This window comes from Dipteris shenzhenensis, chromosome 20 (genome assembly GCF_047967505.1).
Source record: "Dipteris shenzhenensis isolate YYH24624 ecotype China chromosome 20, Dip_SZ_1.0, whole genome shotgun sequence".
Taxonomy (NCBI): Eukaryota; Viridiplantae; Streptophyta; class Polypodiopsida; order Gleicheniales; family Dipteridaceae; genus Dipteris; species Dipteris shenzhenensis.
The window spans coordinates 30547985-30836342 of record NC_141615.1 but is presented as its reverse complement, the minus strand read 5'-3'; the positions used below and the strand labels follow the sequence as shown (position 1 = coordinate 30836342).

The following is a 288358-nucleotide window of genomic DNA, read 5'->3' as shown; positions in this document are numbered from 1 at the left end:
ATTGTAGTTAGCCAAATCTCTTTAGCATCTTGGTGTAACAAAATAGTTTCTGTCACGATCTGTGACGTATTCCTTTCTCTTTCTAGACTTATGGATGGTTTAATGAATGGACACTTGTGGAAGGGTATGCCCATTCGACGGGACACTTCCTAAAGAGGCACAACCCTTCACAAGAGACATTCTAATGAAGAGACATTCCTATTATAATGTACCCTCTCATCAAGGGTCACACCCTTCACAAGGGGTACACACCTCTTCATGCACATACCCTTTGGAGTACACACCTTTTCATGTGTGACTCTTCACTCTCTATATAAGAGAGGCCAAATTGTATGGATGACACAATCACATCCACCCTACAGACATTCAAGCAATATAGTTATTCCTTGTTCTCTGCTATCTCAGTCTCTTTTCTGTTCCTTAGCACAGTTCTAAATATAGTAAATCTAGGATTTCTTACAGTGGTATCAGAGCAAAATTCGCTCCTGCCTGTAGGAAATGCCCCCCACCTTCTAGCACTGATCTGATATATTTTTGCCGCTAGAAAGACATCCGTGCACATTGTGCATGGAAGAGATGGAGAGGATGAGTGTAAAATTTTTAAACGCCTAAAGTCATCCTGGCCTCTCCATCTCCCTCACATCACAAGTTGATGTGAATGGACACGACCAAAATCGTGTCCTTTCAGGTGCTTGGGCTGTCCCGAAACCAAGGGACACACCTTTTTCCACCATGGGACACACCTTTTGGTGACGAGTCTCGACTCCTTACTCATGGGACATACCCCATCGTGGGCAAAGGGACATACCTATTCATGCAGGGTCACACCCCTTTTTAACAAAAAGGACACATCCCCTCATGAACAGGTGCACCTATTCCAAGGGTCACACCCCTTCGAATAGGCACACCTCCTAGGCCCCAAGTACCTACAAAAGGGCACCTAGAGGGGTAAAAAGGGACAAAAATTAAACCCATCCCCTACCCCTAGGTTTACCCTAACTACCATAGGGTTAAACTAAACCCCCATTTAAATTTTTGGGGCAACTAACCCTTTAGGCAGCCTTAGCGAAAAGTCGTAACTTCTCCTTCAATAAAAGACAAAAACAGTACGGACGTCCGTACCTGCGCCATCACGTCCGTACCCTCTTGCGCCACTTCGCAGCCAGCCGTACATTCCTGCGCAAGGATTCCGTACATTTTGTACGACTTTTCGACCAGCCTGCCGTACAGGCCGTGTACCGTACAAGCTGTACGGACAGCACAGATCTTTATCAGCCTACGTTGCCAGGCTTTGCTTCGTCATTTGCATTGCTAGCCAACCCTTGCCTCGCCATTTTTGCTGACAGTTCACTCCCTATTTGCAGCCCTGGATACCACCTTTCCTGACAGTCTACTGCCCTCCCCTTGTTTCGCCATTTTTACCCTGCCAATTCAGCACCAGTTGCCACATTCTTGCGATGAAGACAGCCCGTTGACAGCCCGGACTAGACAAGCCTCGAGCACTCCTCGCAAAACACTGCAACATGGACCTCCGGACAACGATTTGCAGCCTTCTTCTACGCAATCACTTGGCAGATTAAAGTATTGCCAGGTGGAGTCTTTCCAATCTGCTTTTTACGGATTCTCTTTAACAAATTACAGCAAATGAAAGAATCCACATTAAAGCATGGAAACCCCTGGTAATTCACCTGGCCATTCAAGGACACCTCAGGCACCTGCTACTACACAATATCGTGTTCAAATTGCACAGCCAGCCCATTTTGGAGCCTTTGCATCTTGGGTCTTCTGTGTCACGTGCCCTCCGAGTGACTTGGATCACATCCTCTACCTTCTGCGTGAGGCACCTCAGTTACATTATTTCCTCAGCACAGTACAGGTTGTGTTCCACGAGACATGAAGATATCCGAAACACGATATTCCTCAGGAGTTTGCTGTTCATTTTTGGAGAGAGTTTTACCCTTCACCTTCGGCATCCCCAGGATACTCTCCACCTCCTTCAGCTCCCCGATATCCTCCTCTACAGGGTGTACCTTCTCCAAGTCAGTATTTACATCCTGAAGGCACTCCCTCCCTGGATATCCTCCTCTTCCGACAGCAGCTCCTTACCCTTTTTCAGATCCGTGGACTCTGCTACCTACCCCTGTCTTATCACGAGCAGTAACACCTTTTTCAGAATCTCTAGTGTTACCTCCGACAGGACCTCCCTTACCAGATTTCCACGGGTGGTTCCATCCTGCCTCGCCTGCCCCCTCCAATATGAGCAACCTCAGGGAGCAGCCCGAATCCTCTTCAAGGAATGGTCCAAACTAGAGCGCAAGTTCGCGCTTTTCTCACAGGGATTTCCGACATGTCGCACCATTCGCGTGAAGCCTCTCCGGAGATTAAAGAATCAAGTCCCAAAAAGACCCCTGAAGGCAACGTCCAAAGTGAATCTCTATTGCAACTTCAAATATCTCAGCTTCAGGACAGCATCTCCGACCTGGTTCAAAAAGTTCAACAACTCCAAGATTCTCGAAGTCCAGCACATACAGAGGACGACGTGACGCAACCCGACGACGATGCGGACTCTTTTCCACCAGAGGTAGAAAACACGAAACTACGTACTCTCTACTGATTACTTCAAGCTTCCAAAACTAAATGACTTGACGTCAAACTTCCGGAAGCCTACATTGGTCAACGTAATCACTGAACTGTTGACCAATGGCTCGCTAAAATGCGCATGTATTTTGACACTGTTGACCTCACGGAAGGCAAAAAGATCGCCTTGGCAGCCTCCCTCCTGAAGGATACAGCATTTCTATGGTGGCAAAGATGCTTAAAGGACAGAAAAAGTGTGTTAACTTGGGAACGTTTTGAACACGTGCTCCGTAAGCAGTTTGTACCTACCAATGCGGACTTCCAAGCACGATCAAAACTTCGACAGTTGGAGCAAACGGGTTCCCTGTCTTCTTATATCTCTCAGTTCACCACATTGGTGCTAGAGATTGATGGTTTAACTGAGGATGATCGCCTTCATGCTTTCATCTCAGGCCTACAACCCTCGTTACGCATTGATGTTCTTAAAGCCAATATCACCACCACAGATGGCGCTATTGGTTACGCAGAGCGCATTACAGATTTCCTAAACACAGGGAAGCAGAGTGCTAATCGCACACAGAACTCTCCTATGGCCAAAGGTGCTCGCCCTCAAGATAACACCAGGTTTCGAAAAAACTTCGGTAATCAAGGTGAGCGACAGTCTCAAGATCCCCAGAAGCCTCAGAAATCATTTGCTGGATTCCAACAGAAGCACTCCCCTAAGGATCGTGTTTCTTCTTCTTCACAAAGTCATTACCGACAGCCCCAACATAAAGGTGCGGCCACTGACAAGAAGAACAACTCCAGCTCAAAAGGACTTTGTACCATCTGTACAGGCGACCATAGATGGTTCGATTGTCCCAAGTGACCAAAGCAAAATTCTAATATGGAACCTAGCACTTCCCCAAAAGAAGATGCTACCTCAGCACAAGACAAGAAAGGCAAAGCTGTTCGAATGGCGAATACCATCCACCTGAGCCTTGCCAGCAACCCCGAACCTTCCCTGGCCACTCAAGTACTTTGTGTTCAAGGATCGATTCGTGGAACAACGGTCACCATCCTCATCGACAGTGGCTGTTCTCATAATTTCCTAGCCAGTTCTGTGGTCGATAAACTTCGGTTGACCACCAGTCCTAGCCTCATGGACTATCAGATTGAACTCGCAAATGGACGACTTTCTTGTGCAACACCAGGATCAAAAACTTGTCTTTTCGCATCCAACACTATACGGACAAGTTGAACTTCGACATCATGCCTCTTTCTTGGTACGATGTCATACTCGGACAACAATGGCTCTACGACTATGATCCATCAATCAGTTTTCGCAGCCATACTATCCAGTTTGTCCACCAGGGAAAACTTATTGAGCTAACTGGTTCTAGGGACTCTCCTTCAACCCCAGTTGCCTCTGCCCTACAAGTCAAGAAGTGGGTTCGTAAACGCCAAGCAAAGACTTCACTTCTGTTGGTTACGGTAGTAGAGGAGACACCAACAAAGGATCCTCCTGAGTACCTCAACCAACCTTTTTTCCAGCCTTACCTGGATATTTTTCCACAGGAATTGCCAAAGCAGTTACCACCTCGACGACCAGTGGATCACCCAATTGAACTTATTCCCGGCAGTAATCCACCGTCGAAACCTCCTTATCGGGTTTCTTACACTCAAAATGAAGAAATCCAAAGACAGGTCACCGAACTACTCGACAAAGGTCATATTCGGCCCAGTCGCAGCCCTTTCGGATCTCCTGTACTACTTGTGGAAAAAAAGAACAAGTCTATGCGCCTCTGCATCGACTATCGAGCCCTCAACAAGCTCACTATCAAAAACAAGTATCCATTGCCTCGCATTGATGACCTCTTCGATCAACTTCTACATGCAACATAATTCTCCAAGATTGATCTTCGTTCAGGTTATCATCAAATACGCATACGAGAAGGTGATGAGTACAAGACAGCTTTTCGAACAAAGTATGGACACTATGAATGTTTGGTCATGCCTTTTGGGTTAAACAATGCCCCGGCCACATTCATGACATTAATGAACGACATCTTCAGGCCTTTCCTCGATAAGTTCGTCATCGTTTACCTCGATGACATCATCGTTTTCAGCAGATCCTGAAGTTCTCCGCGCAAATTCTCTCTACATCAACATTGAGAAGAGTGAGTTCTTCAAGACCCAACTTGAATATTTGGGACATGTTATTTCAGCTCAAGGTATCTCTGTGGATCCCAAGAAGGTCAAGGTAATCCGAAACTGGCCTACTCCTAAGAATGTTCATGATGTCCGCTCTTTTCTCGGATTGGCAAACTTTTACCATACAAAGGTCTATCAGTTTTCCGAAATCGCAGCTCCTATGTCCGAATTATTGAAAAGCACAGCAATTTTTCAGTGGCTTCCCGAAACAGAGTATAGTTTCCAACAACTCAAGCAAGCACTCACTACCACACCAGTTATGGCTATTGCTGACCCAAACCTTCCGTTTGAGGTCATGACCGACGCTTCCGACATCGCTACAGGAGCAGTCTTGATGCAAGAAGGCAGAGTTATTGCTTTTGACAGCCATAAACATTCTGATATCCAAACCCGATATCCGGTCTATGATAAGGAGTTTCTTGCTGTTATACATGCTTATCGCTCTTGGAAACATTATCTCATGGGTGCCGACTCTGTGGTCAAAACAGACCATCACTCTTTAAAGTACATCTTTACTCAGCCAGTCATGAACGCTCGACAAGCACGCTGGGTTGAGTTTCTGGCCAACTTTCACATGACCATTGAGTACATTCCAGGACTACGCAATGTAGTTGCAGATGCTCTCAGCAGGTTACCTCTAGCATCAGCCATGGTAATCTCTACATTATCTGTGGATGTTCCGAATTCATTCAAAGGAAAGTATTTCAATGATAAAGACTTCGGCACCATAGTACAGGTTCTTTCCAAAGATCAACCTTCGACTTCCGAACAGAAGATTTTCTCATCCTATTCTTATACGGACGACCTTATGTATTATCAAGATCGCGTCTGTGTACCACATGACAAGGATGTTCGACGTCTTTTGTTAAAAGAGCATCATGTAGTTCCTTATGCTGCCCATCCAGGTATCAATAAGACTTATCGGTTACTCAGTGCAACATACTACTGGCCTCAGATGAAAAGCGATGTCATCAAAATGGTTACATCTTGCTTATCATGTCAACAAATGAAAGCAAGCCTCTTCCAGTTCCAACTGAAAGGTGGGAAAGTATTTCCATGGATTTCATTACAACACTACCACGATCCTCCAGAGGTAACACTCAGATTATGGTAATTGTTGATCGCTTGTCCAAAATGGCACACTTTGTTGCTTGCAAAAGCAGTGCACAGGCCCTGGACATAGCCAAACTCTTTATACAACACATCTTCCGACACCATGGATTACCCAAGAATATCATATCCGACAGAGATCCTAAGTTTACCAGTCACTTCTAGATTTCACTGTTCGAATCTTTGGGTACAACTCTACTGTTCAGTTCAGCTTACCACCCAGAATCAGATGGCCAGACTGAAAGAGTCAACCAAGTTCTGGAAGAAATGCTTCGACATTATGTTCAGTCACGCCTTGCAGCCTGGGAAGAGTATCTACCACTCCTCGAGTTTGCTTATAATAACTCTTTCCATAGTGCCATCAGCATGACTCCATTCCAAGCAGCTTATGGACATACTCCGATTGTACCAACAAATTTTGTACTTCAACATCGAGTGGCCCTAGCTGATCAACTGGTTCAAGAAATGCAAGACATTCTACTACAAGTCAGGGATCATATGCGAAAAGCGCAAGAGCGTTATCAACGGTCTGCCAACAAACATAGACGTCACCTGGAATTTAACACTGGTGACATGGTGCTATTATTTGTAGCCCCACATCGCTATAAGATGGTTAAGTCTATGTTTCCTAAGTTGCGACCAAGATACTATGAACCTTTCCGGATCGTCAAGAAAAATTCACCTTTAAGTTATAAATTGGAATTACCACCATCATGGGGTAAAATCCATCCAACATTTCATATTTCTTGGCTAAAGACATACATTCCACGCGATGAAGCAGTTCCTCCTGCAGGTGATTATGTCCCAGAAATCGAAGACGATTATGTTCTCCTTATTCCTGAGCGTATTCTGGACCATCGACAGCGAGAGACTCGACATCGACTTATCACGGAATTCCTTGTTCTTTGGCGAGATCTGGACGACTCCGACGCTACTTGGCAGTCCGATGAAGACTTACAGCAGTACCCCGATCTTTTACAGCAGTATTTTCAGAATCTACCATGATATTTTCTACATCAGTTCATTATCTCCACCAGGGTCTTCTTTTGAGTGGGAGGGGATGTCATGATCTGTGACGTATTCCTTTCTCTTTCTAGACTTATGGATGGTTTAATGAATGGACACTTGTGGAAGGGTATGCCCATTCGATGGGACACTTCCTAAAGAGGCACAACCCTTCACAAGAGACATTCTAATGAAGAGACATTCCTATTGTAATGTACCCTCTCATCAAGGGTCACACCCTTCACAAGGGGTACACACCTCTTCATGCACATACCCTTTGGAGTACACACCTTTTCATGTGTGACTCTTCACTCTCTATATAAGAGAGGCCAAATTGTATGGATGACACAATCACATCCACCCTACAGACATTCAAGCAATATAGTTATTCCTTGTTCTCTGCTATCTCAGTCTCTTTTCTGTTCCTTAGCATAGTTCTAAATATAGTAAATCTAGGATTTCTTACAATTTCACTCTCATAAATCTATGGTCTTTTGAATCTATTTCACATGATCTTGTAGAACATGCCTACATCTTTACTTCGTCTGTTGTCTTTTAGTAAAATTCATTCTATGCATCACGTACTTGCATGTACCATCTAGGAAATAGCATAGCATAATAACCTCTATGCATCACTTACTTTTACCATATAGCATATAGTATAGCATAGAGCATATAGCATAGCATAGAGAGCATACTTGCATCACATACTATCGATTCATCCCATGTAAATACACATACCAACAATCAATCTACCCTCCAATAATCATCCAAACATGCATATCCAAAGATGAGAAGGTGCATACATAGGATAGAAAGGAGGCAAATCATACCTAGTATGTGCATGTAAAGAATCAAACATGTATATTCAAATCTGGATTTGAGAAAGTGCATGGATAGGATAGAAAGCATGCAAATAATACCTACTCTCTGTATGTAAAAGACCAGAGTGATATGGAGTGCTATTGTCTGGAATATAGCCAAAAAAAATCATGACATCATGTTATTTGTTTGAAAGATAATAGAGGAAACATAATGCAATCCTCGTAAGCATTCAGTTGTCCAAATTTTGGAAAACCCCACTAGGCTATGTTGCTTTGTTGTTAGGTTAGTGGTCCAAATTTTGCAATGAAACCGATAAATGATACTACTTTGTCATGTTTAGTGATCAAGTTGCAGTACTGAACAACCAAAGAAAACCACATAAGTTGGGTTATGGATGATAAGTAAGAGGGAGTGCGAGTTTTTAGAACCAAAGTCATGATTTGATGATGCCGGAGGACATGGGGCTTAGCTAAGGATGTCTGGAAGGCAGGCGTTTTATTGAGTGCCACTGAAAATTCTACAGGAAGGTAGAGCATGCGAGACAAAGTTCAGACACTGCAAGCTTATGTCAGAGAGTCATTTCAGTGATAACCAGCTCCATTTCCATAACTTATATTAGAGATCCGAGATCCTTCCACTAAAGAGCGATACTGGCTAGGTACTTTTGACACTACTATGGAGGCATCCCTTGCTTATGATCGTGCTGCTTTTTCCATGCATCGATGCAAGTCTTGATTGACTTACATAGAGGATCTGCCAATTTTTAACTAAGTGATTTTGAATACCAAGACGTCCTCGAAAGTCAATCAAGACGTGCTCCCTTTCCATGCGTGGATGCAAGGCACGAACCAACTTTGTATATCCAGAACCTGGCCACAATACCTGCAATGGTGCAAACGTTAGTGGTTTGGATTCCTTGTCTACTACAGCTTCTGAACTCGTTTCTTTGGATAACTAGGATACATGCTCTACAGAAAATCTCTCCTTGAAAGATTCGAGTTCTTTGCTCCTTTTTCGATAACGTTCCAATCTCTCCAGGATGCAGTCTGTTCTTCCTGAAAGATGTTTTCTACTGCATGCCCACCTTAGACATTATATGCAGCCCCCTCCATTCGACCACACTCGATAACATATTGATGGACATCATCATCCCTAGCCTTTATGAGATCAGCCAGGGTCTTTGGGTAGATTCCAACGACAAAGAGGTTTTTTGTTTGCCACCAATGGACAACTCAACGAATTTTGTTCAAGAAATTCGGAATCCCGATCTTGTTTTTTCGTGCAACATCTCTATTCTGTTTGACATGCTGCGCTGATTAATGTAGTATAAAGCATTGATTTAGCAGAAACTTGACGTAAGGGGCCAATGCAAGCAAAATCACTGCCTTTGAATTGAAATGTAGGTACAAAGGACATATTCACACATCAATACAGTTGTCCACAGAACAACGATGACCAACAAAAGATAAATGATCTTTGCCGACTTCAAGATGAAAGACAATAGACAAGCGTGTTTCAATCAATAGGCTACTGGTTGAGATGGGGCGAGCTCATGGGACTCTGTCATGAAGGTCCGCAAGCAAGTACTACTCCAAGACACCACCTGCATTAAGAAACGTATTCTAAGGGTTGCAAATGTAGGCTTACTTGGCAAAGCAACTACTCAAGAAATTTGGGTCGAATATTGGCTACAGTGCGTGATATTCCTCTCTTTCTTGAACCAGTTGGAAGGTACAAAACACTGTTTTTGGAATGAATGGATGTACGCAAGATTGGGAAGGAGAAGAGAAGATATAAACAATAATGGAAAGGGAGAGGTACATTGTACACTAGAATAGAGCCGTTTTGGGGGGAAAGTTAAAATGGCTCTTCTTGTTATTTTCCCCAAAATCAATTTCCCCCCTCCCAAAAACTGACTCTCCCGCACCACCTCTAAGCACACTTTTTTTGGGGGCAAAATGTACTCTACACAAGCGCATCCCAATTGGAAAAGTTGTGTTTTTTAGAGCTCCTCTCTAAATGGATTGGTATTTGTGACATGTGCTATTTATAAACAACTAGTGTATTAACTCATGGCAAGCCACAAGATATTGAAGCTAGCAAATTAGAATATTGATCCAGTGCAATGCACTACGATGGGATGTAGAGTTAGCACCATGTGAGAGATTTCCATGCAAGCAATAACCCAATAGTATGATTACTTTTCTAGTGATCTGCAAGGATTTTGGAGTGCATCGAAGATGTCTACAAATTTCTACATCGTGCACCTCACTTGAGCTTACTAGAGAAATTGAATGCTATGGTACAAATAACCAAGGGCATGGACTACATTCATAGCAAGGAAATCAATGGAGAGCCTGATAAATATTTGGGTTATTCCACAATAGATGATGGAATCAAAGATATGTTAGTCATCAACTCCATTAGATGATTGGATCGGTCCATCAACTCCATTAGATGATTGGATCGATTGGCAAATGGATACTCTATTGATTGGGGAGAAAGGTACTCTACTCGCTAAACCAGCTGGAAGGTACAACCTTGAAGGATTGGACTATTAAGAAGGTACATAGCCATTTTGGAGGGAAATTGCTTTCTTGATTTTTTTCCCCAAATCAAGTGTGCCTCAATTTCCCCCCCTTCATTTCCCACCCCCCTCCACCCACAATGTGAAATCAAATATTATCTTTTCATATGAGAATGTAGCAATTTCCATTTTCATTATGTACCAATATATTGACTTGATCATTTTCCAAGGTTCATTTGTGAGTGAAGTTGAGCATACGTTCTGGGCTTGATAGGTAAGGAATTTTCCCATCAAGGTATTGACATAAATGATGATTTTCTAATGCCAATTTAAGGGAATGATCATACATGCAAATTCCAATAAAAGTGACAAGCGATGGTCCTAATTGCTAACTTGAAGTAAGCTTTTGCCTCTTTCATGTTTCTTAATGATACTTGAGACTTAATATAGAACATATTGCATGGAACAATGGTAGAGTAGATCATTCCTCAACAATGCTCTTTGAGGGGACTTATATGTGTCTCCCACCCAATAGTCTCATTGGTTTTTGTCAACCGAACATGATTAGTTGTCTAAGAAATGAGGTATTAGTATGAAGGGAGGTAATTGCATACATTGAAAGACTATGATAAATTACTTTAAGTAACTTGAGGATCCATGAGAAATTATAGTCTTAGATGGTCTTATGTAATCTAGTAAATCATAGGGATTGCTACTTGATGCTCATTAACAACAATCCAACGTCACTGACTAGAGTTAGCCCATATAGAGGTAGCAATTGCTTCTTTAGTTATGAACACAAACTAATATAGTAGAACATTTAAAACATCTAGAAAATCTACATGAATCCAATAGCAATACCAAGATTATGATTACAAAACAAGGATTGTGCGTCAGGTCCAATATCTATAACATGATTAAGAACTTTGTTATCATGATAAAGGTTTATATAAACTAGTAAGTTATAGACTATTAGCTTAAAACCACAAAAAATGTACTCTAAATAGGCATGTATTTGCATCTGATGTATATTGACATTTTCAACACAATCACATAACCAAAGTGTCTCGCCGCAATATGTATATTTCTCTAGAACATGCATTGAGTAGATTCCCCTCTATGAAGTCTCCACCAGTATGTTGGTTATGTCATTGAAATTTTCTCCACGACTTGTTTTTGTCTTGGAGCCATATATATCATCTACATTTAGATCATAGTCTATGTGTGGAATAGGGTGAGATGTTATTAAGGCTTCCAAGTCTAGTGACATGTTACGACAATGTGGAAATGGAACCACATCAATGAGACATTGTTTAGAGGCTTGAATGAGGCTACATGGTAGACCTCCGAGTATTATCCATATAAGCACTCAAATGATACTCATGGCATGACTACATATACTTGATATACTTTCAATTGAAGCTCCACACAATCATGCACTAGTGATATAGATGACATACTTACTTTGGTAAAAAGGATAAGTTGGAGAAACCTTGACTTATTCTCTCAAATATTCACAAAATCAAAGCCAACATACAAAGATTTGACAGTCTGCAAAGATAATACATTGGTCAGACATTCCCGATGGCTAACTCTTCAAAGCTTGACACATTTGAGAGTCAAGACATCCACATACAGCAAACAAAGATAAATTGTATACTTATGAAGAAAGGAATATGGAGTGTCACCAAAGGGAAGGAGAAAAGGCCTAGCACATGAGGCTTGGGGAAGTGTCTTGGGTAGCAAAATATGAAAAGGTACTAGCAATCATTACATTGGGTTTGAGTGATTCATCTTCAATTACATGAGAATTACATTCACTTGACTTATATGTGAGAATGTGTTGCCAATGCTACCACCAATGAGTGACTCAATTTTTGAAGCAAAATGGTGAAAAGCCATTAATTTTGCATGCACCTCCTAGGTGAGCACGCATAGAAAAAAGAGTGCATCTACTGATCAAATGCACAAATCATCTTATCTATTTGGGACAAAAATTTTCAGGGCCCTTGTACTGGCCTAGACCTATATCCGTGCAAGTTTAAGTGCCCAACAAATGCTAGATGTCCAATATGGATGTCAAAATGCCATTAATTTTTTGTGCACACCTCCTAGATGAGCACTTGTAAAAGGAATAGATATAGTGATCAAATATGCATGTGAAATTATATGTTGGGGATGAAACTTTTTAGGGCCCTTGTACTAGCCTAGACCTAGAGCTATACAAGTTTTGGTGGCCAACAAATGGTGGGGATGTGTTGCGGATGCTGAAAGGCCATTACTTTTGCATGCACCTCCTAGGTGAGCACGTGTTAAAAAGACTAGATATAGTGACCAATTATGCATGTGAATTCATCTATTGGGGACAAAACGGTTAGGACAAATTGGTGTAAAGGGTAATGCCAAGGTCCTATGGCATAGGTGTGCTCCTACGGCATAGGTGTGCTAGTGTGTTGTGCTAGTTTAGGATAGTGTGGTGTGAAGGTGTGTGAGCACCTCTGGTAGGTGTGATTGATGACTTGGCATGTGGGTGTGTCAAGTTGGTATGATTGTTTGTGGTGTGATCAGAGTGATCATAGGGAGGCCAATTGATTAAGTGATTAGTGGATATAACTCCATAGATTATGGATTCGATATACCTACTTTGAGGCAGTTGCCTATATATGTATCCTCTCATGAATAAATTGTTGCTCTCTTTGATTCAAGCACTTGCCTATCAATCTTTGCAATGTACCTTCAGTTGATATTAGAGCCAAACCAACCACCTTGAGCTCACGAGATGCCACATGGCATGTCTTCTTTCTCCTTCATGGCTTCTTCCCCTTTCAAGCATGATCTTGCCATATCCAACCGTGGATCTTTTTTCCTTTGAGCCCAAGACTCTCCAGACGAGGGCACACAATCTGAACGACGGGATCTTCATTTTGTGGTGTCTGCTACCCATCATTGTGCTATTATTGTTCGCAGTTCTTCCCCAAAATTCAACCAAGATATTTACAATCTCAAGATGCCCTTCTAGCCTCAGCTTAGCAATGATGAGGGCTATCTGTCGAATTCTAATGCCGAATTGATGCATATTTGCACTATTGTGAGCCATTCTTTGCCCGGTTTTGGCAAGCTTCTACTCAGCAACCTATGTGATCTTTTCGACCATCCTATAGCCTAGACATAGGCAAACTCAAGTTCCTTCTTTCTATCCAAAAAGGACCTTTGAAGCTGATCACTATATGCTTAATTTTGGGCTATAGTACATGAATCCTCAGATTGGGTGCAACCTTCATAATGTGGTCAAAGTTTGGCTTTCCCATTCAAGAGACTAGACGAAGCTCTTCATTTCTATATCTTTCAGCTCCCTAAGTTGACATTTCAATGATTGGTGTATGCTTTGTCCTTGATTTAGTCATTTCTTGAGACTCTATGCTCTTGGAATTGGTTTTGACCAAGGACTCTATGTTTGACTAGGAAATATGCCATGTTCTTGTGGAAGTACTAGTGAGATTCTAGCCAAGATCTCAAAGGAGGAGAAGAACAAGGAAGAAAAGACTACTTGGAGACCCTAATAAATAGTGATGAAAAAGACTTTACCAAGGAGACTATGGGAGAAGCCCATTGGGTACTACTATGCAAAGCAACTAGGGTTCTTCGATTTTCTAGCTAGCAATCTTCATTTGTGTAGTGAGGGAGATTTCTTTGTTAACAAAAAGGAAGATTGATCTTTTCCAAAGTTGTACCAAGAGCTAGACACTGCCTTGAGTCAAGGTAATATCCTCTCTAATGGATAATGATAAATGGATGTCAAACTTTGAGTTGCACACTAAAGATATTGGCCTGATAAGTTTCAGGGGGATGGTTTCCATACATGGAAAAAAATGAGATTTGGGTAGTAGCAAATGGGAAAGAGAAAAAGCCTAGTATAAGAGACCAAGAATTACCATGGTTAGTGAAGGATGAAAAGTCATTGGCCATTATTGCCCTAGGTCTTAGTGACTCATACATTCATCACATTGATAGGTGTAAAACATCTCTTGAGGCATGGTCACATTTGGAGAATGTGTTTGGGGCACAAGCTATCTTGCTCCAAGTACATCCTACTCATTAAGTTCTTTACATTGCCACTAAAAGGAGAATCACTATCATCACACCACAATTGTATGAAAAGCTTTCTTACTCAATTGACAAGTATCAAGGTGAACATTGATGAAGATATATTGTCATTGCAATTCTTGGAAAGAGTCTTCCAAAAGAAGACCATGGTCATGTCATTACTACTTTGACTAATCTACCTACTACTAGCCTTGTTGAGGTAGAGGGAGCACCCCTAGAGGAGGAAAGGAAAGCCAAAGCATAGAAGGGAGGACATAACATCATCAAAGAAGAGAAGGTACTATTCACTAAAGGTAAATTCAAAGGAAAAGAACATTTCAAGAGGGCTTCATCAAGTATCATTACATGTGGCTTTTGTGGTAAAAATAACCACAAGGAAGAATATTGTTATCTCAAGAAGAAAACCAAGGATTTCTACATGGAGGAGATGCGTGAGGAGATTGCAGATCCTGAAGACGAGAAGTCTTGTATGGCATAAGCCAACTACAATGGTGACAAGAACTTTTTCTTTTGGGCCATTGACTTTTGGCTATATTCTTGTATCTTTTGTCCATTTAATATATCCCACTTGTACGTGTTAAAGATTTGAGCCCTGATGTATCCACATGTGAGTCAGGATGTATCATTCTCTTGGATTAGAGCCTAGATGTATCCATAGAGGGAGTCCTAGTTGTATCAATCCATGGATTATCGATTTGGGGGGAGGTGTTGGGACAAATCTATGTAAAGGGTAATGCCAAGTTCCTTTGGCATAGGTGTGATAGTTTAGGACAGTGTGGTGTGAAGGTGTGTGAGCACCTTTGGTAGGTGTGATTGATGACTTGGCATGTAGGTGTGTCAGTTTGGTATGATTGTGTGTGGTGTCAATAGAGTGATCATAGGGAGGCCAGCTGATTAAGTGATTATGTTAGCACCTCTGGTAGGTGTGATTGATGACTTGGCATGTAGGTGTGTCAGTTTGATATGATCGTGTGTGTGGTTTGATCAGAGTGATCATAGGGAGGCCAACTGATTGAGTCATTCGTGGATCTGACTCCATACATTGTGGATTTGGGTGTACCTGCCTGCATATGTATCCTCTCATGAATAAACTATTGCTCTCTTTGATTCAAGAGCTTGCCTATCAACATTTGCAATGTACCTTCAAAACCATAGTTGAGCACGTGGAACACATAGAAGCAACCTTGTTTGCACAAAAAAAAAGATATTGTGCAACTTGGTAATGTATGTGCAAGGCTCATACTATGGGACATGTCCACAAATAGTGAGATCAACAAAAAGCAAAAGAGGGAAAAAGGGGCAAAGCATTTCATTATAAACATGTGGGTAAGGCACATAAGAAGACAAAGGAGAATCATAAGCAAAGGAATGTAAAAGAGGGTACTGTGTGGAAATCTCTAGGACATGACATGGAACCTTAACTATAAACAACAATCTGAACATCTAGTTAGCAATTTGGATTGCACAATGGTAGCTATTCTAGTTGTTACTCATACTATAATAAGAAAAAGGCATGCAAGAGAGGGTACCATGTAGAAGGCCTCTTAGAAATCACATAACGCCTTAACAAAATGGAATTATAGAAGGTCAACAGATATTCTTTCCTGCCACATGGTAGGACAATAAATCATGTCCAATTATGGCCTTTATAAGAGAGCCAATGGAAAACATGTTTAATGTCTAACCAAGAAATATATAAAGCTCTTCAATGGTGCTTCGGCCCAAAAAAGACAAATTGAAAAGCTAGTTTAGAAAGCTTTAACTTTAGCATTTATATGTAGAGGAATGTAGGAAACCTTTTCATTTTATATGTAAAGCAATGCAAATTTCACAATGTCAAATTTCAAGTGACCCTAATAGGCAAAATGCTGTCTTCTACTTCGAAAAGAGGCAAAAGAGAGGACTAATGCTATAGACAATGATTGGGAGAGATGATTGATCATGCCCTACCTTGAATTTTTGTGGGGATCGATCAAAATGTCATTGCCATGAGGAGCACCCTGTCCCACCATTTCACAGTGTGATTCCATTAGTTCTATAATTCCATCATGCAATTCCATCCAAGTCCTTGTCCTATTCCATCACATGTTTCCATCCAACTACACACCTTAAATCAACCTTCATTAAAATGGGGCTTTTTTTTAATAGCCTCATTGTTGGGGGCCCCTTTGTCCAAATGTATTATGACAAATGTAATATGCTAAGGTATAATATGAATATTACACTACCTAGACTCCAGGTAGTGCATGCCAAATAATGCATAAGGCCAAATGTATTATGCCAAGGTATAATTCGCATAATATACTACCTGGAATCGAGATATGTAATGACATATGGACTATTATGCCAAGGTATCATGCTCAATTAACAATCTATATCAAATATATAACAACCTAGGCTCGAGATGAGGCATGATAAGTAATGTTTTATGGCAAATTAATGTATTTGTGCTCCATGGCTACCTAGACCAGAGAAGCTTCATGCATCATATGCACCATGCATTCACTATCTAGACTCGAGGTGGTGTGTCTTATGCCACATGTGCAGTCATGATGCCATATGAGCACTCATGGATGCTGCATTTGCATCTAGGTGGACCTCATCTTGAGGTGATAGGGCAAACACACGTGGTAATTTTGCCACCTAGACTTGCCTAGAACCGAGGTAGTGTAGCACCATGTGGACTACAAAAAGGCTATCTCCACTCAAGGTACTCGATGGGATTCCACGTGGGCTACTTTGGATGCCACACACACAAGCCACATCTAAGGCCAACTAGCTAGACTCAAGGTAGTTTTTCTGCCATGTTATCCACTTGCATGGCCTTGAGTCAAGGTGATTGGGTTCAACCAAATCTCCACTCATTGAATTCTTAGTGGGCAAGATTAGCATGATTCGAGGTTACAATTCCTTGGTAATTTGAGAGATAGGGTGTTAAAATTTTCCCCAAGTGGAACAAAGGTGGACACCCTTCACTTGCTCTACCACCCCATGTACATGATGTTTAAGAAAACATCAATTAGATCAATGAGGAGGACTTGGAGTTCTTAAAAAAGGTTTATGCTACTTTTTCCAACATCTTGAATCATTGTTAAGCACTTCTTCATTTTACTGATTACAAAATCCAAATGCTATAGCAATAAAATAAACTTATATAGCACTTACATTAGAACTACCATGATAATTGTATTAGTGACCAAATCTTGCCTTGTGACTGAAGTGCCTTTATGCAATCTTTGTCAAGATAAACTCTCTTGAATCATATATACTTTCTATGCAAATCAAAATTCTTGAACCCAACTCACTTAGCCTCTGGCAACGTGTCACATCTCTAATAGTTCCCTTGAATGAGCTGTTGGTTTCTCTTCTCCCTTTCCATTGCAACATACTCCTCATACATAGCCTTGGCTCTTGTATCTCTATTATGTTTCACTTCTTGTAGTTGTATGCCTTCATCCTTTGGCTTTCGGTCAGGTGGAACTAGTAAGATGTCTTTCATTTTTTTATCCATCCAATCAATGGGATGAAGGAGCTTGTCATATCTATCTTGTATCCTCTTCACCATCTCAATATCTTTAACCATTAGTGTCAATCTATGTGTGTGGGTAGCTACTAGCATTCTGTCTTGAAAAAATCGTATGATGTAATCTTCAGCGGGCTCTTGAAGAGTATGCAAAGCTGGTCTCTGTCATCTATATTCAAGCTGCCATTCCTGAACACAAATTTTCCTGACAAGTCTTTGAAAAGGGGCCTTTGGAATAGAAAATCCCATGGACTTTTGTGATTTTATAATCTCCCTTAGTACTATTTTTCTTTGCTTGAACCTCCTTGTTTTGGCTTGCTTGAGCATATGCACTAATTTCCCCTTTCTCTAGTGATGGCCCCTATGATATGCCTCTTTTATAGTAGCTCTTGCAATGCCATGAACTTTTCCAAGTTTTTCTTGTTGTATCTTTAGTCCTTGCCATATCAAATCTCCAATGTTTTTTTACAAAAAAAAAAATCCAATACAATTGTCAAAACATTAATGGAGCTATATGAAGCACTAGTTTCAAAGATAGTCCAAACGCACTCAAAAAAGCGATATCATGTCTTGGAAGGATCTCCAACATAACAAATTGATTTTTTGAGCAAGTTTTGTGAGCAAGCTAAAGAACAACCATGAAAATGCAAGAATCACCAAAAATGAATTAGTAGTTGTCCATGAATCACAAGATCACTAAAATCCACTTATTCTTTGTGTTCAAATAAATAAAATTTAGAAAGTGATAGTGAGTATGCTTGCAATTGCCATACATAGGATCATACCCACCACAGGTTCAAGATCAATACTCAAATTTGAATTTAAAATGAATTTGTCACCTTTCAAGGGTGTCCTTAGTATACTCCATGATAGATATATTAATTGGGATTTAGAATGAGTGGCTCATATTCAACTTTGATGGATAAAAAATGTAGGGGACGAGCATTTTCTGAGCAAAATCTTCCGAGCGTCTGAGCGAAGGAAAAAAAAAGCTTCCAACTATGCAAAAATATGGCAAAAATGGATCAGAAGTAAACATAGTTTCACTTAGAAATATGCAAAGTATCATGCAATACCTATTTTATACACAAATCTTTACATGAATCTTTGGGAATGGTGAGAACAGAATGGGATGGCTTTTGAAGAAACCCACATGTAGAGTAGACTTCTCCATGAAAGTTCCCTTATGATCCTTCTTACGACTTTTACTTAATAGGGGGTGACATTGAAAAATCTCTCTCAACCAATCTTCATGAAAGGGCTTCTCCAAAGAAAACTCATTGAAGCAAGCCATAAAGGTAGTTTCACCAGCGAAACCCCTTTGAAGTAGTCTTCCAAGGTAGTTTCGCTGGCGAAACTACCTTGGACAGCACTTTTAAAAGTGACATAACTTTCACATCCAATGTCCAAAAATAGTCATTCAGCCACTCAAATTGATCGGAAAACCCCATTTGAGCACATCTATGGGATTATATTTTGGAAAATCTTGCATATATAGTATCAAATATTACATGCATTTTATGAAAGTGATATTTAAGCCCAAGTTAATACTTGTTTATAGTAATTTAAACTTCTTTAAAAACATGTCCATAAATATCTTGTTATTAATACTATAAAAACAATAGAAAGATATTGCCATATGATATAAATGTGTTTAATAAGTAATTATTTATGTATAATATTATTACATTGAGAGTGATTATGAGGGATGTTTCTTAAAGGAATTATTTTTCAACACTTTTTTAAGGTAATAACAAGGGTACAAATGAATGTCTATGAATAAGAAGATTTATGTTATGTAAAAATGAATGAGTGACTAGTCTATATAAAATAAAAGTGAAAATACCATGTTTCCTAAAGAAATACTATTTTTTAAATCTCTTGAAAAACACGCTCGGATAAACCTGCTCATAGGTTTTTGCTCGTAAAATTGACGCATCCAAAAATGTACACTCTATTTTTCCTTTGAACATCATTATTTTGAGCCTTGGTGAACTATTTTGTATTTTTGCGCACACCACCATGATTAACTTGCTCATATATAGATTTTTCCTTGTCAATACACCCCATATTTTTAGTTAATGTCTCCTTTGACATTTGTGGATGATTTGATTGATTTTTTTAATTATAGGGAAAATTTCATTAGTAATCCTAGCTTTTGGATATTATAACTTTCTTGGACCATTGTTAGTATTTCATACTTCATTGTGACTTTTATAGCCATTCACACACTTTTTATTAACCTTTTAATTATTTTACTTGACTCTTGGATATTTTGACTTAATTTATTTTTATCTTAGCCTCTTACACATGCAGTATCAACTCTTTGAATGTCCTCTTTGGTGCACTTTATTATTTTGTTGATTCTTATACAAACGGCTCCTTCAAAGTGCTTATGCATATATTGTCATAAATACAAGGATATGAAAATTTTGTAGTATGCTTATATAGTTGCAAATGCATGCCTTTGATTCTTACTCTAGTAAACAAATTTTAACTTAGGAAGTCAATAAATATTATAAGGTTACACAATAATACAAAGTTTTTTTTTCTAAGTAGGGAGTAGTATTATTTCATGTTGTACTTGAAATTATTTTTATAAATTTTGTATGAAATAAATACTAAAATAGAGAGAAATACATAATCATGGCCCAACACCCTAATAATTGCTCTCGCCATATATATGTGTGGAAAAACATATGTTAAATATAAAGTTACTAATGTCTTGGTTTCGGCTATCAAAAGGGTTACATTTAAGCTTTTGTCCTAGATCCCCCCCTTCCCCATTCCAAAAAACAAGTCCCTTCAACCTTGTGCATTGAATATCATGTTAACCCATTTTTGAGTTAGCACATTGGCCATCCATGTCATGTCCCAATTAGGCTTATGTATACATATCGCACCACATTTGTATTACATTTTCTTGTTCACATAGCACATGGTTTTGACAATAGGATAGTGGCGTGATAGACATAGGATAGTGGCGTGATAGTGACCATAAGATAGTGGCATGATAGACATATCTAAATCCTATTAGATGAAATCCATGTGACCTCTCATTGTATAACACATGGCATACAAGTTACCCTCTTTGATCTATATATTGAGAGCTATCTATGACACATGGTGTAGAGGTTACCCTCTTTGATCTATATATTGAGAGGTAGGTGATGGGAGTACTCATTCCCTATAACCCTAGTTGGAATCCACTTTTATGTGTCCTTGTGTTAGCATGAGTTCTTGTCTCCTTATTAAAAGTCTTGTTTGTGTAAGTTCCTTTGAGTATGAGAGACTTGAGGTGGCTTATGAGCATCAAGCCTTGGCTGAGGATCCTCACATGATGCAATAAACTCTTATGTGTGGTTTAAAATAGCAGAGTGCCTTGTGGCTTGAGTGGCATTCCTTTCTTCTTTCTTAGGGTACTTTATCTTCTTGGGTGGTGTGTTAGTGGAGCATATGGATGGCATAGCCTGATTTCCCCCTTCTTGGAGACTCAATCTACCCCATTCTATACATACTTGATGCTAGATCTTGTATGGTTAGGATGGGCACCCCATAAGATGCCCATGACTTGCATGTGGTTGGATGGGAGTATCGGTGTTCAGAGAGGAGAGAGTGAGAAAGAGAGTGGTGAGTTGCAAGTTGTGTATTTTATCCATTTTCCATTTGTTATTTAGGATTAGGATAGGTTAGATTTTAGGCTATTTCCCTTTGTAGGGTAGATTCTTTCTTTTAGACTAGTTTTTGGATTTTCAATGAATAGTTTTAGTTTGTGGCTATTATTACCATGCAAACATACTAGTATACATATCTACAACATAGTTTTTGGTTCTGTTACTAGGATAGTTCACAAGACATTGTCAACATCAAGGAGAGATATGCAACAAAAGAACCAGTCCAAAAGGATCAAGTCAGCAAGGAGGCCATGAAGAAGAGGAGGAGCAGTCCACAAGACTTGGCAACAAAATAAAAGCATGTAGCAACAATGAGATAGTTTACAAGAAGGCATGCAGTAATAATAAGTTCATGTTAAAAAAGGAGGCGGGAGGAGAAGCAGTTTGTATGCAACAAGACCTGCATAAATTAGCCAATGAGAAAAAAAGAGAACTAATTGTTGCATAGTGACAACAACAATATCAGTTCATAAGGAGGCTACGAACATAGGAACAAATTTTTTATGAAGCTGCAAGGAGGAGTACTACTTTGTAGCTACAAGGAGTACTACTACTTTGCAGCTACAAGGAGAAGTACTACGTTGCAGTTGCAAGGATTTAACAAAGTTGGTTTATGATAGCGAAAGTGAGAGAGGGAGAGAGAGAGAGGAGTGCACACGATATAGCTACTTGTACACTAAGTGTATTGACAATGAACATGAAGATATACATGTGAAACCCTTAGGGTTAGGCTTAGGGTTAGGGTTTGCCTTATGCCCTATGTAGATAGTGCAATTTACACTATTTTTAACACCCCCTCTTAAATTGCACTAGATAAGTAGAGGGTGTATGTGCAAGACCTATTTGTGGATTTCGTTTGGTGCATATGATAGCATCCAAAACTGAAAAGAAATTAGAATAATATTACGATCCTGTACATAATTTGGATTTCCCCCTCTTAAGTTGTGGGTCATCCTTCAACTTTGGGAATAAAACCCAGAAGATAGGCCAAAAGGAAGAGGAAGGAAATATGCAGAAAGTCAAGTCCACCTGGATCAAAGACTAGTTGATTGAATGATGACTGTGTGAAGAAAAGTACGTATGGTTGCATGATAACATGTCATAAGTCATCATGGACTATGCATCTGCTCTAAAGAAGAGGCATCCAGATGTAAGGCGAGTCGATGTAGCTATGGCAATGTGATCTGATAGGTTGTGACATACAAGGGTGTCACCAACCCAAAAAAACTGACAACAATGTGAGAGGTATGCTGCAGTAGAATAATCTCTATCGAATGATGCGGGGTCGAAGAAGACCGCATAGTCAATGAGGACAGAGTGATGCATGGGCTAAAAATCTAGGGCCGAAGGTGCAAGTGTGATACATTGCTCTGCTGATGAAGAGGTCCTACAAATGACAAGGAGCATGAGGTTGCACCCCTTACACCTTTGGGTTGAAGCATTGAATACAATTGTTTATTTGATAAACATAGGGACTTGAAATGCTTTGGATGGTGGAATTCTAGAAGAGGCATGGACTGGTAAGAAGGTCAGTTATTCTTTTTTGAAAGTATTTGGTTGTGAAGCATTTGTTCATGTTAATGAAAAGCTAAGAACTAAGCTTGAAGCAAAGGAGTAGAGATGTTGTTTCAATGAAACAATTATGTACAAGGATCACTTGCAAAAAAGCAAGAAAGGGAATGCAGATGAGGAGTACAGAGATCTTGATGAGATCATTGAGGAATTAATTTTGGATGGAGCAGTAAATGAGAATGCATAGTAGCAGTAAGAACCTCAAACACCTCTAAGTCCACTAAGAAAATCTACAAGGGTAAGTCGACCACTTGACAGATTTACTCCTACTTTCAACTATGTTTTGAAGATTGATTCAAATGAGCCAGAAGCATATGAAGAAGCAATGCAGGTAGACTCCAAGGAGTGGGAGCAATGAATGAAAGAGGAAATGGATTCTTTGGCTCAAAACCAAACTTGGGATTTGGTTCAATTGCCTACTGGCAAAAAGGCATTGCAAAATAAGTGGGTCTATAGGGTGAAGGAAGAAAGTAGAGGCAAAAAGAGGTACAAGGCAAGACTTGTGGTGAAGGGGTTTGCATAAAAGAAAGGTGTTGACTTTGATGAAATATTTTCTTCGGTTGTGAAGATGGGCTCAATTAGAACTATTCTAAGTCTTGTGGTTGTAGAAGATTTGCATCTTGAGCAAATGGATGTGAAAACAACTTTTCTCCATGGAGATTTGGAAGAAGAGATTTATATGCAGCAACCATATCGTTTTGAGATGAAAGGAAAGGAAGATTTGTATGCAAGTTGAAGAAGAGTCTATATGGTTTGAAGCAAGCTCCAAGGCAATGGTATTTGAAGTTTGACAAGTTTATGGTAGAGTAAGGCTGCACTAGATGTCATTTGGATCATTGTGTTTATTTCCAAAAATTGGATGATGGTAGATATGTGATTTTTCTATTGTATGTTGACGACATGCTTATTGCAAGGTTGAATATGCAAGATATAAATGTGCTGAAAAGGAAGTTGGCAAGTACTTTTGCAATGAAGGATTTGGGTGCTACAAGGCAAATCCTTGGTATGGGCATAACTAGAGACACGGAAAATTAGAAATTGATTTTGTCTCAAAGTGATTATGTTGAGAAGGTATTGGAAAGACTTGGAATGCAGAATGCAAAGCTGATTTCTATGCCTTTGGCCAATCATTTCAGATTATGCAAGGATATGTGTCCTAAGAAGAAACCAATTACATGTCAAGAGTTCCATATGCATTAGCAATTGGCAGTTTCAAGGCAAAATTATGGTAATTTTGTCTTACATAGGAAAAGGGGTGGATGGCCATATGTGGTGTAGAGAACACTGAGAGAGTGTGGTATCAAGTTGTTGCACTTTGTAGCTCTATCTGGCTTGTATCTGCATGTCTGTTGGATAAGAAAATGAAGTCTGACTATTTCTCCGTCGATGTAGCCCACCTTGGATGAACCATGTAAATTCGTGTCTCCCTCTCTCTTCCATTTCTGTGAACTCCTACATTGTTTATTTCTGCATCATCTTCTTTACATTGTTGCTCCACTAGCACATTGCTCCTAACACCATATTGACTATAGCCATAGTAACCTTGATTCCACAACATATAGCCTCCATCCCCTATTGATTTTAGGATACCATTAAAGCTTCTCTATAGGAGCGCATGGCTAGGAGGCAACACCATCTATTGTATCAGTTTACAATAATCAAAACTTTGATTCTCCATACTGTCATTGTTTCTCTCTTGCATACGAGATCCTATTATCTATTGAGCATACACATTGTATTTTTTTCTTACATGGTATCAGAGCTCAAGCTCTAGTAAGAAGTTTTGATACTTATGAACAGATTGTGAGAGATGGCTCAGCCCACAGACTGCATATCCCACCATTTGGTAACAACAGAAATTTGGACGGTTCAAAATACCCTCTCTAGAATTTCAAAATGGAGGCCATTTTGAGTGCATACAAGCTTTGCTATACTGCTACAGGGGTGGACATGAAGTTGGGATCCGGCCAATGTAGGGTAGAATATAATATCGATCATGGCAGAGATTGAAGGATGGACAAGAATTGATGCAAATGCTTTGTGTTCTATTGTTTATAGCGTAAGTGATTTGGTTGTGACATTGATTCAACATGTCAACACATTGGCAGAGTTATGGGCGATCTTGAAAAATTAGTACGAGACCACGAATCAGATGCGGATCCAAAATTTGGAGAATCAACTCATGAATGAGCGCTTGTTTGAGTTTAAAATAGCATAAACGTTCATCACCAGGGTGAAAAATCTATGAGATTAGATGATTGCCATTGCTATCACCATAACAAGCAAGGATCTAGCATGAGGGTGCATACGGATTCTCCAACAACCTTGTTATAGCACTGAATATGCAAAATAGAAATCTGCCTCTCAACTTTGAGGATTTTAGCATTATGCTTCTAGAGGAGGAGACACGTAAAAAATTGAGAAATGACAAAGATTCAGTCTTTTGGGATGGAGCAAAGAAAGGAAAGTGTAAGAAGTTGAGTAACCCATCTTTTTTAGAGGAAAAGAGGAAGAAGAAAATCAAATGCTTCTATTGTAACAAGGTAAGGCACAAGCAAAATGAGTGTCAAAAGAAGGTTGCAAATGAGAAGAATGGCATGAAGAAAGAGTCCATCAATAGTGCGTAGGAAGCAACGGTGGAACTGTTCGTAGGAGCTTAGGAGATTTACATGAAGGCGGCTCATGTATCTGGAGATGAGTCTTGGATTATTGACAATGGTGCATCACGCCACATGACCAGTCATAAGGATTGGTATACCTCTCTACACCCAAAGCACTCAGCAATGATGCAAAATGTCCAACAAAAGAACAAGATACGATTTTACTCAAGTTAGATGGAGTGGTAAAGTAGTTGTCTGATGTTTTGCATGTGCTAGACATCAAGAGGAACTTGTTGTCCGTTGCTATGATCACTGATCAAGACCTCAAAGTTCAATTGGATAAGAATGGTGTAGAGATCTCCCAATTGTGCTTGGGGGGATTGAAGAAGATAAAGATGAAGAGGAGGATGAGCTTGCAAAGTTACAAATGGCAACGGCCATACTTGAAGTGTGTTTGTTGGGACCCCTATGGAGATTGGCATGAAGCTCTCAATAGAGGATTCATCACCACTACTGGATGAAGCACAGTACAGAAGGCTTGTGGGAATTTTGATTTTTTTGTGCAACACACAATCAGACATTAGTTATTATGAAACTGGCGTATTATGCAAGTTTTCCAATAAGCCCTAGCAAAACCATTCAAGGGCATGTATGTGGGTGCTGAAAGACATTAAAGCACTCTACATTATGGCATCACCTATACGAAGGGCAATACCTTGATCGGATTTTGTGATTCGGATTGGCCAAGAGATGTGGACAACAAGAGAATAGTAACATATTATTTTTCACTTGGATATAGAGTTATTTCATGCATCAGTAAGACGTAGCCAATGATTGCTCTTTCTTCTATACAGGCTGAGTACAAATCACTATGATTTGCTTCTTGTGAGGTAGTATCATTGAGGAGGATTTTAGGTGATATGCATGCAGTTCAAAGCAAGGCTATGTAGTTGTCATTGATGGCTAAATTTTTGTGATCAAATAAGGGTCAATAGGTTGCAAGACAAAGGCCAACAAGGGTTAATTGATAGTATGGATGTGTGTGTGCAAGACTAAGGTCAAGGGGGACAAAAGAGGTTACACTAGCATTTAATGAGGGGTTGCTTGGGCCACAAGGAAGATTTTTGGAGTGTGTTTTCCTACCAAAAAGGGAGGAGGAGCAAAAAAGTCATGAAAAGCCTTCATGAATTTGTCTTTTTTTGGATCAAGGGTATCAACCATCCAAGGAGATAGTGATCTTCAACATGAAGACTGGTGAGGTGATACAAGGTGTATTGAGATATCAAGCTCCACCCTGGGTGACTATCATTTATGTCACCATCTTTTGTTAGGTATACTTGTGGCATATGTTTGGATTGGATTCACATATGAACCGTGTATTCTAGGGTTACACATATAGTGTATACCCATCTCTACATGCTAAAGTGAAGATAGGCTTCAACCTTCAACCTTGTGTCATCTATCTTTTGTGAGTTGTAAAAAAAGCTACGGTTGAGTCTCCTCCCTCTCTCCTATTTGTTTACATGGTATCAGAGTTTGGTTTGTGTTAAGGAGCTCAAGCAACAAGTAGAGGCAAGCGAAGATCGTGAAAACCTGGTAAGAGGATCAACATCTCCTTTCTTTTGAGCTTTTGGGAGCATACTAGTACAGGTACACAATCGTGAGTACAAAGTGCACAACCTCAGATTGAGGTGCCCTTTCTTTCCATTACAGGACCATTTCGGCCTCCGTTTTGGCATCATGAAGACTCAACAAGCACTTGGGAGAAGTGGCTATTTTTGACTGTGATGCCTAGTTTTTGTCGTTGAGAAAAGTTGGAACATAAAGGTCATTGTGTGCCCCATTGCAGAGATTCTGAGAAATGCATGCCAATTTTGGGTTGCTATGTTTATGCACTTTCATCACTTGGTGTGACTCATGGTTGCTTACCACCACCCTTGTGAGCAAAATCTTTGGTGTTGTAGAATTTTTGTTGTTCGCTCTTGTGAGGCAGAATTCTATTTTTTAAGACAACTTCCAAGCGTGGAAGTTCAAGATGAAAAACTTTCCTATGGGAAATAGAGTATGGCCGTTCATTTGTGCTGTACATTTTTGCCAAAGTATCCCATGCCTCCTTTGGCGTACTTGCATCCTAAATATGCACAATCATAGAATCTAAAATACTGATAGACAGCCAGTACATAACTTTTCTGGCTCTCTCATGCCATCCTTTAAATGCCTGCATTTCCTATTGATTGGGAACATTAGGAAGAACTGGTTCTTCTTCATTTCCTGTAATGAACTCCCAATAGCCTTTTCCCATAAGGAAATTCATCATTCTAAACTTCCATGCTTGGAAGTTGTTCTTGTCAACCTTTTTAGTGACAATCTGTGAAAGAGAATCAGATGCCATTATAGAACACTGCAAAATATTCTATCACTACAAAAAACACAGCTTCTGCCTCACAAGGGCAAATCTACAAAATTGACGAAAGTGGTATTTGACCACACAGTCACTTCCTAGTGACGATTTTGCATCAACACGCAATAATGATGATTTTGTAACTTTTAGTATCCATGCGCACAGGCATACGATGCAATTTCTGTGGCAACTTTTCATCGACCTGCAGAGCAGTGGTCACACAGCAAAAACAGGGCCTTTTTTTGAGTGCTTGCGGAGAACTTTCGCCTCCAAAACGGGCCCTGAAACGGCCTCGAATTAGAAAAATAAAGTCACTAGGGGATTCGCCCTCCATATATTGCCCTCTCGCCACACCACGAAGGGCGTCTCAATCTGAGACAATGCACTCTTGCACTTTTTGGTTGTGCTACCTGCAGAGATTTCTCCCAAACTCAAAAAAGGAAAGCAACACTGGTCCTCTTACCAGGACACTGCGAACTTGGTTTGCTTTCTTGAGCTCCTTACCACAAACCAGGCTCTGATACCATGTGAAGATAGTGGGAGAGAAGGAAGGAGTCTCACTTGTGGCTTTCTCACATACACAATGGGGGAATACACACAAAGTTGGAGGCTGAAAATAGTTTTCCTCTTCTTAGTTGTGAAAGCCAAAAGAACTCTAGTACAAAGAAATAGAAGAACCCTATATGTGGGTCTCAAACCAAACTCAGCTAACTAAGGTGGCATACTAACTGAGCCATGAACTAGAGTACATAGGATAGCTGTCATCCAGCTATTATTCATGGGTGGTGTACCAACCGCATCTGCAGCTAACAAGTCGGTGGCATAAATGCACAACGGTCACCCTGGCATATAACGAGTGGAGCTTGATATCTCAACAGGGAGGTAGTGCAGAAAGCATGAGGATTAGAACTTAGGTTTGAAGAGACATGGCGGTAGGAGAATGCCAAGCTAACTAGGAATAGAATGGAAATATGGAAAGCTTAATGGAAAGGCAAAATGGAAAGAAAATGAAAGAACAAGTGCTAGGCAATGATAACCAAAATACTCACATGTAGATGTCTTGATGTTGACTGATGTTATAGACAATAGGCAAGTACAACACTATATAGTGTGACACTAGACTCTAGAAAGCCACAGTGTATATGGGATAACTCCCAATATGAGATGTGGCATGTCTAGGACTCACTAGACTATAAAACACACCTAGAACACTCATTTTAGACTCACTTTGGCTTCATATTCCAACAACCCCCCATGAAGGCAAGGTGAGAGACTACTGGAATGGAACTAAGAATAGAACATGAAAATGACAGTCTAAGGTGAGGGACTATTGGAATGGAATCAAGAATAGAACGTGACAATGATGATCATCAAACAATGCACCCTATGTAACTCAGAGCCTAAAGTCTGAGTGTGTTTAGAGGTTGATCCAAGCACTCTCATGGCTTGAGACTCAACATGCTCAAAGGCTCACGTTATAGCATGGCTACATGACTAGCTCATAGGTCTAGGAATACACCAACATCTTGGAACTCGGCCAAGCCTGATAACAAGACCTATCAAAGCCAATACATATGGCTCCCATAGTACATCCCCCCTTGGCTTCATAACAGGACATGTTAGGAAGCCACACACCAAAATAGAAAAACCAATACATCTTTTAAGGAGGACTATCCAATGCATAGGACCTTTAGACTCAATGAAAACTAAACACTTAATACATATCATTTTAGGGGGACTACCCAGGGCAAAGGACCCCAAAATACATCAAGCTGTAGTAATTAAAAAATAGATCTCTTATGATAAGAGATGTCCTCCAAGTAGCCACTGCACACGTGTGCATATCCCTATGAGACGATGACAATGTCGAAGAAGTGCTAGGCAAGAATACCCCAAAAGATGTGTCGATGAAGTCCATGGGGTAGTTAGATGGAGCACTCACATAGTGACTCTCAAAATGGCTAAGGGACAATCACCAATATCAAAGTAGAGGCTAGAGCTGTCACAAGCACTCAGAGAGTTCAGTCAAAAGTGGAGCTCGGGCACCAAGGACAATCGGGTGGTAATTAGAGAAGTCGGGAAGTATTTGAAGCTCACATCAAGCTCAGAGCAGCTCCAATAGAATGTCGGGCAGAAGGAGCAAATGGAGGGCTGGAGCAAAGGTCAACAATGAAGAGGATGGATAGCTTCACGTTGAGCTGGTTGCATCATGCTTGGGCTATGAAGTCATTGAGCTCCAGAACAAAATTCGTGCATAGAAACAAATTTCGTCACTTCTTGCAAGGGCTGTAACTTTTCACAAAGAACTCGGATTGCAATTATGTAAAAACAAAATTTGTAGTACTCAAAGTCCTCTACAACTTTTTCGAAGACATAAAGCTGTGATTCTGACTCTAGCTCCAGATAGAAGCATCACATCATCCACAGGTCACAGAAAGATGTAGTTGAAGGAAGGAGAAGAGAGGTGGCAGCTCATGGCATGGAGAAGAGAGCTCAAGAAAGGAGAGAAGAGGGCAGCCTTCCAAGGAAAAGGAGTTAGAGTAGCTTCATTGGCCTCCTTCACCTCAACCTCTTAGAAGGGAAAGGGAAAGAGAGAGCAGGGCTAGGAACATGGCTCTAATACGATATGAAGAGACATGGCAATAGGAGAATTCCAAGCTAACTAGGAACGGAATGGAAATATGGAAAGCATAGTGGAAAGGTAAAATGGAAAGAAAATGAAAGAACAAGTGCTAGACAATGATAACCAAAATACTCATATGTAGATAGCTTGATGTTGACTGATGTTATAGACAATAGACAAGTACAACACTATATAGTGTGACACTAGACTCTAGAAAGCCATAGTGCATATGGGATAGCTCCCAATATGACACGTGGCATGTCTAGGACTCACTAGACTATAAAACACACCTAGAACACTCATTTTAGACTCACTTTGGCTTCATATTCCAACATGGATTAGGGTAGGAGGAGTCAACGAGAGCGGCCCGAAGGATTAGAACTTAGAATTTAGTAGGAGCGTGAGGATGAGAGAGAGAGAGAGAGAGAGAGAGAGAGAGATAAGATAAGGGTACGCTAAGTTCTAACATTTCACCCCCCTTTTCAATTTCACCCCATTAGGAAGAGAGGAGCGTGAGGATTAGGGTAGGATCTCCCCCCTTTTGAATTTCATGCCATTTTGCGCCTCCCATAAAACTTTAAGTTGAATTTTGTGCCTCCCCTTTTGAATTTCATCCCATTTTGCACCTCCCATTTTTAAGTTTCTTTAATTTAGGTTTTTGATTTCTCAAGGTAAAAAATCAATGATTGGAAATGGTTTTGTACATTTTCAAATTGAACTAAGGTCGATTCAAAATACAAAAGAGATCTAAGGAAGGTGCACAACCCCACACCCAAACATAAACACACACAAGCACCCACATGCCATTGATTTGAAAATGAATCTTGGGTCAATTTCATAGCTCAACGGATGTGATGATGACAATGATGTCTTGCACACATCATATGCATGAGCACACACACACATGAGAACATGTTGTGAAAACAATAAGAGGATCAATCGACCTTGGGTCGATTTTTAAACTTTGACCATGTGATCTAGGGATTTCCAATGATGTGAAGAGCACTAGATAAGGCACATAGCCCCACACACTGACATAAACACACACATAGATAGGGATTGCAAATCGACCTTGGGTCGATTTCAAATTTGCAAGGATGTGGCAATGCACTACTGCAATACATCTTAGAATGTGTGTGTGTGTGTGTGTGTGAGAGAGAGAGAGAGAACATCAATAAATGTGAGTGCGAGTGATCATCAAATCGACCATAGGTCCATTTGTAAAGCCTAGCCATTTTGTTTGCCACCCTATGTTGTCATTTCTCAAATTGGCCCAAGGTTGATTTCTAGTGTGTGTGTAGGGGTTTCAGAGTGTGTTTGTGTGTATGTTCAATGTCCAAGAACCTATTTGTGTGGGATGTCTGTGTGTGTGAGTGATCACTAATCTTCATGAAGTACAAATCGACCTAAGGTCCATTTCGAAACTAAAAAACTTTTTGAATGTGTTTGTGTGTGTGTGAGTGAACACCAAGGTCAATTTGCAAAGCATGACCATTGTGTCAACATCCTACTTCTCAAGTTCCAAATCGACCTTGGGTCATTTTGTAAAGTCTAGACATTGTATTTAACACCCTATGCAACCATCATTTCTCAAATCAATCCAAGGTTAATTTCCAATGTGTGGGGGGGTGTCTTACCACGTGTTTATGTGTTTGTGTAATGTCCAAGAACCTGGATGTAACATAGACACACACATAGATAGGGATTGCAAATCGACCTTGGGTCGATTTCAAATCTGCAAGGATGTGGCAATGCACTGCTCAAATCAACCCAAGGTTGATTTGCAATACATCTTAGAATGTGTGTGTGTGTGTGTGTGTGTGTGTGTGTGTGTGTGAGAGAGAGAGAGAGAGAGAGAGAGAGAGAGATCAATATATGTGGTGATCATCAAATCGTCCTTAGGTTGATTTGTAAAGCCTAGCCATTTTGTTCACCACACTATGTTGTCGTTTCTCAAATTGGCCCAATTTCAATTTCTAGTGTGTGTGCAGGGGTGTGTGTGCAGGGGTTTTAGAGTGTGTTTGTATGTTTGATCAATGTCGAAGAACCTGTTTGTGTGGCATGTCTATGTGAATGAGTGATCATTAATCTCCATGAAGTACAAATTGACCTAAGGTCCATTTGGAGACTCAAAAACTTTTTGAATGTGTTTGTTTGTGTCTGAGTGAACACCAAGGTCAATTTGCAAAGCATGACCATTATGTCAACATCCTACTTCTCAAGTTCCAAATCGACCTTGGTTGTTTTGTAAAGTCTAGACATTGTGTTTAACACCCTATGCAACCATCATTTCTCAAATCAATCCAAGGTTAATTTCTAGTGTGTGGGGGGGTGTCTTACCATGTGTTTATGTGTTTCTGTAATGTCCAAGAATGTGTGTGTAACATAGACACACACATAGATAGGGATTACAAATCGACCTTGGGTCGATTTCAACTATGCAAGGATGTGGCAATGCACTACTCAAATGACCCAAGGTCGATTTGCAATACACCTTAGAATGTGTGTGTGTGTGTGTGTGTGTGGGGAGAGAGAGAGAGAGAGAGAGAGAGAGAGAGAGAGAGAGAGATGTTTGTGTGTGAGTCATCAAATTGACCTTAGGTTGATTTTTAAAGACTAGCCATTTTGTTCACCACCCTATGTTGTCATTTCTCAAATTGGCCCAAGGTCAATTTCGTGTGTGTGCGTGTGCAGGGGTGTGTGTGTGTGTGATCACAAATCGACCTTAGGTTGATTTGTAAAGACTAGCCATTTTGTTCACCACCCTATGTTGTCATTTCTCAAATTGGCCCAAGGTCAATTTCTAGTGTGTGTGTGCAGAGGGGTGTGTGTGTGTGTGTGTGTGATCACAAATATCCATGAAGTGCAAATCAACCTAAGGTCGATTTGGAAACTCAAAACATATTCTCAATGTGTTTGTGTGTCGTGTGTGTGTATGAGTGATCGTGAAATCCACATGCTCAAATTGACCCAAGGTCAATTTTCATTGAAATCCACTATGAAGAACACTCAAAAAGGCACATAACTAGAGTGCAACCGGCATTTGAAGATTCTCTTGTGCTTTCAAGATTGCATTCTATGGTATTTTGGCCTTACTTCTTTTATTTGGAACTTTTGTTGTGCTCCAACTCCATACTATCGAATCCACATGCTACCAGCCCCCATATATTGCCACTCTTTGTTCCAGCAATTAGCATATCATACTGCATCACTACATTTTCCTCTATGGATAGGACTCCAATACTGCACAAATATCTTCATATAATTAGTTGATGCCTTTTCTATGTCCACATCTGACAATGCAACACCTAGCCAAATGGGGTATATATCGTCACTTGGCCTGACCAAAATGAAATCATTTTGTTTCACATCCACCTCTAGTTTGAATTCTTCTCTTGTCTTATTACATGCAGGGCCACAATAATGGTCCTCTAGGTCTTCCAAGCCCATAGTCTTAGCATCTTCTATGTCCACTCCATCATTAACCAAGCTATCTTTCCATTGGCTCTTTGGCCAAAAGTCATGACTAAATTTCTCATGCTGTACAGTGGGCTTGTCCATGCAAGAAATCAATGTCTCCCAATAATGAATGACAGGTGCTATTCACTTTGAGTATGAATCCCCACCTATGTTGTTACCAAGATGAGATCTCCAATATTCCACATGCTTCTTGATTCCCCAAATTATAACATCTTTATCATTCAAGTATGTTCTTATAGGAACAGTGTTGGGAATTCCTAATGGTAGCATTGCTCTACCTTTTGCATCATGTTTCCATAATTTAATACCTTCTAGTGGCTTCCATTGAGCTGATTTTGGATGCATCATATATTGGAACACTGGATCACCATCACGCATGAAAAACCAAAATTGCAATGGTTTTGAATGACCCACTAATGCCTCTTTTCCTTCGCACAAGTATCCCTTTGCAAAATGTTTTAAAATTAGGAAAGTCTATGATACTCGCTTGGTCTCTTCCCAATTTTATAATACGTTCAAACATCTAGGAGGACAAGTGGAGGGTTGGCACAAGAAATCTTGCCACCTCATCCTACTTTCCCCATTATTTAACTTGCATCTTTGGACTATCTATACCTCCCCCACATGGGCCTATCCTATATGGAGGGAATAACCCAATATAATATCCCTCTCCACCTATTTTATATTACTTCTCCCATGGACTTTGAGCCATATCTCACTAAATGTAGTGTAGGTGGAGGGGTGGCACATGGAGGAGCCATGCCACCTTACATTTTGTAATATTACTACCATGGATCACACCTTATGGGTCCTCTTATGTGGAAGGGTGGCACATGATCATGCCCTACCACCTCAACCCTGGGCCCTATGCACACCATATTTTATTATACTATTGCCACACATACAAACACACACACATATTAATGCCTTTTTCCTTAGACAAATTTATCCATAATAGTTCCCCCCCAGGCAGGGAATGCATAGCATTTCCATGCCTGGGTCCATCACACACAAAGAAGGGCTTGAGATAATGCTTGTTGATCACCTTCCTGCCATATGTCTCATGCAGCTCCTGAACTTGTACAGACCCATTGCTACGTTCCTTGATGACTTTGTATGGACTGGTCCTCACTGGCAGAAACTCCAATCTATTAACAAAGCATAGCACAACATCCCCCTCAGCAAAGTGTCTTTCCCATCCCTTGCGAATCTTAGCATCCAAGCGGGTCTTTTGTCGATGCTTTTGAATTTCTGTTTGATGTAGAGCAAGGCATCGAGTTTCATCTAGCTTCTCAAGTTGCACCAATCGGGCCTCTACATGTTCATCTTCTGTCATCCTCTATTCTTGTGCCAATCTCAAAGCTGGAATCTCTATCTCTAGTGGTAAAATGGCCTCAGTACCATATACCAACTCAAAAGGAGTGTGACCTATAGATGTTTTATGAGTGATGTTGTAAGCCCATACGGCTTCTGTGACCTTCTGATCCCACTGGCTCCTGTTCCTTGTGGCCATTTTTCCCATGGTTTTACAAAGGAGGCCATTGGTCTGCTCCGTTTGACCCATGGATGCTGGATAATAAATGCTAGAAGTGTGATGATCAATACCCATGCGATCCATGAGTAACTCCATTGCTTCATTTAAGAATGGACTCCCATGGTCAGAGACAATTTCCATGGGTGTCCCAAACCTTGTGCAGATACGTTCAAATATGAAATTTGAAACTGCCTTACCATTTGCAGCGGGGAGGGCGATAGCTTCAGCCCACTTAGTGACATACTGAAAAAGATACTTCTTTTTGCGGGCAGTCATGGGCAAGGGCCTGATAAAATCTATTCCCCACTTCTGAAACGGATGGATGGACATCACTAGGTGATGTTGCCTAGGATGCAAATCCTTCCTACCAAAGAATTGGCACGGTTCACAGGTTTTGCAATACAAAGTGACATCCTTGAACAATGTCGGCCAATAGTACCCAGCATGTAAAATCTTCTTAGCTGTATAGTCACTAGCATAGTGACCTCCACAAAATCCATCATGATAATGCTTCAATACCTTAGGCACTTCATCTGCATCAATGGCCCATCTTAGTACCCCATCCATGCCTTGATGGTACAACACCCCATCAAAGAAGGTGTAGCACCTACTATTTCTACAGATATTCTTTCTCTCGTAGCTAGTACTTTCTGGAGGAAAGGAGAAAGCAGTCAGAAACCTGTAGACACCACCATACCATGGATCCCCAACTTCTATGGCCACTACAATGGTTACATCAAGGCACTCCTCTAAATTAATCAAAGCATTCTTCAAGTTGGAACAACCCCCTTTTACAATTTTGAAAGAAAAATCATATTCTTGTAGAACTGCCAACCATTTGGCCAACCGGCCCATGGGATTTGGTGATTGAAGAACTTGCTTTGCAAGGCCATTGCTAGAGATTATAATGAAGGACTTTCCAGCCACATAATGCTTAAATTTATCAATGCAGAAAACCAAAGACAAGGCATGCTTGTCAGCCTCTGAGTAGCATCGTTCAATGTCGAGCAATTGTCGAGAAGCAAATCGAACGAGATACATGTACCGATCCTCCCCTTGCTAGAGAAGAATACCTGCCAGAGTGTGGTCACCAAACCTAGGATTGATATAGAAAGTCTTTGACCAATCTGGATTGCGTAGAATGGGTTCTAAAGCCAGAGCATTTTTTATTTGTGCAATACCTTCTCAAGAATGAGGTCTTGAAAGGGAAGACGATGATGGTCCCTCTTGGTGGTTGCATTGAGTTTCTTATAGTTGATGCAGACCCACCAGTTGTTGTTTTTCTTTGGGGTGACTACCACTGGTGAAACCCATTCAGTATTGTGAACTAGAACAATAAACCTAGCTTCTACAAGTTTTCGCAACTCTGAGCGCAAAGCATCGGTCTGTAGGGGCCCTAATCTTTGATACTTCTGAGCCATAGGCTTCGCATCAGAGGCTTCAGCTCTATCTTGTGCTCTATGACAGTCACATAGCGAAGGTGGTGGTAGCTAGTTGCAAAGAGGTCAGGGAAATCTTTGAACATTTCTAGGAACTTGTCTTTCTCACTTGAAGTGAGGTTTGGGGAAAGCATAGATTCAAGTTGTTGAGGACTAGCTATTACCTTTTTTGCAGGTGGCGGGGTCGAAGACACCCCCATCATGTAAACTTCCTCCTCTGAGAACTCCTCCCCCCCGTCTGATTCTTCCATTGATTCAAACACCGAGGATGAGAGAGTATCACTGTCTTGCTCCTCTTCTTCTTCTGGTTCTGTGGCACCAGGTTGCACCAGGATCTTCTCCTTAGAAGCACCAAAAGACATGTGTCCTATCTTCCAATAGCTGACTGCATCACTCTTTCTCAACCATGGTCTCCCGAGTATGGCTGGGTAACACCTGCCTATATCTTTAATGTCCACTACATAGAGCCTTATCTATGGGCAAACAATGGAAAGAGGTAGCTTGAACTGAAAATCGGGTGAAGATACATCCACAAAGCACACATAGGCAGGGTAGGGTGTGACTGGTGTATTGTGAAATACTACATCGGAAGAATTTTCAGCATAGAATAGCTCATAGACAATCTTGAAAGGACCAACCCTCATGATATCGCAGCCATCTTTACAAGTGAGGGTTAGAGACGCGGCGCTGCATGAGGTTGTTCATCAAGGCAAACAAGAATGCCATGACAAATGTCAACAGTTGGAGAGCTTGCACATCACCTTCAGCTTCTTGCAGTTCTTGTAGTTGCCATGCTATTTCTTCAAGGGGTGTGGAGTGTGCAGTCTGGCATCCTTCTTTTGAGCAATATCCTTGAGGACCTTTCTGATGATCTTTGGAAGTCGGTAAACTCGTATCAAATATGCCCAACACTTAGTTTCATGATGACCACAACCTTTGCATTCCTTACAAATGATCACCCTCCTTCATGGCTTGCGGCTTTGTTGGGATGGTGCTTCCACTTGCATCATGCATGATTGAAGTACTAGCTTCGCATGCCAAGAAATTAGCAACTAGATTTTGAGCTCGAGGGATATGCTGAATTTTTACCTCTTCAAATGGGTTGCAAAGTTCCAATGGTTGTTGATGTCGTGGAACCAAGCCTTTGCTCCACACCTTCCACCTTCCACTAACTTGTTCACACACTACTTGAGAATCTCCTTGCACCTCAAGTTGCTTGATGCGATGCTCTTGTGCCTTTTGTAGCCCAAAAATGAGCGCCGAGTACTCAGCTTGATTGCAAGTACTTGTAGGTGCAGACTTGCTATAATAATACTCCTCACCATCTGGTGAAGTGAGCTTCACACCCACGCCAGCAGCCTTGGTTGAAGGTTTGTAAGCTCCATCAAATTGAAGGATCCAAGATGTCATCACACCAAGACTAAAATTCGGACATCCCAAGTTTCTCGATAGTCCAAGATAGGTAGAACAAGAGGGTGGGGAGAATTCAACACTTGGAGCCAAACGTTCAGCACCAAATAAACTTGCAATCCTTTGTTGATAGTTTATCTTTAGACCAAAAAGATTTACAACTTGAAGCTCGAAATGAGGCACAAAAGGTTGATTGGGTACAAATGGATTCCTTGGTCGAAACATTACCAACCATAGCCGAGGCCTAGAAACCTTTGTAGTGAGATTGAGAATAAACCATTCAAGACGAGCTTATCCACAGGAATTAATAAGCAGATGCGCCAAATCTCCCCCCAAGCTTGGGGAGCATCCCACCCTTCGAAGAAGGACACCCTTTTAATTACCTTTGAAGCAGCAAGTAGCTCGATCACCATACAATGAGTAGAATTAAAATCAAAATTCTCCTAGCATATCAGTATTTCTTCACCTTGAATCATCCACGCTGTATCATCCCACCCGTCGTCTCCTTGAGCAATGCACTGTACAATCAGTTGTTGCAGATCGACATGAAGATCAAGAAAGAGATCTTGCCCATTGGTAGCTATAAGGCGCGGAGGACCAGGCACCAAATCCTTGAACTCGTCGAGAAGTGACATAAATATCCGCCCTCTTCGTGTGGTGTGCATCCGTGAAGTGAACTTGAAAAAGTTCAGAATCTATGATCTAGTAGGAGATATGAGTAGAGCTTGTGAAGTGAAGTACTTTTGCTTTTTACAGCATGTGAAAACTCCCTACGGTTAGAGAGTTACAGTTTTCGAGATTTTAATATATAAGCAAGAATCATTACGTTTTCATCACTTCTTATCTGCTGGCCCAATGGTAAGTCTCCCTTTTGTGAAGGGGGAGGTCTTGGGTTCAAATCCCACTCTTTAATAAAGAGAGGAGAAAGAGAAAGAGAAAGAGAAAGAGAAAGAGAGAGAAGAGAGGGGGGCGCGGGATCTGTTACAGTTTTGTAGAAACCCAAAAAAAAAAGTCTGCGACCAGAAGATGCAGGAGCCCAGCGCGGGAGCACAGATGTTGCAATTCTGCAGCTGCGATCGGTACGAGCAGAAGATTCGCCAGCCAGAATACACGTGGGAATCACAAGCAAAGAGTAGGCCGACTGGAAGCATAGAAGCAGGGCAGTTTTGCAGCCATAGAGACAGGGAAGGCACGTAGTTTGGAGGCGCAAAAGAAGAGAACTGCACACGAAAGAGGCCGCAATGCCGCACCCAGTCGTAGGAGTGACAGATTTTATACCACTAGCCGTGGAGATTTCGATCCTAGCAGCCACACCATTTCTATTAGCCAGAAAAGAAATCAGGACCAGAGGCTAGAGGCTAAGCATGGCGATGCTCGAGGGCCATAGAGGAAAGGAGAATGCGAGGGCAAAATGTTATCATGGGAGGGGAAAAGGAATTAGAAGGGGAGGGAATGAAGAGGGAGACTATGACACAAGGGGAAAGGGAGAGGGGAAAGGGAAGCATGTACATGATGGGAGGAGGAATGTAAAGATGGTGACATCAAGGGAAGAGGACCACGCTTTATTTTGAAAGGAAGGGAAGGAAGAAATCAAAGTACCAGCTAGGTGGCTTTACAAGAATGAGCGTGTCTCACCAAGGAATAGCCCCCTCCTTTTATAGCCAAGAGAGAGGGTCTCTCCCAATAAATGCATCCTCCCACATGCATGGTGTGTGTGGAAGAGTCTCCCATGTGGGCTAGGCGGTTACGCACTCTCAATTGTGTGCGATAACGCTTGGCCACATTTTTCCACATATATCCCATATCCCAAGTCTATGATACTCCCTTGGTCTCTTCCCAATTTTATAATACGTTCAAACATCTAGGAGGACAAGTGGAGGGTTGGCACAGGGAATCTTGCCACCTCATCCTACTTTTCCCATTATTTAACTTGCATCCTTGGACTATCTATACCTCCCCCACATGGGCCTATCCTATATGGAGGGAATAACCCAATATAATATCCCTCTCCACCTATTTTATATTACTTCTCCCATGGACTTTGAGCCATATCTCACTAAATGCAGCCTAGGTGGAGGGGTGGCACATGGAGGAGCCATGCCACCTTACATTTTATAATATTACTACCATGGATCACACCTTATGGGTCCTCTTATGTGGAAGGGTGGCACATGGTCATGCCCTGCCACCTCAACCCTAGGCCCTATGCACACCATATTTTACTATACTATTGCCACACATACAAACACACACACATATTAATGCCTTTTTCCTTAGACAAATTTATCCATAACAGTGCATGCCCACAAACCTAAAGGTTGTGTCACAACATTTGGTATATGTGTGCTAGTGCTTGAGGTTGCCTTTGATAAGGGTTGCATTGCATGAGAGTGCCAACACACAATACTACCAAGTGCCTCTTTGACATACGATGCACCCATGTTAGGGTATGGAAGCTCAACATTAAAAGCTATACAATAGACATTTCTAAAAACAATTTTGCAATTATGGGAGTGGATTACCCCCCTAAGATTGTTTTTGACACAGACTACCCCCCATTTTAGTGCTTCATTTTGATTGTACTGGACTTAGTTACCAAGGTTTAATGTCCAAAAGTTTATTTTTTCACAAGGGTGTGGATGACCCCCCTAATTGAATTTATTTACTCTGTTATAACCCTCCACATTACACACACTCACACATAATTGTTTTGGCTCTTAAGCTTGATTATGAATTAACCCCCTCTTTTTTATTATCTTGTGATGGACCACCCCCCCTGATTTGGTTGATAACTGAATTTTATAGGGAATTTTGGTGAAGAACTCAAAAAAATTCCGTAGGACCGCTAGGATGTCCGCAATTACAGACCCTGCCAAAATGCCCTATATTTCTCAAAGGATGGAGGATGCACAAAGGGAAATAGAAACTATTGGACAAAAAAATAGAACTAGAGCATTTTTGTATCGAAAAGCAAAATGCGAGAAACAATAGATAACTTTTGGCTTCCAAGTTTTCTTCTTGGTATACATTTAGAATCTTTCAGTTGTTTTAAGTATTTTTTGTATAAGCGATAACAAGATGGGGAACACAGGCATTACTTGTCTTCCTACATGATGCCAATTTTATTCTAACAAATAGTTTTTTGTGGATGGTGGTAGGTAAGTGAACCCTAACCAAGGTACCTGGAACTTCTGAAAGATTAGGCACTTTATTCCTATATTAGTTTCTCAAAGGCATTTGGAATTTCTAATAAAAATATTTTTGGATATTTCTATTGTGTCTATAATGCTCCATGTCTCACTATGAAAGTCTTGATTATCATGGTTTTATTTTTTATCCCATGGATGGATTTAATTATATGACTCAGTCAATGATAGGACTTTTTAAATTTAAACATGTACACACTAATTTCCCAACTAGCCTTTGGTCCGGGCTACTGTCATACAATTGTTTTGCGTTCAATGGATAATGTTGTTAATCAAATATATCATGGGGGTCACTCATCATATGTAACCCTATCATGTGAGTTCAACAGAAGGATTTTTTTAATTTCTAAAATTTACAGAAATAAATATACATAAGGGACTATTTAAAATAGTTTTGGAAAAAATTTACAGATTTGTATAGAAAAGGGGTACATTTTATTAATGAAATTTTTTACATATAAGGGACTTTAAATATAGGCCTTGAACGCACGTGATATAGAGGGTTTATACATAGTGACTCCCCGGAGGATTTGCCTTTAATAGTATTGGGATCTAATATGACTAAGGGATTTCTTGTTATTTAATCATGCTTGCACAACCACTAGATACCACCTTTGGTTAAGTTGGGTTATGCAGCAACTTCTTCTGTTATCCCTATCCCACCCTGTGGCACTTAGTGCATCCTCTCACGTTTTAAAGGACCAGACTTCCACAAGAAGCTTCTTGACTTCGAGATACAAGCTTCCTTGAAGAAAACTCCATCAGCTTTCACTATTGCCTCTCTGAATGATTGGATCTCCCTCCTAGTCTAGTCAAAGAAAGATCAACTTGACTTGATTGGATCACACACACACACACACACACACACACACACACACATGGACACACATAATATCTAATCATTAATCTAAACATGTATATAAAAAGCCTGTGCATAAAATATCCATTTTGAAAGGCGTCGATTTTGAATTTCTATTCTAAAAAATGCAAAAAGTAGAAAGAAATATTAGGATTTTCCCTTTTTCTTGAACCATTGAAAAAAGGGAATACTCACATCGAATAGAATATCAAAATATGTCAGTGAATGATTAGTCACTCATCATTCGAAGATCCTTTGGGTGCAACTTCAAGTTTTGTATAAAGAAGGTGTACTAATAGGTTGTAATGTGAAGGACAGATTCTCTTCAACTTGCAAGAGGAATCGACCAAAGTATGCAACCTATCATTATGCTATGAGTCACCTTGAAGTAGGTCATCGATATTAAGTTTGATTGTATAAAATGATAGGCATTGATACAAGCATAGGTAACCTAGATTTTGTTTGCTTGGATTTCCTACCTAAATTGTCGAATGATTTTTTTCTTGTTAATTTCCATAACAAAATTTTAAATGGATGTATCAAATGTAATTCTTTCGCACAATGGTAGTGGCATATGATTGGAAGAAGAATTGTTGCTATTCAATCACTATACCAAGGATATAAAATTTTTATTGTTAATTTCCATAATAAAATTTGAAATGGATGTATCAAAGGTAATTCTTTTCCATAATGGTAGTGGCATATGATTGGAAGGAGAATTGTTGCTATTTAATCACTATACCAAGGATATAAATTTTGCTACCTTGATGTTTATTGTGGACACTATCGATGACATTGTGGCTTATATTACATGCTCTTATATATTTTTGTGATGTCTTTATGGTTATGTGAGTTGAAGCTGGGAACCACGTGTACTTCAAAAGTAAATGATTTAGACAATGATAGTGAGAACGCTCATGATTTCCAATGGCTTAAAGCTCATACGGTCTTCTTTGTGATAAATTCTTAGAAGGAATCTATTAGTGTTGGAGTAGCATATGGAATATTGCCTTTTTAGCTACTTTTGTATAAAATACTATATGGACTAATGGCAACTATGATGAGAGATTTGATACAAAAACACTTTTCAAAGGAAAGCAAAAACGTGGATAGGTAGTGCTCACAAAGGATAGTGAGGTGGCTCATGGAAACCTTGCAAAAATTAAAAGGTCCCTCAAGAAGGGAGCTTGCCAGGGGTTGCAGGGGGGCGAGGGGGGTTTTAGGCTACTAGTTTCCACTAGTAGCTAAAGGTTCACTTGGAGTAACCCCACCATTACAAATAAGGGACACATAAGGGTTTCTTTTCAACCCTTTTAGTTATTATGGCTTCAAAAACAAACTAATTTTGTGGCTTTATGCAAAAAAAAGGTATAAAAAGAAGCACAAACATTCCCAATTACAAATGCAAAAAGATGCATGAATATTATATATATTTAGGGTAGAGGCCTACATTTTTGAGTGTAGGCATGTCGTCACACACACACATGTAGGCATTTGAATGGTTGAAAATTTCTTCAACAAATGCCTTCACGTATTGGTTATCATTTCCAATTCAATAGGCTCATCAATTGTAAATGGATTTGTTCCCATGTCTGTTGCGTACACACCAATAACATTATTACGGTTAGTTTGTATCTTAAATAATCGACAAGCATTTAAAATAAGATATTTGTAGACAAAGAGTCAAAACTAACCATCCATCAGCAAAGTCCTATCATGGTACTCTATAGAGGATTAGATCACCTAATTGTGCATATGCATGAGGCAAAACCATTTTGAGTCATGGTTGCCAAACATGGGAACACACCTATGTCTCCCCAAAATAGGGTGGGAACTTAGGGTAGCAATGGGATAACATTATTGAGCCTACTCAGAAATTATTAGATTCCTATCCTTAAATGGGCCTTTGCTAAGATAAGAATTTGAATATCATGGCTATCACCATTACTAGCCTAATTGCTAACTGTAGCACCTAGCTGTACCACTTAGACAAAAAGTGAGTCACTTTTAGCCATGATTGATGTCCTATATTTCCAATAACTCAAAACTAACAATAACTATATAAAAGTGAGGTGACAGGTCATGGATCGTACTAGGTCCTTCAACCCAAATTTGATCAAGACTCTGAAAACCTTGGGCACCACCAATTTTGATAGAAATCTTGAATCACGTCGTATGCTAGATCATCTCTCAAACTAGAGCACATCTAATTCATTTTTAGGGCGCTTGCCATGCATGAGCAACTACTGGGACGAGATCGCATCTAAGTTGACACAAGCCTAATCAATTGAGCTAAATACATACTATGTGGCCATAATAACTCCTCCAGCTAAATAAGTTGATCCCTTGAGCTAAATACGTACCATGTGTCCATAATAACTCCTTGCATAAAGACCCCCCCCCCCTTCTCTCTCTCTCTCTCTCTCTCTCATAAGCCAATTACTTGTCAATTTGACTCAGGACCCAAAAGGCACTCCAAAAGGACATAAAATATATCCCCACTAGTAGAGAAGAGAGGGTGGAGGGGGCTAGGTGGAATAGGACTACAAGCTATTGCTTCTTTTTTACCCTTTTAGGCATATAAAGATTAAGCCAATTACTAGTCAACTTGACTCGCAAACCCAAAAGGAGCCCCAAAGGACATAAAATATATCCACACTAGTAGAGAATAGAGGGTGGAGAGGGCTGAGTGGCATAGGGCTACAAGGTATTGAGGGTGCTTACACACCATACTATGCTTTCCCATGTGAGAATGGGTATGGGCAATTTGTGGTTACACACAATGGAGAAGCTAAATTAAAAAGAGAGAGTATTTATGTCACAAATGGGCCAAGGTAGCCTATGTGGACTTGTATTGGTTGACCCAGGTTCAAATTTTGCTATCAGCATGAAAATCACAATTTTGTGAGATAGGGTGAGTTATGGACGAGGAGTGAAGGTTGGACATCATATGGGCACCTCTTTTTTTGTGCAACGACTCAGTTATCAACATGTGGAGACCACCGTGTGCATGCCCATACCTGCCTAATAATTTTGTGAGATGGGCGAGCTAGGGACAGGGAGTGGAGGCCGAACATCATATGGGCACCCCTTTTTTTGCGCACCCACTCAGTTCTTGACAAGTGGAGACCACGCGACACATGCCTATACCTGCCCACCATTATTGTGTATAAGCCCAAGTTTCATTTTGCAAGAACATTTGGCATTTTTGCTCGACTTGTGAAATGCGAACGAGACGAGGCACACAACACAAAACCTCCGGGTGAAACCTTCGTAGATCAAGAAAAATGGGCCAAGGTAGCCTACGTGGACTTTGTATTAGTTGGCCCACGTTCCAAATTTGCTATCAGCGTGAAAATTGTAATTTTGTGAGATGGGGCTAGGTATGGACGAGGAGTGAAGGTTGGACATCATACCTTTTTTTGCGCTACGACTGAGTTCTCAACATGTGGAGACCAGGGCGCACATGCCCATAGCTGCCCGGTAATTTTCTGAGATGGGGGAGCTATGGAGAGGGAGTGGAGGCTGGACATCATATGGGCACCTTTTTTTTTTGCGCACCCACTGAGTTCTCGACAAGTGGAGACCTGGCGGCCCCACCGTTGTTGTGTATAAGCCCAAGTTTCATTTTGCAAGAACATTTGGCATTTTTGCTCGACCTGCGAATGCGAACGAGACGAGGCATGCAACACAAAACCTCAGGCCGGAACCTTCGTAGATCAGGAAAAATAGAATTCAAATTTCAGACCACTACATCCAAGATCACAATAACATATACTTAGTTATATGGGAAAGTCAAGCGTTCTGCCTGTCGCATATGCGATTCTCGAATCTCTATGTCAAAGAACAGTTTAGAACTTTCGTCTTAGATTTAATCAACAAGCTGCCGACAAGAGAAATTTACACGCGATCCTCAATACCTGCAGATTGGTCGCACATGGAAACAAAGCGATCCGGCGGCAGCTTATGGCTTTGTACGCTTTTACAAGTACGGTAGCATCGTTCACCGATGCTCGTGAAAGAAACCGACGGGCTGGCACAGAAGAATAAAGAGCCTACGGAAAGGACTCGGGGGAGCCCAAGCAGTCGTATCATATGAGCAAAATAGATCCTTGTGAGGGGGTCACCCTGTGGGGCAAAATCCTGCATGGGTGGGCGCGAATCTACAGAAGCTTCAGAACTGAGATACGGTTGCATTTTGCAAGCATTGTCTCGAGGAAAATTTGCGAATCTAAGTCTTCTCAAGCTTGAAGACTCTTGGGTGGTGCGCTCTGTGCTCTCTCTCTCTCTCATCTCTTTGTCGCTCTTTATCTGAATGCTCGTCGCTCTCTCGAGCTCTCTTTCTCTTTCTCCACCCAGGGATTCCCTGGATCTGTTATATCATATTAGCGTGATACCGAATCCAGGAACTCACATGATGGCATCTGGATTCTGGGTAGAATGCATTGTTGGACCTTATCATGATCGCAATGAAGACCATCCTTCTTTGCTTTCTTCTCATTGAACTTTGAGATTGACCCTCTCCTGTTCGTTGAACTTTCACCATGTGCGAGTATTATCACGTAGAAAACATTAACGTTTTTAAGAATGTTTGGGTTGCATGGGGCAAAAGAAGTGGGCATCCATGGAAATTGAGTGCCCTTTAGTGGAGGTAGCGTGTGGAAGAGGGCATGCACAGCTCCCCTTGGAATAATGTTAAGGTGTGGCATCCATCTCCCTATGTGGGTTGTCATCCAAACATTGCACCCAAACTTGACATGAACTCACACTAGAGTTGCACTTTCTTCAAGATGTTTCATGAGATTTGCACACCTCTTTTCCATGATATGCGAACCTTCAGTCTTTACTATTATGTAAGAGGTGCAATGTGTGTAAGCAACATAAGGGGTCTGCTTTGATGCTGCAAAGTTACCACGATAAAAAAGTAGTAGTTGCTTACAAGGGAAGCAAGGAGGGTGAAATGGGAAAAGAGAGAGATTGAGTCAACTAACAAAGTTTTTTGGAGCAAAAGAAATATGGAGAATCACACTAATTGAGTACTATCAGGTATTGATTTTGTTGAAGAGTCTCAACATGCACCATCATCTTAAGATAAATCCGTGTTGCTACACTGCCTAAAATCTCACCAAAACAAAGTTGTGAATAGCATCTGGACACTTTATAGTCAGCTTCATTGTTCTTGCTCATGGTAGCTGTAGGAGGCCTTAGGTTGATTTTGGTAGATACTGTAACTATTGGAGGTAGTAACATCATTTGAAATGATTTAAACTGAAATCCTAAAAAATGGTTTTTCTATTTTAGAAAGGGAACTTGAATTTGGACTGTGGTAGGCCTCTACTCGTGCATCTCCACACATCTTTATTTTCACAAAAAATAATAATTTTATATAGAAAGTTAGGGGAGCACCTTGGATACCAATTTGTCTCTAGCTAGCTGAATGGCATAGTTTTTGTACTTTCCTACTTTTACAACTAGACCTCTCACCTTTGAATGTGCATAAAAGCTAAAAGCAACATCCATGAAGCGAATTTTTAAATGAGATTATTGAGGTTATGATGATACACACTTTTGAGGTGTTGCGTGCTCGAGAAAACGTAAGATTTCTCCTGCTTTTGGCATAACATGGTTGTAATCAGAAACAAAAAAAACTTTGTGATTAGCAATAGCAAAACCAAATTAAAGGCCTAGAACATTTATCAACCATCAATCCACTCTTTTCCTACTCATACAAGCTTTTTATGACCGAATCTTTTGTTTTTGCTTGATAGTCATCACCACCCAAAAAACTCCCTTTTGTTATGACATAGGATGCATGTTTCAGGTGGGTTGGATTGGCCCACAAGACAACGATTGGCCCAGAAGGATTGTGTGTCACCAAGGATAACCCAATGACTCGTCCAATTACCTTTTAATGGAAATTTGGTAGACAGATGAAATCTACTTACACAACTTTCTACATTGATAACTACACATAAGAAGTATTATAAAATAATTACACACACGGACCCACATAAGAAGCAGCACATTTTCAATGGGGAGAGAAGTTTATGGTGTCAAATCTTGCTTTGGGGTCTGTTAACCCTAATGGATTGTGTTTTGGTTATCATCATTATCTTTATGATCTCTTAGTGTTTGTGGGGTTCCTTGTTTGCAACTGTCTCGAATAGATACTAGGTACAATTCAGCTGGTAGCAAGGTAGAAGGCCTTGATTTGGCGTGTGTCAACACTAATTGATTGTGTTTTGGTAGTCATCATTATCTTTATGATCTCTTAGTGTTTGTGAGGTTCCTTGTTTGCAACTGTCGAATGGATACTAGGTACAATTCAACTTATATCCAGGTAGAAGGCCTTGATTTGGAGTGTGTCAAATCTTGCTTTGGGGTGTGTCAACCCTAATTGATTGCGTTTTGTAGCCATCATTATCTTTATGATCTCTTAATGTTTGTGGGGTTCCTTGTCGAATGGATACTAGGTACAATTCAACTTGTAGCCAGATAGAAGGCCTTGGCTTGAATTTCTAGATGCAAACCCATGAGGCATGCCTAAGGCATGTTGTAGCTTGCCTCATAAGCATCCTTAATAGAATTGTAGTTGTGTGCACATGAATTGTTAGCCTTTAAGGAGAAAGAAAACTTGTGATTTGTTTGGACAAGCCGATGGTTCAATTTTTGTAGTTGGATGATTTATCCTTGAAAAAAACACAAATAAAAAGTAGATGCAATGTATGTTAAGGAAGGTTTATATTTTTTGGGCAAAAGAGGAACTTGGAAAAAAACCTAGTGGATAATAGCGAAGGAAAGTAAAGTAACAAACAAGATAGTGCACAATCTATGCTGTGTGTGTTGAGGGGAACACTCTTCTCCTTAAGCAATTGGGATATTAGCACCCAAGCATTGAAAATAGGTTTGGGCGGGGCTCCCATAAGTGAGCATTTATGTTGGACAAACCCTTTCTAATTCTTGTGAGCACAAAAAAGAGAGATTGAGCACTACTCTTGCCTTTGGCTTGTTTAAACATATACGTATATAGAGCACTACTCTTGTCCTTGCCTTTTTTGGGGATAAATGTCGACTTGTATTAGAGGTTGGTGAGACCAAAAGAAGACACTAATTACAAAAAGAAGAGGTTAATATCCCCAAACGCTATGCTAAGCAGAAGAATCAAGCTTGCAAAGCCTTGTCCTTGCCTTGTTTAGACACATGCATATGCATAGAGAGATTGGCAATCTTAATGGATGTGGCAACAGTTATGGAGTAATGTTCTTGAAGATTGAAGAGAAAATGAAGGTTCCAAGGCGTGGTGGCTACATATACATATTCAAATTTCATACATATGCATATATACAAATATTGGCAACCTTATGGAGTAATGGTTTTGAAAGTGAAGGGGAAAAAAGGGGGGGGGGTTAGGGAGAATATATGCAGAGCATAAAGTGGGAGCGCAACACGATAGAAATACGCTTTGCGTGTGGCTTGCGCCGCCGGGAAAATCAATTCAATTTTTTTCAAAAGACACGTCTTCTAGAAGGCCGCGTAGGGCGGAAAAAGAAAGAAAAAAGAAACTCAAGGTCGCTGTAGAAACTGACACGTGGCAGGGACGAACCGGCAATTTACCGAGTCAGCAATCTAAAAACCGAACTTTAAAAAAGAAATTAAAATTAAAATAGCCGCAGCTGATACTGCTGCTTCATCGTCGACGTCGTCGTCGTTCTTCTTCTTCGACTTTTTCCTCTCTCTCTCTCTCTCACCTTTCAACCCGGAACCTCTCCTTTCAATCAGATCTTTCGAATCTCTTTCGCTTGGCTTCCTTTCTTTCAAGTGCGCACTATCTACTACTCTCCTCCTACGTTTCACCACGTACTCCCCATCCCTTTGGATCATATACCCTTCAACCTTGAGACCATGAACAATGGTTGAAGCTGTTTGATGCTTCAGAGAACTCCCCATCCCTTTCCATCAACCATCAAGCTTACCATACGATGAACAACGGTTGAAGCTTGTTGATGCTACTGAAAGAGCGAGAGAGAGAGACCCCTTCGCGCCCATCATCAACTCTCCCTCTGCTCATCTCCTATCCATCGAGCTGTCATCAGCTCTCTCTCACACCAAACTACTGCAAGTCTATTCTCTGCCTCTCTCTGCTTGCCAAGAAGGAACGTTATCCTTAGCCTTTTCCTTTCCTTCATCCTCATAAACCACCTCCCAGCTTCCCTCTCTTCACCTCGCCCAATCGCTATTTCTCCGGCAGCATGCCCCCCATCGGCTCCATGGCAGCAGAGCTCTCTCTCGGCCGCTACCCATCTAGTTCCCGTTCAGCTTCCTTGATCACCTCACAGGCCTGCATCAAGCCTGATTATCCCTCGCAGATAGCCTCCTTCCTACCCGACCTTCGTGCCCTCCACCTCTACCACAAAGCTCTTCGAGATGAGCGCCAGAAAATCGAGGCTTTCCAGCGAGAGCTCCCTTTCTGCATGCAGCTTCTTGACGATGGTGAGTTCTGTCGCCTTGTTCTTGTACCGTTATCTCGTTCTTTTCGTTAGATAGCTCAACAATGTTTTTGTTTCTGTTTTTGTTTCTAGGGCTTTTAAGCTACTGCTTGGTTTCATGAAATCTTTGCTCCCTTAAAATCGTCTCTCTTTTGTTCTCGTTCAGCCATTGATCAAGCTTCACGGGTGCTGCTCGCTGACCGATCCGGGCCTAAGCTGGATACACCCCTGCAGCTTCTTTGCAACCACAACAATGCTTCTAATTTGCGGAGAACCCTTCCCGCATTAGCGGAGTTCCAAAATGAAAAGTTCGAACTGCATGACGATGAACGGTATTACGGAAAAGAACATGTAACGAAGCGGAGCAGAAAATACCTTGACCCTAATGAGTCTCGCTGGAACGACGAGGTGATTTTTTCAAAGCTAGTCTAGATCTGCGCTGATTCCTGCATTTTCTATTCTAATTACTCTACTATTAAAAAAAACGGTTTTCTGACCTGTGATTCGCAGAAAAACGGTTTCTCGAAAGGATGCTTCAAATTGCAAGAGATCCAGAAACCCGCACTTACGATCAATTCGAATCAGCAGAGCAAGGTAGCTTTTGCGGAGATCGGAACTGAAGATCGCCCACTGCCGAAAGGCTGCATCAGTGGCGTTGTCGAACCTTCTGTTGCACGATCGTCACAGGAACAAAACTCGAACAACGTGATTGATGATCAAAAGCAGGATCTGAATAGGAACAGCTCCGCTCAACTGCAACGCAAGCGCAGAAGATGCTGGTCTCCTGACCTGCATCAACGTTTCTTGGGCGCCCTACAGCAGCTAGGAGGCGGGCAAGGTCAGCAGATTATCTGCACATCTCTCATCATCTGTGTATAACCAGCCCATGAAGACTTCTTTTTTGGATTTCTATTACTTTGGATAAGACTTACATTGCTTTTTGCTACGGAGCAGTGGCGACCCCTAAACAAATTCGGGAATTGATGAATGTGGAAGGGCTCACGAACGATGAGGTCAAGAGCCACCTACAGGTAAGCCCAAGGCACATAGGGTATTTCAAATTCATCGGCATTGGAGTTCTCCGTCTCATTCCGGCTCGAGACTAATGTAGTACCTGCTCCACCTTTTCAGAAATTCCGGTTGCACATGCGCAGACCGAATGCTGTTTCACAAACCGACCAGGAAAGACCCCATTTCTTCGTATTCGGCGGTATATGGTATGGCAGCCAATCTCCTGCCGCTTCCCAGCAAGATGCAGCTGGCCTGCGTCAAGATTTTTTGTCTAGTCGGATCCGTCCATCCCATGCAAAATTCAACGGTTCGTCTTATGAAGAACATACACGATCACAATTGGTCTGCCACAATCTAATGGAAGGGTCAAGGTGTAGGGATGTGGATCCACAGCCCATAGAGACTGAGGGTAGTGATGAAGAAGCGAGGTCGGAAAGCACGAGCATAGATGATACAGAAGAAGATCAGAAGACAGAAAACCACTTAGGCAGATTCAGAAATGCCTCAGAGGCAAAATCGAGAGCGTATATGGAGACGGAGCACGAGGCTGGTGTTTTGGAGGCCGAAAAGGAGGGAGAGGCGCGTGATTCTGCACCGACGAGGACCTCTTCCGGAGACATTTCCTCTCAACGTCACATGATGCAGCCGCCAGCTAATTACCGGAGTATAGAGTTGCAGAGCTGTTTGACACTAGCCCCACTGCATCTTTCTCACGATCAGTATAGTCAGCAAAGGAGTGGCAGAGATGAAGACGTAAACGGAGAGGAAACACAACCAATGTTAAGAGATTCAAAGGGCCTGCAAGCAGACATCCAAAATGAAGCGGGCAGAAAAATTCTTCAACTATAAAAGGTGACGAGGAGGAAACAACATATTCGTAGCAGACATGATTTGAGTCTCCGGTGCATGTTCTTCATGTGCCATTCATTCAACTAGCTGCTATGTAGTAATGTACTATTAACCCTCACTTTCTTCATCAAAGCTCAAACAAGAGTCGTCTTGGAGAGGCTATGGTTTGGAATTTACAAGTAGGTGCTTAGGTTCTCACAGCAGAAAGAGGACCTGCTGATTTGTAACAAAACAATTGACCTAGTCAGCGTATTTCATTTGCTTATGAGTTCCACTTACCTATATAGCACGGATTTGAATGGAGTTACCCTATATAACTACACAACTTTGGAGGAGTATTTCTCTTGTTTTGTCATTGGTTTTGTGGTCCTACAGTACACAAAATAAAAGGCACAAGAGTGGTTGCAAATCAAATGTTAAGAGGTTTTCACATTGAGGTTTTCATTAGTTATTTGTGACTAGGTTTCATACATGAAGGATCACTTCTATTAGGTGACACTAAAACACACCTAAAACATGTGAGAGACTAAGTTGGTATAACTTGCCCCAAAAAAACTTGATAGCTTATATGCAAGGATTGCTAGTCTAAACAAACATAAAAATGGTGCCAAAACTTGCCTTAGCTCATGGATGTGCATGTTACCTTTGCTCTCCTTTCCAAAAGGATCTAGATCATGAATATTTGAAGCCTTGAACCTGTGCATCAAATTCCAAAGCTAGCTCAATTTGTTCAAAAAATATGAAATACAAACAAATTTATGTTAAGTGGACCTCATGAATAAAGCCTATGAAAAGAAGAAGGATGGTCACCCAAACTCTCTGGGCAGTCACTATGTATAACGCCTATATATCACTTACATTCAAGGCCTATTTATAAAATCCCTTAATTGTAAAGTTTTTCTTAATAAAATATGCCCTTTCTCTATACAAATCTATAACTTTTTTCCAAGATTACTTTAAATACTTCCTTATGTAAATTAATTTTTGTAAAGTTTAGGAATTAAAAATAACCTTCTAATGAACTCACGTGATAGGCTTACATAAGATGAGTGCCCCCCCCCCTCCCCCCCCCCCCCCGAGCCCTAACTACAATATAGACTTGTCATGCAAGCACCATGCACAAATGAGAGAGAGAGAGAGAGAGAGAGAGAGAGAGAGTATTGTATGTGTCTATGTGCGTACACACACATGCATGCATGTCTCTCCCTTGTTTACCTACCATTCACATGGGTGTGCCCGCCTAATGAAAGTAATTGTTACTTTTCTTAAAGGTCCTTTTGAGGAAGGAATTATTGGTTTGGTATAGATGCATCATCTATGAAGGCATGGTTATCATGCACAAGGAGACTACGAGGAATTCACATCTTAAGAATGCCGTAATTAGTCTATAGCTATAGAATATTAGTTGCTTCCTCTGAAAGTTATAAGTTTATCATGCACATAGAAGACTACAAGAAATTCACGAATCACATCTTGAGAATGCCCCAATGAATATTGGTTGCTACCTTTGAAAGTTATATTTATGCCCTCAATTTTACAGTGTATTCGCACCTTGAGACGGTATACCTACAGAATGTTGATTCCTACCTTTGAAAGCTATAAGTTTGTTTCCTACTTGGACCGTAATTTGAACACATCTTGGTTTTCCACATCTTTCATGGAGTTTTTGTCTACATTCTTTCCCACATTATAGAACAACACAACCAAACACTAGCTCTCTTTTGTATAAGAATGGTTAGATATATACAAGGTAATATTTATTTTTCTCTAAATCTATCTATCCAAGTATGTAAGGATTGATTGTTGAATTGTGAACAAACATGTTAGTGACATTGATTTACATAAGCAAGAAAATGATACAATTGTAAGAGATGCAAAAGTTTGTGATGTGTGTATTTTGGGACTCCTTATTACTTTTGTTTAAATTCTTTTTTACAAGGATAGATTTTTGTCTCCCAAGTTTATGTTAAATAAAGCTACAATTTACATTTTCCACTTCTTTAAAGATAGCTATTAATCTATCTTATTTTTCATGTTTGTACAAATCTCCTAATAGCATGAAATGATAATTTCCTCGATCTATTTACTCTTGATTGAAAGGCACTTAAACCAAAGTTTGTAACCCATAGAACTCTTTTGTCAACGCATGACCAATTTTAGATGATGATGAAAGTAATTATTACGAGGAAGAAATGGCAAAGATGTAATACCTTAAAGCCATTTGGGAATATTATCTATGCTTTTGGGTTGTTGATTACAAGCACCCCTGTCGATCAAAATCATAATCTTGTTGGATCTTTACCTTATCTACACACCATTCATGGTCGACACATGTTACACTTAAGGATGTATATCCATTCACCAGTCTCCAAACTTCCAATGAATCACATTACAAAAATTTTGGACTAAAAAAGGGGCCCTTTGGAGAATTGCTAAAATATTAGAGGCTTGGATAAGGGAATATGGTATCCATGAAGGAGATAATGTCAAAGCTCTCACTGATTACAACACCCAAGTCAATTCTGACAAAGGTGAGGATCCATATGTTTTCTAAGTTATGTGTGTGTGAGGTCAATAATGGTTCTCTGCCATGGATAGTCCATCCTTAAATGATTATTAGTCTTTTGAGATTCTTTCCTTGTTGGACTCATTGGGCTTTTCATACATAGTCATTGTCTATCTCCCAGTTGTAAACCAAGAATCCTAAGAGTGAGTCACAGGTTGGGGCCATGTGTGTTGCCACATGCTGGTGGGCAAGCCATGGAGCATCCCATGTACTACTGCTGAGGGATGAGGTCATCAATTTGTGGGGGGGGAATGAAGGGGCAAATTGATGTGTGTGTGTGTGTATGCCTATGGGCTTGGAGTCCTATGCAAGGAGTGTGTGAGTGTAGGTGTGCTAGAAGGTTCTAGTGACTCATTAGTTAGGTATGTCAGGTTGGTGTGATGTGTGAGAGATCATAGGAGGTGACTGATTGAGATAATCATGGAGATGATTGTGGATCTGGGATCTACCAACATGGAGGCAGTTGTCTATATATGTAACCACTCATGAATAAAGATTTGTTCATTGTGCCTCATTGCTTTCTCTATGAACCAACAAGTTTTGTTTGTATTAAGTAGATATGTTTTTGTATCACACTTTGTCTATATGTTTATTACAAAAGATAGAGAAGAGGGAGAGATTGAGGTAGATGATATTTAAAACTACAAGACGATTTTTGACATTTTTTTCTTCACTGGTATAGGGGGGACAGAGAGAGAGAGAGAGAGAGAGAGAGAGAGATTATTTTGAGCTGCTATGTTTTTTTCTATTTGAGGGATGAGTGAGGGAGAGAGACATAAAATAGTCATTTGTTTCTTCATTAGTATAGGAGGGATAGATAGAGGAAGGGAAAGAGAGAGAGAGAGAGAGAGAGAGAGAGAGAGAGATTATATTTGAAACCGCTATGTTTTTTTATCTGTTTGAGGGGATGAGTGAGGGAGAGAGACATAAAATAGTCATTTGTTTCTTTGCTAGTAAAGGAGGCATAGATAGAGGAAGGGAAGAGAGAGAGAAAGATTATATTTCGAACTGCTATGTTTCTTCCATTGAAGGGATGATTGAGGGAGAGAGACAGAGATTGTATTTCAAACTGCTAGGTTTTAGAAGTATTTGAGAAAGAAGGAAGAAAAAGAGATCCTAATCAAAAAGTTTTGGGAGGGAGAGCGAGAGTGATATGATATTGATAATGTTTTCTTTGTTTGTGGAGAAATAGAGCAGGAAGAGACCATATCTTAAACTAAGTATTTCAAAATAATTTGATGTTTTTTTGTGTAAGGGGTACCTTGGAAGACAGACTGAGAGAGAGAGAGAGAAGTATTCTATGTTTTTTTAAATAATATTTTGTTTCTTTTTGTGAGAGGTTTAGTTAAAGGAGAGAGAGAGAGAGAGAGAGAGAGAGAGAGAGAGAGAGAGAGAGAGAGAGAGAGAGAGAGACTTGCAAAGAAAGATAAAGAGAGGGATAGAGAAAGAGAGAAGAGAAGACATAAATTTTGAGGGGCTATGGAAGTAGAAAGAGGTAGAAAGAGCTAATTTTAATCATATGGTACAGGGGCAGAAACTATGGAAGTAGATAATGATAGATATAGAAGTAGTTTACATTCTATTATATTGAAGAATGTTAAGGATGAGCATGGGGAATGGATTCCTCAGCTCTACAAGAGATATTCTTGGATCACAATGCAACCCACTAATCATGGATGCTATAAAGTGGGTCAAGAGGATGCAATGGATATCTCCAAACATTGGAAGGGAAGGATGTTTAGATTTTGTTATTTCTCTTGGTAGTAACATAGTGATGCAGGTATATATTCAGCATGTCTTTACCCATGCAAACATATACGTGCATCCGAATGCAGGACTTCCATATCGTAGGCCCAATTGTAATTAAATTCTCAAATTGTACTAGTACTTCATTTGCATTTTAGAGTATTTGCATTTATTTGGGGACTTTGACACGACTGTCTTATGCCTTGTATTTGTTTTATAGATTTATATCCATCTACTTACAAAGAGTGGGAGCCTACATCATGCATAACTAGGGTGTTGCATGTCCTCCATGTTAAGACCGGTAGTCTTCAGTATGAAGCTCACACACCATCAGAATTACAAAAGGATCGGATCTTCTTCTATTACTGAATGTTCATTGTGCCAGATGAAGAAGGACAGTATGGTAGTGCCTTCTTTTGATAGTCCAGAATGGCTGCTTCCAAGCATGGAGATAAGTGAATCATATAGAAATAGAATGTTTAATGATGTGAGAAATTCTATGAAGCCAACTACTGGTGGAAGAAATGCTAGGTTGAGCTGGTTTCTTCCATTTCCATGCTTTGTTGATTTCTTTGCAAGTTGTAGGCAATTAAGGAAAACAAAGATTACTTACACTTGCAAGAGCTTAGAATTGGACTGGCTGTCTGAGCTATTTGACAATGGATGGACAACAAGAACATGTCATGCTGAAGATTTAGTTCAATGTCGATTGAACACTTCAAATGTGACATTTCGGTGAGCACATCTTACAATTCTTGTTTGTATAAAAAATGATCAGGATAGTATGTATTAACAGATCCCAAATTTTGCCGGTATTTCAATCGAAGACAAAATCTCTGCATGACTTTCACATATAGAAGGTTTAGATGGAAGAACCTGCAATGGGAAGCAATGGATGATGATCTGCATGATGGGACTCACAGTCCTCTTGTCGAGGTATCAATTTATCGACAAGAACATCCTAATCTAATGTTGGAATTGGAAGAGGAGTGAACCATGCGATTTATCAGTAGGGAAGAATTGCAGTTGGCAATAGCAAGCCCTCCCCAAGACTATTATTTTAGACTTGATAATTGCAAAGCTAGATATAGGGATGAGACAATTATCCTTTGTAAGAATTTTTGCCCCCCCCATACTCTAGAGATAATAGAGACATGATGGCATGTATTTCATAATATCCAGTTTCTTGGATCCTTAGTACTTCAACTATGCACTTGGCAATGAGGCATTGTTACATGTATGAACAAAAATCATAAATAATACAAATTGTTTTTTAATTTATTGTTAAGATTTTATTTATTAAGTTTGCACCTCTAGATTGATGACTCTCTATGGTCTATGAATGATAAAGCGATAAATATTTGTAATTTTAAATCTGTGTGGATATTTGTATATCTGTATTGTGCAAGAGAGAGAGTGTGTGAGAGAGAGAGATAGCAATTAGAGTGTGCAAGAGAGAGAGAGAGAGAGAGAGAGAGAGAGAGAGAGAGAGAGAGAGAGGTTGAGAGTGCAATAAGCGACACAAATAATGCATTGGGCCATGAGACAAAGTTAGATGTATGAATAGAGAGAGAGAGAGAGAGAGCAATCAGGGACACATATAATGCACCTAGCCATGAGACATTGTTAGATGTATGAATAGAGAGAGAGAGATATATACTATGAGAGAGAGAGAGAGAAAGAGAGAGAGAGAGAGAGAGAGAGAGAGAGAGAGAGAGGAGAGTTAAGATTGCATTTATTCATTTGCACCTCTAAGTTGAGAAAGACAAAAATAAGAAAGTTAATTAAGGTCTTCAAGAGAGTATGAGATTGTAAAAAAACCCAGATACAACTAATCCAAAGGGTGGAGCCACTAACAAAATACAAAAAGTGTATATGTAAATAAATAGCTAAGGGCAACAAGGCAACAAGATGATCAGCGGGTGTCAGAGATAGAGAGAGAGCAGTCAGGGACACAAAGGGAGGGAAAGAGACAGAGGGAGGGGGAGGGAAAGATGGAGATCAAGACAATTTATTCATTTGTACCTCTAAGTTAAGAAAGAGACAAATAAGAAAGTTAATTAAGGTCTTTGAGAGACTATGAGATTGAAAAAAACCCAGATACAATTGATCCAAATGGTGGAGCCACTAAGAAAATACAAAAAGTGCATATGTAAGTAAATAGCTAAGGGCAACAAGGCAACAAGATGATCATCGGGTGAGAGAGAGAGAGAGAGAGAGTGAGAGAGAGAGAGAGAGAGAGAGAGAGAGAGCAAATAGGGACACAAAGGAAGGGAAAGAGATAGATAGAGAGAGAGAGAGAGAGAGCAAGGGAGAGAGGGGGAGAAAGAGAGAGAGAGAGAGAGAGAGAGAGAGAGAGAGAGAGCAATGAGGGATAGAAAGGGAGGGAAAGAAAGAAAGAAATATTAATGTCCTTGGAAGACCTTGTGGGTCTATGAGAGAGAGAGAGAGAGAGAGAGAGAGAGAGAGAGAGAGAGAGAGACAGAGAGAGAGGGAGGGAGGGAGGGAGAGAGAGGGAGAGAGGGAGAGAGAGGAGAGGGGGATAGCTAAGGCCAACAAGAGAGAGAGAGAGAGAGAGAGAGAGAGAGAGAGAGAGAGAGACTTTCCAAAGTAAAAACAATAAATATAAAAACATTGTAATTAAGAGCATTTTTAGCCCATTTTATAAAGTACACTTCTAAGGTCATTTTCACATTTTCAGTTTCCAACTCTTGAGTAACCTTGCATTCCACAGCGTCCTCTTTCATCTTCCCAAGCATCCTCCTACACTCATGGCTTCCCCTAGAGAGGCTTTTGACCAATGGATTTCATCCACTAATTCCCATGCCTCTGCAGATCAGGTTTATCCTATCTTCTGCAAGGCATTCCATCTTAAGTCTCACTTGAGAGCTCTCCTTTCTGCTAATAATCCTTCTCTTCAGTTTTTTGATAGACCTATCCATGGGCAATATGTCGAAATTGCTAACTCCCCTCACCAATGGGTTTCATTGGATACTTTGAGCTCTTTTGACCAGAGTGCTAACTTCAAGAAGACAGTAGGTAGGGCCATGGATAATGTCCCTATCTCTCTTCGTGAGTATGCTATTACCATCGAGGATGATTCATTTTCCCCTATTCATTTGATCGAGAGAGATGCAGCCCTTACCATTCTCCTTGTGACTAGCAAGTTTAATGAGGATGTTGGTGAGAAGCCCAAGGGTCCTGCATCCACAAGTGGTGGAGAAGGTCCAGGAGATGACATAAACCTAGACCTGGAGCCTAAGGAGCATACTATTAACCTAGCTAAGGAGCAAGTTGAAAGCGAGGTCATTATCCAACTCATGCATATCCATCCTCTACCTAGTATAATCGAGATGAGGCGCCACAGCTTGCTTCGGTTGATTGAATCAGGATTGAGGATGAGGAATACCTTACCCTATTGGAAGTGATGCAAGAAACCAGTCTCCGAGAGGATGAGGTGCTATGCCAGCTCTTGAATGAAACCTTTAATGATGTCATTGACTTTGATGCTATAGTCAATACACTAATCGATGAGATTGCACACTTTGATGACTTGAGCCTCACTGATCTAGAGGCAATCCAACTAATATAGAAGGCAATCGAGGATGCCGCACCAGAGTATGACATGTCCAATGAGTAGTTCATGAATTTGCAGAGGGAATTGTTTGGGGAGAGAGATGAAGAAGTTAGCACCTCAAGCCAACATGAAGTTCAAGACCAACCACAAAAGGGAGCCCAGTTGGACATTGTAGCTGACGCAATCCGTGATGAGGTAGAAAAGATATGTAGCTTTGCCAATTTCATCATGTGATTCAAAATCATCACTATAATTCTAGGTTCCATTTTAGCAACAAAAATCAGTGCTTTGTCTTCAACGGATAGGGAATAAAAAATAGGGTTTAGGGTTTAGAGTATAAAACCCAACCAAATTTATGATTTTAGACCCAGGATAGTCCTGAGATTGCTACCACAGCCACTGCCACTTGCCCCTACCACTCCATTTGTGGAAACAATTAGGGTTATGGTTTTGTAATATAAAAAAATAATATTTTAAAAAAATTATATTTGGGAGCATCCATATGCATCATTTGTATGCAAAAAAAACCCCTGCAAACCCTAAATCTAACATCGTGCAACCAGAGCCCAGTTTTTGCCCCCTACAAACCCTAAATCTGACATCGTGTGACCAGAGCCCAGTTCCTGCAGAAACTGGGCTTTGGTCGCACGATGCTGGATTTAGGGTTTGCAGGTTTTTTTTACATACAAATGATGCACATCATTCCTGATGTCTCAGTGGCCTCCCAAATATGATTTAGGAGAAACTGGGCTCTGGTTGCATGATGTCGGATTTAGGATTTGCATGGTTTTTTTTCATACAAATGATGCACATCGTTGCTGATGTCTCAGTGGCCTCCCAAATATGATTTAGGGAATTAAAATTTTGGTTTAGGGTTCAAAACCCAACCAATTTTTATGATTTTAAACCCAGGACATCGTGCCCCTGCCACTTCATTTGTGGAAAAAAATAGGGTTATGGTTTTATAACATAGGGAAAATAATAGGTTTATTGTTTTTATTCAGGTCACATGGAATACAATTAGTTTTAGGGAATAAAAAATAGGGTTTGGGGTTTAGAGTACAAAACCCAACCAAATTTTATGATTTTAAACCTAAGACACCCTGCCAATGCCACTTGCCCCTGCCATTCCATTTGTGGAAACAATTAGGGTTATGGTTTTGTGCAAAAACTAGGCTCTGGTCGCACGATGTCACATAGGGTTTTTTTTTTGCATAAAAATGATGCACATGGTTGCTAATGTCTTAGTGGCCTCCCAAATATGATTTTTTAGAAGATGAGAGATCATGGATGTGGTGACTTTGAAGATATGGTGTTTCTGTTTGTTGCACCTTCTGTTCCTATTACTTCTTATTCTCTTGCTGCTTCTATTGTCCTAGAAAACTTTACTATTGGTTTTGAAGAAGAGTTGGTGACTTTTGTCATCTAGTTTCAGATTTTTTACTAGTTGTATAGCGCAAGAGGGGTCATCTTATTAGTATGAAATTGTGCTGCTCTTGTTTTCTCATTGAGAGAATTCTGTAAGGGGGATTGATACTATAAAATCCTTTGATATAAATAAATGTTACCTAAATTTCAATTCTCTTTTTTTTTTTGCGAAGATATCCCAATAAAATAGACCGACTGAATATGTGTCTAGAGACTTTATTGCATTTTGTAAGAAATGGAAAATACATAGAGAATTTTCCTTACCTAAGACATAGCAACAAAATGGATTATCACAAAGGAATACATTGTTGAGTGTGCAAAGAGCATGATGCAAAAAAAAGGCATTCCTGACAAGTTTTGCATACAAGTTACTTGGATAGTGGCTTACTTTTGGTGTTGTCTAGAGTCTATTGAATGATATGAGAATGTTGGAATCATCCCCCTCAAGGACACACACAGATCCTCTCACGGTCACATTGACAAGTTTTCGCAATCCCTCCCAAATGAAAAGTTTACTTTGTGAAAATATCCTTCCCAAATCAAAATTTTACTTTAAGAAAATATTCTTCCCAAATCAAAAGTTCACTTTGTGGCACTATCATATTCACATAAAAATATTGTTTTTTCAATCTATACTTTTGCACCAACATGCAAGAATTTGAAATAATCCTATATTAGAAATTCTAGCTATATCTAAGTTATTTGTTAATTTAATTATTTTTAATATTTTTCCTTGACGTGATAAATTTATAAATCCATGAAAGGAGACTTAAATATTTCATGAAAATAACATTGTCACTCGCAATATGCACAAAATTTTTAAAACTTTTAATAAATAGAAAAAAGACATGATGCCATAAGACCCAAGTTTTGTATTGAACCAAAGAGGTATAATAGCAATTATAGCTATTATTATATGATTACATTGAGAGGCGTTGCTCTCAGCTAGATTCTTTATATCCAAAATGATATAGATTGAACATATGTTTACAAATTAAATTGTTGCTCTTAAAGAGCCTCAATTCGTGCCATCTGCATAATTTCACTCCCCATTGTCTTATTGCTCAATGTCATGACAGTCCCTTGCTAGGTGCCATCTGCATAATTTGACTCCCACTTGTCTTGCCAAGCCTTGCCCCTTGGGTGCATTGACTCCCCATTGTCTTATTGCTCAATGCGATAGTCCCTTGCCAGGTGCCATCTGCATTAACTCCCTATTGTCTTGCCAAGCCTTGACCCTTGGGTGACATCTAGTGCAAAATACAGGTGCCATATCTGCATTAACTCCCACAAGTTATCTTGCCAAGCCTTGCCCCTTGGGTGCATTGACTCCCCATTGTCTTATTGCTCAATGTGATAGTCCCTTGCCAGGTGCCATCTGCATTAACTCCCTATTGTCTTGGCAAGCCTTGACCCTTGGGTGACATCCAGTGCATATTTTGACTCTCATTTGACATAGGAGGTGATGACTCTGATTATAATTGTCTTGGATTGGCTTCTTGCCTAGTACCCAAATAAAATCCTTCAATGGACTTCAATACAAAGCTTTAATCATGGACATTCTTCATTTGCGTTGTCTCCTTCTACTTCCTCCATGGCAAGCATCCTTAAAAATTCGTGTGTATGCAAAATAGTTTGCTGTGGTATTTTTATTTTTCCTTCTACCTCATATCACATGCGCTTCTTTGATTTCTTTGCCCTTGAATGCTTAGACACTATGATTGTCTCCGTCGAAACTTGAGAGACCGCTTCATCATTTGGGACCCACTCCTTCATTATACAATTAGTATACACTGTGTTGTTATCCATATTCTCCTTCCTGCCCTTTGGCTCATACCATACCGCTGTAAATGTTGTAGCTCTCCCTTGGTCATCTCTTTGCACATCAACTACTTTTGCGACCCAAAACTTCACATTCTCATATTCATCATCCGATGGCCGAACCACAACAAAACAATCGACCTCTATATCTACTTGTGGCATAAACTCTCTCTTCTTCGGTCCACAATATGGACATGGGAGTAATGATACAAATTCATTTTCAAAGACTAGAGCTGGGCGCAAATTGTTATGAACATTTGGCCAAAACATATTGCATTCTTCCTTGACATCCTTTGAGCCTCGCATTCTCTCAAGGTCCTTTATTAAATTTCATGTCTTGTTAATTACAGTGGTAGTGTGTTCTCTCCAAGTAGGCTTCGAATCAGGATATCTCCAGAGCATTTCCTCTTTGTATGTAATAAATGCTTTCAATCCTTCTATTTCACAGTTAGACCTCTCATTGAATTCTTGTATAGGAGCCCATGTTGGATACCTTTCCTTGCTCAGAATTGAAGTTAAGAGACTCTAAGGTTCTTCAGGTTCCCATTTTGTATCATGAGAATACTGTTGCCATTGCATTACAGGTTTTTCATCTTTAGAAAAAAAATGAAAGTCGTGTGGATTGGTATGACCTGTCAATGCATCACCACCCGTTTGTATGAAAGGTAGAATGAAGCTCTTCCAATCATACATTCTTTCGAGCCTCTCACATACTGTACTTTCCTTACAACCACCAACTTGCTTGCCACATCTTCTTACCAAGTCATCTATTGTCTCCACATCCTTGCATTTAAGCTCCCTTGAGACTGTGCTAAAAACCTGATCGATATCCTCATGTGTATGCCCAACATACAAAAATCCACATTCGACCTCATTGAAGATTTGATGAGCAACTAGCATGGAGCAGAATGCAAACATGAGTACATTCTTATTTTCTCGCCAGCAATTATCAGCTTGTATTCTCAAAGTCGGTGGTAGGCGATCTTTTTCTGTATGTACATTGCGAATTGCCTTCATAATAGATGTTACAACTTGATTGCTATCATGTAGATGCAAGAAATCAATCCATATATCTGTAAAGAACTTAATTCCATGCACTAACACTCCACATAAATGTGTCTTTAGAAAGTGCTTTCCTTGTAATTTAGGTGGAGTGGCAACAAAACGAGGCAATGTTGTTGTATTCTGATCCATGCCATCTACAATAAGGCATATGTAGTCATCGGGATGCGAAATAGCTTGCTCCTTCCTAAATGCATATTTTTGTCTGCAATGTCGAATAAGGTCATGATGAGATTTTCGGTTTTTTTTGTATAATTCCCTTTGATTTGGACATGTTGCACCCTCAATCGCTCGCTTTAAATCATCACAGACATTGCACTTTAACATTTTTTGCCTCCTTGGGATTTTAACATATCCAAAGTTCTTCTTCCAAAGAGTACACAAAGTATGAGAAGAAGCTACAGCATCCCCTCTTTGCCTTTGCTTTTCTGCAATAGAGTCAAATACTTCGAGCTTTGTCAAGCCCATTGGAAGGTGCATTTCAGTGATCGCGTCACTGTTAGGGAGTTTGGTAGATATATGGGGTTGAGGTAAAGCATTTTCATGTATGAAGTCTTACAAAATTGCTGCTGCCCTGACAGTTGAGATTCTTGATTTGGACCTTCCTCTATTACCGTGAATGCTAACTTGTTGCCGCCCTTTGCCTTGGTGACTAAATCCCAATATGTACCATGGGATAATCCAGTAATATTGCGATATGCCTTATTGCAAATCCTTTTTCCATTTACGAGAGGTTTTACCTTTTGTCTTGAACTTAGCCTTTTATTGCCATTCTGAAGAAAGCAAGAGAGACTTGTGAGAAGGTATTCATTTCTTTTGCTTTCTCTTCTTTGCCACACGTGTCCTCTACATTCCCTGATGTCTCCAAGATCAATGAAGCACATACATCTTCGCTTGCAACATAGATATCCCAATGCATTTAACATGTTCTCCTCCTTCATTACTCTCTTTCTCTTTGGTTGCTTTTGTGGATATGCCTGGATTCGCTTTCTCTTCATGCATATGTATGACCGTTTTCGTTCCTCGTGCACGTTGTTATCTGTATTTATGCACTTCTTCTCCTCACATTTGTTTGTAACCAAGAATCCATGATTGGTAGTTGCATCCTTGTCCATATCACAATCAAAGTTAAATATTGAATAATCCTCTGTTGATCTCATCCTCATTTTTAACATACTCTTAGGACCATTCAATGAATTCAATATTCTACGAGAGTATTGAGAACCTTGAAACTCTTCCACTCCTGAGAGAACATCACTCATTGGGACATCTTGCATGGCTTTCACAAATCCACAAGCTTGATTGACACCAGGTTTGTTAATATGCATGAACTCATCCACACTTGACAAGACATCCTATTGAAACCTTTGCCCTTCTCACTGTGCAAGAATTCATCCACCCCAGATAAGGCTTCGCTTCTAAAATCATTTTGTTTCTCGGAACCAATGAACTCATCCACTCCAGATAAGATGTCACTTCTATAATTGAGTATATTGAAATCATCCACATTTGAAGTGATAGAGCCTGGCACATGGGCACGCTTTTTAAGTCCTTTGATATTGTAGTATACCTTGTCTTTATCATTGAAAACCACATGCCTCTTTCTCATGTTTAAAAATTGCATGCTCCATCTCATATTCTTGCCTACCTCATAGTAGGGATCACATAAGGATGTTATGTTATCAACCATACCATCATCAGTGACTTTTAGAATCCTCATCTATGCAAATGACATTGCTCCACTTGTTCAAATCCCAATACTTCACCTTCTGCCACAGTCTTATTTGCAAATGATCTCATTTGTAAAATGTCCCCTATAGTAAAATCCAAGGTGGTGCACTTTGTATTCTTGATAATGTCTGTTGCATAAGTCTCATCTTTGTCCCATGCTATAAATGATTTGTTGGATGTATTGTAGGGCATAACATCTCCAAGTGTTTCAATATCTCCACATTTATACTTTAGCTCAACATGTGCGCTAAGAATCTTTGATACAGTAACTGCCACCTTATCTTCGCCAAGTCTTTGAAAGTGGCAAACTAAATTGGGATCACTATCATGGATTGTAGCAAATGCAACTACTTCTCTTTTGCTACATAAAATCACATCCATCCCTGGAACAAAATCTATAGCCATCTCCTTTGTGAGCTCTTTGTGAGAGTCCTTCGCAAGCAAGCTGCAGTAGCAACAATTACATAAATATTAGTCTCTTTTTAATAATCTACTCATTTATTATAATTTTTAATTAGTACTTAATTTATTGGTGGGAGAAGTTATCCGATCAAGTACTCATCAGATGGACATGCCAAGTTATCCTTTGCATGGTCGATCGAGCATTAAATACTATTTTTGCTCTAGCGTCATGCACATCTGTAAAAAAATACGAGCCTGCTAGGTATGTTATCCAATCAAGCACTTATGGGATGCGTGTGCCACTTTGCATGTAAGTCAATTCCACCTAGTTGAAGGTGTGTGCAAAGTATTGTGCCCATGGGATATGCTTTGCATTGTCGATCAAGCATAAAACACCGTTTTTGCCTTAGTTCATGCACAACCATGAAAAAACACGGTCCTAAGTGTGTTAATCAAACAAGTACTTATCGAATGGGGACTCCACTTTGCACGCAAATCCGTTTCAACTACATTGAGGTGCGTGCAAAGTATTTTCACCATCATATATGCTTTGCATGGTCAATCATGCCTTATACACCATTTTTTCTCTAGTGATATGCACATCCGCAAAAAAACATGCCCTTAAGTGTGTTATCTGACCAAGTACTTATCGGATGGGTGTGCCTCTTTGAGAACATTTCAATACCACCTACATTGAGGCGTACGAAAAGTGTTGTGCCCATCGGATATCCTTTGCATGATCGATCGAGCAATAAATACTATTTTTGCTCTAGTGTCATGCACATCCGTAAAAAAACACGCTGCTAGGTATGTTGTCCGATCAAGCACTTATGGGATGGGAGTGCCACTTTGCATGTAAGGTAATTCCACCTAGTTGAAGCTATGTGCAAAGTATTGTGCCCATCGGATATGCTTTACATTGTCGATCAAGCATAAAATACCATTTTTGCCTTAGTGTCATGCACAACCATATAAAAACACGGTCCTAAGTGTGTTAATCAAATAAGTACTTATCAAATGGGGGCTCCAGTTTGCATGCAAGTCTGTTTCATCTCTCTTTAGATGCGTTCAAAGTATTTTCACCATCAGATATGCTCTGCATGGTCGATTACGCATCATACAACATTTTTCCCGTAGTGATATGCACATCTGCAAAAAAACATGCCCTTAGGTATGTTATCTGACCAAGTACTTATCATATGGGTGTGCCTCTTTGAGAACATTTCAATACCACCTAGATTAAGGTGTAGGAAAAGTATTGTGCCCATCGGATATGATTTGCATGGTCGATCGAGCATTAAATACCATTTTTACCTTAGTGTCATGCACATCTGTAAAAAAACACGCTGCTAGGTGTGTTATCCGATCAAGTACTTATGCGATGGGAATGCCACTTTGCATGTAAGCCAATTCCACCTAGTTGAAGGTGTGTGCAAATTATTGTGCCCATCGGATATGCTTTGCATTGTCGATCAAGCATAAAACACCGTTTTTGCCTTTGTGTCATGCACAACCATATAAAAACACGGCCATAGGTGTGTTATTCAAATAAGTACTTATCGGATGGGGGCTCCACTTTGCACGCAAGTCCATTTCAACTACGTTGAGGTGCGTGCAAAGTATTATCACCATCGGATATGCTTTTCATGATCGATCACGCATTATACACCATTTTTTCCCTAGTGATATGGACATCCGCAAAAAAACATGCCATTAGGTGTGCTATCTGACCAAGTACTTATCGGATGGGTGTGCCTCTTTTAGAACATTTCAATACCACCTAGGTTGAGGTGTACGAAAGTGTTGTGCCCATCGGATATCCTTTGCATGGTCGATCGAGCATTAAATACTATTTTTGCTCTAGTGTCATGCACATCCATAAAAAAACACGCTGCTAGGTATGTTATCCGATCAAGCACTTATGGGATGGGCATGCCACTTTGCATGTAAGTCAATTCCACCTAGTTGAAGGTGTATGCAAAGTATTGTGCCCATCGGATATGCTTTGCATTGTCGATCAAGCATAAAACACCATTTTTGCCTTAGTTTCATGCACAACCATGAAAAAACACGGTCCTAAGTGTGTTAATTAAACAAGTACTTATCGGATGGGGGCTCCACTTTGCACGCAAGTCCATTTCAACTACATTGAGGTGCGCGCAAAGTATTGTCACCATCGAATTTGCTTTGCATGGTTGATCACGCATTGTACACCATTTTTTCCCTAGTGATATGGACATCTGCAAAAAAACATGCCCTTAATTGTGTTATCTGACCAAGTACTTATCCGATGGGTGTGCCTCTTTGAGAACATTTCAATACCACCTAGGTTGAGGCGTACGAAAAGTTTTGTCCCATCGGATATCCTTTGCATGGTTGATCGAGCATTAAATACTATTTTTGCTCTAGTGTCATGCACATCCGTAAAAAAACACGTTGCTAGGTATGTTATCCGATCAAGCACTAATGGGATGGGCGTGCCACTTTACATGTAAGTCAATTCAACCTAGTTGAAGGTTTGTGCAAAGTATTGTGCCCATCAGATATGCTTTGCATTGTCGATCAAGCATAAAACACCGTTTTTTCCTTAGTGTCATGCACAACCATGAAAAAACACGGTCCTAGGTGTGTTATTCAAACAAGTACTTACAGATGGGGGCTCCACTTTGCACACAAGTCCGTTTCACTTACCTTGAGATGTGTGCAAAGTATTGTCACCATCAGATATGATTTGCATCGTCAATCACGCATTATATACCGTTTTTTCCCTAGTGGTATGCACATCCGCAAAAAAACACGCCCTTAGGTGTGTTATCTGACCAACTACTTATCGGATGGGTGTGCCTCTTTGAGAACATTTCAATACCACCTAGGTTCAGGTGTAAAAAAGTGTTGTGCCTATCGGATATCCTTTGCATGGTCGATCGAGCATTAAATACTATTTTTGTTCTAGTGTCATGCACATCCGTAAAAAAACACGCTGCTAGGTATGTTATCCGATCAAGCACTTATGGGATGGGTGTGCCACTTTGCATGTAAGTTGATTCCACATATTTGAAGGTGTGTGCAAACTATTGTGTTCATCGGATATGCTTTGCATTGTCGATCAAGCATAAAACACCATTTTTGCCTTAGTGTCATGCACAACCATATAAAAACACGGCCGTAGGTGTGTTATTCAAATAAGTACTTATCGGATGGGGGCTCCACATTGCACACAGGTCCGTTTCAAATACGTTGAGGTGCATGCAAAGTATTGTCACCATCAGATATGCTTTGCATGGTCGATCACGCATTATACACCATTTTTTCCCTAGTGATATGCACATTCGCAAAAAAACATGCCCTTAGGTGTGTTATCTGACCAAGTACTTATCGGATGGGTCTGCCTCTTTGAGAACATTTCAATACCACCTAGGTTGAGGCATAGGAAAAGTTTTGTGCCCATCGGATATCCTTTGCATGGTCGATCGAGCATTAAATACTATTTTTACTCTAGTGTCATGCACATCCGTAAAAAAACACGTTGCTAGGTATGTTATCCGATCAAGCACTTATGGGATGGGCATGCCACTTTGCATGTAAGTCAATTCCACCTAGTTGAAGGTGTGTGCAAAGTATTGTGCCCATCGGATATGCTTTGCATTGTCGATCAAGCATAAAACACCGTTTTTGCCTTAGTGTCATGCACAACCATGAAAAAACACGGTCCTAAGTGTGTTAATCAAACAAGTACTTATCGGATGGGGGCTCAAGTTTGCACGCAAGTGCGTTTCAACTAGGTTAAGATGCGTGCAAAGTATTGTCACCATCGGATATGCTCAGCATGGTCGATTACGCATTATACAATGTTTTTCGCGTAGTGATATGCACATCCGCAAAAAAACATGCCCTTAGGTATGTTATCTGACCAAGCACTTATCAGATGGGTGTGCCTCTTTGAGAAAATTTCAATACCACCTAGGTTAAGTTGTAGGAAAAGTATTGTGCCCATCGGATATGCTTTGCATGGTCGATCGAGCATTAAATACCATTTTTGCCTTAGTGTCATGCACATCCGTAAAAAAACACGCTACTAGGTGTGTTGTTCGATTAAGTACTTATGCGATGGGAATGCCACTTTGCATGTAAGTCAATTCTAACTAGTTGAAGGTGTGTGCAAACTATTGTACCCATCGGATATGCTTTGCATTATCGATCAAGCATAAAACACTGTTTTTGCCTTTGTGTCATGCACAACCATATAAAAACACGGCCGTAGCTATGTTATTCAAATAAGTACTTATCGGATGGGAGCTCCACTTTGCACGCAAGTCTGTTTCAACTACGTTGAGGTGCGTGCAAAGTATTATCACCATCGGATATGCTTTGCATGGTCGATCATGCATTATACACCATTTTTTCCCTAGTGATATGGACATCCGCAAAAAAACACGCCATTAGGTGTGTTATCTGACCAAGTACTTATCGGATGGGTGTGCCTCATAGAGAACATGTCAATACCACCTAGGTTGCACATACGATAAATGTTGTCCCCATCGGATATGATTTGCATGGTCGATCACGCATTATACACCGTTTTTTCCCTAGTGGTATGCACATCTGTAAAAAAACACGCCCTTAGGTATGTTATCTGACCCAGTACTTATCGGATGGGTGTGCCTCCTTGAGAACATTTTAATACCACCTAGGTTGAGGTGTACGAAAAGTATTGTGCCCATTGGATATGCTTTGCATGGTCGATGGAGCATTAAATACTATTTTTGCTCTGATGTCATGCACATCCGTAAGAAAACACACTGCTAGGTGTGTTATCCGATCAAGCACTTATGCGATGGGCATTCCACTTTGCATGTAAGTCAATTCCACCTAGTTGAAGGTGTGTGCAAAATATTGTGCCCATCGGATATGCTTTGCATTGTCGATCATGCATAAAACACCGTTTTTGCCTTAGTGTTATGCACAACCATATAAAAACACGGCCGTAGGTGTGTTATTCAAGTAAGTACTTATCAGATGGGGGATCCACTTTGCACTCAAGTCCTTTTCAACTACGTTGAGGTGCGTGCAAAGTATTGTCACCATCGGATATGTTTTGCATGGTCGATCACGCATTATACACCATTTTTTCCCTAGTGATGTGGACATCCACAAAAAAACACGCCATTAGGTGTGTTATCTGACCAAGTACTTATCGGATGGGTGTCCCTCATTGAGAACATTTCAATACCACCTAGGTTGCTGTGTATGAAAAGTGTTGTGCCCATTGGATAATCTGCATGGTTGATCGAGCATTAAATACTATTTTTGCTCTAGTGTCATGCACATCCGTAAAAAAACACGCTGCTAGGTATGTTATCCGATCAAGCACTTATGGGATGGGTGTGCCACTTATCATGTAAGTTAATTCCACGTAAGTAAAGGTGTGCGCAAAGTATTGTGCCCATCGGATATGCTTTGCATTGTCGATCAAGCATAAAACACCGTTTTTGCCTTAGTGTCATGCACAACTATGAAAAAACACAGTCCTAGGTGTCTTATTCAAACTAGTACTTATCGGATGGGGGATCCACTTTGCACGCAAGTCCATTTCAACTAAATTGAGGTGTGTGCAAAGTATTGTCACCATCGGATATGCTTTGCATGGTCGATCATGCATTATATACCATTTTTTCCCTAGTGATATGCACATCCGCAAAAAAACACGCCCTTAGGTATGTTATCTGACCAAGTACTTATCGGATGGGTGTGCCTCTTTGAGAGCATTTTAATTCCACCTAGGTTGAGGTGTACGAAAAGTGTTGTGCCCATCGGATATCCTTTGCATGGTCGATGAGCATTAAGTACTATTTTTGCTCTAGTGTCATGCACATCTTTAAAAAAACACACTGCTAGGTATGTTATCCGATCAAGCACTTATGGGATGGGCATGTCACTTTGCATGTAAGTTTATTTCATCTAGTTGAAGGTGTGTGCAAAGTATTGTACCCATCGGATATGCTTTGCATTGTCGATCAAGCATAAAACACCATTTTTGCCTTAGTGTCATGCACAACCATGAAAAAACACGGTCCTAGGTGTGTTATTCAAACAAGTACTTATCGGATGGGGGCTCCAGTTTGCACGCAAGTCTGTTTCAACTAGGTTGAGATGCATGCAAAGTATTGTCACCATCAAATATGCTTTGCATGGTCGATCACGCATTATACACCATTTTTTCCCTAGTGATATGCACATCCACAAAAAAACACACCATTAGGTGTGTTATCTAACCAAGTACTTATCGGATGTGTGTGCCTCATTGAGAACATTTAAATACCACCTAGGTTGAGGTGTAGGAAAAGTGTTATGCCCATCGGATATCCTTTGCATGGTCGATTGAGCATTAAATACTCTTTTTGCTCTAGTGTCAAGCACATCCGTAAAAAAACACGCTGCTAGGTATGTTATCTGATCAAGCACTTATGGGATGGGTGTGTCACTTTGCATGTAAGTCAATGCCACCTAGTTTAAGGTGTGTGCAAAGTATTGTGCCCATCAGATATGCTTTGCATTGTCGATCAAGCCTAAAACACCGTTTTTGCTTTAGTGTCATGCACAACCATGAAAAAACACAGTCCTAAGTGTGTTATTCAAACAAGTATTTATTGGATGGGGGCTCCACTTTGCACGCAAGTCTGTTTCAACTATGTTGCAGTGCGTACAAAGTATTGTAACCATCGGATATGATTTGCATGGTCGATCACGCATTATACACCGTTTTTGGCCTTGGTGTCATGTACAACCGTCAAAAAACACAGCCGTAGGTGTGTTATTCAAATAATAAGTACTTATCGGATGGGGGCTCCACTTTGGACGCAAGTCCATTTCAACTACATTGAGGTGCATGCAAAGTATTGTCAGCATCGGATATGCTTTGCATGGTCGATCACGCATTATACACCATTTTTTCCCTAGTGATATGGACATCCACAAAAAAACACGCCATTAGGTGTGTTATCTGACCAAGTACTTATCGGATGCGTGTGCCTCATTGACAACATTTCAATACTACCTAGGTTGAGCTGTATGAAAAGTGTCGTGCCCATCGAATATCCTTTGCATGGTCAATCGAGCACTAAATACTATTTTTGCTCTAGTGTCATGCACATCCGTAAAAAAACACGCTGCTAGGCATGTTATCCGATCAAGCACTTATGGGATGGGCGTGCCACTTTGCATGTAAGTTGATTCCACCTATTTGAAGGTTTGTGCAAAGTATTGTGCCCATCAGATATGCTTTACATTGTCGATCATGCATAAAACACCGTTTTTGCCTTAGTGTCATGCATAACCATGAAAAAACACGGTCCTAGGTGTGTTATTCAAACAAGTTCTTATCGGATGGGGGCTCCACTTTGCACACAAGTCCGTTTCAACTACGTTGAGGTGCGTGCAAAGTATTGTCACCATCGGATATGCTTTGCATGGTCGATCACGCATTATACACCATTTTTTCCAGAGTGATATGCACATCCGCAAAAAAACATGCCCTTAGGTGTGTTATCTGACCAAGTACTTATCGGATGGGTGTGCCTCTTTGAGAAAATTCTAATACCACCTAGGTTGAGGTGTACGAAAAGTGTTGTGCCCATCGGATATCCTTTGCATGATCGATCGAGCAATAAATACTATTTTTGCTCTAGTGTCATGCACATCCGTTAAAAAAACATGCTGCTAGGTATGTTATCTGATCAAGCACTTATGGGATGGGCATGCCACTTTGCATGTAAGTCGATTCCACCTATTTGAAGGTGTGTGCAAAGTATTGTGCCCATCGGATATGCTTTGCATGGTCAATCAAGCATAAAACACCTTTTTTCCTTCGTGTCATGCACAACCATGAAAAAACACGGTCTTAGGTGTGTTATTCAAACAAGTACTTATCAGATGGGGGCTCCACTTTGCATGCAAGTCCTTTTCAACTATGTTGAGGTGTGTGCAAAGTATTTTCACCATCGGATATGCTTTGCATGGTCGATCACGCATTGTACACCATTTTTTCCCTAGTGATATGGACATCCACAAAAAAACACGCCCTTAGGTGTGTTATCTGACCAAGTACTTATCGGATGGGTGTGCCTCTTTGAGAACATTTCAATACCACCTAGGTTGAGGTGTACGAAAAGTGTTGTGCCCATCGGATATCCTTTGCATGGTCGATCGAGCACTAAATACTATTTTTGCTCTAGTGTCATGCACATCCGTAAAAAAACACGCTGCTAGGTATGTTATCCGATCAAGCACTTATGGGATGGGTGTGCCACTTTGCATGTAAGTCAATTCCACCTATTTGAAGGTGTGTGCAAATTATTGTGCCCATCGGATATGCTTTGCATTGTCAAACAAGCATTAAACACTGTTTTGGCCTTAGTGTTATGCACAATCGTCAAAAAACGCGGTCCTAGATGTGTTATTCGACTAAGTACTTATGGGATGGGCACGCCACTTTTCATGTAAGTCAATAATACCTAGTTTGAGATGTGTGCAAAGTAGTGTGATGATCGCATATGCGTTGCATTGTCGATGAAGCATAAATCAGCATTTTTACCGTAGTGTCATGGACAACAACCAATAAAAAACATGGTCCCAGGTGTGATATTCTAAAAAGTACTTATTGAATGGGCATTCCACTTTGTATGGAATACCATACCACCGCTTTTGAGGCACGTGCAAAGTATTGTGCCCATCGGATATGCTTTACATGGTAGATTGAGTATTAAATACCATTTTTGGCCTTGGTGTCATGTACAACGGTCAAAAAACACGATCGTAGGTGTATTTTTAAAACAAGTACTCATCGGATGGGGATGCCACTTTGCACACAAGTCAATACTACCTAGGTTGAGGAACGTGCAAAGTCTTGTGTCCATTGGATATGCTTTGCATAGTCGATCTCACATGATACACCATTTTGTTCCTAGTGTTATGCACAATCGTCATAAAATACGTTTGGAGGTGTATTATCCGAACAAGTACTTATGGGATGGGTGCAGCACTTTGTATGCAAGTCAATAAGACCTAGGTTGAGGCGTGTACAAAGTTTTGTGCCCATCGGAGAAATGTAGATGCGATAATATTAGAAAATTCTCGGCATGTGTATATGTGTGTGTGTGTGGCAAACAATTTTGATACAACAAAGTAAACACCTAGTGCACAAATTATGCACTTCATACCTTGAGTAAATAAGCTTGTTAATGAGGATAAATATGCCCTTTAATAAAAGCACAGTTGTTGTATGACCACAATAGGATCGCTTTGACACCTGTGATTTTGCCCACATGTAAGTTTGCAAATAGTATAAAAAATCATATAATAATATATTAATAGTTCGCAAATGTGTATAGCAAGTGAGTAATGGGAAGTGGAAGTGGGAGTGAGGAGGGAGGAGTGGAATGGGAGAGGGAAGTAATAGGGGTGTATGATAATAAGTATAAAAAATAGTATAATAATATATTAATAGTTTTCAAATGGCAAGTGAGTAATGGGAAGTGGAAGTGAGAGTGGGGAGGGAAGAATGGAATGGGAGAGGGGAAGGCAATAGGGGAGTTCCTTTCAATTGTGACTGACTCTTCTACAAATAGATCTCCACTAACGAGGCATGATTTCCAAGTAGATAAGTCAACCTTCATTGTCTCATCACGTTTTCATAGGTAGATCATGTTTGTTTCCCGGTCATGGACTAGGCGAGCATGGCACATAAAGGGACATCCTAGGATGATATCATAGGAGCCCTGATTTTGTTTGAAGTCCATCAACACAAAGGAATGTCGAAAGGGGAGATAGAAGGTGGTGATCCTCACATCTGGCACTATATCGACTAGCTTGGCAATTGTGCCATCTGCTAATTTTACCACGAGAGTGCTGGTCTCAAATTCAGGCCTTCCCCATGCTTCCCAACATTGTCTAGTAATGATACTAATCCCAACACTACCATCAAGGATGGCGGTGGACCTATGATGTTGGTAGGCAATGGGTATGGTCGCATTTATGTCCTCACTCTCATATTAATAACCCAATTTATTGATGGGGACCTTTGGTAGATTGGCATTGTTCAAGGCACTAATATCAGGGGTGGATTGTCAGAGGGACTCTTTATTTCACATGGTGCATCATTGGACAGGCGTCCGTTCATCCAATCCGATAGATCTCTCCAAAGTGTTGTACAACCTTGCAATAGGTGGCTATGTGCATTTTGATTTCCATGGACAAGAAGGTGGTTAAACCTGCAATGTCCCTGGTGCACTAGGGCTACCCATTTGTGTTTACGAGGGCAAGGTTTGAGGTATCAATTCCTCTCGTACAATATTTGGAGGGAGGGGTCTCTCTTCAAATAGGTCACCCCAAGGGTTAGTAGGCTCTAAGTAAGCTTCCTGTGAGTGACCTCTTGGTATACAGATGGGGGTATAAGAGGTAATTCTATAGGGTCAATCCCTTGCATAGATCCTTCCTCTGTTACGGGTTCTGGTATGTTGAAAGGTCTATTGGGAGGACATGAAGGTACATAACTTGGATGGATTGTGTCCATCCCTTTACTCTCTTTGAGCCGATGCTCAATCTTGGCTTGGCACTCTGACTATCTTCTGGGCTTTGATTAAATGTTGCTTCTTGACAAAAGGGTTGGGATACTCACCTAGGCCTTTAGGCATGGATGGTTTTATGGTTGGACCAACAAGGACCGACATATGGTCGTGTTTTTATATGGTTGTGCATGACACAAAGGCAAAAACGGTGTTTTATGCTTGATCGACAATGCAAAGCATATCCGATGGGCAAATACTTTGCACACACCCTTTAACTAGGTGGAATTGACTTACATGCAAAGTGGCATTCCCATCGCATAAGTACTTGATCGGATAACACACCTAATAGCGTGTTTTTTTACGGATGTGTATGACACTTAGGCAAAAATGGTATTTAATGCTCGATCGACCATGCAAAGCATATCTGATGGGCACAATACTTTTCCTATACCTTAACCTAGGTGGTATTGAAATGTTCTCAAAGAGGCACACCCATCCGATAAGTACTTGGTCTTGAGACTATCTTGAGTTGATATCTCACTGACTGACTAGGAGGATACTATAGCAGTGTCCTCATCGGATCCATCTTGGATCATGACTTTGTTCTTTCCCTTCCCTATAGCTAGGGCTTTCTTGTCCTTTGATTTTTTGGGTGCTTTTGCCTTAGTCTGAGGTTGCAAGGGTCTAGCTTAAGAGGATATTCTCTTCTTTTCTTGCAAGACCTTGGCTTGCAAGTAGGTCAACATGTTCAATGGAACTGTGGAGACTCTATCTCCTTGATTGCCTAACAAATTTAGACTAGTTATTACTAGTGGGGGTGGTTGGGGTCTATTAGGGCAGTTTTGATAAAGGTGCTCCACACCACACTTGTTGCTTATGGTTAGTGGTGGAACAAGGGCAGTTTTGATAAAGGCGGCCTTTAAGTGGGAGGTTGCGGGGTTAAAGGCCACTGTACCTTAACCCTGATTATGTACAATACTCAAACACCACGATACTTCACAATGCTGATATCCTCATGGCCCCAACCCTACACAATACCCACCGTGACAACACCTGACATTACCAGCCCCCTTAGCCCACAACACAGCCCAACAGGTAGGACCACCCATCAATGCCCCTAGAGAAGGATTTAGGTCCAATGACCTACCTCTCCCCCCACCAATCCTACCACCACAGCTACAATCCTATCACCATAGCTATTAGCCCTAGGAACAGTCCCAATAAGTCAAGTGGTAATTGAGGAAATGTATGATGAGGAAGGGTATATTGATCCTTTGCATGATGATTACTCGCAACTAGAAGATGACCCAACTGAGCCATGTTATTACATTCAGCAAGGAAGAGGCCCTGTTCCCATCTTTCAAAGCACGGTTTTTCACTCCAAAACTAGGAACATAAATAGCCTAACGAAGCATCCACCCTACAATGCTTTAAATGTGGAGCCCCTCATAGGCAGTCAGAATGCCTCATGATAAGCATGTGGGGTGCTTGGCCTAGCTAGAGGGGAATAAGGAGGTCCCATTGCTACATGATAATGGGGCCGAACAAGCGCTTTGATACTATTGTGCATCGGCACAAGCCTTGCAGCAAAGGCAATGTAACTCCTTGGATCCACACACCCAAATGGGGATTGACTCTTGGGGACTCTCAGTCCACTAGATTGTCCTTGAACAATTGAGGGATCTAATGTTGCCACATGAGTGATTGCTTGATGGCGCATATTGTTGTGGAACAAAGTTGGGCCTCATGGGTGGTCTAGATGAGGTCATTGAGTTTGGAATGACGCTTGGCATGGGAGCAAGAAAAGGCACCGCATGCAGCATTGAGGGGTGCACTACTCTTTGGGCCATGCTATGAGATGCTAGGCCTTGAGGGATTGCAGATGACTGTGATACATGGGAGGATGGCGCCAACACCTCACATGCATCTATTAGGTTTGGACTCTCATTGAAATTCTTGTGCCCTTGGGGTTGTGGTTGGGATTCTCGACGTGCACTGAAGGGTGGCCTAGGGGGAACCTTGGGCAATGGGGTCCCTTCTTGACTAAGGTTACGAGATTGCATTCTTTACCGGATATTGAGTGCTACCTCATTAGGTAGATGAACTGCTTCCTAATATGGCAACCATGGATTGGATGGTGGTGCTAACAGGTCGACTGAGCTTGGATATATTAGGACATACTTCGTGGGATAGTCCATGGCATACTACTCTAATGGTGGTAGTTCAGTCAACTCAACAAAGGGTGGCTATGACATAGCATGACATAGCATCGGCTATCACCCCTATGGGTTGTGAGGATGTAAGTCTAGGATTATCTAGGTGGTAGTTCGATTTCAACCCTAACTTGGGCCTCTTGGAGGCGATCATGGATCCATCTTTGCTCCATGTCCTCATGGTGACATCTCAAGGGCCTCTTGATAGGCTAGATATTTAGGTGGTGCAACTTGATCACTAGGTTCTAGTCTGATCTCAAAGGAGGCCATCCTTTGAGTCAATGGGGTGGCTAGGACTCTAGTTCTCCTGGGGTTTGATCAAAATAGGTTTGTCATTTGATTAAGTATCCCAGTTGAGGAAGCTGTGGGTGAAAGGGGCACTTTGGGTACTCCTTCAGCCTCTTGGGTCTCTATGTCCAGGTTGATTGTGCTCATGGTTTTGTCTATTTGTGAGCTATTGTTGGACTATGGCCAATTCCACAAAAGGGAACGAAAGCTTGTATGGGCACTAGTATGATGGCTTTTGGCTTCTAAAGATATGTAGCTTGGTGTTTAACCAATCATAGCTATGTTGGATGCACTCTCAGTCAGGGATGATTTTTTCAAGTTAGTTTTGTTAAGAAGCTATACTTTTATATTGGTGTCAAAATTTTTATGCCGTAATAAAAATAAATGTTTGAAACATTCGCCAAGATTTGTTACTTTTATGCAAAAAAATTTAAAGTTTCGCCAGGATTTACAATTTTTCCTTCAAAATTCAAAAGAAAATATAGAAAAAAGTACTGCATTATAGCAATATTGTGAAACTTAAAAAATGACCATTAAAACTTTTGCCAAGATTTTATATTAATATATAAGCATAGATTCGATAAAAACATCCATGCTCTCAGTGGGCAGTTTGGTTGTGCCTAGTATCCTTCCTAACCTTAGGTGCATGTGTTGATCGGTGCGTTTGAGGTCTCGATCTTGTGGACACAATCCCATTCGACATGGGGTCAAGGGGTAGTAGCCCCTTGTGGCTTCCTTGCACCACAACAGGGTAGGTTCTAGGGATAGCATCCTGGTGAGGTGTGGGGGTAGAACCCCAACGAATTTTTTTGCAAAAACATATCCGTTTAAGCGCATTTTCAATGCAAATTTTCCATGTTTTTGGACAAAACTAACTATAAAAAAGATGTGGAAATTTTATGATTTTTTGTGATCAGAATTATGTGTAATCCTAAACACAAGTTTATGCATAATTTCAACAAGTTTTTGCATAATTTCAAATAACTTTACACGTAATTTTGAACACAACTTTACATGTAATTTTGCTTTGTTTCCATGTAATTTCACACAACTTTCTGTGAAATTTTGATCTTCCAGGTAATTTCAAATAACTTTTTGTGTAATTCTACCTCCAACTTTACAAGTAATTTCAATCAAGTTTATGCATAGTAGGTGAGAGCTAACGGTTTTTCTGACATGGGTGGCTAGGGCAATTATGCATTTTCAATGGGAGTTATGACCTCGACATCCGTGCCTGACAAACAAGTTTACACATAATTTCATCAACTTTATGTGTCAACTTAGCAACTTTATGCTTAAAGTTGACAACTTTACATGTAATTCTAACAACTGTACGCGTAAAGTTGTCGTCTTCCCCAAATAGACAGACAGTGTTTGTGAGCTGTGAAACTGTGTTTTGTCATTGTGGGTGAGTCTGTCTAATTTGATTTTTACTATGATGTGCTCACAAGCAAGGGCGAGAGCTACTCTAACTACCTATCAAAGAAAAAATGGAAAAAACACAAGATTTTTTGGGACTTGATAGAAAGCAAAAACAAGCTTCTACCCTTTCTTTCACACCTTCTTCTCCTATCTCAACCTCAAGAGAGCAAGCTCTTTGTGGATGGAACTACCAACTTGTAAAGAAGTGGGGAGAGAGGTAGGAGACTCGATTGCAGCTTTCTTCACAACTCACAAAAGAGAGAGGACACAAGGTTGGAGGCTGGTCTGGTGATAGTCATGTATATCAGACTGCCAACTATGTGTCTATATACAGTGACATCTTCAAGAAACTCCCCTTTTTTTACATTGAGATTCACATTCTGCTCCAATGGAATAGAGAAGGACTTACAACCTATCATCCCATAGCTAGACAACATATCCAAACCATACTGCCTTTGCAACAACCATATCCCACCAGGGGATCTAATAACTTCAATGCCCAGGAAGTAACACAGCTCTCCCAAATCCTTCATTTCAAATTTCTACTTCAAAAGCAGCTTCATATCATCAATGTCTATGTCACTGTCACTTGTAACAATTAAGTCATCCACATACATTACTAGCACAATCCCTCTATCTGTTCTTTTCACATAAAGTGAAAAATCTGCATTAGAAATTTGAAATCCACTTGTAACAAGATACTGGCCTATCTTGTCTAACCATGCCTTGGGTGCTTGTTTTAAGCCATACAAGGCTTTGCGCAACCGTCAAACAAAATGGGAATGTGCATCATCTTGATAACATTCTGGATGCATCATATAGACCTCTTCTTGCAAATCACCATGCAAGAAGGCATTATTTACATCCATTTGATGCAAATACCATGCTTTTGCAACAGCCATAGCAATTACTGCTCTCACAATTGCCATCCTTGCAATTGGACTGAAGGTTTCCTCATAATCAATGCCATATGTCTATGCATATCCTTTGGCAACTAACCTTGCCATATACCTGCTCACAGACCCATCGGCATTGTGTTTCACCTTATATACACACTTGCAGCCAATTGCCTTCTTATCATGAGGCAAAGGCATCAATTCCCAAGTGTGGTTTGCATCCAAGGCTGCCATCTCCTCATCCATGGCTGCCTCCCAATTTTTATTTCCAATTGCTTCCTTGAAGCAAGTTGGCTCTAGTTCTTCTAGGATTTTGACCATATATGCATAATGATGGGCTAAAAAACCATCATATCTCAGCCTATCAACAGGATACTTAACACATGTGAACCTACATGTACCTGCATCAACTTCAGGAGTCTTAACCACATTCTTGCTTTTTCTTACACTTGGAGTAACAACTGAAGGAATCCCAAGTTCCTCATCAAGGCACATTTCTGATCCACTTGACTCTCCATTAACATGAGTGACCACATGAGACATTAAAGACAGGTGGAGGGTCCGCCTTCTCCTTCCCTTTATGTGATACCTATGCACCACTATCTGGAATGCCATCAGAAGAGCCACTAGATTGCAGTCCCCCTATCCATGCATTGGATCCATTGGCTAAGGACTCACCAGGTCCACTCACACTTTGTGATTGTTGCTCTACATTCATAGTAGCATTGCCATTTCCTACATTTGCATCTTTTGTAACTTCTGTTGGATCATACCAACAACTCATTTCATCAAAAACTACATTTATGCTCACTTGCATCCTATGAGTGGAAGGGTTATAACAGTGGTACCATTTTTACTACACAGAATATCCAATGAAGATGCATTTTTTAATCTTTGGATCCAGCTTTGTTCTCCTATCATCAGAAACATTAACATAAGCAATGCAACCAAATATTTTAAAATGTGAAATATCTGGTTTTTTGCCTGTATACTTTTCCTCAGGTGTCATGCCATGGACAGCTGCAGTGGGGGTTTTGTTCATAATATACACAGCAGTTTCTACTGCTTCAGCCCAAGAATAATAATGCATCATCTTTTCATTTAGCATAGCCCTTGCGACTTCTACAATGTGCATGTTCTTCCTTTCTACAACCCCATTCTGCTGAGGGGTAGATCTGCATGTGTATTTTCTCTGAATTCCCTACTCTTTCAAATAATCACTGAATTCTTTTGAAAAATACTCTCCCCCTTCATCAGATCTTAGCACTTTTATTTGCATGCCCTTTTCTTTCTCAACCATAGCCTTAAAGGCTTTGAAGTGGCTGAACACTTCACTTTTATGCTTCATAAAATACACCCATACCTTCCTTGTGTGATCATCAATGAAGCTCACATAATAATGGCATCCACCAAGAGAAGCAGCTTTGGTTGTCCACACATCTAAGTGGATCACGTCCAAAGCCCTGTTGCTTACTTCAGCATTGTGTGGAAATGCATGTCTAGCCTGCTTGCCCATTTGGCATGCTTCATATCCCTTTTGCATTCCATCCACTCTGAATTTTGGCAAACCTACAACAATACTCTGTGTTTGCATAGATTTCATCCTTTGTATGTTCAAATGCCCAATGCACTTGTGCCATATTTCAATATCTGCAATGACACCTCTTCCATGCACAAACATAGCAGGCTGCATTTTTGGGATATCAGCATCCAAGGTAAACATTTTGCCATTTCTTTTGCCTTTTGCAACCAAGCAGCACTAATTTTTCAAATCCTTAACAAAGCACCCATCAGGGTTAAATCTAACATGCAAACCCTACTCTACCATTTGGCCAACTGAGACCAAGTTCTTGGTGATGTTTGGAACATGAAGTACATCTGACAAGTACTTTGTTCTTCCATTCTGCATAGCCAGTGGCACCTTACCAACCTGTGCAATTGGATGAGCAGCATCATATCACCTGTTTCAACATAACCTGGCTTTTCTAGGTTTCTAGCATCACTGAACCACTCACCATGACTGGTCATGTGGTTAGAAGCACTTGAATCAACAAACCATACATTTTTGCAATTTGCAGCATTTTCTGTCATGGAGTTAACCATGTGCTGCATCACAAAAAGGCGCTCATTTTTGTCATCACCATGCCCACTAGATGATGTATAGTTGCTTTGCTGCAACTTTCCATTTCTAATGTCATTCTACTTTTTATAGCAGGTCTTCTCTTTATGTCCAAGCTTCCCACAATAATAGTACTCTCTGTTGCTATCTACCTATTGATTCCTTTGCCATGAACCTCGTCCTCTTTGGCTCCCCCTGCCTCTAGAGTTACCACGTCCTCCTCCATAGGATTGGTTTTCTTGTTGTTGCTGTTGGTTCTGATTTCTTAAATGGCCACCAAAACGGCCTCTTCATCTACCTTTTCCTTTATCTTGATTTGAGTAGAATGCAGAGTCTTGAGAACTTCCTGTGGCTGAACCACCATTCCTTTGCTCTTCACTCATCAACACAAGAGCAACAAGTTCCTAAAAAATAGGAAAGGCCTCACGGACTCCAATGGATGTCTGAAATTGTGCATATTCTCTCCCAAGACCATTCACGGTCACAGACACTAAGTCTTCATCATCAACACGCGCTCCAATTGAGCCAAGAGAATATGCAAGGCCTTTAATGGAATACTCGTTTATGCTTAGCTTATTCCTCTGCACATTATGCAACTCTTGTTTGAGTTGCATCTTCCACATAGTGGTATTGGTGCTGTACATCTTCACCAATGTATCCCATGCCTCCTTCGACATTTTTGCATTTTGTATATGCACAATCATTGAGTCTGAAACACTAACTGACAACCAATACATGACCTTCCTGGCCTTTTCATGCACTCTTTAAAGGTCTTCAAATCTGCAGTAGTAGGAGCAGCACCCAAAACTGGTTCCTGCTTATCACCATTGATAAATGGCCATACTCCCTTTCCCATAAGAAAGTTTGTCATCCTGAACTTCCATGCTTGGAAGTTGTCCTTCTCAAGTTTCTCACTAACAATGGTTGATAGCTTCTCAGACATTTTGCAAAGTCAAAATTGTGACTGCAAGAGAAAAGAACAAAGTTCTACCTCACAAGGGCAAACATCAACAATTCTGTAACACCAAAAATTCTACCTCATAAGGGCGGTGGCAAGCAACCACAAGTCACACCAAGTGACGAAAATGCATAAACATAGTAACCCAAAATTGGCCTTCATTTCTCAAAATCTTTGCAATGGGGCACACAGCAATTGTGCTGTTGCAACTTCGCTCAACAGCAAAAAATGGGCATACACAGTAAAAAATGGCCACTTTTCTTGAGTGCCTACTGAAACTTCGCGATGCCAAAACGATGGCCGAAATGGTCTCAGAATGGAAATTTTCACGACGGAAATGCCATTGGAGTCAAAATTTTCTAGGTAATGCTCTCGTGCTCCACAATGAAGGGCACCTCAATCTAAGGTTTTGCACTTTGCACTCATGGCCACCAGTATGCTCCCAAAAGCTCCAAAGAAAGGAGACCCTGATCCTCTTACCAGGGTTTTGCGATCTCTGCTTGCCTCTGCTTGTTGCCTGAGCTCCTCACCACAAACCAAGCTCTGATACCATGTAAAGAAGTAGGGAGAGAGGTAGGAGACTCGATTGCAGCTTTCTTCACAACTCTCAAAAGAGAGAGGACACAAGGTTGGAAGCTGAAGCCTATCTTCACTTTAGCACACAACAACCATACAATGAAAGATGGGTATATACTATATGTGTAACCCTAGAATGCACGGTTCATATGTGAACCCAATCCAAACATACGTGGCTATCTAACTATGCCACAAGTATACCTAACACAAGATGGTAACATAAATTATAGTCACCCAGGATATACATCAGGGTGGAGCTAGATATCTCAACACAACTCAACTGCTCCACTCAAGCCTTTGCAAGCTATGATGTGGGTAATAACAAAGGAAAGAGAGAGAAGAATCAAGAAGGTTCTTCACCCATCCTTGGCAACGGCACCAAAAGATGTTAGGGTTTCCAATGATCCTCAACAATGTTGTGGGGTGAATGTCAACCGGAGGAACTCACTCACTCACCCAGAGGTATTCTCTTAGCTTCGAGTCTTGATTCTTCTTTAATCCATCCGAATGTGTCATGCATCCAAGCCTCCTGTCCATCACTCATGTCCATGGTGGGGGAAAGGGGATGCAAGGGAAAAGAGAATGCAACAAATACCAAGACAAGAGGCATACAAGGTGGTACAAGAGAGAAAACACAACAACATTAAATGGAGGGACAACTCACTTGTGTATTCCTTGCTTTGCAAATGATAGAATGAAGACTTGGTCAATTGACCAGCCTTTTATACAACATCAATTTTAGGGTTTTTACTAACCCTAATTCTCCTACTAGACCTAATCCTACTCAAATGGCCCAAAATAGGTCCAAATTAAGTTCTAAGAGTTGTTGATCATTACTCTTGGCCTAGGAACATAATCCAAAGTGGGGTCTCCCATTTTTTGATACATCTATGTACATGTCGTTGGGGTTGGAAGCTTTGCCTTTTGTCATCTACCACTCCTGGTGGCGCAAATTAGGAACAGTTGTAGGGCATGTAAATGCAAACACATAAAATAGTAGAATGCAAATAAGAATCAAATCAAAGTCTAGGGGAAAAAGCAATGCACATGGTCGGAGTCAATTCAAGCTCCTGTATTGTTATTTTGAGCAACAAAACAAGCCCATGATGTAGCACTCTTTCACACGCTCATGAGCCTATATTGCTAAAGAGCATGTATTGCTTGAATTGTGTTCATTGCTAAAATATGCACAAGCGGTTGGAAGATTTATGTTACATATTTATTGCATGCTCATGTTGGGGGTAAAGGCCATGTGCCCATCTTACACCATGTACATGTATACTCATCATAAATAAGGATATACTCAAAAGATTAGGGTGGCTGAGCACCCACCAAAGGCTATTGTCTTCTCCCCCCCCCTTCTCTCCTTGGTTTCCTTCCATTGCCCTAGGTTTCAGACATCTTGAGTTGTCTCGAGCTATGTTGTTGATAGAAAGGAAGAGAAGAATCTATTTTGGGAGGGACATGGAGAACTTCCTTTGTATGCAGCAACCCATAAACATTCCATCGTCCAAAACTCGTTTCTCTTTGAGGAATGCCTAGTTGATTAGCCAAATCAATTCTAGAGTATCGAAAGCCTCTGTATGCTACTACCCCACAAACATTCCATTGTCCAAAACTTGTTTCTCTTTGAGGAATGCCCAGTTGATCAGCCATATCAATTGCAAAGTATCAGAAGCTGCTATCCATATGCTTGAAAAAGCAATGTGACCGTAGAAGTGAGAGTTTGGCTAAGAAGCTTGGTTTGGTCGTGGAGAGTCTTCTCTGAAGAGTGTGATGCATATTGAGAAAGCCATGGATGCCATTGTTCAAAGTCAATCTTGAGGCATGTACAAGGTTCTTTAGTGCAAATGATTGTAAAGGAGAGATGTCGCCTATGTAATTGGCAGCTTGTGCATGCATTCTATGGGAAAGCACTCTCTATAGTCATGTATCTGTACTGGAAGAAGAAGATTTGTGGGCGGGCAAGTGATTCACAAGAGCAAGAGCACTGATGAGAGCAATTAGGATTACACAGATCTGCGAGGAATGATCAAGCCTAAGAAAATGTTCTCTCCACCACAAACTCTTTAGAAATTCCTTTTACTTCAGCATACACAAGGAAGGAAAAATTGATGATTTGATGTAGAAATTGTCATGAGAGATGCAGCTAGCCTGCATGCAAGCCTATATGTAGGGCATTGTCATGGTAGATTGGAATTAAGAGGAAGACAATTGATCATTTTTTTGTGGGCTTCTCTACATGCACCTGCTCTCTTAGGATTCTTTAATAAAAATAAAACTTCACATAATTTATTTTTTTCAACATAACCTTTATCTTTTGCTTATCAAACATTGGGGTTCCTTCACATAATAGGACCGTTATTGGCCCAAAGTTTTTACCCTCTATCAAATTCATTTTCTCGGCACATAAAGTGATTCTTGTAAGAGCTCTTGACCATCATTTTCCAAGCCAATTGTTGGGCCTTCTTTCTGGCATTGCAGGCAACTTTTTTGAGAAATTGTTTGCCAGTTTCCAAAGTGTAAAAGGGATACATTTCAATCCTTGGTTAGATGCCATTTGAGTGTAGAATTGATGCATCTTGGATCCTAATTGGATGTCATTTGTAGTGATTGCTCAACAAAAACGTTGAAAAAAGTTGCACACTTGTATTGGATACTTTCAGCACTAGTTTGCTGCATGTTTTGATCTCTAGTGGTCTTCATCGACAATCTTTTTGAGAACCTTGCATTCATAACATACAATCAAACCCGTGGTCATTCCATTCATCATCTTAGAGCTCCGTTCTCTTTCTTTCTAGTTAGCAAGTTCATATCTTTCTTGTAGGTATATCAGTCAGTAGTGACAGTGATACATGCCAGTGGATGCATATGCCTGGGTGAGGTGACTATTAGTCAATGTGAAGTTGGTATCACTACAATTGTTGTTACCCATGCTTGTGACACTTGGATAGTGTATTTTTGTGGATGTGTTGAGACTTTTGCAGGGGAAACTATGTCTATTTGTTGGAGATTTTTTTGTAGTAGAGGTTGTACAATATGTCATCGCAATCATAGTGTGAGGTGTACACCATCAAGAATTTTTATGGCATGAACTTCTCACTCTGGAAAGAGCAGATCCAGTACATACTCATTCAAAAGAAGTAGCTAAAGCCCTTGAAGGGGATAACTGCTAAGCCCGTAGCCATGTCCATGGATGACTGGGATGAGTAGATGCATTAGTGAGATCTACTATCAGGTTGAATTTGGCTGAGACAGTCTATTTTACCATGGTCAATGAGAAGACTATAGAGGCTTTGTGGAAGAAGCTATGTGACACATATTAGAAGGAGACAGCTTCCAATAATTTGTGCCTCATGAAGAAGTTATTTGAGCTATAGATGGAGGAGGGTGGATCCATAGCATCCCAGCTCAGTCATTTCAACATCATCTTCATATATTTCAGATAAATCTTGATACATAAATACATGCTATATTTCTATTGCATTCATTGCCTTCATTAAGGGATACTTTTTGCGTGGCGATCAATAACTCGACATGTAATGGTGTGCTGAATTTTGAGTATTTTGTTGGGGGTTTGTTTGCATAGGAGATCAGGAAGAAGTCCATGCTTCGTGGCAAGCAAGATGCATCTCTTAATGTGGATAGTAGTATAGGAAGCAATTTAGGGGGAAGTATTAAGAAAGAAGCAGGTCACACAACAAGTCAAGAAGTTGCAAGGACATTAAGTGCCATCATTGTGGCAAAAAGGGCCACATGAAGTGTGATTTTTATGCATGAAAAAGAGAATAGGAGCAGAAGAAAAAGGATGCAATAAGAAAGTAAGAGGGACAGAAACATGACAAAGGAAAGGAAAAGATTGAGTAAATCCATGTGGTCATTGTTGATAGTGATCATGACATACTTTTCATGTCTAGTTTACCTAAAGAATTGTTGACCACATCAGATGATGGATATTCCCAAGATTGAATTCTAGATTCTGTCGCTCCATTTCATGTTACTCCCCATAGGAAATGGTTCTCCACTTATGTTAGTGGAAAGAATGGTTGTGTCCATCCTGGCAACAACTATGAAAGTGACATAGTGGGAGCAGGTGACATCAAGTTCTCTTTTTAGAATAGTTCCTCAAATTTTTCTATAAATTTTCAAAAATGTACGGCATGTATGTAAGCTGACCAAGAGCCTTATATTAGCTAGTCCATTGGATGATAGTGGTTATTACACTATTTTTGGTTTTCAAAGTTTGAAAATACAAAAGGGCTCTATGGTTTTAGCGAGAGGTGCCAAGTGTGGGACATTATATCCCTTACATGTCTCAAGTGTGGCTGATAATGTTGTTGAAATAACTGTGTAACTAAGCACTTCTTTGTGGCATTGCCAGTTGGGCCATATGAGCCATAATGGAATGAAAAGCTTGTGTTGTTTGGGCTATGTACCACACTTGAGTTTTTCTTACTTTGACTTTTGTGAACATTGTTTGGATGGAAAGCAATCTAAATCAAACCATAAGAGATATGCTAAGAAAGAGCTTGAGAAGCTAGACTTGGTTCATTCAGATGTATGTGTCCCTATGCTTATAGGTTCATTAGGAGGGGATGGATATTTGTTCACATTCATAGATAATGCAAAAATTTTGGGCTTATTCTATGGCTCTTAAGAGCGACGTGTTCAATGTGTTTCAAAAATGGTGGTCTTTGGTTGACAATCACTCAAGTGGAATGCTTAAATGCTTAAGAATTGATAAGGATGGAGAGTACATCTCCAATGAGTTTCACCATTTCTATGATACATGTGGCATCATGAGGAAGCTCACTACTCCTTGTACTCTAGGCCAAAATGGAGTTGCAGAGAGGATGAAGTGCACCATTCAAGAACGGATGAATAGCATGCTGTCTCATGCCGGTTTGTCTAGTGGATTCTAGGTTGAGGCAATGAAGACTATAGTACATGTGATTAATAGATCAACCAATAAGAATTTGGACAATAGTATTCTTGAAGAGGCATGGAGTGGCAAGAATCCCTCTCATAATCATTTGTGCATATGTGGGTATGAGGCATTTGCATGTTGCAAAAAAGCTTTAGAAGAAGATAGATCCAAAATCTAGGAAATGCATTTTTCTGGGATATCATGGAAGTGGAGAGTTGGGCTATTATCTCTAGTATCTGGAAAGAAGATCACGCAGCCATGAGGTGGTCTTCAATTAGAAGAAGATGCATAAGACACACATCAAAGATGTTGAAATAAGAAAGGTCAATTTCCAAGATGTAAATCCACCTCATATGATGGTAGACAACAAGCTTTCCAAGAAACAAATGTGGATCAAATGGTGCCAACAGGTACTGCCATTGGTACACAACAAAGAGCAGATGATAGATCATCCATTGGTGGACATGATAAGCCAAATGTGGCTGACATGTAGAATGGATAGTATTTGAAATGTCATAAAGAAGATCAACAAGATGTCTAGACTGAATTATAGATTTTTGCTAGGAGTAGATTATGTTATGTTGACTGACTATGGAGAACTAACATGCTATGAGGACGCCATGCTTGGTGATGGCAAGCATAAGTGGGAGCTTGCTATGCTGTCAAAAATGGATTACTCAAGAAGAATGACACTGTAAGAAAATAATACAACGTCTGTACATAACAAGATCTTGTACGCAAGAGAGAAACAATGATAGTATGGAGAATAAAAAATTTGATTACTTTAAATTGATATAATAGATGGCACTGTCTCCTAGCCGTGCATGCTCTTGTAGAGAAGCTTTAATGGAGTGCTAGAAATAGTAGACGATGAAGGATGTGTGTTGTGGAATGGGGTTGTTGTAGCTATAGTGAATATGGGCCTCACGGGCTCACTCATATATAGCCACCAAGATGTGTTAGCTAGACCCAATCGGGGGTCTACAATAATCAACCCAACGCAGTCTCTTGGGGGTCGATCACTAACTTGGACACTGACCAGTCGATAGAATGGTAGTGCAAATTAGAGCATTTCACCCACGGTTCATGTTTGTTCCAAAGCCATCTAGGATCATCTAGGGCCCCAAGCAAACTCCGCAACTTGAGAGTGGGTTGCCCCAATAAATTCTCCACCCAATCTTAGTGCAGTTAGTCATAGGATGCCTTCCCACACTTGCATATAGCCTAGTTGGTGGTATACCAACTCTATCTAAATCCGTGCAGCCATTAGGCCATACATGGCCTCCTCTAATGTCTAAATTAAGACCTTGGGTATTGAGCTAGTCAAGTGCATTCTCCTCATATGGGGGGCTCACAAGTAGAGTTAGTTGGTTCCCACGTAGTAACACAAGAGTGGGGCATTGATATCTAACACCCCCCCTCAATGTCCACCCATACGTAAACTACTTTTTTGGCCCAACGCCGAGTCAATGAAGATGCCTCTCTAGCAAGTCTCTCCCAAGAGCCTTTGTGAAGATGTTCGCCACATTCTCTGTAGTCAGACAATACACCAAGTCAACCTCTCCATCCATGATGAGTTTGTGCACAAAGTGATATTGAATCTCAATGTGCTTCATGCGAGCGTGGAACATTGGGTTCTTGGCAATCGTCATGCAACTCTGATTGTCACACGATGATGGAGAATAATCAACCTCACACACACCAAGCACCAAAAGGATAACCACACCTCAAAAAACACAATGAATAGTGCTACTAAAAGAGAAAATCACCTGCCAAAGACTCGTAAAACATCTTACTGCCTTGAGATTATCACAACAATTTATACAAAAAGGATTTCCACAACATTTAACTCATATTCAAGTATACTTTCTATACAAAACACCAAGAGGGCTGAACCACACTTCTCATTAAAAGATGAAGGAACACAATACAAAGCTCCAAGAGTAATTTCCCAAGAAAGAGAATAAGGAAAAGAGGAAGAGATGAGACCAAATGGATGTCTTTTGCTTGAAGAAACAAACCCACACCAAGATGAAGACGAATTACAATATCTCTTGACGGATCCAATTCACAATACCAAGGAAGAAGATGATAAAAACAAGAAACTATCTCCAACAACAAATGAGCATACTCTTCTTCTACACAACCACCAAGATGAACATCTTCCACAATTTTATACATAACCTTGATTCAATCAATGAAATCTCTCCCTTCTCAATGCAGAAACCTTCTTAAATAGCATGAGGAGAAGATTTGAGGATGAGGTAAGAAAAGAAACACAAGATCCATGATTGGATTCACCTTCCTGCTACCACTGCTCTGTTCTCAATGTAGACACCTTCTTAAATAGCATTATGAGAAGATTCGAGGCTGAGGTAAGGAAAGAAATACAAGATCCACAATTGTATTCACCTTCATGCTACCATTTCTCTCTATTAATGTAGACACCTTCCTAAATAGCATGATGGGAAGATTCGAGGTTGAGGTAAGGAAAGAAATACAAGATCCACAATTGGATTCACCTTCATGCTACCACTGCTTTGTGTAGATTTCCATCATGCACAATGTAAATCGCTTCTTTCCAATCACGCAATCAATCAAATCCATAGATTTCATGAAGAACTCACCACCATATCTTGAAAAGAGAGGAGAAAGAAGACCATGTGCACATGCTCCAAGCCTTCTTGAGGTGAATCTTCTTTCCACATGCTTGAAGAGGTCCACAAGATCAAGAAAAGGAGAAAGAGAAGAAGATAAGTGACCAAGCTCTTCAAGTCCATGCTTCCACATAAGTGTTGGGGCTGATCCACCACTCCTTCCATGAAGAATATGCACATAGAGACAAAGAGGAGAAGAAGATTTCAAAATTCCCTTTTGCTTTCTACCCTTGATCCAAAAAAACAAATTCATGAAGGATTTTTGTGACTTTTTTGCTGCTCCTCCCCTTTTGGCAGGAAAACATGCTCCAAAATTCTTCCTTGTGACCCAAGTAACCCCTCATTAAATGCTAGTGCACCCTCTTTTGTCCCCCTTGACCCTAGTCTTTCACACACACATCCATACCTTCAATTATAACCCTTGGTCTTGGCCTTTGTCTTGCACCCTATTGACCCTTATTTGATCACAAAAATTCAACCATCAATCAAAACTCCACAATTTATATTGGTGTCATCCAAGGTGTTGTAGCAAACTATCCACCAGATTACAACATTAGAAAGTTGACCATATCCCTTCACCCTTAGGCTGGATTATAGAACTATAAAAAAAAAAGAGATAGCCCACATTCCAAGCTTTAGGATTTTTCAACAACTTAGAGCCAAATTTTGAGATTTGAAACCTCAAAATGCTTATGTTCTGTCTACAATTAGTGCATGTAGTACACTGCACTAGTGGAGATTTAAAAGTACATAGCTTACACGTATGAGTTTGGATGACTACCAAAATTGATATAGAGATTCAATACATACAAAAGAACACATACTACATGCTAGAGCTTAACAACTACCCGATGTTCATTATCAAATTTTCAAAATTGCTCAGAGGTAGCTCTTCTTGCCATCTTATTGGAGACTATGCTATATACAACCACCTAAAGAAGTGAAAAAAAAAAGTTTGTGCTCAAATGGAAACTATTACATCATTCTTGATATATACTTTGTCAATCGATACACATTTACCCTTGAAGGATGAATAGTACCATCAAGATTGGCCAACAAACATGTGCTATTGTGATAGTTTTCCTTCACCAGGAAGGGGCCTTCCCATCAAACTCGGAACTTAGTTTGGAAAGTGTTATTGAAACTACTATCATATCTTAGGACCAATGATCATCTCTTTGTCTTCTTGTCTTTGAGCTAGGCATCAAACCATTTTCTTCTTCTAGCTAATATCTCCTCATAACATCAAACCGCTTCCTCTCTTGAGAGATCAAGTAAAGGAGAGCACAAAGTCATAGCCTCTTACTGCAAGAAGTCAGGACCATCCACATGCTTTTGAAAGAACTAAAAAGAAGGCATCATTACCTCAAGAGGTAGACTTGCTCTTATATGTGTTGTTGTCAAGCAATCTCTCCACTGCATTGTATTTCTATAAGCCTAAGGTTGAAAATGAAAATTAAAAAATTAAGCAGTATACCATGGCCTTATAATGGATAGTAGGAAGAAAGCAAACTTGTGCTTTAAGTGGGGGAGAAATGGACCCCTGAGAATCAGATGTGTGTAAGATGTGTTAGATATCAATGCTCCACTCTTGTGTAACTATGCAGGAACCAACTAACTCTACTTGTAAGCCCCCCATATGAGGAGAAGGCATTTGAGTAGCTCGGTTATTCGGTAGGTCCTGGTTTGGACACCAGATGGGGGCCATGTGTGGCCTGATGGCTGGATCGAGCTTCAGATAGAGTTGGCACACTGCCAACTAGGCTACATGCAAGTGCGGGAAGGCATCCCATGACTGATTGCACTGAGGGTAGACTGAGCATTTCTCGGGGTAGCCCACTCTCGGGCTGCGAGGCCTGTTTGGAGCCCCAGATGATCCCAGATGGTTGTGGGCTGAACAGTAACCATAGGTTAGCTGCTTTATTCTATGCCACGGTTCTATCGTGTGGTCGGTGGCTTATTTTAGGACCAACCTCCAGTCGGTCGGTTTGGGTGGACTAGGTCGGTCTCCCAATTAAATCTAACCGACTACGACTGGTGGTGGCTATATAAGCACTCTCTAGTAGAGCTTCAATGGCAATCTAGATAGACTCTGGATGGAGAAGGACTTGAGGTAGGGATATTGGCATTCGATAATGAGGCTTGAGAAGTGGCCTCCTTATATAGCCCTTTGTAGTATACCAATTCCACCACATTGGTGGGTTGGCGGTGGCACGTGCATATTGACTTAGCACAGTGTGTGACTAAGTATGAGGACGGTGGCACATGTTTGCTTTTGGTACAGTCACCGAAGAAAGAATAAGGTCCCAACAAATAGATTATCAAGAAACAATCTCCAAGTGCTTGATGTTCATGGCAAAAGCCACTAAAAAATTAGCATTTCAAGGCTGCTTACTTTTCTTGCTTGGCTCGTGTTGCTGTAGATTGTGATGCCTCTTCCCTTGATCTTACGTAGTTGCTTTACTACCTTAAATTATTTTTTTCCATGGCTTCTAACTTAACAAGGGCTTGGTGGTCAGAGTTTCGTATTGTTACCATAGCTCAATGAAGGGGTTAACCTTTCCCAGCTTATGCAAGCTTCATAGCAACCCTCTGCTTCCTGTGAAGTACTTACTTTTACTTCCTATTTATTTTATTGTGTACATTGAAAGGTACATATTTTTTATATAGTCTATTAAGTAAGTTATTTATATACTTTTAACACCATATTAGGAAAAGTGGGAAAACCCCAAGTCCCACTTTTTTTGGCACTCACAATTTTGATCTAATAAAAGACAAATTTTGAAACAAACTTTTATCAAGATACGTGGCATGAATTTGTGAAAAGCACTACACTCATCAATACATATTGAAGTTAGTATGATCAATAGGTACAACCTACCGCCAACAATCAATGGAAGGTTTGGCTTCAAATCCTTTATTAGTGCACTTAAATTTCAATTTTATTATACTAAAATTCACTTATATTTACTTTTTATTTGTACAAATTGCATTGTAGACATTGCTTAGATGCTTAAAGATTTGCCTTCAAATCCTTTATCATTGCATTCATTTCTTATTTTTTAATACTAAAACTCACTTATATTTGCTTGTTTTTTATGTTTATTTTGCATATTTGTGCGGATGCCTTTAATGTTTTTTATTTGCAAGAAAAGGAAAATGTTCTTTGCTTTCAAAGTTTTTTTTAATGCTCTTTCTTGCCTCTTGATTTTCTTCATTCTTACCAATCCAAATTATTATAATTGTTAAATTTTCATCATGACATTTAATACTTCTATAGAACCACATCAGTAGACATCGATATCATTATATAATACACATGGAATAAATTTACATCATGAATAAATTTCCCCTAATCTTTAAGATATTAAACCTAATTAACAAAAAAAACCTCATGAGTCAATTCATATTGTTTTTATTACAGATTCTCTTCTTTCCTCTATACATATTCATCAGTAGACATCCATATCATTATTGGACTACTTTAGAACATCATCTACATGGTTCACAATGAGTCTATAGACTTTCGTGATGCAACCTGCAAAGGCTATGATGCTCTGGAGTTAGACTGAAACTCTCCTTCCTTATAGGCTATGATGCTTTTGGAGCGGACTCAATCTCTTCTTCCTCTACAAGTTGGGATTCTCTTGATGTGGATGCTTTAGGCTAGATTGTATCTCCAACTCTACTGGAAGGTGTGATGCTTTTGGAGACTCAATTCTCTGCTGTGTTTCTTTAGGTGTAGACTTCATCTCGACTACTTCAATCGCATGTTGTTTCTTGATTATAGAAATTACATCTTGAATTGTCTCAGCCATAAATGCCTATAGATCAATCTCTGTATATTCCTCCATTGAGAGATGTGAGTTCTGTTTAAAATTTTCATTAAGGACTATCATGCAGCCCACTCTCTACCCATAGATGTGCCCATCCTTTTGTTTCACTGCTTTGCATTTTTTGAAATCTTTTGTGTCTACTAAGTTACCTTGGTGCTGCTTGATTTCTCCAATAGCAAACACCAACTTATGTGCTGACCTACCCATCAAACATATAAAAGGACTGAGTTTGTGTATTGGATAACTTTTGACAATACATAACATGGAAGTGACAACATATTAAGAGAATACTTACAATAATACTGAGCCATAAAATCCTTCAATTGAATTAATAAGACAACATTTTTCATCTTCAAGATCCCAAACCACCAAAATCATAATGTAAGCTGCATGATTAATTAAGAATAATTATTATTTGACACAATCATATTAATGAAAGAGTAAAAATAATTTTGTAATGCTACTTACGCCTCATAATATGCCATAAATATGACTCGCATGCCATCCAAATCTAGAGGTTGCAACCAAGCACAAACATCGGCTATGGTCTTTGTCTTATCACTAAGTATAGAGGAAAGAAGAGAATCTAGCATATATACACGATTTTGTACTGATCTTGGAAACTTTGATATAACCGTACTGCACAAATAAATAAACGAATGTTAGCTCATTAGATTCAAACAAAATACTAAAGTATCAAGACAAGAAAAAGTTTGTATCAAACCTGAGGATGGCCATCATTACTTTGTCATTAACATCTTTCAAAGGATTTAAGAGGATTGAGATATCTTCTCTACCAAATGACAAGTATTGAGGTTGTTGTTGAACGATAACCCAAACATCAAACAAGCTTCCAAATTCCTTCAATGCAGCTACATTTCCAAAAGTAATATTTGTAATAGATAATATCATATCTTCATGCTTCTTCAGCTCATCTGTGCTTGCAACAGACCAGATCAAAAAGTGGTCAGCTAGACTGCTTCAGGTAAATCAAATGTCCAAAACTTGGAGAGCTTACACTATTGCCTTAACTATGAAATTTTTTGGGCATCAAGCCCTTTAACAATACGAATGGATGTTAGGAAAGCATTAGAGTCAGTACAATTCTTTGAAGCTTATAAACATTGTGTTATTTTCAATGCCACACTAATTGAAATCAAAGCTTGATGCAAATTCTTATGAGTAATAGGAAAACTTATACAGTAGCACCACTTATAGAGGAATCATATATATAATTGCGTTTGACAAATGGAATCATTTCTTACTTGTTCTCTTACTACCATATTGTCTTTGCCAATCTTCCAAAGGCCGAAGAAAAATTCTTGCACTTTTGCTCCTAATGTATCGACCCGAGAATCCAAGTTATTGAGCCCTTAACATTGCCTCCACATCACTCATTGAATCCACATTGCGCATTGATTGTAATATGTTAAGTTGTTTCATAGACAATCTCCTTAGTGATGCTGGTTTTCTCATTAATTGCTTCGTTTGTTTTTGATCATCTTGCTTCAAAAAATTTGATGGTTTCTTCTCCTTGTATGAGGAAGAGTAACTTTATTTCCAAAATATTTTCAAAGGAGGATTATTGCTCCATAAATTTTGAAAATGCTTGATAACACTCTCAAAGTATCCATACGAGGGATGACTTGGTGTAACTGGACATTGACCAAAGGGATATGCTATGATCATTGATCGGACATTTGAAATATGTCTCAATTCAAGGAGATAAGGAAATACTTTCTCTATGAGTTTAACATTGGATTGAATCCTAAGTGTAAATGACTTTGGAAATAAACAAGTATCGAAAGGATTGACACAACCCTTATATGGGCTGTCATCAATCAAGACAGTATTTGTCTGATCATATTGTCCATTCCATGATTCCCAGATGGTATAAAGTGGCTTGAAAAATGCTTCTACATTCTCCTTGTCTGGTCCAAATAATGGAGGATGTTGCCTCTTGTAACATTCCTCTTGTCCCCAAACCATGAAGAAAGGAAACTTTTTATTTGCTACTTCTTCTAGTAATTGAATTCTCCGCTTTATATTCTGCCCCAAGGCACAAGACCATATGCCCACATTAAAGTTCTCAAGAAGAATATGTAGAAACTCTATACATCCATTCCATAGCAAAATCTTCTCTCTCCCAATATTGTAGCATCTATTATCAAAGAAGTTATTATCAACCCTGCATAGCAATAATCCATTTAAGTCTAAAATGATGGCTCGTTTATGAATTCTATGAGTCTCCTTTGTATGCGATGGACCCTATATGGATTCTTGCATTGAATAATTTATTTCAGAGGACCATTTTATAGTTTCTCTTGAATCCTCTTTAGAAACGTCCATCTCAAGGTCCTCTTATACTTGTAGAGTATTTGCATGATCAACAACATGGTTTAATGACTCATGTGAGCAACCACTAAATATATGCATAGATTCTATGTCTTCTTCTTGATTCAGTTGAATAGATTCACCTAGTATGGGATTTTTCTAATGTGCAATGACCCACACTCCTATGGAAATTGTTTATCTAAGTTCCCATGTACATGAACACTTTTATAATCATCTTGTATATGTATATCTTCATGAACATTTCTATTCATAATAGTTATTAATTGAAAAGAGCTTGTCAAGTACCCATATAAAAAATAATATAAGTTTGAGTCATTTATATATTAAACAAACTATCAAATAAACTGTGTCATTTAAAATAAAGCAATATAGGGGTGGCAGGATTATGTGCCTTCCTCGATGCTCTTCATTGTTGGGATAAGTGTGATCAAGGGCTTGCCCTATGGTGCATTTGTGCATCTAGGGGAGTCACATGTGTGTTTGTGTGTGTTGTAAAGGCACATCAAGTGCTATGATGTGTCTAGTGTGTGACCTAAGTGATGATGTAAGCCAAAGGCCCCCACATGGGAGGTTCCTTTGATTTAGGCCAGTCCCACTGATGTAGGGGTTGATTCCCACTGATGTAGGGGCTGATTGCCACTTATGTAGGGAAGGTGCTACCTTCTCCCCCTTTCTATAAAAGAGAGTCATCTCTCTCACAATCTATAATAGTGAACTACATTTTGGTTTCATCTTGTGCTCTCACTCCTCTTCCAAGATGCATCTATTCTATCCCATGGGATTCTACATTTGGTATCAGAGCTTTAGGTTCTAGATCTAGCCTAGCCTAGCATTAGATGCTCTCTCTAGCATAAACTACTAGTTTTTCAAAGCTTCTTCATCATCTCCATTTTCCTCTTTCTTCCCCAAATATATGAGAGCTTAGTTCTCCCATTATACACGACCATTGTGTTCAAATCCTCTGTGTTGTAGACTCCTAGTGTATGGGCGACCTTCCAGCTGCAAGCAATTAGAGAGATATTACCTGTACGTGCAATGCCAACACGAAGACTATCCACCGATGAATCGCGTAATGTCGCCTCTGTGGTTACCCATTTGCAAATCCCTCTGAGCTCGAGTTGGATGACACTATAGGCAAGCTGCTGATGAAATCTCTGCCTGTTTGGTCAAGAATTGGAGGAGAAAATGCGAAAACACCATTCGATTTTACCAAGCTTGGCTATGGCGACCTGGCACAACATTGCACACTTCCTTGTGGAGGACCTTCTCTATATAAGGCCTTTCTTCCTACATAAAAATCCCCTTGAATAGAGCTATGAGCTATGAGAATTGTACCCTCCAATCTACTCTAGTCTCTATTGACAGAATTCTGCATATTTTGGCCAAAGGGTATTGAGTAATCACCATAAGTTTGGGGCTTTCATTATTTACTTTAGACTTTCATTGCTTTGATTGTACTTGAGTAGTAGAACTTAGTCATGGAGCTCATAAGTGTCCTTATACTTTACATTTAGAATGATGACTATGTGATTCTCTTTTGATGAGTACTTGAATTGTAAAGATGACTAAACCCAAGCGAGTAGAGAAGTTTGATGGAACTAGTTTCCATACTTGGCAAACAAAAGCTAAGTTTATGGAGATATGGTATGTTGTGAATGGAAAGGAAAAGAAGTCTACAAAAGAAGAAGCTAATTGGTTGATCAAAGACAAGAAGGCTCTTGCTATCATTGCTTTTAAGTGGCTCATACATTCACCACATTGATGGCTTTGAAACTTCACATGAAGCTTGGGATCATCATCTCACAGTATTTGGTGCACAAGGAAAATGCTTCAAATATATCTTGCTTATTAAGTTCCTTTGCCTACAATTGGAAAAGGGAATGTGTTATTCCATGAAGAACAACAAAGATAATCAAGCATTTCTTGTGAAGAAGGGCTACTTCAACAACAAAGCAAATCTGGATGAAGGAAGAACTCCATCAGCAAATGAAGAATCAAACTTTGAAGACTATACTTTTTGAGCACTTTGTCTTTTGAATTTTTTATCATCACTTGGTCAAATTTTGAGGTTCTCTGCCTGGAGTAGTACTCCAAAAAGAATATCATATGTTTTGTCTTTTGTAAATCACCTCTGGTCACCATATGATGTAGACCATGTGATATGTGTTTTGTCTATCCCATTTTTGTGAACCTCGCACCCTTGGGAACCCTTGCTAGCATGAGATCCTAGCCATAGATTTATCCTTGACCACCATGAGATGGCATGAGAAACTATGAGACTAGATGTATCCTTGACACTACAAGAGGCAAACCCTTGAGGGAGGGTATGTTGGGATAAGTGTGATCAAGGGCTTGCTCTATGGTGCATGTGTGCATCTAGGGGAGTCACATGTGTGTTTGTGTGTGTTGTAAAGGCACATCAAGTGCTATGATGTGTCTAGTGTGTGACCTAAGTGATGATGTAAGCCAAAGGCCCCCACATGGGAGGTTCCTTTGATTTAGGCTAGTCCCACTGATGTAGGGGCTGATTCCCACTAATGTAGGGGCTGATTGCCACTTATGTAGGGAAGGTGCTACCTTCTCCCCCTTTCTATAAGAGAGAGTCATCTCTCTCACAATCTATAATAGTGAACTACATTTTGGTTTCATCTTGTGCTCTCACTCCTCTTCCAAGATGCATCTATTCTATCCCATGGGATTCTACATTCATATCATTCCAAAATTACATTTACATAGATTGTGAACACATAAGAAAAGTTTTACATTTGATTTAAAAAGACTATGCTAACATATGCAAATCCAACATAAAGCCATAACAACAACTAAGATCAATCGAATTAAGATAAAATAGAAATCATCATATGTACCAAAAATAAATTTCATATATTATCATTGTTTGAGTCCTCTTTGTCTTTTGTATCATTACCTTTGTGTCCTTCATCATCTGAACTGGTTGGAGATGTTGGATGAGGTTTCTTTGCTTTGTTGTATATTTGTTTCAGAAGTCAACACTTGTTATTAGAGCTGCCTCGACGGATGCCCTATCTTTAGGAATGTCTAGTCCCATCCACACCTTTAGAGACTCATCAACCTCAATAATGTGTGCACACATTGTTTCCAAATCTCCCACATCACCTTCTAATTTTGTGAGGGCTAGACATCTTCTTTTTTTTAAGAGAGCTGCTCGAGTGGCAACCCCACCTGTGAATACCTCTACAACATGGTGTTCCTCATGACAGTATGAATCAATTAAACAATCAACATATTTCAAATTCCACCTTTCTTCTACATTCTTTGTTTCTACCTAGGAGAGATTAGGTTCGCTGTTTGATGGCATGAGTTGGCCACGATTATAATCATCTCTTTTGTAAAAGAAGATGCGAAGCACCATGTATTGGTGAGATGTTCGATTGGTGTTTCTATCATATGAACCCCATGCTAAGATGGTCTTCCAATTTTGTTGTTTTGCACATTCAATTAACATCCCGATGACTTCTAAGCCCTTGATAAATGCAACAAGGACAAATTGATTATGCTTATTAATCGAATCCAAGAGTGTGAATAAGTGAGAAAATTCCTCTTGACTCCATCGATGTGATTCTTCTCCAGAGACCGTGTTGAGGATAGCAAGGCCCAAGAAAACATCACATGACAACTTATTTAAAACATCCATGCATTCAAAATGTGCTTCTACTGCAGACACTATCCATGGCATCTTTTTATCAAGTGGTCCTTTAAATCCAATTTGTCGCTTATAGCGTGAGGTGATCAGAGCATACATCAATTTGGTTGGAGATCTGCTTTCCCTAGTAGACCATCTAAGCTACTGTGGCTCTACTTGGGGTGTTGCTGGCAATTCTTGCTCTTCTTCATCAACCTATTCTGTAGATGACTGTGAAGTCGATGCTTCCATCTCCTATGTAGGTGAGGTTTTCCATTTTGATTCCTCATCAAAGATTACATCTCTAGAGATAATGACTTTGTGGTTGATGGGATCATACAACTTGTATGCTTTGCTTTCTTCACTATAGCCAACCATGGTGCATTTGCGTGACTTCGCATCCAATTTCCTGTGATGATCATCATGTATGTGGGCATATGCTATGCAACCAAATATGAGGAGATGCCCAATGTGTGGCTTGTTTCCAGTGAATGCTTCATAAGGAGTCATACCCTATATCGGTTCAGTAGGAAGCCAATTAAGCAAATAGTTTGCAGTGGCTATTGCTTTTGCCCAATACTGATTCGGAAGATGCTTTTTGCTAAGCATTGCTCTGGCACTATTTGCTAAAGTCCCATTCTTCCTTTCAGCTCTTGCATTCTGCTAAGGAGTATTTGCACATGTGAATTGTCTTCATATGCCATGATTTCTGCAAAAGTTCATGAATGCTATGTTGAGAGTTGTGGTGCCATGAGCACATAGATTAAAGGGCTAAGGTATGGTATAGGAAAGAATCAAAGTAGCCACCCTAGGATGTCGACTACATGATGTGAAGATGTGGATCAAGGATACCCACAAGGAGAGATGTGGATAAGAGGATCCCACATGGTTGACTATTCAAAGGGCACTCTCTATATAAGAGGCCTATCATGTATTGTTGAACACACATTGCAAGAGATATAGATTTGCAATCTCCCTCTCATGTCTTATTTAGTGTACTTTGAGCCTCCATAGGTCTTATGCTAATCTAGTCGCATTAGGTTTAGCACGATCTTACATTCTTTGACATGGTATTAGAGCAGCTTTAGCTAAGCCTAGATTAGTTTTAGGGTGATTAAGAGTCCTTTGTGAGCATTCTTCTTGAGAGATTCATAAGAGTTCTCATCATTTCCGTTCTTGTGAGAAAGAGATGTTAGAGTCCATTGTATCCTTAAGGAGAGAGAGAGACAAGTCTATCCTATCCTAGTTTGAGAGAGAAAGGTTACTCTTCAAGTCTTTACACCTCCTTCTAGCTCAAGCCCTACTTGGTAGCAAGCTATGCACTACAACTACAACTGTCTTTTGGATTGTATCACTTTTTGCAACTATGAATCAATCACCATTAATCATAGTTTTTAACTTACGACCACTAGAGGACTAGAAAAAAGCATGGACACAAATGCGTAGAGCTTGCAATTTGGATCATTTCATCTTTTTGCAGAAGAGCAAACCGAGCTATCCATAAAAAGTTATGGCTCGGGAAGAGTTTAGGGTTTAACCCTAAACCTAAACCCATTTCCTATAAAACCCCACTCCACCCCCTCATTCTTCATCTTTCACATCTTGCCTCCATCCTCTTCCTCATTCCGAGCCCTACGCAAGACACTCCTCCCTCTCCATCGACCACCACCCTACTCCCATCCTCACATAGTAAGTGACTTCGAGCCCATCTTGCAACGATAGCCTAGCCATCCACTCACCGTCCATTGGTCCTCAACAATCCCGTTACATTGAGAAAGACTTGGAGAGTGTTTAGGTAACCATCTCTTCCTCCCTTTGAATTTTCGTCAAAGTTTTTCCGTTCCGTCAAGTTTTTTTTTTCTTCTTTTTTCTTTTTTCCACCACCCCCTCCCCCCCCTCCATCTCCACCTTCCCTTTTCCCCACTTCCCCCCCCTCCATCTCCACCACTCCCTCCCCCCTTTCCCCCTCCCCCTCCCCCCTTCCCCCCTTCCCCCCTCCATTTTCACCACCCCCTCCCCCCTTCCCCCTACATCTCCACCTCCCCTTCTCCCCCCTTTCCCCCCTCCATCTCCACCACCCCTCCCCCCTTTCCCCCCTCCATCTCCATCTCCCCCTCCTCCTCCCCCCTTCCCCCCTCCATTTCCACCACCCCCTCCCTCCTTCCCCCTCCATCTCCACCTCCCCTTCTCCCCCCTTTCCCCCCTCCATCTCCACCACCCCCTCTCCCCTTTCCCCCCTCCATCTCCACCTCCCCTTTTCCCCCCTCCCCCCCCTCCATCTCCACAACCCCCTCTCCCCTTCCCCCCTCCATCCCCTCCCCCCTTCCCCCCTCCATCTCCACCACCCCCTCCCCCCCCTCCATCTCCACCACCCTTTCTCTCTCTTTCCCTCTTCCCCTCTCTCTCTCTCTCTCTCTCTCTCTCTCTCTCTCTCTCTCTCTCTCTCTCTCTCTCTCTCTCTTTCTCTCTCTTTCCCTCCCCCCCCCCCTCTCTCTCTCTCTCTCTCTCTCTCTCTCTCTCTCTCTTTCTTGCTCTTTCCCTCCCTCCCTCCCTCCCTCCCTCTCTCTCTCTCTCTCTCTCTCTCTCTCTCTCTCTCTCTCTGGCAGTATATGCTGTGAGATCGGACAAAGCCCTTGGTGACTTTATTTTTCTGATTTGAGGCCATTTCGGGGCCCGTTTTGAAGGTGGAAGTTCTTCGCAGGCACTCAAAAAAAGGCCCGGTTTTTGTTGTGCGACCATTGCTCTACAGGTCGTTGAAAAGTTGCCGTAGAAATTGCATCGTATGCCTGTGCACAGAGATACTGGGAGTTACAAAATCATCCTTATTTCCTGTTGATGCAAAATCGCCACTAGGAAGTGATTGTGTGGTCAAATATCACTTTCGTCAATTTTGCAAATTTGCCCGTGTGAGGCAGAAGCTGTGTTTTTTGCAGTGACAGAATTTTTTGCAGTGTTCTGTAATGGCATCTGATTCTCTTTCACAGATTGTCACTGAAAAGCTTGACAAGAACAACTTCCAAGCATGGAAGTTTAGAATGACAAACTTCCTTATGGGAAAAGGCTATTGGGAGTTCATTATAGGAAATGAAGAAGAACCAGTTCTTCCTCATGTTCCCAATCAACAAGAAATGCAGGCATTTAAAGGATGGCATGAGAGAGCTAGAAAAGTTATGTACTAGAGGAGGACATGGTAAGTCTAGAGGCAGGGGGAGCCAAAGAGGCCATGGTGGATGGCAGAGAGGCCAAAATGCAAACAGCAATGTTGAATGCTACTACTGTGGTAAAATGGGTCATATGGCTAAAGACTGCTACAAAAATGGGTCATATGGCTAAAGACTACCGTGGTAGAAATCAGAATATGCAGAAACTCAAGAAAACCAGTCCTATGGAGGAGGACGTGGTAACTCTAGAGGCAGGGGGAGCCAAAGAGGCCATGGTGGATGGCAAAGAGGCCAAAATGCAAATAGCAATGTTGAATGCTACTACTGTGGTCATATGGCTACAAACTGCTACAAAAAGCAGAATGACATTATGAATGGAAAATTGCAGCAAGGCAATTATGCATCTTCTAGGAGACAAGGTGATGACAGAAATGAGCATCTATTTATGGTGCAGCACATGACCAATTCTGTGACAAGTGTAGAAGAAAGAAATGATGTGTGGTATGTTGACTCAGGTGCGTCAAACCACATGATAGGTCATGCAGAATGGATGCAGGATGCAAGGAAAATGGAAAGAATAGGATTTGTGGAGACTGGTGATGATACTACACATCCTATTGTGTAGATTGGTAAAATTCCTTTGTCTATGCAGGATGGGAAAAAGAAATACCTGTCTGATGTATTTCATGTCCCGAACATCACCAAGAACCTAGTTTTTGTTGGTCAAATGGTTGAGCAGGGCTTGCAGGTCAGATTTAATCCTCATGGATGCTTTGTTGAGGATATGAAAAATAACGGTCGCTTGATAGCAAAAGGAAAGAAGAAGGGTAGGATGTTTACATTGGATGCGGATATGCCTGAATTGAGTGCAGCAATGTTTGCACATGGGACCGGTGTAGTTGTAGATATTGATATCTAGCATAAACGCATTAGTCATGTTAATGTACAATGACTTAAATCAATGCAGGCCCAAAATATTGATACAGGATTGCCTAAATTCAAGGTTGTAGAAATGCATAAGGTATGTGAAGCCTATCAATTTGGAAAACAGGCAAGGAAACCATTTCCTAAGCATGTTCAATAGAGTAAGAAGCCATTGGGATTAATCCACTCTAATGTGTGGACTACTAAAGCTGCATCTATTGGAGGCTATCATTATTTTGTCACTTTTATTGATGACTACAATAGAAAAGTTTGGGTGTATTTTATGAAAAAGAAAAGTGAAGTATTTGGGCACTTCAAAGCTTTTAAAGCTATGGTTGAAAAAGAAATAGGCCTGCAAATAAATGCCTAAGGTCAGATGGAGGGGGAGAGTACCTCTCAAATGAGTTTGCAAGGTTCCTGCAGGAGCATGGCATAAAGAAGCAATATTCATGCAGTCATACCCCACAGCAAAAAGAAAGGAAAAACAGGCATATTGGAGAGGTATCTCGGGCTATGTTAAATGAAAAAGATCTACCAGATTATCATTGGGCTCTGAAGCAGTTGCTACAGCAGTCTATATAATGAACAGGACTCCCACTGCAGCAATACATGGCATGACGCCAGAGGAGATGTATACTGGTAGGAAACCAGATATTTCTGATTTGAAGATTTTTGGTTGCATTGCCTATGTCCATGTGCCAGATGAGTTGAGGTCCAAGTTGGATCCAAAAGCTGAGAAGTGCGTCTTTATTGGTTATTCTCTGCAGCAGAAAGGGTATAGATGCTATAACCCTTCTACACGTAAGTTCACAGTGAGCAGAGATGTTGTTTTTGATGAGATGAGCAGCTGGTATAAACCAGTAAATGTGATGATTGATGTAGATGCACAAAATGGTAATGCTGCACAGAATGCACAGCAGCAATCACAAAATATCAGTGGACCTGGAGTGTCCTCTACCAGTGGTTCACATACTTCGCCATGGACAGGCAGATTGAGATTAGGAGAATCCCCTCAAAGCAATGCAGAGAGTGGTACGCAGGTATCACGAAAAGGAAAAGAGAAGGTAGATCAGCCCATGTTTGATGTGAATGCGGGTCACTCTTATGTGGATGGTGAATCCAGTGGCTCAGAACAGAGCATTGATGATGAATTGGGTATTCCTTCTGTTGTTACACCTGGAGTAAGGAAGACTTGGGATGTTTTGAGAGCACCTGAAAGTGAGCCTATTTTGCGCAGGTCTACCAAAGCTAGATATCCTGTGGATAGGCTGAAATATGATGGATTTACAGCCATTCACTATGCATATATCGTCAAAGTGATACAGGAACCAGAACCCACTTCTTTTGAGCAAGCCATAGGAAAAGAAAATTGGGAGAAAGCCATGGATGAAGAAATGGATGCCTTGGAAGCAAATGCTACATGGAAATTGGTGCCTTTGCCTAAAGACAAGAATGCAATTAGCTGTAAGTGGGTTTATAAGGTCAAGCACAATGCAGATGGTTCTGTGAACAGATACAAGGCAAGATTAGTTGTCAAGGGGTATGCACAGACATATGGCATTGATTATGAAGAAACATTCAATCCAGTTGCAAGGATGGCAACCGTAAGAGCAGTCATTGCTATGGCTGCATCAAAGGGATGGTCTTTACATCAGATGGATGTAAAGAATGCCTTCTTGCATGGTGATTTGCAAGAAGAGGTCTTTATGGAGCAACCATCAGGTTATGTTCATGTTGTTCACCTGAGTTTGTTTGCAGGTTGAAGAAAGCCTTGTATGGCTTGAAGCAAGCACCTAGAGCATGGTCTGACAAGATAGGACAGTATCTTGTCACTATTGGCTTTCAGATTTCCAAGGTAGATTTCTCACTTTATGTGAGAAAAACAGAGAAAGGTATTATGCTGCTTGTCATTTATGTTGATTTGATCATCACAGGTGATAGTGATGAAGATATCCTTCATGTGAAAATGCTATTGAAGCAGAAGTTTGAGATGAAGGATTTGGGAGAGCTGCGTTATTTCTTGGGCATTGAGGTGATTAGATCACCAAGTGGGATACAGCTCTTGCAAAGGCAGTATGGATTGGACATGCTATCTCAATATGGGATGATAGGCTGTAAGCCTATTTCAGTTCCTTTGGAGTAGAATGTGAAGCTGAGCGCAAATGCAGGTGAGCTTCTGGAAGACCCTACTATGTATAGACGCATAGTAGGAAGTTTGATTTATATGACTATTACCAGGCCAGATTTTAGCTATGCTATTGGATTGGTAAGTCAATTTATGCAGGCTCTAAGGAAACCGCATTTGGATGCGGCTAGACGCATACTCAGGTATGTGAAGTCCATGTTGCAGTATGGACTATTTTATGAGGCTGGAGTTCAGATACAGTTGCATGGATACACTGATGCTGATTGGGCTGGTAGTATCTTTGATAGACGATCTACCAATGGATATGTGTTCTCTTTTGGGAGTGCTGCAGTCACTTGGAGCAGTAAGAAACAGCCTACAGTTGCCTTGTCGAGCATAGAGGATGAGTATAGGGGTGCAGTAATGGCTGCATGTGAGGTAGCTGGGTTGCATAAGCTACTCTATGATATGCGTACAGATGGGCCAATTGTCATTTATTATGACAACATGAGCAGAATACACTTGGTAAATAACCCAGTCTATCATGCTAGAACAAAGCACATTGAGTTGCATTATCACTATGTGTGGGAGAAGGTTTTACTAGGTCTTATTGATCTAGTTTATGTCAGCACAGAGGATCAGGTAGCTGACATATTCACGAAGGCATTGGGCACAGAGAAGCTGCGCAAGTTCGGAGACTTGCTTGGTGTGTAGGAATTGGGATTGAGCTCGAGGGGGAGTATTGAGATATCGAGCTCCACTCTTGATATGCCAGGGTGATGTGCATTTATGTCACCGACTTGTTAGCTGCAGATGCGGTTGGTACACTGCCCACGAATAATAGCTAGATGATAGCTATCCTTATGTACTCTAGTTCATGGCTCACTTAGTATGCCACCTTAGTTAGCTGAGTTTGGTTTAAGACCCACATATAGGGTTCTTCTATTTCTGTGTACTAGAGTTCTTTTGGCTTACACAACTAAGAAGAGGAAAACTGTTTTCAGCCTCCACACTTGTGTGTATTCCCCCATTGTCTATGTGAGAAAGCCGCAAGTGAGACTCCTTCCCTCTCTCCCACTATCTTTACAGAGCATGCATGTTTTGTATTTTTTACAATGTCTTATACATGAGTATCAAAAAATATGCATTGGCATGGTCTTATTGCATGTGCCTTTGTTCGATGGGTACATTACTTTGCGCACACCTTAAACTTATTTACTTTAAGTCTCGTGCAAAGTATCATGCCCATCCAATATCGTTTGTATCATTGGGCATGCATCTTTTCTTGTTTCCACCACATCTCATACAAGAGTATCAAAAAATATGCATTGCCCATCGAATATAGTGATTATAGATATGTATGGTATGTGTGTGGAAGTCCCAGGATCTTTGGGATTGTCCCAAGGTTATGTCACTTTGGTTATCATAAAAAAATATTATAATATTAGAGAAACTATCTTGTCATATGGCATCATAAGGCCACCTAGGAAGTGAGATACAGTTAGCCTATAATGTGAATCTCCCTTGATTTGGCTTGTTTCTTATGAGACTATGATACAAAATGAAAATCTAGCATACAGTTGTATCCAAAAATTGTCTTTAACCTAGAATCACCCCCCCAAATTGCATTACAAAATCTAATAAGTTGTGGATTTTTGGACAAGTTGTCTCTAAGTTATGATAGCTTAAGGCTTAATATCCTAGTAATATATTTGAAAGTTTTCTTCACTCCATTTCAATGGTGAACACAATTTTTCCATGAATTGCTTCATAGGCCCAATTGCATAGCATATGTTGGGCTGCATTTTTTTAATCAAGCACATTAGTTTGCTAGCTATTTATTGATATAATGTAGAATTCTCAGAAGGATCACTCTCAAATTTTGCTATCAAGCATGCCAGATTGCCAACTACTTATTAATATAACAAGTATTGAACCCGTGCTTTGCATGGGCAAAGATGCAAGACCATCCTCAACCACTCCCCATCTGAAGGTGGATCTTAGATTCTTAAATTGCTAATCAATTCACCTTGCATACTTGGATTGGCTTTTGAGATTTTGGCTCAGTCTTAACCCATGGCTCTGAGACCTTCCCTCTCCTCCTTTCATTCCATTAACCTTCCATCTCCTCCTTCCTTCCAAAGTTGAACTTCCATCTCCTCCATTCCAAAAACCTTCTGTCTCCACCTTCCCCCTAAAGCTGCATCTTGTCTTTCCACCTCCTCCCTAATCAAAGCTTGCCTCTTGTCTTTCCAACTCCTCCCCTCTCCAAGCCTCCATCCAAGAGCTCCTTCTTTATGACATGTGGTAGCTCTTCTCCTCCAAGCAGCCACGTGTCCTCTCTTTTTTTTTTTTGTGTCCGTGGTTAATAGGTTAAAGATGTAGAATTCTCAAAACGATCAATCTCCATCACTCTTTATTCGTCCTCATACCCACCCATAGTGCTTTCAAGATGTTTGCATCGAACTCACATTCTTTATCTTTCAAAACATGAGTTTAGACTATTGATCTAAAGACGTGATGAGCTAGACACATGATTGTTGGCTCTTTCCTATGGCTTTCATAGAAAGAGCAGGGTATTCTCAGTATGCAGGGTTCCAAGGCTTTTTGTCACCTACAGATATATTGGAGTTGTCGTTTGTAGTATACGTGTGCTTAAGACCTCGAGTCGTGTTTCAGTGAGAGACGTAGGCTTAAGTGTGGTAAGCAAACATAGTGCATGCATGTGTAAAGGGAACATGTATCATCATGGTTGAGGTAATGAAGGCTTTTGCCTTCATTGGGGGTTGTAGGGTTTAGAAGGAGTTTAAGGGTTAGGAGGAGGTTCCAGGGTTTAGAAGAGGTTTCAGGGTTAGAAGGAGGTTCCAAGGTTTAGAAGGAGGTTCCAAAGTTTAGAAGAGGTTTTAGAGTTTAGAAGGAGGTTCCAAATTTTAGAAGAGGTTCCAAGGTTTAGAAGAAGTTCCAGGGTTAGAAGGAGTTCCAAGGTTTAGAAGAAAATTCCAGGGTTAGAAGGAGTTCCAAGGTGTAGAGTAGAGTACAGGATGGAGAACTCGTCTCCCTTTTAGATCATGGAGATTAAGGGTTAAGGAACTAAGGGTTTAGGGAAAGCATAGGAGTGGGAGAGGAAGAAGGTGTAACAGCATGGGGGAAAGAAGAGCGAGGAGGGAGGAGGAGGAGGAGGAGGAGTAGGAGGGAGGAGAAGGGAGGAGGAGAGGGAGAGGAGGAGGAGGAGGGAGGAGGAGGAGGGAGGAGGGAGGAGGAAAAGGGAGGAGGAGGAGGGAGGAGGAGAGGGAGAGGATGGGTTGCAAGGTTGGAGGAGAGGGGAGGAGGAGTTGCAAGGTTAGGACATGCTTTTGGCTGTGGAGTGCAAGGAAGCAAGGACACTTGAGACAATTGCTTGGAATACCAAAGTAGAACTCAACACAATGCGCCAAACAGTGTGGGCTTCATTCCATTATGGGGTATTTATACAAGTTGGAGAGCTTCTCTCTCTGCATGTAGGAATTGTAACACATTCTCTCTCGACATGTAAAACTTGCATATAGAAGTTGCATGTAGAACTCGCATGTAGGAGTTGCATGTAGAACTCGCATGTAGAACTCGCATGTAGAAGTCGTATGTAGAACTTGCATGTAGAATTCATATGTAGAACTTGCATGTAGAAGTCGTATGTAGAACTTGCATGTAGAAGTCGCATGTAGAACTTGCATGTAGAAGTCACATGTAGAAGTTGTATGTAGAACTTGCATGTAGAAGTCGCATGTAGAACTTGCATGTAGAAGTCGCATGCAGAAGTCGTATGTAGAACTTGCATGTAGAACATGCAAGTTGGATTTCTAAGAGGGATTATCTCTAGCCTTATGCAAGTACAAGCGGAGCTTTGCTGCTACTCTACACACACATTCTATTCTACCTAAGTCCATGTTTGCACAGAGACAACGTACTGGATCCATTTCATTACCCGTCCTCGGGTTATGGCTTATTGTGAGCACATATTTGGGTTGCCATGCCTTTAGTCCAGTGGCTGTGGAACTTGTGTCATGCCAGTCAATCCTGCTGTAAAGCCTTGGCACCATACAATTTTTGCTCAATTTCCAGGTAGCCTGTATCCACCATTTGCTCAAATAGAGATATGTGGCGTGCTTCTAAGAAGATCAGTCTTTGATAGAGCGGCTTGTAATCTGAGCATCGACCTATTCATTGGGATTGAAACTGAGTGGAGGCAAATGGGAATCAAGGTAACATGGGACCTCTAGAATTAATTCCAATGTTTTACAGAATATAGCACTTAGGTGAAGTTTGCGATCAATTTTACTATGCATTACTTGCTCATGCTGCTGAAGTGCTCGGACCATTGTGCCTTGGATATTCCATTCTACACCAGAGTATGGTTTGATCATTGGCCAATTAATGGTTCAATCTTCTTCCAAAGTGTGTATGTTGGCTTCCCATTTTTTACGCCGTGGAACTGTATAGAGGTTGGGATGGGTTCTGAGACATGGAGGTGCACGTAGGTACTCCTTCAAGAAGATTACATCAAAAAGCTTGGGGCGGTGCCAATCAGGTTGTGGATCCAACTTGCTAATCCAACCTTCACTAATTTGATGCTAACAAAGGTTGGTAGGAAAGTTGTTCAGGGTCCATCCACCTCGAGTTTTCATATCAAGATATTTGCTCCAAAATTCCTTGATGGGGTTACTGGGAAGTGGTACCTCATCAAAATCATACCCATCATTGGAACTTGGCATGCGAGTACAAATTGGATTATCCGGATCTTGATATTCAAAATCAAATACTGTGTCATTTTCTGCTGATGGAAGCACAAGTAGTGTCGGAGGTGATGATGGGGCAGGGAGAGAATCTGGGGACATGGGGAAGAAATATGGAAGAGTGTTAGTTGTGAAAGGGGGAGCAGAGGGGAGGGGGGGAAGGACTGGGCAAATGGTTTGGGCAGCTTGGTAATCCTCAAGGATAGGATTAGCAAGGGAGGGAAAGAAGCTAGGTGTGAGGGGCTCGTAAGTTTGTGACTGTTGGGTTAGTTGAAAATGGTGAGAGGCATGAGCAAAGAGACGATGGAGGGAATAGATGTTAGGATGGAGCTCAGGGAAGGTTAAGAGGGTGGTAGCAGCAAGGGTAAGTGAGGTTATGATGTTGGCAGAAAGAGTGGTTAGATATGGGAAGTTGGATGTGAGATAGGCCCTGTCATCTTCCGACACTTCTTTTTGTTGGTGCGATGGGATCATCAGCTGCATGGGTGGGATATCAGTTATGTCGTTCCTTGCAAATAATAGTGATGGCCTTTGTAGCAATGGCAACAAACCTGCAATAACCTTGAGGGGAGGACTACCCATGAGGCATACATATGCAATGAAAGCATCCGTCTTGAGTGTTATAAACCCGGCATGTGTAGACAGGCAGAAGATATTTTTCTCATCTCCAGACAAGTCTTGGCAAATTATGCACAGGGCTTTAGTCTCGATGAAATGTTCCCATTTGATTGTTGGATGAGTAGATATGATCCTGATTTGGAGTTGCTTCCATTGGATAAACATGTGTGCATTGAGGTGATCTTCCAATTGTAGAGTAGCCACAAGCTCTTGGTACACCACCGTTGTGCATTGTAGTGGGGCATCATTGATGTTGTCTTCCAATGCCTCATTGTTGTGCACTAGAAATTGGAGTTCAAGCTTGGAGATGATTATCTTTTGCGAGTGCATGTCATTCATTTTTTCTTTGTATTGATGGTAGATGGTTGTATATGCCTCCTTAACCTGTCTCATTTGCAAGGTGACCTTTGCCTATTGAGGAATGTCTTGAATGGTATTGGATCATTGGTCCAAGACTTGTGCTTATGAAGTGCTAGCCTCTTGAGCGGTAGCAAGTTGGTCTTTTAAGATTCTACATTCCCTTGTAAGCTCGTCAATGCTGAAGGTACGTACTACCAAAGATTGTTTCATGTCTTCAAGCTCATCTTTGCAATCCTGGAGCTCTTCTTCTTTGTGAATTAGAGTGAGTCTAGCTTGTGCCACTACCTCCATCTGTTGCACATGTACGGATGTTAAGGAGTTATAGTAGGTCTATAGGATTGATGTTGCTTTTACTGCTGCTGTCAACTATGTTTGACTTTGGTGGAGGTTGGAGGTCACATCCCTTACTACCTTCTCTTGAGCTTGGAGAGCTTGGTTCATGTGCACTTCTTCTACCTCCTTCTCATCTATCTGTGCTCGAAGTGCCTTGACCTCTATGGTGATTTCTTGGAATTGGTCTTCGATTTTTGATGCAGTCTGCCTGTCCCATTCCCTTGCATATTCTTCCTTGGCCAAGCTAGTGAATAGTTTTGACATTTGGATCATTTGGCTAGCTTGATGTTGGAGAATGACAGACGGTGATGAGGTCTGGCGATATTGCTAATACAAGTGGTGCCCATGTAGCAATCCCGATGATTCTATAGTACTTCGGGGAGGTTGTTCCAATGGCATTTCAGTCCCTTGTGTACAATTCATACTGTTGATCTAGAACTAGCTCCCCTTGTGGCTCATCGACTAGCATGGCATCGATGGGCGATTCTAGTGATGATGTAGCCTCAGGCTCTAGTGCCGATTTTTCCTCAGGTTCGGGTGTCGATCTTGTCTCGAGCTCTGGTTGCTGCTGTTGGTGGAGAGATATTGGTTGCAGTTGTGCATCGAGTTGCAGCATCTCTTGGGGCAATTCCGCAATCCCGACCTCAGAATAGGTATTTTTGCTAGGGCATCTGCACTTATCAATGTGATAGTAGGAGAAGGTGGTGATGTCTTCCATACTGGTGAGAAGGGTATGTCCAACTCCTCAATTGGTTTTGGTAACTGGGGTAGAGTCATTTCTCTTTCTTGTAGTTCTTTTTTTATGATTATAGCCAATAAGTGTGGAATTTTACATTTTTGGCCTAAAGAACCATCTAGTTTTATTTGTAAAGAAGATGACAAAGTGCTAGACCCAGTCTTGTTTTAGCTTCCTACTCAGCAAAACAAATGTGTGGAGTGGAAGGGATTGATTCTTGCTGCAAATAACCGCTAGGATTGTTGATAGGAATTGTGCTGCTTCCTTGAGGCAATGGTCAAGGATTGTGCGAAGCAATATACCATCTCTATGGATCAGTGTGCCCTTGGTGAGGAAAGACTGTACTTTAAGAAACTTTGAATCGACAGGCCATTTAGGGTATTTTCCACCTTATGTTGGCAGTGAGAAAGCCCTTTGAATGACTATACTATCGAGGACAATGTTGAGTGGGCTCTGTTGTATAGTGATTGTACCGTACTTGCCAATGGAGTAGTAAGAATGGAGAAAGTCCTTGATGTATGTGGTCATGGTAGGGCTATCCTCCAAGGATTTTAGGCTCTCATACAAACTGCCTAGACCCCATTGCTCTAAGTAAGATGTTGCTTCTTGGGAAAGAGCATAAGTCAATGTGGGTGGCCAGACAAGTTCTAGTGATTGGGCCTGTCAATGGATGTGTAGGTCGGTGGTGACTAAGATGGCATTTGTTCTACTTGGTCATGCATTGAATCCTCTTCGGAGCTATCGCTCTGGACCACGAATGCATGTGGTCACCATGGTTGAGAGGATGTAGATGGCTACAAGCTCTGGAGGGGGTCTTGTGGTTGAGGCAGTGGGCTCTTTCTATGCATCCTCTTTAGTGGTGGCATCTTTTCTGAACCTGCATCCATGTGCATGTAGTGTACCGTTGATCATTAGATTGATTGGCATGCCGGAATGACCTTTCTGTGTGTGTGTGTGAGAGAGAGAGATCTTATTTTTATACATGCTTTGAGAGTGTGGAATGAAAGTGTGTGGTACAATTATTCATGCAATCATCTATGTGTCTAGGCAAAAGCGTGTGAGTGCACGTGACCTAGTAGCTAGGTAGGGACTAACTATATGCTTTTTTTTTTTTTTGCTGATTTCTGGAGTGGAGCTCTGTTAATCTTGGCTCTTCGACTCTAGCGGACATTGTTGCATAAGTCTCTAGATTGTGGTTTCTGTAGAGCTCCTGTGAGCTTCCCCTCCCCCGTCGTACCTCTACCTCCCCCTAGCCCCTCCTTCCCTCGCCCTCTCCCGCCCCTACCCCTCTGCCCTCACCTCCCCCTCACCCCCGCCTCGCTCCGTCCCCCTCGCCACGCTCCACCCCCGCCCGCTACCCCCCTCCGCTCACCCCCGCCCCGCTACCCCCTCCGTTCCACTCCGCTACCCCATCGCTCCACACCTCCCGCCCCGCTACCCCCTCCGCTCACCCCCGCCCCACTACCCCCCTCCGCTCCAACCCGCTACCCCCTCGCTCTGCTCCACTCACCCCCGCCACCCATTCCACCCCCTCACCCCTCGCCTCCCGCCCCGCCCCCCTCCCGCCTCTCCGCCCTCCCGTTCCACCCCCGCCTCCCCCTCCCGCCTTCCCCCCCCCATCCATTCGCCCCACCCTGCCCCCTCTGCCCCTCCATTCCCCCCGCCCCCCGTCTGCCCCCTCGTCCCCGCTCTGCCTCCCCCCGCCCCCGCTTTCGCTCCCACCACCCCACCTCACCCGTCCCCTGCCTCCTTGCCTCCACCTCGTGCCACCTCCGTTCCCGCCACACCTAGGCTCCACCCTCCCGCTTCTACCCCCTTCTACGGGAGGTCCACCTCAGAGATCTCGAGCTAGCTCGAGAAAGCCTTCGTTCATGGTACCAAAGGCCTCTCGCCTTTGCTGAAGGTGTTGAAGGACGGGCAGGATGATCCCACCTCCCCCTCCAAACCTTCCCAGAAGCACCAGTGCCTCTACTTTGAAATGTTAGCTTCTTCTTCGACCTCGACCGCGAGCAGACAGTTGTTCGCTGCCTCCCAGTCCTCACCATGAGCCTACACCTCGTATCCTGGAATGTGAACAGGTTTCACTCTTCTAGCACCCGTGGTCCCAGGAAGCTCATTTTGAGACAGGAACTTCAGCCAGCAGTGATAGGATGTTTGGATGTACTTCTGCTCCAGGAACACAAGCTTTCGGCGGCTCACTCCCGTAGATGCGGGAAGATCCTCCCTGGTCGCTCTCACACTTATTGGGAGCCCTCGATCGGCGCACTGGGGAGGAGTGGTGGTGTCTGTACTTCCGTGGGAGAGCAGCTAGCCCAGGGAGTTTTCGGTCATGGCACGTTGAGGTCGTGCCCTTTGGGTAGGCCTAGAATTGGAGGGCTCCAGAGTTGGAATTCTCAACATTTATGCTCCCACAGATCTCCGTTGTAAAGCCACCTTCTGGAGGACACTTACAGGGATTCTCCCAGACATGGATTCTTGGATTGTTGGAGGTGACTTCGACAATTTGGAGACCTTGGAGGACCAGCAGGGCAGAGGACTGGAGTTTACAGGTATGTCTCAGGCAGAGCAGTCCGCTTGGGACTCTTTTATCTTTGCGACAGGAGGAAGGGACTGTTGGCGAGACCCGTCCTTCCGGCGTTGGCACGGGAGCTTAGACTTCTCGTGGGGTTTCTGCAGGGAAGGAGGCAGACTCCTGGAGAGGCGGATTTTATGCTAGTGATTGGGCCATCAGCAAAGGAGGTCAGGCCGGTATAGTTCCAGGGACGACACTCTCCGACCATGCGCCGGTGTTCTTATCATTAGATTCGGTAGCTCAGGCCCTTCCCCCCCGCTCATGCCGGATTCCCGACTCCATTTTCTCGAGGGAGGACGTGCGCAGCAGTATTTGCAGTCTTTGGGATAGAGACTAGGGTGAGTGCGCGGATTTGGTTGACTCGGTGGCGCAGGCTTTGTAGGAGTCGAGCCAGATCTGCCAGCTCACAGCCCTACAAGTTCAACAGGAGTGGTGGGGTAGAGAGAGAGCCCTTCGGAGGGACCTCGCCTCCATTCAGCGGCTCTAGCAGGCATCCCCGGGCTCGGAGGAGCTTCGGATCCAGGCCCTTCGAGCCAGAGCCCTTCTTGAGGAGACACTCCAATGTCGCTCAGAGTTTTCCTATCACGCCTCTCTCTCCTTTTGGGCTCGGAAGGGTGACCGGATATGCAGGGAGTTCTTCAAGACACATGGCCAAAGAGCTGCAGGTGATCAGCTTCGGAGTCTCAGGACAGCGGAGGGACACATCATCACGGATCTGGGAGAGGTCTTGGGATTGGCCACCGACTTCTACAGGACCCTTTTCCAGCAGGAGCCGTTTGCTCCTTGCACTCATCGTGCCCGTGAGGAGGTGTGGCAACACACTCCTTCCTTGGTCCAGCCTAGCATGCAGGCGACGTTGTTGGCACCGTTTACCACGGATGAAATGCTAGAGGCCTTGATGGCCATCGATGGACAGAAGTGCCCAGGTGAGGATGGGCTATCCCAGGCATTCTTCACCTCCTTCTGGGACCAGATCCATCAGCCCCTCTTAGCAGCTCTTCAGAGGATTTTCAGCAGCGGTTATATGCCAGTGAGCCTCTCCTCGGGACTGATTTGCCTCATCCCGAAGGGAGGAGATAGATAAGAGATCCGTCAGTGGCGCCCGATCACTCTCCTTACCACTGCCTACAAAATCCTAGCCAAGATGATCAGCGCCAGAGTTCGGCATCTACTTCCAGACCTCATTCATGACACTCAGAGAAGCTTTGTCCAGGATCGCAGTATCCTGGATAACGTCTTCACCTTTTCAGAGGCGGCGGAGTGGGCTCAGCACAGCGGATCACACCTTGCCAGCCTACTTCTCGACTTTGAGAAGGCCTACCATCGGGTGGACTAGTCCTTTCTAGAGGGGACTCTGGAGCGGCTAGGTTTCCCAGCAGGTTGGATTCAGGGTATTTCAGCTTTGTACAGGACAGCCTCTAGCAGAGTCATCATTGGAGGCAGGATGGGTGAGCGTTTTAGCTTGGAGAGATCAGTGCGACAGGGCTGCCCCCTTGCCCCTTACCTGTTTCTCTTCTTCGCTGAGGCTATGACTTACTACCTCCGGGCGAGGTCTACAGGGATCAGGGGTGTTCGCCTTCCCCTCCAAGAGGACACCGAGCTCTTGGACTCGAAGTACGCGGATGACACAGCCCTGTATGTCCAGGACGATGAGTTGATGCTGGAGAGGGTGAGGATGGCCCTGGAGGCTTCTGTTCGGCTGCTGGTGCGAAAATTAACTGGAACAAATCAGTTGGTTTCCTCACAGACCCCAAGGCGCGTTCTCAGTGGGGGAGGTTTTTGGGTTTCAGGTGGATCCCGCGGGGACAGACAGCTAGATACCTGGGTTTTCAGATCGGCCTGGACATCACGCCAGCTCAGCAGTTTCTCCCGGTGCTAGATTCCATCCGACGGAAGCTAGCTTTCTGGAGCACTACTAAGCTTTCCCTTGCAGGTCGTGCCTTGGTAGTCAACCAATTCCTCCTTGCCACGGCTTGGTATGTGGCTTCCTGTTGGTGTTTCTCGAGATCCAGTGTGGCACAGCTTAGGAGGCTGGTTCGAAACTTCCTTTGGTCCAGGGAGGATGGCCTCAGAGATACCAGGCTTGGCAGATAGTTATTCTTCCGCAGGCTGAGGGAGGCCTGGGAGTCATCGATCCAGAGCTGCAGAGTCAGGCCTTGTTAGGCAAGTTAGTCATCCGCGGTTTGATCCCAGGGGGGCAGACGTGGAAGATGCTACTTCAGCAGGGGGTCGGTTCTTGTGTCCCGCGCCGAGGTGGAGAGTGGCCCCCATCCCTTAGGTGGATCTTCACTTCTGCCCCGCTTACTCAGCCCCGTTCCCCACTCGTTCGTAGCCTCCTCATGGTTTGGAGGTGGCTCCGCCTCAGTCTCATTCAGTCCCCTCCCCACTGTCAGGAGGAGATCGATCGCCAGCCGCTTATCTGGAATGATCAGGTCAGAGATGCCGAGGGCCTTCAGTTGGGGGAGAGATCACATATCAGGTGGGATGGTTGGATGAGGGGGCCAGCCCGGTCCCTTCGAGTTTGGAGGGACACGTACAAACATTTGGAGACGGCTGATCTCGCAGACGCAGCTGGAGGTGCACGTGGAGCCCAGGCGAGATGCACGGAGATCGATGGCGCGATCCCAGCTGATTGGTTGGTTCCACCTGAGCCTCAGATCCTCATGCCTGGTGACGACCGTTGGCTGGGACAGTTCACCCCCCGTGGCATCCCACTGGTGGTCGTAGGACGTATGGACGACTCCTCTATTTCTTTCTTTGCGGTTATGGGGGATGGACGACTCAGGAGAGAGGATGCACTCATCGATCCCCTACTCCCTTGGCAGAGGGTTCGGATCGTAGGCCTTTTGGGGAAGGTCTGGCGTACCGATCCTAGCATTGAGCAGGATCAGCTGCAGCTTTGGCGACTCTGGCTCTGGGAGGGGCGGGCCTTATCAGAGCTTGATTGGGACCCAGGGGAGTGGAGCTGGCCAGAGGTTGTGACAGGACAGGGGCCGACCTCCTTCTTTGCCTACAGCACGACTTTGGGTAGGCGAGTTCTTGGGAGGATGCAGAGCCGCCCCCCCACCCAGCAGCCCAGTTGGTATGCACAGGGTATTTCCAGATTCTTTTTGCAGGCCTTCTGGAAGGCCTTGTGGGAGAGCTGGCGGCCGCGGAAGATCTCCTACTTCCTGTGGCTTCTTGCCCACAAAGGTCTTCCGGTGGGGAGCTGGTTGAGACAGATAGGCCAGGACGGACACTGTTAGATCTGCCATGAGGTTGAGGAGTCACCAAAACACTGCCTGTGGAGCTGCACTCGCGCCCAGGAAGTGTGGAGGTGGACTTTCGGTATTCTGCTACTCATCACCCCGATGGCTGTTCATTCACACTCGCCTTATCCCGACGTGAGAGAGTGATTTATTGTGTTACCTTTTAGGGCTGTGTCCGATTTGTGAACACAACCCGTCAGCTACAAGCTGACCTTTTGTATCTTGTTCTCGAAGTAATATAATTAGCACTGTTTTTTCGGCAAAAAAAAATATGCTTTTTTTTGCTGGGATTTTCATAAGGCAGCTAGAACTCAGTCATCACTTCTGAACCCTATGTTAAAATTGATTGATGCTACCTATATGTGCAAAGATGTACATATGCAAGTGAGTGCTCGTGATACAATTTAATCCTAAGTAAGGAAGACTTGGTTTCCCAAATTTTCATTTTTGTCAAGGATGGCTTGCGTGTTGATGTAGTAGCGCTTCACTCGGCTCCCGTTTATTGTTGTGTTGAATTGGACTCCATCCAATGTTTCTAGTAGCACAGCTCCAATGGGATTCATTTTTCGTACTCGGTAAGGTCCTTGACCTATATACTTCAGTTTCCCCTTGTGTACTTTGGCATTGTATAACAAGACTAGGTCGCCTTCCTTGATGTCTTTAGCTTTAAGGTTTCTATCAAACCATGCCTTTCTTCTGTGTTTTTCTATTGTCATGGCATGGTAGGTGACTAGTCTTGTCTCTGTATGCTTCTCCAACTGATAGAGCCTTTCTTTCAAGGATTCATGGTCTCCCATCCATTCCTGTACTGCTATGTGTAGGCTTGGTATTACAAATTCTAGTGGGACCACAGCTTCATGGCCGTACACTAATTGAAAAGGTGTGTTCCTTGTACTGACCTTGAATGTGATTCTGTATGCCCATAAGGCAGCATTCAATTTCTCTGCCCAATCAAAACGCTATGGTTCTACTACCTTGGTGAGGATAATACATATTATTTTTTGTTGGTGGATTCGGCCTGTCCATTCCCTTGGGGGTAGTAGGGTGTGCTTTTTCTATGGATTACCAAGAAGCCAGACAAGAGTTCTTAGATTACCTCATTGACAAAATGTGTGCCTCTATCTGACACAATTTCAATGGGGCATCCGAATCGGATGATCACATTTTTGTATAAGAATCTTGCTGTGCTTCTGGCATCTACCTTTCTGATTGCTTTAGCTTCAGCCCATTTTGTAAAGTAATTAATGGCCACAATGATGTAGCGTGCCTATGTTCCTTTTGCTGCTAGATGTATGGGACCCACATAGTCAATCCCCCATTTTTCAAATGGTTTTTGTGCAACAACTGTTGTTAGGGGATTGAAGTCTTTGTGTTGTGGTTTAATAGCCCATTGGCATACATCATAGCCTTTTACATATTCATAGGCATCTGCCCATAGTGTTGGCCACCAGTAGCCTGCAAGGAGAACTTTTCTTGCTGTGGCTTCCCCTTGGAAGTGTCCTCCTGCAATGCCTTCATGGACTTCACTCAGGATTGACATGATCTCATGAGGCATTACACATCTTCTTAATATCTAATCCTTGCCCATCTTGTATAGTTGTCCTATAATGAGTTGATGGGGTGCAGCCTTTAGAATCAATTTTTGGGCATCTACTGCTTTCATTTCAGGGGGTGGTCTTCCCGCCATCAAGTACCCAATGATATCTCCACACCACTCTAGAACAGCATCGATTTGAAATAGTGTGGCATCTGGTAAGTCGTCTTCTACTCCAGTGGCTTCTTCTACCGACTTGACATGAGACATGTGATCTGCAATGTAGTGTTGGGCACCTTTGCGGACCACTATTTTGAAGTTGAATTCTTGAAGCAAGAGGAGCCATCTGGTTATTCTTCCTATTGTACACGGACGGTTCACAAGATAAAGCAATGCTTGATGGTCAGTGTAGAAGACAAAATCATTTGCCAGTAGGTAGTGCCGAAGTTTCTTTACACTATACACCATTGCTAGGGCTTCTCTTTCTGTGGTGGTATAGTTGATATGTGCATCATTGAGTTGTCTACTGGCGAAGTAGAATGGGTAGTCTTTCTTATGTTCACCAGGTTGACAAAGCACACTCCCAATTGCATACTTGGATCCATCAGTATGAACATGAAAATCAATATCCAATTGGGAGATATAAGGATGGGTGCTGTGAATAGGCGCCAGATTAAAAGCTCAAAGGCTTGGTTGCACTCTTCGATCCATAAGAATTCCACTAATAATTTGTAAAGTGGTCTAGCTATCATGGCATACCATAATATAAATCTTCTATAATAGCCGACATGTCCCATAAAGACCTATACACCTTTGGAATTTGTAGGAGGAGGCAATTCCATGATGATTTTGATTTTGTCCATGTCAGTTGCAATCCCATGTTGCAAGACGATGTGTCCCAAAACAACTCTGTGGGTGACCATGAACTGGCATTTTGTTGGATTTAGGGAGATGCCATACTCCCTGCATTTGATTAGTACTACTTCAAGACATTTGAAGTGGTCTTTTTTGTTTAAATGGATGCATAAATCATCCAAGAACACCCCATTCTGTGGCAAATGCTATTTTTGATTGGTCTTTAGTAGCAATTTGCACTTGGTTATAGCCACTGAATCCATCCAAGAAGCTATATATTTATAATCCTGCCACCTTTTCCAACACTGTTTCTGTTAAGGGTAGGGGATAGTGATCCCTAATTGTGGCGGCATTCACAATTTTTAAGTTTACGCATATTTTGAGCTTCTTGTTGCATTAGGCACAATGACAATGGGTGAAATATCATAGATGAATCCATCATCTAGGAGTTTTTCCAGCTCATCATAAACCATGGTGCCATACTTAGGATTTGTGCGATAAGGTCCACATACCTTAGGGTGAGCACCTTTCCTTATAGGTATCATGTGTACTGCCACTTCTGGTAAAATTCCTTTCATCTCTTTGTATGACCATGCTAGGCAGTCACGATATTCCATTAGGAGTGCTTTGAGTTTGGTTTCATCTTTTTGACGAAGCCGTTTCCCAATGAAAACTAGTTTTTCTTCCTCCCCTTCAAGGGCGAGGTTTATTGTGCATGTTTTTGCCAGTACCTCATAGATTGGAGTTTCTCCAATGTTATCGGTTTCTTGAACTTCAGATTCTCTTAGTGGTCTTGGCATTGCTATTGGCTTACTGCCACTTGTGTAATGCTTGAAGTATTCTGGCACTTCTCGAAGATCGGCCTCTGATGGTGTTGAACTAGCCTGACATGCATCATGTGTATTGGGTGGCATAGTTGCATTTACTAATTTGTTAGGCTCTTCTTGAATTTCTTTTTTTGAAGTCTCTAGATCGAGCTTCATCCATACATGTGGCTTATATTTCTGAAACTTCTTACAATGGGAACTATGGGGTAACTTTTCCAAGTGGTACCTTTTTTTCCCTCTGATTCGAGCTCTTGCTCTTGCTCCTGCGAGCTTCCCCTCCTCCCCCGCCGTACCTCTACCTCCCCCTCTGCCCCATTACCCCTTCCGCTCACCCCCGCCCTGCTACCCCCTCCGCTCACCCCCACCCCGCTATCCCGCCCCGCTACCCCCGCCGTTCACCCCCGCTATCCCGCCCCGCTACCCCCGCTATCCCACCCCGCTATCCCGCCCCGCTACCCCTGCCCCGTTACCCCGCCCCGCTACCCCCTCTGCTCATCCCCGCCCCGCTACCCCCTCCGCCCCAGCCCGCTACCCCCCGCCCCGCTACCTCTGCCCCGCTACACCCTACCGCCCTAGCCCGCTACCCCCCGCCCCGCTACCTCCGCCCCGCTACCGCCCTACTGCCCTAGCCCGCTACCGCCCCATCCCACCCCGCTACCCCCGCCCGCTACCGCCCCAGCCCGCCACCCCCTCGCTCCACTCCGCTCACCCCCGCCGCCCAGTCCCCTCACCCCTCGCCTCCCGCCCCGCCCCCTCCCGCCTCTCCGCCCTCCCGTTTCACCTCCGCCTTCCTCTCCTGCCCTCACCCCCGCCCCCCCCCGTTCACTCGCCCCACCCCGCCCCCTCCGCCTCTCCATTCCCCCCCACCCCCCGTCTGCCACCTCGTGCGCCACCTCCGTTCCCGCCACACCCAAGCTCCACCCTCCCGCTTCTACCCCCCCCGCTTTTGGGTGACAGCCTCTTCCTCATCGGAAGCCTCGCAGTTTGTCTTGGCGGTATGGCGGCTCCCTGCCCGGAACCGGAGGCCCAGACGGTCCCTCCCCCTCCATATGCCTACCGCGTCATCCTGACTGAGCAGCAGTCATCTCGGGTTCAGGAGGTGGCCAATGACTTTGCTCTTACATCAGTCTACGGCAGAGTCATTGGACATTCCCCCTCTAGATCAGCCATCAGGGACTGGCTCCAGTCCACTCTCATGTTAGAGGATGTTAGAGGACGGCCATATTGTGGAGGTGGCCCTTATGGGAAGGGGCATCTTCTGGCTCAAACTCTCCAGTGCGAAAGCTGCGAGCAACCTGATTGCTGGCTCCCCCACGTCAGTGGATGGAAAGATTATCATGATAGTCCCGTCGTACCATGGATTCAGCGCAGCAAATTTTGATGCCCGGTTCTGTATTCCTCGCCATCCAGTGACGCTGGTTTTTCCTAGTCTTGCTGCTGAGCTGCAGCCGATTGATAGGGACCTTGGTTCCCACTTCGGCTGGGTTATGCACGATACCTTCGCCGATGCGGTGACTACGGCAGGAGCCCCCCGAGTCCGTGTGGCTGTGGCGGATCCTGCGACTCTCCCGGCAGTGATCGAGATCGTGACAGGTGCCGGCAGCATCACCCAGAGCATGGTAGTCACCGGCGGACAGCCAGGACAGTGTCTGAGGTGTCACGGCTTTGGACACTTGGCGGCTGCCTGCCCACGTTTCGCCAGCTCTTCTCGGCCCTCCCCGCCTCCCCCCGGTCCGCCCCCTCCTCCCCCCTCCGGACAGCCACGCCAGGAGGAGCAAAGGCAGCCGGAGCCCGGACCAGAGCTAGCTGGCGGCTGGACTGAGGTTAGAAGAAAAAAGGGAAAGAACAAGAAGATTTCTGATAAAGGCAAGAGGCAGAGGTTACCCCGCCTCTGCAGCTGCACCCCAGAGACCCGATAGGCAGCCACCCCAGGGACTTGGGAGAGCATCTTCCTCGACGGTAGCCCACCCTCCACAGCCTCAGGTCCCCCTCTCTCCCTCTCCCCAGCCTCCCCCCTTCCAGCCCCAGCCCCGGCACCCCTTGCCTCCCGACCCGCAGCTTCAGCCCCCGCATCCTCCTCACTCTTCTTCCCCTCCTTTTCAGCCCCAGTTCCAGTTACAGCCCCATCCCTCCCCCCCCCCCGCCTCTTTCAGTTCTCCCACAGAGCTAGCTGCTCCGTTGGTTCCCCAGTCGAGGGCATTTCCTACTCCCCCTCCTCCTTCTCCTCTGCTAGCCGCCCCTGAGGAGTCTGAGCTGCCTATTCCCCAGCCTCCTCCCCCTCCCCCTCCCCCTCCGCTGATAGGACACCCGGAGTCTCCACCACCACCGGTGTAGGCTTCTCCATCCGCTAGCCCCTCAGACTCTGACGGGCCTCAGCCTCAGGAGAGAGAGCTCCCCCGAGACTTTTACAGATCTGGCCCCTAGGACTACTTGGATGTGGCCGACCTCGGGACCTTCCCTGCTTGCCTCGACATCAGTATCTTCCTGCTCCGCAAAGGGGCGGATGGGAAGATAGCCACCTTGGCCCCTAGGGATGGCCCTAGCTTTGCTTTCACGTTCCTCAGTGACGGCACTGAGACCTGGACAGACGACTCGGTTTGGGAGGCTCTCAGGGAGTAGACGCATGCTCAGATTTGTTCCTGGATAGGCCCGTCCGGTGGGCAGCTTCTCGAGACTCAGTGGTCCGAGGGTGACATGCGCCTGTGGTGGCGTTGCGCCGCCAAACGATTTAGACTAATTGTGATCCTCAGGCCCCCCCTGTCTTGGCCCCTCCCCCAAGATGTCAGAGCCTGGACACCTCAGAAACTCCGTGCCTTCTACGGGATGTCCACCTCAGAGATCTCGAGCTGGCTCGAGAAAGCCTTCGTTCATGGTACCAAAGGCCTCTCGCCTTTGCTGAAGGTGTTGGACGGGCAGGACGACCCCGCCTCCCCCTCCAAACCTTCCCATAAGCGCCAGCGCCTCTCCTCCGAAATGTCAGCTTCTTCTTTGACCTCGACCGCGAGCAGACAGTTGTTCGCTGCCTCCCAGTCCTCACCATGAGCTTACACCTCGTATCCTAGAATGTGAACGGGTTTCACTCTTCTGGCATCCGTGGTCCCAGGAAGCTCATTTTGACACAGGAACTTCAGCCACAGCAGTGATAGGACGTGTGGATGTACTTCTGCTACAGGAACACAAGCTTTCGGCGGCTCACTCCCGTAGATGTGGGAAGATCCTCACTGGTCGCTCTCACACTTATTGGGAGCCCTCAATCGGCACACTGGGGAGGAGTGGTGGTGTCTGTACTTCCGTGGGAGAGCAGCTAGCCCAGGGAGTTTTCGATCATGGCATGTTGATTCCAGATCGTGCCCTTTGGGTAGGCCTGGAATTAGAGGGCTCCAGAGTTGGAATCCTCAACATTTATGCCCCCATAGATCTCCGTTGTAGAGCCACCTTCTGGAGGACACTTACAGGGATTCTCCCAGACATGGATTCCTGGATTGTTGGAGGTGACTTCAACAATTTGGAGACCTTGGAGAACCAGCAGGGTAGAGGACCGGAGTTTACAGGTATGGCTCAGTAGAGCAGTCCGCTTGGGACTCTTTTATCTTTGCGACAGGAGGAAGGGACTGTTGGCGAGACTCGTCCTTCCGGCATTGGCACGGGAGCTTGGACTTCTCGTGGGGTTTCCGCAGGGAAGGAGGCAGACTCCTGGAGAGGCTGGATAGATTCTATGTTAGTGATTGGGCCATCAGCAGAGGCGGTCAGGCCGGTATAGTTCCAGGGACGATACTCTCCGACCATGCGCCGGTGCTCTTATCATTAGATTCGGCAGCTCAGACCCTTCCCCCCCGCTCATGCCGGATTCCCGATTCCATTTTCTCGAGGGAGGACGTGCGCAGCAGCATTTCTGATCTTTGGGACAGAGACTGGGGCGAGTGCGAGGACTTGGTTGATTCGGTGGCGTAGGCATTGCAGGAGTCCAGCCAGATCTGCCAGCTCGCAGCCCTACAGGTTCGACAGGAGTGGTGGGGTAGAGAGAGAGCCCTTCGGAGAGACCTCGCCTCCATTCAGTGACTCCAGCAGGCATCCCCAGGCTCAGAGGAGCTTCGGATCCAAGCCCTTCGAGACAGAGCCCTTCTTGAGGAGACACTCCAGCGTCGCTCAGAGTTTTCCTATCACGCCTCTCTCTCCTTCTGGGCTCGGAAGGGTGACCGGATGTGCAGGGAGTTCTTCAGGACACATGGCCAGAGAGCTACAGGTGATCAGCTTCGGAGTCTCAGGACAGCGACGGGACACATTGTCACGGATCCGGGAGAGGTCTTGGGATTGGCCACCGACTTCTACAGGACCCTTTTTCAGCAGGAGCCACTTGCTCCTCGCATTCGTCGTGCCCGCGAGGAGGTGTGGAGACACACTCCTTCCTTGGTCCAGCCTAGCATGCAGGCGACGCTGTTGGCACCGTTTACCACGGATGAGATGCTGGAGGCCTTGATGGCCATCGATGGACAGAAATGCCCAGGTGAGGATGGGCTATCCCAGGCATTCTTCACCTCCTTCTGGGACCGGATCCATCAGCCCCTCTTAATAGCTCTTCAAAGGATTTTCAGCAGTGGTTATATGCCAGAGAGCCTCTCCTCGGGATTGATTTGCCTCATCCCGAAGGGAGGAGATAGACAGGAGATCCGTCAGTGGCGCCCGATCACTCTCCTTACCACTGCCTACAAAATCCTAGCCAAGATGATCAGCGCCAGAGTTCGGCCTCTACTTCCAGACATCATTCACGACACTCAGACAGGCTTTGTTCAGGATCGCAGTATCCTGGACAATGTCTTCACCTTTTCAGAGGCGGCGGAGTGGGCTCAACACAGCGAATCACACCTTGCCATCCTACTTCTCCGACTTTGAGAAGGTCTACGATCGGTTGGACTGGTCCTTTCTGGAGGGGACTCTAGAGCGGCTAGGTTTCCCAGCAGGTTGGATTCAGGGCATTTCAGCTTTGTACAGGACAGCCTCTAGCAGAGTCATCATTGGAGCAGGATGGGAGAGCGTTTTAGCTTGGAGAGATCAGTGCGTCAGGGCTGCCCCCTTGCCCCTTACCTGTTTCTCTTCTTCGCCGAGGCTATGACTTACTATCTCCGGGCGAGGTCTACAAGGATCAGGGGTGTTCGCCTTCCCCTCCGGGAGGACACGGAGCTCTTGGACTCGGAGTACGCGGATGACACAGCCCTGTATGTCCAGGACGATGAGTTGATGCTGGAGAGGGTGAGGTTGGCCCTGGAGGTCTTCTGTTCGGCTGCTGGTGCGAAAATCAACTAGAACAAATCAGTTGGTTTCCTCACAGACCCCGGGGCGCGTTCTCAGTGGGGGAGGTTTTTGGGTTTCAGGTGGATCCCGCGGGGACAGACAGCTAGATACTTGGGTTTTCAGGTCAGCCTGGACATCACGCCAGCTCAGAGTTTCTCCCGGTGCTAGATTCCATCCGACGAAAGCTGGCTTTCTAGAGCACTGCTAAGCTTTCCCTTGCAGGTCGTGCCTTGGTAGTCAACCAAGTCCTCCTTGCCACGGCTTGGTATGTGGCTTCCTGTTGGTGTTTCTCGAGATCCAGTGTGGCACAGCTTAGGAGGCTGGTTCGGAACTTCCTTTGGTCCGGGGAGGATGGCCTCAGAGATACCAGAGCCAGGGTTGCTTGGCAGACAGTTATTCTTCCGTAGGCTGAGGGAGGCCTGGGAGTCATCGATCCAGAGCTGCAGAGTCAGGCCTTGCTAGGCAAGTTAGTCATCCGCAGTTTGACCCCGGGGGGGCAGACGTGGAAGATGCTACTTCAGTAGGGGGTCGGTTCTTGTGTCCTGCGATGAGGTGGAGAGTGGCTCCCATCCCTCAGGTGGATCTTCACTTTCGCCCCACTTACTCAGCCCCGTTCCCCACTCGTTCGTAGCCTCCTCATGGTTTGGAGGCAGCTCCGCCTCAGTCTCATTCAGTCCCCTCCCCGCTGTCAGGAGGAGATTGATCGTCAGCCGCTTATCTGGAACGATCAGGTCAGAGATGCCGAGGGCCTTCAGTTGGGGGAGAGATCACACATCAGGTGGGATGGTTGGATGAGGGGGCCAGCCCGGTCCCTTCGAGTTTGGAGGGACACGTACAGATATTTGGAGATGGCTGATCTCACAAACGCCGCTGGAGGTGTTCGTGGAGCCCAGGCGAGACGCACGGAGATCGCCGGCACGATCCCAGCTGATTGGTTGGTTCCACCGGAGCCTCAGATCCTCATGCCTGGTGATGACCGTTGGCTGGGACAGTTCACCCCCCGTGGCATCCCACTGGTGGTCACAGGACGTATGGTCGACTCCTCTATTTCTTTCTTCGCGGTTATGGGGGATGGACGACTCAGGAGAGAGGATGCACTCATCGACCCCCTACTCCCATGGCAGAAGGTTCGGATCGTAGGCCTTTTGGGGAAGGTCTGGCATACCGACCCTAGCATTGAGCAAGATCAGATGCAGCTTTGGCGACTCTAGCTCTGGGAGGGGCGGGCCTTGTCAGGAGCTTGAGTGGGACCCAGGAGAGTGGAGCTGGCGAGAGGTTGTGACAGGATAGGGGCCGACCTCCTTCTTCGCCTACAGCACGACTTTGGGCAGGCGAGTTCTTGGGAGGATGCAGAGTCGCGCCCCCCCCCCCAGCGGCCCAGCTGCTGGTATGCACAGGGTATTTCCAGATTCTTTTTGCAGGCCTTCTAGAAGGCCTTGTGGGAGAGCTGGCAGCCACGGAAGATCTCCTACTTCCTGTGGCTTCTCGCCCACAAAGGTCTTCCGGTGGGGAGCTGGTTGAGACAGATAGGCCAGGACGGACGCTGCCAGATTTGCCATGTGGTTGAGGAGTCACCAAAGCACTGCCTGTGGAGCTGCACTCGCGCCCAGGAAGTGTGGAGGTGGACTTTCGGGATTCTCACTCACGCAGCACCAGAGCTAGGCTTGATCACGTGGGGCGCGTTCTGTTGGTGCAGCACCGCACCTGGTCTACATCACTTATTCGAGGCATGCCAGCAGGACCCCACTTTCCTTATCACGCAGGGTACATGGGGGCTACTCGAGGGTATCCCGCAGCACCTAGCAAAGGCGGATACAGGAGTTCAGGAGAGGCAGCCAGTCTAGGAGATTATCAGTAGCATAGCAGGGTGGCACATTTGGACCTCGCGTTGCGCGCAGATCCTCGGTGGCACCTCCTTATCGACTGCCCAGGTCATGACTAATATTTGGTGCGAGATTATTCATACCCTCAGAGGCCAGTGGGACCAGATTCAGGGAGATTCCCGGCCGGTCAAGAGAAGCGGAGACGCTTCCTTCGGACTTGGAACACTCAGGGCCTCTTCTTCGAGCAGACCTCGCAGGGCCTTCGGTGGTGCTACTCACCACCCCGATGACTGTTCATTAACACTCGCCTTATCCCGACGTGAGAGAGTGATTTATTGTGTTACCTTTTAGGGCTGTGTCCGATTTGTGAACGCAGCCCGTCAGCTACAAGCTGACCTTTTGTATCTTGTTCTCGAAGTAATATAATTAGCACTGTTTTTTCGACAAAAAATGGGGTTCACTGGTAAGGTGTTTCCAAGTAAGGGTTCATTCGCTGTGCATACTCCTTCCAGTCCCTCAGGGGACCATTCAAGAGGCGGTGGTTCTAATTTTGAGAGAGCTGACTTTGCAAGGTACAATTTGACGATCCTTTTTTGGACTCGTTTGAATTCATTGAAGTGCTCCGGCCTTGGCTTTTCTACAATTTCCTCTAGCTTTCTTGCAGGATCTTCTGCTATTATTCAACGTTGGAGGTTCTACTTTAGGGAGCTCGACTGCCATTAGGGCATGCAGAATGGCTAAGTCATCATCAAAGATTTGATCTTCAATTTCAACATTCGCAGCCTCTGTTTCAAGGTCCCAAGAAAAATCAGAGTCATCATTGGTATGGGTATCTTCTTCAGGTTCATTATCCCACTCGAGGTCAGCCATAAAGAATGGCATCTCTAGATCAATTGGTTCTTCATGTGTCGATGGAGGATCTACCTATAGCACCTTAGCATCTATTTGTGAGAAGATGGGGTCTAATGAATGGCAATTGTCGATGGTTGCCAATGTTTGTATCCAGTTATTGACATTGCTTTGTGAGTCACCCGCTATGGCATGCTGTTGCAGGGGAGTTGATTTGCTTGAGATTGTCATGGAAGATGTGTCATCCAATGCTCTAGGCACAATTGGTTTATAGCTCCGGTTCCCACATTCACCCTGACTGTGGTGTCACAATTCTGGATTGTCAGTCTATCAGTCCCCTAGTCATGGAGGACTGATGCTTCTCATAACCAAGGACGTCCCAGTAAGATTTGATAGGATCTTTTGGGGAGATCCAAGATTGTGAATTTAAGGGAAAAGCAAACTCTTGCGATCTTTGTGGACACGCCATTTGCTATTCCCAAGGGTTTAGCCCGTGAATCATCAACAAGGCGTATGTTGAAATTAGCCTTTTGCATTGGTGGGAGACCCCATTCTTCGTAGAGCTCCTTTGATAGGACATTTACACCTGCTCCACCATCCACTATGGCTTGGACTTCATTATATGCTTTGTGGATCAAAGGCACAGTAATGTTGCATATGTCATCTCTCTCACCCATCCGCACAAGGATATCTTCAATGTCGTTCATAGGTGGAGGGGGATTTGGGAGTTCAATCCATCCTTTAAAACTCTCCCAAAGATTGGGACAATTCCGTAGGAGGATTCCGATGGGAATTGACACACGGCAACTCAGGATGCTAGAGAGTGCGGTTCCTTCAAGTTGACATGGTGGTACATTATGTTGTGGAATCTATTGTTGGAATAGAGGCTTGAGTACAGTATCATTACTTTGTGGCACCAAGTCATGGATTGGGTCTTGAGCTTGTTCTCAACCTCAAATTGAGCTTGTTTCTCAGCTTCAAATTGAGCTTATTCCTTTTGTACCCATTGTTGAAGCGCTTGAAAGCGAGCCTTCTCCACCTCTACATTTGGGTATGGAGCTTCTTTTATTTGAGGCCCCAGAGTTGATGTGGATGAGCTCGGCGCTCATTACTTGGTGGAGGTGGAGGCACTTGTGCTTTCTTTTTAAGAAGTCTCTTTGGTTGGATTGGAATGTTAGGGTCCTTGGTGGCCTCTTTCTGTTGGCATGTAATTACATTTACAGGTTGTGATATTACACTTGTCAGACCCAGACTTTGATGGTCCACCCCAATGATGCCAATTGGGACATCAAGCTTATCCTCTGTTTGTTGTGGGACCTTATTTTTCATGGGACAATCCATACACGCATGTCCTATGCCATAATCTCTACAAAGTGGTTGGAAAGTAGCGGGGCTACCACGATGAGGGCACTCTGTGATCTAGTGATTTTCACCATAATCGTAGCACTTGATTGGTGCTTGATATGTGTCTGGATGTACTTGATTTGCATAAACTGGTATAAGACCCTCTGCACCTCATAGTACATTGGGTACTCTGTTTCATACTCAAATGACGAGTCTACTTCCTCAGCTTGTAATTGATGTATTGGAACTGCCTGAGGAGTTGGATTTGGTGCTCTTGGATATGGTCATGGATTCGGATTCCTGAGTAGTTGCGGGACTTGTGTCTGAACGAGAACAGGATTTAGCCTTGGAGCTTGGGATGCTTATGCAGGTGCCGGCGGTTACCTGTACACTGGCATGGGTGCCGCTTGGTATTGTTGAGGTCGAGGCGGGTTATTGCACATGTTGAAGATGCAACTGTTTTCATCATGACCGCCGATGATGCAGATATGGCACCACAACCTTGGCGGTGGATTTGCTTGTGCAATGATCCTGGCTCTTAGGACCAGGCACTCATTTGCTGTATGATTGGCCATGTAGTGTGGACACCAAACATTTTCTCACCGTGGATATGTCTGATTTGGCAGCTGAGACAAGTGAAGTTTTTGTTCCATGGCCTACATCATGTCTTCTTTGAGCTTCATGGACATGGCCTCGAGGCAATCTTCATTTGATGTTTCGGTAGTGTCCTTTGATTTACCCTTTTTCGAGCTCTTATCTCGTGTACTAGATCTACCGTCATCACTGCTAGTGTCTAAGTCGATTATGCCATCCTCGATGTCAATGGCTACCACATGAGCAGCACTGAATGTTTCATAGTTGCTTATCTTTTTCATACCCTTTTGGATTTTCTTTCTTAGTCTTGCAATGAACCATGCCGTGAGGTACTTTGCATCTGGGCGTGGGTCACATTTGGCGATTAATCTTTTCATCTTACCTAGGTACATGCGTACATCTTGCCGGCCTTGTTCGATCTTGCTTAGTTAGAGAGCGGGATCATCTTGTAGCCTCTCCATCTGAAAGTGTCATTTGAATTCTGTTTGAAGTAGGTCCCATGTGGCACACTCTTCCACTAGAAGGTCTAGGTACCATTTAGATGCCTCATCAATTAAGGCCATGGGAAACCAAGCCACCTTGTTTTCATGGGATTGATCTCCACCTGCTTGACATGCAGCATCAAAATGCTAGAGGAATTGGGCTGGATCTCCCCTACCATTATATTTGGGAAGTTTCAGTTTTCCCAAGGGGTGTCTTGTTAGATATCAATGTTCCACTCTCGTCTAACTACACGTGAACCAGCTAACTCTACTTGTAAGACCCCCATATGAGGAGAAGGCATTTGAGTAGCTCGGTTGTCTGGTAGGTCCTGGTTTGGACACCAGATGGGGGCCATGTGTGGCCTGATGGCTAGACGGCTTCAGATAGAGTTGGCACACTACCAACTAGGCTACATGCAAGTGTGGGAAGGCATCCCATGACTGACCACACTGAGGGTAGATATAGCATTTTTTGGGGCAGCCCACTCTCGGGTTGCAAGGCCCATTTGGAGCCCCAAATGTGATCCCGAATGGCTCTGGGCCGAACGGTTCTAACGTGTAGTCGGTGGCCTATTTCGGGACCGACCTCCAGTTGGCCGTTTTGGGTCGATTGGGTCGATCTCCCAATTGGGTCTAACCGACTACAACTAGTGGCTATATAAGAGCAAGCCCGTGAAGCCCATAATCATCACTGGCTACAGCAACCCTGATTCCTTAGCATCTAGCCTCCGTCCTCTACTGTTTCTAGCACGCCATCAAAGCTTCTCACATAGGATCGCATGGCTGGGAGGTAGCGCCATCTATTGTATCAGTTTTACAGTAATCAATTTTTTTATTCTCCATACTATCTGCTTCTCTCTCTTGCATACGAGATCTTGTTATCTGTTGAGCACAAACGTTGTATTGTTTTCTTACATGGTATCAGAGCTTGGGCTCTAGCAAGAAGATTTGGTAGTGTGTTTCTATTTGCGAGCAGATTTGTGAGAGATGGCCCAGCCCGCAAGACTGCGAATCCCACCGTTTGGTGAAAGCGAAAAGTTGGATGACACTAACTATCCACCCTGGAAGTTCAAGATGAAGACCATTCTAAGCGCATACGAGCTTTGGGATACTGCTACTGGGGTGGACGTGAAGCCGGTTGTGAGACCGGATCCAACCAAAGTAGGACAACAGATAGTACCAACTGCGGATCAGATTCTCACGTGGACAAGAAGAAATGCAGATGTGCTGTGTTCTATTGTCTGCAGTGTAAGTGATTCTATCATGGCATTAATTTAACATGTCACCATAGCGGAGGAGGCATGGATGGTCTTGAAAAATCAGTACAAGACCACGAATCAAATGCAAATTCAGAATCTGGAGACTCAAATCATGAACGAGAAACTGTTCGAATCTAAAAGGGTAGAGAAGTTCATCACCAGGGTAAAGAATCTACGCGATCAGATGACTGCGATTGGCATCACCATCACCAGCGAGAATCTAGCACGAAGGTGCATACGGATTCTCCCATCAAAGTACAACGGTCTTGTTATGGCGCTGAATACACAAAACAAAAATCTGCCCCTCAACTTTGAGGATTTCAGTGTGATGCTTCTGGAGGAGGAGATGCGTCAAAAGACGAGGACTGGAGAAGATTCGGCTTTCTCGGCATGATCAAAGAAAGGTAAGGGTAAGGACTCTGGTGACCCATCTTCTTCTGATGATAAAAAGAGAAAGAAGAAGATCAAGTGCTTCTATTGCAACAAGGCAGGGCACACGCAGAATGAGTGCCAGAAGAAGATTGCAGATGAGAAGAACGGAGTAAAGAAAGAGTCCAGCAACAGTGCGCAGGCAGTACCAATAAAGCTGTTCATAGCAATTAAGGAGATTTGCACAGAGGCAGTTCATGTATCTACAGAACCTTGGATTATTGACAATGGTGCATCGTGCCACATGACCAGTCGGAAGGATTGGTATACCTCTCTACATCGGGTAGGGAATGACATCCTGGTAGCAGTCGGCAATGATGCAAAATGTCCAGCAAAAGAAAAAGGTACGATTGCTCTCAAGTCAGATGGAGTTGTAAAACAGTTGTCCAATGTTCTTTATGTGCCAGATATCAAGAGAAACTTGTTGTCCATTTCTGCAATCACGGATCAGGACCTCAAAGTTCACTTCGATAAGAATGGCACACAGATTTTGGATCTTCAAGGGAAGGTAATTGGTAAAGGTACATGGCGCAACAACATCTATGAACTCTCATCTTTCAGTGCTCGAGCCGATGTGAGCAACACTAAGCTGTGGCATGAGAGGTTTGGTCATCTAAACCTTAGTTCTTTAAAGGAGATGCATAAAAGTGGAATGATTGTAGACCTACCAGAAATTACAGATCTACCTGATGTATGTGAAGCTTGCATGATGGGCAAGCAGCATCGGCAGTCCTTTCCTAAAGAGGCCAGCAGGGCAAAGGCTCCTCTAGAGCTCGTTCACATGGACCTCTGTGGAAAGATGGAGACGGAAGCTTTGGGTGGTTCCTAATACTTCATGATGTTGATCGACGACTACAGTAGAAGGATATGGACATACTTCCTGAAGACTAAAGATGAGGCTTTTAGTAAGTTCAAATAATGGCATGTAATGGTTGAGAAAGAAACGGGGAGGAAGGTGAAGAAGTTGAGATCAGACAGAGGTGGTGAGTTCACATCAAGTGAATTCGAAAGTTATTGTAAAAGTCACAGGATCAAGAGGCAGAAACCCCCACCACATACATCATAGCAAAATGGAGTAGCAGAGTGCAAGATGCACGTCATTTGCAAAATGGGTAGGAGTATGATGAAAGGGAAAGATTTGCCAAAGAATTTCTGGGCTCAAGCATGTAACACGGTAGTTTACATTCTGAATCATAGCTACACGAAGGCTGTGAATGGGATGACTCCACTGTAGGCCTTTTCTAGTAAGAAACCTTCAGCTGCACATTTTCAGAGTTTTTGGATGTGACTGTTTTGTGTATGTCCCTGATGCTAACAGGACCAAATGGGAACCAAAGAGCCGGAAGTGTATTTTCTTGGGCTACAGTGAAGAGGCGAAGGGTTACCGCCTCTATAATCCTATTGCCAAGAAGATAATAGTAAGTCACGATGTGGTCTTCTCAAAATAGCCGCATTAATTGGAGGAGGATGTTTCCTTCCCAAACAACCAAGACCAGGATATCCATCCAGTACAACCACCAACAGCAAACCGAACTCCCCCAACGGTGCTTGGGAGGATTCAAGATAAAGAAGAGGAAGAAGAGCCTGCAGAACCACAACGGCAATGGCCATTCTCGAAGTGGGTAAAGCAGCTTTTGGATGGCAGATAAACTCCAGTCATTGAGGAGGAATCATCTGAACACCGCCGGTCCAAGAGATTAGAGGAGCAAAGAAGCGTGCAGGAACACTTGGTCAACTACGCTTTGATGACAGAGGTGATTCGTGCTAAAGATCCCAAGTGTCTTGAAGAGGCACAGGGTGATGATAGGTGGATGGAGGCTATGCAGTCGGAGTATGGCTCCATAATGAAGAACAACACTTGGGACCTTGTGGATCGACCACCAAAATGTAAGGTCATCGGCACCAAGTGGGTGTACAAGACCAAGTACAAGTCCGACAGCACGTTGGATAAGTACAAGGCTCGGCTCATGGCAAAAGGATTTGCACAGGTACATGGTTTTGATTATCAGGATATTTTTGCTCTCACAACTCGACTAACCACAATTCGCAGTGTTTGGCTTTAGCAGCATAGGAAAGTTGGCCCGTGTTTCAAATGGATCTGAATGGAGATCTCAAGGAGGAGGTATACGTGGAACAACTACCAGGTTTTGTGATCCTCAGTTCAGATCCTCGATTTAGAAGGTAAAGTCTGTAAACTGAAGAAGGCACTTTACGGGTTAAAACAGGCCCCACGAGCGTGGTACCAACGGATTGATGCCTACTTTCTACAAAACGGGTTCAGGAGGAGCCCATCTAATGCAAATTTGTATATCTACAAAGAAGGAGGCAGGTGTATGATTGTGGTCCTTTATGTGGAAGACCTTGTTATAACAAGGAACCATGAAGAAAAGATCTCGCAGGCAAAGCAGTTGCTAGGAAGAGAGTTTGAAATGATAGACCTCGGACTGATGCATTTCTATTTGGGGATTGAAGTTTGTTGGCAAGAGCCAAAATAGATCTTCATCTCACAGCTAAAGTATGCTAGAGAGATACTGAAGGCATTTGGCATGGCTATGCAAGACAGTTGGCACCCCTATGGAGGTTGACGTGAAGCTCTCAAATGAGGATTCATCACCACTAGTGGACGAAGCGAAGTACAGAAGGCTTGTGGGCAGTTTGATTTACTTGTGCAACATGCGGCCAGACATCAGTTTTGCGACTGGTGTACTAAGCAGGTTTTCCAATAAGCCTCGGGAGAACCATTGGAGGGCAGGGATGTGGGTCCTGAAATACATCAAAGGCACACTTGATTATGGCATCACTTATACCAAGGGAAACATCTTGATCAAATTCTATGACTCAGATTGAGCAGGAGACGTGGACAGCAGGAGATCAGTTACAGGTTACTGTTTCTCCCTTGGATCTGGAGCTGTGTCATTGGTCAACAAGAAGCAACCTACAGTTGCTCTTTCTTCTACCGAGGCTGAGTACAAATCAACATGTTTTGCTTCTTGTTAGGCAATGTGGTTAAGGAGGATTTTAGGGGACATGGGTGCAGTGCAGAACAAGCCTACGCAGTTATCATGTGACAATCAGAGTTGCATGGCGATTGCCAAGAACCAGGTGTACCACGCTCGCACAAAACACATTGAGATTCAATATCACTTTGTACGCGAGCTCATCATGGATGGAGAGGTCAACTTGGTATACTGTCCGACTACAGAGAATGCTATGGACATCTTCACGAAGGCTCTTGGAAGAGACTTGCTGGAGAGGCATCTTCATCGACTTGGCATTAGGCCAAAAAAGTTCACTTATGGGTGGACATTGAGGGGGGGTGTTAGATATCAATGCTCCACTCTCGTGTACTACACGGGAACTAGCTAACTCTACGTGTAAGCCCCCTATATGAGGAGAAGGCATTTGAGTAGCTCGGTTATCCGGTAGGTCCTGGTTTGGACACCAGATGGGGGCCATGTGTGGCCTGATGTCTCGACGGCTTTAGATAGAGTTGGCACACTGCCAACTAGGCTACATGCAAGTGCGGGAAGGAATCCCATGACTGACCACACTGAGGGTAGACGGAGCATTTCTCAAGGCAGCCCACTCTCGGGTTGCGGGGCCCGTTTGGAGCCCTAGATGATCTCGGATGGCGAACGATTCTAACATGTGGTCGGTGGCCTATTTTGGGACCGACCTCCAGTCGGTCGTTTTGGGCCGACTGGGTCGGTCTCCCAATTGGGTCTAACTGACTACGACTGGTGGCTATATAAGAGCAAGCCCGTGAAGCCCATAATCATCACTGGCTACAGCAACTCTGATTCCTTAGCATCCTTTTTCTATCCTCTACTGTTTCCAGCACGCCATCGAAGCTTCTCACACAGGAGCGCACGGTTGGGAGGCAACACCATCTATTATATCAGTTTTACAGTAATCAAATTTTTGATTCTCCATACTATCTGCTTTTCTCTCTTGCATACGAGATCTTGTTATCTGTTGAGCACAAACGTTGTATTATTTTCTTACACGTCTGCCTTGATTGTTATTATTTCTTCAATTAAAGAAATTGTCAGCCTGTGCATCAAGGTCCATATCCCCATCATTATCGCGACGACGTCCAGCCATGTTGGGGCGTGAAGGAGTTAAAGGGAGTGATTGAATTTCAGGGGGGATTCGGGGTAGAGGATTGTCGGGGGCGGTGGTTACAACGGAGTTGTATGCGGATTTGGCGAGCATTGGAGTTAGAGGCGTTGGCCGAAACGTAGCTGCATGCAGATTTGCCAAGGGTGTCTCTGGCACAAGTGCGGGTGTGGATGAAGTTTTGTTGGGAGGGTTAGAGTGGTGTTAGTTTGTGTAGGGACCATGGTGTTAATAATGTGCCTAAGATTGTCCTACATGTGTAGGGAAATGTGCCGGTGTAGATGGATCGTTAATCGAAGGTCACAGTGTGAAGATATGAGTGAATTTGTGTGAAACGAGGCCCACACGGGGCACGAATGAGAGAGTGCTAGGGATGTCGAAATGGTGTGCAATGGGCTGGAAAAATACCCTGTAGCATGGTGTTTCTGTGTGTGAAATCTGGGGTCGAATGGGGTTTAGTTTGGGTCCCAAACGGATGAGTTACGTGGGGTTAAAGTAGGGGTAAAATGTGCTTTTTTGGGGGGGTCTGTAAGGGACTTAAGTATCAACTGAGGGGTTTGAACCAAGTAACCTAGTTAGATTAACTAACCTATATCCTCCCAGTTACTATAAACTGGAAGGTATATCTAACTACAGTTAGTTACTAATTGAAGGTTAGTTAGACTAACTTTAACTTTTAGTAACTAACCTAGGTTAAACTAACCTAATTAGACTAAACTAACCTAACCTAGTTAGACTAAACTAACTTGTCCTACTAAGTTAACCTAGGTTATAGTCCAAAGGGTAGGTTAGGTTAGGTTTAGGGTTAATTTTTTTTTTTTAAAAAAAAATCTGTATGTGGGGGGGGGGGGGGAAGATGCAGCGGCAGCCGGGGGGTTTTTGCGGGGCAACGGCGGGGGGGGTTTCGGAGCAGGGGCCTTGGGGGTGGGTTTTGCCGAGGCGGGTGGTGAGGGGGAGGGGGGAGAGGGGGGCGGGGAAGGGGGTGCCAAGGGAGACATGAGGGTGGTGGGGGGGAAGAGGGGAGGGGCCGGGGGGGAGTTCATCGTGGCGGGCGGGGACGGTTGGGGAAGGTGCGGGGAGGGTGGGGGGGAAGGGGGGGTGGTAGGGGAGACTGAGGAGGGTGGAGTGGAAGGGGGTAGCGGGGAAGCAAGTGGCGGGGGTGCTTGGAGGAGGTGGCACGAGTGGGTGGGCATCGCACCACCCTGTGGTCGACGCTGCGTGCAGGCGTCACCTAGTCACGGGCGCTGTCCCCCTCAACAGCAAGGGCCTTAAGGCCCTTGTCTTAGTTAGGCTAGTATTTAGTAGGGAGTGGCCAGCGAGGAGGAGAGAGAGATGTTTGGCTAGAAATGGAAAAATTTTACTCTCCTTGCCCTTGAGTGTTATGTTCGTGAAAGTTCGAAGTAGTTTGTTTTTTACACATACTTGTGTATGTTTACTTGTTACTTGAGACGCTAGTCTCCCCGACAGCGGTGCCAAATGTTGGCTCTTTCCTATGGCTTTCGTAGAAAGAGCAAGGTATTCTCAGTATGCATACGAGACTTTTTGTCACCTATAGATATATTGGAGTTGTCGTTTGTAGTATACGTGTAGCTTAGGACCTCGAGTCGTGTTTCAGTGAGAGACATAGGCTTAAGTGTGGTAAGCAAACATAGTGCATGCATGTGTAAAGGGAACGTGTATCATCATGGTTGAGGTAATGAAGGCTTTTGCCTTCATTGGGGGTTGTAGGGTTTAGGAGGAGTTTAAGGGTTAGGAGGAGGTTCCAGGGTTTAGAAGAGGTTCCAGGGTTAGAAGGAGGTTCCAAGGTTTAGAAGGAGGGTTCCAGACTTTAGAAGAGGTTTCAGAGTTTAGAAGGAGGTTCCAGAATTTAGAAGAGGTTCCAAGGTTTAGAAGAGGTTCCAAGGTTTAGAAGAGGTTCTAGGGTTAGAAGGAGTTCCAAGGTTTAGAAGGAGGTTCCAAGTTAGAAGGAGTTCCAAGGTGTAGAGTAGAGTACATGGTGGAGAACTCGTCTCCCTTGTAGATCATGGAGATTAAGGGTTGAAAAACTAAGGGTTTAGGGGAAGCATAGGAGTGGGAGAGGAAGAAGGTGTAAGAGCATGGGGGAAAGAAGAGACAGGAGGGAAGAGGAGGAGAGGAGGGAGAGGGAGGAGGAGAGGGAGAGGAGGAGGAGGGAGGAGGAGGAGGAGGAGGAGGGAGGGAGGAGGAGGGAGGAGGAGAGGGAGAGGATGGATTGCAAGGTTGGAGAAGAGGGGAGGAGGAGTTGCAAGGTTAGGACATGCTTTGGTCGTGGAGTGCAAGGAAGCATGGACAATTGAGACAATTGCTTGGAATGCCAAAGTAGAACTTAAACACAATGCCCCAAAGAGTGTGGGCTTCATTCCATTATGGGGTATTTATACAAGTTGGAGAGCTTCTCTCTCTGCATGTAGGAATTGTAACACATTCTCTCTCTACATGTAGAACTTGCATGTAGAACTCGCATGTAGAGTTGCATGTAGAAGTCGCATGTAGAACTCGCATGTAAAAGTCATATGTAGAACTTGCATGTAGAAGTCGCATGTAGAACTTGCATGTAGAGTCGCATGTAGAAGTCATATGTAGAACTTGCATGTAGAAGTCGCATGTAGATCTTGCATATAGAGTCGCATGTAGAAGTCGTATGTAGAACTTGCATGTAGAACATGCAAGTTGGATCTTCTAAGAGGGATTATTTCTGCCTTATGCAGGTACAGCGGAGCTTTGCCGCTACTCTACACACCCATTCTGTTCTACCTAAGTCCATGTTAGCACATAGACAACAATGACTTTTTTATTGTTCAAGACATTTGGTGTGACATCATGAAAGGGAATTGCTGGATGAACTATTAGTCATGTATATCATTGTGTAAAACATTTCTAACCAAAGAAAACTTGACCCTAAAAACACATTAAGAGCCGATTAGAAAGCCTTAAACAACCATTAAACCAAAACCTAAAGAGGTCAAGTTGACCAAATGAACTCAAAGAAGTGGGATGGGGAAAAACTAATCTATCCATCCCTTAGGACCCTTAGAGAGCCAAAAATTTTCTTGGTGTGTGCTTCATGATCCTTGCACACGCAACTATCATGTAGTCCTAGTATTCAACAACATATATTTAGTCTTTTACACCAAAGCCAAGGATCTTCAGAATTTTACTCCAAGATCTTCAAGAATGACATTCAGCTACTACCCATTGAGATGCATTGAAATTTGACACTCAGCGTCAAAGGCTTGCAAGAAATGCTGATGGCGATGGAGATTGCGATAGCTTAGAGCATCGCCCATGCGATCCTTTCTATCTGTCTCCTCCTCTCCATCAGCTGCATCGTTTGCAACCATCAAATGATAAGCTCTGGCAACACTCAAGACCGCATTCTGACGAAGTCAAACAAAGCAAGACTTGGGTGGCAAGCCTTACAACTAAGTTAACCGCCGCGTTGTCCCAGTGCCCGGATATGGGATTTCACTAACGGAAACGGCAAAGCGCACACTTAGTTTCGAGGAACGACTTACGCCTAAGAGCACATTCCACCTTTGGAAAACGTATTCGCCGTCAACACAAGGGCTTTCATGGGAACCGAGAAAGAGACCTCTAACATAGAAATCTACCTGCGCATGCGCCCGATCACAAGCGGGGCTGCCACTTACGAGGTGGATCATGATGAGGGTCGAGTGCAGTGGTATGTTCCACGGGAAATTGCTGCGGGGATGGCCAACCATCAAAAGGAGCGCTACGACTTTTTTTTCACTGGCATCTTTGACACCAATGTCGAGCAAGACGAAGTCTTCGAGAAAGTTGGCCGAAAGGTTCATTACCATTTGTCCCTAAGACTATGCAGCTCAATTTTTTAGTTCTATGGGCCTTATGGAAAGTTACACCATTGCGCAGGTTGTATTGGGAGCTCTGGATGGTTATAATGGAACCATCTTCGCGTATGGACAGACGGGATCAGGAAAGACTTTCACCATCACCGGCGGTGCAGAGCGATACGTGGACAGGGGCATCATACCCAGAGCACTTTCCCTTATCTATAGCGAGTTAGCGAAGCGAAGCGACTATACATACACGATCCACTTCTCGTATCTTGAAATTTACAATGAGACCGGTATCGACTTGCTAAATCCAGAGCATGAGACAAAGGCTTTAGAGGATCTACCCAAGGTACTTTCACCTGTAAAGTGATTTGATGCTCGGAAATAATAGTATTCACAATTCAATATCGGTGAAGTTGACTCTATGCTAGGTGACATGACAAGCTAGCAGGATCAGGATTCTTTTGAATGCAATGTTTGGCATACATCATAGATCCCGATGCGGATGAGTTCAAATCGAGGGCACCATAAACACAATCCCACAATTTTTATAACGGGTTTTAGTGAAAGGATACACAGTTGCAAAAGCCTTAGCTTTGTCCGATGCTTTCCTATTGCTGGCTTCAAGGGGTGGCTTCATTGTTGAAGATCTAATGGTCGGTCTGCTCTATGCTTACAATGATGGACATTTTCTAACCCGGATATATTTGGCAGAAAACCAGCTGGAATTCAGCCATCATTGTAAAGTTAAAAATTATTCATCTTAGTTTTAAAAAGCAACAAATATACATATTTAGGAGTAGAAGCACACAAAAACTCACAAAAAGTTGAATTTTACATTGATGACAAATGTTTGCAATGATGCAAAACAAAAGAAAAGGCGTCCATGCTTGCAGCCTCGGGCCTTTAGCCTTGAATACAAAATAGGCAAAAATGTCCAAGTACATGCATGCTATATGGAGAGAGAGAGAGAGAGAGAGAGAGAGAGAGAGTTGAGAACGTGATAGAGGCTCCCCCCTCCACCTCTCTTGAGCCTCATTGTGGTGGTCCAGGGCCTCATCATGTTCGTCATGCTCAGGAGCCTCTGTTGCATCATTGTCATAATTCTCGTGAGGTCGAAATCCAATATATGGTTCACGAGTGCAAATGCAAGTTTGCATTAACAAATACAAGGTCATTTGCCTTATGAACACTAAGCTTGTTCCTCTTTTTGTTTTCAAAATTGCTCCAGAAGTGCTCACAGTGAGCGAAGAGCTGCCACCCTAGCACAGCTCCCTAGCTTAGTATGCAAACGGGCAATCTCTACAACAACAGAGTGTCTGCCCCATAATCCTCCCACCAATAAAGGAGGAAAGCTTAAACTTGTCATTTTTCCATCTTCCAAACCAGACGACCCTTTTCTTTGCCTCCAGCACTCTCCTTTTATCATCTGCGTTTAAGATAAGTCATGTCAATGTTATATCCCATTATTGATCCACCTCTATATGTGTATCTTGCCATTTCCCTTGAAATTTTGGATCCAAATCAAATGCTGCAGCTATCAAAGATGAATGATATTCTGTCCACCGAGAGGTTGCAAGTGTCTTCAATTGCTCCTTCAAGGCATCCAAATTTTGAATTGTCTTGATCATCCTATCCAACCATCATCCTATTCATCGAGAGGTTGCGAGTGCCCCGTGCCCTCGACGACTCCTTCCTCCAACCATACAAAGCATCCAAACTTTAAATTGTCTCAATTATCCTATCCAATGCTTCATACATTTTCCAACACAAGGGTCATCCCCCTCAAGAACCCTCAACATAACGAGAATAGCATTGTGAGCTGAAGCAATAGGCCAACATCATCCCAAAAGATGTCAAGTGTCTGAGCACTTGCAGAGTTACAGTCACAAATTCACACCATGCATCCCACTAAGAAGAAACAACAAGCTTTCCCAAATAAGTTTTCACCTTAAAGAGCCACTTCAACATGATAAAATTTGCTTAGCGTGTGTGAGAATACTTCCAAGGGATTCTTTGAGGATAGCTTGTGAAAACTTACCAAAATATAGTGGTGCTAAGTGATGAAAGTAACAACATGGTTTCCTGTATCAATGGAAAGCTCCACCCAATCCAACTTACCAATATCTTTGAAGAGATTATTCAGCCCATGTGCTATGTAGAGAGTGAGTAATGGGAGAGTACTTATCCTCAAGAATTGTCCTTGCTGCCCTATTGGAGTTCTCACCATTGGAAACTAATTGAATAACATCGTTGCACCCACCTACTCAATGGCCTCCATCCATATGCTATTCCAACCTCTAGGTTGACTTTCCCTCCTTTGAATTATCAATAGCCTTAATGAAAAAAGCTAGCCCCTCTAGAGTATGTTTTGGGACTCAAAGCGGTGGATTTTTGTGTCTTGAAAATTGTGGTGATTGTCCGAAGACTACAATCTCCTTCGCCATATCAATGAAGGATTGCGGGCTTCTATCGTGGGTACAGTTACTCTATAAAAGAAACGGCCCATTGCTGCATCTACCCGGTTTCCTCCTCCCAAGATGCCATGAGGCCACAAGGCTAGCTTGTTTGTATGGCTCTCGGGGATGGCGAATTGGTAGTTCCACCTGTATGTGTAGATAAAGCTCTATTCGCAAACGATGAGACAGTAACAGATCCAAAAACAGAAGGAAGTGTGCTACCGCACATGGAAGAACTTGCTGCACTTGGGGTTGGTGATGCTCAACCTCGAGGATCAAGAAGCATAGGTTGTGCTCCAATATTGTACAGCCTCTTTGCAATTGCCTTTGGTGGCACCAAAGGGTAAGCGGAGAGATCCCCCCCTCCCCCCCCCCCCCCCCCCCCCCCCACCCCCAAAAAAAAAAAAAAGGGTTCTATGAAGTATGGACAAAACCTGCGACAGCAAGCTCAAAGTGGAAATATATCATGCAGTGCGTGAGAAAAAAAAACACTCCTCAGAAAGAGGTAGAAAACAACCAAGGTTGAGGCTGAAAGTGCCATCTCAACCTTGTAGAAGTCTCAAAGAAGAAGAGGAGCCCCTCCATTCTCTAAAAAATGTAGCTCTCCTAGTAGAAGTTGGCTGAGAGGACCCCTGCATGCTCCCCCAGATGGTCATCTGTGTATGTATAGTGTCTGTCCATATATTGGCCAAAGTGTGAGAAAAGTGAACCTGGGATCCATACAATACCTCTGTCCATCTGGCTCTCCAAACCACGGTGCAATACTCGTCAATATCTCCCAAGAAGAGTCCACAGAGGCATGCACAGCTTTAAAGGGTGAGCATGGCTCAACTAAGCGAAGAGATGCTTTGCCACCTCACTCCCAATAAACTCCCAATAAATCATCCCATACTTAGTCTGTGCCTCAACTTTTGTTTGCTTTACAAAAGCTGCAGTTTCAATTGCATGCTCCTCCATGCAGCTTGTCATACTTGGCAAGGGAATTAACCTCCAACCACCAAGGAGACTTATGGCCAGTCTCAATGGAGCCATTGAAAGAGAGGATAAAAGAGAGACGGGTAGGGAGCTGCAAAAATGTAGCAAAAGGGAATTTTGGGTCTGAAAAATTTGCTGGCAGGCAAAGCAAGGGGGAGAGGAACTCGGGAGAGATATGTAGAAGAGAAGGGGGAAGGAGGATTTGAGAGGAGGAGTTGAGCCTTGAGGGAGTCTCAGCTGAGAGGAGGGGGTTCAGTTGTGAGAGGACGGAAGAGGGTCTGAGAGGAGCGGGCTGAGAGCAGGGATTTGAGAGGAGAGGACTGAGAGCAGGGCTGATGAGAAAAACCTGCTTGAGAGCCCAGAGGGTAGAGGCTAGAGGATTTCGGAGGGTTTGAGAGGAGGGTATAGCTGAGAGAAGGCTCAAAGGAGAGGAGGCGAAAACCAATAGTACCAAAATAGCATTGTTTTGGCATGGGCCGGAGATGGGCGCCTCGACATTCCACAACTGGCAACTGTTTTCTTGATGCAGCTCTGCCTACACTTCCCATCCTATAGATCAGGGGTACACTATGCTCTATTGAGAAAGATTCCTTGTGGTACTCTTCCAACTCGGAGAAGAATTACTGAGAAAAAGGAAGTTCCCAAGGTTTTGGCTCAGGCTTTTCCAAAGACACTAAAGAAGATGTCCAATCAAGCTGGAGTAGATGTAAGCTTGTAGATTTTGCTTAGCAAGTGGTTACACCTCGTACAAGTTTAAAAATATGTTGCACTGCCAATTTCCTAACTATTTGTGACATAGTCCAAGGCATTTATTGATATCTTCATCTTAGTGATATCTTTAAGACACCTCAGATTTTGGTTTGATTTTGAATACCAAAATGCATTCTAGTGCAATGGTTTAATTTATACAGCATATGATATTAATCAAAGGTTTCTGTCCATGACCAGGTTATTTTACTCGAAGATGATGAAAATGTTATACATCTACGCAATTTGTCTTCACACCTTGCAACGTAGGTGAGTTTTTCTCATTATTCTCTTCTTTATTGTTTGTTTTTAAGTGGGAAGACAATTGCTTGTATGTATTTTATTAACTTCAAATGGAGAGAAACATGTGATAGTTTGGAGAAAAGCTTCATCTGAGATACACATACATCCATATATCTAAACAAACACATAATATTTAGTGCATACCTACATATACAATGGTTTCTTATATGTGCACATCTATTTGATGCACATAAGTTCAATAAGCTCGTTATTCCACTCCCCACATACACTGTGTGAGCTCCTGGCCTATTCTATCAGTCTTCTGCTGTGCGTACCCTCTATTGGTTGATCAGAAAACAAGAAAAAGTCCGACTCAGATTTAGAGGGTGACACAAAAGCCAAAGCTAATGTGGTAATCAAAGAACTGTTCTTGGTGACATCTCCATGTGATACTGAGGTACGATATGCCACCCTAGAAACCACAGTAATGATGTCTGACATTGAGATGTGGGTTGATGGGGAGTCAGAGACCTTTGTGAAGGTGAAGGACGGCATGGAGTGCTTGGAATCTTCCAGGTGCGTGGTTGTTGATACTAACAGGAGGGTGGATTGCATGGAGTGCCCTAGGGTTTCATGTTCAGATAGTTGCAGTAATTCGGAAGGGGACAGTACAGGATTGAACAGGCTATTGGTATGTGCTTCGATGATGTGCATGGTTTGCTTTCAAAGCAAGCACACAGGCAGTACGATGATCTGGTATGTACTTGATGTTCTTAATTCGAGCCTTTATAGCATGTTGTGGAGAGAATCTGCTCTTCATATGTCTCAGGTTATTCGAGATTGGAAGAAATGGGCCTTCTTCGAAGGCAGAAGGGGAAGTGTGGGTGCTTTTTCAAATCTGAGACACAGATTGCTAGAAGGTGATGGACAAGGTGTATTGAAGCCATAAGAGTACCTGCTTGAGAGCTCAGTGAGAGTTCGTGGTCCAGGTTATCTGGAGATATTCTTTTGTTGCGAACCTTGCCAAAGGAAGGATGGGTTGAAAAAAACCCTTAGAGCATGGTGCCTGGAAAACTTTAGGTTGTTCATTCATTATGAGGGGGACAACCGGAAGATCGTGGTGTATGGATTGCTCGTTCGAAGGTGGGAACGTGACTAAAGGTGGTGGTGCCAGGAGGTGCTACGAGAGATGGACTTGTGTACCAAGATGGTGTGTGGAAGCGGAAGCGGACCCGGTGGAGCAGAAGCCATTGGATGAAAAGCCAGGAAAAGATTTCGACATCAAAATGTCCCAAAGGATTACGACTAGGGAGTTACTGGAGCATCGGCAATGACGTGTTGGCATTGGGCCGAGATGTTGCGGTGAGAGGGGGTGTTGGAAAGGTCACCTTCCCGTCTGTAAGCCCCCATAGGAGGAGAGCATTGGGGGGGGGGGTGAAAAGAGAGAAGTGGTTACCACATGGATAGCAGCAAGGTTGTCATGTGGGCAGCACTGTTCAAAGCAAGCCAAAGAAAAGAACCTGGATGTCAGGAGCAGATCCATGCAAGACTCTCTTGCTGGAGCAGGTCACGGATGACGTCAGTAGTAGTACGGAACTGAGGCGCACATGTGTGGGCGCAATAGGGTGCCAGCAAAGGGCGCAATAGGACGGGGTAGATCAGGAGAGTGTAGGAACAAGAATGGAGAAGAGTTGTGAACACAAGAGAACAAGAAGTGAACACAATTGAACTCCAACTGAAATGTTCAAATGAAACAATACAAGTACTTGGTATATATAGTACCCAAATATTGGTCAACCGTATAGTTGACTTATGGCCTACAACACCATATCTTTGTAGATATCTCTACAAATCCCTCCTCGATGATATGGCTGAAGTCCTCTGGAGTCTAGTCTCAGTAGTACCTGAAGTACCTAAAGTACCATGGTTGCACAAATTCATCCACATGTGGATATAGCAACCTATGGGAGTACAAAAGAAAACAATGTCATTTTACAACCTCCCTTGACATTGTTTGTATGTCTCATATCCCCAAGCCATGTCGATGTCGTGTGAAAACAGGCAGTGACAGGCTTTTAGTGAAGATATCAGCCACATTGTCCTCAGTAGAACAATATGTGAGGTCAATGAAGCCATCTGTAATACAATCCCGCACATAATGATATTGATTCTCAATGTGTTTCATGTGAGCATGAAATACAGGATTGTTTCCAATAGCAATGCAACTCTGGCTATCACATAATATTTGAGTTGCATCACCATTCTAAGCATGATGCAAGTCATGCAAAAGCTTCCTCAACCACATACATTCCATAGTGGCTGAATTCGCAGCTTTGTACTCTGCTTCACTATTGGAGAGAGACACTTGGTCTTGCTTCTTACTAAAATGAGATACATGCTGAGCCCAATGAGAAGCAGTAGCTGGAAGTAGATGTACATAATGGAGTACCCTCTTCGCTGCGTTTCAATGCGTGACTTGTGGGACAATGCATGAAATGAGATAGAAGCCCTATGGCATAGGCAATGTCTGGCTGCGTAGAGCATTAGTAAATCAAACTACCAACCAGCTACCTGTACACAGTACCATTGAACATTTCAGCCTCATCTTGCTTACTCAGCTTGGGTCCTTTTTCCAATGGAGTGGCCAGAGGCTTACTATTCTCCATCTTAAACTTATGTAACAACCCCTTGGCATATTTGGTTTGTGACATAGAAATCCCCCCTTGGGTTTGCCAAAATTCAATGCCAAGACAATAGTGTAAGAGGCCCAGATCTGTCATACAAGACCAGATCTGATTTCTGTTGCAGAACATATAAATTTGGCTTTGTGTGAGTGGCCCTGGGACAACAAGAATTGATGTATCTTATGATACTATGCACGAGGTGCTTGGGGGACGAGCATTTTCTGAGCGAAATCTTCCGAGCGTCCGAGCGAAGGAAAAAAAAAGCTTCCAACTATGCATAAATATGGCAAAAATCGATCAGAAGAAAACATAGTTTCACTTAGAAATATGCAAAGTATTATGCCTATTTTATACAAAAATCTTTAGGTGAATCTGTAGGAATGGTGAGAGCATAATGGGATGGCTTTTGAAGAAACCCACATGTAGAGTAGACTTCTCTATGAAAATTCCCTTATGATCCTTCTTACAACTTTTACTTAATAGGGGGTGACATTGAAAACACTCTCTCAACCTATCTTCATGAAAGAGTTTCTTCAAAGAAAACTCATTGAAGCAAGCCATCCAGGTAGTTTCGCCAGCGAAACCCCTTTGAAGCAAGTCTCCCAAGGTAGTTTCGCTGGCGAAACTACCTTGGACAGCACTTTTAAAAGTGACATAACTTTCAACCACTCAAATTGATCGGAACACCCCATTTGAGCACATCTATGGAGTTATATTTTGGAAAATCTTTCATATATAGTATTAAATGTTACATGTATTTTATGAGAGTGATATATAAGCCCAAGTTAATACTTATTTATAGTAATTTAAACTTCTTTAGAAACATGTCCATAAATATGCTATAAAAACACTAAAAAGATATTGCCATATGATATAAATGTGTTAATAAGTAATTATATATGCATAGTATTATTACATTGAGAGTGATTATGAGGAATATTTCTTAAAGGAATCAACACTTTTTTAAGGTAATAACAGGGGTACAAAGGGATGTCTCTAAATAAGAAAATTATGTTGTGTAAAAATGAATGAGTGACTAGTCTGTATATTTTTATGATAAAGGGATCTAGTTCTAGTGAAAATAAAAGTGTAAAAACCATGTTTTTTAAAGAAAAACATTTTTAAAAATCTCTTGAAAAACACGCTCGGATAAACCTGCTCATAGGTTTTTGCTCGTAAAATTGACGCATCCGAGGTGCTTGCTAGGCTTTCGTGAGCTTGCATACCTTGTGCTCTTGTCCCTGTACAACAAAACCCTTGGGCTGATTGAGATCCCCATTGAGGAAGGCGGTCTTGACATCCATCTAGTACACAGACCAACCATAAAATGCAGCAAGAGAGATGACAAAGTGAATGGTAGTCATCTTGGCCACCGGAGCAAAAGTCTTCTCATAATCTATCCCCTCTTCTTGTGCATACCCCTTGGCAACTAAACGGGCTTTGTACTTCTCAACTGTACCATTTGCATGATACTTTATTTTGTAGATCCATTTTGTGCCAACCACATTCTTGCCAATGGGCGCATCAACCAAGTCCCATGTAGCATTCTTTTGAATGGATCTAATCTCAACTTCCATGGCTTTCTGCCACGCCAGATTGCCCTAAGCATCCTCAAAGCGCTGAGGCTTAATTTCAGCTTCCATCACTTGGGTCATGAGAGCAAAATTCACCTAGTAGTTAGCATTTTGAGTGCTGGTCCTGGTTCTCCCCAATATAGGCTGATCTTTAGCATTTGCAAGTGTCAACCTAGCCCATCTAGGAACTGAATTCTCAGCTGTGCCGCTGGGAATAGCATCTAGAAGTGCATCTGGAGTAACATCCTTTGCACAACACTTATAATGCTTCCAAATATTGGGCTGTCGCTCCCCATGAGTTGGCTGCAAGGCAGCGCAGCTCTTCGTGTTTGTTTCTCGGGAGAACTGACCTTGACAGCGACCCTTGGTCTGGCAAGAAGGGCTCACATGGAAGCACCTTCGACCCCCACTGTTGTTAAGATTATGCTCTCTCCGGAAGACAAGCAGCAAGTCAAGTGTGAAGTGAGGCTTTGCAAGACAAGGCCCTGGTGGGTCTCATTGTTGGGCTCACCCCGTCAAGGAAACAGGTCGGGGATTGGCTTCAGGTGAGCTTAGCCCTAGGGGCTGACCACATCCAGGAGGTCACGATCTATGGGAGAGGAGTCTTCCTCATGCAACTGAACTCCCCCGACACCACGGCCTCCCTTGTCGAGCAGAGCCCTATCCTACTAGGTCCTCATGTCGTCTATCTCCTTCCTTGGTACCATGGCTTCATAGTCGAGGACATGGATTCGACTCATCACGTGCCACGATTCCCAGTGACGCTCTGCTTTTCGGGGCTTCTGAAGGAGTACAGATCTATTCTTCCTTCCATAGGGAATTGTTTTGGCACAGTTCTAGCATCTCCGTCGCAGACAACGGCTTCAGTAGAGTGGCAGACGACAGGGTCCCCTGCCTCCAGGTTATCGCAGAGCATCTAGAGTCCCTCCCAGAGGAGATCCTCTTGGAGACCTTAGATGGAGGCGGCGAGTTCAGACAGCATGTGGAGATCTCTGGCTTGCTCGGGCAGTGTCTTTGGTGTAGATAGATGGAACTGTTTGGTGGGCAGGGCCCCTCACCAGAGACAGGAGCATAGGGAGGCTCAACGCCGTCCATCGGCGAGGTCCCAGCAGCAGCCGAGGCAGTAGCAGACTTAGACGCCTTGGGTCGAGCCCTCCCAAGGGACTTGGACCAAGGTGGAGAAAAAGAAGCCTTCCAAATCAGCTCAAAAAAACAAAAGAAGGAGAGCCAGACTAAAAGAGCGCAAGAAGGCGCAGACTTCTTCTTCCCAGGACACAGGGAAGGGCAAGGGGAAGGTGCCAGTGGAGTCCCTGGGCCAGACACAGATGGAGGAGGAGGAGACCTTTTTCAATCTCCCCTCGGACCCGCAGGTGACAGCAAAGCAGAGTACCCAGGTTCCCGTTCAACGGGAGTCTGGAGCCCTAGCAAAATCGGCTCCAGAGGTCCCTCCGCCTCCCCTGCCCCCTCCTCCTGAGGTCGCCCCCCCTGATCCTGCCCCTCCTCCCCCCAGCTATTGTTACTCTCACCTCCTCCCCGCCTCAGCTTCTCGCCCCCCCGCCCCCTTACAGCAGCCTCCTGCCCTTCCTCGTCTCAGCCTACGGGCAAGGGGGTGCCTGAGCACTCTTCGATGCGGCCCAGCCCTGGCTCTACCTCCTCACAGTCAGGGTCATCAGGGCCCTTTTCTCAGCGTCCAGGTCCTAAGCCTCGCCCCGGTCATCCTCTTCCCAGAGAGTTTTTGAGGCGAGGACCGTGGAACTACTTAGAAATTCTGGACAAATACCAGCTTGCTCTGGAGGTGTCAGTCTTGATTTTACAGCCCCGAGACATATTTGGCTTGAATGACATAAAATTCACACGTCTTGCTCATTGTGTGCAATGGTGACCATGTCACCTTCCCAATCATGCAATACCTTGGCTCCCTTCAACATGGTCTTCCCAATGGCACTGGGTAATCTTGCTCCTTTTCCATCCACGATGAACGTGACCGTGTAGTATGCTCCTTATTCGATGAGCATACCCTTTGGCATCACCAACCTTTGATAATTTTTAAAGAAGATGGCTTGAAGTTTTTCAACTTGCTATTGGACGTCCTCGTTTACCTTTGGAGCCTCCATCAATGAGCACTCCCTTCACGGTGTGATTTCAAATTTCGACGTTGATCATGGATGCGCTATTTTCGTCACTTCCACTCTTATGATGAATTGCTCTACTTCTGCACGTCATTTGTTGATTCAGGGATTTTGGAAGGACTTTGCGTAGTTGGGAGTGAGTTCTAGTAGTTGCCGAATGGAAATCGTCACCTAGATTTTGCACCACCGGAATGCCTTCTTCCTTGTCTTCGCTCTTTGCTCGTTCTCGCCTTCGATCCCCTGGTTGCATGCTAGCTCCTCTGTACTTCCTTTTGTTGCCTAAGGGCTTGGTGGTTCCTTCTCTCTACAAAGGGTTCTTTTTGCTTGAGGGCATGATTGATCTCCTTCACCATCGTTTTCTCTTCCTTCCATCAATGAGCACTCCCTTCACTTGAGCCACTTTTGGATGTGCTCAGAGATGATGTTTACTTTTGGAGCCTCGATCAATGAGCAATCCCTTCATTGTGTGATTGTTGGAATGTGGTCCTTTCAGGGGCCTTTGTGTGGTCCTAACCCCTCTCGTGGCACCTTGTAACCTACTACATGAGAAGGATTGAAAATAGGGGGCTTGGAGCCTCGGTCGTGCAGTGACACATGGCAGAGGGACTTGGGGGATTAATCCCATAGGCGATTGTGCATAGTTGTGGACCTTGGATATAAAAGAAGGGCAACCCCTTCTCTTCATCCCGCTAGCTCTTTTGGGATGTAGGGGAGGCACTGTGTGGCTATGGCGCAAGAATTAGGACCCTTGCATGCAATGCATCTCTAGGCAACACGTGGCAGTTGTTGCCACATTTTCCAACATGTATTAGAGCAGGGCACAACCCTGTACAACTGTGGTGATACGTGTACGTCGCATGGCACATATATGGTTGGGAGTTGCCTATTTGAGGCGGTCGCTAACAGCTAAAGAAATTGAAGACTGTGCATGCGCATGGGATGTGACAACCCACATGTATGCTGTGATCAAGCGGTCTATTGTGTATTGATAACTGGGTGCTATGTGACCTAAATAGGTATTTTACGGGAGGTGGCTGCCCGCGTGTGCATGCTCTCTTTGCAGTGCATGTTTGGGGTATTTGTGGCAACTTGAAATAGCATTTGACTATTGGCTACGACCTATCATGTGTGGTACTTGATTGACTGGCATGGCCCTGGTGAAGTATGGTTAGTGTTGATTGGCTGATCTAGTCCTTTGTTGGTTTCAGCATTGGTTGGTGCCTTGGTTGTTCAAGTTATTGTTTGCTTGTGGTGTTAGGACCATGGGGGGGTGTTGGAATGTGAGCCTTTTGAGGGGCCTTTGTGTGGTCCTAACACCCCTTGTGGGACCTTGGAACTACGTGAGAAATATGGAAAATAGGGGGCATGGAGTGTCATTGGCTCACGTAGTGACATGTGGCAGAGGGCCTTGAGGCAATTGTGCATAGTTGTGGACCTTGGATATAAACAAAGGGAGGAACCCCTCCCTTTCATCCCGCAGGCTCTTTCTAGGATGGGGGGTTGTCACTGCGTGGCTATGGGGCGGGAGTTGGGACCCTCGCACCCAATGCATCCCCAAGTGACAATGGTGGTTGTTGCCATCTTTTCCAACAGTGATTTCATGTCAATCATGGGTAAATTGCCAATTGGGTCACTTCCACCCTTATGATTAATGGCTCTACTTTTGCATGTCATTTGTTGATTGAGGGATTTGGGAAGAAATTTGCACAGTGTGGAGCGAGTATAGTTCCTGGAATTTCTCCCCATGGCTGTGTTGATTTGATTTTGCGGTACTGGAATGTGTTCTTTCTCGTCGTTGCTCTCTTAGTCGTTCTCCCTTCGATCATTTAGTTTTGCAACAGGGCTTGGGGTTCCCTTATCTCGACAAGGGGTTCTTTTTGTTTGGGGGAATGACTGATCTCCTTCGCCATCTTCTTCTCTTCCTTCTAGCGAATGGTTAAAATAGAAGATGGGAAGCAAACAGGTGTGTGGGACCAAAGTGACAATGTAAACTCTAGATTTAACACTGCACAAAAGCCAGACTTTGAATTTACTAAGCTGGCCCATGCACAAGCACATCTACAAACTCATAGAAATGGTGTCATATATTATTCAAGGTATAAAGGATCTTCATTGGAGTCCTCTGATCTCGTGTGTGGAAGCTTGTATAATCTTATGGTATGATATTTGTACCTTTGTATCATGTCAATAGAACCATTTTAGAAATGCACCAACCAACACAATGGGTACCCAAGGTAGGGAGATGGCCACATTATCAGGTCAGATTTTTGGTGAATTTTCTGATCAATTTAGGGATGAATTCCTTTAGAGCCTACCTCCATAGTGAAATGTTCAATTTAAGATTGAACTTATTCTTGGGACAGAAGTTATAAACCGACCACCGTATGGGCTGAGTTTTACTAAAGAAGAAGAGGGGTGAAAGCAACTATAAGGATAACTAAAGTTGGGGTAGTTTCAATTAAATTGTTATTTCTTTCTCTATAAAGGAGGTTGCTAGCCAAGAGCCTCGTAAGGAATCTTTATACAGGTAAGATTTTATTGTGATGTTGTGTCTGTTAGGAGGAAGGTAGAAGATGAGCCTGACAACATCCTTTCAAACCTCGCAGCAGTAGGTGTTTGGCCTTTTATGAGAAGGAATAAACGAAAATGAATAGATGGGTGAATTTGATTCAGCATCGACACGTAATGCTATTTATTTCAATTTGGTTAAAATAATGAAGCTTAAAATCAATGCATATAACTGTGTGTATGGTTAAGATGGAAGATGGAGGTCAAACAGATGTAAGGCCCAAAAGTGAAGCTTGTTAATTGTTTTGGAAATCCATATCTGAGCTTGCAGCTTATGAAAATCATCTCAGCTTTCTGCTTAGAGTTTCATGTGTTGATGCAACCTTAAATATGCCCAGTTTCTTACCCCTTGAATCTTTGTGTATATGTGTGTCGATAAAGCATGTTTAGCTATTTCTCTTTTTTTCCCAATGAAAAAGACTTCTATTAAGTATTAAAAACACTACAGGAGCAAAGCTCATGGTAGAAATACATCATACCAGGCATGAGAATCAAAACACCCTAAGTGGGCAAATAACGTCTAGCTATTTCAAATTTTGACAGGTAGGAATTTGATCCTACAAAAGTATTCTATTGCAGGAATGAAGAAGAGGCCTTGAATTTGCTATTTGTGGGTGACACAAACCGCATGATCAGTTCTACACCAATGAATATGGCTAGTAGTAGATCCCATTGTATATTTACCGCAAGCATTGAAGCTCGGAAAGCAGGTGAAGACACTGTTCGTAGGTCTAAATTACATTTGGTAGACCTTGCTGGATCGGAGCGTGTGAGCAAGACTGGTGTGGATGGCCAGGTGATCTAGTCTCAATCTTTTCCTGAAAGTATAAGCTGTTTAATAATTTCCCCTCTACAAGCATTAGCTGCTGCAGGCTTTGGGTCCCAATATGTTGCGCTCAATTGAGTTATGAGTAACTTCCAAATAGTAGTCCCTTAGGAGTGTTTCCAACTTTTCTTCCAAGTGATTTATCCTTATTTAGGGAAAAATAACATTTGGGCATACATTTAGTAATCTCATGTTGATCTAAGTCTGCATTTCACCAAACCAGTCGACAGATTCTTAACCTTGTATTTTTCATGGATGCAGATCCTGAGGGAGGCGAAATACATTAACTTATCGTTGCATTTTCTGGAGCAGGTGATGTATTCCACAATTTCTCATGGGGTAACCTTTAGTCCACTGGAAGTTAGTTCTCCTATTGCCTATTTACTCAATATCTAGAGTCGATTTTCGTTTACTTTTCAGGTTATAATTGCACTTCAGGAGCAAAATCAAGGAAAATTCCGTCAACACATACCTTACCGGAATTCCACTATGACCTCCGTTCTTCGTGATTCCCTGGGTGGGAATTGCCAAACGGTAATATTTTTATTTATCGGTTTAATATCTGTCCAGATCCTGCTATTTATACTCCCTGCTATATTTGCAATAGGTGGCTGTTTCTGTCGGTTAACCATAGATGTTTGCATCAATTATTGGAATTGATCTAATGTGACAAAACTACATTGATGATTTTTAACTAGCTGTCCAACACCTAGACCAACCAGGTAGGGAAAGCCAGAAGCTCTAGTTGCCTAGTTTAGGTTGTGACCAAAGTAGTTTATGAGGCAATGTGTTAGAATGAAGGGGACTGTTGAACAGACCCCTAATGATCTCAAATCCTCATTGATCTCTCTCATGATAGAAGCACTCACGGATATTCCTCACAGGAAGTACAGCACAAAGGAGAAGTAGAACTTAGAATGTGGGAAAACTATTCAAGGTTGAGCTGCAGCTAGTCCTCCAAACACTTATGGATAGGAACGCAATTCCTGCCCCGGGTAATCCTACCTTCTTGTGTGCCCTAACCCCTTGTCCTCATATGGAGGCTCACATGTGTCACTTCTAACACCCCCTCTCAATGATTCAATTGTGAGCCAATGCCCATACGTCTAATGAGATGCTCTAACTGCACTTGGGAAAGAGCCTTTGTAAAAATGTAGGAGATGTTATCTTCTGTTGGATAGTGAATCAGCTCCATGATCTCGTCCAGAATCATCTCTCAGATGAAGTGTTACTGAACCTCGATATGCTTTGTACGAACATATCGCTATTCAACTCATGTTGTTGCACGTGATCACCGCTGCCTCCTCCTGAAGGACTCCCATCTCCTCCAGTATCCATTTGAGCCAGACAGACTTGCATGCTGCTAAACAAGCTGCCCTGTATTCTGCCTTTGTAGCAGGCAGTGCAACTTGAGGTCGCTTCTTGCTTAGTGAAGATATGACACCTGATGCAAGCAGTAACCTGATGTCTTGCGCTATGTGTCCCTATCTCCAGCCTAATCTGAATAACATAATCCTCCAGGCTCGCTCTTGGAAGCAATATTTGATCCCATAGCTGGTTGTGCCTTTAACCTTGAATCCAGCCTTCATGTGATTCTCCCTTGGCTTTGACGGGAACTAAAAGAGCACTCCCACTGCAAAAGCTATATCTGACCTGGTATTAGGCAAGCTACCAACCATTCTTTGATTAACTGCTGCATCAACCAACTGAGACGTCTCCTTGTTGCTCAGCTTTGTTCCGACCTCCATTGGGGTTGCTGCTTCTTTGCATTCCTCCATCTAAAATCTCCAGTACCTCCTGACACTACCTCTCTTGACAAATGAAGATGTAATCATTCTTTTTTCAGACTCCTATACCAATGAAATAGTGAAGAAGTCCTAAATCTGTCATTTCGAACTCTTGCATCGAGAGTCCTTCAACTCTTGGATCATCCACAAATTATCATCTATGACAATTAAGTCATGAATGTAAAGGATGATGATCTGATCGGTTCAGGACTCTTCCATCATCAAACTCACCCTTCATCCTATTCAATGTGATGTGGCTGATAAACATAAGATTCTTGCAAAGATTGGGAACATAAAAAACATTTGTGAGTACCTTTCGTTCACCTGAATATGTGGTGAACCGAATGCTTCCGTTTCCTTCTGCTAAGCACTACCTGTTATCTCCAACGATTACATGTGAATTTGAATGTGCAGATTCAGGTACCTTGAATGAATTTTTCTTGTTGGACATGTGTTTGGAGTCACCACTGTCAACTTACCAGCCATCACTATCCTCACTCACTTTGTGAGTTGAGTAATGGTATATGCTATGTTTGCTGAATCTGACTTTGACTCTTCTTTGGGCTTGTTGCCTTCCTTCTGCCTTTGGTCTGCCTTTTTCTTGCGGCATTCTTTTGCTATAAGGCCTAGCTTGTCATATTGGAGACACCTTCGGTCTTGATTCCTTTTCTTCTTGTCTCGACTGTCTTCTAACTTGATCCTTTAGAGTCGTTGTCATCCTTGGGCTTGCCTTTTCTAGGCCTACCCTTTCCACCTTTATCTTTTGCAAGGAAGGCCTTGTTGCCACCATCTTTATCGTGATGCCATGTAATTTTTAGAAGAACTTTTGGGGTTTTGTTTCAGCTCCTCAAAGCTCTCAATCTATTTGCTCTTGAGAAATATCCTTTAAATGTTCCTTATCACTGCCAACATAATGGATATTACTCACATAAGTCCTCTATAGAGTATCATCCCATTATACACATACACATGATCGAAGCCCAACGATGCATATTAACTGAGTTAAATAGTGATGACATCTATTAAAATTGTGAGGATTCTAGGTCTAAATGGGACAAAACTTGGTAGTATGATTGGTTATGCTATTTACTATATTCTTACTTGTTTCCCCATTTGGATTAATGCAGCCCAACTTGTTTTCCAGGCTCTATTTGCATCCTTACAATGTTGGTCATACCGATTGCATGGCATCCCTGCGCTTCTCCCTTTCCTTTTAGTGAAGAACCTTTGGGCTGTAGACAGTAGCATATCTGTTATATATTTATTCATTTCGTGATAGGATGCATTTGATCTCGTGTCATTGCCATCTCTATTTCCAGCTTATAAATATGAGTCTTTTTGTAGTCCATTCTTAACTTGGGTGGAGTGGTAATTTTCTGCTTTTTCACAGAATTACTTGTCCCCATTATACCTAGTAGACATTGACCTGTGATCGGACTCAAGGGATTCCTCCTCAATCTTGATATATTCAATCATATGCCTTGCATGTGGGTTTGTGAGATCACATAATCAACTAAACGTGATCCTTAAGTGGTCTTGCATGTGCATCCTTCCATGTTTTGAAAATATGATGTACTTTACAAATTTTTAGCCCAAAACATTCGCATAGTGTGAGGAGTTGCCTTCTCATATCTGTGATATCCCCGGCGCCTTTTGATGTCCTTGTCAAGCCTCTTCTTTGGTCTCTGTCCTCTTCCGTTTCCTCCATCCATATGGGGTCTCTCCCCTCCATGGTTATGATGCCTTGCATTGATCCTGTTCATGCATTAAAATCCGCTGCAACAATAATCGCATTTTCTTAAGAGAACCTGGCTATATCTTCCCCCAAATGCATGAGGGGGTCGTCTCGAGATATGTGGCTGTTACTTTTGTAGATGGGTGATTGTGGGGGGGCAAAATAGCAAGCTGTCAATTTGATATTCCTCTTCTTTGCCATTATTTCTAGCCACATATATTGTTTATATGGGTTTTCTTTCACAACCTTTGCTTTTTTTCCCCATATCATTGTGTTATCCCACCAGACCCTCTTCCTCCTGTGTGTGTTTTTGCATTTCACATTGATGTTTGTGGTTGAGCACTTTGAGGCATGATTGGGTGTCCTACAACTTCACAAGTATTTGCCTTCTTGCCTGCCCGCAAGGCTTCCTGCCATTTAGTGGCTTGTCGTGAGTGAGGACTTTCTCCCTGTCCTTGTCGTCACTCTGCTCTATTCCCACAATCCGGATATTTAGTGCTTTTTCCTTCTGTTCTTACTACTCTTTCATTGTAGAAGCTATCTCATCCATTTTGCTCTTGACTAGACCATCAATTAGTGTTGATGATATCAATTAGTGTTGATGATATCAAATTACTGTGACCCTTGCAGAGATTGCCTTTGATCCTCCTCTCTCTCCACAATTTGCCCGGCATATGCTATTGCATTTTCTGTTCCATGCTATTTAGTTTAGCATAGCCTTTCTCTATTTTCTTCTCCATTTTAAGCATTTTCTGGTGCATCTCTTGCAACTATCTTTCATCTGCTTTGCTTCTTGGATTAGTAGTATATTTTCATTCTGCAATTGTACCATTGCCTTTCAAATTTGCTTCTTTCATGATCTGTAGAAACTGGGACATGGTGACATAATACTGACATGAATTCTCTTGGGGGTAAACATTGTTCTCTTAGGGGTGAACTGCAACTCAGATGACAACGTGTCTTGCTTAACACTAGTACAAAGTGTCTGAGCCCATGGAGAGGATGAAAACTATGGTGTGGCATCATTGTGGTGGTCCTCTATCTGCTGTTTGAGGAACTAAGTCCACTCAGCTGCTGAGATGAATTGGCTAAAGTAAATGGCACACATGGTATAGATAATATTGTGCCAAGTGGCAACGAGGGTGGTTGTCAAGGGACCTGGTGGCCTCCCATCACCAAACTACATCAAGCGACCTAGATGTTCCAAGCAATAATGCTCGACATTGTCTCCCAATACTATTCTCTAGGAAAGAAACAGGATGCTTTTGGGAAGGGGGAGTTGCATCCTATACCCTTTGACCTTGGATCTTGTATGCTAGTATAACCATGCCAATGGAGAAGGCATGACCCCCCCCCGTCAGGCTGGCAACTATACCAAAGTCTCGTTGTATCCTCTGCGGTCATGATCCGAGAAGGCCCCCTGCCAAATCTCTGCACTCTTAGGGAGCTCCATAGACAGTGTGGGATTGTTTGGGGACCACATAGCAGTAGCACCTCCAATCAATGCATATTTGCTCCAGGGGCTGATGGGTAGATCCCATGGGCGACCATCTAGAGAGACAAGTAATCTCCCATGGCCCACGGCGACTCCACAAGCACGACCAAAATCTAGAGATGACCTCTTGGGGCAGTTGTTGCTCAATCCAATGCCGCTTTCTCGAAGGAGTCCATGCCGTCGTCTCTAGCTGGAGGTGATGACCAATGTTTGTCCTATACGAGAAGAAAGCAACCTCAACAACACTCTCTGAATGCCCTACTCCAGAAGGCCAAAACCACTCATCAGATCCTATTGCACCTGGCAGAGGGGCCGTCCCTCCCACAAACATAGGTGCCATCTTGACCCAAAGTGATTGGCGTCACCTTGACTTGTCCTGACCCAAATTGATTGGCTTGACGCCCAATCAATGGTTCAGTCCTTGTCCAAATGGCCTGCTACTTTTATCCTCTACCACCCAAGCAAGGCGAGGGCCCCATTCAACTCTAGGTCTCCACGTGCCTTTGGTTGGAGAAGACGTTCTAGCCCGGCTCTATAGTGCTTGGAGCAGAAGCATGCATGGGCTTGATGCAGATACCGAATCTTCAAGGGCAGCCCTATCCAAGAAAATTGTCCATACCAATGCTCTGGAGCTGAGTGGCAATCTTATCACAGGACCATCTTGAAGCATCAATGTCTTCGAGGTGCTACACAAACATAGAATCTTACGTCCATTTGCAATATTTTCTTCTCCAGTTTACATGGCTTTTGGGACTACTATTAGGATGCTCGAAAGTGGCCTTGGATAGGCAAGAGCATTTTCTCAAGACTTGTTGTGCCTTTTTTCAATCACATGGCATGATTTGCTTAGTACTTCCAGTTTGGCTAGATCTTTACACCATAGGTAGGAGTTTCTTCTTTATCATTTATTTGCTTTTGAATTCCATAGGTTGCTTTCTTTCATAATCATGGTTTGAATTTGTGGTTTACTCTTGCTTCCCTTAGTTTGAATTGGGCCACAACCTGACTCTTGTGCAACCAAGGTGTTTATTTTATGTAAGGAAATATTTCTTTATCAAGAAAGGAAGTTTTAATGCCTTGACTCAATTATTTAAATTTTTGTAGGTCATGATCGCAACTGTTTCCATTGCACAAGAGCAATTGGAAGAAACGATCTCTACCTGTCGGTTTGCCCAGCGTGTTGCCACTATTTCTAATAGGGTACTAAATAGTATACATACATAATAAATGAGATTGATGCCATGTAGCAAACTTTTGAGGGATTTGCAGTTACACATTTTTGCAAACGTCAATTTAATGCTAAATTTTTTTGGGTTGTTCTTTGTTGGACATTGAAACAGGCTCTCTTAAATGAAGAAATAGACCCAAACCTTGTTATTAGGAGGCTTAAGCAAGAGGTGAAGGACCTAAAGGTAAGTAGTCTAGATATTTTGATTGTAAAATGTACCATGTGCCAACTTTACCTTACTCCTATGTTTTTAAATAGATTGTTGAAAGTTTGTACTGTTCAGAAAAGCTTATTGAAGAAAAGTAAAATAAGAACAAGATTGAAAGACAAAGAAGTACCTTGAGAAGAGTGTAGACAAGACACAAGCTAGATAGATTGCAATGATGTGACCCATGAATATATGGGCCAAAGTACAAGACATAAAGCAAGAGTGCTTATGGGATAATTGTAGAGGTGCCACATGGCACACATTCAAGACACAAAGACTAGACTAGACTAGACTAATGTAGACTAGGGAAATAGTACACTTAGTGTGCACTTATCTCCAACAATGATTCCTTCCTCCCCTCTTATGGCTGCCCATCTTGAAAGCTGGGGAAGCTTCACGATTAATCTTTGGAGAATCTCTACCTCCTCTTAAGAAGAGATTGATAGGCAGCTTGTCATGTGGAATGTTCATACTTGAGGATCATATTTCAAAAACCTTCCGAATGATCATAAGCTTCAATTGGTAAGTCACCTCAGAGGAAGTGAAAGAAGAATTGAGCAAAGTGATGCAGCTCTACCCTTGGACTGGGTTCTCACAGATGGAAGCCTTACCACTATATGACTTGGGGCATTTCACGAGGTTAGGTGTCCCACTTTAGGTCATAGGGCTTCGACAAGGTTTAGATAAGGATGTCTTGGTTTTCGATATTCACTCTAGGGGCAGGTTATCTACATCTAGGGATGAGAATATCCTAGGGCTTCAACAAGGCTTAGATGAGGATGCCTTGGTTTTCCAAACTGAGGGTAGGTTATCTAGGTCCATGGATAAGCATATCCTTGTGGACGTTGTTTTTGAGCCTGTCAGAGTTTTGGGTCATGTGGAATTGTAATCTCTCAAAGCCTCATGCAATGAGTCGTTGAAGCAATCGACATAGATGAGGAAGGGGTGGATTTGCAGAGAGAGGGGAGCTATGGCATGGCCCTTCAGAGCTATGTCACAGCAAGAGGTGGTATGCCAGAGGTGTGTTGGTTGTAGAAAAGGGGGATCCTTCTCTAGGGAGGGGGGGATGAAACAAACGTGTTGGAACACTGAAAGGAAAGAGTAGAGTGGACACAAAATCAGAATACTTGCTTATGGAATGAAGAAAAGAGAGGTCCTTAAGTAGGCACCTCATACAAGGTCACTGACATCACTGATGACCTCATAGCTCCACAATCATCTCCTCAATCTGCTCCTAGATTCACTCAATCATCCTATGTGGCTTTTCCACCACCTAACTGTGCTTGTGGGCACCTAACTGTGCCTCTAGCACTCACACATAGAAACATAAGGTGTGCCTGAGGCATACACCTTGAGATATCCCAACAAACCCCCCCTCAAGGAAATGCCTCAGGCTATGTCAAGGATACATCTAGTCTCATAGTTTCTCATGCCATCTCATGGTGGTCAAGGATAAATCTATGGCTAGGTTCTCATGCTAGCAAGGGTTCCCTTGGGTGTAAGGTAAACAGAAAGGGATACAAAAAGACCTTCCAATGGTTATCTCCCCTGCATGTACATGCACACAATGTCTGCAGGAGGTACCATGGAACAAAACATACACATGGTCTACATCATAAGGTGACCAGAGGTGTTTACAAAACACAAAACAAAATAGTTTATTTCATTCATTTTGGAGGACTATCCAGGCTGAGTACCTTGACATAAAAAGAGAGATCTGGAGCATACATAGAGATGTGTTTAAAATGCATAATCTTCAAAGGATGCCTCATCTTGTGGAGGCTCATTAACTGTAAGTAGATTTGCATTTTCTGTCTTTGCTTTGGCTCTGCAAAACTTCTCACTATGGTTGTTTTTGCCACAGTGCTTGCATGGATTAACTTTGAAGCAGTCCTTTGAAAGGTGATTTGTCTTTCCACAGTGATTGCAAGGAGTATACTTGCCCTTCTGGAATTTCATAACATAAGCAGTGTCATTGCCTTTCCTTAGCTCCATATGCCTTTCTTCTTCTTGGAGAGCTGAGATAATGCCTTCAAGGTTAGGATTGGGAAGATTCTTCAAAGTGCTAACAATGTGATCAAAACTTTCAGGCATACTCTTAAGTAACACTGCCATAGCATCATCAGGGGTGATAGGAGAGTTGATAGAAGCTAATTGAGTCATAAGACTCCGCATATAGTTGACATGAGCAGCTAAAGTAGTATCACTTGCCATCTTTAATTCAAAGAAAGAGATTTTAAGTGATAGTTTAGAGATGTGAGAGCTTGCACCAAAAATCATGTCTAGCTTCTGCCAAGCTTCCGAAGGAGACTCCAAGTCAGAGATATGATGTATGTAATCATCACCCAAAGCTAAAGCAATTATACCATATGCTTTTTCTTCTCTTGCTGGATCCCTTGCCGGTGTGTCGGAGTTGAAGATTGTCCAGCATTGGAGGCCGTAGAAGAAGCGGTAGGAGTAGGTTTGACAAGTCCCCATAAGTTCTCCCGCATCAATGCAAATTTCACCTTCATTTGCCATGTATGGAAGCCCTTTCCATTGAACTTCTCAAGATTATATATGGTAGCCATGAGAGGGTCTAACCCAGATATTGGGCAGTGTCTATCTCTCTTACAAGGCAAAAATAACTGAAAGACTTCCAAAATATGAGCACTTGATGTAGCAAATAGTAGTGACTAGATTTCAAACAATGATGCTTCTTTTTACATGCTTCATAGAAGTGGATGAAATAAACACTTTCCAATCAAAACCAGGTCTAGCAAGTCAAAACAAAACTGAAGCAACACTTGTAGTGAAGTTATTGAAAACTTCAAAAGACCAGAAATGCTAGAGTAGCATTTTATGTAGCATCATTTTCAAAAGCTTGTCAAAACTAGAGAGCTGAACTTGGAGGGCTCATAGCACACTCTTCAAAGCAAAAGAAAGGGGGCTTTCTGAGGCAAAAGAAAGCTGGTATACCACAGTAGATCCTCTGGGAAGAAGAGGCGAAAAAATGCGTCAGGTCGCCTTCTCCTTCTTCAACAAAGTCGACTGGTTTTTCTCTGTTTTCTCCTTCAATATGCAGCCATTGCTGCTCAGATTTCAGCACAAGGTAGCTCTAGGTATGGAGAAGCTTGCCCTGAAAGGAATTAGACAAAGACGGAGCAGGCGCAGAGAAAACGCAGCAAGAAGATTCGACGAACTTCGTACAATGGCGACCAGCAGAGCTTATATCAAGATGCAATGCTTGCAGGAGATATATACTTTACTGAACAATATCAGCTTTACTACTAAAAGACTATGTCAAATTTGATCGACATTTTACAGGCTCTTTGGAGCAAGTGATCCCAGTGTACCTACACTTCTATTTCTGAGGATAGCGTTGCTATTTTTGTGGCACCCTTCCTTGTTGTACCATTGTAATCTACTTTTAGGTTTTGTGCTTGGAAGGAGCATTTTTTATAATATCTTCTCTTTTTGGGAGGCTTCGGATTGGGCTATGCAAAGTGGACTGAAATTGCCATTCTACTTCTGGATTTCGAGAAAGCTTATGACAGAGTGGATTGGGATTTCCTAGATGGCACCCTTCACTATTTTGGATTTTCTAATGCTTGGATTAGAGGGGTTTCTATTCCTTCACTTTCAACTTGATAGTCCAAAAAGCTCTATCCAGTTCGTCATTCCACATAATAGGACTGTTGGACTTACGTCCACGTCCTTTGAGGAGGTTCATAAGAGGAACGGTTAGTAGGAATTCCCGAAGTTGCACAACTGTGTAAGGAACAGGCCACTCCAATACCTTTTGGATGCGATCAAATGCCCTCTCAAGAAAGTTTGTGACCCAGGTATAACAATTCTTTGTGGCAACTAGGTACTTATCAGAGGATTCAGGGGAGACATTTCATATTTCCAAATCAGTCCGTCAAGGATACCCTCTCGCCCCTTTTCTTTTTCTCTTTGTGGCTGAAGCTATGAGCATTTTTCTCATATCACAAGCTGACATTTTTGGGCTGAAGCTTCCCCTGAGACATAATGAGAAACTGATAGATTGTGAGGTGGCATATGACACTGTGGATGCCACTCCTCAGATGCTCATTTCTTTCAAGGCAGCCTTGGATTTTTTTTGTATTGCAGCTGGTGCACATATTAATTGGAACAAATCCAATTTTGGATCAGTGATGAGGCCACTCCTGATTGGGAGGACAGTGAACTGACTTTGGTTTTACTTGGATTCAGAGTGGGGGTTCCCATCAAATATCTTGGACGCCACGTCGGTATGGGAAACTTGTGTTGGAGATTGGGCATTCCTCTTTAGGTTATTGCTTAGCCACAACCACACAAGGATGCCTTGGTTGTCTAGATCTTCAGATGATCTTCTTTCAAGGATTGCTTTCCAGCCTATCAGGGTCATTGGACTTGTAGAGCATGGCGTGGATTCTCAGTGGTACCTAGACCCTGACCCACTTCTCTTGGTCTTGGGTTCATGGAGATTGTGGCTCCATGATGGGTCCCCAAATCAAGTATCTACAGTGGGACCCAAGAGAGTGGGAACGGATGAAGGGCATCGAGAGAAGAGCCTCCCCTTCTTTTGTTACACGGTAAGTAATGCCAGACGGTTTCAGATCAGTTGCAAAGGCTGGAGACCTTCCAGAGCTCCTCATTGGGAGAATTTTCAGATTTCTTCTGATTTGCACAAAGTTTCCTGAAGGAGACTTTGAAAATCCCACACGAAAACAAAGATCACTTTTTCTTTTGGCTTTCTATTCATGGTGGGATTGCAGTTAATTTGTGGAGGGCGGACTCTACATGTCTTTGTTGCCACTCTACAGTGGCATCAGTTCAGCATTGCTTATGGGATTGTAGTTAGGCGAGGATCATTTGGAAGGGGATTGCTAGGATTATCACCACCTTTTCCAGGCACCCTTTCTTAATGTCATGGGGTTTCGTTGCTTGGCTTTTCCTTTCAGGCCCTCAGGTATTTTATGAGAGGCGTGACTCTTCTTTGGCTTTCTCAGTTTTACAACACTTAGTAGAATCATGCCCTCAGGATGATGTACCAGCCCTACCTTTTAGAGCAGTACATGCTTGGATGGATTCCTCCTGGGAGATTCTGGCTAGCATCTCAGCATGGCATATCTAGAGAACTAGATGCACAGAGGCTTCAGACCATTTCTAGAGCCACCCCTCATACGTTGGCCTATATTTGGACAAATACTATACATGCATTGATGGCCACTTGGATAAGCATACAAGGATCCTCCAGAATGGCCTCTGTTAGGAGAGCTATGTTCCTTAGGAAATGGAGAGGCTCCCCATTCTTCTCGCAGTCTTCTATAGGGTTGTGGTGACATTGTTAGCCTCAGCCTTGGATATTTCCTACCTCATTTTGAGGAGGATCTTTTTGGCATTTTATTTCACGCTATGCATGTTGTATTTTTGCTTTGAGCTTGCTCTCGCGAGGTTTTATTCATACCAGTATTAGTTTGCCACATGAAACGGTAATGCATTCCAAGACCAAATTTTGCAGCAGCTAGAGGAAAAGAAAGGATAGTTCCATCATCATGAATGGCATCCGCAACTGAATGGATTCCTTTCAAACTGAGGAAATATGACCGTCTAGGCTTCGGCAATGCCAATGGAAGGGCAAAAGCCTTTCACCAATGCACGTTCTCAGCTCTGAGAGAATTTCCCTACAATGAATCATGTGACCATTCAATTTCAAATGCGAGAGGACATGCTTCCAATCCAGTAACATATTTGAGGTCAGAGGACAACCTTTGATCTTGCCATCAACACAACCCAAATGAAAATCCCATTGTGTAGGCTGCCAGTATCCAACAACAGGAGTGGTGAGTTGTAAAAGCAAATGGTGTATCATGGCACCCCAAGGCTGAGAACCCTGCAAGAAGTGCAGCATCATTTTTGTGGGCAAGAATATGGACTTGAATGTTCAGAATATTCAGCCCCCCATGCATCTTTGGAAAACATAGATGCTGTGCCGATAGCAATCTCAAGCTCTTCTTGCCATGTTTTGAACGCCAAAAGGACATAAAAAATGTAAGATGTGCCTTCTGAACATAATCAGAGGCAATTAGAACTGAATATAAGCCACCAAAATTTAATGAGATCCCGACCATCATTGACATCCTTGGAGGCGAGGGGTCATTGCTTGCTGACTTGATGATATAGATCATGTTATAAGTAGATGATATAATCCTCATATCCTCCTCACTAGAGCAAGCTTACAGGCATAGTATGCACATATATCTATATGGTTTGCCAATCCCAATACGCAGATGGATCGGATCACGCCTTTTCAGTAAGTTTGGATGCCCTACCCTCCAAGATCCCATGAGATTGAGATCGACACTATCATATGAACCAAGGTCCAATTCTATCATGATCACTTCCTAAGAGTACCCGAGGATGGAGTGATTGTCAGACCCTAGCACTTAGAGGATAGACTGTTGGAGATAAGTGCACACTAGGTGTACTATTTCCCTAGTCTACATTTGTCTAGTCTCAGTTTAGTCTTTGTGTCTTGAGTGTGTGCCATGTGGCACCTCTACAATTATCCCATAAGCACTCTTGCTCTATGTCTTGTACTTTGGCCCATATATTCATGGGTCACATCATTGCAATCTATCTAGCTTGTGTCTTGTCTACACTCATCTCAAGGTAACTCTTTGTCCTTCAATCTTGTTCTTATTTCACTTCTAGTCTTCTAGTTTCTAGCTCTTGCTTTTATATTTCTACATGGTATCAGAGCCAGCTTCCCTTCCTGTCATCTTCCTCTACATCAGGCCGCCTCTCCTTGGAATCTGCCCGCCATTTTCTGCACGTTTTTCTCCAGCTGCTGGTCGCCCTTCTCTGCCCTGACACTTGCTCCAAATCTGGCCGCTCATTTCTGCTCCTGACGCTGCACGTATTCCTGCTCCAGCTACGGCCATCTTCATATATGCTGCTGTAGCAGCCCTGCAACAGGCCGCCGCCTATCCCTGCAAACAGCCGCTGCTGTTTACCTCTGGCTGCCACCCTATTTCTGTCCCTGTTCATCCGTTTACAATTGTCCGCCTGCTGAATCTGCTGCCACTTGCTCTACTCACTTCAGTTCTGCCATCGCCTCCTCTTGAAGAGTCTACAAGGTACTGTGCATTGTCTCTTTCAGTTTGCTGAGCAGTCCTTTTTGTTATCCTCATATCTGCAAACTGCTGGTTCCTCATGCTTCGATGGGCTGTCACATGCTATGGCCTTGACAAGTGGTGAGAGAGCCGGCTTCTTGGATCTCTTCTTTCATTCATTTCTGCAATCTTATAAGGGAATAGACACTGCCCTTGCATCTTAGCAAGAGGTAAGACCTTCCCACATGGCCTCTTCTACTCATTCTCTCATGTCTATCAACAAATTCAATGGGTCCAACTTTCATACTTGGCAAATCAAAATCAAGTGCCATCTTATGAAAGAAGGTCTTTGGGACGTTGTTCACCGTGCTGCTCCCGAAGATTTCGGCATTGAGCAAGTTGTCACTTATGTTTCCACTGCCAAGAACGACAAAGCCTATGCTATCATCTTGCTCGGTCTTGGAGATGATTACATTCATCACATCTCCGACATACAGTCTGCTTCTCAAGCATGGATCACTTTGGATACCCTTTTTGGACCCCGATCTAAAAACTCTAAGATTGCACTTATGATCTCATTCTTTGATCTACATATCCAGGAGGGAGCTACTATAGCCTCTCATGTCAATGATCTTCGCAGTCTTATGGTTCAGCTTGCATCAGTGAAGTCCCCCATCTCCGAAGATATTGCTATTGCTGTGCTTCTCAAAAGCTTACCTGACACCTATGCTACTCTTGTCACTACCTTCAAGTATCACAATAATCCTACTCTTGAAGGTATCATCAATGCTCTCCAAGAAGAAGAAAGAACTCAACAACAAAAGGTAACTGACACTGCATTTTTAGCAAAGAAAGGAAGTTCTAAGGTAAGAAAGCCTTGCACCCATTGTGGCAAAACTAATCATATGGAGAAGGACTGCTTCAAGGCTCATCCATGCACCATTTGTGGCCGTGATAATCACCGGGAGAAGGACTGCTACTCCAAATCCTCTACATCAGCCCCTGCATCTACCTCAGCCCATGTTGCTGCAGCATCTCCATCAGCAGATCTTGATGTTCATTCCTCATATGATGAGAAGTGGGCTTTCTGATTACTTCATCTTTCTTGTCTACCACTTTGACCACCGATGATGTAGGACAAGGGGTTCTAGTGTCTTACTCATTCTGCTTTTGGACCTCTCTCTTGTCCCTACCCAAGAGGAAGATTTTGCCCTTGAGGAGGGAATGTCTTCAAGGTCTATCTGTTTGTCTATAGTCAGTCTTCTGTCTATCTAGTCTTGTCTGTCTGTCTATTTGTCTATCAATCTGACTGTGTTTTGTTTTAGATCCATCTTGTCCCTACCCTTGTGGACCCATATGAGGATATCACTTGAGGAGGGGTGTCTCAGGATCTTTGTCTGTCATGTCTTCTGTCTTGTCTCTCAGTCTATCAGTCTTTATGTCTGTCTTCTAGTCTTGTCTTTCTGTCTTCCTTCTAGTGTCCACTTAAGGAGGGTGTTGGAGATAAGTGCACACTAGGTGTACTATTTCCCTAGTCTACGTTTGTCTAGTCTCAGTTTAGTCTTTGTGTCTTGAGTGTGTGCCATGTGGCACCTCTACAATTATCCCATAAGCACTCTTGCTCTATGTCTTGTACTTTGGCCCATATATTCATGGGTCACATCATTGCAATCTATCTAGCTTGTGTCTTGTCTACACTCATCTCAAGGTAACTCTTTGTCCTTCAATCTTGTTCTTATTTCACTTCTAGTCTTCTAGTTTCTAGCTCTTGCTTTTATATTTCTACATAGACGAGTCTCACATTCATTGAGGATTGCCATTGGGCATATACGGGTCTCTTCCCACTAGCAAAGGATCGAGACAAGGAGAACCACAGGCACACCCCAAATGCAGCGGTTTTGTAGGCTGTATACACTGGAGGAGGTTGACACAGAGGAGCATTTCCTATGTACATGTCTAGCCTACTTGAGATTCAGGGATCATATCACTGCCTATTCCAAGAGGGCACGTGTTGGACCACTTTCCGACTGATCCACTTTCATGATGAGCTTTGCGTCGGTGTGTACCTGATTGTGATACAACAACACAGAGAGACTCTACTGAGACAAATTAGATAGCAAGAGGTGACGGTGACATGAGAGACTGAGCCACACCGTACATTGTGGCATGCCATAGACTTCTACATTTTCGAGTTGGCACCCGAACACATGCTATTGAAAATCTCCTCCCTTACTACCTATCGGTTGTCCTTGTGTGCCCCGTAACCATTGCACTGCTGCGTCACTTTACGGCTTTAGCGACTTCCTGAAACTTTAGCGACTTCCTGAAACCTGACTCGCTAGCCTGTTCCTGGTCGGTGCAACATGACTACTCCATGTGCACCTCCATGTGGGGCTAGTTGACCGCATGACATGATGTCCTTGACATAACTTCTCCATGTGCACTTCCCCTGCGGGCGGCTAGCCAAACCACGTGAAATGATGTCCTTGTCCATGTGCATCACCCCTTAGGTGACATGTGGGGGCTTCGATCAACATGGTTGACGTGTGGTTGCTCTAGTTGACATGGTTGACATGTGGATAATTCGGTCGATATGTGGTCTTGATGCTTTGGTCACATGGTCGATTGGTCACTGTTGACATGTGCCTTGACTTGTGTTGTACTTTGGACCTCGATCACGGACTCCCACCGAGAGTCACACCAGTGTCACACCTAGGTCACATCATGGTTACGTCATGGTCACCTGAGCAGCATGCCAAGATGGTTAGACCTTGGTCACATCTGGTCGCACTGTGTTCACATGTGTTCACATCTTGGTCACTCTGGAGCGACCAGTACATGACTTGGACATGACTGGAGCAGTACATGACTTAGACATGACTGGAGGAGTACCAAACCTCGACCTTGACCAACCTTGGTTAAAGTTGATCAAAGTGAAGTACTGGCGCACTAGACTGTAGTAGTTAAGAGGGTGCACAGGTGGTATACATGTTGGTGCACATGGGAAGCAGTCCAGCAGTTAAGAGGTACAGGTAGTGCACACCAACTAGTGTCAGATACACATGGAATAGACAGGAGTACACATGGAGTACGTGACTCACTGACTCAGAGGAGGTTGGAGAGTTGCAGAAGCCATCAAGGACAAAGCGGCGGACAAATGGCGGAACGGCTAAGGATGCAGGAAGACAACCAATAGGAAGAAAGGAAGGGGATTTCCAGCTAGGAGGAGCAAATGAGGGGAAGGTGAGGAGAGGGAAAAGGGAAGGAAGGAGGCATTCCAGCGGAGGCGAAGGGCGTTAGTGAGGGAGAGAGACTAAAGTCAAGAGCTCGCCTAGTGTGTATCTTCTCTTGGTGTATCAGTCATTTGGTGTAACTCTCATGAGTGTATGATTCATTCCTTCTAATGAACTACGCTTCTTCCCGTCTCTGCTCGCTCCTCTAAGATGTCTTCTCGTTGTGTCCTCCTCCCCTCCTCTCCCTTCCCTTGGTATAACGGACCCTGTGTCATGTGGTTGGAGTTATGTTCCATTCCAGGATGCGTCAATTTTACGAGCAAAAACCTATGAGCAGATTTATCCGAGCGTGTTTTTCAAGAGATTTAAAAAATTATATTTCTTTAGGAAACATGGTTTTTACACTTTTATTTTCACTAGAACTAGATCCCTTTATCATAAAAACATACAGAATTGTCACTCATTCAATTTTACATAACACAAATTTTCTTCTTCATAGACATCCTTTGTACCCTTGCCATTACCTTCAAAAAGTGTTGAAAAATAATTCCGTTAAGAAACATCCCTCATAATCACTCTCAATGTAATAATATTATACATATATAATTACTTAAGGAAAACATTTATATCAATATGACAAGAGCTTTCTAGCATTTTAATAGCATAGATAACTAGATATTTATGGATATGTTTCTAAAGAAGTTTAAATTACTATAAATAAGTATTAACTCGGACTTATATATCACTCTCATATAATATATGTAATATTTAATACTAAAGATGAAAGATTTTTCAAAATATAACCCCATAGATGTCCTCTAATGGGGTTTTTCGATCAATTTGAGTGGATGAATGACTATATTTGGACATTGGATATGAAAGTTATGCCACTTTTAAAAGTGCTGTCCATGGTAGTTTCGCCAGCGAAACTACCTTGGAAGACCTACTTCAAAGGGGTTTCGCTAGCGAAACTACCTTGATGGCTTACCTCAATGAGGTTTCTTTGGATAAACCCTTTCATAGGCTAGGTTGAGAGAGGATTTTAAATGTCACCCCCTATTAAGTAAAAGTTGTAAGAAGGATTATAAGGGAATTTTCATAGAGAAGTCTACTCTACACGTGGGTTTCTTAAAAATCCTCCCATTATGTTACTCACCATTCCCAAAGATTCATGTAAATATTTGTGTATAAAATAGACATTGCTATAATACTTTGCATATTTCTAAGTGAAACTAGGTTTTGTTTTGATCTATTTTTGCCATATTTTTACATAGTTGGAAGCTTTTTTTTTCCTTCACTCAGACGCTCGGAAGATTTCGCTCGAAAAATGCTCGTCCTCTTCCATTCATGTCGAGGGTTGGCTTTTGTGATTTTGCTCCGCTTTAGTCTTCTTCTTGCTCACATCACTCCTGCACTTGTACCGCTCGCACATCGTTGACACCATCGACTAGCACTCGCCCCATGCACCATCCGTGACACCCATGGCACGTCCTACTTGCTTCTCCCACCAGTGGCCCTAGGCCTCCGGTAATACTTCCCGAAGTGTTAGGACCCCCCCCCCTCAGACAACTTGACATGTGATTGCTGTGGTCATATAACAATTGGACGCTACAAAGAGGTGGCTTTATTGGCATTTCTCCAAGGGTTTCCACCTCAGATCAATTTCCAATGGTTTGGATGGTTTTTGAGCCTTGCTTGAGAGCCCGTTCTACCACTATCAGTATTCTAGATGCTTTGTATGTAGAGGAGGGCCTTACAAATGCGTGTCATAGATCTTGGTCTCTCATATGCAATTTCTTGAAAACAATGTGGTTGCCCACTCTTTATGATACATCCAACTTAATTTTCCACAGCAAGTACAGAAAGGAGTCTACTTTATGGTCGTACCTTTGAAAAGCCACTTTCTTGGCCATGTTGGTTCCTTTAGTGCTACTAGAGGTGCTTGCTTCAAGAGCATTCTAGATAAGTAGCTGAGATAAGGTAGCATCTTTCTCCTGACATCCACAGACCTTAGTATTAGCATATGCTCTCGCACATACAATCCACACGCCCACATTAGCAGCATATATCTAGATGAATCCAAGAACATCCCCAAACTCTCTCTGCTATTAGTGATTTTATTACTCAATGGCTAGTAAGGAGGCATTAGATTTTCAGGTGGGAGGTTGGCCCTGACAATAGTTAATAGCCCCACATTGGGAAAAGCAGAAGTGGCTTGCAGATGCTTAAGTTCAGCAGTGCCTTGCTGTAGCAAGAGCTCATCAATAGGTTCTTTTGGATTAGAGAGCAGAGTATGCCTTTCATGCACACGAGTCGTTTTGGACTCAGATGGGAGAAAGACTGAATAAACACTTCTTCTCTATTCTTGACCCTAGAGATGGTAGAGAAAGTGTTTCTCAACTGTTAGATCTTGATGCCATCTTACGGATCGCTTCTAATTTTTATGCCTGCCTGCTTTCTATAGATGACATGCCTGCAAGAGATGATGGCAAACATAGAGTTTGGCAAGCTATTCCAGCATTGGTGAAACCAGACATGAGACTCCTACCTAATGCACCCTTTACCAATCTTAAATTTAGGACTGCATATTTTTCCCTTCGCAAGGGCAAGTGTCCGAACTCAGGTGGGTTGACATCCTCCTCCATTTTTTTGTGGGACATGATTAAAGACCATGTTACTTCAAAGTTCAAACCTGCAGGGGCGTTGGAACTCTAGTTGGCTAATTTCACTTACAGTGGGTCTCATTCATCTTGTTCCAAAGAGGGTTTGCAAGAATTTGGTTGCCCAATGGAGGCCAATCACTCTTTTGGGCACTTTCTATAAGATCTTGGCAAAAGCCGTCAATTTGCGATTGTAGCCGTTTCTCCTAAATCGTATTTTCATGATACACAAACGAGCTTTGTGCATCGCCAAACCAATAGCAATATCTTCGGAGATGGGGGACTTCACTGATGCAAGCTGAACCATAAGACTGCGAAGATAATTGACATGAGAGGCTATAGTAGCTCCCTCCTGCATATGTAGATCAAAGAATGAGATCATAAGTGCAATCTTAGAGTTTTTAGATCGGGGTCCAAAAAGGGTATCCAAAGTGATCCATGCTTGAGAAGCAGACTGTATATCGGAGATGTGATGAATGTAATCATCTCCAAGACCGAGCAAGATGATAGCATAGGCTTTGTCGTTCTTGCAGTGGGAACATAAGTGACAACTTGCTCAATGTCGGAATCTTCGGGAGCAGCACGGTGAACAACGTCCCAAAGACCTTCTTTCATAAGATGGCACTTGATTTTGATTTGCCAAGTATGAAAGTTGGACCCATTGAATTTGTCGATAGACATGAGAGAATGAGAGGAAGAGGCCATGTGGGAAGGTCTTACCTCTTGCTAAGATGCAAGGGCAGTGTCTATTCCCTTACAATATTGCAGAAGTAAATGAAAGAAGGGATCCAGGAAGCCGGTTCTCTCACCACTTTGTCAAGGCCATAGCATGTGACAGCCCATCGAAGCAGGAGGAACCAGCAGTTTGCAGATATGAGGATAAAAAAAAGACTGCTCAGTAAACTGAAGAGACAATGCACAGTACCTTGTAGACTCTTCAAAAGGAAGTGATGGCAGAACTGAATGCAGATTGGGCAGAGATAGAACAGCTTCAGCTCCTTCTTTGTTTCGAACAGAAAAGGTACAGGCAGCAGCTTCAAAAAGTCGTGGGCAGCTCCTTCAGCTCACGAAATCGGGGCAGAAATGGCGGGCAGATCTGCAGCAGTAGAGGCAACCTGAACACAGGAACGGCAGCTCACAGGTACAGCGCTGGTACAGCGGGTGCAGGTACGTACGGCCAACGTACGGCAAACGTACGGCACGAACGGAGCGCCACACGTGCAGATCTGGCAGAGAGAAACTGTGGCACAGAGAGTGGCAGGGCAGACAGGAGCAGCCCGTTCGGAGATGATGGCGACCAGCTGAGCGGGGTAGAGATCTGAGAAGAAACGGCTATGTCTACAGCAGACTGAGGGGAGAGAAGAGGGATCAACCTGGCTCTGATACCATGTAGGAATATAAAAGGAAGAACTAGAAACTAGAAAACTAGGACGTGTCATGGATGAGGTCCGGAAGATAGGGCTGCAATCGTAAGCTGATTTCCTTTGCCAGAATTTCATACAAGGTGCTCAAAAGAGTGTTAGGTCTCCATTGTGACACCAAATTTCTACAACCTCCTTTTGGGATGAGATGAATGAGATCCTCTATACATGATCCAGGATAGTACCAAAGTCCCAAACCACCTACAAGGATGAGGTAATATGATCCCCAAATCTCATCCCAATGACAAATGAAGAATACTGGGGAAAGCCCATCTGAACCCGGGCCCTTATGAAGAGCAAGTAAAGCAGTCTTAAATTCCATATTGGTGAAAGGCGCATCTAGCAAGATCCTCATATCCTCTTTCATCAATAATGGAATTACTTTGCAAGTTTGTGAGATACATGGATTAAAATGTGTGTGTGTGTGTGTTGTGCGCGCGCGCTATAGGTGAAGCCCAAGATAATGTGGGGTGTGCTATATTGATGGCAAGATTAAAAGCATGTCCTTTGGTCTCCGAAATGTTTGAAGCGTATCCTGTCCCATTTGACATGGCATAGCCACGACTCTTTGCAGGGCAATTCCTTAAGGGCTGAAAGTATACATTGGTCAAGGGCCTTTGACCCTTCGTTGGCTTTACAGGAACCCAGATGTTCCTACTTTATTAGTTTCAAAGGAGTCCACTTTGTGGGGCTGATGTGATTCATGATTATGGTACCATGATATCTTTTCCTAGGGCTGCTTTGGGGATGCATTATCAACCTCTGTGGCAAAACATTGCTCACATGCTTCAGCCTTTTCTGCTGATACCCTCACTTGAGCTTCAGGATAGGCTTGAAGATCGCCCCGTCCTTTGAGGTTATCTCACATTACGGTACCTTCCTTCTTGTATAAAGTTTTGTTGCCCCCACCTTGGGTTTTCGATAAGGCAAATCAACTCTTGTGCATGAATCGCTTGGCAAAGTGGTGGAGGAAGAGATTGCAGCAGCTTTGGAGATCCAAAGTTCCTCTTTGACAGCAGGTTTTTTTTGTGGCGGGTGATGCTGGGGGTTTTCTGTTTGGGCAGCTCTTGGCACGCAGACATATTGCCCCAGCTGTTTGTCATAGATGCATGGCTCCATAGGAATCTATGCCTTATCACCTTTGGCATTGTCCACACACTCGTGTTTTCTTGGATGTTCTTCGGCAACATTTGAGAACTAGATTCCCCACTGCTACCTTTGGGAAGTATTTATGGCGTTTTAGGATTCACCAACGCAGAGTTGTTTTTCATTTGGATTCGTTACTGGGCACTTTGGACTTTATAGAAGGATAGAAATCATAGGGTCTTTGGTGATCCTACTTTTTCACTTTTCCCTTTCTTCCGACGCTCTCTGCAGCAATCTTTCTTTGATTGTCTGCAGACTCATTACATAGACTATAATGTATACTTGTCGTATAGTGAGATCTTCTGTTGATGTACTTTTGAGCTTCCCATTGGCTGTGAAATATAATGCATCGCAATCTTCACAAAAATATGTGTGTGTGTGTGTGTGTGTGTGTGTGTGTGTGTGTACGATTTCTCTTCATCCTGAAGGTTGCTGCTGTACATAGCTATTATTCTCCTATAAATATCTATAAATATGACTGCTCATATCAAATGCTTTACACTTAATGTTCAGGGGATGTGTGACTGTAGGAAATGGAAATCTGTGTGGCTGTATATCAATAGATTTCAGCTTGATATAGTGGCATTACAAGAACACAATCAACATGTTTATGCAGGAAAGACAGGTCATTAGTGCGGCTATGATATCTTCTATGCTGGGGAGCACTCTTTCTTAGGTGTAGTCTTTCTGATCAAGCATGAGCTTCAGCCAGTTATTGCTTTAAATGACAATCAAGGCAGATGGATTATTCTTCAATGCATCATTCAAGGCGAGGTGTTTGAATTTGCTTCTATCTATGCACCTCAATCTTCTCGGGATAAAACTGCAATTTGGGATGCCATGCAACGATATCCATGGAGATATCATGCCTTTATATGTGGGGATTTCAATAATGCTCCGCAACAGGGTGACAATACATCATGAAATACTCATATGTTAACCCGTGAAAGGCATGCATGTTTTCAATTACTGATGCACCTTGATTTGGTTGATCTTTGGAAGGAATTGCAGCCTTTGTTACCAGGATACACTTTCCAACATAATGCCCTTTCTTCTTATGAGGCACGTCTGGATCGCTGGTATAGTGTGGCTCCGCAATAAAATGATGATTTTACATGCAAAATGTGGATTGACTATGCCTTTGTGCATTCAGATCATGCACATTTATGGTTGAGATTATCTTTTTATGATATGCTAGATGATAGACTGCCTCAAAGGCGACATCTGATTGTGAACAATAGTTATTTGCAGCATGTTGTTTTCAAGGCCATGATTACTGAAGCATCTCACTCTCTATCTTCTCAGAGCCACTTTAATATTGATAATGCATGGGATTCTTTTGTTTCCAAAATGCAAGTTGCAATTAGAGGTTATGGTAAGTCTTACATGAAGACTCTGAGGGAAACTATTGCTCAGGCCAAATTGACTTGTCAAGACCTCACTGAACTCAGTCATCTTCATCCATTATCCTTGCATGAGCAAACAACACTATGCCAAGCTAAACATTGTCTTCAAATCAATGATCAGAGGAAACTGGCTAAATGGGAGACTAGAGCAAGACAAAGAGCTTTTACAAATAAAGGCTGCTCTTCCAAACAATTTTTTAAAAGCTTGTATAAGAAGAGATTAAAAACGAACACTTGCAGGGTACTTCTGCCTGATGGTTCATGGACTACATCACGGTCAGAGCTTGCTTTTATTTGTGTACATCATTTCTCTCAGCAGTTTGGTTCTGCAGATCCTCCCTCGCAGCAGGTTTTGTCTGCAAGAAATTTACTTGTACAACATGTTTCTCCTATTATTTCCACTACTCAAGCTTTGGAATTGGAGGAACCTTTTACTGAGAGGGAATTGTCAGATATGCAATCAAATACTGTGGTAGATGGAAATCTCTAGGATGGTGGGATGGTCTTACAGTTGAGTTTTTTCTAGAATATTGACCTCTTTTAAAGCATACATTGCTGCATATGGTGAACTCTGCTTGGCAAAATTAAAAAATACCAGACACATGGAAGAGAGGTCTTGTTAACCTCCTTCCAAAAAAGCAAATTTGTGAATCTTTGGCTGATTGGAGACCTATCACGCTTATGCCAGTCATTTACAAATTTACTACCAAAATGATTGTTGATCGGCTAAAAGGCTATTTACATGATGGGTTGCATCCTGCGGAATATGGTTTTGTTCCTGATAGGCATATCACAGATAACATTGCGAATGCTTATGTTGGAATCGAATATGCCAAATATATGCAGCAGGATGTTTTGCTATTGCAAGTTGATATTGCCAAAGCTTTTGATACTGTTAAGTGGGACTTTATTTCATCAACTATGCAGGCCTTGGGATTTGGCACAAAAATGCAGCAAGCTATCAATTGGCTATATCAAGATAGTAAAGCTGCTTGCATACTTTCAGGGGATATTTCTACAACCTGGACTCTTGGTTGTTCTGTTCAGCAAGGATGTCCTCTCAGTGCTTTACCTTTTGCTATAGCCACTCATCCAATGCTTCAATATATGGATCACCTTTTGGACACTGGCATGTTGCATGGATTGGAAATTCCTAGCAGCCGTAGCATGATGGCTCAAGCATATGCTGATGATTCTTTCTTTACCCTGAAAAATACTCGGAGCGATCTCTCCACGATTATGCAGGCTCTTTCTACATATGGTTTGGTTGTCAGTCTTCGTGTCAATTTTCAGAAATCAAAATTATTGCCGTTGCATGCTAAAGACTGGCATAGTCTTTTGTGGCCTTGGGAAATTGTTCCAACTTCTCAATTGCTTCGACATCTTGGCTATCCTCTAGGTTGGGGGCTCACTCGTTCTCAACAAACAGATTGGGTGCTCACAAAGTTGAGGGCAAAACTTAAATATTGGAAGCTTGCAACTTAGCCATTACACGTTCGTTTGCGAATAACACAATCCATTTTGATAGCATACATACAATTCTATCTGCCTCTCATCATGTTCACTAAGGCAGATCTAGTTTCCTTTATGTCTGCTATCATGGAGATTTTCTGGTGTTCAAAAAATGGCAAGAAAAGTCTCAAATTACTCTCTATGCATCGTCTCTGCTCTCCAAAAATGCACGGGGGTCTGAACATACTCAATATTCAAATGCATATACTTGCTCACAGGGGGAAAATGATGTTGCAGTTTATGCAAGGGGATCAGCCTTGGGCTTTCATGATCCGCTCTCTTTTGTTGCATATTGATACTTCTGCTTTTGGGCATTGGCAGCCTACACAGTGGGATTTTCTATTTGGCTCTATTCAAGGCAAGATCAGAGGCTGCCCTTTTGTCTCTCGTTTGCTTCTTGATTGGAAGCATATTTTATCCCACTTGGAATGGAATGGCAGGGATTCTTTGCGGGAAATTCCTTGAGGGCTAAGAATATTTATTGGTCCAAAGTATTCCACCCTCCTTTGGCTATACTTGGAATGGAATGGCATGGATTCTTTGTGGGGAAATTCCTTGAGGGCTGAGAATATTTATTGGTCCAAAGTATTCCACCCTCCTTTGGCTATACAAGAACCCAGGCGTTCTTATTTTCTATCTTTCAAAGGCATTTCTTCTGTGGCGGATGTACTTCAGGATGATGGCACTCTTTTATCTTTTTCTATGGCTGCTAGCAAATATGGTTTGGGAGCTCATTATCGTCCTTTATGGCATCAAATTTCCGAAATGCTTCAACCGTTCTTGCCGGTACCTCGTTTGGAATGAAATGGCAGGGATTCTTTGTGGGGAAATTCCTTGAGGGCTGAGAATATTTATTGGTCCAAAGTATTCCACCCTCCTTTGGCTATACAAGAACCCAGGCGTTCTTATTTTCTATCTCTCAAAGGCATTTGTTTTGTGGCGGACGTACTTCAGGATGATGACACTCTTTTATCTTTTTCCATGGTTGCTAGCAAATATGGTTTGGGAGCTCATTATCGTCATTTATGGCATCAAATTTCAGAAATGCTTCAACCGTTCTTGCCGGTACCTCGTTTGGGAGCTCATTTTCTATGGCTGCTAGCAAATATGGTTTGGGAGCTCATTATCATCCTTTATGGCATCAAATTTCCGAAATGCTTCAACCGTTCTTGCCGGTACCTTGTTTGGAACTTCAAAATAGGCTTGAGGATTGGACTCTACATTCTTCTTTCTCTTCAGCCCGTCCTTTGAAGCTCTCACATATCATAGTGCCTTCTTTGTATAAAGTGTTATTACTTCCGCCTTGGATTTCTGACAGAGCAAATTCTGTTTGGCATATGGATCGCCCACTAAAGTGGTGGAGAAAGCGGCTGCGTCTCCTTTGGCATTATAAAGTCCCTCTTCGGCAACAGCTTTTCCTTTGACGAGTCCTACTTGGCATTTTTCCATCTAGGCAGTTACTCGCGCATAGACATATTGCTTCGGCTATTTGCCACAGATGTCTACATTCTGCTGAATCTGTGCTTCACATTTTCTGGCACTGTCCACACAATTGTGATTTCCTGGCTCTCATCCGACAGGGGCTTCGAGCGAGATTTCCTACTGTTACTTTTGGCAGGTTCTTCTGGTTATTTGGTTTTCATCCAGCTAGACAGGGTTTTGATTTTGTTTGGGTGCGCTACTAGGCACTATGGACTCTATGGATGGACATAAATCATAGAGTCTTTGGTGATCCTACTTTTCCATCTTTTGTTTTTTTCAAACGATCTCTGCGGCAATCGTTCTATGATTGCTTTCAGACTCATTTGATTGATCATGATGTATATATAGCTTATACTGAGATTTTCAGTTGAGTAGTAGTTACTCCACTTTTGAAGTAACTATGAATGTAATTATTTTACAGCAATAAAATATTTCTTCTCATCAAAAAAAAAAAAAAAGTGTGTACGATTTCTCTTACTTCAGGGCATCGTTAAGGCAATCTTTCTTTGATTGCTTGCAAGCCCATTAGATTGATAGTACTACATATCTGTTGTGTAATGACCTTTTCTGATCTTGTAATTGCTTCCCCGTTTTTTTAGGGGGTTGCAAATTGTAATATAACTCTAATTGGACTTCACAAAAAATAAAGAAAGTGTGTGTGTATACGATCGCGATCTCAATTCAATCTGACACACCCCAATTGGGGCGCGTACTCTCCCTTTGACTGCTCATATAGACTCATCAATGAAACCACTCTATGCTTTTCAATAGTTCAGAGAAGGGTTTTAAAGACTGATTTTACAGAATTCTCCCAATGCACATGAATGCAAGTTGGATTGGAGTTTGCATGGATGAGAATGCTTGCATTTCTTGATAACTTTAAAGAGCAATGAGAGAAATTCAATGTGTGTACTCGACTTGAGGGGCCAAGATGCCCCCCCCCTCCTTATCCAGGCTCTTTTATTACTCTAATGGAGATATAAGACCCAAGTCGCAATGCACCTTATAAACTTTGACTTAAGCTCTTGAGAGAGAGAGGACTTAGACACAACTAAAAAACAAGGGATGCTCAAATTGCGCTTAAAATAAGGAACGACTCAATGTTGGAACTAGAGGAAAGTGGACTCCCTGGGCACCACAATCTGCAAGGAAGATGCCTATGTAAGCCAAACGTCATCCAACATTAGTAGCATATTCTAGATTTCTAGGAAAAGAAAACACAATGCGAAAATGAGAGTAGGAATTGTTGTAAACAAACAGAAACTCGTATACAAACTCCTCATTAATCCTTGCTCCTTTGAGGATGGAGCCCTTGGTGCGATTGCAGCCTCCTCCCTTGCTGAAAAAGATCCGGATTCTGAGGCTAGAGAGAGGAAAAACTCAGAGAAGGGTGTTGCAGTCTAGAGAGAGAAGGCCCTGAGTAATGGTCTAGAGAGAGAGTGCTTTGGCAAGGTAGCGGGGAAGGAAAGAGTTGTGGCTGCTGCTTGAGGGACAAGAGAGAGACTTCTGTTGGAAGAGAGGGCTGAAACTGTAGAGAGGGAAATTTCTGCACAGTAGAGAGAGAAATACTGGCAGTCAGATGTCAAAGTTCAAGAATCGGGAGTGACTGCTGCTGCTCCCCACTCCTCCTGCTCCCTGCCTCACTGCTGCTCTCCTCGCTTCCTGCTGCTCTCCCCGCTCACTGCTGCTCTCCCCGCTCCCTGCTGCTCCTCCTGCTCCCCTCCTCGCTGCCCCCTCCCTTCCCTCCTGCTGCTCCTCCTCCCTGCTGCTGCTCCTCTCCCCGCTCCCTGCTGCCTCTCTCCCCGCTCCCTGCTGCTCCTCCTGCTCCCTCCTCGCTGACCCATCCCTTCCCTCCTCGCTGCCCCCTCCTACCTGCCCTCTCCCCCGCACTGCCCCCTTCCCCCGTGCTGCAGCCTCCCCCCCCTGCGCTGCAGCCTCCACCCCCCCCGCGACTGCTGCTGCTCCCCCTGCGCTGCAGCCTGCTGCTCCCCCCCCCCGCACCTGCTGCTGCTCCCCCCCCACTGCAGCCTGCTGCTCCCCCCCCACACCTGCTGCTGCTTCCCCCCCGCTGCAGCCTGCTGCTGCTTCTCCTCCCTTCTCCTTCCCCTCTCCTCTACTCCTCTTCTCCCCCTCTCCTCCACTCCTCCTCTCCCCTATCCTCCCCTCCTCTCCCCTCCTCCCCACTGTCTCTTCTCTCTCCCTTCTTCTTCACCCTCTCCTTCATCTGGATTACCCCTATTCTCTTATAGGGGTCTCCTGGGTTTCAGGAAAGCGGACGGAGTTTTTATTTTTTGTGTTTGAATCGGCCAACACACCTCGATTGATGAATGGGTTCCCATTCAGTCAATCCGTCTCCGCTCACACCGGCCGCAAGAACTGTCACTTTTTCAAAAGACGAGCTACAGCAGTTGCAAAAGGATTTCGAACATGAGTGTTCCACAACTCTCTTCGCATGCATTCATGGCTCACACCCCTCTAGGTCACAAGCTAGAGATTGGATGCTGTCGGCGCTTCCTCAGGACCTCGCCCCCCACCTCAAGGATGTTCGTTTGTTGGGACGGGGTTTCTTTCAGGTGTGCCTAGATTCCCCGGACGTCACGAGAGACCTGCTACAGGCTGGGTTTCTACTTCTAGGCTACAGGAGGATCTTTTTGTTTCCTTTTCAACTGGGATTTGACCTAGTTGAAGAGGACAAGCAGGGAGTTTCTGTTTTCATCAGGTTCCCTAGTCTTCCCTCAGTTTATCACCGGCTTCTTTCAGTTATTGGCGAGAGGTTTGGTGTGGCTGCAGAGATCCCCCCTCTCCCTGGCGAACCCTCTTCGGCTGCTAAGGCGGTCAGGATGGACGGGGTACCCAGGGTTAGGGTCATTGTCCAGGACCCCAATATTCCAGATGACCACATCATGCTACAGCGACCCGATGGGTCTTTCTTCCGCCAGAGATTTGAGGTTGCAGGTCGGCAGGACCAGTGCAGGATTTGCAGATCCTCGGGGCACTTCGCCAAAGATTGCCCAAAGAAGAAAAAGAGGCCCACAAAGCAACCAGCTCGTACTAGCTTACGACAGAGAGCTGGAGCAGGACCTACCGCTCCACAGACATGGCCTCAGACACGGGCTCCCCCCTCTCCTAGGGCTACTCAAGTCCCTTCGGCACCCCGCGCCACCTCTGGCCCACGGTAAGCTCCGGTCGCGGCTAGGCCCTCTACTCTAGTTCACTCCTCCACCTCTTCGGAGGCTACCCCCTTGGAGCCTCAGGAGGAGACTACTATTCAGGAGCCTTGTTCGACTCCACCCTTGGATCAGGTTGTACCTTCCTCAGTAGCGCAGGTTGTTGGCACCTCGTCTGCACCACTTTTTGATCAGGATCCAGTACAGGTGCCTCCCTCTTTGGATAGAGGGAAGGGGGTTTTACATTCTCTTCCTGCTTCGGTAGGAATCCTTCGTACCCCCTCCCCAGGACTGGCTCAACGAAACTCATTTTCTGCTGTGGAGGGCCTCTCTAGCCTCCCAGATGATGATTTTGTACCCTCTACTTTTGGAGAGCCAGTTATCGGCATCCCTATTGAGAGATCCTTCTCTCTCTCACCTGTGGACTTTCCTCCCCTCGGACCTTGTGTGTATGGCAGGAGGTCTGCTCCGGTAGAGGCTTTTGTTTCCACCACCAGGTCGGGTAAGGTATTCCAACCCACTTCCTCCCGCCGATGAGGATAGCCATTTGGAATATACAGGGATTGGGCGGCATCCCTCATTGCCGTCGCAGACAGCTGATCAGGAATCAAACTCCATCCAGGTGTTTCAGGTGGTTCCCTAGACATTCTTTTTCTTCAGGAACACAAACTGGATATCAGAGATTGCTCCAAGTCAGGTAAGTTTCTCTCAGGCCGGACTTTTTGGCTTCCTGCCTTGGGAACCAGAGGAGGTACATGCATTTCAGTTTCATACTCTATTCTCCCTCTGGTCATTGGACATGGTACCATAACCCCCTCCAGGGCCCAGTGGGGTTTACTTCTGATTGACGGATGTAAGGTTGGTTTCCTCAACCTTTATGCTCTGAACAACAGAGGGGACCGTGTTTTGTTTTGGAAAGAGTTGCTCTCGTGGGCTGACATTGTGGATTCGTGGATTATTGGAGGTGACTTCAACATGGTTGAAGCACCTTCTGATAAGAAAGGGGGCAGAGAAGGTGGTATTTACTCCCTTGAGAGAGCAGCTTGGGATGCCTTCTTGTTCAGGTTCAATGGCAGAGATGTTTGGTCAGATGATGCATTTCTTGTTCAGTCTCAGTCACTTTTGTTTTCATGGTCAAACCATAGGGTGCAGATGCCTATCCATGCTCGGATTGACAGATTCTATGTGGGTGACTGGGCTCTTGATAGAGGGGGGACAGTTTGCATTGCACCCGGTGTTTCCACTTCAGACCATTTTCCGATATTTTTTTCCATTTTAGAGCCTCATCTGAGAGGACGGTCTCACAGTATCAGGATCCCAGGCGCGTTATACACGGATGAGACTCTCACAGAGGCAGTGTTGGAGATTTGGGTTTCTCATATGCAGGGGGGGTGGCCGGTCCTTCACATGTGGCCACAGCACTTGCGAGTATCAACGTTTTCTATCACTCCGTTGCTAGTGCTCGGCGAGGTGAGGTACTCAGGCGAGAGATCGGTATCCGCCGGCAGTTGGCAGCCCTTCAGAGGGAGGAGCAGAAATGACCATCAGATGCTTGGATACAGAAGCGCCTTGCTGCGGCAAGGGCTCACTTGCAAACCTTGCTTGATCAGAGAGCAGAGTATGCCTTCCATGCATGGGATTCCTTTTGGATACAGATGGGAGGGAGAGTCAATAAACACTTTTTCTCTACACTTGGCCCCGGACATAGTAGAGAGAGTGTCAGGCAGCTTATTGACTCTAACGGCGTTTTGCAGTCCCATTCGGAAACCGTCATGCATTTAGCGACAGATTTTTATACCTCCCTTCTTACCGCAGATCCGAACTCACAGGCCAGAGAGGTGGCTAGAGATGAAGTTTGGCAGAGTTTACCTGTGTTGGTCACCCCAGAGATGTTATGCTCACTTGATGCACGGTTTACCAACACAGAATTCAAGACTGCTCTCTCTGCCCTTCATAAGGGCAAATGCCTTGGTTCCGATGGTCTTACTCCTTTTTTTATAGCCTTTTGGGATATGATAGGTGATCATATTACTTCAGCCCTGCAGGGCATTTGGGACTCGGGTGAGATGCCTGACTCACTGACCGAGGGACTCATTCACCTTATCCCTAAAGGTGGCAACAGGAATTTTGTATCCCATTGGAGACCCATCACTCTTTTGGGCACTCTTTACAAAATCCTTGCCAAGGCGATCAACATCCGACTTCAGCCCCTTCTTCCAGACCTCATCCATGATACTCAGACAGGCTTTGTGCATGGCAGGAGCATTTTTTATAATATCTTTTCCTTTTGGGAAGCCACAGAGTGGGCTATGCAGAGTGGGCAGAGGCTAGCAGTTTTACTCTTGGACTTCGAGAAAGCCTATGACAGAGTAGATTGGGGTTTTCTTGAGGGCACTCTCCTACGGTTTGGATTTTTAGATGCTTGGATCAGAGGGGTGGCCTCCCTTTACAGATCAGCCCACAGCCAGGTTTTGATTGGAGGGGTAAGGGGTGACGCCAGATCAGTTCGTCAGGGATGCCCTTTAGCCCCCTTCCTCTTTCTTTTTGTGGCAGAAGCTATGAGTATCTTCCTTAGATCTCAGGCTGAGCTTTTTGGGCTGAGACTGCCCTTGAGACAGGAGCAGGAGCTTTTTGACTGTGAGTTGGCTGATGACACTGCTATTTTTATTCAGGCCTTGCAGTCACTTAATTCTTTCCGGACAGCCTTGGATATTTTTTGCTCAGCTGCAGGGGCACACATTAACTGGCATAAATCCTTTGGCTTTTGGATCAGTGATGAGGACACTCCAGGCTGGGGAGTTGACATTGGTTTTTCCTGGACTCAGAGGGGTGTTCCTATTAGGTATTTGGGATGTCAGGTAGGATTGGACATCTCTCCAGCACAGCAGTTTGCCCCAGTACTAGAAAAAGCTCCTATTCTGGAGCTCTGCCAAACTCGACCTTGCATCTAGAGTTGTGGTAGTGAACCAGGTTCTCTTGGCCACCTCCTGGTTTGTGTGTTCTTGCTGGTGCCGGTCTAGGGATTGCATCACTCAGCTCATCAGACCAGTCAGGAATTTTTTATGGAGTGGACTTGATGGCACAGCAGATGTTGCAGCAAGGGTGGCCTGGGAGACTATTATTCTCCCTACATGTGAAGGGGGCCTTAATGTCATTGACCCGGACTTGCAGTGCAGGGCATTGCTTTGTAAGGTGGTGGTGAGGGGACTCATGCCTGGGCAGGAACCTTGGAAGGGTTTCTTTTTTGGATGCATTCAGGCTTGCACACCAACCTTGGGAGATGATTGGGTGGACAGCCCTCGCTGGATTTTCACATCAGCCCCTCTCAGATCTCCTGCCTCTCCTCTCATGACTACCATCCTGAAAGCTTGGGGGAGCTTCAGGAACACTCTTCGAAGGATTCCACCTTCTACCGTCGAAGAGATTGATAGGCAGCCGATCATTTGGAATGATAGTATTCTTGACGAGCATGCCAGACCACTGGGCACTTCCCATTACATGCAATGGTCTAAATGGGAGAGAGGCCCCGCCTACAAAGTAGGCACTTGGAAATCTTTTATCAGGCTACCTGAGGATCAGAGACTGCAGTCCGTGAGTCACCTCAGAGGGGTAGCACACAGGATTCAGCAGATAGATGCAGCCATCCCGGTGGAATGGACAGTTGAGCTGCCTATTACTTCCACCACTTGGATGGGGGCTTTTTCGAGGACATCAGTTCCTTTATAGGTGATGGCTCTCCGAGGTCTCGGGGAAGACGCATTGGTCTTTGATGTTGGGGATGGAGGTTTACTTTCTACATCCAAGGATGGCATTCTTCTTGAGGTTGCCTTTCAGCCTGTCAGGATTGCTGGTTTTGTGGACCATGGAGCGGGCTTGCAATGGTACTTAGACCCCGACCCTCTACTCTTGGCCTTGGGATCCTGGAGGTTGTGGTTATATGGAGGTGCACCTATCAGGTGCTTGCAGTGGGATCCAGGAGAGTGGGAATGGATAGATCATGGGCACCGAGAGAGGGGGATTCCCTTCTTTCGTTTCACGGTTGGTAATGCCAGGAGGTTTCAGTTGAACAGTAGGGGTTGGATTCCCTCCAGAGCCCCCCATTGGGAAAGCTTCTTCATCACTGCAGATTTGCGTAGAAATTTCTGGAGGAGGCTCTGGAAATCCCTCAGAAATAGAAAGATCACTCTTTTCTTTTGGCTTTCTATTCATGGAGGGATTGCAGTGAACCTGTGGAGATCACGATTTGGGGCTGATCCCACTTGTCCTTGATGTCATTCTGCAGAGGAGTCAGTGCGACATTGCCTTTGGGACTGCAGTCAGGCGAGAACTGTTTGGAAAGGGGTTGCTCAGATACTCAGCATCTTTCACACTTCCCCTTTCTTCATGACTTGGAGCTCAGTCGCATGGTTATCTCTTACCGGGCCCCAGGTGTTTTATGAGGGTGAGCCTTCTTCTTGGGCACTCTCTGTCCGCCGGCAGGTGATAGAGCCCTGCTCTCTGCAGGATGTACCACTTACTCCCTTCAGAGCTTCTCATGTTTTAGTGGACACCTCTTGGGAGATTTTGGCTAGCATTTCCTCTTGGCACATTTGGAGAGCCAGATGTACTGAGGCCTTGGATGGCACCCAGATACACTCATTACAGGTGTTCACGGGTATTTGGACTGACACGGTTCACACTTTGATAGCCATATGGGCTAGCATGCAGGGCCCTTCACGGGCAGCCTCTTCTAGAAGGACTATATTTCTTCGAGTTTGGAGGGGTTCTCCCTTTTTCTCGGAGGTTTCTACCGGATTGAGATGGCACTATCAGCCTCAATCCTTTCTTTTTGGCTCTTGAGCTTTTCGTGCATTGCATGATGTATCCCGTATGGAGCGTGCTCTAACGGTTTTTTTTAAAATACTTAATAGAAGTCTCTTTTTGCAACCCCAAAAAAAAAAAAAACTGGCAGAGGAGAGAGAAAGTCTGCTGCACCACCGAGAGGCCTGAGAAGAGGCTAGCTGCACCAAGATGGGGAAGGAAGGAGGGTTGCTGCACCAAGGAGGGAGAAGGGACAGAAAATGGATGTGGGATTTGTGTGGAATGAGGGAGGGAGGGCCTTCTTGTGGGATTTGTGTGGGATGAGGGAGGGAGGGCCTTCTTTTATAGGCCTAGCCCACCTCCTTGCCCAAGATGGCATGTTTTCCCATCCCACCACGTGGTGGGTGAGTCCCCACACATTGCATCTTGTATGCCACCCACCCCCTCATGCATGGCCAAGTGGCTGTGCCAGCTGGCCTTGCTGCCAACTCAGCTTGCCACATGTCAGCCTGCCACGTGTCAGACCAACACATGTCACTTGTAACATGTTAGTCTGACTCGTGTCACCTAAAAACCCTAAATTTTCAACGTGGTCAGAATTGAATTCTGACTTCACCAATGGCTTCCTGGTGAGTAGTCCTACACATTGACCTATTCGAAAGTCATGTTTAAGCTTAATTGACATCAGTTAAGAGGTTCATTTGTTTGTCGTCTTATCTTGTATTTCTGTGCCTCTTGGCATGCTTCCTAACTCACACCCAAAGCCCTTAGACATTCTCTTGGATGGTTGCTAGGTCGGTCTACAATCTGTGCATTTGATTGGTCCCGAAGATGGGTACTCAGGTGGGGTGTGATTTCTTGATGTCCTTTCTCAAGAGAAGACATCACTCTTGTGGGTCACTGATGCCCATAACCCCTGGCAAGGGGGTCCACCCTGAAATGCTAGACCTAGCTCCCATGACCTAATGAAACTGTACGAAAACGTTCATCTACTTTTGCGAAACATGCTATTAAAATTGAAATGTAAAAGAAAAATTAAAAAGTAGGTGGATACAAGTTTGCTGAGGAGTGACATTCCCTCCGTCTTTCCTTCTATTGTCCTCAATTGAAATCCTTCCTCATAAGCATCCAAGATCTCAGGAAATCCTGAAACATAGTTCTGTCCATCCATTTTGCATTTGTGGCAGCATGCATCTCGTCATTTCCATGAGAGTACGATTCTTCCTCTCAAGGAGTGGATTCTACTGTGGTGTGTAAGGGCATGTCAAGTGATGTTTAATCCCATGCTGCTTCAAAAATCCTTGGAACGCCACAAAGACCGAAGGACAGCTTGAGGTGCTGCTCCTCCCCGTGAGCTACTGCCCCCCCCCTCTCCCTCTCTCAGCCAGCCCCCTCTCCCTCTCCCTCTCCCTCGCTGCCCCCCCTCGCTGCTCCTCCTCTCCCTCCCCTCTCACCAGCCCCCTCTCCCTCCTTCCTCACCCTCCCTCTCCCCTTCCTCGTCCCTGCCCTCCCTCTTCCCCCCCGGCTGCCCCCTACCTCTCCCTCCCCGCTGCCCCTACCTCTCCCTCTCCCTCTCCCTCTCTCTCTCCCCCGGCTGCCCCCTCTCCCTCTCCCTCTCCCTCGGCTGCCCCCTACCTCTCCATTGCTCTCGCCCCCCCCGCTGCCCTCGACGCCCCCCCGCTGCCCTCTCGCCCCCCCGCTGCCCCTTGACGCCCCCCCCCCCGCTGCCCCCCCGCTGCCCCTCGCCCCCCCCGCTGCCCCTCTCGCCCCCCCCGCTGCAAGTCACAGCGGCCCCGCGCACTACACTAGAGGTAGAGGAGCGGATCGCTACTATCCAGACTGCTATTGCGGAGACTACCAGATGGGTGGACGTTGCGAGACGGGCACCCAAAGCAGTAGTCTCAGCCACCATCGCCGAGCAGGAACAGAGGGCCAGTAAGGCTCTCAACATCCGAGTATGGGGTATTCCCCGCGCAGATTCACTCACCCCCTTAGCGGACGCGACTGCTTTTGTGACCTCTACCCTCGGCCTCGTCGAGCATGGGATCGAGCATGCATGGCGCACAGGACGGGATCCCACGCGCCCACAGCCACTCATCATCCGATTCAAGGATACTCAGGCTCGACTTGCAGCACTCAGGCAGCGTGCTACACTACGGGACTCTACTATCTTCATGGATGAGGATCTCACACCTATGCAGGTGGAAGAGCGGCGCACCCTGCTTCAGCAGCGAGATATAGCCCGTCAGGAGGGGAAGTGGGTTGTCGTCCGAGATGGCCGCCTGTTAGTTGGCCCCCGCCGTCGAGCCCCACCAGGTACTCCAGACATGGTAGCAGACTCCCCCCCCAAATAGGGAGACATGGTCTATGAGACTCAGACTCAGCACACAGTACCCTTGGCATGCACCATATGGAACTGTAATGGTACCCTCTGGTCTAACCCTGGGAACTTCTCAGAGTCATACACTGGACGCGACATCGCTTTCTATACAGAGACACATGAGAGCCCCGAGCGCCCTCTCCCCTTGGTCAGTGGCTATACCTGGGAGTCGGTATTCCTTGAGGAGACCAGATATACTGGGGGGGTCCGAGGGTCAGGCGGAGTTGCAGTACTCCTTCGCTCAGCGCTCACGAGCTTGACATCCGTGGTTAGACGGGATGCCCATGCCCGTTACCTATGGCTCCGATTCCGACGCCCCTCCACACGCGACCTCTTTATTGCAGTCTGCTATTTTCCTCCTGAGACGTCACATTTCGCACGGATACTTGGCGAGGACACGGGGGTATCCCCCTATCTAGATCTCTACTCAGACATTGTGGAGTTCTCCAGACGCGGAGAGGTCCTCCTAGTTGGGGATTTCAACGCAAGGACAGGTGCACGTCAGACATCACTCTTTACCCGAGATGGACACAGAGGACTCAGGCTTCCCTCGCTCCTCGGCTGACAGTCGCGCTCCCGTTACTGGGTATGGGCAGGCTCTTTTGGACCTTGGACGTATACATGATCTGGTCATCTACAATGGACTAGATCGGTGGCCTGCCTCCTCTGGTTTCACATGTTTCCCACATGGCGGAGGAGCCAGTGTCGTCGACTATATTCTGGGATCTCCTGCTTTAGCCCCACAGATCACTGACTTCCGCACTGCACCCTTACCCCCAGGAGCCGATCACACTTACCTTTTCTTTCATATACTTGCGTCCCGAGCCCCTCCCAGCCACACCCCGCACTATACTACCTATCATGATATACACTTCGATCATAACCTCTCACCTGATTACTCAGCCCACCTAGCCTCCCTCCTCACACACATAGGCACCATACCCTCTCTAGATCACCGAGCCACCCTTATCACCCACACCCTTCACAATGCAGCCCGCCACATCTTTCCTTCCACTGCCTGGTCCACCCGCCCTCCACCCGCTGGCTCTACCCCTTGCAACAGATGGTATGATGACGAGTGCAAAGCATTACGCCGCACACTCCGACTCACAACCCAGCGAAACACTAGGGCCAACCCACGTCTCACCAGGGATTATCGTCGACTAGTCCGTCGCAAGAAGCTAGCCTTCCTGCGCCAGAATGAGGATACGCTACTGAACATTCTGTTTAGTAGCAACTCCAAGGATTTCTGGAGGAAATTCCTAGAATGCCAATCCCCCTCCCCCCTCACGGACACTTCCCTCTGGCACACCTACGCACGCACACTCTATGATATCCCTGATCAGCCCCCCCCGACCTCTCAGCCACCTCCCGCCCCGTTTCTTGTATCCTCTTCACAACCCAGGGAGTCACCCAAGCAGCACATAAGCTTCATAACGGTCGAGCTAAGGATCATGAGGGCCTATGCACAGAGTTTGTTGCCTACGGCATCAAAACTCTAGCCCCCATCCTGGCAACGCTGTTCAATGAAGCTGTCTGTCACGGGTTCCCCAGAGCTTGGACCTTGAACACTATCACACCCATCCACAAAGCAGGAGATCCCATGGATCCAGGGAATTACAGGACCATCATGGTTGGACATGTTATGTCCAAGATCTATGCATCAGTGTTAGATGGCGAGGTCACTGCTCGCGCAGAGATACAGGGGCTCAGGGCATCCGGACAGGCCGGCTTCAGGATGGATCACTCGACTTACGATCACATTTTTACACTTAGAGGGATCATTGAGGAGGCCAGACACAGGAGACAGAGAGTATACTGTTGCTTTGTGGATTTCCGCAAGGCATTCGACACCGTTCCCCGCGCCCGACTCATCAGACGTCTGCAGGAGTTAGGCTACGACTCGGCGATTATCTGGGCAGTAGTAGCTCTCTATGAGCAGGTGACGGGGCAGGTCAGGATTGGCACCAGCAGCTGGACCCCAGAGATCACGAGCACTATCGGAGTCAAACAAGGATGTCCCTTGTCACCGACTCTATTTGGCCTCTACATCGACGAGCTCGAGACCACCATCAGGACACTCGGAGGTGCAGGCTGCTCTCTTGCGGGGACTGCCATCCAGATTCTCCTATACGCAGATGATGTAGTATTACTATCCTCTTCTGCTACTGGTCTTCACAGCGACACTTGGATGGACTTCAGGCCTTCTGTGATACACATGACTTGAAGGTCAACCTTGGGAAAACCAAGGTGATGATCTTCAACACTTCCAGACCCGCTATGCACCGAGAGCAGTTCCTCTTCGGCAGCGACTCTGTTGAGATAGTTGACTCCTACACATACTTGGGCGTTGTCTTCTCAGGCCCGATCTTCACAATGCGCTCGGCCATGCAGGCCAGGATCAGCCGGGGATACGCCGCTCTTGCCAGGCTGGAGCGACAGTGCTACCACTCCCACTTCCAGGACCCGCGGACCAAGTCTCTCCTTTTCTATTCTTTGGTCTGCCCAGCAGGCATGTATGGTAGCCCTTGGTGGGGAGTCGACCTTTCAGACACAGAGTGGGCTCGAGTTGAGCGCCTGCAGATACTGATGTTTGCTCGGATGATCCGTAGCAAACCATCGGTACCACACCAGATCATTCTAGCAGAGTTCGGCGCCTCACCCCTACAGCTTGATGCGGCTTTTGAGGCTATCACCTACCTCCACAGAGTCAGGGATTTTGGCTCCTCCGCTGACGGTCGCCTCGGCCTACCTTGGTTAGCCCTATCCTCCTCTATGGCCTTATCCGTTGATGGGGACCAGCGATGCTGGTATAGTCGTCTTTCCAGTTGGTTCACCCGACTGGTGGGCCTCGACTTATAGACCGGTTGCCTCCTTTTCAGTACAGCCTCGACGCTCCACCATCTCCTCTCTCCCCCACTGACCAGGAGGTCAACCGGCTCATTCAGGCGAATCTGCTCCAGCTCCACACCTGGCGGACATGGTTTCTTCACTCCGAGCTTCCTATGAAGCTCGACTTCTACCGCCGACACTGCCTCCAGATCTCACAGGAGGGCTTCATCACACCTCCGGGTTACACACAACTTCATCTACCACATGCGCTCCGGATCTCCCTCGGTCAGTTTAGGGTCTCGTCACACCGATTACGGATCGAGAGTGGACGCGCAGAGGGTATCCCACGAGAGGACCGCCTTTGCCCACTTTGCGACTTACAGGAGATCGAGTCGGAGGAGCATTTTGCTTTCAGATGTCCTATCTATTATGCCATTCGAGGCCGATACCACTGCCTCTTCCGCAACGGATTCGGCTCCCTCTCACACATGCTACAATTCCCGGATCAGCGGTGCCTTGCCACTTTCTTACATGAGATGACCCGCCACCGAGATACTTCTCTCCGAGCACGGCGACACGAGCAGCACACACAGCGTGAGGATATCCAGCGGCCTATCACTGACTTCTTTTAGCCACAGGATACCTCTTCTCAGTCTAGCCGACGACGCGGACGTGAGCGAGAGCCAGAGTCACGACAGCTGCGTCAGCGGACAGATTCACACATCCAGGTCCATGACATCTCATCTCTGCTCTCGGCCCGCCCCACTGGGGTTACCGTTGCCCTCATCCACAGGGCCACCCGCCGCCCCCGACGACCGAGCTCGACTAGGCCGCGTGACGTGAGAGGCCAATCATCTATCGCAGGGTTTTTTCCGACTTCCCATTTGACGGCCCCTCTATGATTGGTCTCTGACGATCACCACCTGCACATGTATACTGTATCTCCCCCCTCTGCCCCACTTTTTTGTGCCCCCCCCTTCTTCTTCTTTGTATCATCTGGAGGTAGACACATATTTTTTGTATCAGGACTAGACACATAGTCCTTCATAACCTCTTTTTTTTGTAGAAACGGTTGGTTGGCCCGTTTTGAGACCACCACCGTAATGCTCATTGTATCAATTATCTTTAGTCTCATAGACCTTCACGGTCTCCCGAAGACTTTAATAAACTTTCTTTCTTTCTTTCTTTCTCCCTCGCCGCCCTACCTCTCCCCCACCCGACAGCCCCCCCGCCCCCCTCCTTCACCCCCACCCCCTCCCTCACCCTCCCCGCCCTCCCTCTCCCCCACCCGCCAGCCCCCCCACCCCCTTCTCCTCCCCCGCCCCCTCCCCCGCCATCCCTCTCCCCCCCCCCCCCCCCCACGGCCCCCTACCTCTCCCTCCCCGCCCTCCCTCTCCCCCGCCAGCCCCCCTACCCCCTTCTCCTCCCCCGCCCTCCCTCTCCCCCCCCCCTCCTTTCCTCTTCCCCGCCCTCCCTTTTCCTCCCTCCTAACCTGCCCTCCTTTCCTCTCCCCCTCCTTCCTCTCCCCCGCTCTCCCTTTCCCTCCCCACCAGCCCCCTCCCTCCCTCCTAACCCGCCCCCTCCCTCTCTCCTAACCCCCTCCCTTTTTTTCCTCTCCCCCGACCACCCTCTCCCTCCCCACCCCCTTCCTTCCTAACTCAGCTCCCTACGCCTCCCCCCTCAGCCTACCTCCATCTCCCCCTTCAGTCTATCCTCTCCTTCCCTTCCCTTCTCTCCTACCCCCTCTTTCTCCTTCTTCATGTGCCCGCATTCAAGGCATCTTGGGTAGTGGTTTCACGGACGGAGCTTTTTCAGTGTTGGAATTGGCCTTTTCACATTGATTGGCGAATGGATCCCCATTCAGCCAATCTCCGTCCACTTTCACTGGTCGTGAGAACCGTCATTTTTTCAGAAGACGAGTTGCAGCAGCTCAAGAAAGATGCGGAATTAGAGGGCTCCACATCACTTTTCGCCTGCATCTTTGGGTCACACCCTTCCAGATCACAGGCTAGAGACTGGATACTAGTGGCGTTACCAAGAGATCTCGCTCCACACCTCAGGGATATTCAACTTCTAGGACGTGGATTCTTCCAAGTGGTTTTCGACTCCCAAGAGTCAACAGCCCTTGTTTTCAAAGCTAATCCCTTGGCTTTGGGTTCGAGGAGGATCTTTCTTTTACCCTACACCTTGGGCTTTGATCCGATCGAGGAGGACAGGCAGGTCACATTACTGTTCGTTAGATTTCCTAGTCTTCCTCAGGTCTACCATCGACTGCTTGCCACCATCAGAGCTACATTCGGAGTGTTCACTGAGATCCCCTCCCTTCCTGGCATGCCTTCTTCCTCGGCAGAGGCAGTCAGTGCAGACGGGGTGCCTCGTGTTAGGGTCATTGTCTTTGACCCTAACATCTCAAATGACCACATTATGCTTCATCGTCCAGATGGCTCTCTCTTTTGACAGAGAGTCGAGATTTTAGGTAGACAGGACCAGTGCAGGATTTGCAGGACCCTTGGGCACTTTACTAGAGACTGCCCAAGTAAGAGAAAAAGACCCAAGAGGTCTTCTGGTGCGGCGCCTTCACGTACTACCCCGATTGCACCTCCCCAGCACCCTATACCACGCACTCCAGGACCACTAGGAGCAGCAGGGTGCCCTACTTCATGCACCCCAGGACCACCAGGGGCAGCACGGCGCCCAATGCCCACAGTACACCCAGTACCACGATGGAGAGCTATCAAAGCGGCTCCCTTACCTCAGGAGGAGACTTTTGATCCTGTTTAGACAGACGCCTTCCAGACTCCAGAGGTGGATGTTGATGCAGCCCTAGACACTACAATTCCACATTAGGAGGGGCCTTTAGATGCACCAGCCCCAGTCACTTTGGTTTTTGACCACGAGGGGGCTACAGGTACTTCTTCCCTGTAGACTGTTCCTGCCACAGTCAGGACATCCGAGAAAGTGTAGACACAGATGAGGACTCCAGATTCCTCTTCAGCCTAGCCACAGGCCTCCTTAGCCCCCAGCTCCAGTTCTGTTGATAGAGGCCTGGTAGGTCCTTCTCCTCCATCTTCCACGAGTGCAGGTCTTCTTCGCACTCCTCGGCCAGACTTGCTTATCAGGAACTCTTTTTCGGCACTGGCAGACTCGGCGACTTTCATGGATGAAGAGGAGTTTGTGCCCTCCACCTTAGGGGTCCCGGTCATTGGGATTCCTTCTGATAGGGCCTTCCTTTCAGCAGGTGTAGGGATCCTTTCACCAATTGAGTTTCTTGCCCTCAGCAGGAGTGTTTTGGCCTAGGGGAAGCTGGTCTCCTCTACTGGGTCGAGTAAGCCTTTCCATCCAGCATCCTCCTGTCAATGAGGATAGCCGGCTGGAACATACAGGGCCTAGGCGGAGTTTCACACCGTTGCTATAGGCAGCTGATCCGGAATCAACTTCATCCAAGTGTCACTGGAGGTGCTATTGATATCCTTTTTATCCAGGAACACAAGTTGGATGCCAGTGATTGCTCTAAGTCTAGCAAACTGCTTTCAGGACATACCTTCTGGTTGCCTGCTATGGGCACAAGGGGAGGTGCTTGCATTTTGGTCTCTCCTTCTATTCTCCCCTTGGTTGCTGGCCATGGTATTATCTCCCCTTCTAGAGCTTAATGGATCATTATTTTGATTGGAGGGCGTAAGATTGGTCTTCTCAATCTTTATGCTCCCAACAATAGAGGGGAGGGGATCTCCTTTTGGAAGGAGTTACTCTCTTAGGCCCCCATTGCAGATTCTTGGATCATTGGTAGCGATTTCAACATGGTTGAGTTGCCTTCAGACAAAAAGGGAGGCAGACAGGGTGGAATTCATTCTTTGGAGAGGGCAGCCTAGGATGCCTTTCTCTTTCAGTTCAGTGGCAGGGACACTTGGTTGGATGATGCCTTTCATATTATGCCACAGTCACTCTTGTACTCTTGGTCGAACAGGAGAATACACATGCCCATTCATGCACGGATTGATAGATTTTATGTAGACGATTGGGCACTTGGCAGAGGAGGATCTGTATGCATTTCTACTGGGGTTTCCACCTCAGATCATTTTCCAATGGTGTTGCAGATTCTTGAGCCTCATCGGAGAGGACGCTCTACCAGTGTTAGGATTCCAGATGCTTTTTATGCAAAGGAGAGCCTCATAGAGGATATTTTACAGATTTGGGTTTCTCACATATAGGGTGGAGCTGTCCGCCCATCTCAGGTAGCTACAGCCTTATCCGGAATTAGTGACTATTATCATACAGTCGCTGATTCCAGGAGATGTGAGATTGGTATACGCCAACAGTTAGCGTCCCTTCAGAGGGAAGAGCATAAGAGACCCACAGATGTTGGATTCAGGAGCGCCTTGCTGCAGCAAGGGCTCATTTGCAAACATTGTTGGATTAGAGAGCAGAATATGCCTTTCATGCACGGGAACCCTTTTGGATTCAAATGGGTGGCAGGGTCAACAAACACTTTTTCTCTACTCATGGGCCCAGACATAGTAGAGATAGTGTTTCACAGCTTGTTGACTCAGACGGGATGTTACAGTCAGATCCTGATGCTGTCATGCGTGTAGCTTCAGATTTTTTTGCATCCCTTCTTACTGCAGATCCGGGCACACAGGCCATAGATGATGCCAGAGAGGTTATTTGGCAGCGTATCCCTATATTGGTGAAGGATGAGATGTATGTCTCTCTGGATGCACCTTTCACCAATGGAGAATTCAAGAGACTGCATTACTTGCCCTTCACAAGGGCAAGTGCCCAGGTTCGGATGGACTTACCCCTTCCTTTTTTATTACTTTTTGGGAGCAGATTGGTGATCACATTACATCAGCCCTGCAGGGCGTGTAGGACTCTGGTGGGATGCCGGACTCACTTACAGATGGTCTCATTCATCTTATCCCAAAGGGGGGTAATAGGAATCTTGTGTTTCAATGGAGACCCATCACTCTTTTGGGCACCTTTTACAAGATTATGGCGAAAGCCATCAGTTTGCAGCTACAGGTTTTTCTTCCAGATTTGATTCATGACATGCAGATAGGGTTTGTGCATGGCAGAAGTATTTTTGATAATATTTTCTCATTTTGGGAGGCCTCAGAATGGGCCATGCAAAGCCGCCAGAGATTGGCCATTCTACTCTTGGACTTTCAGAAAGCTTACGATAGAGTAGACTGGGATTTTTTAGAGGGTACTCTATCTCGCTTTGGTTTTTCAGATGCATGGATTAGAGGAGTATTCTCTCTATAGATCAGCCCATAGCCAGGTGCTCATTGGGGGGGTAAGAGGGGACAGGTTTCAGATTTCCAGATCAGTCCACTAGGGATGTCCTCTTGCCCCTTTTCTTTTTCTATTTGTGGCGGAAGCTATGAGTATCTACATTAGATCTCAAGCTGATATTTATGGGCTGAGGCTTCCTATCAGCCGGGAAGAAGAGCTCCTGGATAGTGAGTTGGCAGATGACACGGCTGTTTTTTTGGATGCCTCCCCCAAGACACTCACTTCCTTTCGGACAGCCTTGGATTTGTTTTGCACGGCTGCAGGTGCACACATTAATTGGCATAAATCCAATGGTTTTTGGATTTGCGATGATGATAGCCCGGATTGGGGTAATGATATTGGCTTCACTTGGGTACAGAGGGGTGTCTCCATCAGATATTTGGGCTGCCAAGTTAGGGTGGGCATCTCTCCTTCACAACAGTTTGCTCCGATGTTGGAGAGCATCAGAAGAAAGCTCCTTTTCTGGAGCTCAGCCAAACTTGACTTGGCCTCCAGGGTGGTGGTGGTTAACCAGGTTCTTCTAGCCACAGCATGGTTTGTATGCTCTTGTTGGTGCCACTCACTCAGCTTAAGAGGCATGTACGAAACTTTTATGGAGTGGTCTAGATGGCACAACTGATGTTACAGCCAGGGTGGCTTGGGAGACCTTGATTCTTCCTACAAGAGAAGGGGTTTTGAATATCATCGACCTGGATCTACAGTGCAGAGCTTTACTCTGCAAGTTCGTTGTGAGAGGACTTATGCCAGGGCAAGAGCCTTGGAAGGATTTCTTTATCAGATGCATACAGTCTCGCTTGCCCACTTCAGGAGAGGATTGGACACACAGTACTAGATGGGTTTTCACCACAGCCCACCTTAGGTCTCCCTTTTCCCCTCTTATGGTTGCTATTTTGAAAGCATGGGCCAGCTTCATGAGTACTCTTCGCAGGATTCCCCCATCCACCCATGAAGAGATGGAAAGGTAGCCTATCATGTGGAATGACAGGATTTTGGATGAGCTTGGTAGACCACTTGAAACTTCTCCTTACATGCAGTGGCCAAGATGGGAGAAGGACCCTGCATCTATAGTGGGAGCATGGAAAGCCTTCAGGAAGCTTCCTACAGACCGACAGGCCCAAATGGTTCTTAATCTCAGAGGGAGTGCAGGGAGAGTTTAACAGATTGATGCAGCCTTGCCCTTGGATTGGGTGGACACATATGACATGCCTATTACTTGCTCCACCTAGATGGGGGCATTTTCCAGATTGAGAGTTCCTTTACAAGTGATTGCTTTTCATGACACACATGAGGATGCCTTAGTCTTTGATGTTTCTTCGGGGGGCAGGCTGTCTAGATCAACAGACGATATCTTGTTGTAGGTACCGTTTCAGCCAATCAGGATAGTGGGCTTCATGGAGCATGGCTCTCTTTCACAGTGGTACTTGGATCCTGACCCGCCGCTTCTCATCGCCCTGGGCTCATGGAGGCTGTGGCTCTATGGAGGTGTCCCAATTAAGTTTTTGCAGTGGGACCCTGGGGAATGGGAATGGATAGATGAAGGGCACCGAGAGAAGGGCATCCCCTTCTTTCGTTACATGGTCAATAATGCCAGGAAATTCTAGCTCAACTGTAAGGGTTGGACGCCCACCAGAGCTCATCATTGGGAGAACTTTCAGATTTCTGTTGACTTGCAGAAAATTTTTTGGCAGAGACTCTAGAAATCCCACCGGAATAGAAAAATCACTCTCTTCTTTTGGCTTTCTATTCATGGTGGGATAGCAGTAAACCAATGGAGATCCAGGTTCGGAGCTGACCCTTCTTGCCCTCGTTGCCTTTCTGCTTTGGAGACAATACAGCACTGCCTTTGGGATTGCAGACAGGCGAGAATCATATGGAAGGGGATTGCAAGACTTTTCAGCATTTTTGTTCGCCTACCTTTCTATATGACCTGGGGATCAGTGGCTTGGCTTACTCTTTCAGGGCCCCGGGTATTTTTTGAGAGACTTGACTCCTCTTGGGCTCTTGACATCCGACGACACCTTGTGGAGTCGTGCTCTCTAGAGGATGTTCCAGCCACTCTCTTCAGGGCTGCTCACTCCTCGGTCGACTCTCCATGGGAGATCTTAGCTAGCATTGTAGCATGGCACATTTGGAGAGCCAGATGCACTGAGGCTTTGGAGGGTTCTCAGGTCCACCCTTCTCAGATCTTGGCCAGTACTTGGACAGATACGGTACACACTCTGATGGCCATTTGGGCGACCATGCAGGGATCATCTCGTGCAGCCTCCTCCAGGAGAGTTACTTTTCTCAGAGATTGGAGAGACTCTTCCTTCTTTGCTGAGACTTCTACAGGGTTGAGATGGCATTTTCAGCCTCAGCCGTGGTTTCTTTCTACCTCATTCCTTTGAGGTGTTTTTTATTACATGCTTAGCGTGTTGTATTTCCGCACAGAGCTTGCTCTAGCGAGGTTATTTCTTCCTTAATAGAAGTCTCTTTTTTGAAAAAAAAAAAAAAAAAACTTAGAGTCACATATATCAAGTAATTTTTCCCGTAGTGAAGTTATGGAAGATAATCTGCTTTGGGATCAGAAGGATCTCATTGTCTTCAACATCAGGCGGATCTTCAAGACTCGGCTTTTGAGGTGAGTCCCCAACATACGGTTTGATTAAGCTGATATGAAAAGCATTGTGAACCTTCCAATGAGGTGGAAGGCTGAACCGAACTGTAATGTTGTTGCGCACCTGAAACACTTGGAAAGGGCCATCATACCTGAAAGAAAGTTTGTGATAGATTCTTTTATATCCCACCTTAGTTTTCAACTTGGCTTTCTTGAACTTCAAAAGCACCCATTGGCCCACTTTGACTTCAAAAGCACCCATTATCCAGCAAAAAAAGAGCGGATTTATCCTTTACTTGACCCCATGTTTTGTGTACCGCGCTTCCAGGTGGACCGTAGAGTGTAGGTGATATCTTGCCAGATGGCAACCAAGGTAGCTGAGGGTGGAACCGGGTGCTCTCCCGTCACAAGACTGCACCGAGCCACCCAGATGTTCCAAGCCGTGATGCTGGCTACCAAGGGTGTCAAGGGGGGCTGCCTCGTGGAGTGCAATCCTCTGGATGCTCTGACCCTGTATATGGTAGGCTGGGGAGATCTCATCAATTTGAAATGCGTGTCCTCTCTCTGTCAACCAAGCCACCATCCCCCAAGTGTAATCTCTGTGTATACTCTGAATGCGTGTCATGATCCTGAGGGCTCTCATCCAGATCCTCGCTGCGCTACGACAGCTCCACCAGTGTCTTTCCCTCGAGGGAGTCCACCTCGACGAGTTCATCTGAAGTCTCCTGCCAATCCGTGTGGTGTAGGAAAAGAAAGGCACCTCATCTATCGTCTCAGCTAGGCCGCCCTTGGAGGGCCAAACCACTCCCCTGGGTCCCACTGGACCTCCCTCAGGGGTCTACCCTCCCATAGCCAGACGCGCCATCGAGAGTTGTCCTGCTCTGAGATACTGGGATCAATGTGCCAAGCGTCCTACCACTCTGATCATGTGCCAGTGTATCCCATCAAGACTCCCATCCATCTCAAGGTCACTCCCAGTGAGGGGCTGAAGCAGTCCTCCCGGTCCTACACGGAAGAAGCCGGGGTGCGTGTGTGAAGATAGTGGGAGAGAAGGAAGGAGTCTCACTTGCGGCTTTCTCACATACACAATGGGGGAATACACACAATGGTGGAGGCTAAAAACAGTTTTCCTCTTCTTAGTTGTGTAAGCCAAAAGAACTCTAGTACAAAGAAATAGGAGAACCCTATATGTGGGTCTCAAACCAAACTCAGCTAACTAAGGTGGCATACTAACTGAGCCACGAACTAGAGTACATAAGGATAGCTGTCATCCAGCTATTATTTATGGGCGGTGTACCAACCGCATCTGCAACTAACAAGTCGGTGACATAAGTGCACAACGGTTACCCTGGCATATCACGAGTGGAGCTCGATATCTCAACACTCCCCCTCGAGCTCAATCCCAATTCCTGCACACCAAGCAGGTCTCTGAACTTGCGCAGCTTCTCTGCGCCCAATGCCTTCGTGAATATGTCAGCTACGTGATCCTCTGTGCTGACATAAACTAGATCAATAAGACCTAGTAAAACTTTCTCCCGCACATAGTGATAATGCACCTCAATGTGCTTTGTTCTAGCATGATAGACTGGGTTATTTGATACTGCTCATGTTGTCACAATAAATGACAACTGGCCCATCTGTAGACTGATGCAGCATATATTGCCCTCTCGCCACACCACGAAGGGCGTCTCAATCTGAGACAATGCACTCTTGCACTTTCCGGCTGTGCTACCTGCAGAGATTTGCTTCCAAACTCGAAAAGGGAAAGCAACACTGGTTCTCTTACCAGGACACGGCGAAATTGTTTTGCTTTCTTGAGCTCCTTACCACGAACCAGGCTCTAATACCATGTGAAGATAGTGGGAGAGAAGGAAGGAGTCTCACTTGCGGCTTTCTCACATACACAATGGGAAAATACACACAAAGGTGGAGGCTGAAAACAGTTTTCCTCTTCTTAGTTGTGTAAGCCAAAAGAACTCTAGTACAAAGAAATAGGAGAACCCTATATGTGGGTCTCAAACCAAACTCAGCTAACTAAGGTGGCATACTAACTGAGCCACGAACTAGAGTACATAAGGATAGCTGTCATCCAGCTATTATTCATGGGCGGTGTACCAACCGCATCTGTAGCTAACAAGTCGGTGACATAAGTGCACAACGGTCACCCTGGCATATCACGAGTGGAGCTCGATATCTCAACAGTGTGCTGCTGCGCTGCATCAAAATCCTCAAAGGAACACCAGTATGGGAAAATTGCCCCAACCATTTGTTGTCTCTCCACATGTGAAGTCCTTCCCACCAGGACTCATGAATGGCTAAGTCGATCTCGACCATCCGCTGCGCCGCCCCTCTCAGATGCGCTAGGGTGTCAAGCCTCGCCTCTGCCTCCATGGGTAGTCTGCCCGAGCGACCAAAAGACCCCGCTGGACCACTGTTTCACTATGCCCAGCCAATGTGAGTCCGCTGCCCAAGCATACGTCCCTCCTGATATCTAACCTCTGGGTGCCACATAAGGGGCTGGCGCTCAAACTCCTCTCTGCATCTGGGCGGAGTACGGATGAGACCCCCGCTTGTCTCTGCCAAACCTTGTTGAGGCTCCTCATCAAGGGGGGGCCCTTCCCCGTAAGGGGGGTATTATGACCAAAACTGTTAACGCCTAATTTTTCACACCAATCACGGGCATAGGCACACGAATTATCCTCCCAGCCAACCTCGATGGTAGCAAGCTCATAGAAATCAACTATTATGTGAAAGCTCCTGCTTGCCAAATCCCAACGAGCCCCAATTCCCTAGATGGATCTAGTATGCCACATGTCTTCATTCTAAGGTACCTCCTAAATGCATCATTTACCCCTCTTTTGGGATATCATTGAAATCATTTGCCCCTTGGCACATTTAATGCATTTAGACCCTTTAGCCTTAGATCCACCTAGTTTTGTGCCATGTCACCTCACCAAGGACCTTGACCTTAATTCGCTTTTGATCATTTACGTGAAGCCCAAAGAAATACAATACAAACATTGATCCTTTAAAGGAAAATGTCGACCGATCCTTCCGAGGTCATGTTGCCTCAACTTGAGCGTAACATTCCTTCCCTCTTCAGGCATCAGCGTCCTCGATGATAAAGTCTAGGAACACTGTCCGTAACTGGTATACGGATTTCCAAGTAGCTTCTGATAGAGGTAAACCATGCCATGCAACCAACACCGTGGGTATCTTCCAATTGTGTACTTGCATTGCTCCTCGGTCCAGGATTCTTGTTGGTTTGTGTCTTGTATTATCCTCTATCTCCTGAAACAAAACAACACCCTCGATTAGTGAGTCACCTGTATGTAAAAATTTCTTTAAACGAGAAACATGAAACACTGGGTGCACCTTACAACCCCGTGGTAATTCTAATTTATAGGCTACCTTGCCTATTCTCTTTAGAATTAACCATGGCCCACAATATCGGGGTGATAGCTTAGCACACTCTCCTGTAGTCAAAGACTTGGAGTGCGAAGGAACTCTGAGAAAAACTTTTTCTCCTTCCTTAAATTCTCTAACGGATCTGTTTTCATCGGCATACGCCTTAGCTCTATCCATAGCTTGGCAGATGTTAGCTCTCGCAAGTGCTAGCATCTCCCGCATCTGAACCACAAAGTTCGTGGCACTAGGCGCTTTCTGAGGTACTCCAACTGTAGTTGGATTCGCTGGTCTATAACCATAGTTCAGTTCAAACGAACTTAACCCTATCGAGGAATGTTTTCTATCATTGTAGACAAATTCTAACAGTGGCAACCACTTGTCCCATGTATATTGCCTCAATGACACATATGCTCTAAGCATATCCTCTAAAATTTGGTTGATTCTTTCCGTTTGACCATCCGTTTCTGGATGATCCCCACTACTCATTTGCAACTCAGTCCTTAGTGTCTCAAATACTGCAGTCCAAAAATGACCGGTAAATTTGACATCCATGTCTGATACTATGGATTTCGGTAATCCATGCAAACGAAATATATGTTTAATAAACAAATCCGCCACTTGCGGGGCACTAACAGACTCTCTAGTTGGAATGAAGTGAGCCATCTTGGTAAGACGATCAACTATCACAAGGATAGAATTATATCCACCTTGTGTCGTAGGCAGACCTATGATAAAGTCCATGGAAATGCTCTCCCACCTACCTAGTGGTATTTCCAAAGGTTGCAAAAGTCCGGGTGGCTTCACCCGCTCTGCCTTACTTACCTGACACGAAAAACAACGTGTCACATATTCATGAATATGCTTTTTCATCTTTGGCCAAAAGAAATCTCGCTTCACGAGATCATATGTTTTCTCGACTCCTGGATGTCCCGCACATGGGCTATCATGGCATTGTTGAATGACTCTCTGTCTGACTACTACCTTGCTATTTCTTTTCAGCATACCATCCCTTATGGTATATCTTGCATAAGTTTGGTCTTTTTTGGATGCCAGCTCATCCTTTTTCCCTGGTTTGAATACATGAGCCTTAGGCCAAAGGCTCTGGACAAAACTCGTCCACCTTTTGAGTTTCTCTAATCTCGGTCATTAGAGCACTCTCTAATACTGTGCAACTCATATTATGCATAATGTGTGACAACGCATGTGACAACGCATTAGCAACTTTATTATCCTTCCCTCTTCGGTACCGAATCGTCAAGTTAAACTCTTGCATGAGTTCTGCCCACCTAGCTTGGCGGCCTCTTAAGTCAGGTTGTTTACAAAAATGTTTCAGAGTATCATGATCAACATCAACATAAAACTTTGACCCATATAAATAATGTCTCCATGTTTTCAGAGCATGGACAACAGCATACAACTCTAATTCATGAGTTGGCCAATTTCGTTGAGAGGGAGAAAGCTTCTTGCTTTCAAAGGCTATTGGCCTTCCCTCTTGGAGAAGAACTGCTCCTACCGCAATGCCACTTGCATCGGTTTCAAGGAAAAATGGTTTCTGGGGATCAACTATTTTTAACACCGGTCCTGAGACCATAGCTTGTTTTATGGTGTTAAAACTTTCCTGTTGATTCTGTCCCCATATAAAAGGTACTTTATCTGAGGTTAGATCAGTCAATGGCGATACTATTTCGGAATATACTTTGATATGCCTTCGATAAAATTGGACAAATCCCAAGAAGCGGTCAAACTCTGAGGGATAGGCAAAGTCAGTATCGCAGCCACTTTCTTTGGATCCATTTCTACCCCCTCAGGAGTAATTATGAATCCTAAATATTCAAGTCTTACCATACACAGTACAATTTTTTTTAATTTACATAAAGACTAGCTTTCCTCAAAGTACTCAACACTATTCTTAAGTGTTCGTAATGCTCAGCAATACTTTTGCTGAATACAAGAATATCGTCAATAAAATGTACTACAAACTTCCCGATATACGGACGTAGTAAATCGTTCATAAGCATGACGAATGTAGCTGGAGCATTGGTAAGTCTAAACGGCATTACTAAAAACTCATAATGTCCAAACCTGCTTCTAAAAGCGGTTTTATGCACATCCTCGGCTCTAATATGGATCTGATGGTAGCCACATTTAAGATCTATCTTACTGAAAATTACGGCCCCATGTAACGCATCTAGCAAATCATCGATCTGAGCCATTGGATACATGTGCTTAATAGTGATATTATTTAATTCTCTGTAATCTATACAGAGGCGAAAGGTATCATCTTTCTTCTTTTTTAATATCACTGGCGAAGCAAAAGGTGAGAAACTGGGTTGAATCTGTCCCAGCTTGAGGTATTCTTCCAGTTGTCTTCGTACCTCCGCTTCTTCGGTAAAACTTAACCTATAGGGAAGTCTATTTACAGGTTCCTGCCCCGGGGATTAGTTCAATCTTATGCTGAACATTCCGCTCTGGAGGTAACCCATAAGGTAACTCATTCCTAAAACAATAAGAGAATTCCTATGCTATTTGATCAGCCAGCTTGGCCATCTCTCCATTTTGGATAACATCAGTGCTAGCCGAAGGACCATCAATCGGCTCTACCGATGCTGTACAAAGAAACAAAAACTCTTCTTGAGCTTTTCGAATTTCCATTACGGAAACCAACGGTCCTTGAGGTATGTCTTTTTCACCTCATAAGACATACAGCACATCATTCATCTTGAATTGATAAATGTGCTTCTTCCAATCTATGGCTGGATTCTTCCTAGAATGCCAAGCCTTACCCAGGGCTATGTCTCCATGAGCAAGCTTTGTCATTTTAAAATCAAGTTTCTCAGCATAGTCCTGAATTAGTTCCAACTAGGTAACCCTTTGGTCCCATACTTCAGTTGAACTTCCGTCTGCCATTCTGACTGTATATGCATAGTCAGATGGGCTAGTCTTTAATTTCAGCCTCTTTACAAACTCCATATCGTTAAAGGCTGTATACCCCGTTGCGGCGGGCTTTGATAGGACATTATCAGGTGCACTAGTTACTAGCTTAGCAACAGACACACATAACAGAACAGGCACTAACCTTTGAGAAGATCCCGCTAGTTGAATCTGCATCTGTTCTGCTCTGGGACTTCCCTCCATTTTCACGTCACATTCTGAGATCACCATCTCAACCATTCGACGATCCTTGTTTCATGGACAATCTTTCCACTGATGAGGCTGAAGGCATCCAAAACATAATCCTTCTCTCCTCGCTTTTTCTCTTTGCTCTGGGTTCAAAGAAGACTTCGACCAAGCCCGGGCTGCCATTGGTGTTACTTTTCTTTTCATTCCAATGGTGGTACTTGATTTAGGAGTCTCAACTGGCTTCGCCTGCTTGGCTTGACCACTAGGCTGTGAGGCACTCCCTTTGCTAATCCACTTCTTCTTAAATCTAGTTTTCTTCGGGTACTCATACCGAGTCCCAACCTGCATAAACCCACTTGGTCTGTTCCCTTTTGCATCCTCATAGTTCAGGGCTATGGCAATTGCTTCATCAAGCGTGTTCGCATCCTTAGCCCGAACTTCCATCTTGATCCGATCATTCAATCCAAAGATAAAATCTTTTACCTGGATTGACTGAGGTAGAGGTTCATAACTTTCATTACACTTTCTCTGAACTTATCAGTGTATTCCGCCACTGATAAATTTCTCTGACGAAGGTTTCGATACTGATCCCAAGCTTGGGATGCTTCGTCAGGAGATAAGGAGTGTTTTCTAAATTCTTTTTCAAACCCCTCCCAAGTAGTGGATGCCATTCCATCTTTCTGCTGTTTAATCCACCACCTTTCCGCTGCCTCATTAAACATATGGGTGGCCTCGCGGATTTTCTTCATATCATTCCTGATTTCACAAATGGTGAAATCCTCGTCCCATTTGTGTAACCAGGTCTCTATGATATCGGAACTACGGTCAGACATTCGACCAGAATACTTTTTTGGCCTATAATTGGCAATATTAGGCACCTTAGCCCTCCTAGGCTCGACCGTATGAACACTGGTTTCAGGTTCCATTGGAGATTTACCTTTCTCTTCACAAGATGGTCTAGATATCCAAAGCTCACAATTTCCTAGATGGATCTAGTAGAAATACTATGAACCATTTTCCTGAGCTCGGATTGCCCTACATTTGCTTGTAACTGTTGCGCTAAAATCTGTTGTAAGGCATCCTCCAATAAGGCAATTCTACTAGACAATGTATAGCCAGCTTGCCATCTCTCCATTTTGGGTAACATCAGTCCTAGCCGAAGGACCATCAATCGGCTCTACCGATGCTATACAAAGAAACAAAAACTCTTCTTGAGCTTTTCGAATTTCCATTACGGAAACCAACGGTCCTTGAGGTATATCTTTTTCACCTCGTAAGACATACAGCACATCATTCATCTTGAATTGATAAGTGTGCTTCTTCCAATCTATGGCTGGATTCTTCCTAGAATGCCAAGCCTTACCCAGGGCTATGACTGCATGAGCAAGCTTTGTCATTTCAAAATCAAGTTTCTCAGCATAGTCTTGAATTCGAAGTTCCAACTGGGTAACCCTTTGGTCCCATACTTCAGTTGAACTTCCGTCTGCCATTCTGACTATATATGCATAGTCAGATGGGCTAGTCTTAAATTTCAGCCTCTTTACAAGCTTGGAGTTAATTACATTGTGCATTGACGCTAAGTCAAACAACACAATGACATCATGATTGGCTACTTGTCCTTTCATCTTAATTAACTCTGTATCGTTAAAGGCTGTATACCCTGTTGCTGCGGGTGTTGATAGGACATTATCAGGTGCACTAGTTACTAGCTTAGCAATAGACACACATAACAAAACAAGTACTAACCTTTGAGAATATCCCGCTAGCTGAATCTGCATCTGTTCTGCTCTGGGACTTCCCTCCATTTCCACGTCGCATTCTGGGATCACCATCTCAGCCATTCGACGATCCTTGTTTCGTGGACAATCTTTCCACTGATAAGGCTGAAGGCATCCAAAACAGAAGCCTTCTCTCCTCGCTTTTTCTCTTTGCTCTGATACCAAAATTGTTAACGCCTAATTTTTCACACCAATCATGGGCATAGGCACACAAATTATCCTCCTAGCCAACCTCAATGGTAGCAAGCTCACAAAAATGAACAGCTCCTGCTTGCCAAATCCCAACGAGCCCCAATTCCCTAGATGGATCTAGTATGCCACATCATTCTAAGGTACCTCCTAAATGCATCATTTACCCCTCTCTTGGGATATCATTGAAATCATTTGCCCCTTGGCACATTTAATGCATTTAGACCCTTTAGCCTTAGATCCACCTAGTCTTGTGCCATGTCACCCTCACCAAGGTCCTTGACCTTAATTCCCTTTTGATCATTTACGTGAAGCCCACAGAAATACAATACAAACATTGATCCTTTAAAGGAAAATGTCGACTGACCCTTCTGAGGTCATGTTGCCTCAACTTGAGCGTAACAGAGGGCCTCTGAGAAGATCCATCTATGTGAAGGCTGCACTTTCCCCCAGTGTGTGGGGTGTTCCTCAGAGGCCCTCTCTGTAGGAGGAGCTTCCAAGGCTCGGTACCTGGGGTGAGGCCACGAACCACCAACTTGCCCAGAAGGGCCCTGCTCTGCATCTCCGGATCAATGATACCCAAGCCTCTGAGTGCCTGCGGCATGATCATCGTCTGCCAAGCTACTCGGGCCCTAGAGTTCCTCGTGCTGTTTGAGCCTGCCCAGAGGAAGTTCCGTACCAACCGTTGGAGCTGCCCAATGCAACCTCTGTGAAAGCACCAAGAGGAGGCAATATACCAGACAGTGGAAAGAAGGACCTGGTTTGCCACTAAGGCGCGACCTGCGAGGGAGAGTTTGGCTGAGCCAATAGAGAAGCTTGTGTCGAACACTCTCAAGGACCGGGGCACTCTGCTGCTCTGCTGTGATGTTAATACCCATCCGAGGTATCTCGCTGTCTAGCCCTGTGGTATCCATATGAAACCAAAGTCACTCCCCCACTCACGGATTTCCTGTCTCTCCTCAAAGCCCGTCAAGAAGCCTATGGATTTCGTCCAGTTGATCCATGCCCTTGAGGCCTCACAATAGATAGCCAAGGTGCCTCTGACTCTCTCTAGACTCGTTGTGGTGCCCTCAACATACCAGGCCGTGTCATCTACAAACTCCGAGTCAAGGAGCTCCTCCTCCTGTATGATTGGGAGTCTCAACCCTATGAGACCCGCCACCTGTGATCTCAAGTAGTACCCAAAAGCCTCCGCTACAAATAAGAAGAGGAAGGGAGCTAGTGGGCAGCCCTGGTGGACCGAGCGAGAGAGAGGAAAGGCCTTACCTGTGTGTCCTCCGACAATAATCTGACTAGAGCTCCTAACGTATAGTGCTAAAACTCCTCTGACCCATCTGTCAAGAAACCTAATCTCCTCATAGTGCCACTCCACCCTATCATAGGCCTTCTCGAAGTCCAAGAGAAGGATGGCCAGTGGCTGTGACTCCTCCCTGGACCAATCCACTACCTCTCAAAACGTGAAGATGTTGTCCAGGATGCTGCGCTACTGAACAAATCCAGTCTGTGTGTCATGTATGATGTCAGTAAGATGAGGCCGTAACTGCAAACTCAAGACCTTGGCGAGGATCTTGTATGAAGTATCAAGCAAAGTGATAGGCCTCCATTGTTGGATATTTGACCTATCTCCCCCTTTCGAGATCAAACAAGTCCACCCCTTGCGCAAGGACTGAGGGAGAAGGCCTGTGTTGAAAATCTCCTGGCCTGGCTAAATGGAAAGGGGGTGGAGATAATCTCCCAGAAGTTCTAGAAGAATCCCGAAGTCAAGCCATCCTCCCCTGGGCATTTCTGGGTCGGGAGAGCCTTGAGGGCTTCCCAGAGCTCCTCATCTATGAAAGGCTCCTCAAGTCTGCTGCATAGGTCCCGCGAGACTACTGTCGGAACGTGATCCAACACTAGCTCTCGGGCCACAAGACCGGTTGGGGTCATCCTCTCTGCCTGAAAGAGCTGGCTATAAAAACCGGTGGGGTCCGCATCCAAGAGGATCTCTTGCAGGACGAGGAGATTCAGCAGGTTATGGCAGAGATCTGGGAGCACTCAGAGATGGCACCGAGTGAGGGCTGGGCTGCGTGGGTTGCCGATGCGATTCAAAGGAGCAGTGTGGAGCTGCAGGCTCACGCCCTCAAGCGGAGAAGGACCCTTTCAGGAGCACGAGCGGGCTTTGAGGAGAGACCTCGCCTCCATCGAGAGGCTCAGGAAGTAGATCCCAGTGTCTCAATGGCTTAGTGACAGATTGGAGAGCGCTCATCTCGAGCTTCAGGACACGGAGCTGCGGCGGGTTGAGTTCTCTTGTCATTCCTCCCAAGCTCGATGGGTACAGCAGGGCGATAGGATGACGAAGCAGTTCTTTCAGACCACTGGGCCTCGATCGACCAGCACACAACTACAACATCTCCGGGACTCGCAGGGCATCATGCACACTGATCTGCAGGAGATTCGAGACCTCGGCGGGGCTGGATCCAAGTGAAGTGGTCGCGGACATCGTGGAGGAGAGAAGGAGGCGAAGAAGGCGGAGGGGCGAGGAGGTAGGGGCAGCAGGAGGCGGAGGTGGGGGCGGTAGGAGGCAGAGAAGGTGGAAGAGGGAGGTGGTAGAGGTGGTGGAAGGAGGCGGGAGGGGGTAGCGGGGGAGGCGGGGAGGAGCAGCGGGGAGGGGAGGAGAAGGGGGAGCGGGGAAGCAGAGAGGGGAGGCGGGGGGGCAGCGCAGGGAGACGAGGTGGGAGAGGCGGGGAGGGTAGGCGAGAGGAGATGGGAAGGGAAGAGGGACATGATGGTCCAATGGGACATACTCCATCAATGACAAGAAGAGAAAGTTAGTACGTTGCTCGCTGGTATACTTTGTTGAAAGTTAAAGAGTTCAAGAGGGACATGATGGTCCAATGGGACATACTCCATCAATGACAAGAAGAGAAAGTTAGTACGTTGCTCGCTGATATACTTTGTTGAAAGTTAAAGCACTCATTAGGAAGGATAAAAAGGAACAACAAAGAATGTCTTTGCTGGGTTAAGGTATACAATTCAGAATGAGGTAGATATCAATGCTCCTACTTCTCTGGATGACACCATCAACATGGCTTTAAGCTTCTCTTCAACAACAACCACAGCTCCAAAGACAAGCCCAAGTTCCAAAGAGACTTTTCGAAGGAGCAGAAGAAAAGAGACCTTCCAAAGGATCAAAAAGGGACTAGCCAGCCTCCTCCAAAGAAGTCAGAGAAACCCTTCAGTTCCCTCTCCCCTGAGCAAAAGCAAAAGTACTATTCCAAGGGAAGGTGCTTCAAGTGTGGCGAACGAGGCCACAACTCTATGAATGGCCTAAGGCTACTGCCCCAAGAACAATAATGAGGCAGCACAAAGTAAGAAGACTCCGGTGGAAGACAAGGAGTGCATGTGCAACTCAAATAGAGCCTTCAAGCCCCGCAGCGCCTGGCTACTCCCGTTGCTCCCCTCCTGCCATCTCCTCCTCCTGCAGCCCCTTCTGCCTCCTCCGCCTCGCTCCCCCTCGCCGTCTCCCCCCTCGACCTCCTCCACAACCTCTCCGCCCCGAACTCTTTAGGCAAGAAGTGCTTTAACAGTTGCTTTTTGAAGCGCTTCTAGGTGCTGGCATGCTATCTAGTACTTGCCATGGACACCAAAGTGAAGCACAGTCTTGTAGATGCAAGGCCGCAAATCTGAGTTTGGCCTTCTCTTCATAGTCATCCCCTTTGAAGAAATACTCTAGATCTCGGATCCAGGTCAGCAAGACTTCGGGCTGATCTTCTCCCTTGTACTTGCTGAACTTGAAGAGCTTATCGCCAAGGGGTACTTTATATTTAGCATATCTTTGTCTCCTTGTGTGCCTTGCAGGAGATGGACTTCGGAGCCGCTTTCTACGTCAAGGAGAGGAGGCAGAGGATGACTTACCCTCCTTGTTGGAGTTGTGGATGTCTGCACGGCCTCTTCCTTGGGATTGGGGCCCTGGTTCATGGGTCCCCTCGTGGTCACTCTCCAGGGTTTGCATTTGTTGAACTATATTGGACAGTAGAGAACTCAATTCATGGAGACTAGGAGGAGGATCAGGACCATGGGTTGTCATGATGGCAAACACTCTCGAAGAGTAAACAAAAACTCAGAATGAGCTGGAGAGAAACCAAGGTTGAGGCTGAAAATGCCACCTCAACCCTGATGTAGTCTCTGAGAAAAAAGGGAAGCCCCTCCATTTCGTAAGGAATATAACCCTCTTGGCATAGGCTTCCTGGAGGACCCCTGCATGCCTGCCTAGATGGCCATCAAAGTGTGAATAGTATCAGCCCAAATATCGGCCAAGGTATGAGAAGGGTGGACATGTCATCCATCTAAGGCCTCTATACATCTGTCCCTTCAAATTTGCCAAGTTGTAATACTAGCCAGTATCTCCCAAGCAGAATCCACATCAGCATGTACTGGTCTATGTTGGGAGACAGGCACATCCTCCAGAGAGCAAGGCTCAAGTAGGTGCCCCCGAATGGGAGATGGCCAAGGAAGCATCATGCCACTCATAGAAAATCTGAGGTCCTGACAAAGAGAGTCAAGCCACTGATCCCCAAGTCACGAAGAAATGAAAGGGAATAAAAGTGCTGAGAATCTTGGCAACCCCCATCATGATTTGGTGGAGATCATGATGGCAGATTAGATTCAATGAAGACTCAACAAGGGAAAAACACAGCATACGGGACCACTACCTAAGCTCTTATACCAATGAAACTACTCTATGCTTTTCAATAGTTCAGATAAAAGGTTTTCAAGGCTGTTTTTACAGAGTTCTCACAATGCACATGGATGCAAGTTGGATTGGAGTTTGCATAAATGAGAATGCTAGCATTTCTTGATAACTTTAAAGAGCAATACGAGAAATTCAATGAGTGCACTCGAGTCAAGGGGCCAAGATGGGGCCGCCCTCCTAACATCACCCCCCAGATCATGACTCCTAGGATCTACATCTCTTAAGTCTCTTTATCATACGAGATTGTGGAACTGTGTCAAAAGCCTTCCGAAAGTCTACAAAACAAGCGTAGACATTTTGGGATCAGGGAAGGCGGCGGGGGGGAGGCAGCAGTCGAGAAGGAGGGGAAGGGGAGAGAGGTGGGTGACAATGGGGAGGGATTGGTAGGGATAGCAGCAGGGAGGAGGGGTGATGAGAGGGGGGCTGTGGATACAAATGTTGCTTTAGCAACAAGATGACTATCCATGCGACATAGGTGTTTTTTGGACAAAGTAGACCTTAGAGAAAATGATCGGACTAGTTTGAGAGACTACATGTTTGAGAAAATGGTTGTTTTTTCAAACATTGATAGAAATTTCTTTTCTCTAGAGAAAAAATATATCATATTCTCTGGAAAACTATTAGGAGGGCCCCTTGCAAAATCCTCTATACTGTGGGGCGGCTCCACAGACAATGCAACATCGTGTCAAGGTCACTATTTGTGCACTGGTGGCACCTCCCATCAACGTGTATCTTCTCCAGCTAGGGGTTGATAGGCAGACCCCCATGGGCAACCATCCAGAATTAAGTGATTTTCCATGGTCAATGGCTAGTCCACAAGCACGATCAAAATCTAGAAATGACCTGCACTTGTTGTTCAATCCAATGGCGCTCTCTCATAGGCATCCAAGCGGCTGCCTCCAACTAGGGGCCATGACCAATGCGTGTTGTGTACGAAAAGAAGGGCACATCTACACATCTCTCCAAGTGCCCTACTCTGGATGGCCAAAACCACTTGCTTGAATTGCAGTGACACAGCAAGAGCAAGTATACATCCATCAGACGTGGATCTCCCTTGCATCCCCAGCACGACCAAGATGGTCTTCTACCGAGAACATTTCGTTCATCTAAGTGAGGATGGCTTCATCCAAATACCTGGGTACCTATTGACTCAGGTTGCTTGCTTAGGTAGGGCTAACACTAATCCGCAATGCAAGATGAACCCTGAGATCGCAAAACACTTAATGCGGAACACAACTCACTACGTGTGCTTATGGGTAGAACACTTTAGCTATGGAAAGAGTACGCACAGATATTCAGCCAAAGAAAAATCTCATACATAGAGTAATGTCCAACTACAAAATATTGCTAGAAATTGTGACAACACCTTCAACAAACAAGCGCTGAGATAAGCGACCAAGAACAGGTTTTGTTGCAGATCCTTCTTTTGTAGACCCCTCCTACATCACCACATGTCCTTGATGGACTTCAGTAGCTGCTCTAGGTTGAGCACTCCTCCAAAATTCTGCTCCTGAGTTCACTGCTAACAGAACTCCCTCCTATGCACCTTTTTATGCTCTCCTACAGTGTGTAGCTGTACATTTGTGCTCTGGACTGCCGGGACTCTGCTCCTTTAGGAACTGCTCCAGTGTGTTGTGAACTGCCCCTGTAATGGGGCTATTTATAGGGCTGTTTAGCTGTAGACTCGTTGGCTAACAGACTGGTCGGCCAGTCTGTCAGTAAAGGTTTGGCTGGTCTGTAGGGATTGACAGACCGACCACTGCTTGTGGGGCCTATACAAGCACATCCTAGCAGCCGTGTTGGCTGCTTCTGGTGATCCTGCTCCTGCTGTTGACCAGGTGATCTCTCTCTTGCAGCCCTTTTCGTGCTGCTGCTGCTGCACACTGTTGCAGATGTTCTACCCTCTAGTTGGGCTCATGGCTGGGCTCTTTCCAGCCCCATAGCCAGCCCATGAAGGCGGTCTTTAGTGGCCCTTTGGGCTGCCCAAATAAACCCTAAACAGGATCTGTGTCTGCTGTCCATGTGGCAACCATCTTGTTGCCACATGGCAGACTCAGCCCATCCCCTTACAAGCTCATCTATTCTCATACATGCTGAGGTGTCAACCCCCTGAACTCTCCTCATTTTGGGCTCACAGGTGGGGCATTGACCCTATTTCTCCAACATACTCCTCGTGAAATTCCAATTTCAAATCTAAGTAACCTAGCTTCCCACTCGCTACACTTTTCCATGCCGTGACCAATTGGTAGCTATCAATATTTTTTCCTATTTCCAGGGCTGATTCCTTGCCAGGATCTGTACATGAAATCACACTCAGAGAGAGTCGAAAGAATTGACCCCATTCTTGCACTCACACAAAATATAAAGGGGTATAGAATTTTGTCTTTTTGTTTTGTTAATATATCATTACATTAGCAACTGGCATGTAAAAAAATAAGAGTCTTTCATGATTTCTATATCACCTATTCATTGGTATAGATCAAGATTGTTGGTGAAAAGAAAGAAATTTTGGTCTAGTTCATTTCTTGAAATAAGGATGTGTTAAGAAGAGTTCTTCTTAAGACAAATGTATGTGAAAATTGGATGAACTTTTAAGAAGGGTTCTTCTTGAAAGACAAATGTATGATGAAAATTGCATGCTTCTGATAGGCTGAAATCCAACTTCTGCATGGAAATTCCGAGGAAGAAGGTGATTTGACTGAAAGTGAAGTAAAGTCATTACGGGATCGGGTTCTCGACTATGTCAATGATACATCACATGAAGCATCAATGAGCTTTGGCGGTAAGCTCTCAATGATATGGAAGAATCTCCCAACGATATGGAAGCATAATCATGATGAAGGAGAAATGTTTCAACTGTCCTACACCTATGTATAGAATATGATACCAGTGAGTCTATGCACAATAGAATAACGTGTCTGGATTTTGGTGTTATTTTAAATTCAAGAAAGTGGGCTTCTATTAAGCATGACCAAATTACAGAAATCTAAGATAGAATCCTGTAAGAGTCTCATACAAAAATCATTTAGAACAGAAGTAAGGTTGTCGTAACCAGTTTAAAGAGTGGAAACGCCCTGAAGGTCTATGGTGGTATATGTGAGGAATATACCATGCTCTTAACCACATGCTCCAAGCAGATTTTCCTCCTTGCGTTGTTCCCCTCTTGCTTCTCAGATTCCTAGAACCAATTGCTTTCTTTCTTATACAAGACCTTTGAATCATGCACTTCCCCCTCCTTTGATAGTCTACTTGTTTCTTTACAGCTCTCTTTTTTTGCACCAATTCCCTTGACATATTCATGCTTATTTGTTTCCTCTTGCACTCTTTCCTTGGAAACACGTCTTCCCTTCTTCCCAACAACCTTCCATTCCACAATTTAAGAAGGCTCTTCTCGTTTTCCCAAACCCATCTCCTATAAACCCTTCATCCTGCCTGCCCTTTGACCCAAGATCTCTCTCTCTTTGCTTCTCCACAGCACTCTCAACAATGTGACTCGACTCCTGAACCCCATCTTGTAGCACTCTTTGGGTATAGCAAACAGGAATAAGATGCAGTGGCATTTGATTTGTTTGCACAGATGCACCAAGAGGCCAAGTGCTTGAACCTTTGTTGGGGCATGAAAACTTGCAGCTGCTCGAGGATTTTGCTATAGAGAATCAGACAATTTGTCGTTTGGCGCAAGTACGAAACAGAGCTAAAAGGTTACATGCATATGGTCAACAACGGAGATGTGTGGATGGACCTAAACTTCTTGTTTAATGATTTTTGTGATAGAAAACATATACCTTGTGCCGCCTTAATATGATACAATTTTTAAAGCCGTCCTGGACTGCGAGGAATGTGAAAGTAAGCTTAGTCGATTCTATCCAAGGTGAGATTCCATGTTTAGTTAGATTCCTTGTTTTGTCCTCCTCTGTGTCATCCCTAGCTATGAAGACTCTAGTTTTCTTTTGATCCTTTCCTCTCCCCACAGGGGCAGCCTCTTCTCCCTCTTCTGAGGTTTCCTTGTGGTGAGTCTCTAGAAGCAGCCTCAAGCCTCATCTTGAAGCCAGCCATATGTGCCACTGCCTCCAATGACAACTTCCATAGACATACAAGTATTTCGGGAGACGAGCTAGGCCATAAACTATCTAGCATCACAAACTGCTCCATAACAAAGATGTATATATTCTAAAGAGGAGGCATTTGCATCATCAAACACCATTGCGAGAGGACAATCACAAGATTGCCCGTACACTCTAACAATGGAGCTTTTGTACCGTCATAGCCTTACAAACCTGCATCACGTAGATCTTTTTTGCTATGAAGGAATGCTAGCGCATGTGTTTACGATTGCTATAGAAGAAGGATAGTTACAAATACCGTAATCACAAAGCATAGCATAGGAGAGTACCCTTCGTTGTTGCAGGCGACTATCTAGAAACCGGCGACAAAGCCCCCTTTTTTTTTGGCAAGGAAAAGACTTCTATTAAGTCTGAAAAAAAACTGCAAGGTCTAGCTGAGAGTGGAAATATATCATGCATGGCATGAACCAAAAAAAAACACCCAGAACGGGTTGACATAAAAAACTGGGAAGCAAGCAAGGAAGAGGCTGAAAATGCACCTCAGTCTTGCTATAGACTATGAGAAGAAGGGAGAGCCCCTCCATTCCCTAAGAAAAATATCCCTCCTGTAGAGGCTGCCCGTGAGGAACCCTACATGGTAATTGGCTATTAAGGTATGTATGGTATTAGTCTAGATACTGGCCATGGTGTGAGAGGGATGGACCTGAGATCAATACTCAACTAGGTGTCATTGAAGTGAGATAGCCCAAGAACACTCTTGCTGACCTGAGGCCCTCAGGTCATATGGAAATGGGAGCAAATGTATTGAAGATCCTAGAAATCCCCATCCAAATAACCCTCACCTGTTTGCAATCCCTAAGCAATGCTCCTCAGTAGACTTGTAGGGATGAGGACAAGTAGAGTTGCCCCCACCTGGACCTTCACAAGCTCACTACAATCCCTCCATGAAGCAACCAAAAGAAACGAGTGATTTTTCTATTCCTGAGGGATTCCCAGAGTCTCCTCCACTCTTTGCAAGTCAGCAGAAATGTGAAAGTTCTCCCAATGAGGGGCTCCGGAGGGCCTCTAGCCTATAGAACTAATATGAACTTCCTGGCATTACTTACCAAGTATACAAAAGAAGGGGAGACTCTTCGCTTGGTGTTCTGTATCAATCCATTCCAACTCTCCGGGATCCCATTGCAAAAACTTGATGGGGACCCCTCGCCAGTTGGCTGTACACTAGATCTGAAAATAGAGGAGATGTCAGTGAGTGTGATATGTACATCTGTCCTGTGTCGGGTGTGCCGCATCTTGATCTCAGGGTCTCTACCTGTCGTGCTAATCGTGTCTGGAACAGCAACCCGCTCTACCTAGAAGAGCTATGTGATCATACCCTGTGAAGAAAGAAAGAAAGAAAGAAAGTTTAAAGTCTTCGGGAGACCGTGAAGGTCTATGAGACTAAAGATAACTGATACAATGAGCATAACGGTGGCGGTCTCAAAACGGGCCAGCCAACCGTTTCTACAAAAAAGAGGTTATGAAGGACGGTGTGTCTAGTCCTGATACAAAAAATATGTGTCTACCTCCAGATGATACAAAAAAGAAGGGGGGGGCACCAAAAATGGGGCAGAGGGGGGAGATACAATATATATGTGTAGGTGGTGATCGTCAGGGACCAATCATAGAGGGGCCGTCAAATGGGAGGCCGGAAAAAACCCTGCGATATATGATTGGCCTCTGACATCACGCGGCCTAGTTTAGCTCGGTCGTCGGGGGCGACGGGTGGCCCTGTGGATGAGGGCAACGGTAACCCCGGTGGGGTGGGCAGAGCAGAGACGAGATGTCATGGACCCGGATGTGTGAGTCTGTCTGCTGGCGTAGCTGTCGTGGCTCTGGCTCTCGCTCACGTCCGCGTTGTCAGCTAGACTGAGGAGAGGTATCCTGTGACTGGAAGAAATTAGTGATGGGCCGCTGGGTGTCCTCACACTGTGTGTGCTGTGCGTGTCGCCGTGCTCGGAGAGAGGTATCTCGGTGGCGACTCATCTCATGTAAGAAAGCGGCTAGGCATTGCTGATCCAGGAACTGCAGCATGTGTGGGAGGGGGCCGAATCCGTCGCGGAAGAGGCAGTGGTACCGGCCTCGAATGGCATAATAGATAGGACATCTGAAAGCAAAGTGCTCCTCCGACTCGATCTCCTGCAAGTCGCAAAGTGGGCAAAGGCGGCCCTCTTGTGGGATACCCTCTGCGCGTCCGCTCTCGATCCGTAATCGGTGTGACGAAACCCTAAACTGACCGAGGGAGATCCGGAGCGCATGTGGTAGATGAAGGGCCAAGCACGGTCCCTTGCTCCTATCTCCTCAACCTAATGAGACGATCTCTATGCTGAACTACCAGGCATCTTTGATCTGGGTAATAGAAGGAGTCTGGAGAGGCCCTCGAATTCGTCTCTAAAAAGGCAATGGTATCGTCCACGAATCTCATAGTAGACGCAACGGAAGAATAAGTGCTCCTCTAACTCCACCTCATGGCACTCACACAATGTGCAGATACGACTCTCCTTGGGTATCCCCTCTGCTCGCCCACTCTCAATACGGAGTCGGTGCGATGACACACGTAACTGTCCAAGGGCAATCCTGAGTGAATGTGGTAGGTGGATCTGGGTGTACCCCGATGGGATGATGAACCCCTCTGCTGAAATGTGCAAGCAGTGGTCCCGATAGAAACTGAGCTTCACAGGGAGCTGTGCCTGTGCTAGCCAGGTCTTGAATATGTGTAGCTAGAGGAGATCCTCCCGTATGATTGGGTTGAATTCGTTGCCCCGAAATGGGACAAATGGAGCGTCAATGCTGTACTAGAAGGGTGGCAACCTGTCTATATGAAAACCCAATCTCTCAAACCACCTGCATGTACGTGCATACCAACATCTCTCATCACCTTGAGCTGCCAATGCCATAGAAGATGCTAGTGCCAACCAAGGTAGCCCGCGTCGCCCTGTGGTACATGAGCCATACGCGCACACGCGGTAGAGGTAAATGATAGTCTGGAGTTGGGGGAACCCTCTAAAGAGTATTTTTAAGCTATTCCAAGCTTTCAGAATAGTAGCCATAGGAGGAGAGGAAGGACACCTAAGGTGGGCTGAAGTAAAAATCCACCTGGTGTTGTCTTCCCAGTGTCCATCTGAAGAAGGGTAGATGACTGTATGCATCGAATAAAGAAGTCCTTCCAAGGTGCCCAGGCACAAGTCCCCATACCATAAACTTGCAAAGTAAGGCTTTGCACTGCAACTCTGGGTTTATGATATTGAGATCCCCTTCCTTTGTGGGAAGGATCAAGGTCTCCCAAGCCACCTTGTCTATAGTGTCTGTGGTGCCATGCAGCCCATTCCACAAAAATAAGGCCTCTTGAGTTGAGTAATGCAATCCCTAGAGATGCACCGGCAAGAGCAAACATACCAAGCCGTGGCTAGTAAAATGTGGTTAACAACCACCACCCTAGAGGCCAGGTCTAGTTTGGTTGAACTCCAAAAAGGGACTTTCCTCCTGATGCTCTTCAACACATAAGCAAATTGCTGTGAAGAAGAGATACCCATACAGCCCTGGCATCCTAAATATCTGATGGTAACACTCCTCTGAATCCAAGTGAATCCAAAATCACCTCCCCAATCTGGAGTGTTCTCGTCACTAATCCAAAATCCATTGGATTTATTCCAATTAATGTGTGCACCAGCTGTAGTACAAAACAAATCCAAGGCTGCTTTAAAAGTCTGTGGGGAGGGGCATCCAAAAAACAGCAGTGTCATCTGCCAACTCACAATCTAGGATTCCTCATTCTGTCTCAGGAAAAGTTTTAGCCCAAAAATATCAGCTTGAGATATGTGAAAATTGCTCATAGCTTCAGCCACAAACAGATAAAGAAAAGGGTGTTGAGGGCTGGTCTGTACAACAAAGAGACCCCTCTAATCCATGCATTTGAGAATTCAAAACAATGAAGGGTGCCCTCTAGAAAATGCCAATCTACCCTATCATAGACAAAGGCCTTTCAAAGTTAACCATCTAGTATTACGTTCACGACAACAAGGGTGAAGGAAAGAGAGAGAGACGATGTGGCCAAAACGTCCTACATCTCTTTTGTATTTGCCCAACGCCCCCCCACTCCACATATGTATTTGGCCCTTTTGTACATTCCTCCCCGTTGCTCCTTCCCACGAATTCTTCCTCCTCTAGAATCCTCCTGCCTCGCCACCTTATCCTCTAGACGTTTTCTATGACTTTATTTACATCACGTCTTAATGTCCTTGACTACCTGGCAATCGGCTATCTCTATTCATTTGAGTTATTTTGGAAAAGTATTTGACATATGTAGACAATTTGGTATTTCACTAAATTCTACCAAGAGTGTGTTCTGTGTCCAAGTTGGCGTTCGGCTTGGTCATGTGATTTCCAAGGATGGCATAAGAACTGAACCAAAGAAAATCTATGCTATTGAATGGATGCTTGAACCTTCAACTTTGACTCAATCGAGGTCTTTTGTTAGCTTTATCAGTTTTAACAGAATATTTATTCAGGATTTTGCTAAGATAGCTGCTCCCTTGTATGAACTTACCAAGAAGGATGTGAAGTTTCAGTGGACACCCGAGTTATCTTGCATGTTCACACATTGAGGAAACATGTCTCTAAGGCACCCATTCTAAGAGAACCAAAATGGGATGTCATTTTTCACATGTCTCTAAAGCACCCATTCTAAGAGAACCAAAATGGGATGTGATTTTTCATGTTCCTGTCGATGCTTCTAGATATGCAATTAGAATTATTTTGGCACGACCAGATGGCAAGCAGGATTACCCAGTTTATTATGCAAGTAGGCTAATGACATAGCCAGAGTGCAATTATAGTACAACCGAGTGGGAAGTCCTTGGCATGGTATACAGTGTGTCATTATTTATTGGAAAGTAGAGTTCAGGGCTCACCACGCACAATCCAAGCCAAGAAAGTGGGACCAAAATGGTATATTTTTCACTTACACTGTCAGAGGGTCCTCATTGAAGTTCCATTCTGCGGATTGGTTACGACAGCCTCACCTTTTCTCTACTTGGTTTATTAGAGGTTATGTTCTACATAGGATTCTTCCTGTCCCTTGAATTTTTTTCATACTTAATAGAAGTCCACTTTTTTGCGAACACCCCCCCGCCCCGAAACTGTATTTAGCAGAATGAACGTTCCGTCTGGTCTTAAGTCATGTACTATTATTCCTACCAGATCGAAAAACCTTGTTTGTAAACACAGCAAAAATTATATTTTAGGCTGATAAAAGATTTCAACTTCCTTCTAAAATTTGTAAGTAACCACCAGGAGATGATTGGGTACTCTCAAAGGGTTTGGATGCATCTTTTTTGCAAATTAAAAGAAGGTATTAGTTCCAGTCTTATTCATTCAGTTTATTACAACCAGCAAGCATACGACAAATTAGGGCCATCTTTCAAATATTCAAGGAGATAATCAACAATCATGAAAACATCAATTTGGAAGCTGAGACGCCTGCTTCAGATGCTCTCACAGACCCGGATGAGGTTGCAAAGGAACAAAACGTGCTTGGCCTTCATGAGACCATCCGTGACTTACGTTGTCAGGTTGCCTTCTCATATAATTTCTCGTGCCTATGTTTGAGCAAAAGCCAAGTTTGTATGCTGCTCTGAAGAACTGTCACTTCCCATCCTTAAATAATTTGCAGTGAAATTTTCATGTTCTTCTCCACAATAAAAATTAGATCTATGTTTTGATTGACATAAATGGTTGATGTCTCTTTTCTAATTGTAGTATGCATCTTCTTGTTGTGGAGGCCTTTAGTTCAAAGAAAGAAACACGGTGACAACACAAAAAACGTTTTCTAGGCTGAACCTTCCCCTGCTACTCGACTTGCTCCTGGCCTCTCCACCACCATTTCTTTCCTTCCCGCCCCCTCCTCCCTAACCTCTCTGCCCTCCTCCTCAGCTCTCCACCTCCTATTTATTCTCCTCACAATTCTGCTTTTCCCCTTCCTCCCATTTCTGCCTGTCGCCCTACCCTAGCCACTCTAAACTCTCCCCCCCCCCCCCCCCCCCGGCTCCAATCGTACAACCTATATACAGCACTCGTACAATCTATACAGATGTCCATACAGGGCCATACAGCCCCGCCCCTTCTCCCTGCATGATCCTTCCCTCCCTTCTTATCCCCCATCCCATCCCCTTTCCTTGGTCCTCTACACAAATAGCTTTCCCATAGATTTTCCATCAGGTTTTTGGGAGCGATGGAATTTTCTTCATTGGCTTCAAGTTGGCCTCTGATGTCAAGATTTGTGAATGGCTTCACCTTCATCCATTCCTTTTTGCACCTCACTGCCTGTGACAACGCGTCTTTTCTCATAAGACAAATTGCAGCAGGTACAAAAAATTGTGCAACAGGAAAGTTCCACTACACGCTTTGCTCACATTCATGGATCCCACCCTCCACAAAGTCAGGCTCAGGATTGGATGTGTTTCATGATAGAGTTTCTTTCAGGTGGTTTTTGATTCGGTAGACATTGAAGCACAAGTGCTTCAGGCTAGCCCTCTCAAGATGGTGTTCGTATATGCTTATACTGTGGGTTTTGATCCAGTAGAATCTTGCCTCCGTTGGAGCTCCTTTCATAGTGGTCATGGAGGTTCCTCCTCTCCCTGGTTTGCCTTTTTCGGAAAGAAGTATGATGGAGTCCCTCAAGTCAGGACCATTGTTTTTTGGAAATACCTTTGACAATCATATCATGCTTGAGAGACTAGATGGCTCCCTTTTTTACAAAGGATTGAGATTATTTTCCTTTTAGGATTAGTGTCATATTTGTAGAATCTTTGGGCATTTCGGGAGGGATTGCACAAAGAAGAAAAAGAGGCTCAGGAAAAAGGAATGAGGCCACAGTCCTTTCTTTCAGTTTTTGCTAGGGCACGGACGAGCTGACCCATGAGAGGCCTGGGAGAGCTTGCTGATGGAGGTACATAGCATCCGAGAGCACGAGATGGAGCTGTCACGCTTGGCATAGGAGCAGACATGCTTCACCCAAGAGCAGTCGCGTCTCATACAAGAGCAGGCTCAAGCTATCCGAGACCAGGCGGATCTTATTCAGGGACTCAAACAAGAGATCTCACAGCTCCGACAGGAGGTCACTGCTATACGCACAGTCCCAAGGAGCACCCCAGTTGTGGAGGCATAGATTGCGAGCATGCAATCTACCATCGAGGAGATGTCCAAATGGGTCGACATAGCCAAACGGGAATCTGCAAGGGTAACCGTTTCGGCTACCCTCTTGGAGCAGTAGCAGAGAGCCAGTAAGACTCTCAACATCAGAGTACGTGGGATCCCATGCACTGAGGCTACACCGATGGCAGATGTGACAGCCTTCGTGGCCACTACTCTAGGGACGACTGAGCACAGGATTGAGAGAGCCTGGCGGGTAGGGAGGGACCCCAACCAAGAGCAGCCCCTGACTATACGGTTCCATGACGCTCAGGCACAACTTTCGGCTTTACGTCGTAGGTCAGCCTTACGAGACCAGCCAGCGATCTCCATGGATGAGGACCTCACTCCATTACAGGTTGAGGAGAGGCACTTCCTGTTGTGCAGGAGCAAGATCAAGCCCGCAAGGAGGGGAAGTGGGCAGTAGTACGAGATGGATGACTCCTTGCAGGCCCCCGTCGGGCACCCACCTCCCCTTCCACATAGGGAGGTGGGATCTATGAGACTCAGATATCTGAGACTCTATCTTGCACTGTAATGGTACTTTATGGTCAGAACCAGGGAACTTCTCAGAATCCTATACAGGTCACGACATGGTCTTTTATACAGAGACACATTAGATCCGAGAGCGCCTAATACCAGTAGTCAGGGGGTATACATGGGAGTCTGCCTACAAAGATGAGACGAGGGATACAGGAGGGGTTCGAGGGTCAAGAGGAGTGGCAGTCCTTTACAGATCCACACTTTTGGAGGCCATCTCAGTGGAGCAGAGAGATGCACATTCTAGGTTTCTTTGGATCCAGATTTGGCACGTGGACAGCGGGGATCTATTTATTGCAGTTTGCTACTTCCCCCCTGAGGCCTCCCACTTTGCCAGAGATATTCAAGGTGAGGATGAGGCATCTCCATTTGTTGCTCTTTATCAGTCCATTGTTGACTTCCCTAGCCGCGGAGAAGTCCTCCTAGTTGGGGACTTCAACACAAGGATAGGCGCTCGTCAGGCACCACTCCTCGAGACTTTAAGGATGATTCCACTCTATTGCCAAACATTGACCTTGAGGAGGCAGGTATGCTACGGGTTTCAGCTAATAGCACAAAGTTCACATCTTATGGGCAGGCCCTATTAGACCTCGGCAGGATGCATGATCTCATTATTTATAATGGTCTTGACAGATGACCCGCCTCAGGTGGTTTCACGTGCTTTCCACATGGGGGAGGCTCCAGTGTTGTTGACTACATCATGGGATCCCATGCCTTCACATCTCGCATCACTGACTTCACAGTAGCACCTCTCCCTCCAGGGGCTGATCATACCTATCTTTTCTTTAGCATTTCCACTCTGTGTCGTGCAGCACTTTCCACCCCACTGAGTTCTTACTCCATCTACCATGATATATGCTTTGATCGCGATCACTCACCTACTTACTCTGGCCGTCTGTACATACTTCTTACCTACATTGACTTCATACCCCTATTAGAGGATCATGCTGCCCTAGTCACCCGCTCACTACACGAGACTGCTCTTCACACTTTTCCGCACACCACCCGCTCCACCCGCCCACCACCCCTTGGGACCATACCCTATATAGCTGGTACGATGATGAGTGTAAGCTTTACGCCGTTGTGTGGATAAAAATGTAAAAATGTTTTTCACTTGTTGCATGCTGATGGGTAGGTGCATAGCTATGCACATAGCTCATGGGTGGTGGCTTAGACTTATGGACACCCTCATAGAGGACTCTTCACTGATGGATATATTTGCTTGAGATGGTAGATACTTCTACGAGGACTTTTGGGAAATGATGAAGAAGCAGTGTGGGTACATCAGGCACTCCAGAGCAATTGGTGTGGGATGACATGCTTTTCATTGCCATCCTGTGTCCTATGTTTATCTTGCCATGAGTGATTTTCGATTTGTTGCAAGTTGTGTGAGCATCCATGTCATGGTCTGTGGGCTTCATGGACGTGCGGTTAAATGTGGCAATCAAGCAATAAAGGCTCTGCTGGAAGGTTATGTGAAAAGGTGTGCTTTAAGTCTAAGATTGGGGATTAATAGCCTTGGTCTAGTTTGTGGGGAAGTTTTGGGAGGGGTAAGAAGGCAAAGGTGATGTGGCTAATTTTGAGAGAGGGAGGCCATGCATGCTACGTAAACGAGGAAAGAGGAGCTTCTGGATAAACAGACGAAGTCACGTACGTGGAGAGGCAGCTTGCAGGAGGATTCCGGAAGGAGTACGTGGGCACGCAAGAGATCATCACGAGGAGGGAGGCGACTATTGCTTGGGAGAGCCTCTCGGGTTTAGAGGTCGTGAATATATGAAGAGGCCGGGGGAAGCTTTGTTTGTGTCATTACATACAAGAGTATCTACTTGTAAAATCTAGGGTATTTTTGAGCTGTTTAGTGTAGAAAACATACTTTATTGGATGTCCATATGGTCTAGTTATTTCTTTGTTTCTCTCCTCCTTTCAATGCTTGTAGAACAAGCCATCGAATCTAATAAAACACAATACATATCGTGTGTCGCCTTTATAGTTTCTGATGAGTTCTTATTTTCACTGGTCTGGCTGTGTCAATGCTCCCAATATGCTGGCATATCACTAAAACTACAAGAAGACATTGATGTATCTGGCTTCTGGCGTCTTAATGCACCTGCAGTATTAGAATAGAAAGTATTATAGTCTCATGTGCAGCCCGTTGTTTGGCACCACTATGCTTAGAAAATGTAATATTTAGATGGCTCATTGCATGTATTCAACATGCCCAAGGCTTGAGCATGCTAACCTCTCACAGGAATCTAGAAGAGGACTTGGGGAAGGAAGCTGAAAGACCAGGGAGAGCGAAGGGTGGCTCGAAAAGCTTGGGAGGAAAAGCCTACACCAGGAGTTGCGCAGGGGAGGAGCGGTTGGAGATTGGAGATAGGAATACGGGAGTTGATGAGCAAGGAAGGCTGCGCATGAGCTCGAGGAGGTTCAAGGAAGCAAGAAGACCAAGTGGAGGTGGGAAGGTCAATGGGAGCTTGAAAAAGGGAGGCTATATAGTGATGGGAGGGGGATTTCCGACTGCATGCTTGGCTCAAAGGGACTCAGGTTTGGAAAGGATAAGCTCTGGGTGCACCGGGATTACAGCTACATGGTGAATTCAGATCGAATGGGAGAGAAGGGCGATTGCAGACGCTGCTGGTTACCTTCACGTAAGGGAGTTTTGTGAGCGTGTGTGGGCTGAGAAGAACTTGGCGCTGGTCTCCAAAAATAGCGAGCTGTGTGTAGTTGGCTGAGCATGGTGGCTCCCACACAGGCAAGACGGTCGTCATTTGCACATGAGCTGATGCAGAGAATGCATGGTCTGGCTGGAGTTTTTTGGAAGGGAGCTAGGTGAGCAGGAGAGGAACCGGGAGCCATGATCGTCATGCAGGGCAGAGGCTGATGGGTGTGGAGGCTTGTAGAAGGAGTTTGAAGAGCTGAAAGCTTGGAAGGGATTTGGTTGTGGCGTCAATAATGCATGGGCAGGGAGCCTTGAAAGAGTTCTGTCAGAGGTCCTGCTCAAAGGTTTGATGAATGTAGTTACAAGGAGTTTGGGCTAGGCGTGTCCATTGAGCGGATGGAGAACCTTCAAGGAGGAAGTCCAAGGTTCCTGAGACGAAGGAAATGTGTGCTCCGTGAGCATGGGAGTAGCCACTGCGCTATGACCACCGTTTAAAGGATAGATAGGCGCCATCAATCCAAATGAGTCATGACATCTGATGCGCTTGAGAACCCATGCACTACTACAAGGAGTACCTTTTGTAGAAGATCTCCAAGGGTCGAGATTTCAAAGGGCCAAAGCATTCTCAAAAGGCCACAAAATGCACGTAGGAGAAGAATATTACTTATTGACATGCTGATGAACGTGGCTAGCAAATCAGAGGTGATCGTGATGTTGGTTTTCTTGGCCTGACACAAAGGGAGATTGAGGTTGCTTGTTTGCTGAGCTGCAATGAGAATTGCATGGAGTTAACGGGGCTATCTCTCTGTAAATATGCAATTATCAAGATGATGTTTTGTTGCTGATTTAGTGCGGGAACTGATTTGTTGATTTCAATTCTACATGGATGGAGATGTCTTGTATTGAGTAGCATGTTTTCTGATGAGAAGACAGTTCTGAAGCTGCTGTGACTGACTGTTCTGAGCAGGCATAATATGAAATTATCACTGTGGGTTGTATGTTTTGTGACCATATATGGTTGTCTGGATGATTGCTGGTCAATGAAGAGGGGACTTCAAATGACAGTTAAACAGATCTGAAAATCATCAATCTTCTGTGCATCCTTAATTGTGGTTCTTTTGCATGTTCCTGAGCTTGAGCTTAGTCAGTAGGAGCTTGTGTTGAGCTATGTAATCCACTGGGTTGTTAGGTTGTTTGGCTTGGGAGGAAATGTGGCTAGTGTATGAATTGAATGTAAGGGGTGTAGAGACCAGGATGTTGAACAAATGCCTTTTACCTTATGATGGTGTTGTTCACTTGATTTAAATGTGGATGACAGTGGCTGTGAAGGCGGATTAGGCTCTACTGCTTTTGTCCATCCACCGTCAGCTCAAATTCAAAACCAAAAACAGTCTTCCAAGCGAACTAGAGACGCTACGCGTGTACCGTCGACTGGTACATAGAAAGAAACTAGACTTTGTCTGCCGGAACGAGGAGGAGCTACTGAACAATTCTGTTCAGTAACAACTCTAGGGACTTTTGGTGGAGATTTCTAGAGGGACAATCCCCCCTCACCACTCACTGACACTCAGGTGTGGTTTGATTATGCACGCACACTCTATGATATCCCAAATCAGCCAGTCCCTAACCTCTCACATATGCCCCACCCATGGTGAAACGCAGCCTGTTCTGCCAGTTTACACTACTTAATTTGCACTCCTGTTTTTATCCGTGTTCTCATGTTCTCATGATTCTAAGTCCATGCCCGTACATCTTACTCCGGCAACCCCTTTTCTGTTGTTATTCTTTATAAGAGAGGGTCTTGATTTCAAGTCCATGCCCTTGTATCTTAATCCCGAACGTCCATTTGCTGCTAGCATTATTTCATAAGAAAGGGTCTGATCTTGTCTTCACAATATATGACCCTCTCTCTAATTATCCAAATCCTAACCTTTTGGGATATATGGATATTTATTGAATCATGTCTTCACAATATATGACCCTCTCTCTAATTATCCAAATCCTAACCTTTTGGGATATATGGATATTTATTGACAATCAATGTGAATACTCTGAATGGAACCAAACCCTTGAGGAGCGATTTATGAGCTGCTTTCTAGAGCCTTAATACATCCAAACTTTTGAATGATTTATCTACATTTATTTGGTCAATGTCTATTGATCATGTAACAGCTTAACATGTCACTAATGAAAAAGTGTATGCTGCGTGGGCAGGTTCAAGAACGAGACAATGAAATCAACATGTTGGTATCGTTTATTCGGAAACGAGACTTAGTGAGCCTACAAACAACCCTCCCCAACGAGAAATGTCACAAAGGACTTATATCAAGTGATGAGGAAACAATTGGCTCTACACCTTCAGCTGCAAATAGCCACATAAAAGGAGACGTGGATGGCTCCCATCAAGATGGTGAAAGCATTAATTATTCACATTTGGACAAAAAATCACCACCTCAAACTCTGTTACCCATCAACCCAACTCTCAATCAATTGCAAGCTTTTGAATTGTATCTTTCTATGCCCTCACTTTCAACTTTCTCTATATCTCCTTTTGGTTTTAAAATTTACAGTTGTTACCTCTATAGTTTTTTCCAAGACCAAAATCGTTTTCTTAGAAATAAAATTCAGTTGGTTTTATAAAGAGATGAGAAATAAAATGGATGAATAACCCCAATGTTTTCTGCATTGGGTGTATGGTCTGACAAAATATGAAGAGGGGAGAGGAGAAGAGTGGAGATGAGGAGAGGGCACAGCTAGAGAGCACACCACAAATGACTAACTGTACACTAGATTTAGTTGAAAAAATAGAATATATACAAACCCATTTAGGGTTAGGGTTAGGGGATCTAACCCTTTCCTCTATAGCACTCTATAAGGTTAGTGCTATGCACATATGATCACGTGATGGTGCTATGCACACATGATCACGTGATGTTGAGCGTGAACTCTCAACACCTTCCCTCAAGATCAACATCATGAAGTAGGCCTTCCCTCAAGATGATGATTCTGGGGAATCGAAGAAGGACTGAGCATTATATTCCATCACACCTCTTTAATGGGAATGTCCTTCCTTTGCGTCAAACCAAGAGCTAGTCGGTGTTTCTCGAATAGCTCTTTACCGAGTGGTTTGGTAAAGATGTCTGCAACATTCTCTTTGCTATCACAATGCTGCAGTGTGATGTCACCAAGTAACACTCTTTCTCTGATGAAGTGCTCTCTGACATCAATGTGCTTTGTCCTGGAGTGATATATTGGATTCTTGGCCAATGCTTGAGCCGATTGATTATCACAGTATATTGTTGTTGGCTTTGACTCATCAAAGTAATTTGTTTCTGACAATAGTCTTCTAAGCCATATAGCCTCACATGCACCTGTAGTGAGAGCCCTATATTCTGCTTCAGTCAAAGACAAAGAAACAGTTGGCTGTTTGTTTGACAACCATGATATAGCACCTTGACCAAGAAAAAATGCATATCCTTATGTCGATAACCTGGTCTCATGATCTCTGGCATAGTCACTATCACAGTATCCATGCAACCGTGGATGACTTCCTTTGTATTCTATCCCAAACTGTCTTGTACCTCTGATGTATCTCAAGACTCTTTTGGCTGCATTCCAGTGAGACTGTTTTGGATTTGCCATAAACTGTACTAGTGAGCTTACTGCATAATAAATATCTGGCCGAGTGATAGTCAGATATATAAGAGATCCGATGAGCTGCCTATAGTATCTGTCATTGACTGTAGGCTTTTCTGAATCTTTAATAAGTTTCAAACTCTGTTCCATGGGAGTGGCTGCAATCTTGCAATCTACCATATGAAACTTCTTCAGGAGACTGTCAACATACTTGAGTTGACTCATGAATGTGCTATCTGAATCTTTCCAGAACTCAATTCCAAGACAATAGTGCATAAGTCCAAGATCTTTCATGTCGAACTCTGCGGATAAGTCTTGTTTCAATTTTCTGATGAAGCTATCCTTGCTTCTTGTCACAATCAGATCATCTATGTACAAAAGTACAATAGTAATGTCTTCCCCTTGAACTTTGTAGTAGAAAGTATGATCTGCATTGACTTCATGTATCCCAGATCAGCAAAATACTTGTCAATTCTGCTATACCAACTTCTGGGTGCTTGCTTTAAGCCGTAGAGACTTTTCTTGAAATGGCAAACCTTATTCTCCTTTCCTGGTTCAACATAACCTGCTGGTTGTTGTATGTAGACTTCCTCGTCTAGATAACCATTGAGAAATGCATTCTTGACATCGAGCTGATACACATTCCATTTGCTGAGTGTCGCTAGTGATATCGAGAACCGTATGGAATCCATCTTTGCTACTAGAGCATAAGTCTCATCATAGTCTTGACCATATTGCTGTGCAAATCTTTTTGCAACTAGTCTGGCTTTGGATCTCTAAATACTGCCATCTGGATTGTACTTCACTTTGTATACCCATTTGTTTGCTATGGCCTTCTTTCTTGGTGGAAGGTCGCATAATTCCCAAGTATTATTCTTATACAAAGCATCCATTTCTTCATTCATAGCAGTTTGCCATTCTAGCTTGTCTATTGCGTCTTCGAAGTACACTGGCTCTTCTGTAGCCATGACGGTAGTCATAAGAGCTTAGTTGGTGGTTTCCACTTGAATTGCTTTGCCTTTCTGAGCATATGTCAATCTAGTTGGAGGTCTGCTTTTCCTAGTAGACCGTCTGAGCTGCTGTGGCTCTGCTTGGGGTGTTGCTGGCAATTCTTGCTCTTCTTCATCAACCTGTTCTGTAGATGACTGTGAAGTCGATGCTTCCATCTCCTGTGTAGGTGAGGTTTTCCATTCTAATTCCTCATCAAAGATTACATCTCTGGAGATAATGACCTTGCGGTTGATGGGATCATACAATTTGTATGCTTTGCTTTCTTCACTGTAGCCAACCATGATGCATTTGCGTGACTTTGCATCCAATTTCCTGCGATGATCATCATGTATGTGGGCATATGCTATGCAACTGAATATGCGGAGATGTCCAATGTGTGGCTTGTGTCCAGTGAATGCTTCATAAGGAGTCGTACCCTGTATCGGTTTGGTAAGAAGCTGATTAAGCAAATAGTTTGCAGTGGCTATTGCTTCTGCCCAATGCTGATTCGGAAGATGCTTTTCACTAAGCATTGCTCTAGCACTGTCTGCTAAAGTCTCATTCTTCCTTTCAACTCTTGCATTCTGTTGAGAAGTATCTGCACATGTGAATTGTCTTCGTATGCCGTGATTTCTGCAAAAGTTCATGAATGCTGAAGACATGTATTCACCTCCTCTATCTGATCTCATGGCCTTGATCTTTCTGCCTGTCTAGTTTTCTACCACAGCTTTGAATTCTTGAAATCTGGAAAACACTTCAGATTTCTCTTTCAGAAAGTAGACCTAACAATATCTGCTGTAGTCGTTGACGAAAGTCAAGTAATAAAGTGAACCATTGATGCTGTGGGTCTGGGCATAACCCCATACATCTGTATGTATCAAATCAAGAATACCTCGTGCACGAGAGGTTCTTCTGACAAAGTTGGTTCGCTTTTGTTTGCCGGAGCAGCATGCTTCGCAAACCTTTCCAAGAAACTGTAGCTTCAGAATCCCAATTGTCATATTCTGATTCGTGAGATCTAACAAGTATTTGAAATTGACATGACCATATCTCTTGTGCCATTTTGCAGATAGTGGCATCTATTGCGGTTAAGCTGACATGGCATGCTTATCTGGTACTGTAGCTAGCATTCTGTATAAGCATCCTTCCTTGACACCTTTTACTACTAGCTGACATCTTTTGGATTTATCTCTGATAGTGCATTCATCACCGTCAAAGATGACTTTGTAATTGTGTTCCGTCATTTGACCTACTGACAAGAGGTTCTTGCTGAGCTTCGGAACATAGAGTACATCTTTCACTAATCCTTTCGTACCAGTGAAATTGTTCATAGGGATAACACCTGTCCCTTGAACCGGATTCGGTGTATTGTTTGCTGTGTAGATGACATTTTTCTGTCCTTCTAATGGCTTCATTTCTGTGAACCATTCCTGATGATTTGTCATGTGAGATGATGCACCGCTGTCGATGTACCAAGGATCTTGTTCCACTTGGTCGACTTGATAGCTGTAATCCTCTTGGGGATTGAAATCAGTGTCTGGGTACACTGTATCAGTCTGATGCATTTCCTCGCTTGTAAGAAGCATATTTTCATGTTCATTTGCAAAATGACTGTGACTAGAATATCCACCACGTTGATTTCCTCTGCCTCGGAAATTCCCTTGATTACTGCTGGATTGACCGCCTTGGTCGTACTGCTGCTTGCGGCAATCTCTTTCATTGTCCAAACTTGTGATAGTAGTTGCACTGGATGTTTGACACGTTGGTGGATGCATTCCCTCGTCCTTGAAATCTTCCTCGGTTGGAATGATTTTCTCTTTGCTGATTTTGATGCTGCTGAGGATGATGCTTATGCTGATGTTGATGCTGACTTTGATTTTGTTGCTGATGATGACCACTTTTCTGGTATGATCTACCTCTGCCTCTGCTTCTACTTCTGTCTGAAGTTGTGAATGCCCAATCATTAGAATGACCTTTACGTGCTTGAATAGCTTGAGTCCCGAGTTCTTCACCAAGTAGAACTGACTTAAGTTCTTCTAGTGTCGGAATTTGCCGTTGAATGGCAATACTTTGAACTAGATTTTCGTATCCCTCTCCTAGTCCATTCAGACTGACTTGAACCATTTCTACGGGATTCATAGTCTCTCATGCTGCTGCAAGTTGATTGTTGTAGTCTTTTATGCGGAGTACATAAGCATGACCGGTTTCACTGCTGTTGTGGAAACTCTGGTTGATTTGGTTTCTCAGGGTGAGAATCCTGGATGTGTTTTTGGACTCGTAGAGAGCTGCGAACATATCCCATGCTTCTTTCGATGTCTTGACTATGTTGAGTTGTTCTAGCATGACATCTTGCACATTCTGCTTGATCAGATGATAGGCGTACTTGTCTTTCTTATCCCATTCTGGCTGAGCTCGGGCAATGGCAGGATCTGCTACTAGTGCGAAAACTATTTGTGTGGCTGTAGGTCCCGTTGCTGGTGCTGTGACAACAGATGGAGTAGAGCTACTGGTGGCTGGATCGTCCAATGGTCTAGGTGTAGACCCATCAACATACTCCCATTTGTCCTAAAGTACAAGAATGGCCTCCATTCGGTATTTCCATGTACCGTAATTGGAGTTGTCTAACTTAGCAGATGCCTCCATATTGAGGTTGCTAGTCCTACACATGGTGCAAGAAATGTACTCAAAAGTGTTGTGAAAATCTCTGTATGAATCAACTGCAAATACAGTGACTATACCAAGTGAAATCTCTGAACCGTCGGTGAAGATAGAACTGCAATATATAAAATCTGATCTGTATTACAAGGCTTGTGGCAATGATGTCGGGAATAGCCAAGAGGCTTTACAAGGCTGAAATGATGTTCACGATGCCGTGAAATAGCCAAATAGGCTTTACAATGGTGGCATGTGTGTGTGAAATCAATTGCTATCTGCCCACTGAAACAATCTGCAATGCCTCTGTACTCTCTGAAGTCTGCTCACTGAACTGATGAACGTAAGGTTTCAGATAATGTAATGATGTGAAACCGTATGTGAGCGTATGGACGGACTCCGAGTAGGTACTAGTCGGGAATTTCGGGCATGGCTTAGATTGGCAACTTGGGGAAATTCAAAGCGTCCCCTCTATGGCGATCTAGTCTACTCTGATCTAGATCTATACCAACCGTCGAGCGATGAAAGAACAGCAAATAATTCCTTTTCTTTTGTTCTTTTTAAGTGCTTGGTCAGATGCGTTGATGTAGAGGCAAATGTGCGTGAAAGAAGTGGTTTTGTTGGCGAGGCTCAAATGTGAGTGTAACTTGCGCCAAAATGTGCGCGTGATGTGACGAGCGCGTAGAGCGACTTTCCTTTTTGGAGCGCCCTAAAATTCTTCTTGGATCAAGAGATACGACTTGATCTAGGTGGAGGGGCAAAAGGAGTGCAAATGGTGCTCAATGATGATGTGTCACTATGGGTCACATGCAATAATGATGTGGTACTGTGCCTAGCAAGAGATGTGCTAGTGGAGCCCTGTGCTGAGGTGGCAGGAGTGGTCACATGAAGTGACTATGGAGCAGTGTGTATGCCTGCAGAGGTCAGTGCTGGCTGGACAACTGAGGTGGCACTGCTGAGGTGGTACAAATGATGATGTCAGTAGATGACGTGGCAATGATGATGTGGCACTGATGACGTGGCAGATGACGTGACAGTTGAGCTGGCAGGGTGATGTGTTAGTGATGACATGGCACAAGTGACGTGTCACTAATGACGTGGCAGTTGAGCTGGCAGGGTGACGTGGCACGGATGATGTGGCCACATGACGTGTCTTGCTGACGTGGCTGTCGGTGATGATGTGGCAGATAAGGTGATGTGGCAGATGATGAGCTGGCAGGGTGACGTGGCCTACTGACGTGTCTGTGATGACGTGGCACTTTGAGCCTACGTGGCAGATAAGGTGACACGTGGAAGATAAGCTGATGTGGCAAGCATGGGAGACTACTGACGTGGCACTCAAGGCTGACGTGGCCAATAGGAGACACATGGCCAGATAGGGGTGCCTGATGACGTGGTGAGTAGATAAGTGCCACGTGTAGGGATATTGGATGTCAGAATCTAGCAAGGTACTGACGGAATTTGCGAGATTCCATCGACGGATATTGCAGATTGATGGAGAGAGGCACTAGCCTTTTGGAGCTGCGCTATGGAGGTGTGTGGTGATCAGCCGTTGAGAGAGGCTGGGAGCTCTCGTCGTTTGTTTGGAGAGAACTCGTCTGTCTTGGAATTACTACAGAGCAGGCTGTTTGGTCGGGCGCTGAGGTCGCTGATTATCACGGGAGCCCTAAGAGTTGCGCTTGGGCGCTATGTTCATTGAAGGCGCTGTGGACGAAGCTTGTGAAGCAGACGTTGCTGATATCGGTGATGCAGGTGTTGATGTCCATTGAAGGAGAGCTGGTCATTTGGGCTAGAGCAGCCGCTGCAACTACTTGTGGCGTAGGAGTTGGCTATGCGTCGCTGGTGGACGGCTTGGAGTGTCTGTCGAGAGAGCTGCCATCGAGGAAGGCTGCAGTTTGCCTTCGTGTTGGAGCTAGTAGAAGCTTATGGAGCCCGTCAGGTCGTTTTGTTGAAATGAAGCAATGTCTATAGCTCGTTGCAGGTCACGTCGGAGATGCTGAAGTTCATTGACGAGCGCTGTTGATAGCTTTTGGATGAGGCCAGGAGTACCGTATGAGGATTGTATGCGCTGAGCCTTTGGTTGTGATGCCAAAATTTGTGGTGGCCGCTACTGAGAGGTCCCATGTGAGTCACTGCTACTACTCGGCCATAAATGGAGCTTTGTTGAACCGGGCAGAAGCCTTGTTGCTTCTAATGCCTTGCAGTTGGAGCCTTCAAAGAGTGCACTTGGCGAGAAGCTTAGACGCTTAGACAGTCGAGGCTCACTAAGCAGAACTGAAATCAAATAAAGAAGGAAGAACTGAAATCACTCTGAAATCTTCAAAGGGATCGCTCAACAGAATCTCTCAAGGAGAAGAAGAGGATACTCTCTCTCACACACACAATATCTCTCTCAAGAACAATGACGGAAATTTCTTTCAATGGATGGAATTTTTTCATCAAAGAAGAAGTTCTCTCAACAGAAGAGAACACTCGATCTCTCAATCTCTCAATCACTCTCACAAGGATGGCACCTCAGCGGAAGGCATAACCAATGACAAAATATGAAGAGGGGAGAGGAGAAGAGTGGAGATGAGGAGAGAGGGCACAGCTAGAGAGCACACCACAAATGACTAACTGTACACTAGATTTAGTTGAAAAAATAGAATATATACAAACCCATTTAGGGTTAGGGTTAGGGTTAGGGGATCTAACCCTTTCCTTTATAGCACTCTATAAGGTTAGTGCTATGCACATATGATCACATGATGGTGCTATGCACACATGATCACATGATGTTGAGCGTGAACTCTCAACATGGTCTAGAGTTGAATATTAAGGATGTCTAGAGTTGATACTAAGGATGGTGGAAATAGATTAATCCTCCGAGTTATATGATTTCTGTCATTCCCTCTCCAAAGTGCCTCTAAGAAAATGCATTATGTTTACCATAAGCTATTATAAGAATGCAGTTTTTTTGGACAGTATTGCACAATACATAAATGGAAGTAAAGCCCAAGGGGGCCATATGTTGATCATTGTTTGCACCTAAGAAATGTTTCTTACTTGTTTGCAATTATCTGCATAATGTTTCGCCTACTTGTATCAAATGATAAATGGCTGTGTACTTGTATATTAAATGATAGATGAATGGAATACTTATTTTCTTCTTCTATGCACATGTATAGATTCCAAAGAAACTACCCTAAAAATAAAGCGATCCAAGAGAACGAAAGCCTTCTGAAAATGAAATATGCAGAAGCTAAGTCTATCGGCAATAACGTTAACAAAGCACGAGAGGTTGTTTTCCTTTCCCCTTTGCACTGATTTAGTTTCTGTTTTACCTTTAAATGGACCCTTTCCTTGGTGTCGGCTCGATGAATAGTAACTGAAGTGAATCAAAACCAGGCATATGTGCCAGTAGTGCACGAGAAAGAAGCCTTACTGGCATGCAATTAGTCATAAGAATGGTTTTTTAAAAAGCCTAAGGAAATCTGTCTATCAAAATGATGTTGAATTCACACCATGTTTTGTACAAGTCTTACGGTGCATAGCATTTAAGGAGTCTTAGGTAACAGCTTCGGAAGGATCTTATTTTTAAAATTTAAGGTCCAAGCTTTTAAAATTTCTGCATTTTGAAACTTGAAAAAAAAGGGGAAGGGAGTGCATTCAGGGCACCATCCGTCTGCTCCAAAAAGTCCTCAACTAGCTGCCATCAGAGCTTCGAATGTGTTTAAATACCTGAGGTCCTGAGGTACTTCAGTGCCTGGAAAGTGCATCTTCAGCTGCTGCCTTTCAAGCTTAAGGCTCAGCTGCAAGCTTGAGGTTTTGTGCTCCAACTTGGAGAAAAACTGCTTCTCCTCCATCAGCTTCTAACTCTCCCCTCTCATCCCCTCCCTCTCAACCTCTCAGCCTCCCCTCTCCTTCTGAACCCCTCTCCCAGCCCTTCCTCCTAGAATTCCCTTACATTCCCATCCTTTTTCCGCTGTTCCTTCCTCTCCAATTGACAAATGGATCACCATTGGTTTGATTCGGCCTCCCATCCTTGATTGACAAATGGCGACCCAATTAGTCAATCCTCGTCCAATTCCACCGATTGCGAGAACGTGTATCTTTTCAAAAGACAACCTGCTGCAGTTGGAAAAGGACGTGGAGCTTGAGATCTCTACTACACTCTTCGCACGCATCCATGGGTCCCACCACTTCAGATCACATTCTAGGGATTGGATGCTTGCAGGCTTTATCTGAGGACCTTGCCTTGCACCTCACCGACATTCAATTATTTGGACAAGGATTCTTTCAGGTGGCATTTGACAACCCTGGAGCTGCTAGCACTTTGCTTAATGCCAACCCTTTCGCGCTTGGCTCAAGGAAGATTTTCTTCAAGCCCGTCTCTCTTGGATTTTCTTCAAGCCCGTCTCTCTTGGCTCAAGGAAGATTTTCTTCAAGCCCGTCTCTCTTGGATTCGACCCAGTAGAGGAGGACAGGCAAACGACATCTCTATCTAGTAGATTTCCAGGTCTTCCCCACGTATACCATCGACTCCTTGCTACAGTCAGGGCTTCTTTTGGAGTGGTCACTGTGATCCCCTCCTTCCTAATTTGCCCTCTTCAGCAGCAGATGCGCTCAGATCGGATGGGGTGCCTAGAGTTAGGGTCATTGTCTCTGACCCTAATATTTCTGATGACACATCATGCTCTAGCGCCCGGATGACTCTCTTTCGGTAGAGTGTCGAGATAGCAGGCAAGCAGGACTAGTGTCGGGATATGCAGGGTCTTTTGGCATTTTGCCAAAGATTGCCCAAAGAAAAAGAAAAGACATAAGAAACCATGTAGTTGGGTTAGGGATATCCAAGTTAAATGAATACAAACCTGCCACAAAGTATCTTTATTGACCTTGTGGATTTGTTTCGTGTCAGTTGGAGGGATGTACATTAATGGGCATACCTCTAGTGTGGAACCATCTAGTAGCATGCAAGTACAAACACCCATCGTTCCCCTCCATTGCAAGATGACCTCCATGGTAACCTTTCTCTATCAGCCTTAGTCATGCCATACTCTCTAAGCTTGTCCAAATAGATGACGATATGGAATGATCATCCATGTGTAGTAAGAGTGGATTAGCAAACTCGAGTATAATGTCGTGTGGAGTGTACATCTTCTCATGCCCATTATACATGACAGCATCATGACCTGTCACCAAGTTGTAATACTCCAACAAGTAAAATACAACGTTGAGCTCTATTTGACCATAGTCAAAGAGTTCTTCATTTATCTTAAATATGGTCAAAGAGTTCTTTTAATTGGTCAAAGCATTGACTTCGGGCAAAAACACCTGACTCTGGTCAAGTAGGCTTGGCTCTAGTCAGGGACACTTGGTTTAGGCCAAGAGGGTTGACTATGTTCAACTAGAGTATTATAGAGCTTGCTACGACTAGAGCATTGACTATGGTCAACGAGGCATGGCTTCAGCCAAGGAGGGTCGACCCTAGTTAACCAAGATATTCCGACCTCGGTCGGAGAGATTTACTTATAATTAAGGAGCCTTGACTGTCGGTCAAAGCCCTTAATTATGGTCAAAGAGGGTTGACCCTGGTCAACTAGAGAATGAATGTGTGTGCATTGGTTTGCATGGTGTTGATGCCCACAGAGACTAGGATTAGTCTAGAGTTTTATGTTGCATGCAAGAGCTGACAATGGGTGCCATGGTTGTGTTCTACAAATTAATTATTGTTCAAGTACAAGAGGGTACTAAATGCCCTATTTTTAAGGGGCTACGGCTGCTTACTAGGAGGGGATCTACCTTGGAGTGTGTGACCACAAGCTTGACAGCCCATAGCTGCCAACACGTGGCACTTCCAGAATAGAATAGAATCTAGGATTAAGGACAGCAAGGGGAATTGCCAAAATGAGGCACCCTGCTGCTCCCACGAGATAATGGATGAATGCAGCTGTTTGCTGCAGGTTTATGTACTCAGAATTTTGCTATTTAGTAAAGTACCTTTCCGGGGGGGGGGTCCAGCCTGTTGGTTCTAGGACCTAGTGTGTCTGTGAGAAAGAAAGAAAGAAAGAAAGTGTATTACTGTCCACTAAAGGCCAAAATGGGCCCATGGGACATCAAGAACTTTGCATACAAGATAGCACAAAATCAACGTGCCACAAAGAAGAGGCATCGTCGAATATCATCTAAGTGCTACACAATACAATGCAAGTGAAAGTACATAATGTCAAATCTGAGCCTAAATACAAAGTAAACTAGATGTAAGGAAACCGCCCCTGGGTGCAAAATGGGGGGATGAGTACAATATGCCAATGCAAAGATACAAGTCCAGGTGTCACGGAGTCCATCGACTCTCCCTCCTGCTAGGAGAGTACAAATCTGAGCAAAGGTGAGGTGAGCGGCTGGTGGGGCGAGATCTCCATGAGTAAGTCTCCTCCGAAAAGCTGCCATCATCCTGGATCGTCTGGAGATGAAGCGACGAGTACGTCCCCTATGTAACAAGATCCTGCAGCGTCTACAAACCATCTCATATGTACATCCATAGGGTGGAGGCATGTGTCCTGTGTGAGCTCTGACCTCCTCGTGCTCCTCCTGGTCTCTGTCCTCTGGTATAGCGTGTGCGTGAGCTCTATCAGGCTGGGCTCTATCACGCTCCGGTCTGTGCTAATGGTCTCTGAGGTAGTCTCGTCGAAGCATAGTGGCCTCCCTGACATAAAGAGTTAGGCAATGCTGATCCTCGTAGTCCATCACTCGTGAGAGAGGTCCAAAGCCATCCGTGAAGAGACAGTGGAATCTACCTCTGAGCTCATAATATAGCGGGCATCTGCAAATGAAGTGCTCCTCTGACTCCACCTCTCCCATGGTGCAACAAGGGCAGATCCTGGTCTCTCGGCCTGGTCGCCGTCCATCCTCCATGCGTCGCATCCTACCAGCCTCTATCTCGAGCTGATGCGAAGAGACTCTAAGCTGGCCAAGGGCAATCCTCAGTGAGTGGGACATGTGGATACCTGTATAGCCTGGTGGAATGACAAATCCATCCTCTGAGATCCGAAGGAAGTGGTCACGATATGTGGCCATCTTCGTCGGAAGCTGCGTGGGATAAATCCAAGTGCGATACGTATGAAGCTGCAGCAAGTCTGCTCTCGTGACCTGGCTAAGCTCGTGGCGAGTCAACTCGAGATGAGGGGCATCTATGCTGTATCGGAAGGGAGGCAGTCTATCCATGTCTAGTCCAAGAGATGTGAGCCACCTAGTGAGTCTGAAGTACCAGCAGTATCGGGCTCCAGATCGTGCCAACTCCATAGAAGATGCAAGTGCTAACCATGGCAACCGAGCTCTGCCTGCTGCTGAGTCTCCAAACTCCCTAACCCTATGCAAATACATGACCGACTGAAACGCTGCATCCAATGCAAGGGGAGTAGCTCCAAACTCTGCTAGCATGATCTCGTGCGGAACTGTAGCCTTGGCCCTAATGAGCCGAGAGAACATGATGATCTGTAACCTCTCTACTCGTCTCCAATCTGCAGTGCCGAGGTCTCCTTCCCAGAAAGGAGCTGCATACATCGTAGCTGGTCTCACCAATGTATCAAAAAGCAAGGATTTCGTATTGGGATGCTGAAAGTGGGACTGAAAACACTGACGCTCAAGATGAGCCAACGAAGCATACCCTTTACTAATCCTATCTCGTGCTGCATATGTCATGGTGAAAACCGGTCCCCTGAAAACTGCCCCCAAATAAGTGTACTCTCTAACAAGCTCAATGGGCTGTCCGTCATATGTGAAGCAAAACTCATCCGTGCTGTAAATACGATCAGAGGTGTTGAAAACCATAACCTTGGTCTTGCCAAGGTTTACGGTCAACCCCCTGTCCTGGCAAAACCTGTGGAGTGCCTCAATATGTGCCTGGAGGCTCTAAGCAGTAGAGGAAATGAGAACCACATCGTCCGCATACAGGAGGATAGGAATGGAGGATCCTGAGAGAGTAGAGCCCACACCGCCTCTGTCATCTGTATAAACATCTCTAGCTCATCAATATATAATCCAAAGAGAGTAGGAGAGAGCGGGCAACCCTGCTTCACCCCAATCGTGCTGCATACCTCCTCTGAGAGCCCCTCACGTGTCCGAACCCGACCAGTGACCCTCTCATACAAAGCCATGATAGCCCACTGTATCTCTCCACTGAAGCCCATCTGGCGAATCCTCTGAAACAATCTGAATCACGGAACTGTGTCAAATGCCTTCCTGAAGTCCACGAAGCAACAATAAAGCCGTTGCCTTCGTGACTTCGCCTCCTCTACCAGTGCCCTGAGTGTGAGGATGTGGTCAAGTGTCGAATGATCCCTGCGAAATCCAGCCTGCCCTCTGGCTCTGAGTCCTATCATCTCGGCATGGTCATTTATACAGCTTTCCAAAACTGATGCATAGATCTTGGCCATAACGTGGCCAATCATGATGGTCCTGTGATTCGACGGCTCCATAGGGTCCCCTGACTTGTGGATAGGTACTATGGTATTGCCTAACCAGGACTGTGGTAGGCCTGTACAAACAGACTCATTGAAGAGATGGGAAAGAACAAAATCTAAGGCATCAATCCCATGGATTACATACTCCACTTGCAATCCATCATGATCCTTAGCTCTCCCGTTCTTCAATCGGTGGACTGCTGTGCACGGACACTCTCTGGTGTGAAGAGACTAGATGAAGCTGGCCTAGGGGAATGGGATAAATCGATGGCTGGCTGATCTGGAACATCGTATAGAGCTGAAGTGTATGCAGACCAGACACGTGGATCTGTGAGGGGGCTCTGAGACTTCGAGCGGAGGAATTTTCTCCAGAATTCCTTGGAGTCACAGCTGAAAAGCAAGCTTCTCAGCTCCTCATTCCGGGCTAGAAATTGGCGTTTGCAAGGAACAAGACCAACCGGTGGGGGACTAGACGAATGACATGTGGCAGGGAACGACATGTGAGCGGCAGAAACGAGTGAAGTATGTACAAGTTCCCACCGGTCCTGCGTGGATGGTAGAGCATCTAATAGATGAGGACGGAGTAGGCGGCTGAGGTTCTGGCTATATACATCATCGAATTGGTGGTCGAAATGAACCTCGTAATAGGGTTGGCGGTCGTGATAACGAGGGGGGGGTGGGTCATGGGAGACATTAGTCAAAGTAAAGTGGATGAGTGCATGGTCGGCAGAGGGCATGAAGGGGCTAACAGTAAGGCTATGGATGGAAGGGACTAGAGTCGGGGGACCTATGATGTAGTCGATCACGCTAGTACCACGCCCAGAAGCAGAAGAGAATGTAGGCATGGAAGACTGTGGCCACCTGGACAAGCCGTTATAAATGACCATACTGTGCGAGGTGAGGAGCTCCAGTAACTGACGTCCCTGATCTGTGGGCTGTACTGTGCAGTCTGATGAAGTCCGACAGAGGCTATCATCGTGAAATGCTGGGAGTATGACCGGATCCTCCATGAAGTCATAAGTGAGGGCCTGTCTGTCTGAGGTCCTCGCGTTGAAGTCTCCTAAAAGGATGACTTCTCCGCGATGTGAAAAATCTGCAATGTCCGCTGAGAGATCCTCAAATATGGACTGGCCTGGTCCAGTGGAAGAATAGATCGACTGCGCCGGGGGGAAGTAGCAAACTGCAATAAAAAGATCTCGCTGAGGGGCTCTGCGGCAGATGCGTACCCACAAGAATCGGGCATGTGAATCTGCTCTCTCCACTGTGATGATCCGATCGAGATGCTCTCTGTACAAAATGGCCACTCCTCCAGATCCTCTCACTCCAAATGTTCGAGTGTGCTGCCTGAAGGCAGATCTCCATGTATACCCTGTCACTCGTGGCAAAGGTCTCTCTGGACTCTCGTGTGTCTCCGTGAAAAAGATGATCTCTCCCAAAGAATGCCCCCCGTAGATTGCCTGGCTGTGCTGTAAAAGAACCATTGCAGTTCCATACAGCGATGCGTAGACTATCTGACAGGTGGTGTGTCCCATGGGCCCTGTCCCATCAAGCGGTCGTAGCAGGAGGTGGAGGTGGGGCTATATCTGCTGGTCTGTCATCTCTAAGCACTGTGGGAGCATGCCTCAAAGTGCCTGTGATGAGTCTGCCATCCCTGATCACTGCCCACTTGCCCTGAGCTCGGGCTGCATCTCTCTGAGGCATGAGCGCCTTGCGCTCCTCAACCTGTATCCGAGTCAGATCCTCGTCCATGGAAATCTGTGGGTGGTCTCTGAGTGTCCCTCTCCTCCTGAGGGCAGCTAGACGTGCCTGGGCATCTCTGAATCTGATAATGAGGGGCTGCTCTCTAGTTCGATCCCTCCCGACTCTATATGATCCTACTATGCCATGATCCTGTACTCCCAGTGTCTGAGAGACAAAGGTCACAGCCTGTGTCATCGTGGACTTTATCGCCGAGGGCAAGATACCACGAATGCGAATGTTGAGGGCCTTTGTGGCCCTTTGCTGTGACTCGGCCAATGTAGCTGATACAGTCGATCTCTGAGGCTGTGATGGCTGACGACGGACGACATCCACCCACTCTGTGGCTCTCTGGACCTCTGTCTGAAGGGAGGTCAAACGCTCCTCAACCGCTGCTACTGCTGTAGTGGGAGATGTGTCTATGTGCTGAACGTGAGTCTCGATCTGCTGCACTCGCTCTGTGTGTCCATGAATCTCTCCAGCAAGAGTCCTATGAGTCGCCTGTAAGACCTGAAGATCTGTCCTAATAGACAAGATCTCCCGATCCTGCTGTGTCACTCGATCAGCAAGAGATGCAACGTGAGCTGTAAGTAGAGCAATGGTCTCGTCCTTCCTGTGAAGCATCTGAAGGGCAGCTCGGAGGTGGGTCTCAAAGTGCTGAAGCTCTAGTAGGATGTGGCGGCAAGGACAAACAGCACAAGGCATGGAAGGAGAAAGAAAGGGAGAAAGGGGGGAAACCGGTAAGGTGGGTAGCGGGGATGAAGGAGAAGGCTGGAAAGGGGGAGAGAAAGCGGGTACCGGGGATGGAGAGGAGGGGATGGGTAAAGTCTGTAGAGAGGATGAGGAGGAGGGAGCCTCTGGCAAAGTAGGTAAAATAGGCAACAAAGGGGGGGAAGAGGTGACAGAGGGCTGTGAGAGGGGGAGCAAAAAGGGTGGAGAAGGGGTAGGAGAAGAAGGAACCTGAGAGGGGAGGGGTGAAAAAAACTGCGGGTACAAAGTAGCTATGGGCGGAAGATGAGATAATGGAGCTGAAACCGGTGTACCTGCGACTGGGAGTGCAGCAAGTGCGGGCACTGCGCTGGGCGGAAGATGAGATAGTGGAGCTGAAACCGGTGTACCTGCGACTGGGAGTGCGGCAAGTGCGGGCACTGCGCTGTCCTTTGAAGAAGATGCAAGTCCTCTTCTACTATAGTGCAGCATATCGGTCGTGGCGGCCATTGATGCTGCTGCTGTTGCTGCTTCTGTAACATGCTCGACGGTGTCGGCCATGTTTAATTACGGGAAACTGGCAACATTGAAAAGCGGGAGATGGCGAGCGCTGCCAATGTGCGATGAGAGAGAGAGAGAGAGACAGACAGACAGACAGAGAGACAGACAGACAAAGAGAAGAGAGATTTAAAATTAAAAAAGAAAAGTTGGGGTTTTTTTTTAATTTATTTATTTATTTAAAAAAAAAAAGGGGGTTGGGGCTGCGTTTTTTTTTTTTAATTTTAAAAAAAAAAAAAAAGGGGGAGGGGGGCCCGGGGGGGTCGGGGCTGCAAGTGCGAGGGGGGGCGGGGGGGTGAGAGGAGGGGCGCGAGGGGGTGGGCGGGAGGGTTGAGGGAGGGGGGTGAGCGGGGGGGCTGCGGGGGGCTGAGCGGAGGGGTGAAGGGGGGGGGGTTCCAAGGGGTGAGCGGGGGGGAAGAGGGGTGAGAGGAGGGGTGCAAGGGGTGAGCGAGTGGTGAGCGGGGGCTGCGAGTGCGAGGGGGTGAGCGGAGGGGTGAGCGAGGGGTGAGCGGGGGGGCTGAGCGGAGGGGTGAGCGGGTGAGAGAGAGAGAGAGAGAGAGAGAGAGGGAGGGAGAGATTTCCATTCAAGAAGGCATCGTTGAAAGAACTGGTGTTGAGGAGAGAATTGTAATTGAAAGAACTGACAATGGTTTTCATAGCACTGGGTTTCAGTGACCTGTAACCTCCTACTTAGTCTTGACAAGATCTACTCCCAAGAATGCTTTTGTAGAGTGCTGCTGGTCTAACCAGGGAATTAAAGAGGAGGGCCTTTGTGTTCACATGCTGAAAATGGGCTTCTAAGCATTGTCTCTCTAGTCTGGCCAATGAAGTATGTGGAAAGGAGAAAGATCAGGTTGCTAGGTGCAATCTGCAGCTTTAAGGAGAGCAGAGATGACCTGTGCGGCATGCGCATGGAGGAAAAGGGTCAGAAAGAAAAGAATTCTGGTGTCACTCCTTCAAATAGAGCGTCAGAGCCCCATGGTTCTACAGAGGAAGGGCCATACATGTAGGTTTGAGAAGAAACCTATACAGCATTCCGAAGTACACCCAAGCAGAAGTGGAGGTTCATGCTTGATCAGAAAAATTTCACACCTGGCGAATCAAGCTGATGCAGACAGCTATCTTGTGAGGAGAGAAACAGCATAATTGGGATGGGTTCAAAAGAGAAGCAATGGCAGCAAATGGAATGACAAAGGAGGAGGAACACATCTGGGGGTGCGAGAATGAATTGATAAAAAGTGCAGCGATGGAGGGCAAAAACAGTACTACTATGAACATCTAGCAGATAGCTTTGTAGGTGTAACAATTTTATAAACATTATGTTGACAGAATCATCTCAAACTGTGTGTATGTGTCCTGTTTTCTCAGCTTAAGCACTACTTTACAAGAGTGGTTCTAATGTTTAGTGTGTTTTAAGCAACAATCACAAATAGCTAGCATCAATTGAGTGATTTTATTACTATTTCAAGTTTCACCATTCAAGAAGACGTTTTTTAAGCAAGTACATGTACTTTACACGAGTGGATCTAATGTTTGGTGCATCAAGTAATAAGTCTAGATGGAGGAGCATCAAGAATTACTTGATAAGCAAGAGATATTATTATTTCATCATCAACGAGTAGACAATTTTGGTGATAATCTTCTAGTAACAAGTGACAATTAGGACATTCTAGCAATCAGAATAAGATTTTGTAAGTTTGAATAATTTAAAACAAAGATAGTTTTAGCATCAAATGTGAATTGGACACAATGTCAATTAACTCTTCAACTTTATTCAAACAGCTTCAATAAAACAAGGTAGCAAGTAAATGTTCTAGCACATATGCAAAAACTCAAATTAATTTTGCTTGCAAAGGGTAATCTTTAATGGAGAAGACTGTTGGCAATGCACATTGCCTAAGGTTAAACCCTTTAATAGTTAGGAGTATGGATAAGCCTCTATCAAAGAGCACCACTAGTATTAGGTTGGATAACCTCTAGCTAGAAGCACCATCACCGTCATCATGGCCTCTGTCATACTGTTATGATAGATTTAGAATACCTTTCTCAATGCCCTCTTCCCCCTACCCTCCTAAGGAACCATGGAAAGTTGTGAATATATGAAGCGTCTATGGAAAGTTGGGAATCTGATCACATGTTTTGTTTTGTGTGTATTTCATCAACATGCTTTTTTGGTTGTGCATATAGCTTCTTGTATGGCTTGTGTCAACACTGTATTATGGTAATGCAGAAAATCAATGCTCTAAAGTCTCAAATAGAGAAACATCGCATTGAGCGCACAATGCAAGGGTTGTATAGTGGCACCAGAGGAGAAATGTTGGCCTTTGATCCCATTGAAGAACATATGATTATTGAGATAGAGAGCAGCAAGGTTCAAATCTTTAGCTCCTTTCACTTCTAAAGGTTTAGTTGAGATTCTGGAAAACAGAACTGAATGATGGATTTTTACTGACTTCAGAAAGCATATAAAGAAGGTTTCAACAAGCTAAGAGATCTCAAAAGGGAAATTGAAAACCTTCATCACTTACTGGAGCAGAGCCATATAAAACTTCAGGTGACACACTTTGAACGGTTGGACTTTCTTGTATACATATTCTCTTACATAAAATTTACCTCATTTTCAAACTAGTTATATCTTTATTGCTTTCCTCACCTTTTTAGAATTGGCATTTTTCTTTCATTGAATTTAATATCCTGCCATAGCATAAAATGAATCAGGTTGTTTTTTAATTTGTTTGATCACGCTGTTTTGATTTGTTTTGAAATACATTACTTATCGGGACTATAGAATACAAAAGGTGGGTGAACAACGTGGGTAATCCCAGGCCGAGGGCTGATGACTCTCCTTGGCCCATTTAACTGCTTGCCAAAATGAGAAGATGTTGTCAAAGATGCTATCTCCATGTACAAAGCCAATGTAACTGTCGTGTATGAGGTCCTTTGGGATTGTAGACAAGCTAGGTTCATTTTCTCCCTCCCCTTTCTTCATCACCTGCGGCCTCAATGTGTAATGAAGGGGAAAAAGGTGATACCAATGTAGAAAAGGGGTAGGGGCAGGTCTGGAGAAAGGGGGATAGACTAGCAGAAGGGGAAGAGAGATAGGGGAAGAAGGGAGGAGAAGGGGTAGGAGAGAGAGAATGGGGTAGGAAAGAGAGAGGGAGTAGGGAAGGGAGAGAGTGAGCGAGCGTAGGCAGGAAGGAAGAAGGGAGAGTAGATAGGATTAGATGTCACATCAAAAGGTACATAGTAGGGGGTGGATGGGGACTTATATAGTCCCTCCACATTTTCCACCTAAAGGACCTCTAACTTGGCTCTTTTTTGCCTTTATTGCACAATGGCTTGGTTCTCTCTGTCGAGGTCTCGGGCGCTCTATGAGATGCATAGCTTCTCTTTGTCTGCTTTGTTTTGACGCCATTTGGTTGAGTTATGCTCTCCGGACGTTGTCCCTTCCTCTCCTTGCAGACCTACGCACGCCTTAGTGGATACTTGTTGGGAGACCATGGCAAGCATTTCAGCCAGGCATATCTTGACATGCACAGAGGCACTTGATGGTTTCCCTAGTCCACCACCCTTCTCACACCATGGCCAGTATTTGGATAGATATTGTACGCACGTTGATGTTCATCTAGTCGAGCATGCAGGGATCCTCTGAGATTGCTTCTGCTAGGAGGAACTTTTCCTTAGGGAGTGGAGAGGTTCTCTTTTCTTCTCAAGGTCAAGCCTTCTTTACTCCTCTCATTCTTTTGAGCATATGGAAAATAATCTTGCTCTCTCCAAACTAGGCATATCCAGTGATTAATGGACTTCATGTGGCCACATTTCAAAATGCGAGCCTATCAAACATGTCCCATGCTTTCACAAGCAAGTCACATTTGTATCGAACAAAGTGTTGCCAACAAATGAATCTCTTTCCAACCCCTATCTAGTAAGCTTGACATGCATTTCTTGGCTCTTATTTATTGCTCCTCAATTTCCATGAGCTTCATCGTAGGGCACATTTAACAAATCATCTACTACCATATTAGTACTCACTAGATGCCCTTTTCCTACATTTGAAACTGTAGGAGACTCAATCATTAACAACATCTCTTCTCATAACATCAACAGATAAATCTGCTTCGTCGACTCCAACTAGAATTTATATTGGATCAAACCATACAGAGGTTGTCGAGCGGAGACTTCACAAAAGTGGATAACCCAAACATCCTAGAACAACTGGTCAAGGATATTACACTTTCGGGTGAACAAGAGAATCCCAAGGGTATCCCCGAGATTTGTTTCAATACCTGGTTTTCCACTCTCAGAGGGCATATTTTCCAGGAGCCATATATTAAGCTTAATAAAGTCTTGTTTCGATACGGAGGTCAGGGTCTTACATTTTCTATTGCTCCATGAAGCTTTTTTCTTATACCAATTGATATTAAGTATCGTTTCTTTCTCTTTAAATAAGCCATGTTGATGATTTCTTATAAAATCCTTTTTAATCCAAATTCCCTTCTAGGGGATATTCTCATAGCATTTGCCAATATCCACTGTGAAGACGGAGTATATTTTCTCCGGTAAATTTAGTTTTACCTCATAAATAGAATTGACTAGCCAGAATGCACTCACCTTGATATCGGTCTCCAATCGTATTTCTTCTTGAAGATTCCTCCATATTTCCGTGATGGGTTCAAGGAATGTTTGTAGAGCCACAGTGATTAAGGAAGCCAATTCCGAAAAGATACAAAGGTGGGCATTAGTAATCCATCTGAAAGTGTTCTTGTGGGCTTTAAAGGTAGCCATGAGATAAGGTAATGAGTGCGAATCCATTGGCCTATGGCAGGTATACATCTATAGGAGATGGATATTCTGCCCGTAGCTACATGGGACCAAAACGGCTTGCTCTACAGAGATTATTTCCTCCACTCATGAGGACGGCTTGATCTAGGCACCGTAATATCTATAGATCCATCTTTTCCACACGGTATGGATCCCCGTATGCCTGCTCAAGACCTTATCCCACCGAGTCCAAATTGAGGTAAGACATGAGATTGCAGCCATGTCACACCACAAAGATCTAAGGCTTTGTACTCTTTATGACACACATGAGGCAAAGATCGAGGAGCATCTTGTAATGGGATGCCCCAAATACTATGAGATCCGGGAGAGGTGCGAAACCCTAACTTTTAGGCATGAGAAGTGAGAAGGAGACTGGTGGGCACAAGACTTGCAAGCACTCCCCCCATTTTAGGTACCATCATCGCAACATCTATATCAGGCCACCTCCTGTCGCCCACGAGTCATCCTACAAAGAGGAATTAAGGATGCTAGCAAAGATCTCAAACATGTTCCAAAGACACTATGACTCCCGATGTGACCCTAATCAGGTCCACCTAGAGCTCAGGCTAGTCAAGGTTGACAAATGACAAGGCATGACAAAAACTACTCCCAACATATGGAGTTTCTTTCCTGTAGTTTCTAGGTTCACCAGTAGTTTCTTGGAGGTGTGACATTTTTCTTGGTCTCAAAGGCTTTTTCGGCCTTCTACAAACATTACTAAATCTTTCTCTATTTCTTTCTTTCTTCCTTTCTTTTTCCCTTCCCAACATGTTGTCACCTTTCCTTTGTGCTCTCAATGCCTTGTCCCCTTCCACTCTCTCCATGGTTTTAGACATGGTAATCTCTCCTGTTCAGAGCATCCTCATGGCGTGTCTCTAATCAGAATATATCAATAAGCTATTGGTAGGATCAAAGGCTCCACATCTTCCTAAATCCTCATGGAGTGAATTACACTCTTGACACACTTATCGTAGCTACTAGGCCTACCAAGCTTTCAATGTACTCTCCTTTTGGTACCCCCAACCACCTTTTTTGCTTTTGTTCATCTACATCTCTGTGGTGGATTGCTTACTTGTTCTCTTGTTTGTTATATTTCCATACACGCCTACAATGAGTTTATGCTCTCGTAAGTTGGATAATGTCCTTACGGGTTGTAATATTGAGGTAACACTATGTTACGACATGTGTTACTTGTTTCACGGGTCTTAAAACATTTGAGAGGTCATATCTACAATCTTACTACAACTCAATGATGTCCATAGATTGATGTAATTATATCGCATACATGGCAATATGATCTAGAAGTCAATCTAAGTCTAGGACTTAAGATAGTTTACCAACAAATTCCATAATTTCATTGTATTTCATATGTGTGCAATCCAATTCAAATTTCGCCAACCTTATGTGCTTTCTCTGCTCTGAACAAATTTAAAGGTGGTACTAGAGTCATCCTCTTAGAACAACCTTGTACAAGCTCATGCATTGTGAATCATTGGAGGTGACCTGAAGAAGACCATTGCTATGAGAAGTTACATTGGCAGAACATGCTCAAAGATGCAGCGTTTCAACAGAATAGATGCATCATTATCCTTTGCCTACTAGCATCATTATGGTACCCACTACATCTATTTTGGGATTGCTATTCACATGTGTGCTTATGTCAAGGAGGGGGCACTCACACCCACAAATAGAAAATTCTTACCTCAAAATCTTCAAGCCAATTCCCCCTTTCTATAGCTGGGTTCTCGACTTTGTGGAACCAATTTTCCCAACCTCAAAGAAGGGCTACAAGTATATTCTAATGGCCTTGAACTACGGCCAAAATTGCGTTTAGGCTCTAGCCACTACTGCATGTTTAGCACAAGTGTTAGCTATATATGCTTGTATGATTAGATATCTTAAGGTTTGGTTGTCTAGTGAAGCTAATGAATTATTGAGGCGCTCAAATCTTAAGTTTTATCTTCAAGGCATTGGTGCAATGGTTATGAAATTGCCCATTGAATATCAACCTTGTACTACCCACAAAGTAATGCCCTCAAAGAGATTAGTACTAATACTACATGTAGCGTGCCAACCAAACTATACATCAGTTGTTTAAGCACCTAAGATGTGTGGCTTTTCTAGATGTCTTTTTCACATACAAGATGTCATACAAGGCCAGTACTAGTTTTTCCCATTTCCACTAGTGTATGGTCTTGAGGTAGTTATGCCTTATGAGTTCCACATGAAAGCAACCAAGCTGTCAAAGGCCTACACTAAGTGGTTGCGGGATCTGGAAGAACCAGCAACGCATCGTATGCAGGATGTCTTTGTGTGAAAAGTATAGCAAGCTAAGAAAAAGGTGTGGTATGATAGGAACTTGCATTCAAGGTTGGCGATTTCGTGTTGTTGTATTGAAGCAAGCTTATGAAGCACAAGCCAAAGTCTATGAGTGACTAGATGGGGCCCTACTTCATTGCCAAAATGATTCCAATTGGTGGGGTTCATTTAGCCACATGAGAAGAGAAAGATTGAGTGCCCACGTCAATGGATCAATAGTAAAAAAGTATCGTATTTTGTAAAGGCTACTTTGGGTGGTCTTTGTACGTACATATTTTTTATCTTCAAACATTGTTTGGGTCGTCATTACACATCCTTCCTTGGATTTTGATTGATCGCCACTTATGAGGGGGATAGAGGAAGTGATTTTACATGCATATAAGTCACCATACTATCTTACATAATTTTGAGTGGCCCACCTAAGTATTAGACATGTCCTCATGTACATTCCACCCCATTTTCTTCATTGATTAATCATTATGTTCAATAATGCATGTAAATTCAAAGGATAATAGATCACGCTGGTACATTAAGTTCTTCCCCTTTATCTTGCCTACATTGCAAGGAACTCCTTCATTACCCACACAACCAGCGGATACATCCTCTACAATGCCTAATTGCTGAAAGCATGAAGAGGTATCCTTTTATGTCTTTTTCCCTCGAATTTCATAGACATCCATATACCATTAGTAGACAAACATCACCAGTGATACCATCGGTTCTTTGGATCTCTTTCTTTGATGAACCTTTTGGTGCCATGGAAACCAGCCTGCAGATGACGTGGCACTCTTGTCGTCCACACCCGAGGGGCTCCAAGGACACCTGGATGCACTGCAGGCTTTTTGTTTATCCCATGATTTGGAGGTCAACCTTGGCAAGACCAAGGCCATGATCTTTAACACCTCGTGAGCAAACATGCAACGGAAGCAGTTCACTTTCGGTGGGTCACCAGTTGAGATCGTATCCTCATACACTTACTTGGGGGTCATCTTCTCTGGCCCGATCTTCACAATGAGACCAACGATGCAGGCCAGACTGAGTAGGGGATACACCTAACTGGCTCGACTAGAGAGACAATGCTTCCACTCCCACTTCGAGGACCCTCGGACCAAGGCTCTTCTCTTCGACTCCTTGGTCCGACCAGCCGGTATGTATGGCAGCCCTTGTTGGGAACTCGACATGTCAGAGATAGAGTGGACACGGGTGGAGCGCCTGCAAATCCTCATGCTCTCACGGATGATCCGGGGGAAACCATCTGTACCACATCATATCATTCAGGCCGAGTTTGGTGCTTCTCCACTCCAGCTAGATGCAGCCTTTCAGACCATCACATATCTACACCAGGTTAGATGATATGGGGACTGTACATTAGGGAGACAGAGGTTGCCATGGTTGGCTCTTGATTCCTCCATGAGGTTGGCAGCAGAGGGAGACGAGCGATGCTGGTATGCATGGACTCACAGATGGTTTGTGAGACTCGGGTTTCACATCGATAGGATACCTCCTTTTCGGTACAGTTTAGATGCCCCTCTGGTAATCCCACCCACCATCCCGATCGGGCTACACACCAACCAGGTCATTCGAGAGGATCTCCTGCAGCTACGCACCTTTAGGACCTAGTTGGAGCCAAGGGAGCTTCCAGTGAAGCTGAGTTTCTACAGAGATTACTGTCTTCGTATTTCGGAGGAAGGATTCATCACACCACCAGGGTACACTAAGCTTCATATGCCTCACTCACTACAGATCTCCATCGGATAGTTTTGGGTATCATCACACCGCCTCCGCATAGAGAGCGGCAGAGCAGAGGGGATCCCTAGGGAGCATCGCATATGCACACCGTGCGACTGTTAGGAGGTTTAGTCGGAGAAGCATTTTATTTTCAGGTGCCCAGTGTACTACGCGATCCGAGGTCGCTACCACTGTCTCTTCAGAGACAGCTCCGGGCTCCTTTCCAGATTCCTCGCCTACCCAGATCAGAGATGCCTTGCAGCCTTCATTTTTACAAGGGGGTCCGACACAGAGAGTTCTTACTCAGGCGACGGGGCTTGGCCACACCATCAGACACCTCTCAGAGCAAGATCACAGAGTTCTTCTTATCGAGTGACATTGATCGTCCAGTCTCTAGCCGCAGACGTGATAGAGACCCCGACCCGACGACCGCAGCACAACACACGAGACATCGAGGGGACACACAGATCACTATGGGGGACCTCCCATCATTGTTTAGACCCGGGACACGTCCCACGGGAGTCATGGTGGCTCTGGTCTTGCGTCGAGCCTCCTCCAGGAGACCGAGACGCACGGCACCCCTTGACGGACGCCAGCGTCCCATCACCAGCTATGCACTAGCCAGGGTGACATGACATACAGAGGATTCCACTCCGCTCCAGTCTTTTTTTTCTTTTCATTGTCACACCTAGATGTATTTGATTATGTATGATCAGACTTAGGACTCAGCACGGGTGATGATGCTCGTTTAGTAGCTCCACCCTTACTGTGATTTGTATCAGGTTTTCTTTCAGTCTCATAGACCCATCGGTCTTCCAAAGACTCTAATAAATTTCTTTCTCTCTCTCTCTCTCTCTCTCTCTCTCTCTCTCTCTCTCTCTCTCTCTCTCTTTCTTTCTTTCTTTCTTTCTCTCTCTCTCACAGACTCACATATGGTTTGTGAGACTAGGGTTCCACATCGATATGATACCTCTATTTCAGTACAGTTTAGATGCCCCTCTGATACTCCCACCCACCATCCCGATTGGGCCACATACCAACCAGGTCATTCGAGAGAATCTCCTGCAGCTACACACCTTTAGGACTTGGTTGGAGCCGAGGGAGCTTCCAGTGAAGCTGAGTTTCTACAAAGTTTACTGTCTTCGCATTTCGGAGGAGGGATTCATCACACCACCAGGGTACACTGAGCTTCATATGCCTCACTCACTACGGATCTCCGTCGAACAGTTTTGGGTATCATCACACCGCCTCCGCATAGAGAGCGGCAGATCAGAGGAGATTCATAGGGAGCATCGCTTATGCATATTGTGTGATTGTCAGGAGGTTGAGTCGGAGGAGCATTTTATTTTCAAGTGCCCAGTGTACTACGAGATCCGAGGTTGCTACCACTGCCTCTTCAGAGACGGCTCCGGGGTCCTTTCCAGATTCCTTGCCTACCCAGATCAGAGATGCCTAGTGGCCTTCATTCACAAGGGAGTCTGACATAGAGAGTACTTACTCAGGCGACAGGGCTTGGCCACATCATCAGACACCTCTCAAAGCAGGATCACAGAGTTCTTCCCATTGAGTGACATTAATCGTCCAGTCTCTAGCCGCCGACATGACAGAGACCCTGACCCGACAATTGCAGCACGACACACGAGACATCGAGGGGACACACAGATCACTCTAGGGGACCTCCCATCATTGTTTAGACCCGGGATACGTCCCACGGGAGTCACGGTGGCTCTGGTCTTGCGTCAAGCCTCGTCCAGGAGACCGAGACGCACGACACCTCTTGACGCGGGCTCCAGCGTCCCATCACCGGCTATGCACCAGCCAGGGGGACATGACATACGGAGGATTCCGCTCTGCTCCAGTCCTTTTCTTTTCATTGTTACATCCATATGTATTTGATTATGTATGATCAGACTTAGGATTCAGCACGGATGATGATGCTCGTTTCAATAGCTCCACCCTTACTGTGATTTGTATCAGGTTTTCTTTCAATCTCATAGACCCATCGGTCTTCCGAAGACTCTAATAAAATTTCTTTCTTTCTCTTAACATTTCTACTTCACTTAGCATGTCTACTCCTTTCAAACCTCAACAGTTGTGGCCCTATGAACATAAAGATATGGACAAGATGATCAAAAGACTTGACAATGCAACAGCCAAATATCGATAAGGGCCCTATGCACTAGATGGTGAGAGGATTTGACCATGTGGCCAAAAATTTATACGTGGAGGAGGGCCTCAAGAACAAGATGGAAATAATTTTTGACCATATACTCCACTGGCATTGTCACCCTAGAAGCACAAAATACAATAGGGACTCAGTCACAAATGAGAAAAACGGGGGCTAAGTGACAATAGAAGAAACATGGGAACTAAGTCACAGCAAGAGATACAAGGGGACTAAGCCTTTGTCGGAGATAAGGGAGACTAAGCCATAGGATAAGGGTGAAAGAAAGAAAGAAAGAAAGTTTATTAAAGTCTTCAGAAGACCGATGGGTCTATGAGACTAAAAATCCTGATACAACAAGCTGTGGTAGTGGAGCTACTAAACGAGCATCCATACCAATGCAAAATGCTAAAATGCAGAATGGCAGTACTAAGTCCTAAGTACAACATAGTCATGTCCATGATTGACTATATATCGATCTCAGCATCATCATCATCAGCGGTAGCAAGTTATCAGGATGGATGAGGCAATGGAGGCATGAAGTTGGCAATAGAGTGATGTCGGCCACTCAGAGGTGCGGTCCTGGCACGTCTCCTGGTCGTAGCTATGCGTCTGACCAAGGCTACTGTGACTCCCGTCGGTTGGGCTCCGACTCGAAACAAGGAGGTGATGTCCCCAAGTGTGATATGTGTGTCGACCCTCTGTCTGAGCTGTCGGGTCACAGGCTCCGGGTCACGGTCATGTCGAGGCCTCATCTCGTGGGGGTCCATGTGATCTAGCTGAAAGAACTCCGTGATAGAGCTCTGAGAGGGATCAGCCGAGGAAGAAGTATGCTCCTGTCTTCGTGCTCGGAGTATCCTCTCACGGTGTCTAAGTGCCTCATGAATGAAACCTGCCAAACACCGCTGGTCCGGGTAGGAGAGGAAACGGGCCAAAATCCCATAGCTATTCCTGAAGAGGCAGTGGACTAAGTCCAGGGGAGATATAATAAGACATACCAGGGGAGTAGGCCACAACATACAGGAGGACTAAGTCCTAGTAGGAGATATGGGGGACTATGGGATCACAAGGGATTTAGGATGGTAGGGCATTCTAAGTCCAGTGGGAGGTAGGGACTTAGTCATAAGAGGTTACTAGGAGCCTATTGATAAGGGAAAACTTATCAGAGTCTTGGCCATAAATAAGCATACAAGGAGGCAATGAAGGTAATAAACGCATCAAGACACTTCTGTCCCTCGGATGAGTTGGGGCTTTTCAAGTGATTTGTAGACGGGTGCTGAAATAGAGTGTCCAAGTGGGGCTGTGTGACTGGTAGGGCGTCCAAGTCCCCCTTTTGAGTGGCAATGGTGCTCAAGTCCCTCTTAGGGCACCCAAGTCCCCCACATGCGGAATAAGGTGTCCCAGATGAATTTTTTTGTTGAAGGTGCGACCTTCACAGAAGGCACCTCAAGTAGATTCTTGGTGTTGAAGGGTGAGACCTTATATAGGTGCAACCTAGGGGTGGTTCGGTGGATCGCGCATAGTAGAGAAGCAAATACCACAACCCGGTGTGCAAGGTGCAAATTTCCACAAATAGAATCTCGAGTGGTTTGACTTCCTACAAGTGCAAGGAATTCGCAGAGCTTGCATCACGTGAATTTGTTATCAAGTGTTGCTAGTTCATACTAGTAAGAACTCTACAATCTCGTCTTGCAAGATGAGGTATTGACCCTAAGTGGTGCATGACACCTTGCTTGGCAAGTGTGTCTCAAACACTTTAGTTAGATTGACGGTATGAATGCTGCAAGCAAGCCATGGGAGAGCATTTCTCAATAGGAATGACTAATGTTGCACTCCAATCAGAAAAAACCTATGCTGTCATCAATTTTAGATGATTATCATGGAGAGCAAGGTGCACAAGTGCCTAGAGTGGGTTGTGGACATATGCCTTAGAATTGTAGCCTTTGTCATGTCCAGATTGCCTAGCCTCCAATGAGCTCTTCTTGGCTAGAAACATAGCCCAGGCCAAATGTTGGCCCATGGGGAGCCCAAGCGCCCCTCTAGTTAAACTAAGGGTTGATGGAGGGGCATTTCAATAGGCAACCCGCGGGTGGTCAAGGGTTGACTGCATTCTTTTCAAAATAATGAGGTTGAAGCCAAATGGATGGGCATGGGAGGAGCGACAAGTGGGTAGGCACTAAGAGTTCTTGGCCTTTTAAAGGTAGTAGGTCAACTAGAAGGGCATCATGCCACGAAGTTCTAAAAAGGAGAGGAATCAAGATTGAAGGAAGCAAACACATTATGGAGATGCGAGTAGAATCGTTTTGCCTATGAGGGAGGTAGGAAGAAAGGTGCAAGGAGATAAGAGCTAAACCATTACTATGTGGAACGAGTTGCCCTATGAATTATTTAGTTGTTTTAAGTTTATCTTAGCAATGGAGGGCAGCTCTGGGTTTCTTTGTTGAATTAATAAAAGTTTTCTCTCAACTTTTCCTCCCTCTTTGTATGAATCGTGTGAGTAATTTGAAGTTGTGGCATGGTGTAATGATCTCCCTTCAATGCACATACATTCCTTTACGTAGCCCTGGATTTGCAATGTTTGAGACCTTTATCTTTGATAACCTGTCAATTTGAGTAGCCTTTAACATGAAAGTTCTGTGAGCCTTTAGGCACTGGTGATCCTATGGGAAGGGTAGGGCACAATTGTTGATATACTTTAACTCTAAAACCGGAAACGTTGAGTAGTGAAGGGTCAACTATGAAACCATGAATAGTTCCTCAAAAAATATCATTAACCCTTCACATGAATCCATCCCTTGATGTCAGGCATAGTAAAGGCGTCAATAGAGAAGGATACCTTTCAAAGTGCTCAGCATTGGATTAAAGCTGAGAACAAACTAGAGAGGCAAGGTTTAATAAATCTACAAGCACTAAGAACCAACAAAGAGAGCTAGTAGCCCCCAAGGTACTAGAGTACATAGGTACTAGGTAAGTGATGTGATACTACCAAAGGGGAGAGTGGACAGACGACCCTCATTACAATGTTTCTGAGCCTGTCTCAGTTTTGGGTCATGTGCAGCACTATTTCTTGGCTTTAGATTAGTAGCTATACCCAATCCTGGAAGACATTCCCCTGGTTTCATGGAGGATTTAGCTTTATGGAGGTGTCTCCATAAAGTATTTGCATTGGGACCTTGTGGGGTGGGAGTGGATTGATGAAGGGAACCATGAGAAGAGCCTTCCTTTCTTTTGCTACACGGTTAGCAATGCCAAGAGGTTTCAGCTCAGACTGAAGCCCACTAGAGCTCCTCATTGGGAGAGTTTTCATATTTCTACAATCTTACAGCGATCTTTTTGGAGAAGGCTTGGGAAGTCCCTCAGGAACAAAAAAAATCACCATTTTCTTCTTGCTTTCTATACATGTAGGGATTGCAGTGTAACCATGGAGGTCCATGTTTGGATCAGCCCCTACTTGCTCTCATTGTCTTTCTACTGAGGAGTCCACTTAGCATTGTTTATGGGATTGCAGACAGGCAAAGATAATATGGAAGGGATTGCTAGACATTTGAGCGATTTTGCTCCCTCCTCCTTCATGACCTAGCTTGGCTCTTTTTTCTGGGGCCTCGAATCCTTTATGAGATGCATATCTTCTCTTGGGATCTTTCAGTTTGATGACATTTAGTTCAGTTTTGCTCTTTGGATGATGTTACCTCTTCTCCTTACAGACCTGCACATGCCTCAGTCGATACGTTTCGGGAGATCTTAGTGAGCATTCGGCGTGGCATATACGGAGATCCAGATGCACAGAGGCACTTGATGGCTCTGAGGTCCACCCATCTCACACTTTGGACAGTATTTTGACAAACATTGTACACAGTTTGATCACCATTTGGTTAGCATGCAGGTTACTCTCGTTTGGTGGACATGAGTTTTCATTGGACCCCACTCTATGTATACTTTTTTTTGCCTTAAAATTGGGCTTTCCCTTTCTGCCTTTCCCACCCAAAGAAAATCTATGGAAATATTTCATGTATACTTCAGAATTCAGAGCTCTTCCACTTTTTTTTTTTTAAAGAAAAGATTCATAATTTGTTTATTGGATACTAAACACTTCATAAATATAATCTTATGCAACCAATGCTGCTATGCAAGTTGGTTGATGTATGTGGGTGCTTACGTCTTTTCATCGTATGTCCCCTGTTTATGGACAGGATGGCAAATGAGTAAGTGTTTTCTCATTTAAGAAAACTAAATGTGTTTTTCATGAGTCGCCGATTAGGAATGACTTTTTCTATATTTGGAGATCTACGTAATTTTGAGTTTGGATGTCAATTAGCACCCTGAATGAAATTCTAAAGATCTTGCTGCAAATGTTTGCATCACATTGCTTCAATATAAAGGTCCTGCATATTCATAACATATTAAATGGTCATCTCTGGAATTGTCTCCTTTCAGGAAGACTTTAAGAAATGGATTGCATTAATGAACAATGCGCAACCATCTGCAAGAGATTCTTCATCAGCAAATTTCCCTATCATGACATCTGCTGGTCAGTTCAAGGAAGAAAATTCCTCAGTGCATGGTAGTGATCTAGTACCTAAACCTGCATCTCATGGATTGAAGGATTCAAGGTGTTGGAATGAAAGTAACTCTTTTTGTGACATTTTTAGCACACAGAGCTTACAAGATGAAGTGTTGGCACCGACAAGAGACAAACCGCCATTACCTTTTGTGTGTCAGAATTTTGAGCAGTATAAAGGATACAACAATGATGTTTCAATTAATCCTCTATCCCAGACCAGTTACAGGCATGGAAACCGAGAAAACATATTGCCTAATGTCAGTCAGAATCTTCCAAAGTATGGAAGGAATGATCAACATTTGCTGAACGTTTCTTACAGCCAGTTGCAGGAGAGTTTTCAACATGATGTGAGGAGTAAGTTTTACCACATTGGTTCTAGAGCAATAAAAAACTAAGTATATTTAGACCATGAGTGGGAGACATAAAATGCCTTTAAAAATCTCAGGTATTACACTGTATGAATTCACAATATGCAGACCTTCAGAATCTGGATAGTTTGCATTTTAGGCATGGTATCTTTTACAACATGTATCAGCAGGAAATCATCTTATTGTGCATCTACTTCTCCCATGCCCGAGGTGTCTAGTCTACAGTATTTTTGGACGTTTCTAAACTAATTGATTAAGACTGGCAGTCAAATAGAACGTGGTTGTTTCCATTAAATTAGTTAAAGATCACTTTCGTACATAAACTCTTTAAACGTTATACTTATCTCATAGGAAAACAATCCCTGCAAACCTTCTTCAGTGTGAAGGTCCACACATCGGAAGCTTGGAGCTACTTAAAACCCGTGAGGGTGAAGGCTTTGAGGTAGTATACTAGACAACTGTACGAGGCCTGCAAAAAACAATTATCCTCTCCATGGTTTGAACTAGGCACAGATGGCTTAGTTTCAAAAGATGCATGCATACCTGCTGTCCAAAGACTTCGAGGGTAGTCCCACTGATAACAATCTTTATGTGCTTTAAAATCCACTAGTCACAAGGAGGGGTGCATTAGGAGGCATTAAATGGTATGTTTACAAGTTGTAGTATAAGAGAAGAGTTAAATAGAAGGTGGTCCTGGACTGAACTCAAGGGCCACAAACGAAGGGGTCTCTCTCTTCGTGTGCCGACATGCATTCTTTCTCAACCACCTTGCATGCATGTGTACACTTCCCTCTCTTCCACATATTGCATGTAAGCGTGAACGCAGCAACAAATTCTCCCACGAGGGTGTTCATTGGAGGGCCAATTTGGCTTAATACATTTTCATGATTCCTCAATTTTTGAATTCAAAACTTAATTGCAAACATATTTGTTGTTGTTTGGACGATAGTTCACAGCATTTTGCTAAGCTGCTTCCATGCTTGCTGTCTCCCTCAAGTCCTTCTTTTAGCATTATTAGCTGTGTACTTCGCCTTCCTTTTCCCCTCCAATCTAGTTCAAATCCTAGCTAAGGCATTCACCCTTGGACCTTGACACTAATGGCGGGCCTATGACTAACAAGTATGAGGCTCACTTAGGAGGTGGGTGGTTCCTATCATCTCTCACTTAGGAGGTAGGTGGGTCCTATCATCTCTCCTTCTAGCATTCTTAGCTGTGTATCTCCCCTTCCTTTTCCTCTCCAATCTCGTTCAAATCCTAGCTAAGGCATTCACCCTTGGACCTTGAGACTAATGGCGGTCCTATGACTAACAGGCTATGAGGCTCACTTAGGAGGTGGGTGGATCCTATCATCTCTCCTAATAGAAAGCCAGTTCGTTGGGAGCTAGAATCTAAGAGGCCTGTTGGGTGGGGGAATGGAATGGAGATGGAATGCAAGGGAGCAAACAACAAGCTAAGAAAACGAGGAGGACTTGCAAACGGATAATGAGAAAGTACAAGAGGTGGCAAATATAGGCCCCAAAGTCAACCATGGATTTGACCAGAGAAGTCAACCTAAGGGTTGATTGATCCTACAAGACACATACTAGGGCTAAGTGCTAACAAACCCCCCTCCATGGTATGGCTGAAGTATCCTCGAAACGTCTTAGGTATACCTGGAAACTAGATCATGGTTGCACATGTTCGTCCAAGATGGATATAGCAACCTATGATAGTACAAGGAGATTAATATCACGTGATAAATGGTGCCAAGTGTAAGTCATGGCGAAAAGCCTCAAACTTGGGTCGTGGTAGAACCTTCATGAAGAGATCTACTAAGTTATCCTCCGTGGGAACGTATAACAACTGTATATCTCCAACTGACAGGCACTCTCAAACATAATGATAGTGCATTGCACCTCTATGTACTTGGTGTTGGAGCATGGTGGTAGTAGGGAGAGAGAGAGAGGGTAGGCTAGGGAGAGAGGAGATGAAACTTCAATGAAAGCATAATGAAAGCAAAGGAAAATGAAAATGAGCAATAGACCAAATGTACTCACATGACCCAAAAGGCTTTGAATGTATTGAGTGATATGACAATGAAAGTACAATGCCTTTATAGGATAGGCACTCACACACTAAAGTGTCAAATGTATATGGGATAAGTCCCATAGTGACGCGTGGCACTCTAGGATATAAAGTAGTCTAGTACTACTCTATAACTCAATAAAAACACACTAGAAACACTCACTTTGACTTCATGTTCCAACATACCCCCCCATGAAGACAAGGTGAGAGACTATTGGAATGGAACCAAGAACAGAACATGGCAATGATGGTCTAAGGTGAGGGACTATTGGAATGGAACCAAGAATAGAACATGACAATGACGGTTATCAAACTGTGCACCCTATGTAGCTCAGAGGCTAAAGTTTGAGCGTGTTCAGAGGTTGATCCAAGCACTCTTATGGCTTGACACTCAACATGCTCAGAGGCTCACGTTATAGCATGGCTACATGACCAGCTCATAGGTCTAGGAATACACCAACATCCTGGAACTCGACAAGGCTTGATAACGAGACCTATCAAAGCCAATACATGGGTCCCACAATACATCCCCCTCTAAACCTATCAAAGCCAATACATGGCTCCCACAGTACATCCCCTCCTAGCTCTAAGGGCTAATGAGAGACATGGAGCCACACACCAAAACAAAATAGGAAAATACATCTTTTTAGGAGGACTATCCAAGGCAAAGAACCTTTGACTCAACACACATGATTTATTTGCATTCATTATGGGGGACAACCTAGGGCAGAGTACCCTTGACTCAAACAAGAAAGTAGTAAAGATATATTTCATTCATTTTATGCATAGCAAGGGTAGAGAACCCATGTGCCCGAAGTAGCTGCCGCACAAAAGTGTGCACATCCTGCTCATCGATGATGTGTCGAAGATGCTCATGTCGAGGATGCCTTGGAAGATGTGTCGATGAAGACCATGGAAGCAACCACCAAGGGCAATCACATGACGACTCTCAAGGTGCCGATGAGAAAGTCCCCAAAAGTGGAATAGAGTCCCAAAATTGAGCAAAAATACTAAAGGGAGCAAAATCCCAAATGTGTGCAAATAACTGATGAAATTACAAGATTTTTGACAAGCCTTAAAGAGTTTTACAAAGCAGAGGCTGTCATCCAACTACAGGAATCAGAAAATCAGAAAAGCCCTAATTTTTTAAGTTAGGGTTTCTGATATTTCTCAAAAACATGCAGGACTGTAATCCCTAGAAATGGAAAGGAAATGAAAGCAATGAGCAAGTACTCACGTGTAGACCAAAGTAGCTTGTACTTGAATGAGTTGAATGATTTGACAAGTAACAAATACAATGCCTTTATAGGATAGGCACACACAGACTAAGTACCAAATGTATATGGGATAACTCCCCATATGACACGTGGCACTCCTAGACACCTAGTACTATAAAACTCACACTAGGACTCACTAGAATACACCTGACTCAACTTGACTCCATTTCCTAACACCCCCCCACATGGAGAAAAGGTGAGGGACTACTACAATGGAACCCAGAACAAAATCTATGATGGTCATCAGACTGTGCAATGTTAGAACTAGACATGGCTCCCACGCAATCTCAGAGGCTAAAGTCTGAGCATGGTTCAGAGGTCAGACTGAGCACTCTCATGGCTTTACGTCCCAAACATGACTCAGAGGCTCATATCTTAGTATGGATGCATGACCAACTCAGAGGTTTAGGAAACAAGGCACCAACATCCTGGACCTCAAATGCCAGGCCTGATATTTAGACCATCTAAGACCAATGCATAGTAGTTCCCTCACTTCATTCCCTCTTGGCTCCAGGGACATAAAAATAAACAAATGAATACATCATTTTAGGAGGACTATCCAAGGCAAAGAACCTATATTGACCATACTTGCATACATTTTGGAGGACTACCCAGGGCAGAGTATCCTTGACTCAAACATATAAAAAATAGAAAGTATGTCATTCATTCTATGCATAGCAAGGGCAGAGAACCCGTCAAACATCTCCAAGTGGCTGCCTGCACTAATGTGCATATCCCTAGTCGATGAAGATCATGGCGAGAATGCCCCAAATGATATGTCGATGTCGGCCATGGGAGAAGCTACAAGGAGCAATCACATGATGACTCTTAAAATGTCGTGATGTGAGTCACCAAGACCGGAGTAGAGCCTCAAATTTGAGCAATTATGCCCAAAGAAGGCAAAATGCCCAAATGAATGTACAAAATAGTAATGAAATTACATGAATTTTGAGAAAACTCCAAAAAATTTTACATGTCAGAGGCTTCAATTATGGAAAAGGACTGCAAAAGTCAGAAAAGCCCTAAATTCTAGAAATTGGTTTCTATAGAAATTAGGAATTTTGTCAAAAATTAGGGTTTGACAAAAAACTGGTTGAAATTTGCAGAGTTGTAACCCCAAGTGCAGCTCAGGCAAAAAATCCCATAAATTTCTGAGATATTGGACAGAAATTTAAGCCAGCTTGGGCAGGCAGATCTTCAAATACTCATATCTTTCTGTAGAGATATCGGATTGACAAGCTAGCTCTCAACGATGTCTACATTTTACTCTTCTGGATCGACTTCAAATTCAATGCCGTTTGGCTTGCAGAGACATCGTAAAGGTTGTGACCCTTCTTCTTTGACTATTTTGGCACGGGCAGCTTCAATAGTGACGAGGAGACTGATGGCGGCAATGGAGGGCTGGAAAACCACTCTCTGCTGGTCGCTGCAGCAAGAAACAGTTCACGACCAACTCATGAGCAGCAAGAAACCAGATCACGGGCTGTAGCATAGCCAGTCGCCGCCCACAAGAAACTCAAAGAACAGCTCCAGCTCGAACATGTGCAGTAGCGAGTTGCAGATCCGTTGAAGTTGAAGATGACCAGCTCAAGGCGAGGCTAAGGAGTAGAAGTAGAGGAGCTCAAGAGAGAAGAGGGCCTTCCAAGGAGGAAGATGCTCGGGTAGCTTCATTGGCCTCCTCACCTCAACCTCTTGGAAAGGGAAGGAGAGACAAGGCTAGGAACATGGCTCTGATACCAATGAAGGAACATAGTGGTAGGGAAAGAAGCAAGCGAACACTAGGAGCAGAAAGGAAAGATAGCAAACATAATGAAATGGAAAGGAATGAACAAGTACTCACGTGTAGACCAAAGTAGATTGTACTCGAATGAGTTGAGTGATTTGACAAGTGACAAGTACAATGCCTTTATAGGATAGGCACACACATTAAGTACCAAATGTATATGGGATAACTTTCAATATGACACGTGGCACTCCTAGACACCTAGTACTATAAAACTCACGCTAGGACTCACTAGAACACACCAAAACTAACTCAACTTGACTCCATTTCCTAACAACTTCTCCACTTCACTAGATCCACTTGGGTTTATGGCATGAAGACCAAGTCAGATGTCTTCCCTTGTTTCAAGCGCTTCCTTGACATGGTTGAGATTGAAAGTGGGAACCGACTCTTGACTCTCCGCACTGACAGGGGATGAGTATCTTTATGTCGGGAAGAGTAAATCAGATTTTTTATTTCAATTCTTTGTGGATGACATGCTTATCACCGGGCCAAACACTCAGAAAATTATAGATTTCAAGGCAGATTTGCAGAAATCATTTGCAATGTCAGATATGGGCCGGTTGGCAATACTATTTGGGCATCTAGTTTGCTAATGTTGAGGGGGGCATAATGATGAGTCAATCCAAATATATTTGACAGCTCTTGTAGCGCTTCCAATTCGAGGATTACAAGCTGGTTTCTACTCCATTGGAACCTGGCTTCCGTTTCTCCTCCGAAGATGGGAGTGCCCATTTGATGCCACTCTTTACCCACAGGCTGTGAGATTCCTTATTCACTTATGTCATACCTGATTTGCAATATGTGATTTCCCAGTTAAGCAAGTACATGCACAAGCCCATCGTGGAGCATTGGTAGGCAATGAAGCGGGTCTTCCGTTACTTGAAGGCAACCCAACATTTGGGACTGTTCTATAGTGATCAATCTTGACTAGATTTGCATGCATTCAAGGACAGTGATTGGGCTAGTTGTTATGACACTTGTGTGTCACGCATGGCAACTGTTTCATGCTTGGCTCTTCATGCATCTCTTGGTTCAGCAAGAAGCAGCCTACAGTTGCCACTTCTAGTTGTGAAGCAGAGCCTTCACAGCTACAATAGAGTGTGTTTGGCTCCGTAAGTTACTCTCAGATCTTCATGTCAGCCAGGACACTTCTACGATCATCGACACTGACAACCAGAGTGCTTTCGGCGTTGCACCTAACCTTGTCTTTCATGCGTGTACCAAATGTTGGAACATGAAGTCAAAGTGAGTGTTTCGAGTGTGTTTTTATTGAGTTATAGAGTAGTACTAGACTACTTTATATCCTAGAGTGCCGCGTGTCACTATGGGACTAATCCCATATACATTTGACACTTTAGTGTGTGTGTGCCTATCGTATAAAGGCATTGTACTTTCATTGTCATATCACTCAATACATTCAAAGCCTTTTGGGTCATGTGAGTACATTTGGTCTATTGCTCATTTCCATTTTCCTTTGCTTTCATTATGCTTTCATTTAAGTTTCATTTCCTCTCTCCCTAGCCTACCCTCTCTCTCTCCCTACTACCACCATGCTCCAACATGTGGTATCAAAGCCATGCCCACCTTTCATCCTTTCTTCCTCTCATCCCCTCCAAGCTCAAGCTCAACCTAAGGGATGAGGGAGGCCCACAAATGGAAGCTATCCTCTCCCTATGGTAGAGCAACCCTTCCTTAGCCTCACCGGAGGCTGTTTGGGACATGATTTTCTGCTCGGGGGTTAATTACTATTGCTTGTCAACACGCTGGTCTACGCAGCTCTTCTGGTTTGCAGTTCACACTTCCTCAATCTACATCGAAGACGATCCTATGTTGCTTCCATGCTGATTTGTGTTGCCCACGCCTCGACAAACAGTTCCACCTTTGCTCAGCTTGACTGCCCGGTCCATTTCCCTGCTGTGAACTTGGAGTTATGATGCACGTACATTGCCTCTCTACGCAGCTCGTAATCTGAGGTGCACATATTTCTGGAAGAGAGTGGCATCACGTGAACGGCTGATCGAACTTGAGCTGTCCATGAAGTATCTTGCTGCCCAGGAGTCGTCTTTCAGCTGCCCGTGTCAAAATTGTCAAAGAAATAGGGTCGCACACTTTGCGATGCCTCTGCAGGCCAAACGACAATGAATTTGAAGTCGAGGTAGAAGACTAAAATGTAGATCTTGTTGAGAGTTACATTTTTGTCTTTTACAGCTTGTCAATCCGGCATCTCTACGGGAAGATATGGGTATTTGAAGATCTACATGCCCAAATCACGATTTTTTCAGATTTCTGTCTAATCTCTCAAAAAGTTTTAGGGCTTTTGGCATATTTAGCCTTTGATATATTATGTTTACTATCTTTCCTTTTTGTTCCTAGTATTAGCTTGCTTCTCTCCCTACCACTATGTTCCTTCATAAGTCACCCCCAAGTGATGCTATCCACATCAGCCTGCATACATCACTATGCACGAGATGCAACTTCCTAGATGCACAGACTGCCATGTCTTTGGGAAATGAGAACGGATGCATTTTGCCCAATAAGCAGCCCTCACAAACATGTTTGGCACGTGCATGCATGGGTGGAAGGTCCACCATCATATCCTTTGAATGCATTTTCACCAAACTTTTTTAATTCAGATGCCCCAATCTCTCATGCCAAAAATGTGAATCTGAAATGACAGATTCAGAGACCCAATTTGCTTCAAAAGCTGGCTGTTTTTTATAGGCATCAAGATGGTACAGCCCATTGGAAAGTGACCCAGTAAGGACAATGCACTCATCATACCGGTTGTCATACACGGCACAAAGATAACCTTAAAAAAGAACCGTGAAGCCATTTAGGGAGATGGCTGAGATAGTAATCAGATTCTTTTTTATACCTGGAACATAAAGCACGTCCAATAGATCTCTCATATGTGGGACGAGGTGCCTTCGACGACTAAGATAGTACTTAGAAAATGTAGTCTCATTTCAAGGAAACAGTATTCCACTTATCTTGGAAAATAGAAAATGTATTTGAGACTACACTTATTTTAGTAAATCCCAAACAACCAGCATGCTTGCTTTTGTAAATCCCAAACAATAAATCCCACGCTTGTTTTTATATTGCAAACAACCACCGCGCTTGTTTTAGTAAATCCCATAACTAATCCACAAATCCTAAACGGATCGGAGTACACCTTTCATGTACGCGAGTCATTTGAGCTCAGATGAGAGAAAGATTTGATAAACACTTCTTCTCTACTCTACTCTTGGCCTGAGACATGCCAAAGAAATTGTTTTCTCAGCTACTTGACTGTGAAGAGGTTTTACAGTCCGATCGTAAATGTTGTCTTATGTATTGCTTATGATTTTTACTCCTCCCTTCTTTCTGCACATCTTGACATGCCTGCTAGAGATGATGTCAAACATTGAGTTTGGCAGGCTATTCAAGAATTGGTGAAACCAGATATGAGAGTCTTACTTGATGCACTTTTTACCAATCTTGAATTTAGGATTGCATCTTTTACCAATCTTGAATTTAGGACTGCACTTTTTTCCCTTCACAACAGAAAGTGTATGGGCTCAGGTGGATTGACTCCCTCCATTTTTTTGGGACATGATTGGGAATCATATTAATTCTTCCCTACAGGGTGTTTGGGACTCTGATGCTATGCCTAATTCACTTACAGAGAGTTTCATTCATCTTATCCTAAATTGGATTTCCCAATGGAGGCCAATCACTCTTGGAGCACTTTCTATAAGATCTTGGCAAAAGCTATCAGTTTGCGATTGCAACCTTTTCTTCCAGATCTTATTCAATGATATGCAAATGGGTTTTGTGCATTGCCAAAGCATTTTCTATAATATATTTTCCTTTTGGGAGGCTTCAGAATGGGCTATTCAGAGCGGCCAAGGGTTAGCCATTCTAATCTTGGATTTCGAGAAAGCCTATGATAGAGTAGATTGGGTCCTTGGAGGGTATTATTCTATGCTTTGGTTTTTCAAATGCTTGCATCAAAGTGGTGTTTTCACTATACAGATCAGCCCACAACAAGGTGCTTATCAAAGGGGTCACATCAGAGAGATTTCAGATTTTCAAATCAATCCAACAAGGATGTCCTCGTGCTCCTTTCTTATACTTATTCGTGACTGAATCCATGAGCATCTCTTGCGACTCAAGCTCACATTAATAGGTTGAGACTCTTTTCCCTCAGGTAGGATGAGGAGATCTTGGATAGTGAGCTTGTTGATTACAGTGCTGTTTTTTTGGATGTCGCTCCCGAGACTCTCATATCTTTCAAGACACCCTTGGATTAGTTTTGTTCTATAGCAGGCAAACATATCAATTGGAATAAATTCAATGGCTTTTGGATTAGCAATGGGGATCCCAAGTTGGGGGGGTGATGTTGGTTTCACTTGGATGTGGAGTGCGCTTGATGGTTCTGTAGATACCAGAGCCAGAGTGGCTCGGGAAATCTTGATTGCCATCTAGAGTGGTAGTTGTTAATGAGGTATTGCTGGCCACAGCCTTGTTTATCTTGTGGAGTGGGCTTGATGGTTCTGCAAATACCAAGGCCAAGTGGCTTGGCCGACCTTGATTTTCCCCATACAAGAAGGGGGCCTCGATGTTATCAATCCAGATTTGCAGTGCAGGGCCTTGCTTTGCAAGATGGGGTTAGGGGGCTTTTGCCAGGACAGCAGCCTTGGAAAGATTTGTTGAATGCATTCCGATACTTAGCTGAGTCATGGTCTCTGCATGATGTTTCCAATCCACCTTATAGACCTGCACATGCCTTGTTGGATACTTTTTGGGAGATCTTAGCGAGCATTTCAATGTGGAGATCCAGCTGCATTGAGGCACTTGATTCCCAAGTTCAGTGTTCTCACACATTGGCCAGTATTTGGACAGACATTATACACACTCTATTCCAGGCGGCCTCTGCCAGGAGGACTATCTTTGTCAAGGAGTGGAGTTGCTTCCCTTTTTTCTCTAAGTACACCATAGGTTTAAGGTGGCATTTCAGCCTCAACCTTGGTGCTTTACTAGCTCTTCTTAATGAGCAAGTTGTTTACCCACTTGGGGTATCTTGTTTTTCATGCTATGCATGATGTACTTTTGCCATGAGCATTGCTCTTGGGGCTTTTATACTTAATAGAAGTCTTTTCATCCAAAAAAGAAACTAGGACAAGCCTGTCTGCTCACTCATCCATAGTCATCTCTTTTTGTCCATGTCATCACTGTGTATGGCTTGTAGCAATGCATCTTATATGTTCCTAAGTTACTTTTCAACCATCGAGACCATTGCTGAGCCACTACTCAACTTTGTGACACCCTGCCAAGCCGCTCCTTAATTGTATCCGCCCAAATGAATTGCACAATTGACAAATAATCATCCCTAGGACTTTGCTATTGTTCATAGATAAGATAGAATCCAATTTCACCTCTTAATAGCTCGGAAGTAGGAGCTGCAAAATATTGGTTAAACAACTAAAGTTGCTTGCATCTAGTATTTTCTTTGATGATTCTCTTGATTGAGCTATCTCATTAAGTTTCTATGCACTATGCAGAAGTTTGACAGTCTTATCTTGCACAGGTATTGGCCACAGAAAAGAGTTGTTTCCAGCTGCTGATAAAGACGAGAATATATTCCTTGAAGTTGATTCAAGATTCAATAGAGAGATTTCAGTTCCGCTTACTGGGAATCCAAAAACAGATGCTAATGTTTTGGCCTTTTACAAAGCACGTGAGAAAATTTTAAGATGGAAATCACAAAATCATGCATTGTAATGCTTTTGAAAGAAGCTTATGTGAAAGGCTTACGTTTAACCAAAGTTCCTTCACCGATCACAATTTGCATGATAGAATCTCTATTAGCTTTGCAGGTCAAGGACACGTCCAGACATACATCCAATTTTGACATGTATCCAAGTTGTGAACACATTTATTGCATAAAGCACCTGAATGACATGACCCTTGAAATGATTTCATTTGGAAAGTATTGGAACTCGTCTTTCAATGTATGAAAGTTTCCAGTGAAGACTGAACTGAAATCTAGTGCAAAATGACGAAGATTTGGTCGAAACTGCCAAAAATATAGTCCAAAATGATGCTTTTATAGGCCTGAATAATGACATTCAAAAATCTCTAAAATACGTTCGAATTGATTCCAATGACCTGTTCTTTTATTGCTCAGATCTTGAGTTCAAACCAGGTCCAGTTTTTGGATATAAAATGACCAAGTATGGCTCTCTAAATCTGGGACAAATTTTGGTTGTGTAATTTGGACCAGTCAAGGCATCTTGCATTGTGATAGCCAAATTGATCACAGTGATTAGGTGTGATAACTGGTAGTTCCATGCCTAATTAATGTACCTATAAGCAGGGTAACCAGAAGAGGTCAACATAACCAAGCAAGTTAACTAAACTAGGTTGGCTAAGTTTAGATTGAGATAACTTGACCTGATGCTAAATTTAAAAAACTACATGGTTACAGGAAAAAAACAATGCAAAATGATGACATGACATCTCTCTCTCTCTCTCTCTTTCTCTCTTTCTTTTCCCTCTCTCTCTCTCTCTCTCTCTCTCTCTCTCTTTCTCTCCTTCCCCACCCCATCACCTCTCTCTATCATCATGCCTCGCTTGCCCTCTCAGCCCCATCTCTCCCTCCCGCCCTTAGCTTAACTCGGATGGCGATTTGGACTGCACCAACAGCTCCGAATGGGGGGTAAAATCCCAACGCGGTTGACCGTCGGGATCCTTTTGCGCCAGTAATCTACATCCATGTTCGGGACACCTGCTCCTCTTATTGTCTGTCGCGCGCGGCGATCGCTACTCGCGATTTAAGTTTGAGGCATCTCTTCAACTCAGGCCGCAAATCTGAGGCCACCATCAGCTTCGAAAGGGGGGTAAAACCCCAACGCGGTTGACCGTCAGGATTTTTTTACGCCCCCTCATCCCTCTTGGTACTTTCATACCTGTTGTACCTGTTTTTTATCGTGCGTGCGCTATCAATCGCCAGTTTCTTGATGCGCCACAGGCTCAACCATGGCTTCCACCAGTCTCAACAAAAGAATCAATAGGAGTGGTCTATCAGCACATTCCACTCCCTTGGCAAAGAGCTCTGGAGGCAGTATGAAAAACTCTCTATATATAACGCCAACTAGAACAAGTGCTTTGCAAATGACAGCAATTTCTGAGCCACCCATCATCATTTTAGATGGACAGGCAGCCCCATACATTCCTGCACAAGGGAACATTCTAACAGCTCCATTCATGTCAGTTCAAGGTGACACAGCAGACACTTCCTCTAATGAAACTGGAATCTGGACATTTTTGACAGCTTTGCAAGGCACAATGGACCGCCAACAGCAGGAGATACATCAGCTTTCACTGAAATGCCAACATCTAGAATACAAAAATGCAGATTTGGAGCAAAGGGTGGCCATGCAAGAGAGCTCCATAGCCAGCTTGGAGCAAAAGACTGTTATCCAAGAGGAGAAAGTTGCTGAAATGGAACAGATCTTGGAAAAAATGAGGGCAAATATGACGCAACAGCCTCAATTAGATTGCAAGCAAGATATAGGCACCTCGGGGACATGGGCAAGTAAGGTAGTAAATGGGCATGCTCAGACAAATGCACACATAGAAAAGGGAAAAAAAATAGAAGAAGGGATAGATGCCAATGAGTAGAAAGAGAGAGAAAAAAGGTCACAAAATATTGTCCTACGGGGTCTATCTGAAAAAGAAAAAGAAACACCTCTCTCACTTGCAAAGGACATAGAAGACTTTTGCTGAGCACTTTGCCATGCAAGAGGTTGTGGTCTTTGGGGCACACCGGGTAGGAAGAAAGAGGGATGAAAATTCAAGTCATCGGGCAATTGTTTGCACAATGCTTGACACACGTAAGAGAGAAATCATCCTGGACAGCAGCAGGATTTATTTAAAAGGAACACCTTTCTACGTGACGGAAGACCGCACCCCTATGCAACAAGAAGAAAGGAGACGTATGTATGAGACCCGAGTCAAAAAAAGAGATCAAGGAGCTGAACAAGCTCAATAGGAACGCGAGGCCTATGGGACCCAGAAGAAGCTGAAAGTCATGTTTTGGAATTGTAGAGGCTTTCCTTGGCATAAAGGAGCTGGTCTGAATGAAGTGTTACATGATGCAAACATTATCTTTCTTGCAGAGACTTGGGAAAGGGATATACGTAGGATTCCTAAAATGGATGGCTATTTGGTGCACTCCGTCTGGCAAAAGCAATCAGGCCTACGAGGGTAGGGAGGGGTAGCATGCATATACAAAGACCATATACACGACAAGATCTCTATGGTCAAAGATGACATCCATAAGCGCTACATATGGGTTATGGTAAAAGGAAGCCCTTTGCCATTGTATATTGCAGGATGCTACATTCCTCATAGAGAATCCCCCTTCTACCTCAGGCATGAGATTGACCCATCCCAGCCATTTGGGGACCTATGCTTAGATATTGCTATGTTCAGCAAACAAGGAAATGTTATGCTTATTGGGGACCTAAATGCACGCATAGGAGACTCACAATTTCAATATCCCACACAGCAAGAATACATAAAGGAGCATGAGATAGACATTGACCCCAGCTGGTGTAGATGCTCGAAGGATAAAGTGGTGAATGCACATGGTACAGCATTGGAGCATTTGATGAATGGTATGCACATGTTGGTGGTAAATGGCACAGCCCTTTTCCCAAAATCTAATTCCCCTACTTGTTTCCCTACCAGTGGGGAGGCTAGTGTAATTGACTATGCATTGATTCATCTGGAAGCTTGCAATCTTATACACAATTTCTCACTTGGCCCGAAATCTCTTGATTTGGATCACATACCACTCTATGTAGAGCTTAATATATTGCTGGCCAAGGCAACTTTGGAGGAGCATAAAGCAGCTGAGTGTGGCTATCAGGTGAACGAGGCAAAAAAGGTGGAATATGCTGAAAGTTTAGAAGCATGTCTGCTGAGAAAATAGAAATTTGGCTGGGCACAATTGAAGAATGCCATTCTCACCACAGCTAAGACAGTTTTAGGGTGCAAAAAGAACAGTAAAGAGCGTAAGAAAGGGCTGCCATGTAATGAGTGGTTTGATGCTGAATTCAAGGCAGTTAGGAGTGCACTAAAGGGGATTCCAATGGGAGATGAAAGAAGAGCAGCCGAGAAGCAGTTCCATGCTCTCACACGTAAAAAGAGGCGTGTTTATATTGAGAAAAAGGAATGGTCAGATGCAATTGATTTTGTCAAGAACCCTAGAAGAGCATGGAAAGGAGTTAAACAAAGGCCAAATGACATCATGGGAGATTTTACAGAAATAGAGATGCTTGAGTATGTTCAACAACTCTACATGCATCCCAAGGCTCGGCCCATGGCGAGCATGTCTCTTAGTGGTAATACTCAAGGTATTTTCTCATTGGAAGATGTGCAAGATGGCCTAAAGAAAATGGCAAATGGGAAGGCAGCAGACACTATACACCTCACAGCAGAACTCATTAAGTGGTCCAATGAACACATGCAAAGGCACATAGTAATGGCACTAAACCAAGCATTCGTGTAGGGTTTCCCAACCGATTGGCAAGAGAACTGGATCAAGCCAATTTACAAGGGAGGTGACCGCAATCAAGTGTCAAACTACAGAATCATTATGGTATGCTCTACTCTAGCCAAGCTATATAGTACAATAGTAGAGGCAAAGCTGAGTGCTTGGGTAGAGAAAGAAAGGAAGAGGGCAATGGGACAAGCGGGTTTCAGGCCCAAACACTCCACTGTGGATCATCTAGTTACTCTCCGAGTATTGATGGAGGACAGCCACCTTAAGGGAAAGGCACTCTTTTGTTGCTTCATTGATTTTAAGGAGGCATTCGATATGGTGCCTAGGGATGTGCTATGGGAGAGAGTGGAATGCATAGAAGTGCCTCAGGAAATAAGGTTTGCTGTCTTTAGACTTTATGAGAAAGTAAAATGTCAATTAAAATGTAAGGATGGGATGTCACAAGAATTTTATAGCAATATGGGGGTCAAACAAGGATGCCCACTTTCACCCACCTTGTTTGGTTTATGCATTGATAGACTTGAGGAACTGATGCACACAGAAGCAGGTAAAAGAGGGTTATCCAGCCTCTACCTAGCAGATTTTGAGATTCACTTGCTTCTTTATGCGGATGATGTGGTTGTTTTCACTAATAGTGAGGGTAAGATGCAACAAATGATGGATATCCTCAGCATGTTCTGTTCAGAAAGTGGGCTGGCTGTGAATGTTTCCAAAACTAGACTCATGATAGTCAAGACTATACAGCGAAGTAATCCCCCTTCAATCTCATATATGGGTCAACTTGTTGATACAGTGCACTCATTCAAATACTTAGGCATTGAAATTCCAGCCAATAACAAATGGAGCAGCTGTGTGCAGCGGAGAATTGATGCAGGATGGGGAAAGTATTATCAATCTGAAAATGAATGCAGCAATACCAACACAAGAAGGTGGCAAGTACGAAACATGATTTTTGGGGCATATGTGGTACAAACAGTGCTCTATGGGGTAGAGGTGTGGGGGGGGAGTATACCATCATCAAAATGGAATGATGTAGAAAAAATGCAGAAATCTTTCATCAGAAGACACCTTGGCATCAAGGCTACCACACCCTACTCTCTCCTACTCCTAGAGACAGGATGCATACCCATAGAGTTGCATGCCTTGAAGAGAGTACTCAGATACATCACAAAGGTCAAGCGCATGAATAATGAAAGGCTGCCAAAGAGGGCATGGGTAGAAAGTCAAAAGTCCCAAAAGACGAATAAGGGTAAGATTTTGGCATCTGGATGGGCACTAGATTTAAAAAAATGGTTCCAAAAATGGGAGGTAGAGAGGTACTTGGACTACTCTCCAGAGGAGGTAGATGAGGATGCCTTTCATCATGACCTGCTGAATGCACTACACAGGAAATGGCAAACAGCTAAAAACAGAGATAAGTTTGAGTACTAGCGTACATTTATTAACCCCGAATATTGGGCTACTTATACAGGAAGAGAAACAGCCACACAGAAGTACATTTGCACACCTATGGCAATACATAAGCGAAGAGCTTTGGCCTCACTTCGCACCCGATCACACCAGCTGCAGATTGAGATAGGAGGATGGAAAGATATGCCAAAAGAGAGCAGAATATGCCAATTATGTGATTAGGGAATGGCAAAAACTGAAGAACACATGGTAATGATATGCCCTTACTATACTCACATCCGGAAAGCATTTAGCTCTCTTCTCGAGGGACATAACAGACTGGCTGATATGCTACATAGCAGGTCAGCCCCAGCTTTAGGAACGTTTGTCTATAAGCTTTTCAAGCACAGGAACTCACCTAAGACATAAAGGTAGTTTCTCTTAATACCCTCCCCTCCAAGGGAGGAGTCTTTGTGTACGAGGATTTTGTATTGCTCAGGTCCCAAAGGCCGATTTTTTGGTCTTCAGAGGACGATAATATATTCTTCTTCTTCTTCTTCTTCTTCTTCTCTCTCTCTGTGCATGCATATACACCTGCAGGCTGTGCAGGAGTATGCATACTCATATGTGAGCATGTATGCGTGCGATTTCTTGTTCACAAAGTTCATGCATCTTCTAAATCCCCTTTCAGTGTTTTGCATTCTTTCATTAAGTCTTTTTGAGAGTTTTTCAGTCACATTTGCATCTTTTTTCCCTTGTTTAAGAACTTTGTTTCATCATAGATCAGGATAATAGCACTCCTCAGTAAGCAAGTTGCCCTAAGAAAGGCAAAAATCTCTAAGGTAGTGCAACAATTATAAGTTAAAGAGCTAGATGTAGAAACTCATAACTAAAAGGGTGATCAATTCAAATCCAAGATATGGCTATTTGAATCCAAATTATGGCTGCAAGGTTAGGAGCATACAAGGTGTAAGCAATGAAGATCAGGAAGCAAGGCAGGGAAAGAAATTGAGGGTGGAAATCAAGTGGTCTCTTCCCCTGTTGCTATGCCTCTTTTTCCTTCAACCTTCTTTCTCCCTCTAATGTTGGTTTTCTCCTCTCGTTACACCTATAGTTGTTGCCCTCTTCTTTCATAAGCAATGTTAATTAGCAAAGATTGAATCTTGGAACAAATTAAGAGGGCAAAGCAATGGCTGCAATTGTCAGCTTGAGTACAACACAATCTCTTATACTTACTTGTCTTAAGGCATCCATCACTTGCAAGGCTATAGGGAATGATATTATATTCAGTTTGATATAAAAGGAAATCCTTGGCAATAAGCTCCAAATTTAATTTTTTCAGTAGTGGCTCATGAAGAAACGAGATATCAATGTGGCTATTTGTATGGGACACATGGTACCATGATTGCATGCTACAAAGCTTTGAGCAACATTCGGAGCTTGAAAGAAAGATGTTCTAATTTCCTTTTTTTTTCATTTAAAGACACTAGTTTGGTTATAGCTAGAATATTTTGTAATTCCACGTGTTTCAATAAAAACTCTCAAGCTACTTACGAAGGTGATTGTGCTCCAACTTAACAATTTGACATAGGTGACATGTCCATGAAGTTGATTGCTAGATTCATGATTGTGATAAGTGATTCATATTATGTTCATTAGAAGGTGATAACTTAAAAGGTGCTCTAGGGGTGATAAAGAGTTGGAGCAACATGGGTTGCAAGTTGTATCCCTTGAAGCTACTAAGCCAACAAGCCATCGCAATCCCATTCATTATGAGCCAGGCAAGAACATGGCTCAAGCCTCTTCATCTCTCCCTTGCTTAAAGCTGCTCCCCTCTTCCTTCACACCCCCATGATCCCTCTGCCTTCATCTTTGCCTTGATCTTGGTTGGTAACATCCACTAGCAACCCATGGCTTCTCCTATAGGTTGAATATCTTCCCCTCCACTCTCATTAGTTTCTCTCTTCTCTCCTACATCCATTTTGCCACTCAGTCCCTTAATGATTTTCGATGCCCCAAGTGCATCAGAGTCTCTTAATCCTTCAATGATGCTCTGGCTCTTCGATGGATCATAACTCCTCAATGTGCATCTCTAATGCATACTCTAAGTTGGCAGTTTTGACTTAATGCTAAGGTGGAAAAAGTGGCCTCTAGGTCCAAATCACCTTGGATGGTAACAACCTTGTCTATCATCACCTCTAGCTGCCTTGGCCACATGCTTTGCTTGGTCAAGTTAGAAAGTCATGCAATCACTTTAATATACAAGAGGCTGCCCCATCACTTTGCATGTACAAAATGCTATTTGAT

The 288358-nt window shown here is 44.0% G+C and overlaps 3 protein-coding genes across 4 annotated transcripts in view; all 3 read left to right on the top strand.

Moving 5' to 3' along the window:
- LOC147889528 (uncharacterized) overlaps positions 1-2543 on the top strand; it is a 6995-nt gene extending 4452 nt beyond the window's left edge. The window contains exon 2 of the mRNA XM_087391267.1: positions 2485-2543. Coding sequence (XP_087247393.1) covers positions 2485-2543 — 59 coding nt within the window. The remainder of the gene's footprint in view (positions 1-2484) is intronic.
- A 47975-nt stretch (positions 2544-50518) lies between these two features.
- On the top strand, positions 50519-53250 carry LOC147889527 (myb family transcription factor EFM-like). The gene is made up of 5 exons (XM_087391784.1): positions 50519-51152; positions 51315-51556; positions 51659-51986; positions 52103-52179; positions 52280-53250. The coding sequence occupies exons 1-5, from the start codon at positions 50912-50914 to the stop codon at positions 53006-53008; spliced, it is 1617 nt and encodes a 538-aa protein (XP_087247910.1). The 5' UTR covers positions 50519-50911; the 3' UTR covers positions 53009-53250.
- A 92401-nt stretch (positions 53251-145651) lies between these two features.
- LOC147889526 (uncharacterized) lies at positions 145652-281188 on the top strand. Of its 2 annotated transcripts, XM_087391653.1 has the most exons (17): positions 145652-145888; positions 145971-146243; positions 150277-150341; positions 159853-160069; positions 160361-160411; positions 160520-160633; positions 166221-166316; positions 166457-166528; positions 223456-223588; positions 230301-230479; positions 237511-237803; positions 245742-245853; positions 256249-256389; positions 256477-256572; positions 269485-269611; positions 269700-269965; positions 280679-280802. In XM_087391653.1, the coding sequence occupies exons 1-16, from the start codon at positions 145652-145654 to the stop codon at positions 269915-269917; spliced, it is 2424 nt and encodes an 807-aa protein (XP_087247779.1). In that variant the 3' UTR covers positions 269918-269965; positions 280679-280802. The 2 variants fall into 2 exon arrangements, with proteins under 2 accessions (XP_087247779.1, XP_087247778.1); XM_087391652.1 differs by having other exon boundaries at positions 269485-269965; positions 280679-281188.
- Positions 281189-288358: the final 7170 nt, after the last annotated feature.

Bases quoted from the DNA above. Each gene is read 5' to 3' on its own strand.
- LOC147889527 (XM_087391784.1), top strand. From the start codon at position 50,912: ATGCCCCCCATCGGCTCCATGGCAGCAGAGCTCTCTCTCGGCCGCTAC. The intron at 51,557-51,658 runs GTGATTTTTTCA...TGTGATTCGCAG, and splicing joins AGTCTCGCTGGAACGACGAG to AAAAACGGTTTCTCGAAAGG. The intron at 51,987-52,102 runs GTCAGCAGATTA...GCTACGGAGCAG, and splicing joins GCAGCTAGGAGGCGGGCAAG to TGGCGACCCCTAAACAAATT.
- LOC147889526 (XM_087391652.1), top strand. From the start codon at position 145,652: ATGGGAACCGAGAAAGAGACCTCTAACATAGAAATCTACCTGCGCATG. The intron at 145,889-145,970 runs GTTCATTACCAT...ACCATTGCGCAG, and splicing joins TCGAGAAAGTTGGCCGAAAG to GTTGTATTGGGAGCTCTGGA. The intron at 269,966-280,678 runs GTAAGTTTTACC...TATCTTGCACAG, and splicing joins TTTTCAACATGATGTGAGGA to GTATTGGCCACAGAAAAGAG.